Here is a 255631-nt window from a genome sequence, read left to right as displayed (position 1 = left end):
CGCCCCAGGAAACCAAGCTGCTCCACTACCGAGATGAGCAAGAGATCAAAGCCAAGCAAGCTGCTTTTTGCACCGCCTGGATTCTTGCAATTGGAAGCTAAACAAAGCCGAGTGGTGGGGAGAAAAATGGGAAAGCAAAGTAACTCCCTTAGTACTTCACAAGCGTCCTCTGAGTGCTTTCAAACATGTTCAAAACCTGGGCAAATAGATCTATATATAACAGGTGTATAAAACTCACATTCAGCAGAGAAACCTCTCTGTTTCACGATTAATCAGCTCTCTGGAGAGTTACTCCTCCTTGATACCACTTCCTAGATCATCAAGGATGTTGGAGTCAAATGCATTGGATTAAAAAGCAGATGTGAGAAAGCCTCGTCCCCCTTATACAAACCATGAATCACTGGCACACAGGGAACAAGAAATTAGAGTGTGGTGGTACAGTCACCAATAGAGACAGGACTGTGCTCCCATCTGAAGGGACTCTGCTCCGGGTCTGGATCTCCTCTGTTCCCCTCCCTCTCCTTAACAGCATATATGTGATTTTGCACAAATAGTAACAAAGCAGTTAATGCCTGCAGCCATCCCGGGCAGGGGCTAAAGGGTGGCGGCATCACCGCTGAGGCTCTTCTCGAACAGCAGAACGGACACAAAAGCTTTTGCTGGGCACTGCCGGGGGCCGCTGGCACCGCCAGGATCCGGCATCCGCCTGGCGCCCGGCCCCGCGGCTGCCCAGCCCCGCTGGCAAACGCACCTTCTCCCGGAGCCCAGGAGGGAGCACAGAGCTGACCGACAGAAATCCGTGAGGATTTTTATCTAGCTTTCCTTACCTGCTCAAGAATACGAACACAAAGTTATCATGGCCAAAGTAAATGAGTAGGAGATTGCTGTGCTGCCCCAATGCTGCTACAGTGGGCTGTGGTAGCAGAAGCTGCTTCATTACTCGGGTAGTGGTGCATGATGGAGAGGATGGGCAGAGGTATGACTAGAGACCTGAAAGCAAAATTCAGGCCAGTAAAACAATGCAACTGCTTAAAACAGGTTCAGCTTACCCAAAATACCCATCGGGCAGAGACTGGAAGCTCATGTTTGAATGTGTGCCACATGTCGGACCAAAGGAGCTCTACAAAACTTGTTCTCTCAAAATCAGCCTTGAAAGTTAAAAAAAGCTTCAAAACAATAACAACGGGCACAGTTTGTCCTTTCTCTTACAAGGATGCACATTTCTGGCAGTGTGGAGGGGACGGGCAGTCGTGACTCAGTGCACAGCCCCTTCTCCAACCCCAGCCGGCCCCTCTCAGCTCAGCGGGGCTGATATTGGCTCAGCCCGCAGAGCTTCCCAGCTGAGCGCATGGTGCAGGGACTGCACGCTGGTTCTCTCGGCCTTCCTGGACTTCAGCTGGGAATTAATGCCTAATTAGTTTGTTTTCTTGTAAACTCCACCTCTATCACCCCCAATTCCAGTGCCAGCAGCAGCTGCAGCTGCCCTGCCTGTGCCTTCCCTGTGCTCCACGGCCGTCACTGGGGTCACACCACTCCTGGGCCTTTACTCAAAGTAAGTTTAGTTTATTGGTAAAAGAAAGGTGCTGTGGAGTGCCCAAAGGGACCACTGTGGGACACAGCTTGTGCTTGGGCCAGGGAGGGGCTTTATTTATCTGTAGTGACCCTCACAGAGTGAACCCTGAGTTACAAATGAGCTTTTATGCTTTTATTGCACTAACTCGGTTTTCTATCTGCAGTGATGGGAGAAAAGGGTTGCAAAAGGCTATCAGTGTTCTGCACCTTGCAGAAAACTGGAAAATATAAATTTCCTGCAGGCATCAAGGCCTAGAATATAAAAAAGTTCACTGAAAAAAAATACACCATATATATTGTATGAACAGTTTTTACATATATACTCAGTAACTGCCATCACAGAGCAGCCACTGACCAAAAATCATGGCATTCCCAGATTATTCAACAGTGTCTCCATCACCATTCCTTGCTTGTGTGAGGTTGTTTTGTTGTTTTTTCTTTGTTTTGTTTGGTTTTGGTTTTGTTTTGGTTTTGTTTTTTTTTTCCCATCTTAGTGCTCCTCTAGGTCTCCAACTCATATTTATCTCAAAAAATTCCCTTAGTTCAGTCTTACCCTCCTGGCATCAGTGGGCAAACCAGAACTTGGTCTTATTGCCAAGCTAAAGTCAGACTGGTTGCCAAGAGCTCCCCACTCCCACCACAGAAATCACTGATGATGTCAGATACCAAAATAAACAGAAAAGACAACTCCAGCAATTTCCTCAGAAATACTACACTGCACTTTCTGCTGATAAAATGCCTCTATTTCCATTTCATTTGTTTTTCCCTCTTTCCTTTCATTCCTCTTCCCACATCTTATCTGCACCTCCCTGCATTTTTGAGTGATATCCAGGTGTAGAGCAAAACCAAGCAAGTGCTGGGAAGCCTCTGGAAATGAAGCTGTTCCCAGCAGGCCTGGAGTTGATGCCCTGAGACAACAATTCATTCTTAAAAGCAAAAAGATTCAAGCAGCAGAAAGTCCCAGACTGATCAACTGTACATCCAGCACACAGCTGTAAATACATTCTGCTCAGAGGTTTTCCCTGGACACACAGATTTTCCTGGTGCTAGTGGTGGTGGCAGAGAGACCTCCAGTGGCTTCATGCACCAGCAGCCACCACTTGTCACATCCCAGAGTCTCGGGGTCCCCCCAACAGGCAAGCAAGCAGGTTTTGGAAGGGCTGAAAGACAACACAGCCTCTGGGGGAACAGCCCCTCTGGGTAGGACAGGGCAGGACATCACCACTTCTGCCAGTGTGGGCTCCAAGGACTTTGTAAAAAGTCAGGCCAAACTCTGGAAGAATATTGGTGGCTCAAAACTGGATTTGCAGCAGATAAACTATTCAGGCAAAAAAAAAGAATAAAAGAAAGAAAGAAAACAGGAGTCCTATTTACCTTACAAGAATACACACGCACTGGACATAAAGCCTGAGTGCTAATAATGCAATGGTAAATTATTTTAATACCAATAATAATAGCAATTCAGTGTTGCTTATGACCACAGCGATGCACGGAAAGCTGACACAGCAGCATGTGAAGCCATTCCCCGCCAACAAAAACTGGAACCTGCACCTGCCCTGGAACCAGTCAGGGAGCCAGTGGTTTTCATCCAAGGAGCTGCTGCTGCAGACACAACTCGTCCCCGAATCACTGAGTGCGATGGAAGGGACCCCCAAGGATCATTGAGTCCAGCTCCTGATGGACTGATACAGCTGAGGCTGCAAGAAGATGTGGGGTGGACACTCTGCAGGACCAGGGTGTCCTTTTGGCTGGACATGCACCTGCTGAGATTTTTCCATCTTCAAACAGCAACAGTTCAGCATTCTCTACAGCAATCCATACGACACACCACGCTGATCAAGAGGAAATATCAACAAGCCCTAAAACAGATGTGCTGAAAGTAACACTTATATAACAAGGAGGGGTTTATCACGCAGCGAAAAAGCAAAACATTTTGCTTTTCATGACCAGTGATGTCCTGCTTTGTTCTGAAGCTGCATCCCAGAGCTGATTTCAGCGGAGGCCGGTTCAGGAGTCCCTGCTCGCAGGCCAGTCCCACGCACCGGCTCCCCGGGAGGACTGGCCTGCCCACGGGCTGCCGACCCCGCCCGGGGCACCGCGCCGGCCGCCAAAACCTCCCGTGGACCAGCTTTGTTTCTGCTCCGCTGTCCCGCGGGGAGAGCTGCATTTTAACAAACACCATCATCGTCGGAAACAGACTCCTTCAAAGGGCTTTGCAAACAGAACTCAATCCTGGCATCACCGGGAGAGCGCTGTTTGTACAGATGGGGGACGGCGGGCAAGGGGGGTCAGGCTGCCGCCTCCCCTCAGCGGGGCCGGAGCTCGGGGCTCGGATCCCCCGTGAGGGGACTCGTTAGCTGATCTCCCCTGCTCCCGGGGCTCGGATGCCCCGTGAGGGGACTCGATAGCTGACCCCACCTGCTCCCGCCAGCCCGCGGGACACCCGGGAGCACCGGCTCCAGTGCCCGTGTCGCTGTCCGGGCAGGCAGGGGAAGGTGCAGCAGCAGCAGCAGCAGCAGCAGCAGCTCCTCCAGCCCCGCTCCTCGCGGGCAATAAAAACAAAACACGAGCGCCACGAGGCCTGCCGGCCCCGCAGCCAATGCAAAGCTGTGGCTGGGCGGTGGAACCCGGGCCCCACACGCCGGGGTCGGGCACTCGCCCAGGCGGCTCCTGTGGCAAGAGGTGAATGCGCGCCGGGCACGGGCAGCCCGCCGCGCTAGGACACTTGCGGGACGCGAACCGCCCACCTGCGCGGCCACGGGCGGCAGCGCTGCGCCGGCGCCACCGCGCGGAGTGCAGCTGACTCGGCCGAGGCGCCTTGTGGTTCTCGGAGCCGCCCGCCCCGGGGTCCCGCCCGCCGCTCGGGCCGCGCTGTTCCAGGCCGGAGGGAAAAGCCCTCATCCCCTCTGCCCCGCCTGGCAGAGCAGCTGCTCACAGCTGCCCTCTCCCCTCTGCGTGCAGGATCCGTACGGGACACGTCCGTGGCTGTGCAGAGGCAAAGGACTTCACTCCCTCTTTTTCACGAGCAGTTTCAGAGCACAAGGGATTGCACAAGAGAACAGAGGATCTTCCCGACAGATAAAAGAATCCCCAGCACAGCAAGAAGTTCACGGTTTCTATCATTACTTGAAGACAACGATGCTCCCGCAGTCACCCAACTCACACCCCAACAAAGCTCACAAAGCTGATAATCTTCTAACTAACCCACTGTGGGGTATGCAAGCTTTTCCTCTGGCACACCTTCCATTCACACTATTAGATATGGTAAGCCAGAAAAATGAAGTAATATAGAGAAAACATTACAAGAAAAAAAGTATTATTGCCTATCTCTTCCAACCACCTACCTGGGCAGGTAATACCAGCAGCTCCCCTTACAAAGCTCCAAAAGAAGAAATTTACAGCAGACTTCTTGTTTAAAGTGGAAGTTTCTCAGTAGAAAACTGTTCTGCATTAACAAATATGGTATTTCCTTAAGATTATCATCTTAAAAAAATCATCTATCGACTGAGAGCGAAAAAAGACAGAATTTACTACCAGAAGAAAATAAAACCGTTTTATGTTTAGTGTGGTACTTCAGCATTGCCCATGTTCCAGAATTCAGTTCTGAAAATTTTCAGGATGTGTTGAGTCATTTATAACAGATTTAAACCCTTTGTCATAAAGTCTTCTGAAAAAAAAAAACCAACTTGTTTTTCTCAGTTACCTTTTGTAGATGCTGTTTTGTAGTCTCTGAAGTAAGAAACTCCAAAGAATTTATGGTCTACAGGCCGAGAAAGATTGCTCTGAATGATTCTAACCACACAAAGATGAGTAAAATGACACTGTAAACTACTTTGTATTAGAAACATTTAACATTTAGGACAGAAGTGACCTCTAATTGTTTCTGTCTTGGCTGTGCCCCCATCTCACAATTACTTCAGTTATTTTATGACACTTAAAACTCTTTCAAGTTTATTGGAAGATACAGTTACCAAAATAGTGATCTGTGAAATAAAACCAACTAGAAATATAAATAACCCTATTTGCAAAACCTACCATTTCTCCATCCCTAACCCCACTCTCTTCTACCCAATCATGGATCTCTTCCTCCCTCTTAGCCGAACCTCATCCAGCTTTTTGATCACAGGGCCAGATTTTTTAGACGTGGCTGCATAGGTCTTTAGGAGAGTTTGGAACATCGTTTCAGTATCTGGATGAGTGCTAATGAAGGCTTTTTCCAGAACATACAAATCAACTCCTTTATCCTCGGGAAGACCAGAAATAAAGCTGAGTCCAAAGTCTATCAGCACCAAGTCCAGCTTCTCCGTGGGTGGCCGCAGGAGGAGATTGGCAGTGGTAAGATCCCCGTGGATAATATCCTCGTCGTGCATCCTTGCTAACAGCTCACCCATCTTCTCTGCTAACTTCTGGAGGCCACTGCTATCATCTCCACTCTTTTGTACAGAATAAATATGATCCTGAACAGTAATTGAGTCTACAATATCTTCAAGATAGATGGAGTTGGTGACATAATCCACGAAGTAGACCGCTGGAGCTGGAATCCCTATTTAAAAGAACAAATCAAATGGCAACAGTTAATTTACATGATTCCCAACTTTATTTTAACAACAAAATACAACTGATAAAAGCCTTAAGCAGAAGTGCCAGTTGAGATCACCCCCAGCCCCTGATGATCCACCCCTTGGAATGGTCCGCCCAACACTCGCAAGGCATCTGCACTGCCCTGCAGTCTTACAACGACTTGGCAGCTCAAACCTTTGGACAGCCCAGCCTCTACTGCGGCGAGCTCCCCCATAAAACACGTTCTGGGACACACCGAGGGCAAGATGAGTTTCGGGCGCACTCCGAAAGAGCAGAGCGTGTCGCCCCGGGCTCAGAAGCCCCCGCACCCTTCAGGATGGCGCAGGAAGGCGCCAGGTGCCCGAGATCTGCTCTGAGCCACGTGAAGAGCCGTGGTGATGGGGCTCACACTGCCCTGGAGTGTCTGTCCGTGTGTCCTGCTGGGGCTACCCCGCTCACTCCGCCCAGGTCTGTCCGTCCTGCCAGGCAGCCCGGCCCGGCCCGGCCCGGCCCCGCCGCTCCCGTGCCCACCTGCCCGCCGGCACCGCAGCAGCGACCGCGCCTCCTGGGCCATGCGCCGCCGGCTCAGCCGCTCCTCCAGCGCCGGGTGGCGGTACCGCTTCGGGACGCGGAGCTTCGCCACCGCCGCCCGCCCGAGGAACAGCCCGCGGTACACGTGCGCCTCGGCGCCCTGCTGCACCAGTCGCAGCCCCGGCAGCGGCGGCGGCGCCGGCGCCTCCTCCGCCACCATGGCGGCGCCCGCCGCGCCCTCGGGACCGTCCCCGGCGCGGCCCGCGGCCCCCAGCTCGTCCATGTGGGGGCCCACGGGCCCCACGCCGTCCATCGCAGGGCCCGCGGGCGCCGCCATGACCGAACGCGCACCACGCGCCTCCGCCTGGGCCGCCGCCATCACTGGGACCCACACAGCGCATGCGCGGGGCGCGTGTTCGGCAAGGCTCGGTAATCTCCGGCCATCCTCGGCAAGGCTCGGTTGGCGGTGACGGAAACTCGCGAACTGCCGAAGTCCCGCCGGCTGTGGCGCTGCGCCGCCCTCGCTGTGCCGCGCTCTGCTCCTGCGGCTGCGGCGCTGCTCCCTCCAAACCCTCCCTGTGCTCCCCCCGTAAACCCTGCCGCCCTCTGCTTGCCTCTGCCGTGGCGGGGGTACTGGCTAACTGCAGCACGGTGGGACTTGTTCCCGAGCGTTCCCGAACCGTGCTCCCCTGCTCTTGCCGGTGCAAGAGCGAGACCCGCAGATGCCGCTGCAGGGCGTGCACGGGAGATGTTGGGTGCGCGTCTTCCCGAGGTGGCAACTGGGAGCTCGTGGTTCCCCCGAGGTTTTCCCAGCATCTCCGCGGAACCCCCCTCCAGGGCATCATCCCTGGGGTACCACTGCCACAGTGTCACCTCCACCGCTGCAGCATCACCATGGGGACATCGCCACCAGCATGGTCCATCAGTGTCTCTTGTTCTTTCGTGTGCCAAAAGCCTCTGCAGACCCACTGCAGCTGCCTAGGTGGTGGCCGGGAAGGAGAAGGGATTTGCCCGTGAGCTGCAGGGGATCAGCAGCCTGCAGCAGGGCATGGTGTGAGCTCAGCTCCCCACAGTGGGCACCACCAAAGCTTCTGCCCCACGTCTGCCATGGGCTGCTCATGCTGTGATTTGGGTGACTCCCCCTTCCTCACATTGCCATCTTATTAAGAGATGGATAAACCTCATTACCCTCATAAACCTCATTGGAGCAATATTTGGGTTTTTATGGCACCCTGAAAACCCACTGCCCTACTGGGTGATGTGCACATGCTGCAAATATGTTCCTCAGAAGATACAAGAGAATTCAGCCCAGTCCATGTAAATATGTTTTCAATTGTTGCTTTTGGAGGTGCCGCAAGTCCATCTTGTCTTTGTTTTCTCACCCAGTACATTTGTTTCCTTTTCAGAACATTTATATTTTATTACCACATTCCACACAGCTTACATGTCATTGCACGGTGGGATCATGCCTGGCAAATATTTATCTTGCTTCAGTGACAACTTTTAAATAACCTTCCCAAGTTTTCAATGATACAGATAATCCATCCTGCAATTCTGCCCACCCGTGGCACCCTCCTGCAGCTGCCCTCGCTGTGGCAGGGCTGCAGGAGCCCAACAGCTTGCCCAGGAAATGGGGTGAATTCCTGGATCTCTGTGGCTGGAATTTGCAAATGCATGCCTCAAACACTCAAATAAAGCAAAATGTTTTCCCCGTGTTGTGAACGGATTTTATCAGAGCATCTGTGCAGATTCCCCACAGACACACACATACAACCTATAAGCAAGTGCACACACATAGCCTTCGGCTCATTATTCTGGCAGACATGATGGTTTTCTTTCATGCTGGCCAAAAACCTCCTCCAGAGCTTTCAAAATATGAAAGAAAACATTTTTGCTTTATTTTCCCCTTTATTTTATTTATTTAAATTTTATCTTCCCTGTGATTTCACTTATTCTTTCCTCTTTTAATGCAATAAACAGTTGACATAGCCCTTGGAAACTAACTAGAGCCATTTACAATATTTATAGTATCACCCAGTATTTTTATTGGAATATTGAATCACCCCAGAGAACTGCTCTGAAGCCACAGACTGGTAAATGGTTTCATTATGTAACTTTGTGCTCCTGGTGACCAGCATTTACAAACTCTCAGAAACGTTGTAATTAAGTTAAAAATTGAAACATGGCGAACCAAGCTAATGGGAACCAAGGCAGGTCTCAGGGGCTCGTCCCTGCTGTCCTGCAGATCCCTTGGCATCAGGCAGGATGCAGCCCTGGAAGCAGCTCTCCCATCACCCCCAGCTTATTTAGGGATGGAGGCTGCCATCCTCAGAGCTGGACACATGGGAAAAGGGATGAACTTCAGTTGCTGCGGGGTGCCATGCTGGAGGCATCCCTAAAATGTGCAAGGAAACAAGATTCCTGATGGGACCAACGCTGCTGGCCAGCATTGCCAAGGAACCCTCCTGGGTTAGGATATCATAACAGAAAATATGTGCAGCCTGGCATCAGGAGGAGAAATCTCTCCAGGATGTAAATGAACATGCAATAAATGCAGGTTCCTGGTGAGCTGGCTCCACCTCAGCCAGCTGTGACACTTCTGCCTGTTCAGGGACCATCACTTCCATCAATAACTGAATTGAGTTTGGTCACTTTGGTCCCCCAAGCCCCTTCCTAAGGGTCAGTCATAACAGAGGGAAATAGGCTTGAGGGTGTGATGAGGATTCCTGAACACCACGTCTTCCTTTTCCCAGGATGGGCTTCTTTCTCCATTTGTATTTGTATTTCAATTCGTGATTTTAAAGCCCCTTTCAGCAGCTCCCGCTCGGAGGTAGAGGGCGACATTTGCAGTGCCCACAGGCGGGTTGTGTTACCAAGCCCAGGCTGCCTCCCCAGGAGCGCATTCCTGCGGCTCAGCCTGGGGATGCCTGGTTTGGCTGCCGGGCAGGAACAGAGCCAGATAAGGATTGCACGGGGAGATGGCACTGCCAAGACACACGGACTGGAGAGGAGGAGGAGGAAGGCAACGCAGGAGGGAGCAAGGACAGGAATGTGCCTGCAGGCACGAGGCATTGGTGGATCCAAACCCCCAGAGCTTCTCATGTGCAGCTTAGGGACGAAGGTGCTGCTTTCATCAGGCCCAGAACACCCACTGTCTACAAAAGGTGTGATAAGAAAGCTGTACTTTAAGGACTCCAAAGAAAGAATTTTTTTCCCAAATTTTCCCTGCTGTACATCATAGCAGATTTTCACCCTTTTTTCCCAGGACAATAACCCAGAGCTTCCACAGTATCCACGTGACAGCTGCATTTCTGTACGTGCTGATGTCATCTTTTTGGCCGCCTTTGGCAAACACACCATAAAACTCTTCCTGTGCTCCCCAAGACCTCACCTCCTTGTTGTCAGTACTAATATTTCTTGCCCTGCCAGAGACCAAGAAGCCTTCAGAAAAAGTTCAGGCAGCAGAAAAATGCTGAATGACCATAGAAAAAAATATAATTTCTTTCTTCTCACACTGAAATAATTTCAGAAGGAAGGAATTGTTCAGGCAAATCGGAGATCATGTAGCCAAGAGTGAGTTTGCCCTGAGGCTGATGAGGACAGTGACATGCCAGCTCACAGAGCAGGTTTGTGGTCCTCTGCACTTACCCTGCAGTGGCAGTGCCTGCTGCAAGGCTCTGGGGAGGCTCTGCATGTCTTCCCACCTGTGGCACCATGTCCTCCTCTCTGTCCCCCATGCCAGCTGGGTCACAGCAAACTCCTGAACATCTCCTGTACTTCAGCACAGCACAACCCTCCCAGCAGCTGCCATTCACACTAACAGCACCAAGGGGCAATGTTTGCATGCTCTGTTAAAGGGTTTTGAAAGCACTTGGAGGTGTACCACGCTTTGTAAAATCCTTGTCTAACAAACTGGACTTTGGGACACGTGAAATTAGCCTCAGAAAATAATCTTGTGTCCAAATGCAAGTCCCAGTGTCTTTTATGCAGGACAGCAGGAAGGTTCCTGTTCTGCTCAGCAGGAAAAAGAATGTTAATTGCAATAGAAGTTGAATACTGAATGTTTTGTCTGATGGAGCACTGTGTCAGGGGAAGGAGATAAGCTTGAGAGACTGATTCTTTCGGTTTCACAGCCAGGAAGGAGGGCAAACTCAGACAGAATCACAAAATCATAGACTCAAACTATATGCTGAGATGGAAGGGGGCCACCAGGACCATTGAGTCCAACTCCTGGTCCTGCACAGGACACCCCAACAAACCCATCAGGTGCCTGAGAGCATAGTCCAAACGCTTTTTGAACTCAGTCAGGCTTGGTGCTGTGATCACTGCCCTGGGGAGGCTGTTCAGTGCTCAGCCACTCCGTGTGAAAAAACCTTTTCCTGATATCCAACCTAAACCTCCCCAGCTGCTCTTTTTGTTTTCAGCTTTCAAGTGACCACCCATTTCTTAGCAGATTTCTGTGGCTTTCCAGCCGAGGTACCTAAAAACATTAACAAACTGTGACGCTCTTGTAGATTTTCTGGAGACTTTCTTGTCTAGAGAGGCGAAGCTCTGCACAAGAGCAGCTCCGCAGGCAGCGAGGAGATTTCTGTTCCTCAAGTAACACGGACTGCGGACAGAGCCCCGCATCCTCGTTTCAGGACCAACTCGCCACGTACCTCCGCCAAGTGTCCCCGGCCACCCCGCTCCGGTTCTACCGGGCTCACCCCGGGGCTCTCCCATCCCCCGGGATCCGGCTCCGCTCCGCGGCCTGGGCATCGCTCCCGGGGCGAGCAGCGCCCCCGGCCCGGGCCCCCCGCCCCCGAGAGGGGCGGGCAGGGCGACTACAAGCCCCAGGCTGCCCGGCCGGGGGCAGGGCGGCAGCGACGTGGCGCGGCCGGGCTCCGGCCGCCGGACCCCGCTCCGCCCCGCCGCGCTCCGCGCCCGCCGGGCCGGCCCCGCCATGGGTGAGTGCGGGACGGGCGGGGGGCGCCGGGGCTCGTCCCGCCCCGGGGAGAATGTTTCCTGAACAACTACAAAAAAGAAAGTTCGCAACTCTTCCTAAAGGCTGGGGGTGCGTCCCCCGCCCCTTCCTTTCTTTCTGTTCTTTTTTTAGCGCTCTCAGCAGCGCGGACAGCCAACATAAGAGCCGAGGAATTTCCTGTGGCTCGGTCCCGGGGGCGCGCCGGGGAGGGGAGCGGGGTTCGGGGAGTGTGGAGGGAGCTGGGTTTGCTGTGGAGGGAGCTGGGTTTGCCGAAGGGTGCTGGGTCTGCTCTGGAGGGAGCTGGGTTTGCTCTGGAGGGAGCTGAGTTTGCTCTGGAGGGAGCTGAGTTTGCCGGAGGGAGCTGAGTTTGCCGTAGAAGGAGCTGGGTCTGCTGTGGAGGGAGCTGGGTCTGCTGTGGAGGGAGCTGGGTTTGCTCTGGAGGGAGCTGGGTCTGCTGTGGAGCGGGAATTGCTGCAGGCAGCGGTGCGGTGCCCATTGGCCTTGGCCCTGGTGTGAGCAGAGTCCGGGCTCAGCCCAGCCCCAGCCCGGCCGGACAGCGGGTCACTGCCCCCAGCGAGTCACTGTCCCCAGTGGTTCTCTGCAGGGAGGAATCGCCTGATGCAGTTCCTCGCTCCCCCAAACCTCCTGTCCTCATGTGGAGATCTGAAGAGTCCTCAAATTATTCCCCAGCTACGTCAGAATAGACGATGCACAAACTGGATTTCAGTCAAAGTTCATAAGCCATGACTGCTTATTAAGTTAACAAGAAATGCAGCAAAACCTGATGAAATCAGCCTTGGTATTTATAGTGGGATTGTCTGTGTCTAACAGAATTTGTGGCTTGAAGCTAATGGGATGGCCATTTATGCCGTATGCTCTCAGCAGATATTTTTTCTAATTATCTGCATAACGTACGAGGAGTGCTAAAAGCAGTGCAGATGGTCACACAGAGCATGGTGGGAGGGGCTGGGATAGCTGGGATGGCATAAGTAACACAGAGGGTTGCAGAATAAATAAAAATAATTGTATTTATATACAGCCATCTCTGAGAAATAGCCTTTATTGATAGCCATAAAGGCCAAGCACTTCCCATTAAACACAGGAATAAAAGTCCTTCAGCAGGGTGAGAAAAGTTTCCACAGTCTGATGGTTGTGCCCACATTTTTTCCACATACAGTCTACCAAAATTGTGAGTATTTGTCATGAAATGAAAGAATTCAGATAGTATTACATGCTGCAAAACAGCACAAAACCCAAAAGTAGTGCACTTCACCTGTGCTTCAAAAGTGTAACTGGAGGGGAGGTCACTGTCACTTCTGTTCCCAGAGGTGCCCACATCAGTGCTGGCTCTTTTCCCCAGTGCAGTCCCTGCTGGTGTGACACAGCTTATGGTTCACACATGGTCACTCTTTCATCCCCATGGTGAGAAGTGTGTGCAGCCTGCACCTTGGTTTTGTAGGGTTGTTTGGGGTGGTTAGTTGGAGTTGCTTTTGCTGCTGGTTTTGTCTTGTTTTAGCTAAACTTACATGCTTAGGGAACTGGCACACTCAGCCCTGGGGGAAGGGCAAGGTCAAAGAGTCACTTCTTGTATTTGAGGTTGGCAGCAGTAAACTTGTCAGCTCAGAATGAAGTTTGTCCTGTGGGCCTGGACCAGGCTGAGCAGACTGGAGATCCTGGGAGCTATGGGCTACAGGACAGATGAAAAAATCAGGGCCACCCCACAAAGTCCTGCTGAGAGTACAAGATTAACTAAAGGGGAAAAGAAAGGAAAAATAAACTTTAGTGAGCAGAGCTTTTAACAAGAAGAAGGGGAGTGAGAATGGAAAACCTGCAGGGAGAGCTGGTGGTGCCACATGCACTGAAATGTGAAAATGATAATGCAGAACAGTTCAGAACCAGAAAGCAGAAGCTGCATTTCCTGCCTAGAACAAATTTTGCAGTCACAATCAAGAGATACCACAGAGGATCCCACTGCACAACTCCAGGCACTACAAATCACAGTCCTGCACTTAAAAGCAAGTCTCAATGCTGTTTAAAAGTCCTGATTTCAAAGTTCTGCACCCCAATTGAGTACCCCTGCAGTTGCTGGGGAAGTCTGGTGGGTTGTGTGACTGTCTGCAAGTGCCTCTATACTCATGATCTAGTGACCTATGGGGAATTCCACGTCATGACTTTGTAGATGGAAAACTCTGGGTATCCTGGGAGAGTTTTTTCCAGCCTGTGCATGCTGATAGCTTGTCTTGTAGCATCAGAAAACTGAACCTAGCACTGCTTGCTTGTTTTCCAGGTCGTGCACTGCTGGTCCTCCTCTTGTCTGCAACAGTGTCTCTCCTGGGCGGGCTGATTTTTGGCTACGAGCTGGGGATAATCTCTGGAGCACTGCTGCAGCTGCAGGCAGACTTTCAGCTCAGCTGCTTCAGGCAAGAAGTTGTGGTGAGCGCCGTCCTTATCGGAGCGCTCCTCGCCTCCCTGGCCGGGGGCATCCTCATCGACCGCCACGGCCGCAGGAGAGCGATCCTGGTCAGCAACGTGGTGCTCTTGGTGGGCAGCCTCCTCCTCACGCTGGCCAGGTCCTTCACCGTGCTGGTCATTGGGCGTGTGACCGTGGGCTTTGCCATCTCTGTCTCCTCCATGGCCTGCTGCATCTACGTCTCAGAAATGGTGGCTGCTCACCAGCGGGGGCTGCTGGTGTCTCTCTATGAAGCAGGAATCACCGTGGGCATCCTGCTGTCCTACGCACTGAATTACGTCTTTGCGGATGTGGATGAGGGCTGGAGGTTCATGTTTGGACTGGCCATTGCCCCCACGGCCATGCAGTTTCTCAGCATCCTCTTTCTCCCAGTGAACCCTGTTAAATTAAGCTCGTGGGACTCAGACTGCCAGAAGGGCCTCATCCCATTGCAGGACACAGAGCACAGAGCAGCAACAAAGCAGGGCCCCTATCAGGAGAAGCATTACTCCTTTCTTGATCTTTTCAGGACCAGAGACAACATGAGAAGGCGGACTCTGGTGGGCCTGGGGCTGGTGCTCTTCCAGCAGTTCACTGGGCAGCCCAATGTGCTGGGCTATGCCTCCAAAATCTTCCACTCGGTGGGATTCCAGAGCAACTCCTCGGCCATCCTGGCCTCAGTTGGGCTGGGAGCCATGAAGGTGGTGGCCACGCTGGTGGCCATGGCCTTGGCAGACAAGGCAGGCAGGAGAGTGCTGCTCATGGCTGGCTGCGTGGTGATGGCCACCTCTGTCACCGCCATCGGCCTCAGCAGCCGCATGGCTCCGCTGGCCATGGCCAGGGACTGCACTGCAGCCGCAGGTCCCAACGCATCCCACAGCGTCCCCCAGCACCCCCTGACAACCCTGCTCCCCCAGTCTGCTGTGTCACCCTTCCCACCAGCGCCAGGTGCTGTCAAAAATCAGGCAGGCCCCAGGTTTGCTGCCACAACGAGCCTTACAGAAGTTTTTGCCAGCACTCAAAGCAAAGAGGTTGTTCCTAGTTCTTCCCTCACTCAGAAAAGTGACTCAGTAGGTCAGTCCAAGAAAGGAGCACTGGAAAGCACAGGCCCTCCTCTCAGTGCTGCTCCCTGGGCACAACATACGGTCTTAAATTGGATTACACTGCTGAGCATGATGGCTTTTGTGAGTGCCTTCTCAATTGGATTTGGGCCAAGTAAGTGTGGTGTTTATCCTTGCACTAACCCAGAGAATAAAACTATCAGGGCTGATCTGCAAGCTGCCTGCTTGAACCATTCCTTATGTATCTGCTGTGCTGAGCAGCTCAGTGTCTGGGACTGGAAATTGTCCCCTCCTGCCTCCTGAATCATTTTCTAGCACTGCAGCTCTGTCAGCTACAGCACTAGAGTAACTTTCTTTTCCATGCTATTCACTACCCCTGTAAAGCTGTTTTTTTCTCTGAAGTTCAATGGAAAATCAGAGCATCCTACAAGCACTACATAAACTTCCTGTCAGCCTGGTGAGGAGGAAAGTACAGTGCTGAGGACAGAGGGACTGAGGGGCTTCTGCTGTGTGATTATGAAAGCCAGTGCATAACTGGAAATTGAACCTCTTTTGAAGGTTTCTCAATATCATTTGGGTTTTTTTGATTCTATTGATTATTATTTCTTTTTCATCAGATGAGATTAAAGATTAGTTCTTGCTTCCATGTGAGTTTTACTGTTTCCTGGCATTTAAATGCCTCCATAGGAGAAAACAGCATTTAACTCAAGAAAAGACTGTTAAGTGAGCAAGTCTTATGGGTTTGACAGCCACCCTGCAAATTACTTCAAGCAAAATAACCCCAGGATATGAAAGACTTAAAGATATATATTGCTTTAACTCTTATTTTAGCCCAAATGCAATGTTGTCTCCCCAATTCCACCCTTTTCTCATTTCTTTACAAAGAGCATGACCTGACAGCAGGCCTGTCAGAGCTCTTCATCTCCTGTGAAATGGAATGACCAGCTACCCTGCTTTCTTCTTTGCTCCCTGGGCCTGTTTATTGCTATTTCATTCCTCCGTGAAGCATTGAACACGGGAGGTTTGAAGTGTTCTGCTGTGACCTGTCTCTGAGATCGATGAATGTTTGACAGCACCAGCAGCGGGTGCTGGGTGAAGCCAGAGTTTAAACCCCCTGCTGAAATCTCCCTTGCCCATTTCCCAAACAAACTGCTTAACTCCACACTGTCTTTGTGATCTCTCTAATCTGTGCAGTGACCTGGCTGGTCCTGAGTGAGATTTACCCTGCTGGGATAAGAGGAAGAGCCTTTGCCTTCTGTAACAGCTTTAACTGGGCTGCTAATTTACTGATCAGCCTCTCCTTCCTGGACCTTATTGGTAAGTAGCCCCTTCCCCTCCCTCCTCCTCCCACAGCTGGTTAGGGAAGGTGGCCACCATGAGCCATTTGGAGATTAAGTGGTATTTTGAACCCTGAGGACTTGAGGCTGTTGCCCCTGAGAGCAGGAAAGCCAGGCACCGGCAGCTCTGGTCAGAGCCTCTCTGTCACTCGTTTATAAAAATCACCCATTGCCCACTGGGCTGCACTGTAGCACCACAGTATCAGGAAACTCAGCGTCTGCAGCTTCCATCCCGGCAGCTCTCCAGCATTGCTCAGCAGCCACTGCTGGCCCTGGGCCTCAGCTGCCTTCCTCCCCCTGGTGCTGGCAAAGCCTGGCCTGCACCAGCCTTTCTCTTTGCCAATTCCCAGTCCAGGCCTGGCAGATAAGGAGTTTCCCAGCCCTTTTGAAGGCTTCACAAAATAAGGTGACCCTGTCAGGCACCAGTGACCACCTCCCAGTAAGGAACCAGTTTCCTTTGTACCCCACGATGTGACCCACCCCCTACATTTGTGCACTTCAATCTCTGCAGATGCCATTGGATTCTCTTGGATGTTTCTTCTCTATGGGCTGATGGGAGTGATGGCTTTTATGTTCATTTACCTTTTTGTGCCTGAAACAAAAGGACAGTCCCTGGAGGAGATAGACCTGCAGTTCTCCAGGAAACGGTGGGTTTCTGTCCCAGCAGGAGTGCTGCCTTTGGGTGCCTCCCTCTGCCATCCCCTGAGCTCTGTGGCACCAGGGTGATGTGAAGTCTGGCCTGTGCTACTGAGAAAACAGAAAATCTCAAGTTTGGGCAGCGCTATGGGACAGGGTGGGAGAGTTGCAGCAGCTTCATCATCAGGGCACTGCCCTGAGCCTTGCTGTGCTGCTGGAGGGCAGTTGTGACACTCAAGAAAAAGGGACTAAAAACTAGGAGAGGAGACCAGGACCACGGTGTGGGACAGGAAGGTCAGGACTGGGAGGAGGCAGCAGGGGATGATAGTCCTGTCTTTTCACCTTAGAATAATCCCAGGCTGATCCTTCTCCTCTGAGGCAGAGACATCTCCTGGAGCATGGGCTTCCAGGCTGGTAATTTTCACACAAAGATTATAATGGGCTAGGGAAGATCAAAATGTGGTTTTGCCATCCTGTTTGTGATAGAGATGGCAGGGCAGGCACTGCTGGAGCAGGAGATGCCAAGGGGAGGGAGCACCCACCCCTCGGGGGGCAGGAGGGGTCACTGCTGTGAGCCCCTGCCTGGCTCCCCCTGCTGCTGCTGCTGCTGACGGTCCTCACTGCCCGGCAGGGTGCGGGAAGGAAACGTGTTCAAGCAGAGACGTGCAAGAGGAGCGAGCTGCACACACGCACAGTACCAGAGAGTGGAGCACGCCGGCAGCACATGAAACCAGCGAGCTGCCCGCAGCATCGCGTGTGAGGAGTTCAGCAGCAGAGGAGCAGCCCGGGCCATCAGGACACCCCTCTGGGGCCTTTAACTGGTGACCTCTGATCAGTGACAGTTCTCTCTGCAGTGCCTCAGGTCGGGGAACACGCCTACAGCATGTCCTTTGGGTCCTAGGAGAATCAGTGTTCCCCAGAAGAGAATACATCCTTCCTTTGATATCTTTTATTTTTTTCATCATTTGTGTCTCCTATCATTTAAGAGATTAATGGTTTTATACGCAGGAATTAAAGCACGGGTTCTGCCGACAATTTCTCCATCCTCGAGCTCGTTCGTGAGCGCGGTGTGTCGTTTTCCCGGTCTCGGGAGCACCGGGATGGGGCCGGGGAGGCTGCGCGGAGCTGCCGCCAGCGGGGGCTGGCACCGCCCGTGCGGGGCCCGGCGCTCAGAGCCCCGAACCCCAAACCCGAGCCCCGAACCCCAAACCCGAGCCCCGAACCCCAAACCCGAGTCCCGAACCCCTCGGAGCCCCTTCCCTGCCTCCCCGCGCTGTGCCCGGGGCTTGGTGGGGCCGGGCAGGAGGGATGTGGCAGTGGGAATTCGGGGTACCCTGCATGGGGGTGAGCAGGCTGCAGAGGCTGTGCTGGGGACAAGGCAAGGGCAGGGGATGGGAATGGGAATGGGGATGGGGATGGGGATGGGAATGGGGATGGGAATTGGAATGGGAATGGGGATGAGGATGGGGATGGGCTGGGGCTGGGAAGGGGGATGGGGATGGGGCTGGGGCTGGGAATGGGGATGGGGATGGGGATGGGGATGGGGATGGGGATGGGGATGGGGATGGGGATGGGGATGGGGATGGGGATGGGGATGGGGATGGGGATGGGGATGGGGATGGGGATGGGGATGGGGATGAGGATGGGATGAGGAGGGGATGGGGATGCAGGGGTGTCACGGGGACCCGGGGCAGAGCAGCGAGCGGGGCTGGCTGTGCTGGGAGGACACCCGGATTAGCTCCAGCAGACAGGGCTAGGGACAGTGCCAGGTGCTGGGGTGGCAGTGCAGAAAGCTGTGGGACAGCTCATGGTATGGGGGTCAATGAGGCCAGGGTAAAGGACTGTCATTCCCACTTTATCCAAAAACCCCATGGTGCACTTTCCAAACGCAACAGCTTCAGCCCCCCAGGTGGAGGAGTGAGAGGTGCCCGGCTTGTCACACACTGCCCAGGGTCTGGCTGTGTGCTTGCACAGCCTGCAGGGCCTGCAGACACAGGGGAGGTGTGGAGAGCCCCGGGGCTGCAAGGCAAGCTCCCAGCTCTGCAGCCCTTGCCATGAGGGGTGCATGTTCCTGGGAAGGGAGAAGCTCTGGGGCTGCCAGCTGCTGTCACAGGGCCTGGCTCCTGCAGCACAGCAGGGCTGGGCAGGTGGCACTGCAAGGTGGAAAAGCTGGAAAGGCAAGTTCAAATGAAAAGCTGGAGGAAGGTCATTGGGTGTAGAAATTGAGACTGGAACTCAGTGAGGAGGAGGTGGCCTGTATCCAGAGCAGAGCAGCAGGGAAATAAAGGAAGCAGCCGCAGTAAATAAGGTGAATTTAGCCGTGTATGGTACCAGCAGACTCACAGGAACATTATTAAGCAACCAAAGACAAACCTAGATATGCCTCTGTCACTGTCCCAGAAGCTTAAAAATAAGATAACACCAGGCTTTCCAATTCTGACTAGCAAAACCAGAACTAGTACAGATTTTTGAGATGGGAAATCAGATTCCAGTAAAAATAAATGTAGAGCCAGTACTGTGTTACTGAGCCCTGATAAGGATAAAGGTAATGAACAGCAAATATAAAATGAGATTAGAGAAGTTAGTCAGCTCAGTGATCCATCAGGAAGGAATAAAAAGTGGGTTTGGGTACAATAAAGGGTCTCCAGGACCAAGCAGTGCTGGAGGTGTGAGGAGAGCTGCAGCTCTGGGTTTGGTGGGGAGCGGTGCACAGGACCTGCTTCACAAGGTGTTTGTGGGAGAGCTGGTCTCTGCTAGTGACCACAAAACAACCTTTAATGCTGTAGTGGGAGAGTGCACACCAAATAAATCCAGCCTGGGGCTCTACAATTTCAAGAAAGGGAACTATGGAAAAAATAAGGTGATTAGTCAATAACAACAAACCAAAAGGGAGCAGGCAGAGAGCAAGGAGCCTGCAAGCAGTCTGGAGGTGATTAAAAAATGCTCCATTAAAGCCTAAGCAAAACATGTGCCACAACTCAAAAAGAACTAAGAGGTCCTAAAAAACCCTGCCTGACTCAATGCTGAGGATAAGGAGGTATGACAGGGAGAAGGTCAGTGTTTTAAAAGGGAAAAGATTTCCCACATGAGAAGAAAAGGAAAAGCCATAAAACATGGCAAGTAAGAGTAGACAGAAAAGAGAGCTAAAAAAGAGCATGAAGATCTTGCAAAGATCTTGCAAGTATCTTCTAAAAATCTTTATTTAACTGTATCAAAAGGAAGAAACTGGCTGGGGAGCCATTGCTCAATACAAAGATGCAGCAGGGTGCCAGGGAGGATAAGACATCCTTGGGCACAACTGAGTGTTGGCCTCCAGTGCTGCAGGTATTTGGAAGAACCTCACACCCAGCAGATTAGAGGAGCTGGATCAATGTGACTTCCAAATGGCTGCTGCACCAGAGGGTGGCACCCAGCTCTGGAAGCTGCAGGGGTGTGTGTCACCTCTGTCCCTGCTGGGCTGGTGGGGTCTGCACCAGCAGCAAGAACATGGGCAGCTGGGAAAGAGCCAGCAGACATGGATGTCAGAGAGGAAAAGCTTCCCTTGCCAGCATACTGGGACTCTGGGAATATAGCAAGTGTTCATGTGGATAGGGAGGACCCGACAGACAGAACAGATGAAAGGTTTTGTCAAAATTATTTTTAAAAACATTTACATTGCCATGGGATTAAAGCAATGTTTCTTTTATGTAGTGAAACCTCTTTAAGGATATTCCTGTCTTGTAGGTAGCAAAGTGCAGGGTTTAAAACAGAGTTTTTGGAGATAAATGAGATTCAGCAACCAGATTGCCCAAGAATCTCTGTTGGGTCTGGTTTTATTCAGCACCTTCAGTGTTGGCAAGGGAGTGGACAGCAAAATCTCCATGTTTGTGGATGATACTAAACTCTTTTAGGAATGAACACATTTTACCATTGGCAAAGGGCTCCATAAAACCCTTACAAATGGGAATGAGTGGGCAAAGAGGGCAGCTGGGTTGGGGAATGCTGCAGGCTGGTGCCAGAGGCCCCTGAGGGCTGGCTGGGGTCAGCATGGATGGGAGAAGTGCTGGGCTGGGTGGGTTGGCTCCCTCCATCATCATCTAACTGGACAAATGTGTCCCCACTCCAAATTTTGACCCATTAACATAGCAACAGGCTGTTTCTCTTCTGCTCTCCCCTGAGGCTGAGACCTCATAAGACTAGAGGATACAGAAATGCTTGAGGCAGTGATAAATCTTCTTTAGTGGGCTTTTATTTCCTTTTCTTTCACAATATTTTCTTTAGTTTCCTAGCCAAATTTTTTCTAAGGAAAGATTTCTGACTTCCTTTGAGCCACAGCTCAACATCTGTCCACATTGGGGGCTGAAGTAATACACTGTTAAGGGGTTTTGATGTCAAGCCCAAAACCCCACCAGGGATTTATGCAGCTCTCCCCTTTCCTCCCTCCTCCTCTTCAAACAGCCTTTCATTTGCTCTCACTAATTGTGCTGTCATGCCTTTCTTTTTGCCCCGGTTGTGCAGACAGCCTTTCATGCAGACAGGTTTCGGTGACGGATGCCTGCACCGTGAGCTCTGCGAGGGGAGCATCGCTCCGAGCGCGCTGAAACCATCCAGGCACGCTTCCAGCCCGGCACGGCTCAGCCCGCGGCTCCCCGCTCCCCCCGAGGTGCTGCTGGATAATCTCTGCCGGCAGGGAGAGCCCAGCCCACACACAGGCACCGCTTGCTGCTCAAAGCGGGCAGGAAAAGCCCAGCAGAGCATCTCTTGGGAAACGCAAGAGGAAAGGATTCGGGCTGGGCGCAGGGATGCTGCAAAGCCTGCTGTCCCAGGGAAGGTGGCTGGAGGGGCAGATCTTTGAGAAGCACCACCAAGTCACCCCCCACTCTTACACGTGCTGCTCTAGTGTGCCATAATGAGAATCTGAATGATGTGAATAAAAATACAAGCCTTGGCAGGCTCAGACTGACCTCAGGAAGCAGCTGATGCAAAGTGTCAGTGGCAGCATGTGCCATCCCTGAGCCTGCCATGTCCAGCTGTGTAACAGGATCTAGATGACAGACTGAAAGCAGAGCAAGGTGTGAGTCCCTGCTGCAAATATTCCCACAACTCAGCAGAGAAATGTGGGATGTGAGTCCACATCCCTTTTGTGCATGTAAGGCATCAAACTTGAGGACTGGATCCTGCTTAGTGTCTGCTCGGGGGGATACAGAGCTGGCTGAAAAGAGCCAGAATCCATGAAACACGATAAGTGGAAAAAATACAAACCAGAAGATGGGCTGTTTAATGCACTGCAGACCCAGCAGAACAACCAGAGCCGAACAAAAAACATACCTTGTATAGGAACAAAGATACCAGTTCATCCCAGGGAAAACCTGGAAGGAGATGGGTGTGGTGTTTGTTACCTTGTGTGTCTCCAGGCACTGTGTGGGTCAGACCAAAGCCTAAAACGTGGCAAGTGCTTCCTCCTTTTATTGCATCTCTCCTGTCTGCTGTGCTGCTGCCAGCACCAGCACCTCCAAGCTCTCCAGGTTTGGTATCTATGGCTGTGCCCTTGCTCCTCCTGCTCCATCTGGCCTTCTCCCTGCTGCTCCTGGTCCCGCTCCTGGTCCCAGCTCCCCCAGCCCCGAGGTCTACTAATTCAAAAAGCAGAGGGCAGAAGGAGAGCTGCTGTCCCCGTTAATCACAGCAGGAAAGCAGAGACACAAAGGTGAGGGCTCCACCCGGCTGCTGATGGTTTGCAGGATGAGCTGCTCTGACAGGTCACCCACCCAGAGGAGCTGCTGTCTGTAGGGAGGCAGACAAGGTGAGACCTCAGGTGCAGCAGGAGCAACACCAAGACCACTGCCCTTCCTCTGGACCTACCAGGACAAATTCTGTTTCCAGATAAACAGGAACCATATCAGGGCCTTTACTGGGAACTTTTCCAATTTTTCTTCAGGTACTTTTCAGCCACTCTCACCACTGAGAATCCTCTCCTCGCCACATTGACAAGAGTTGCAAGGAGCCATTTCTACTTGTACAAGTCCTCTGCAAGGGTCTGGGGGAAATGGTCAGGTTCAGGTGCCAGGGTCCCAGAGTGCCAATCCTGGCACCACACCCGTGGCACTGTCCCAGCTCACTCTCAGCTCCCAGGGGTCACAGCCATCCTTTTGTTCTCACTCAAACTCACAGCTGAGTGCTGGTGCACGGTGTGACCTCCCACAGCAACACAAATAAAATGTCAGCACTAGGACTATTAATAGTGTTTCTATTCCTACTGCCATTATGGTGGCTTTTGCTACTATTAGTAATAATATTTACATATGCAAAACCACAGATGCAAAACAGATGTTTTGGTTGGGATCTCTGAAAAAACTTGTCTCTGCCACATATATTTATGACAAAGATGGAAGGTTAACCACACAGAGTGCCATATAGAGAACAAATAGATGGGGAAAAAGAATGAAATAATTCCTTCCATATTCCTAAGAGAGGCCCAAACTTATCCATTCCCTCTCTGCTTCTCTCCTTTCCAGCATTTGAGACTTTTCCAATACCAGGCCAGGGATGGTTTCCATATTTGTTCAGACTTGTCTAGTTTTATTTTCCAGTTCAGCTATTTTTTCAGATGCAGCTTTTCCTGATGGATGGAAAATACAAAAGGAATTGCTCATCTGCTCCCTGCAAGCTTTTTCCTGACCGCTGGGAAGCTCAGGCACTGTTCCAGCTCTAGACTAAACCTTGCCTTGTGGAGAAAACTTGATCCTTGTTTGCTGAGTTCACAAGTCTGGGAATAATTTAAGCTAAGTGGAAAAGTAAAAGTGAGAAAGGCTACCACTGTCTCTGAGCCCACCTCACTCCCTCCAGCATGCAGCCCTGCCTGGGAGGATGGCTGTGGCCATGGATGAGGAATGATCACATCTCCACAGCTGGCCAATACTGGAAAGCAAGAGAGTGGCAGCTCAGGGCAGGGCAGGAGTTTTGGCACTTTCATCCAAGCTTGTTTCACAGAAACAGAAAATAGCAAAGTCTGCCAGCACCAGGGCATCCCCTCTGCTTTTGGCAGTGTAGTGTTTTGGCTGGTGTAGGACTCAGGGACACAGCCAGGAGGACGAGGAAAAGCAGAAGGACAAGGTTGAAACAAGCACCTCTCTTAAAAGCACTGATGAGTAGCTCTGCACTGGAATTATGCAGAGTCCCAGCAGCAAGAACATCTTCCCTGTGAGCTTCCTCTGGCCTCTTATCCAGATACTCACACTTGTGTGAACACCAGACATTCCCCTGCATCCACGGGTCTCCTGTTTGTGGCCGACTAAGTAACTTCAGTTCTTTTCTACTGACAAACACCCTCCAGGACACCTTAACACCCCTGAGCTGCCCCAGGTCCAGCTGCTCCCTCCATGAACAGGAGGAGGAAGAGGAGGAGGAGGAAGGCTCTATCTGCTCTGCAACAACACAGCAGTGCTTGAACAGAGAAAGTCACCAGACAGAGAATGAGTGCAGTGTCCCTGAGCACTCGTGAGTAATAAAGTGCCCCACAAACTAAAGAGCCCCCAAGTGCTACTGAGGACTAAGTAGTCCCTGAATACTCACATCTCTCTCAGGTCAAATTCCACTCTTTAAACCAATCCCCATTACGTTTTACACATCGGGCTGTAGAAGGCCTCGGAGGGGCTGTTAGAGTCTATTGTAGGGGAATAAAGAAAGTGTCAAAAAGACTTTTAATGCCCAGTTAAAAGTGGCCAAAATACAGTCTGCAGTTACCTGATAAGCTGCAAGGTCTCTATTGGGAGAAGTATTTTGGTTTTTCAATTGTCTCAGCCCTTGCATACTTGCAAGAGGCCGGCCTTAGCTCTGAACCAAAGCTTTGTCAAGTACATTAAAACATTATTAAAAGCCTGGCTTTTGTTCCATAAAGACTTTTAATGCTTGCTGGTTTGGTTTTAGTTTTTTCCTTTATAATGCTTAAGACCAGTAATTATTGAGGATAGCAGAGCCCTGTGGATTGCTGCAGCCTCTCTGTGGTTTGCAGCATCAATACCTTTTCCAGCACAGGGGCTGTCCTGCCACTGCCATGCCCATGGTGCAGGTGTGGGAATCAAAGTGCTTGGGAGGTTTCACAGCTCCAGAGATGAAAAACAGGGCAGTGCCAGAGCCAGAGGACAGTGCCTGAGTCCCCGTGTTCATGGACTCCACTCACTGCAAGAGAAAATATTCACAGTCCTCTCTTGGTGCAAATTACCCTCTTTAAAGAGAAACTTGGGAGATTTCACCTATTTACTGGTTCAGTTTCCCTTTCTTGTGAACTACCTATTGGCTCTGGACTACACATGGTGTCCATGGCTCTGGTGGTGTTTTTAATGTAGATACTTGGACATCAAAAAGTTAGGTATTTGAACAGCTAGAGTTTTGTTTTGTTATTTTTTGGGGTTTTTTTAAACTGTAATTAATACAAAGATTCAGTCTCAGAGTGTCAACAGACAAGAGGTGCCAGGCTGCTGAAAACAGGGTGTTTCTCACCATCCTGTGTTTGTTCCTCTGCACTGTGAGGGCTCTCCAGGGTGGACAAGCCCTGTGGTGCTGTTTTGCTGCTATTGCTGTGCTTTGGGAAGGGTGTTTGCATAGTAGTGAGCAAGGCCAGCACACAAAATTAATGACATTTGAAGTTCAGTGCAAGTCTTGACTGTCAGGAATGCTGCACTGAAAACAAAACTTTAAGCTTCCATATTGCAAAACCTATTAACTGCTTTACCGTTTTTGCAGTCGTGCCAGCTCACTCATACTGGAGCTTTTACCAAGGCATGACAGCTCATTTGTTTAGCTTGGGCCAGGCTTAAAGTTCTGATGAAGCCTAATCTTGTGACCTGTGTTTATTTTGGCCAGGGATGCTTTTTGCACAGACGACTTCCTATCCTCCCTAATCTTTCCCGCAGGAAAGGAGCTGGGAATTACGAGTCAGGGGAGGAAGGCAAAGCCAACCAGACATGCAGTGAGAGAGAAACAAGCACTGCACATGTTGGTGAGGTGCTCCAGGTTCAGGGACCCTGTCTGTTAGGGGAAGGAATTAAAGGGGGAGTCAGCATCTCCGCCGTCATCGTTTGAGATGTGTCAAATCCATTATGGTTTCTCTGGAATTTTACCCATCTGGAAATATGGCTGTCTGCAACTTGGACAGCTTCACAATGTAAGGATGGGAATGTCTAAATGTCTCTTCTTGGCTTGAACGTATCACACATCCCACTGAAACAGAGAAGAATTTTGTGGGTATAACAAAACCTAACCCTAACCCCCAGGTACGAGAGAACCTGAATAGGCCACTGGCTTTTAAATTACTGCACTGTGCATTGAGTTTAGGCCTACAACTGCCTTGCAAGGTTACCCCTCAGCAGAACTGTGACCAGCAACAATAAACTTTAAAAAGGGCTCACCATCGATGCACATTTCAAATGCTGGGGATGTGTTTTATGCCGAACACACACTCAGGAGCCTCACAGGTGATTTGCTGAATCAGGACAATAAAGTGGAGCTATTTTGTGCCACTGCCTTGTGCTTTTCTAAGGCACTGAATTTTAAATGCCCTGCCAAAGAGGAACATTGATCTCCCCACTGCTCTGGTTCCCTCTGCTCCAGTACCACCCTGCCAGGATGTGCCACAGCCCAGAGGTGAGGGCCCAGCAGATCAGATCGATTGCACTCTCCCACATTAGAGATGTTAGCAGACAAGCTCCTGGTGACCCCTCACCTTTCTGCCATGGGAAAATGCTGGGAGACTCATTTCCTCCAACAACAAACAGCAGCAGTTTCACATGGCAGGACACCACTGCTGGGGAGCGTGGCTCAGCTCCCTTTGCCGTGCAGGTAAACACTTGTGCAAACCATGAGCAAAGTTCTCCAGAACTGTGTGGCTGAGGACAGAAGATTTGCATTTCTGTTGACTCAGTTTAAGTGCCCCAGAAGGCTCTGGGAAGAGGCTGAAAAGAAAGGCTGTGCTGATGGACTGCCCAGCTGAGCTGGTGAGAAGCAATCGGAGCACAGCAGAGCAAACACGGCGCTGTCTGCGGGCAGCGGGGCCGGGGCTGAGCCCCCCTTCCTGTTTGTGTTTGGGGGACACAGCCCCTGCCAGCAGCTCCCTGTGCTGCAGGAGCAGCACTTGCAGTGATGGATGGCTTCTGCAGAGCCCCTTTGGACCTGCTGGGCCACGAGCAGCCCGAGGCAGCAGCACTCCATCTCCTGGGTGTGCTGTCCTGCGTTCGGACCCTGCACAGGGACAGCTCGTGCCTGTCCAGTGTGTGTGTGTGTGTGTGTGCGGACAATTCCACACCTCAGCTCCCTGCAGCTCCCTCCTTGGAGGGCAGTGAGATACAGGGGGGTGAGAGCCACAAGGAGAAGCAATGGGGGCTCTATCAGTCACCTGTGGTCACTGACTCTTTGCCTGTGTAGAAACACAAGCCTCACTTGCAGTTCAGCAGCATTCCCAGCACGTGTTTTTAGGCAGCCACGATGATGCTCAGGCATTGGATCACCCCTGAAAGCCACCAGCCATCACCGTGATGTCAGCCCCGAGCAGGGCTGCTGCTGGAGAGCCTCCAGGAGACAAGCAGCACCTTGCAGCCCACATGCCATGTGCCTGAGAAAAGGCAGGAAAAGGATTCGCAGTAGCTGCGTTCAGGTATTCATTGCCAAAACATCTTAACGCAGGGGAGTGAAGAGGCAACCAACGCCTACCCCAGCACCCACAGCCCCCTCCCCTCTGAGCCCCTCCAGTTTGCCCACTCTGCTCTCCACAGTCCCTCTCCAGCTGCAGCCAGTGCTGAGATATCTTTAATTTCTCATCGCCCTTGTCCTGCCTCTCGCCCTGCAGAGGGTCCCGGGGTGTGAGCCCAGGCTGCTGCCCGCGGGTGTGCAGGGCAGAGCGTGTCACACTGCAGAGAGTGACAAATCACCAGGAAGGGCCCCCCCGCACCCCGCTCTGCCCTGCGCTGCCCAATTCCCCCGTGCCGCATTAACAGCTAATAAAACAATAGAGCTTTTAGTGGGGAACTTCAAAGGGTCCTCAGGCAGATGAATGAATTTCGCATTTCTTCACTTACTGTCAGCACTAAGGGGGGAGGAGGGCAGGCTGAGGTCGACGGCTTCAGCAGGCGGCAGCAAACAAATACAGCCTGGTATTGGGGCTACTGCAGAAAATGGAGTGGGAAGTCAGCTGAGCACTTAGCGAGCACCAGGATTTTCTTCCACTCAGCTCATCCACTTCAGCTGCCCTGTTTTCTTTTTGATTTTCAAAGAAAAAAAAACTATAAAAATTAAATAAACCTCCATAGTTACACTTAAACCATAGGCTGAGCTAGCAACAGCTCATTTCAGTGTGGAGAATCTTTAGGCAGCCTGGCCCAAACTCAAGCAAAGGTAATTATTTTCCGCAACACAATTGTATTTGGTAAATGTGCCTTGAGGTCCCACAGCTAATTCACAACCATGTGTCCATCTACAAAACACATTCTGCAATCCACTAGCTCATTGTCATGTGCAGCCACAATTAGCACCTACATTAATTAAGCTATGAATTGAGTGACTAAGAGTGGGTTCATACTGCTTAAAAGATATTTCTGGTTTAGGACATGGAGAAGGAAGTACAAAAAATCAGGAAAAATTGAAAGAATAATATTGCATACCTCAAACCATAGAATCACAGAATTGTTTGGGGTGGAATGGATTTTAAAGCTCATCTCATTCCAAGCCCCTGCTATGGGCAGGGACACTTTCCACTACCTTAGGTTGCTCCAAGCCCTGTCCACCCTGCCCTTGGACATTTCCAGGGATGGGGCAGCCTCATCTTCTCTGGGTAACCTGTGCCGGGACCTCATCACCCTCACAGGGAAGAATTTCTTCCTTATATCTAATGCAAATCTTCCATCTTTCAGAGTCAAACCATTCCTCCCTTGTCCCAGCACTATCTGCCTGTGTGAAAAACATACCTCACTGCTCACGTAGATAAAGATTCTCCTGCAGGTTGCTCTCACATGGAGCGAGGAAAACCCAGAGCTCAGGGGCATAAATTGCACTACAACAGGAGTATTCACTGGTGGAGGAGACAGTCAAAGACACCAGCAAGACTCTGCCAGCCAAACCTGCACTAGGGGAGGAGCCTAGAGGGCAGTTTGGAAGGAAATAGGGATGGAAAAGATTTTAAACAGATGAAGCATCATTTCATAAAACTGCCACAAGCAACACGGCTCAGTTTCTTATATTTCTCCTTTCTTTTCTGACCAACTTTTGTTAAGCCACAACCTTTACCCCCACACAGTATCTGAGGAAGAAAAGAAAAATCTGATTGTTCTGTGCATGGTTTTATTTTTTAATCCTTATGTAGTACATGATACCCAAACCAACAAGAATAAATTATTCTACTTTTCAGAGCTGGCATGTTTTAGCCTCTTGAATACCATCTTCTACATTCCACATCACTTCCAAGCACAGCACAAACGGCTTGTTCAGCAGAACGACTTTAAAGGTTGCAATCATTTATGTCTCACTCAGAAATGCTGCCAAGCTTTCAAAGCATTCTGCATTTGGCTGTCCTGCCAGCCACGCCCGCACTGGACCCTTTTCCAAGGGCTCCCCGTGGCCGTGCAGGGGCAGCGTTTGCGGGCTGGGAGCTCCCGGGGAGCCGCGGCAGCGCTCAAAGGCAGCCAGGAGGGGAGGGAGGCTGCCTCTTGATAACTGAGCTGACAATTTCTAGGTTCTCTAAAACCAGACCCTTCCAAGAATGCCCTTTGTTCGGCAGTTGCTCCATTCAGTCTCTCTCCCTCTTTGCTTGTAATTTATTCCTTCTAAAAGCCTTGCCCTAGGCTAGCAGAAAATGAAAACAAGGAGCCAGATTTTCTTTTTTTTTTCTCCTCACTTTTGCTCTTTCATCAAGAACAGTGAAAATTTGGCACAGCCAAATATTTTGTTCAGCTCTTTCTTTCAGTCTTTGAAGTCCCCTAAAGCCTTGGTAGGAGTCTGGGCTTCCACTCACATCTGCTTTCCATGAAGACATTTACCACACTTTATTTGTGCCATATTAGATTTTTCAGGACAGGGACAGAACTAACGAAGCATTTACATTCTTGGGAAAGTGGCATAGATACAACTACCACATTACTCTGATAGAAACAAACTACAACTGACATATTTCAAGTTCTCAGGCAAGGAGCCGTGTCATGCCACAGGCAGCAAAGACTCCTCATTCCTTCCTAATGCTCATTTATTATCAAACACCCTCACTGCAACTTTTGTTTACACAGTTATTGAGGGATGCTCTAGTACCTGTAGGAAAATGAAGGCAAATGTCCTGCGAAAGGGGGAGCTTAGATGAAAGCTTAATGAGGGCAAATTGTGTCTGAACAGAAGCTGCATCAGAGGCAGTGTCAATGACACAGAGCACTGTCAACAAGATAATGGCATCACGCTGCTGATGAACTGCTAAAGCATTTCTTTTACAAGCAGAACACTAATCCCCTGACAATGCTCCATTCCAAGGTCTCTATTGCTATCGGAGCAGGGAAAGGGTGTTGACTGAATCCCTATCAGGAGGATCCTGGCAAAGCCTAACAGAATATTGATTATCCTGCTGTTTTCTATTTTGCACTTCTCTCTTCAATAACCAAACCCCTCCCCTAAGAAATATTTGTCTACTTCTCATAGAGAGTCTTACTGAGAGAGTTCTAAGTCAAAAGTGATAAAGTAGCAACTGAGAAAAATATGCCTTGGAGGAGGCAAGATCAAGAGCCCAGCAAGCCCATCCTTTGAGCACGATCTCCAAAGGCCTTCTGAGCTTAACGAGGGGGAGTTTGTTAAAAAGCCAACTGGAACTTGGAAAGCTCATCACAGGATTGCCTATCCAAGCTCAGCACAGCTCCAGTCACTGAAGCTCGTGGAAGAAACAGTTTCTGGAATCCAGCCCTTTGCCATCCAGGCAAAGGACCAGATCACAATCAAATGGCAAAGTATGAAACGTGCTTTGATTCGTTCAGGCTTGGGAGGAAAAAGTCACTTACTGGTTGTGCTTGATCACAGGGGCTGTGCATCAGCAGGTCAAAGTCTTCATAATATTGCTCAACATTACCTTGGGCAGAAATGTCCAGATCAGGCTCTTACATGTGGCTCTGAGCAGGCAAATGCCAATTTTGTTGTCTAAACAGACATGGAAATGACACCCCATGTCCAGCTATGAACAGCTGCAAGGAGGGTGATAGCACAGCCTCCTACCTCAGGTCTCCTTTGTGTTTGAAAGTGAGAGGATAAGGTGTCCAGAATGGAAGTTATTTACTACATCTTGACACTGAGAGGTAGGACTGTGGATGCAGGAGGACTGTCCTGGCTTTGATGGAAAGCATGGAGAGCTTTGTAAAGCCCCATTCAGTCTCCCCCACCTCAGGATGAGCAGTGCTGGTCTCTTCTCTCCTGATACACTTTCTCTTCCTAACACTTTCTGCCTTTTCATCTCTTTCATGGAGAATGTTTTCAAGGATGGAGGGTATTGAAATAACCCACAAGATAACCATTGCAGTTCCCAGAAGATGAGAGCCCTGCACCTCCTCCTTTGCAGGAGGTGTCACATTCCTGTTGGACACCCTCACTGCTGCCACGTGTTCTGCTGCTAAATTGCACAGCCCTTACAGAACCATTGAGACAGATTCAGGTATTTAAAAGTAGCTTGGACCCCAAAGGGGATCAGGTGCCCCATCAGTGTTCAGGTGTCCCCTCTGCAGAGAGGCCCAGCACTTGCTGGGAGGTGCCTGCAGTCACTGGAGCAGGGGCTGAGGTGGATGTCAGGAGGTAGGGGCCCAAGAAAGGGATGCTTTCCCCTGCTGCCCTAGCAATTTGAATTATTTCATGATGGCAGAAAATTAGGAGAGGAAAAAAACCACAGCACTGTGTTAAGAAAAAAAAAAGAAAAAGAAAAAGAGAGAAAAAAGAAAAACGTGATTTTAAAAAATGCTGTGCCAGGTAAAATTCCTCTGCTTTGTTATTACGAGAGTTCCCAGCACTGATAATTTCTCGTAGTTGCTGGTTTGTAAGTTACTTCTGAGTAGAAAATTCAATTACATGGGCCAAGTCAACAATAATGTTTTTCCTGGCAATGGTTCATTTTGCCAGTGGAAACATTTCTCCCCCCTCCTTTTTCTGGATTCAGCTCTGCAAAGTTGCTAAATTCTTCCAGATCTCTGGTCTGATGTGATCATAAATATCCTGATTGTATTCGACTGATTGACAGACTGGGGATGGATTAAGTGGGGATTACAGCCTGGAATGATCAAAATGTGCTTTCATGGGCAGTAACTCTGCAATAAGTCATAGTTCCAATGTACATTAACTATATAATCTAATTAACATGGCTGTTTATGTATTTAATATTATTGTTAAAACTTTTTAATAAAAGAGGTTTTAAGGAGAATTAAATGTTGTTTAAAATATAAGAACCTGTTCCTTGAATGAACAGTAGTTTAGGGTTTGCTCTGTCATTAAAACGACTAATAAAACTTTCTCTTACTATTAAAATGAGATTTGAGCAGTATGATGGGCCTAATCCTGCCCTAACTAATAGGTGTGTAAACTAAGGTTTTCTCTGTTTTATTTAAAGTTACTTCAGGTATATTAATTCAGGGCAGAATTTAGTTCACTAGGATTAGAAAACTACTTTTTAATCAACTGAGAGTATTAAATATAGGTCCATATATGTACATAACAAAAAGTATTCTAAGGTGCTCAGCACTCAGAGATGACACAGCTGTCATTATTTACTAAGCAGGAACAGCAGGAATTAGCTTTATAGGAACAAATCCTAAATGTTTTACTGCACAGGTCAATACCCCCCCCATACATACCTAATGATATCAAACTGAATGAAACAATTAATCAAGGCAAAACTGCCAGCTACAGTGATGTGTTCAGCAACTGCACTTGTGAGTATGAAAAGAGCTGGCTACTTGATGGCAAGGGCAAGGAATTATAGTGGAGATGTTATGCAGTTGTCCATAAAAAATGAAATCTGAAACGAGTAAATACTTTGCAGACATGGGGTTCTCTGCTGTCGCCGATGCACCAGTCTCAAAGTCAGATTCTCAGAGCTGTGGATCGTATTGCTCTGCACTCCTTCACACTCTTTTTCAGTTTTCAGATTTTGCATTTCCACTTGGGAGGTTCCCAAGGCAGTTTAACGTGGTGTGTAAGTAGTGCTGGGCCATGTCCAGGGCAGTCAGGGTGAGAGGGAGCCCTTCTGCTCTGCTCTCTCTCACACCCACATTGGACTCCTCCCTGCACTGCATGGCCAACTCCTCACCTGTGTCCTTACAGCTTTTTCCTGACCTGAGGCATTCTGAAAAGGAGCTGAAAATTTTCAGCATCTCGAGCTGCTGGCTTCTGATGTCCCTCCCTGCTGCCCTCCTGGTCAGAGGATGTGCCCAAGGGACACCTTGTTCTCACGTGTGGCCATCACTAAACCAGGGTCAGGACAGACACCACTGACCCAGGCTTAGGACCTGACCTGGAGATCAGAGAAGGGCTGAGCCCTCTGCACACCCCAGACCTGGGGTCCTGGCACAGATCACAGCTCCTCTGGCTGTCCCCAGAGGTCAGGGATGGCTTGCCTTGAGACTGACCTTGCACGAGTCCATCCATCAACACCAGCATGAAACCCACTTCATCGCACTGCTGATCCTCCAAGCCACACGGAAAGCTCTGCCCAAAGTCCCTTAAATGAAGCAGGAATGTTTCAATTTAAAGGAATTAAAAGCATTTTTAAAATGTGATGGTTCCCATCATACCAAGTCCCTGCACAGTGCACTGCCCGACAAGCCTGATTATTCTCCAGCCAGCCAGGGGCTTAGAAAGTATGTCGAGCACTCAAACCATTTTAGATCCCACTGCACTGTACATACCCAGAATTCAAGCAGAGTTCATATTTGAGGGCTTATAAAAACTTGAATACACTCCAATAACTTAAATCACTCAGTGAGGTTTATAGTGATTTAAAGCCATTGGAACTCTCCACGTTTGGTGCACAAGGGCTCCAGCTTGGAAAAGAATCAAGGCATGTTCCAGCATGGCAGCTCCAGGCATATTGAATCAATTTCAGCATGTAAAAATAATTAACAATGATAAAAATACATTAATAATGCTGTAATTATAAGGCCAGACCCAAGTTTCAGCATGAAGAAAAAAAAAAAGAAGAAATTCAGCAAGGTTTGTGAACCGCTTGGACTGGGAGTAATGAGGGATTTCAGTGACAGGAAAATGAATGGAGGCAAATCAAGGGTAAGGAGCAAAGGAAGATCACATTTGTCAGTAGTTTAAAAAGTTATGCTGGCCTGAGCTGCAGAACTTGCTAAATTCTGCCCTGGAGGTGTGCCAGCACAGCACTGCTAGGCCAAGGGATCAGAAACAATCCAAGGTCCAAGTTCTTGCAAGCCATCAGGACATGGATCAAATGCTATATATCATGGAGCTGGCTCATAAATCTCCACTTTCTAGTAGCTTAGAGGAGGGAGGCCAAAAGTAGCACCTGTCTGGAAAGGATGCCACACTGTCTGAAGGATGCTTTTCCAGAAGCAGCTCAGTCCCCGCAGGTGATGTCAATCCCCCAGGGCACAACAGGGCCTTGGCTGTTTCTACAGGAACTTTCCAGCACCTGGTACAGTGGCTTCAGCTTGGACAAGCACCAGGAAATGCCTGAGGCTTCAGGAATAAATAGTGCCAGGGACATTAACCACCAAATGGTTTAGTCACATCCAACAACTCATTTGTTTTGGTCAGCAGTCCAGGAGGATTCTTATTTCATCAAGGCTGATTCACCCATCCCACTCCTGTACTCAACCATCATGCAGGTGCCTCCTTGAGCCTTCCAATAATAACTCAGAAGAAAATTTTGTAAAATAAACTAACAGCACAAGGTCTGTCCAAAGGCTGTGAGAAATAAAAAAAAAAAAGTGAAAAATTAAAATTTCTCATGCAGGTGTTTGAGAGAAAAGGGTTGGGCATAGTCAGGTGATGTCACCTTTTTGTAGGGGAAAGACTCGTTAATTGGAATTCCCCTGGCAGAAGTATTTTCTCATTGTTCATGTTAAAGTGAGTTTCTGTACACAGAAGATAGTGACTCTGTTCCCAGAGCCACCAGAAAAAACCCAGCCTTATCATATGCCATTATATCCCCAGTTCTACTGTGGTTTTGAAATTAACCTTTTGCTTTGGCACAAATTCCCATCTCATTTTCTGTGAAACTCAGCAGAGCTCAGGAAAAATGCAACCAGGAGAGATTTCTATGGAGAAAGAAAAAAAAAAAAGCCTGTAAATCCTTTACTATCTTTAATCAGGAAAATAATTCAGTTGCTGCAAACCTGGTATTCATGGCCAGGGCCCAAGGACCTTGCAATTCACAAAAGCACTGAAGGGATCCATAAAAAGTAGCTGGCCATGAGGAATTTACACTTGTTTTTTAAAGGGAGTAAAAATGTGGATGTAGCAATTTAGGAGAGTTTATATATTCTGGCCTCAGAGAGGTTTCAATCACTCAGTCAAGAAAGATGCATTGGTGCATTAGTGAGACTTCAGGCAACACAAAAGGCCAGAAGAAATTATTATTATCTTTTTGGGCAGAGAGTGCTCTGAAATCTCGCTCTGGCCCTAAGTGGAGCCCCTGACTCACACTCAGAGCATCCTCCCAGCTTCCCCCATGTCCCTTCCACCCCTCCACACCAGCAGTCAGGGCCCCTCACACCCAGCCCAGATCCCCCAGCTCCCCTCACATCATCCTCCCTCTCCCAGAGCCTGGGAGGTCCCCTGGTCCCCTGGGATGGGCAGGAGCCTCTGGCCAACAGAAACATCCAGGACAGGGAGGCCCAGGAGGAAAAGTGCTCTAGAGGGCTCAAGATAAGATGTGGTCTTTGGGAGATAATGACAATCCCCAGCCTCACAGCATGCAGGACTAATTGCAAAGCCCATCTCCCTGACCCAGGTTTCCCACTCTAAGCCCTTCTCTGTTTCTCAAATTCACTTGCTAATTCTGTTCAAGCATTTTAATCCCACCTACTGCCAGGACAGAAAAATAAGAACTTGCTGTTTGGAAAGCAAGCTAGTAAAAATACAAGAATGCAGTGAAGGAGGAGCTGCATGGGCTGTGATCTCTGGTTTTGCAGGATCTCAGGGCCCTGACCTGGGTGTCCCACGTTGCCTTCGGGTTCCTGGGGGAGCTGCTGCCCATCTGCAGCCTGGGTTCAACCCCAGGGCTGTCCAAGCTTCCTTTGAGCTCTGGCAGTAAATGCCATCAGATGTTACCCCCTCTGACAAAGGTTTGCTGGCAGACTGCAAGAATTCGGGGCATGACATCTCTGCTGCTTGCAGGGGAGGGGACACAGCAGCAGAGCTCCTTCATCCTGCAGCTACACCAGACCTGCAGCTGGGGAAACTGAGGAAAAAACTCCTGATGCCAAGGCTTTTAACCAAGGATAACACAACTCTGACAAAAGCCCCTGGCTCTCAGCTGGCACAACCTTTGCAGCTCAAAGGGCCACAATTTCACCTCTGCATCTCCCAAAGCTGCCATCCCAGCAAAAGCCCAGTTGACTTTGTTGGCTGCTCACAACCCCCAGTCTCAGGAACAAGTTTGGGGAAAGGCACTTTTCTTGTTCAGCTTTGGGTGTGTGTTTTATGTGCCTTGCCTTGGTGCCCTCAGGGTGGTTGTTGGCTGTAGTAGATGGTGGGTTTTATTTTCCTGCCTGGTTGTACCCCTCTTGAGAGAAGTTGTTACAGTTGTAGTTGTATTTTTCCAGCTTTTCCAAGCTTACCAGCTCCCCAGGGTGCTGTTTGCCTGAGTGGTTTGGTACAGTTTTATTTTTACAATAACTATTACACTTCTAAATTTTATTTTTGTATGTTAATTAAATACTTTTTAATCACAATGCAGACGCAGCTGCAGGGGCCAAGAAAAATACATAAACAAGAAGAGAATCCAAACATATATCTGCCCAGCATGGTACAGAAAAACTTTTCAAACCCAAGTTCACCCTAGCCCAGTCCTGGATCTCTGCATTAAAAGTTTCACAGCAGAACTCAGCCACCAGTAGTCTGCTCTTCAGTTCACTGCAAAGCTTTTCCTTCCATTCTGGAGCAGGGAGGTGAAATGCCCAGAGAGCAGCCACTGGCATATGAAAAATGCTGCCCTGTGGCACCAAATCTGCCCAGCTCAGTCCCAAATCAAAGAAAAATATCCTAAAGATCTCTGAGATAGTATTTGTCAGAACATGCTGAAGAAATGCTGAAATTGTTCAGCAAATGTGACTTGTTTCTCACCCCTGGAGCAGGACACCTGTCAGGTTGGCCAGCACAATCAGCTGTTCTATACATTTTCTCCTGTTCCAGTGCTTGCCCCAGTAATTTCCACAGCTTACCCCCTGTGCAAAGGCAGCAGAAAGGAAGCAAAGAGTGCGTGGACATCTGGAGAGACATGTCCATGCCTATAGCATGGTCAGAGCCACCTCTTTAAAGGGCAAGTGCTGTAAAATTCTTGCCATGCCTGAGAAATAAAACGTGAGGTTTAATTTAAAATGAGAGATATTAGAATGGTGAGCTGCAGGTGATGAGGTGATGGCATTTCCTTGGCTCGGGGCCAGGAGGGTAGGAAAAGAAAACAAGCAAGATGCATTATATCCTACATACCTTGGCAGCTCAACAAAGTGACACTCATGTAGGGCTCAGGAGCCAGGCAATTAATGACAGGGAAGTGGCAGAAAGAGCACTGTGAGAAATTAGAGCTGAGGTTCAAAAGCACAGGAGAGACAAGGCCAATAAAGAAAAAATCCAGCAGCAGTGTGTATGTTAAAAGTCAGTGCAGTAGGTATGCAGAGAAAGTGGAAAAGGTATTTCTTGAGAACTTGTGTGTGATCCTTGCATAGCTGTCACCTCCTTTTTATTAAATGTTTGGCTAAGTGGTGATTTCTTTAATATCTCCATGTATCTTAATCATGTAAGTGATGAACACAGTGGTGCTGGGTTAACAGCTGGACCCAACGACCTCAGAGGTCTTTTCCTACCTTAATGATTCTGTGAGAGACTGGGAGTGGTGCACATTGGAACAGCTGAGCATGAGTCCCCCTTGTCCTCAAAAACAGGTTTTCTACAACACTTTTTTCTTCAAAATGTCTATTTTTAGTTATTTCCCACAATTAAGTTTATTCTAAGTTTGTTCTCATTTTCCTGGTGGTGGGCTGTGCTTCCCTTCAGCTGAAACTGTGCAGTATGCCTGGCATGTGATGAACTTATCAAATCTGCTGTAAATAATTTTTTAGTAATTTATAGCAAATTGGTTAGAACTTTTCTGAACAGGCAGCAGCTCTTCCACTCATAATTTGTCCAAAAAGACAGCAACAAAGCTCAGCTGCTTGGCTGCCAAGCAGAAAGGTCAAATTTCTGACCTCCGTTTTGGGGTATCAGTTACAGCCACCTCAGCACTCCCCAGTGCCTGCTGCAGTTGTCTTCTAAATATAGCTGCTCTCACTTGCAGGATATTCTCTCCTTGTACACAATGGCAATGTGGTTCATCACTCCCCTAAAAAAGCCTATCACAGAGTACTGGCAGTATTTATCATTAAAAGGCACAGGTTTTCTGCTGTCTTATTTATTGAGTGTTGACAGAGGCGTTGGTGCTGCTGGTACACCCAAGTAAAGACAGCATCGTTTGAACAGTTTAGGCCTAAACCAGCAAAGCTGGGCTGTGTAAGTTGGCCCACATCAAGTCAGGTGAGTGGCTCAACAAAATCTGAAGTCCTTTTGCACAGAAAAATTAGGTCCATCGATATATTCTACACTAAAGATTATTTTACATTTCTTTCAACCACAGGAGCACAAGCTGACCTGCAACTCATGATTCAGATAGACCAGTCAAAGAATTGCAGGACTGGGAAATAGGACCTGGACAAGTCCCTGTGGAAGCAACTCAGCTGCCCATGAGCCTCCTTTCATCTCCAGCACAGCAGATGGTGGGGACAAAGCCAACCCTAGAGCTGCAATCTGGCTTGGCCTAATTTTAGACACAAATGTGTTATTCATAAGAAAGTCTTGGGGTGTCTATTGGTTTGGGAAGTCACAACACAACCGTGGGAGACTGATCCACTTTTCTTCAGGGAAAACCCAGTGGTGTTTGCCAGCATGCCACAGCCTGGGGCAACCAGGGACTGAGCAACACGTTCCTTCATAGTGGCCTCCCTTTCTCTCCTGCTACAGCAACATAAATATATAAAACTTCTGTCTCTAGAGGATCTTTTTCTTTGGCTAATAACTGGAGGGATCCCTTAGTACCCACAGAGCTCCCCCTGCAAGGATAAACACCAAGTGATTTCACTGCCCATCCTCTGGGACCAAGGTTAGACTTGGGGGACAAAGAAAAAAGTCTTTCCAAATATGCAAGGGATAAGTGAGTAAGTTTGGCTTGTGTGAGGCATTTTTGACATTCCCACATCTCAAATGTCCACAGCTTAAACACAAACAAAATCAGTGGAGATTTAAAGAACTTTGACCCTATATTCCTCTTGCCTTTCATTTCGAAAGGAGAAGCCAAAAGCCCCTCATGCTCGCAGGCACAGGCTGAGCACCCTGGCTCAGGCCATCTTTCCATCTCTTCCAAGGGGATGAAACTCCCCACTGGAGCCTGGCCAGGCTGTCCAGGGCACGTTGTACTTGTTTTCATATCTGCAGTCTCAGCAGAGCAGGGAATAAGTGCTGTCAGGAGTGTTGAACAAACACTGTACTTGACTTTTCACTGGGCTCTTATGGGCTCGGAATAAAAGCCTGGATCTGAACCCACAGAAATTTTGGGGCATGTCAAATCTGAATTCAGATCTGAAACTTGAGGTTAGATTTCCACCTCTAGGGTTTCAGTTAAGAGTTGTGTTCATAAACACTTCTGCCATTGCCTTTTTCTACTTTCCTCCACCATGAATCAAGAGTTACTGCCATGAAATTAAGTTAGACCTGATCACAAGTGGGAATAGAGCAAAGTTTACTCATACCACCAGCCATACCTTTTTGCTCTTTCATTTCTATAATATATCTATCCTATATAGATATATAATATATAATACAGTCACAGAAAATGGCTCATATGTACACAGATTGTGAGCACAGCCCTGGGCTAAAGCATGGTGAAATGATGGTAGGAGGAGGTGAGATTAAACAGAACAAAGGTTCAGCAGAAGCACAAAAAGTATTCAAAAGTGGTTATAAAAATTAATCTACCTCCTCTGTCAAAGGCTCTGCACACACTGCAGACCTCACTGACTGTTCAAGCCTTGCACACATCCACCAACAAAATGTTCTCACTCATGAGCTCCTCACCAAAAACTCAGCTCCTGAGCTTTGCTTGCCATTCAGAGCAGGCAGGAGTCACATGTTTGAGACTTCACCAGGCAAAGTGACTCAATGAAATAATAAACATTTTAACATAAATTAAGAAAAGCTGCCTATGGGCTTGTAACAGTAGAACTCCAAACCTGCACACCCTGTCTCCAAGCACATTGCTGTAAGAAACACTGTCAAGCTTTTCTGCTCCCTTCCCATGGAGGGGAGAATCTGAACTGAAAGATGCTCCCCAATCTGCCCCTAAAGCTCTGTGAAATGGGGAGCTCAGAGTACCAACACACTGTCTCATCACACAAGGTGATGCTGTCACCCTTCCTTCTCCCCCTGATTTTTGGATGCTGGTGATCCCTTTCCTGCATTACAAGTTCCTCACTCACTGAAGACTCTGTGGCAGAAGTCTAAGAAGGAGTTTTATTCTTTGCTGGCCATTTTCACAGCATGATGTCTTTTGAAGGCTAAAATCTGTTAGGCAGATACTTCCCACAGTTGATGTAACCTGCTTGTGCCTTTCCTCTAGGATCCAACAGCTTCTCTGCACGCTTTGCTGTGACTGTTCATTGCCTCCAGTGCACAGGATTATTTTCTATTTGCAGAAGGAAAAAGAAAATGAGCTGGTGGTGGGGGGAGCAACCAGATATAAACCATCATCCAGTTCATCAGAAAACTTTTCACTAATCCTTGGTGTATTCAGTGCTTCAGGGGTTAATAAAGTCTCTTAGAAAGCAAAAGGTTTCCATCTGTAATTGGATCCTTTGTATGTGCTTTCCGCTGTAGGAATCAACTTAGCATTGACATCCTCGTAAAAATTTCCATTAGATCGAGGACTGAATGCCCACTAAGGCTCTGTGTGGTTTTGCAATTGATTCACTGAATGAAATCTTATCTAAAATCTTTTTATTTTATGCTATTATGGGCACCAGGGAAAATAGTGATGTAAAAATTTTCACTGCTTAGTTAATGCACAGTGCCTCTTGGAAATGGCCTCCAGGTTAGCTAAAAAGATTGCCATTTCTATTTCCCACTATTTTGTTTCATATTACCAGTAATTGAAAAATGTTTCATTTCTTACTGAGTTACATATTGACACTTTGAATTGAATTCAGAACCTTTATCTTTAATCTTCTCATTAGATCTCCTCAGACAGCAGCTCATGCTTTTGAGGGCAGGAAGACACAGTTCATCTGTTGCATTTTTTTCAGCAATAGATAATTTTCTTAAGACATATGTAAAGCTGTTTTTATGCTTTAAAGATGTAAAGAGCAGCCTGGCCACGTGGAATCTACAAACCAGACCTTGTATTGCCAGTGTCCCTTCAGTGGTGGTGTTTTCCAGAGAAAGGTGGGTCAAAATACTGTTTACAAAAAAGTCAAGTATTTTATTTTTTAAAAACATATCAAATCAAGAACAGGGAGAACTGAAGGGAAAGAACACTTTAAGATCTGCAGGTATATATGGGTTATCCACCACATCTTTTCCTTCTTTACATCTTTATGAAGGATAATCACGAAAACCAAATTCAGAAGTTGAAGCCAGAATGAAGGTTGAACTGAGCAGTTATCAGGATTCTTTGCAATGACTCCTTAGTCCTCCCATCCAAGCAGATTGGACACTGCCATCCATCCACCTCAGCCACAAAGAGAAGCAGACACTCCCAGCTGTAGTCAGAGTGCACCCAGCCATAACCTGGTAAAGCCCCACGCAGAGCCTCGTGCAGCACCTGCAGCTCACACCCCGCGCACCCTGCTCAGACACGCCCAGGGCAAACCCACGGGCTGTGCACAAATACCTGCACCAGACAGCACACAGACAGATGGCCTGCACATGGCTCCTGTGCACAGTCTGGTTCTGGCACTAACAGGTTTATTTTCCTTTTCTCTTCACTGCTTCTGGCCTGGGAACCCCTCATGTCCCAACAGCATCCCTTACTCCAAGCTGGAAAACATTTGGGCCACTGAGTAACATCATCCCAATTTAAACAGGGCATCCTCACAGTCTGCTCTTGGGCACCTCACAAAGAGGACAGGAATAATAGCAACAATAATAATAAATTTGCCTCTGCTTTCCTGCCTCTCATTTCAGTTGCTGGAGGTCTTTGCAGTGCTCAGAAGTGAAAATAAAACAATCCCTTGCCCTGCTGCTGGAGGAAAGGCAGTGGAGCACCAGAGCAGCCAGGAGCAGTGTAGGGCTGTGCCAGCCTGGGAGAAACTTCACATCCCAGGGTGCAGAACGTGCCCTGTCCCTCGGTCTGGAAGCAGTCAGGGGAACAGGAGCAGCCTCAAGCCATGCTCATGATGTCTGAATGATCCCTGCCTGCCCAAGTTTCTCCACAGGAGGAATCTCCACTTTCTATGCTATATAGTTCTCTACACAACATGTAATGATAATTGGAAAATATCCTAGCAATGCTGTGTTGTCAAGTTTCCCAACATCTATTTCAAGCTGAGCTGGCTGGCAATTTTATAATTTTTTTCTCTGAGAAAGCTATCATCCTAATATTTTTCAGATAACCTTAAATTTCTCTTTTAAATCAATCTCAGATTTCCAAATTAAATTGCAGAGCTTTTACGCCCAAGTGTGATGAGAGCTCTACCCTTTCCTCTGCCTTCCCTCACCTCCTGAGTACAAAAACATGAGAAAGTAGAACAAGATAGCAGGAAAGAAATGATACAAAACCAAACAAAGGTAGAACCAAACCCAAAATTTCAAAATAATGTTTCTTGTTCTCAGGAGTTTTCTACTGAAGATGCCAAACCCAGTTCTTTTTCACAAAACAAATTTTCAAGTAATATTAATGAAAACAGTCATTTTTCCTAACAACTCACATCTGGCCTGAGTAATCCTGAAGGCACCTGGCATTAGATGAGCCATGGGACCGTAGGCTCAGCGGTGATATTTGTCATTAGTCCAGCAAGAAACCTCAAACTGGCAGAATTTTCATTCTCTGCATACACGAACACACACAGTGTGACCACAGCCTGGAAACTCCCCAAGACGACAAATGAGCTGAATCCCAGATTTCATTTCAAAGCCAACCTCAGAGTTTCCATGGTGCGCTGAGCCCTCCAGCCTTCCATCCAGAAATCAATGAGGTGACATTGGCATGGAATAAAAATAATGTGGTGATGAAACAGGGCCCTAAAGTACTTCGCAGTGACATTTTAAAAACTGAATGCCATGTGAAAAAAAAATGAAGCCAAATGCCCTTTAATCTCCATAACTCTGTAGTGTCACAGTCTAATTAAACCCTCAGCCTTCTGCTGACTTAGAGCTACACCCACTGAAAAAGGATGCCCTGTGATAGACATTATTAGGTGACCTCCTCCACCCCAACATCTGTATAAGTGCCCTTAGCTCTAATGAATGCACGTGCTGGAAGAATGACGGGATTTCCTACGAGCTCAAATTCACCCCATAAATGCAGAGCATTGCTAATGTTTCTGTCTGTCCCACTAAAATCCCGTGCCTGGATCAGACAGGCAGAGGGAATGAGCTGGACCCCTCGGCTGAAGCTCTGTGCAGTTTCCTTGATATAAATCTAATGCAGGAATAATGACAATTTATAACCCAGGCAGCCAGAACGCAGTGAAATGGAGCAAGCAGCCAGTTCACAGCCTCAACAGTGCTGCTGAGACTGAAATGCCATTTCTGGCCCCAGAGGGTGGGTTTGGGAGAGCAATTCCACCTTGCTCACATTCCTGCTGGACACCAGTCCTGCCCCCAGCACACAGACCTGCATTCCAAGCAGGAAAATCTTTCCTTTTTTCCTTTTTTCCTTTTTTCCTTTTTTCCTTTTTTCCTTTTTTCCTTTTTTCCTTTTTTCCATGGCTCTTCCCCATCACATGAGCAAACCAGGTGCAAGGACAGAAGCCACAGAGTGAGGTCCCATGCTGCTAAAATTCCTGTCCCAGGTGACAGCTTCATTTGGCCCCTTCTCCCCATCACTGAGCTCAGCACTTTTGGGGACACACCTGTCACAAGGCTTGACACTATTTCTCTCTCCCTCTATCTCCATCCATGCCTCTGTGCGATTTCAGAGCTCTGCAATATAGCTTTTTGAAGACCAGTAACATTAGTGAGACTATGACTAAAGCAACCATCTCTCTCCCAAAGAAGCCCTTGCCAGTAGGGATTAAATGCCCACTGGTTTAATGGGCATAATACCAGTAGGAAACAGCCCTGCTTGTTTCAGGGAGAAAATGACGGATTTGTCCTCCTTTCATGTATTTACCAATGGATATTTCTATTACTCTGCATTCTCACTTTCAGGACACAAATGCCCCACGTTGAGCTAGGCACAATTCAAATTCCTTGCATAGAAACTTTAGAAAGGGTAAACAATAATAAAATTGTGTTAAAACAACACGCCCCTGTGTGCAGTAGAGATCCATAATCACAGACCACCCCAAGACAAAGTTTTCACAACCCAGTGTGAGGCATTCCCCAGGTATCCCAGCAAATCCAGGATGGACTAGAGAAGATTCACCTCCTCCAAGCCAGGCCTGCCACAGCCACCTGCCCTTCCTGAGGCCAAGCTGCCTTTCCCAGGAGATGAATAAATACACCAAGCCTGACAGAGCTGCTGTCAGAAACTCCCTCTCCCTGCATCTCCTAGAGGAAGGTCTAGACTGCAGCAAGCAAAGCCAGGGGCTACAAAGCAGCAAGGAGGGAGCAGGGGGAAAAGCTGGCTGGGGATACAGATGGGACCATCAATGGGGTCATCAATGGGATCATTCAGTGATGGGCACACCAAATGCATCCTTATCCTATGAATATTTCAGGAGTTTCAAAGCTGTTTCAGGGGCTTGAGCCCCAAGTTTGCACTTTACAGTGAACCTCCACACCTGGCTTGGCAAAATGAATGTTTCACAGGCAGATGCTCCCAGCCTCCATCTCTGTGCCCCTCCTGGGAGAAGCAGGCTCTGAGGGGCTGCAGGGGGAAGGAACAGCCCACAACACCCAGCTGAGACATTTCTAGGAGAAGGGCCCTGGCAGCGTGCACTGGGGCTGGCAGAGAAGGAACCTGTAGCAAGAAGGCAGCAAAGAGCCAATTTCTGTGCTGGCACCACTTGAGCAAGAGGAGAACATGTATCCACAGGCCACACTGCTTATGATTTACACTGACATGAGCAAGATCAGAACCAGGCTCTGGTGCTTTGTTACAACAGTAAAGGCCACAGGGAGCTTTGCCTCTCCTCCTCAGGGTATATCCCTATGCTTTGTGGTACCAGCACAATAAATAATGCATTCCTGGAAAAGGAGACCCAAGGAGCTTTCCATAAACAATTCAGGGTTTCTCCTTTAAAAACCTCAGAAATATATTCTTAATGCCTGAGCCATGTAAGTCATTAGGTTTCTGTCAGTGTGCTCAATACATATGTATGTGCCAGAGACCAGAATCCTGGTGGAATCTGTACTGTAGGACAGCTATAAAAGAAAATTGCAATTAAAGTGTCCAAAACAATGATCTGTGGGTGGTCCTCTGGTCAGCAGATGGGTTTCTACAGAGCACATATAGCTACTAGCAACAAACACCTCCTTGTTTTATTTCAGTAGCCTCTGCATGTAAAGAAGAGTTAGTGCAGAGAGGATTCACTGCCTGCAGATTAGCAGTTCATGTGTCTTTGTTGGACAGAGTGTGCAATCCCATCCAGGCAGGTCTGAGAGCTCTAACTGCATTCTCACTCAAAATGGAGCTACTTATAGACATTTATCATAATAAAATAATGATGATATCTGACATCTGACACACCTCTCACATGGCATAATGTCTTCCAGGGGAAGCCAAACCAGAGCAGGTGGGGTGGAAAAGGAAATTAACACCTCTTTTCCTTAGATTCATGGAGACACCCACACAGCCAGTGGGATGTTGCCTATTTGATCTACCTGCTTTGACCAAACCCAGCACAGAGCCTCCTCAGCCCGAGGTTTCCTTCAAGCAGACCATGAAGCATCACCTTGAACATGGCACTTTAACCTAAACAGTGTTGCTCTTCTGATTTGGGAAGAACAGTTGCATAAAGAAAATTGAGGTGAAGAGTGAGGGATGGGGACAGGGACAGGGTTGTCAGGAAGGTCAGAAACCCTTTAGATGGAGCCCAGGAAAGCTCACGTGTGCCAGGGAGTGCACGAGGGAGGGAGGAGGGTTTGGCCCACGCATGTTCCCAGCTACAGAGCTGACAAGAGGCCATAGCATCCCCCAAATCCTCTGCACACATGGAAACAGCCCCAACCTTGCTGTTTGTGATGAGAAGATAGAGCAGCTTCACCAAGGACTGTTGTTCTGCATTTCCACATAGAAATGCTGCCTTTTGCAGGGCTTTAGAAAATTCAGCTGAAATGACCACGTGGCCTCTTGAAATTTCCTTTCCTGCCTCCAGAGGTCTTTGAAGAGTAAAAATTACCTGTGTAAAAATGAACTGATTCTAGTTTACAGTTCACTGTGTAGACAGAGATTACTTTGACCCTCTTGGCTCTAGCCCTTATTTAGTCCACAGGGATCATTGTTGGAATGGGACAGTTTGGCCAAAAAGCACTGAAATTAGGAATGTTCTAAAACATTCACTCCAAAGTGAATTAGTTCATTAGCACTTCCAGAGCACATGATGTTTCATACTGCTGAGCATAACTTAAATTTTCCATCTGGATGTAAATCCTGGAAGAAGATGTCACCAGTCAATTCTGAGAAGTGAGTGTCATTAGCATGTTGCTTTAATTGCGTTTTAAATATTATATTAAACAATTTTTTGTACATTTCCTAAGAAGAGTCTTCTTTCATGAGGTGTCCCAAGTCTCATGTCAACTTACTGTGGCTCAGATGTGTACATCAAATCAAATTAGCACATTCCAAACTTCATTTCCACTGAAACACAATCAATTGTAACTTATTTTTGAATCACGCTGCTTTCTCTAATTGTTAGCTCCAGCCTCTGCTGAATAGGTGGTTAAGCAAATTATTCCATCTCACATATGAAAATTGTGCTATTTATGCTGGAAGCTTTCACAGTTACTGATGAGGTTTCTTGAGCTAATGAAATAATGAAAACACAAAACAGATTTAGCTTTCTTAATAAGGAAAAAGATAATGAACTAAAATTAAAATTGAAACTCTCACTATACACAGAGTTACTGTAATATCATTTCTTTTTTAAATTAATGCCCGTGCTTTTTTATTTTATTTTTTACATGCCAGTCACAAAGCTAGTTAAAAATCCACTTCAACCACAGTAATGTAAAGATGCTATTACTTTATTGCATTTTTTGTAATATAATTATGGGACATACAGTTTTGGTGACTTTTCTGTGTGATTAGTCATCCATGAAAGGGCAACACTCTGATTAGACACTGTGCTTGGCTTCATGGAAGGGAAAAGATGAAGATGGAAGAAAATTGCTTTTGGTCACCTTTGTTATAAATGCCAGGACAATTTATTGCCAAATTCAATAATTTGGTTTATTAAAATTCAAATCACAAAATTTGAATCAAATTACAGAATTTTAAGTAATAAAAAACAAAACAATACGAAACCCCACAAACAGCGACACTTACTTGACAGAATTTCTCCAGGGAAAAATGAGCCAAGGGTGACCCAGAGACATGGACCCTGGCCACGTGTGTCTCTAGCTGGGTTCACAAATTTGCCAGGTTCGAGGCTTGGTTTTTATACTCTTTATTCTGCCTCTGGCAATATTTCCCCATATTTCCCTTTGTTTCTTGGTTAGCTATTCAAACCCAAATCCATCTCCGGTCGGTCGGATTGAAAAGAGCTCCCCTCCCAAGTCCATGTGTTAATGTTCAGTTTCTATGGATCCTTATAGTTGATGAATGTTCGAGATATGGGTGATATTGCTTGATGGTCTGTGAAGGTGCTCCCGAGGTGTGAGGTGCTGATACCGGCTCATCTCAACAGGTCCCCTCCCAATACTTGAGAAAGCTGCAAAGTCTTTTGTTCCCTTCTGAATGGAGAAACCTCCTAAAACATAGACTTTTACCTGATATAAATTTATACAGCTTTATAATTTTCCAATTTACCATAAGAACATGAATTAATCATCTCACGTTTTTCACACCTTTATATCCTTCTATCCATGCCTTGATGCTGGGCTGGCACTTCCCTGGTGCAAATCTGCTGGGATTTGCCTTGCTGGAGCCCTGCAATGCAAACCAGTTTCCTCACCCAGCACTGAGCCAGAGATCTGGCTCATGAGGAGGTCTTGCCAAGGAGAGAGCAGAGCCACACTGTGCTTAAAAACTCCATCTTCTCACCCTGGGGCCAAAGCAGTGAGGAAAACCCCATGTGCCCACGTCACCTGTATGGCAAAGCCTTCTGGCTTCCTCTGGCTTACACATTTTGGCTTTGAAAGGGCCTTGCAACACAGTTTTTCTCTCTCCCTCGTGGTCCCCAGGGTGGGGCCAAGGGCTGGGGCTGAGCTGGTGCTCCATGGGCTGAGCCAGGAAGGAGCCCGGCCACAGCTGCCTGGGCTGTAACAGGAGATACCCCTGGCACCACTTCAGAGCTGGAAGCCTACAAGCATGTGGTCCCTCTGGTTTTGAAATATGTGCTTCCAGAGCTTAGCACCATCGGTTTTCATTGCAGAGAGATTTTGGCTGGGAATACAAAATCTGAGGAATCTGATACAGGGCAACTGTCAGGATATATTGGTGTTTCTGTTGAATAACCTGCACAGAAGGTCCAGAGGATGGTCCACGTGTCTGTGACATGTTTTTGGAGTTTTGCAGGGTTACCAGGGGGATCCTGAATTTACTCCTCAAATCCTGTCAGTGAAGTTTCCTTGAGGAAGAACATGGAAAAGGAGCAGCAGCAGAGCCCAGTGCCAGGGGCTCCGGCTGCCTGAGGATCCCAGTGCTGGCACATCACGCAGTGCCCCTGCTTTGCTGAATTAGGAAATTGCTGCTAAAGCCCCTCAGGCTCCCACTCCCTCGCTGAACTCTCAGCTCACACATCCCTTCTCTGTGCTGCAGCACCCAGGTTTGCCCTTAACCTAAAACAATTATCCATTCCTGTCAATAAATACCACACCATGAATTAGCAGGCTGGCTGGCTCTGTGCCTGCCAGTGCAGGAGGAAATGGCCTCATAAATATTTGTGCAAGACATCAATAAATTTGAAGTGTTGACTCGAGTACTCAGCTTCCCTATCTAGACCTGGAGCAGAGCTTCCGGAGCTCGCGTGTTCCTGCTGCGAGATCCCCGGGCTGCTGAAACTGGAGAGGCAGGGAGAAACCCCATCCAAACTCCTTAGCAAAGTCCCTTCATGCTACTGATCCAGGTGGAAAAGGTCCTTGAAATTCAGACAGGAGAGATTTTGAGGAGGAAGGTGTTCTCTTGCCCGGTACTGCTCCTCAGTATTTTTGATTTCCCAATTTTTACTGTTTATTACTACAGAAAAGTCATTGTTGTAGAGCTTCACATGGCCAGTGAGCTGGGCAACCCCCTCCAGCAAAGCTGCTTTAGGCTGTGCACAAGTCTCAGAGAAGGATTGGTCACTATGAGCCTGCTTCATGCTGTACAGCTTCAGAACACAGGGATATCGATGTCAGGAGCCCCTCGTGTGCTTCTGTGATCAGAATAATTTAATCTGGGTTAAAAATATTATTTTGAGCTGCTCTGCTTTCATGATTCATAAAAGACATCACTTCAAACTGTGGGCTGTTTTGCTGCCATTGGTGTTCTGCTCCCCAGTCTGGCATATTCAGAAGCCTTTTGACTTCACTACCAACTTGCCCAGGTTTGCAAGCTTTTTTTTTTTTGAGAAGAATTTGTTGCAAAAAGAATTACTCCTTTTGCAGCACCCCCATACTTGCATTAATGCTGGATGCTGTTTTCACCAAGAGCAGAAAATGGGACCAAAGCATTGCATGAATTAGTTTTTCTGTCCACTCTGTGTCCATGGTGTATGCACACGTACAGACTGATCCAAGGAGTGTGCCCTCAGGAACAGCTCCCTTCCATCCTCAGGAGATGGTCCAAGTGGTTTACTGAGCCTTTCAGTCCTTGTAAATCAAATATTTGGGAGCCTTGTCTAGAGGTGATCTCTTGCTACTTATGAAAATGTGAGTGTTAGAGGAAAAAAAAGGCTCTGAGGATGTAAGGAGAAAAGGTGAGGGTCAGGAGGTCTCCCCAGCTCTGTGTTGAACTCCTCCCTTCCACCCCAGGAGATGAGCAGCAGCCAACTGCTCCATTCTAATGAAACAGTGTTGATTGGAAAGACAAGTGTGATATTTTTTTCCTATACAGGCAACAGGCTCTCCTGTATTTTCAGTCTGTGAGGTCTAAGATTGTGACAACTAATTAGAAATGGCTGTGAAAAAAGCACATGTGCAGAACTTGGATTAGAAGGTGGAGCAGATGTACCAGGAAGGTGCTCTCTGCCTCACTTTCTCTGGTGTTTCCAGCTCACTGTCTAGACTCAGCTCTCCTGGGGAAAAAGAAGGCAAGAAGTCTCAAGGAAAAAAAGGAAAAAATGAAACTCAAGCTAGCAATTGTCAGATCTGAGATAATGCTAAATTCCATCATTATTATCCAGGCTACTCAGGAAACCATTTTACAAGGCTTAGAAGACATCTGGGGCTGAAGTCAGATATATTTATTTAGCCACTCACATCCAGGTTTGCTAAAGCAATTGCTTTATCTCCTAATTTCCCATGTGTTAAGATGGTTACTGGAACAGAGACCTGGAGAGATTCCTCCAGGAGCCCACCATGGATCAGCAGTGGCACAGCCACACATCATCCAAGGCACCTCTTCCTGGGGACCAGGGTGCCCCAGCCCCCTCCCCAGAGTGTCCCTTGGGTGCTCCAGCAGCTGGTACTGCTGCTGCCAACACAAAACTCCTGTGTGACAGGGCTTTCCCCAGCCCAGCCTGGCACCCTCAGCTCCTGCACTGGGATTTGCCATTTGGCTGCAGCCAGGAGCTTGGCATCATGATCCTTCTTCCCCGTTGGGGCCTGGCTGCAGATTATTCTTTCCGTGTTCTTTTCAACACAAGAAAAAGCACTTTTTTTTCCCCACTCTGCTGGAGGGAAACCAAGAAGCTGGACAAGAATTCTTCTAAATTGGGGGGGGTCTTTTTGCTTTTTTGCAAGAGGACAAGGGCTGGCATGCAGCCTTTCCTCCCCAAGTTCTGCTCCATGAAATGGGTGTTTCAGAGAAAAGAAAAAGCACTGCTGCTTTTTCTAACCTGAACTAACCTGAGGAGGCTGTAGAGCTGCTAGGTGGGTAGGTGAGTGTACATCAGTTGGGTTCACCTCAGCAACCTCATTCTCAGCATTTCCCCATCTTCAGCAGCAAGAGATTCAAGCTCAACCCCACCAGTCAGTCCTCCTGGATTTCAAACTTGTATCTTTATGTCCCTTCTCCAGGTGAACATTACAATAAATTGGAAATCTACACTGAAATTACTGCTGTGATAAAATCAACTTAATACAACTACTGAAACACTGGCAAAGAGAAAGATGGCAAGGGAGTGCTCCCAAAAATAATTTGCCTTAAATCTGCAAACAGCCATCAAGCATCGTCAAACTATTCAGAGAAGATGGCAAGAAGAGAGCATTTGTTTTGTTTGCTGTCACATCTGCTTGTCCAGGTTACCATTTACTACCTTCCTTACTGGTTTTCTTTCTCTTGTTAAACATTTTTATTTTGTTTTCCTAAGAAAAGCCATGTTGCAGAACAGTAACTTCAGTAACATTCATGTATGGAGGGAGAATTGCTGGCTAAGGGGATTTATGCTGGCAACGTTACACATGAAAGTTATTTCTCAAAGGGAAAAATACATGCCACACTTTCTTGGCCATCAGAGATCACTCTTCTGACGGAGAATCTGTTCAGCTGAGCTGATGGGAAAGACTCTCATTACCAGCTTAGAGTTCGTGGCACCACACCTGCAGCAGCTTCCTGGAGTTCACGACTCAGAGCCCAGCACCAGAGCACACAAAAAGGCAGAGAACAGCCAGATATTATGTGTAACTATCGTGACTCACTGGGGCTCCTATTCTCAATTTGCTGTGACCTTTAGAGAAGTGGAGCTGATACTGAGCAGACAATGCAGCCTCTGCTCCCTGGGAAGCCCCAGCTCCTGCCCTGTGCCTCTCTGGGAGCAGTTTGCCCAGCACTGCCAGCCACACACAGCACCTGGCCCAGCTGGAAGCACTGGGATGACGCAGCAAGTCATTTTGATTTGTGGCACCTCCCTGAGCAAGATGTGCAAAATGAAGACAGATGGCAGTGGATGCACTCCAGCCACTGTGAGGCTGCTGTTAGCAATAGCTCCCACACTGTGTGCTGTGCCCTCAAATGAACTTCCCCGCGGCCCCAAGCCCCTGGTAACACACAGAGATACTGCAGCCCATCTTTTAGAAAGAACTTCTGTGTCTTTTACCATTTTACCATCTTGTTTTGCTTTACATTTTTTCCCAACATCCTGACTTGCCCTTTCAAAAGCCATCACCTTCACCCAGCTGTTTCTGCAGCCATCACTGTCCAAGTTAGTGGTGGCACCTTGGCCAGGCAGGGAGGTCTCACCTTCAGGGTCTGTGAGGGAAAGCTCCTTCCAAATCCAGCCTTCAAACAGCCATGGGAGCTGCAATGTTTTCCTTGTGTTCCCATCACAAAAATGCTAATTCCCATCACTGAAATGCTAATTCCTCAAAATCATTTTCTCCCAGGATTTTTGCAGTGTCACCAAATCTTGCTGAACCTCAGTAGGAGGATCCAGGTGATAATTCAGGCACCTCTCTGCCCTGGGGGCAGTTTGGTTTCTCTATTTTTAGTGTTACTTCCTAGTTCAGATGCCTGAGGTCTGCAGTTGACATGAATGTTATTTCATCCAAAATAAAAGCAGGCACATTAGTATTTTCTGACGCTTTTTTCCATAGAAATATCAATAGAAGTCAACCATTGATGGTCTTTCCAGAAATTAAATTAAGAGGCAAAAATAACCAAAAAGCAAAAGCCATTCTGGGGTAGCATTTTTATAAGGAACCTCGGTGGTTTTGGAGCCTGTTATTTTCAATAGTATTTTTTTTCCACCATGGATTCAGGTCAGTTTTGAAGAAGAATCCTATCTTCCCACATGCCCTTGCAATTGCTCCTTTCAGCCTTCAAAAGTCACCTCACCCCCAGGTATACAGCAGGGAAAAGACTGGGATGGTTTCATGGCTTAATGAATTATAAAATCAGAACCTTTTATGAGAAAAAATACAGAAATACAATGAGAGGGGTAAACTTTGTGGGGTTTCATCTGACTATTATTAGTATGGAAGACATGATAAAAGAAATTCCACACATTTCCAATGGAGAACAATCTGGGTCTGCCCAAGTTAGCTCCCCAGCCCAGCAGAAGCTCAGTTACAGCCTCTGGTAGCCTCACCAGCAGATTTCCAAGTCACTCTGGCAAAAGCAAAGAATTTTCTCATATGTGCAAACATACCTGACGATTGGCATAATCCCAATGAACACACATTAGGTAAGTAAAAATATTCCAGTGTATTGATATTAATTCCACAGCTCAGACCCAAGATCAAGTTCTCATTTGTCTGAATAACAGAGCATTTAAATATTTAGTTCAAATATAAAGACTTTAGGCTTATATACAGGAGGGGGTGAAATCCAAGGAACAAAAGTTTTCCTTGTAGCATGCACAGTGCTGATTTCCAGCCCTTGGCAGCCACAGCCTGACACAGCCATGGCAAACGTCTGGCCAAGACAAATCTATAAAATTTGCACTGTACATGCACCCCCTCCATGCATGAAGGCCTAATAAGCCCAGATATTTTCTGCCTCTCCAAACAGTTGAGCTAAAGAGGTTTCCCCACGGATTCTAGCAGGGCTAGGAGCACGGAGACTTTATTATGTAACAACCCACATTATTTAGTGAAAATCTGGAATGCGCTTTATTAGTTGGGCCTTTGTTTGGTCAGGAAATACCTCCAGACAAATGTGATGACACAGGCATTTTTAATTTGCCACTTCACGTTCACAGCAAATTAAGTGATTTTACGTGTTATTGCCTCCATTAGAAGCGACAGGCTGCAAGGTTAGCAGTTTCCCTCAGAAGCTCTTGATGACATTACAGACACACATAGAAAGCACGAGCACATCAGAATGAATTAAGATCACCTCTCTTTGCCTACAATCTGAAAGACTCCATGTGGTCTCTCTTAGCACCAGTCCCAAATGCCAACCCTCTGGAACTGCATGTGCAAGTGGTTGGAGGTAAGGGGAGGAGAGGTCAAAATCTGTGTGCTCTGTACGATCAAGTTTGTGGTATTAAACCAACAATTACCAGTGAAGTGGTGAGTGAAAAACAAACATCCTATCTATTACCCAATTTCAAATGCCAGTGTGACGCCCGCAGGACTCTCAGTGCTCAGTTATTTTTTTGACATACTTGGTAACATGTCAAGTCTTAATACCTGCTCTCAAACGGAGTTGGGTTTTTCCATTTGTGAGCTCAAAGTCATTTTCATTTCAGAGCAGACTTAAAAAATGGCCAGTTAGGCTGCTGCTAGTATAGTTTGAGGATGTATTCCTCAGCAGACTGCACTCTGCCCAGGATAAATAGGAAAAAAATGTAGGAGAAATTATGTTAAATGCAAAATATTTGATCTTGACTGAATGTCACTGAAGCAACTCAATGAAGACCCAAACACTCACAGAGAAAAAGAAAAGGGGGGAAAAAGCAGTCCTAGTTTTCTTGCAGTGAAGATTAGGAACTGAAGTGTGGCCAGCATAGGAACATACACTTCTGCTGGACTTCAGTCCAGGTAATAAAAGAAAAAATAGAGATTATGTGGAGCTGGCTAATAAAAGAGGTAGCGGTGGCGAGGCTGCAGAGGCAGGTTTTCTGGCCAGCGGTTTAATGACTGGAGCTGAACTCTGCCAAACGGGGCTGAGGCAGCTCCTGGGGTTTCCCTGGAGAGGGGAGGCAGCAGTGGAGGTCTGCAGGCTGCGAGGGTGAGAGGGTGGGAGCCCAGTGCTGGAGCTGCTGCTCGATCCCTCAGCGGGACACACTGAAACCTCCCCGAGCTCCGGGGGTGTGTGAGGGCTGCAGGACCCCCTGCCAGCCCTCCTCGGCTGCTCTGGGCTCTTTTATGGCCAGCTATGAGGTACAGCTGGGACTCTGAGGAACACCAGGTGCTGGAGAAGCTGATTTCCATGTCAGGAGAGCTCTGGCCCTGTGCCTGGCTGGCCGGGTGGGTGGCCCTGCCCTGCCACCAGCATCCATCCCCAGGAGAGCAGGGGACTCCCCGAGCAGCCACCTCAGCCAATGCCACCAACAGCCTCGAGTGCCATGTGCAGGGAGCAGGGAAGGAGGAGGAGGAGGAGGAAGGGCTCCACATGGAAGTTGTCTCCCAAAACCAGGAGCTGCAGACTTTCATCTCTTCCCACCTCTTAATGAGGCTCAGAACTTAGGTATTATATTTTTTCCCCAAAGTTCTCTGAAGTTGGTCACCTAAAACTGTCAGTGAAACTCAGGTTTCAGCACAGGAGGAATAATCTGGCTGCTCTCTACAGATATATTTGAGAAGCACTCCCACGGCCAGGTACATTTCTGCACAGTGGCTTTGTGTGCTGTTATTGCAAACACCTCAGTGGGGACTGGGTAGAGGGAGATGTTTTCCTTCAGGTCAAGTGAATTCAGGCCGTGTTTGTAATGCAGCTTCCAAGGGTTGGTCACTGGCCTTGGCAGGCACAACGCCTTTCAGAATTCTTTCCAGTCTCAAAGAGATAATCCCACTATGAAAACATCCCCTCACTGGCAAGGCTATTTCCTTGGAAGCCACTTCAGCAGGTGAGACAGGGGTGGTTTGCAGGTCCTTGCGTTCAGTCTCAGAAGCTGCAGGGTCTGGAGCTCAGCCAGGTGTGAGCATCTGCTCCTCTGCCCTCTGCTACTCAAGGCTAAAATGTAGCAAATCCTATTCTTGCTTATTTTTTTTCCAACATCAGATGAATAACCTTTATTTTTAAAGCAAGAAGAAGCATCAGGTGTATCTCCATACCTGCCCTACTGTTGTTTGCCTCACCCTCTTGCCACCACCAGCATGCAGTGAGCACTCTCTGTTGACTTTGTCTGCCCTGATGTGTCTTAAGCCCATATTTAATTGCTGAGAAACCCTCTCTACTGGAGAGTCAGAGGACAGTCTTTCTTTGTGTTTCTTTTTGCTCAGAAGGGGCTGAAGCAGCAATCTTGACTTAAAGGCTGACTCTGATTGGAAAATAAACAACTATAAAGTACAATAAATCCCATTGAAGAGCCCAGTCAAAACATCCCAATGAACAGCTAATGCTCCACTAACCAACTCCAGATGTCACAGCCTTGTCTGGCACTAATTGGTTGACTGGAGAGTCAGTAACTGTGTAACCCGGAGGAAATCTCTACTTCTTGCACTTCAGATGAGTTGCTAAGACAGAAAATGGCTTTATTTTATTGTGTTTCCTAATTTCCCAGCTACAGAGGAGTCACAGGTACCTGCTGATAGCTGCCTAGTGGCAGGGCCCTGCCCAATTTTAGGATCCCTAAGGCACCTCACAAAATTTTTCTCAAGAGCGTGAAGCTGCCTTTGACATCAGATGTTACTCCATTCCCAAGCTTTCCTGGGTTTATTTGTTTAACCAGAGGACATGCCCTAGCAGATTGCAGCTAAATTCTTAGATAAAGGTAGTTGCAAATTCCATCTGGAAGTGTCTGAAGCATCAAAAACCAACCAACCAAAAAAAAAAAAAAAAAACCCTCGACCAAAATCAAACTAAAATCAAACAAACAAAATCCTAAAGAAAGCAATTGCTTCCAATTATAATTAAAGCACATAGAATCAGAAAACTGGAGATGAGTTTGGAAACAGAAAATATTTTTTTTTAAAAATGAGTGTGGCACACCCCAATTCCTACAGGTGGAAAATTCCATGTCTGCCTGCATGACTGCACTGGCCAGGGACATACAAAGTGGCCAACCAGGATTTTCCAATGGGCTTTTTTAGGGATATTTGACAGGATCAAATTATCTATTCTGTGTAATACTAAACAGCAGTGTGAGCCTGCAGGTATCTTCTCTGTTTTACCAGAATACTTCCAAGTGCCATGACTCTGCACACACGGATGTTTTTTACCTTCAAGCAAAGATATTCCATTGGCTTCTGAGACTTCCATGACATTAAGAATTGCTATTCATAATTCATTCTTGGCGTTCTAGTCATATCCTGGGCACATAGGAGGAGGTTTTGTGAAAGGCTTTCCTAGAAAGTAACTTAATAAGTTTCTGTTTTAAAACTACTATTCATATTCCTTATGATTTTAGATTAATCTGTAAAAATAATTTTATCTTTAATTAAAATTTTTTATCAAGTGGCTTACATGAATTTTAATAAACATTTCCCTTAGTGTCTCTGATATGTTGTTCCTACTTTGTTAGAGCAGTTTAGAATTACATAAATTTGCACACGAAAATCTGATGTAGAGCTTCTGCTCACTTACATATAACCAATTATTTTTGTGCTTGTAAAATATCCAAAAAATCAGTCTATAACCTGTTTCTCAAGTGTCAAAACCATTTTTTCTGCAGAGTACTGTGCAATGGAGCATCTGTTTGGACACATCCAGCCATATCTTTCACTCCTGATCTGCAAGGGAATAACACAGGATTTGAAATACAGTAGACACTTGTGCAAAGCATGAACAATGAAAATTACATCCAGCCCTTAATCCAGGGGATTCTGGGCTGAGCTCAGCCTCCGTGGGTATACATATCCATCCTGCATTTAGTTCCACAGATTCCAAGACTGGATGTTTCCCTGTAAGAGTCACATGGGAGCAAAAGTGGGATTAAGTGGCTTTCTCTCCATGTTTTGCTATTAGCATTACACATGTAATATGCAGGCACATGAGCAACTGTGCTGCACAATGGTCAGAGATGAAATTAATTTCTTCCAAGTCTCTGTTAGGTTTCATATTTCAGGTCTCATCTTTATTTTGTTCATAGCCTTGGGAGAGAATGGATGGAAAAGAAGCAGGAGGTTAATCATAGCCCACACATTGAGATTCAGAAAAACTTAGACAAATCTTCCTCCTCCAAGCCTGAGTGAAGGACTGGTTCCTGCCCACAGGGAGTGCAGAGCTGGGTCCTTAACCAAACTTCTCCTTTCGTGCTTTGAAATCTGCCAGAAGCTGACCTGACTTTGGCAATGGTGACACAACAGAGGATTTCTCTGGGTGCTCTCTCTGGCTGCAGGATTTGTATCAAGAGAAATAATACCACCCTCCTTGCTGGTACAAAGGTTGGGTGCAGGAGCTCCTCATCTTCCTGGTCTGTAATCTGGCTCCAGGCTGGTACCTCTCACCAGCAGGAGTTAGATCTGTAGCCTCAATATCAGTGGAAATTTTTTAAAAAATGCAATGCATGAAAGTACGAAATTTAAGTAGATGGATATTGAACTGTTCACCATAGGGAGGGGGGGTTGACTTTTCTGTTCTGTTCTGTTCAAAAGTTCCTACAAAGACATTGTGGGGCATTAGGAAGGAAATACCTATGGAAGTTAAATTTCTTTTTCCATTGAGCTAAGCAGATAAAAATCCTGGAACAGGTTTTTTATACCATTGCAGAGCATCAATGTTTTTTGACATTCAGCATTAAATATCTGTTTATCACTAACCACTTTAAAACACTAAAGCACATCTTTAAAAACCAGCCTTTGACTTCGGCAGCAAAGTTGTCTGTTAAAAGAAACTGTTAACATTCAGTTGAGTGGCATTTGGAAGAGAACTGGCAAAGTAAACTCAAGGGTTAATGAAAGTAAATGAGATAATCCTCACTGATCCCCCATAATCCCCATGGTCTGAGTGCAACTGTCAATCACCAGGAGAGACTTTTTCCTAATCTATCCCTCTGTGAATAAGTCATTCCAAACTGAATATACTTTATACACAGACATGTACTCAAATGTACAAACATACTCTGAACATATAACAAAAAACTTAGCACAGTAAATTTCAAAATGAAGGGGAAAATAAAGCATAGCTAAAAATGTGCATAAAGTGCATACATTTAAAAAAGAGAAAGGTTTTTTTACTAGCTAAAACATATTCCAGCTGTCCTTACTAACTCACTGTTTCCCATGTAAGCTGGTAGCAACTAATGACTCTGTTAAATCCCTCCTCTGTAAAAGAGGAAAGACTGTTCCCATAAAATTAAAACTTACTGTTTAACAGATTGACCTAAGCCAAATATGGTCTGGAGCATAAAAGAAATTATTTCAGTACTTTTCAGAGAACTGCTGACATGAATAATGTATTAAATCAAATTATGCCATATCTGAGGCTCAGAGGATGTTGCAGGAGGAGCTGTGGCCCTTCCTCAGCAGTGCCAACCCCACCAAAGTTGTGTTTTCTTTTGGGAAGCACATCACTGCAGGACTACCCCACATTCCTACAGAGCCTGGACAACAGTGGTGTCTGCAGAGCCCGAGCTCATCAGCTCACCATTCCCAGGACTGCACTGGGTTCAAAGACAGTGGGAGGCACCAGATTCATTTCTTAACTCTTCTTTCACTTTGGTCCTTAAAGGCTTGAGCAGTTCTGTGCTCCCCCTGCACGGGCACAAGCAGGGAGGGATGGATATGGACAGGGAGCAGTGTGCACTCCTAGAGCTGGAGGAGGAACTGGCTCAGGGGGCAGTGAGCTCTGGGGAGGGGAACACATCTGGACTATGAGGGCATCAGCTCTCTAGTCCAGATTTGCCTCAAAAGCTCAGTTGAAAGTTCATGCTTGATTTTGGGAGAAGTTCATCCAAGATGCCCAGTGCACAGACACTGTTAATTGCAGCATTTATAAGCACCTACTTATTTTGGAAATCTCCCTCTAATACTTTGCATCTGGAATTCTTCATAATGCAACATGGCACTCAGGGACATGGTTTAGTGGTAGACTTGGCAGTGTTACATTTACAGTTGGACTCAATATTTCGGGTCTTTTCCAACCTACATGATTCTATGTTCCTATACTAGAGTCACTTACAGAGAAACTCTTTGGCATTTAGAAGAATGAGCATTCAGACCCACCTATAATAATGTTACTGCATTCTGCAGAGGAAAAGGAAATTGTCTGTCAAAGATTTGGGATAGAAATGCTTCACACCGCCCAAAGGTACCTCTTGATAACACAGTGCAACACCCATTTTCCTCCTGTAAACACTCAGAGCCACCACCTCTAACCTGAGGCTGAGTTGGAAATAAATGCCCCACTCTCAGGTTTAAAGAAAAACCAGCTTGGTAGCCATTTGGCCTGCAGCCAGGATTAAAGTGTTAACTCAATGTCTGTCAACCTGTCACTTAAACATTTACAAAACTACTGACCACTTCTATTAAAAGACCATTAAACCAGGATTAAGCTTTTCCAGGGTTAAGCTGATGTAAAAATGCAAGGAATGTCACACCAAGGGCAGCTCATTTTATTTGTATTGTAAACAGGCATAAGTTGGAGGATAAAATGTTACATGTGTATTAAATATGGGGATACACCCCTGCTTTGCATCTTCCCTTCTTTCAGCTTCCTAAACACAGATCCCATTACTCAGTGGTGGGATAGCTGCAGAGCACAGCACAGTGAACATGGAAACCTCCAACTGCCTTAAAACCAGCCCTGGATGCCTCAGAACAGGTTGGGGTAGCTTTGCCTGGAGTGGGGACGTGACACGGGGTCTGGCCATAGTGCTGGGGATAGCCATGGATATAACACAGCATTCAGCTATGTGTCATACTGTAATCGGAGACAAATTGTTTAAAATGAAGAGTCTTATCAAAAGCAGGAGCCCATTCTGAGCATTCTGTGGATTTATTTTGTAAAAGCAATGAAGTCCACCACGAACTCAGTGGAATTCTCTGCAAGCTTAGCTGTTCAGGTGCTGTGATGGACACTGAGATTACCCTGGTTTCTTGCCATTTCTTACCCCTTGGCAGAGACAAGGCTGGATGGGCTGACGGCCTGATCTGCACTGTTTGCATCTGTCACATCATCAGCTCTGAAAAAAAAGCATGCTGGCCTGTCTGAGCATCAGTGTGAAAACTTGACTCACAGAACCATTGGTCTTTATTTATTAACTACTATCCTGCAAAATTTCAAAATATATAAGGCATTGAGCAAGTCTGCCTACATAAATATTACAGAATTGGCCATCCTCTAAGAAGGAGGTGCACACATTAAATGAGATTTCTCTCCTTCCCCACAGCCCTCCTCAATCTAGCCTGTTATCTTTATGAAATATAATTTTGCTTTCAGGAAGTATCTATGACACTTCCATCTGAAGCAGTGCTTCCAGTATTTACAGATATCAAAGAACTGGTCTTAATTTCATCTGATACTTTAAAAAGCCTTTTATTCTAAAATAAATTATTGAAATGTGGTATTGGTAAAATGGGTTGCTCCAGTAATGGATTTACTGTGATGGTGCAATCAATTTCAGAGATTGGATTTCAAGATAGAAACTATTCATCACTCTCCATGTCAAGGCAAGGTTTACCTTCACACTGCGGTCACCCACTGCAGCTTCTGGATACCAAGGGCAGAGGAGGAGCCATTGGAGGAAAACACTTTTTTCCCATTGTTGCTGGGGTCAGATTTTGGAGTTTTGACAGCTACAGCAGCTCCAGAGCATCCTGGTGCCACTCAGGGACTCACCTATGCAACAGCAGATGTGCTTAAATATCCTATTTATCTGTTCTGCCATGACTCAGTGCAGGCTTTGCTATATGAGTTCTCCAACTTCTCTGTTTTATTTCAGGATCAGCAAAGCCTTTTATCAGGTAGAGGCCTTCAGAGGTAGGGAATATAATGATTTTAATAGGAATGATGGGGAGAGACCTGCATTGGTACAAATTCCCGCATCCTGAAACACTGAGCACTCAGCACATGAGTGATGCTAATGAGGGGAAAGAGGAGAGGAGCTGTGACATGAGCCAGCCCCCCTTATGCACTGACCCTCTCTCTCACATCTGAGGTTTTGCACAAGCTGGAGACCCCAACAGTGGGTACAACACTGCCTGTTGTAGATGGAAATGGAGGCTTCTGTTGAGAACAGAAGCAGTTTAGTCCTGGAGGTCAGTAAAGACAGGATTTGTCTGCTTTATTTTTGCTCCATAGAGGCCCACGTGCCTCTATTAGCATAAATACATATTCACAGTCTCATTAGTACCTCCTCTTGCTCTCTGCCTGGTAGAGCCACTTCAAGCCTGATGGGGCCACAACCCAGAGAGGCTCTGCAAGCACCACAAAACACAGCTTGGCTGGGGTGTCCTGACCTACCACAGGCAGGGACAATTGGCTAATCTAAGCTTGTGACACAAAAAATAAAAGCATTTTTTTCCATCCTCATCTCTAATGAATCTTGCTCTTCGTTCCTAGAAAGCAAAATCAGCTCCATAAGTCAAGAAGTTTGTGGATTTGGGGTTTTACATTAACACCTTCAATTCATGCTTTGCTGTGACCTCTTGGATGGGGGTGAACTGTTCTACTGTGCTGGGAAATGGCAGCTCCAGAGCCAATTTTAGCACCTAGAAAATTTCCCTTGGCTCCCAGATGCCTTAATTTAAAATTTGACCCCCTCCTTAAAGAAAAAGTCATGTCTATGTTTGATTTCAGGGGTCACATACAATAATTTAAGGAGTTATATGGGGACCTAGCAAGTCTCTGATTATGGAAGGGCTTGGAAAATATTATTTGGAGCTTTCTTGGCTATGGTCTATCTACCAACCTCAGCTCTGAATTTAGTCTTTCACCGACTTTTCTAAGCACTACAAATGATGGAGTTTTGCTCAGCTGGAGAATCACCATCAATAAATACAGCTGGATTGGAATAACTAATGAAGGGTGAAAAACTGGGCTTGTTATAGTTATTTATAATGCCTCTTAAGACAGTTAAAAGTAACTGAAAATTCTCTGGTGTTTTAAATCTTTCTTCTCACTCCACTTCACTACTCGCACTCCTTCTTTTCCTGTTTTTCATATGAAATATGGCCTATCCTGGAAGTTTATTTAAAAAATCAAAACTCTGAAGAAACTCACAAAAGGCACTTTGCAATGGCTAAGACAGAGTGAGCCTTGGCAAAGAATTTCTGCTGCTGTGTCTGTGAAGCCTGCAGAGGAAGGGCTCCTGGAAGGGCAGAGATGCCAGGGAGAGCCAGCTCTGACTTCAGTCACAGCCAAGCTGGTGCTTGGTTTCTCTTCATGCTGCAGTTAAATGCACCAATCCTGCAGTTAAATGCACAAATCCTTCCATCCATCCATGGCTGATCATCTGCCTCCCTCACTGCCTGCCTGCAGCCTCAGCAAGTCTGTAAGAAAGGTAACTTTGTTTTCACCTTCTCTATTCTCCTCTCTCTGTTCAGAGCTTTTGATTTTGCTCAGGGATGAGATGAGGCTGCTCTGCCTGTGCCAGGGACTCAGTGTTTTCCACCTGTGATAAGCACACATGGAACACTGTAATAAAGAGGCTCCTGGAGTGCTGCATCCTCTGCAATCCAGCACTGACCAGGGCAGACAGAACTCAGTGGTCACCAACATTAGTGTGTCTCCTTTGGGAGTGCTTAGAGAAGGGAGGTGATGGAATTAAACTATAATGCAAATTAGGCTTTTACTCCAAATTTCCAAATTCTGAATTTTGCATTTTCAAACCAGCAGTAACAGCAGTGATGAATGAAGAATTGCTTTAGTAATGATCCATTACTCCTCACTGCTCAGATAAGATGTAAGAAATCCCAAATACACTAAATGAAAAAAAATCTATTCCCAAGTCTAACCATCATGTTATAAAAACCTGTTCCTGCAATTATTTTGTGTTTCTTATTTAGGAATATCAATGGACTGGAAATAAACCCAGAACACTCTTGCAGCCTTCTTAATCCACTGTAAAAAGGGGAAAAAAGGGTACAACCAGACTCAGCAATAACCTGTGGAAAGCCTAGTTAATGACAGCTGGAGTGCAGGACACTGATGTTATCAGTGCTGTATTAGATATATCATAGCAAAGCAGAATCAATCACTCTCCAAGGAAGCTCTAAGAGCCATGGATCTGAAAGTATGATCTGACTCTGGTATTCCTTGGGATCTCACAGCCCTCATACCTGTTTCATCCATAAAGAGATGAGATCTCAGATCTTCCCTCGATGAGCCAGCAGTGCCTCCTGCTGTACTCCAGCCTGCATTTATTCCCAGACTCCCAGTTCTGTCAGGTTTCATCTACCAGTGAAGCTACTGCTGGCATTTTGAGAGCTGTGATGAGTACAGGGAGATGTGTCTGACTGACCTCAATGCCTCTGAAACATCAGTCTGTGTCATGGGAACACACCCTGCCCAGTCCAGCGTGGGACAACGGGGAGCTGTGCAGTCTGTGGGGCAGCCCGAAACACCCCAAAGATGTGTTGCTCATAAAGCAGCTTTTAACACATTTCTGAGAGTGTTTGAGTATCACAGCACAGCAGGGCTAAGCTGTGGAACCCAGAGGGTTTCAGCCTGCTCAGCCCTGCTCCCTCCTCTTGCTTTTACACTTTTCAGCACTAATCTGCAGGAAGCCCTGCTGCAGTTCCACGACCTTCTGAACAGGCTTTCGCTTGTGCTGACCCATGACAAACCATCACAGTTGGGGAATGCTGACTGTATCACAGCCCACGTGAGTGCCAAGTCTGCCTTAATCCAAAAACATCAGAAAAAGGAACTTGGGGTCAATCTCGCTTCAGGAATGTGCCAAACTTCCTGGAGGTCACAGCAAGAGAACAAGCCCGATGTTTTACCTCTGAAGCTGGAGACGGAGGGGGTTTAAATCCTTTTGAGTCATCAGCCTGCAAAGCAGGTAACTGGTGAAATAAAAGAGGGGCTTGTCTCTGCTCTGGGCTGTAACTGGAAGTCTTTCACTGGAGAGGGTTCTTCCTCCCCCTCGGGGTGGTTTTCTGCATATCAGGTAGAAAATCTCTTTGAAAAACAGCAAGTCAAATCTTTCAAAACAATCATTATGACAACAAAGAAGAATTAGACTACTCTGCTGCCACAGCTTCTACCCAAAAAGTTTCTGAAGGCTTTGCAGAGATGTTTATTGAACCTCAGTGGCTCTGGGGAGGACATCAACATCAATCTCCTCCACTTCTTGCTGTAGTCATTCCTCACTGCATTTGGGAGAGCTCTGGCAGTGAGATGGCTCCAAGCAGAGAATGTGGCAGCAGCCCACCACCCTTCCCTCCCCAGGGCTATGCTAATCCTAAAAACATGCTCCCACTAATTGACACCATCAGTTCAGATGATGGCACTCCTGAAAAGGATGTCTGTCTGTCTGTCCCAACTCTCACACCATTTGAATCAGTCCTGTTTGCTGACTTCCAGCACATCTGCCCACTTCTACATTTTATATTGAGAGAAATTGAGGCAGAAGGTCACATGGTTTCTAAAAACGACCAAATGAAAGTCTGGGAGCAGATAACCCTTCAACGACCTGTTACATTACAGAAATCCCTTTTATATTAATTTCTCATTAACAACTGAAAACTATCTTAATATTCCAATATATGAAAGTGGACAAGGACATTTATATCTGAAACAAGTTTAATCAGGGAATGGGGCTACTAAACAACCTTCCTTATGCAAGTCCCAGTTCAGTGACAGGGTAGGAGGGGACAGTAGACCTGGGAGCTGTGACACCTCCCTTGCCAGGACCACAGTGCTGCTGCCAGCCTGGCTCTGGAGGCTTGTGCCAAGTCCAGCTTTGCTGCAGTAATCCCCTACCAGCAGCACAGCCAGGAAAAATGTGGTCTGCAAGCCCTGGAGCCAACAATGCTGGAGTGCTGAGCCCTAGGAAGGAGTGCCAGGGCAGCTGAAGGACCAATGGTCTGTGGTGCAAAGCCATGCAAGGATGGCCTTAGCTGAGGAGAGGATTCAAAAACAAGGATGGGATGGTTTGGAGGCAAGAAGGGGCCTGTGAACACTGATAGAGTCACTCCAGGCTTATTCTGGAATAAATGAACAAAAAAATCCTGATCTTGTGCATGAACAGCCAAAAGTGAATGTATGCAAAACATGAGTAACACAAGGGAGTATCTCCACGCATTTCTTTCCCCCTATAACCATTTCCCTCATAACCATTTCATACCTCTTTTATTCTTCCTTTCTTCCTTTTATTCTTTTATTCCAGAGGAAAAGCCTGATCCATAAATAGACAGGCAATCCACTTACGATTTCAACTTTTCTTGAAACTCTCCAAAGAAACACTTTCCCTTAGAAAATTATCTGCTCCCTCTGCAGACCAAAGAGAGCATCATCTTCTGAGCATTTATGCAAATCAAGTTAAACTTCTAAATCGTTGGCAATTCAAAACTCACAGTTCAAGACACAGCATAAAACGGAGAGATTTCACTTTTCCACAGCTTCTGTTGAATTCTTAGAACAGAACAAGCACTGCATTTGGGCAATAATGCAGAAATATTAATTTGCATTATTAGGACTGTTTTCTTTAGCTTCATTGACTGCTTTCCAAAATTGTCCTTGAGGGTGAGGTTAATCAGAACAGTAATCCTTCTGACATTAATGGGAACATGAGCATGTGCCATGTTTCCTGAAATGAAAAGTTGATACCCACTGTCAGCCAGAGGAAGGAAGATGTGGCCACAGCATCTCTGCATCCTCATCACAGACATTTTGTGCACAGCACCAAGACAGGCTCAGAGTGGAAGTTTTTATAAGGGAAGAGGAAGAGGCTTCTTGACTTCACACACTGAGATCTGGCAAAGAATATTTGCAGAAAGGAAATTTAGGATTCTTTTAGGGAGAACTTATAAGAAAATATAACATTAAAGGCTGACTTCTTCCAGCACTGAGGTCCTATATCAATCACCCAGTACCAACCTGCAACTTCACAAATGAATTACACCCACAACTAAAGGAAGGAACGAGCTTGTATCAGCCTCCTGCAGGACAGTTCAAGAGTATAACTTACAATATGTCAACTGCTGTTAATTTTGGGATCTGCTTTAGCTGTTCCACCCTCTTTTTGATTAATTATTTTTCACTTGATTGCCTGTTGGATTTAAGCATCCCAGCTCCATTTCCCAGGTTGCCATTGAAAGGGACTCATGAGAGTAGGTCCCTTAATTTTGACGAGTGAGACAGGACCAGGTACAATTGCAAAACTCCATTTATACTGCCCAGCCAACAATTAAATCTGAAGAACTTTCTGTCTGCCACAATTCTTCTGGAACCTCCCTATCTTAGCAGAGGAGCAGCTTCTGAGCTAAACTGAAAAGACAGGCAGCCAGGAATTCATATTTTCTATCATATTTTTATTTTTTTTTTATGAACTAGCCTGATTTTGTCCTTCTCTGCAGAAACAAGACCTTTTCTAAGTCTTTTTCTTTCATGCATATTCACATCTTTATGCCAGTGAGACTCTAAACCAAAGCTGTCAGTCAGTCTCAGACAGAATAATCTCTTCTCACAGTGCACATAAATACTTTTTGGACTGGTTTCCTTTCTCTCAGGCATTTATAGGTGACTATCAAGAGGCAAATGTCATATTCCTCCTTTGTCTGACAGGCTTTTATCTTTCTTCTTTCTCTATTTTCTGAATAGTAATTAAAGAGTTAGCGTTTCTGGGGGACTTCCCAAATTTCAGACCACACTTGCCATGGGATTGCATTCCAGCATAAAACCCCAGCCATTTCCTATTTTTCTGTTATAACTAGTAAACAAGGACCACAAAAGTTCAGCACAAACAGGGAAGAGCTGTGGGTAGTCTGCTGGCAAATTACTGCAGTTAAGTACAATTTTGTATTTATGAAGAACCCTCTTCTCATGAAAAAAGACAGAGTTATTTATTCTACTTCTTATAGACTTGAAAATTATGCCTAGCTGAGCATTTTATTACCGTTTGATAAGCAGAAATATCCTTGGGGGAGATACAATTACCTGGTACAATCCCTATGAAGAGCCTGGCAATTAGAAGCAATTAAGATGCCAGTTAGGTTTTTGTAGCTTTCACCCAGCTGCTTCCTTCCACCTCCTGACCATCCTCGTGCCCCTTCACTGGCCTCCCTTCCATTTATTTTTGTCTTGAATAGGGGAGCCCTCTTTCACTCCAAGAGGGGTCACAATGCTGTGAGACAAAGACGAATCACCATTTTCCCCAAATTACTGGCTATGATTCTATTAAAACATCCCCTTGTGCCTTCATCACGTCTGTATTCCTTGTTCCCTCCCTCTTCTTGCTTTCCCTGTGAGGAGATGAACAGTTTCTTTCAATCAAAGGTAATTTTAATGTGTCCTTTACCTTTGCATTGTGCAAAAATAAAAGGAGGTGTTCTTGATTTTGCAGTAGCCTCACAGTTTGGGGAAAAATTCAATCTTAATTTTTCTGACTTTGCAGATATGGGTATAGGAAAGCCTGAAGGAATTGAAATGGGGCCCAAAATTGAGGGCTTGAGCAAATGTTAGACAGCTGCATGCATCTTTCTGAAGTAAAACAGATACTGAATGTAACTGCTTGGAAATGAAGATTTTCTGCTTCTGCTATGCTTGTCACCCTGCAAGTTCTTCTTGTTTCATTTATCAGTTTGGATGCACCTGACCTTGTCTGTTCCATCTTGAAAACCTCCTTGTGCAGAAACAGCAGCTGGGCACTCATCCCGCTCACAGCCCTGAGCAAAACAGCCAAATGACCCAAAAAGTCTGTCCATCTGTTTGCTTTGCATATTGTTTAAGCAAAAAAAGGAGGGGGGAACTCAGTGAGGTTCACCAGCCCTCACAGGAGAGATGCAGAAGGAAATCTCTGTGGGTTCTCAGCTCACTGCCATTGCTGTCCTGTGACTCCCTCTGACCTGAGCACCCTGTCTGCTTCCTCCTGCTGTCCTTACCCTGCTGGAGAATAAACTCATCTGGTGAAAAAAAATCACCCTGGAGGAGCAAAGTAAAAGTCACTCTTTGGACAAATGTCTGTCCTGTCGATGAACATGTAAAATGAAAATATCTCTCCTCTTCAGCCATGGAATGGTGTCCAGCACTCAGTCTCTTCTCCCTGCCCCACTCCCTGCAGTGCCTGTGGGGTGATTTGGGGAGCTCTCCTCCAACCCAGGCCAGGCAATGCAGGAACCTGAAGGAGCTGTGCCTACACAGCCCAGCCCCACCCAGAGAGCCCTCTCACTGCTGCCAAACATTCACCAGGGGCTTGGTGTCCCTTCAGTCTCCCCTCAGGGACTGACATGCATTTTCATGCTCTTCAATTGAGGTCAAGAAGAGAGCCCCCTGTACCCAAACAGCCCCAAGCTGCTGAGGAGTGCTGGCCTGGCTCTTCCCTCCACTCTTGTCCTCTAGGCTGGTGACACCATCCACCTGTGAGCTGTACTGTGAGAGGTCCTGGTCTTGAGCACTGCCTTCTACAGGTACTTGGATGGTGATAATCAAGAACTTTATTTCATCTGAAAGAAAAAGGGTTGGTGCCCTGGGCAAATGCAGAGGTCAGTCAAAGGCAGGGGCTCCCAACCCTCAGCCCTCTCAGGATGAAGATGTGGCTCCACCCAGGGCTTCTGACCTTGTAAAGATTGAAAACTGAGGTTGGACACGCTCCCTTGGTGTCCTGTCCCCTGAAGCAGCATGGCTGGTGAGTGATGGACCAGGGTCATCCCAGCCCTGGCTCAGCTCTGTGCTCTGCAGCAGCCACAGCTGACAATCTCCTGTCTGTCACCACAGGACAGCATCCTTCACCTGCCCCGCCATGTGGGCTTCTACCCCAGGGAAAGGACCTGCAAAATTTATTTAAAGCAGAAGAACAACAGCTCACACCTACCACACAACAGGAAAATGAAAATGTGAGCATTGAGGAAGTCAAGGATCAGTCGTCTCCTGCACAGTAAACAACTTTCCCTGAATGATCTTCAGGATCATTTCTTGGCTCCTCTCTCTTTAAATCATCAGTGTCACAGTGGAAAAAGCAGAAGGATGCAGTCCCTTAAAGCTCTTTCCTCTTTTTGCCTGTTGTTTAATTAAATTATCCTATAATGAAATCTTTCCCTAATGAGTCAGTGTTTAATAATTTATTAGCCACTGAAGCCCTGCTTGGAGTCTCATCAATTATGTATCACAGCACAAGGCACTTTCAATCTCTCTTTTTTCATTTCTCATTCACTTCATTAAAAGCCCCAGCCTTGCTGCTTCTGGGTTTCAATTCACTTGCTCGGACACAGAGGTCAGTTCACTGATACCAGTTTTGCCCAGTGCCCACTAACAGATGTGTGTGCATGTGCTGCTGGTCTAAAATTACAGCTGGCATCTGGCTACAGGTCTGTGCACACGTGTGACAGAGGTGGGCACCTGCCTTTCTGCCTGGGAGCAACAATGAGCATTTAGCTCAGATTTACAGGGACTGCCATCTAGGTGCACACATAAATATGTTTGGAGATGTATAGAATCTGTTAGCACTTGTGCAGCTACATCTGTAAGGTGATATTTGCTCAATGTCTGTGAGGAATGTATCTAAACTGGCATTCCTACCTTGGTCAGCGTGTGAGCACACTTTTAATTGCAGGGAATTCGTCTTGTTCTGCCATCTTTGTTATTTTTGGTGTCCTTAAAATAATGCACAGATAACCCATAGGAACCAGTCAGGAAATACACATGAAAGACAAGGAGTTCGCATCTACTGAAGAGATTGGGAAGGGATTACCAAGCACGCATTGCTGCAGTAGTGACTGTCACCCATGGGGCAGTTTGGGGAGGAGGAGCTGGCTTCTTAATGAGGTTTCCCATCCCATTCACTATCAGCCTTCTGCACTAATCTTTTAGATGGACCAAGCTCCTCCAGTGACACACAGGTAATTCTGGAGTCACTAACCCAGCTGACTGTTTATCCTGGATGCATTTTTCTGTAAAGAATTGTATAAAATACACTTCCATAAAAAAACAGTCCAGGGGAAGTTTTCCCAAAGTATTTCCCAAAGCCTTGGAAGAGTTATTATAAAACATTGCCCTTTTGCTCCAGCTTGTTTCTGTGTCAGATTTTTTCATTTAACAGAAAAGCATCATTAGTTTAATCTCCATTTTGGTAGTGGAGAGTTGAGCTCAGTTGTGTTAACTTGTGCAGTGTCCTCGGTAACCCTGGTGTGTTGGAGAGCTGGGCAGAAGCACCTGGCTCCACATACCTGTGCTGGGAGCACAGCTCAGATGTTCAACTTACACTGTCCTGCAGAGGCAGAGAGTCCTTTGGTTTCCTTTCCTGAGCAAAGCCTTGCTTAGCCCTATCTGGATTTGAGCACATGGAAGCACCACTGATTTATCCTGGTGTTTTACATCTCCCTGGAACTCTGGGTTGGGATTCTCCAACTGCAGCAGGTCTGAGGTTTTGGTTTCAGAATTATGCTTTTCACAGTAGCCAGTTTGAAGAGAAGAGCAGAGGAGCCATGGTGTTGGCTGCCTTTCACTGGAGTCAGATTCTGACTTTGTCCAACTTCCCAGTTCTGCCAAGAGAGAAGCAGACCCACACCACCTGCACAGGGCCACCACGTGTTCCCAGTGGCCAGGCTCCAGCTGACCGGGGGGAGCCAAGGGCACAGGGGATCCCCTCTCCTCTGAACACCCTGGCTCTGCTTCACCTCACCACTGCCCATGGTAGGTCAGGGATGCTGCTCCTGTCCCTGGTGACATGGGGTGGGGTGTAAGTGCTGCTCCCACAGTGTTCCCAAGGATGGGAAAATCACAATCCCTCACATGTACATGCATTTGCATTTTGAATATTTAACAAGACAGCTGTTCATGGGAAAGATTTTTTTGATCAATTTATACCCTGAAGCACAAAATTTGATTTTCCTCTTAATTATCTTATCAAGCATTTCTAGAAGAGCTGTTAGCTGTAACAATCTCATCGGGCCATTTGAAAAATCTGCTGTGATTTTAGAGGGTCTTTCTTTACCTCAAATTGTTTCTTTCCAAGTGAACACTTCCCCTCAACCACTACAAGAGAATCTTGCTAATAAAGATGAATAAAATGCATTTTACTAATTAAATCCTTTTTTTTTTTTAAAAAAAAAAAAAGGGATGCAGCCCTCCAAAACAACTCTGTATTGGTGGCACTGGAACCCTGTGTTGTTCATCAGTAAATATTCTATGTCAATAGGCCATTAACTATTAATCCCAGTGCTGGCCATTTGAGAACTTTACATCAACACTCTTGTTATTTTACACATTGCTTCTCATCTTATTAAATGACTCGTGCATATGGACAAGGGCACAGGCTCTCAAATGAGCCCACATCAATAACGCACGGGACACCACCTCCGATAAGGAATGGAGAGAATCCCAAGAAAATGAATATGTCTGGGGCTATCATGAGTATTTATTTACACTGAGAAGAAAGAGAACCCATTCTTCAAGAGCTTATTGTATTACCTAAGCTGAACTTCCAACATATGTTCACTCTCAACCACATCCTGGCTTCATTTTTTTTTTTTTTTATTCTTAAAGCAAATTTGGTGTTAGTGAAAGATGCCAGACTGACAGGCAGAGTTCCCTGCTCACCCTGCAGGCTGCTACCCAAATGTGCTGCTCTCCTGCTCAGCTCCCTGCTGCTACTGATGCAGAGAGGTGATTTCCAGGGTGAGAACTGAGTTTGCTGATCCAGTCCTACACTGCTACCAAGGACTATCACCTCTGGGAATGTGTGCTCCAGAATAAGACAACAAGGGGAGAGTTGAAGAGCTTTGATTCTCACCTTTTTCTTCAACAGTATCTTGCAGCTTAAATGCATTAAATGCAAAAAGCAGGAGCAACACTTTAAAAATGAAAAATGCTGCATCAATAAACGGTGATTTTTCAAATTATTTCAGTATGCTGGACATTGCTCCTCCCAAGAAATTCTCTCCAGGCACCTAATTTACGATCTCAAATCAAACCCTGACCTGCTGATTTTAACCTGACTCTTCTGTAAGTCACCCTAGAAATATTTTGATTCCCCAACTGGCTTTTCACTTCCTTCCAAGTAAAAGTCATGCAAGTCCATAAAGCTACTCCAAGCAATTATTCAACTGGACAAACTAAGAAATACAATATCCTGTATCGAGCTACTAGAGATGTCCCTACAGTATTCCTCAGGCTGTTACAGAAGGTGACTGACAAAAGTTTTGAAAAGTCCTATTAGTGACATATGTAGTGAGATTGAAGGGGGAAAAAATACTCCTGGTTTTCACTCTAGCAGAGAAATAGAAGTGAGGGATAAGCGAGGAACAGAGATTTGCAGTAGGTGTCAAGAGCATGTGGCAACGTGGCAGCCAGACAAACTTGTGCACATATGCACGGAATTGAATAATATTGACATGGCAATTGCTGCTCTGTGATTGCAAGGCCCTAATTCCTGCCATTTAGCTGGTCAGAGCTCAGCAGGAATTGGAGTGTCCTGGACAGCGAGAGATGATGACATTGCAACAGCTGTGCTCTCCAGTAAACTCTGCAATGACACTCAGGTTTTATGGCTCTCTGGTTTGATTCCCAATAGCAGCTCTCCCATTATCCGTGGTCCAGACAGGTTAGCACCTGCTAGAAGCAATTTCTCATAAATTATTCTGTGTCAGCTCCTGAACGGCCGCCGGCGCGGCCTGCGCTGCCCGCGGTGCCTGCGCTGTGCAGATGGCGGTCCCCACACAGCTGTGGGGGACAATCGGCCCTGTCACCGCTCCTGGGGACCCACACCTGTGCTGGGCAGATGGCGCTTGTGCCCCTTCCCTCTGGGGGCCGCAGAGGAGGAGCACACACGGTGTCCATGAGCACACAGGGTGCCCCTGAGCATCTCACGCTGGGTGTGCCAGCAGCCACGTTAGGAGAGGGGCCTGCGGGGCTGGCTCACCACAGGAGGCACAGCCCACGCTGGGCACGGAGCCCCCGAGCAGCCCAAGGGAATTGTTTGTGTCTGGCACTGGAAAATCTGCCAGGACTCTGCAGGTCCTTGGCTCAGACTCGACTGACATAGAAAGTGGGCCCCACCCATCCATGTTAGATTCTTGTTGAGCATTAGTCATTATTTTTACATATCTCTAACCAAACAGTTGAAGGCGGATCCTTCGCCAAGTATCTGAGGCCAAACTCAGCCCTAAGTCGATTGTGCTGTGAAGGGTTATGGGCAAAATTTGAATCTCTCAGCTGTAGAAATGCAGGTCTGCCCCCAGTTCCCCCTGTCCTTTGGCTGCTAGAGACCAACATGTGCTTTGTGCTCTCTGCACAGACCCAGACATGTCTATTTGTGCACACTCCATGTGCAAATCCAGAGATGGCATCATGGAACCACAAGCTTGACCCACAAGCAGCAGCTTTGGGGGCTGAGCTGCTAATGTTGACCTTGGTGGCGTTTCCAGGACAGCACAGATGGAACATTTCCTTGACACTGATATTACACAGAGTCCAGTAGGTCACTGTAAGTGCTTTGGATCAATGAGGCATCTCACAAGAGCCCATGCAGGCCCCCAGACTGGGATGAAATCTGATCTCGTGGCTCAATGTGTTAGAACAATTTTTCAACTGCATTGAAAACAAGAGGCTACAGGGCAAGCAGTTGTCTCTCTTGAGGAAATAGCAAGGAAAGGATAAGGTTTACATGAGGCATGTTCAGGATCATCAAACAAAAAGTAACAGTTAGGAACAGGGGGAAGCAACAAAACCTGATGCCAGTCAGTTTATCTGACAGTGGTCAGAGCACGAATGGTCAGCACAACCTGCCAGTTGTGGCCATTTCATTGGCCTGGCATTATGGAGCAGCATTTCCTGCAGATGCCACAATAATCACCTGCAGACCATGGAGCCTTGTTTTCACCTGTCCTGCTGTGCACAGACCTTCCCTGCCCCTGGCCAAAGTCCCACAGGCAGTGACCACTGCAGGAAGCTGGCAGAGCCTGCCCAAAGGAGGCACAGGGCTACTGGGGTGCACCACCTTTCCCTACTTCCATTACCACACTTGTTTCTACTCATTTTATAACTCTGGACTTCCTTTTATGTTTCTGATAGTTTTGTTACCATTTTTTCTTTTAAATTCCAGAGGGTAATTTTATTTTTTCATTTTTTCCATGTGCCTGTTCCTCCTACACAGTGTTTCTTGTTTTTCTTTTCATTCAGTCCTACCACCTCCTCTGCTCTTTGAACTGTACATTTCCACAGCTCCTTCTTCCTCTTTGTTTGTGGACAGCATTTATTTTTAACTCAACAATTTCTTTCTGTTGGACAGAAAAGAATTTCTTTCTGTTCTTCTGTTGGTACTAAACCCTCGCTGAGATTTAGGTTTCTATCCAGAGGGAGGCTGAGCAGACTTTTCACCATTCTTTGGAGGCAGTGATAGCATGGCACACTTTTCAGGCAGAATATGGATGTAAGCAGTTTCAAATTCACATCAGCTAACAACTGAACCCACTGGCACACCTTCATCCACAGTCATGACTCTTGAGAAAAACATTAAATGTCATTTTACCTACTAAACAGTGACCACAGAGCAGACCTGAGTCCTGTTTTGGTGGTGTGGCTGTGCACAGGTGCAGGGCCCCAGGCAAACATCCCTCCCACAAAACCGTATTTCCAACACATGCAATTTCTCAATTGTTGAAACACAGCAACAGCAAAAACTACAAAGCAGACAGCACATATGCTCCAGAGTTAAATAGTTGCAGAAACAGTGCACCCATCAACCAGGACAGCACTTGCCATGTCTCTGAACAGCAAAAAGTTACATGGGAAGTTGGGAAAAGACAGGAAAGTCAATACAGGAAAGTCACGGTCAGCAGGAGCACAAAGACCTCGGTTTACAGCACCAGACAGGAAAAAAAAAGAAAAAAAAAAAAGAAAAAGAAAAAAACCCACCAGAGTCAACTTCATCTGTCATAGGCAAGCTGCAATCAATAGACACTTAATGGTCTCTCAGAGTCCCATCTGGGCAATTAGCAATAGCATTAAGCAAGCAAAGACGTATTGTAAGTCTGTTTCCTCAGTGGAAGTGACAGAAAAGAGAAATAAGAAACCAAATTACATCTTTAGATCCAAATTCTTCTCTCATTAATACTGCATGAAACCTACTGTCACGGTCAAAAATGGAACAAAACTCAGAGTTTTGTTCTCTTCCTGCAATTTTCTGGTGCTTTTTGGTGGTGGTGGTGGTGAGGCTTTGTTTTAAATTAAAAAAAATCAAACTAATTTTTAACCTGTAATAAAATCTGTCAAAGTTGGGAAATAATTATGAATGTCTGTGAAAAAAAGAGTGGCCTTTGGAGTATTTATTTTATCAACAAATAAAAAATAATTATTTTGAATGCCCCAAATTTCACTGAAATCAAGGAGAAGCATTTATATGTTCTCTCTTTCAAACCTAAAATGCAGCAGGCATCTTTCCAGGCCTTCTGAGGATAAAACCCAGCACTAGAAATAACTGGAAAAAGTGAAGTTTTCTGTACATCTTTTATTTTGTTCATGACAAACACTGAAGAATAATTTATTAATCAGGCAGAAGTATTTCGTGTGCTTTCAATTTTATTAAATGTGACATTGATGCACTATAGATGACAAAATTATATACTCCAAGTCATGTAACTAAATGACTGTCTCCACTGTGATCTCAGGACACTTTTCCTGAGAAATGAAGCAGATCCAGTATCCTGCACAAATTTAGTTGATTATCCCAAATTTTTCTCTAGCAATTCAGCTGACCCACTATTGTGCAAATTTTGACCTATGATTTCATAGAAAATAAAGACTAAGGTTGTTGTTGGATTGGGATAAAACTTTCTATTGTAAGTTGTGTTCATTTATTGTCTATCAATCCAGATCTTCCAAAAATAACAGAGAAAGTCAATTATGAGTACAGGAAGTTCCTGTGTGAGATGTGCTTAATATTGCACAAGCAAAATGGGGATCTGTGCACACAGGCAACAAATTAGGTGCACTCTTGCATTACAAGTAATTATCTGTGTTGTGTGCCATCAGTGAACTTAGATGACAGAAATACAGAAGTCAAATCTGTAATGGAAAAAAATAATTTTGAAAGCTTTTTCTCAGCTCAAGCCTTCGGAGAGTCTGTCAGAATTAGACTGGAGTGTTAGACTCCATAAATTTTGGCAAGTTATTAGCACCTTTCTGTATCCAAGCAGGGCTACTTGGATCAAATTTGCAGCAGATGCTTTTAACTTCGCCTGTGGAATTTTGCAGACAAAACAGACAAATTACAGAAACGTATGTCAATTTGCCAATGGAAAGTCATATCCTGTCTGTATGTCAGTTCTGTGGTGCAATTAAAAAGAACTGGTGGGATATGCATTCCTTATGCCTTTGCCTTGTGGCACAGCTATGAACTGAAAATGGCAATCTCAAAATGATTGAGCAGGAAAACTCCCCAGTTCTGAGCACGCTGCCCTTGTACTGTGATAACTTTCTGCATCACTTACCAGTGTAACAGAGACTCCTTTGAGCTCAGTGTTGCCCCATCTAAGAATCAAATTACATTTTAAACCTGCAGTGCTACTATTTTTCTTATCTTTGACCTACTGTAGGAAACAACTTTAAATCTGCTCTGAGTGAACCTTTTTTTCAACACACTTTTAAACTTTTGCACTGGTGGTGAGCTCTCAAGTCCAGAAGCAGCAACTCACTTGTAAATGCTTAGTAAATCACTTTATCTGAAATAGTTGCCAGTGAGATAGAACCTGTGTTTCTTTGCAAAGTCTTATCTAAAAAGGGTTCTTTATAATTGCTTTATTAAATACTGCAGGAGTGACAGACATAACAACTGAGCCAAAAACAGATGCCAAGGGTCTGGCCATGGTAGCAATTATATTTGGCAAGATAAGTTGCTGAAATGCTTCTGGTCATTGAATTTCTTCTTTCAAACCCCTTCCTTTTCTCTGCCATAATGAGTTTTGCAAACATATATAAAAGATGGCACAGAGACAGCTTGTAACATATTGACTGGGTTAACCAGTTCTGCCTAGAAGGGTTTTCAGCAGGAAAGTGATACTGAAAGCAATCCTGAATCCTGGCTGCTCGCTCCTAATTGATTTACATAAATGTTTATGTGACTCCCATTTCATAAACATTACATGCAACGTTAAGGGATTTGTAGGACAGATTTTTACAGCTTTCCATTTGGTCTCTATTTATCAGCAGAGTCAGGAATCAGGCTGAGAAGGGCCAGAAGGAGAGGCAGAGGAGGAGCAGGAGATCTGGTGTCAGAGGTACTGTACATCAGATAAGGTTCATAATCTCAAATGGGTGTCATTAAATGTTTCTGGGCTCCCCAGTACAACAGAGACATGGAGTGGAGTGAGTCCAGCAAAGAGCAAGAAAGGTGCTTAAGGGACTGGAGCATTGGCAATCTGAAGAGAAGCTTAGAGCCAGGACTGTTCAGCCCGGAGAGGAGGAGCCTCTTGCGGAGCCTTAGGAATATGTACAAATATCTGATGGGAACTGGATGAGAAGGTGGCTCAGTGATACCCAGTGGCAGGACAAAGGCAATGGGCACAGAAATAAAGACAAAAAATGCAATTTAAACAAATGAGAAACTTTTTCTATGGTGAGAGGGGTCAGGCACCCAACTGGGTTGCCTGGGGAGGTTTGTTGATATCCAAAACCTGCTGGATGTGGCCAGAGAAACCTGCTCTGTCTCACCCTGCCCTAAGCTGGGAGCTGGATGTCCAGGGATCCCTCCCACCTCCAGCACCTTTGGGTTCTGCTGTGTGGAGGGGTCTGAGCAGCAGCAGCCACATTACCCTGACTTACACCATTTGAAAGGCTGGATTTGTAGCAAGACAATGAAGGAAAAAGTGATTTTTATTACATTCTTGGTGCTGTAGATTAATTTGGTGGCACACAAAATATCATTTATTACTGTCAAACCCAGTGGCAGCCCTGTAGATTGATATTTTTCTCTGACTATGCTGCGGGTGTCTGTATGTTAACGACAATTTCCTGCACCTGGGTATAATCCTCATTATTAATACTGATGTAAATGAAATGTTAATTCTTGCTAATACATCAAACGATGAAATGCTTTAAGAGCAGAATTGCTATAATAAAAGCAATTGGGCTGTTTCTTTGTAATTTGATGGCCCACAGAAGTGCAGAAACATGTCTTATGGCTTTACAAATCTGTGATAATTTCCTTCAACTTTTCCTTTTATTGCCTTGTCATTAAATTCTCATTGAGTTCTTAAAACAAAAATGTTTAAAACAGATGTGGCTGTTAAAGTTACAATATTAATTTTACAACCTTAAATTTTATGACACTGAAAGAAATTTCAGCCACCAAGGTGACAAGAATGGAAGCAGAAGGCAGCTCTAAGGGTGACAAATTTCCATAATTGCCAAAAATGTAAGTTAATATAATGCACACATTATATTCTAATCATGTAAATCAGTATTCAGAATGAAAATTATCCAAAACCACATGAATAGCAAAGAAACAAGAAAATAAAATTAAAAAAAAAAATGAGAGAGATAGAGAGAGAGAGAGGAAAAAAGAAAATAAGGGAAAAAAAAATTCTAAAAAATTTCTTAGTTCCACTTCTGTCCTTTATCAGTTTCCTCTATGGATCTAATTTAATTGACCTAAACATTTCACTTCACAGTGATCCACACAGAATTCTTCAAGCAATCCTAGGGCAAAGATTAATTTTTTAAAAATTATATTTTCATTATATTCTGGAAAGGAAATTCAACTTCCATTTAATGTATGTATAAAAGTCCTGATATCTGATTTCACCACAAGTCTCACTATGGATAGACAGACAGACAGAAATGTAGACATGGTCTCTTTATGTCCTAAAATAATTCCCAACAAGTGTAGGAATGACCCCTCGCAGTACATTATCCCACACAATATGTTTTCTGAACTTTCATGTGAATTGCTCCATGCTAATTCCTCATTTCCTGGATTTAAATCTGCGAGCCACAACCCTTCACCAGTGTGTTCATGTTTCCTTTGCTCCCTTTCAGCAAAAAACATCTTCCCATGTTGAATATTCTTTCATGTTAAATATTCTCAGTCAGTTCAGCAGGATTACATCATAACTATCCCAGGTGAGAAAGGTAAAATCTGATTTCATCCTTATTTTTTCTTTCTGTCAATTTTTCGGCCTTCCAGTTCTATGGATGTCTAAAGCTTTGATCCTCCTAGCAACTGCATTTTTACTCTTTTCCAAGGCAATTCATATTAATGGTCATTTGCTAAAATTAGTTTACATATTTCAGATATGGACTGGCTAACTCTCTTTACAATGAAACATCCATAGTCTGGTTTAAAACCTGCCTTCTTTTTGCTGTTTATTAAGTTCTACACACCTCAGTTTTGTCATCAATTAAACAGTTTTAGTGTGGGTTTTAATCTTATGCTCGGGGAAAGTGAAAATTCAGGCCCAAATAATCTTTAGTGAAACTGTATCCTCTCCCTGTGTGCTGCGAGAACATCTGTGAAGATTTCCTGTTGGGTTTCAGTGGGATGTGTATTTAAATAAAGGCTGGTATCATCTAATTAACCCATGGAATCAACTTGCTACAAAGACTGGTGTTTGTTTATACAGTCCCCAAGTTTAATGGCTCAGTTTTGTTTGTTAACTCCTGTCAGCACCAGTGTCCCTGCACCACACTGCTTCATATTTCTTCTCTCCAACTCTCCTTCAATGAGCCCTGCAGACCTTTTCCTGTTCCCTGACTCACTGTTCTTGCTTATATTTTGCTCAGGACTGGGCAGAGGCTTTCCAGCTTTGTTCTGCTCTTTGATTTACTGCTTTTCCTCCCGTGCACTTTGCAGTAACTTCCCCGTGCTCATTATTCCCATAGTATCAAGCACGTTCTAGAAAAGGCAGCTTTGTCAGTCAGCCACATGATGACGTACACTTTTGGCTCCAGCAGAGAAAAAACCTTCACCTCTTCTCTTCCAGTCAGTCCCAGCTCCAGCCCCTCTCCCCCAGCAGCCACATTACCTCACGGTTTCGGCAGCCCTCCCTCTGATCTCCCCTTCTCCCGTGACTGATCTCAATGCTGGCCAGGTAACTTTCCATATTAGCAGCTAATCTCTCTGCTCCCATATGGCTGGGGTCAGTCATCATTTCCATGACTTATTTGTTTCAATATCCGTAAAAAGTGAGGAAGTCCTTGGCATCAAGTAGCTCTAAATGATGTCAGGGGTCAACTGTGTCTTTGTTTCAGCGCTGTGAATGTTCCCTGTGCCTGTGCTCACCTCTGAGCACTGCCCTGCAGCCAGCAAGGGGGTAACACACGTGCCCTCCTGTCTCATTTCATTTACTGCAGACATTATTATATTATATCCATAGTAGTTCAATTATTAATAATATGGTCTCTTTTCTATCAGCCAAGCATGAGAAATGTCTGTTAGGAAGGTAAGTCTGGGGCTTACAGGGAAATCTGATAAAATACTGTCTCACTTCCAGAATCACCATGTCAGCAAGACTCAAATCTGTCTCAAAACCTGTGTCATCCATGCAAGGTCACAAAGGCAAAAGAGGGGGAAATAGATATATAAAATGATCATTAAAAACACAGAGATCTGAATTGCCAGAAAGCAGAAGGTCCATTGCTAAGGAAGGATGTAGCTTGGTTTGACAGTCCAATTTGCTCAGGCCTGTTAAACTTCACCTGTTCTTAAATTATTTTCTTATGATTCCATACCTATTGCTGTATAAGGTCTGTAACACCTATAGATGTTTTAAAAAGAAAGCATTATATGTGCCAGCATCTTGGCTCCTCTAGACATGTTCAGAGAGGGATAGAATATCTCTCATTAATGCTGATGCTTGATTAATGAACTAATGCTCTCATGGATGGTGAAGCATCCATGCAAGATGGATCCAGGCAAGCCACCGCATAGAGAAAGTGCTACATGAAACATTTGGAGACTGGCATGAGAAGATGATCTAATAGGCCTCTTAGCATTTTGTTTTATTATTTATTGTAGCTAATTCATGTGCAACTTGTATGCTATAGTGTTAACATTATTTGAAAAGTCATAAATCTCTTTGATATTAAGAGACTCGTGCACATATATACAGAATTTTTTAACTACTCTCCAGACATTTACAATGTAGCTATTGCCCGTAGCTTCAGAAAAGGCGCCTTTTTTTTTTTTTTTTTTTTTTTTTTTTACTGGAAGTATCACCATCAGTTCCCATGCACAAATAGTTTGGACATGATATAATGACAACAGTGCTCCAGCCCAGGCAGCCCCCAGATTTCACAGATGTGGTGTGTAACTGGCTGCCACCCAAGTGGTGATACACTCCTGTCAGAGCAAAGGGATTTCACCCCGACAGTCAGGGCAGCTCTTCCCTCAGACTGCAAAGCTGTGTTTGTCAGCACTGACCTGCACCTTTTCAGCAGCAGCAAGAACAGATGGGGCATCATCCACAAGTAGTACCAGCTGGGGAACCTCTGAGGCAGAACTGTTTCCTTTTGTCCTTAGGGAAAAAGAAATACACAAAGAAACGACGGGGAAAAAATTCCACCTGCCGTTTAAGGACATGTTCAAGAGCTAATTAAGGCTCTTCTAGTCACAAGGCAGAAGGAATCAAACGGGAGGAGGAGCTGAGGGTCTGTGTTAGGTTTTCATCACATTAGGAAGCTTCAAGTGCTGCTATTCAGATCCTGACATCCTGACCCACCTGGATGATGTCTCTGAAGCTTAGAAACACTGTAAAAATAACAACCTCACACACATTTCACTGAGAAGTTTTTGCCTCCTCCCTTCTTTTCAGCAAGGGCTTGACATTTGCTGCTGTGGGAATGTGCCTGGTGCCTGGATGTTTTGCAGTCCCCAGTCTGACTGCAGCTCTGGCTGTGTCTAACTCATGCAGTTCAGAATTGTTGGTCTGCAAACACTCATCAGAGGGCTGTGGAAGCTGAGCAGCTGTCTTCTCTGCTTAGCTGTAAAGGGGGGCTAGCAACAGGATTGACTATTGCAGCATCGATGCAAAGGTGAAGTAATTGGTTTTGAGAAGCATTCAGATATAATGGTGACACCACCATGGAAATGTACACAACAAAATTAACTTTCATATTCCAGCAGCACTGGAATAATGTGCAGTACAAAACATCTAGGACCACATATTAAAAAGGGATAAAAAAGTCCTGAATATCCAATGAGCATCCAGTGGATGAAGCAGGACAGGATGATGCAGTTTTGATTTAACTGAATCAAGCACAGGGGAAACAGCAGTCTGTGTTAATGTTACAACATTGTTCTTAACTATTCTAGTTTTTGAGTGCTTGAATGAAAAATTTCAGCATATTTTGAGTAAAGTAATGTAACCAGGTTTTGTGCATACCTTAATGACTTCAGTGGAAGTGCATGTAGATTTGACTGGGCCGTGTATAATAGCCCTGACACTTTTCTCTTAGTTACACTAGAGCTGAGAAAGTGGAGATACATGTGAAATAGATACAAACAGGTATCCATTTCACTTTCCAGCTCTTGCATTTAGAAGTACCTTGGATCTCAGCTCTGCTTCAAAGATCCTGTGGAGCAGCTTCCCAGCTTTTTGCAGCTTCCCTGATAAATGCACTCACAGAAAATGTCAATAAGAAAACTTGATATTACATGAAACTAATCTGGTTTCACATTCACTCTTGGCTATGGCAGCTACAGCATCTCCCTGGTGTGTGTTCCTGATTGTCCCTTCTCCTGCCATCAGACCTGGGGACAAACACACCATGTTCCTTCACACATGGAGCAGCCCAGCCTGGGACAGGGCTGAAACACTTTGATGGAGAAGACGAATTTTTTAGTTAATTTTCACTTCCTGTGGGGTGTGCACATGAGAACCCATCAGCAAGGCAGTGGAGGCAGAACTAGTTTGGTTCTGTTTGGCTCTGAAAACACCATCATGGAGTATTTACTCCTTCTCACTTTGCTTTCCATGTAGAAACATATGTAATATCCAAGTAAATAATGTAATAAGATTTGTATTATCAGGACCATAGTCTGGTTTGTGTGTGTGAGTTCCTTCAGCCCTATACCTTCATCATGAATTACTTTGTTGGATAAATTAGAATCTCAGCAATATTTATGGTAGCCCACTTCCTTAATGAGTTTAAACAGGCAAATTCAGTGAACTTGGATTTGTATCATTCAATATCAGTTTGCTGATTTTTCCATTGGTTTTTGTTCTTTCAGGCCAATAAAAGTAAAAATCAGTAAAAAATTATTTTTGGCAGTAGAGACAGAGGATCCGACTGAATACAGAAAAACAGGAGATTGACTGAAATGGTTCCATTATTACATGGTCATTTTGAATGTTGAACTTCACTTCAAGCCAAAGAACATGCTAAAGAAAATAAAGCTTGAATATATTGTTCCCACATTTGCAAACCACTAACATAGGAATATTTTTGAGCATCCTAAATATTCATCATTTTTGGCTATGACTTTATCTCAGTCACCATCTCCAATGCCAAGTTTATTTTTAAAGAGCAGTCTAGTTCCTGCTCCTTCAGGTTTCTGCAGACAGCTGTTTTGTTTTGCTCTTCCCATGCTATGACAAATCTGTCATTCAGTATTTAATTCCAGCACCTAACTGCCTCTCTTGAGACAACAGAGGAGCCTCCAAAAACTATGAACCCATCAAGATTCCCAACTAGGATAAAAAACCCCAAAGTGAAGGTTAAAGCAAAACAGCAGGTCAGGAAGCTCAAAGGCTTGTAGCATTGATTTCCTTGGCACAAAAGCCACTGGGTTAGTCCAGTGTGTCCTCTGATTTAAAAGGAATTATCCTGAGGTAAAAATAAAGGAATGCAGTGGTGAATCGGGCTCATTGTCTGGGTTTAGCACGAAGCTGGGATGAAGGCGCTGGGCTGCGTGTGATGCAAGGTGTAAATGAACAACACGCACAAGCAAGGCTTGATCTGTTCCTTATGGTGTGTGCAAAACTCCTCTCAGGTATTCGTCTGCACAGCTCCTCAGCCCACACAACACTCGCCTGTTTTCTAGTAAAAATATTGAGCTGATACACCAAGACCTTAAAAAACCATTGGAGCCAAATGATGCAACGAGACTCCCTCATTTCTCTGTCAAAATTTGGAATAAGCCAAATTTTTTAATTGGTGAGGGTTTAAGGCTGCAAGCTCATGTTTGTCAATGTACACTGGAAGCGATTTGCTGTCCTTCTTCTCCTCCTTCCCTGTGATTGCCCAACAACTGTTCTTGATTCCTTTACCCCTTTTGAAGGTTTAGGGGCTGCTTCTGCTGCTGCTGCCTCCCTCTTCCAAAGCAATTACTGTTTTCTGCCCTGAATAACCTGCAAAAAGCCAGGCTTTGGCTGGCTAGTCACACAGACTGCAGAGGTTCAGGTGGGAAGAGGCTGTGAGGAAAAACCAGGCTGGGCAAGCACAGAGCTCATAAAGTCCTTAGCGTGGCTTTCAACAAATATTGCTCCTCTGTGCTTTATATGCCTCAGGAGAGCTGCTGGCAGGTGACACAGCCTGACTGAGGCTCTCTGGTGCATCAGACATGAGCAAGGGGCTTATCAGACCTTCTGGGTGTCCTGCAACTGGACAGCTGCACCCTCATGGTATCAAAGCTTGTCAATTAGATTGGCATTTTTGTTCAAGTGCCTCACACAATGAGCATTGTTTTAAGAGTGACCCACAAGACAGAGATAACCAAAGAAGCACCCCTGGAATATACAGGACTTTTTCCTAAACATTGCAGTGTTTGGAGTTCTTTTTAAAGCAGCAGCCCTAATGGTATGGTTCTAGATCATGGGATGTGACTTCATTTGAACTACACGGAGTGCATCGAACATTATCACAGCTATGAGGACAATCTAAACCCCCAAAAGCTCAAAGAGCACTTCACAGTTGTTTTAAGCATCAACTGACCTTTCCTTACAGTGGTGAGGGAAGCTCCCTGTGATGCTGGAGCTGTGGGATTAGCAGCACAGTCTGACTTGCAGGGACCATGACCTGGGTGTACCCAAGACTCCCAGAGAGGCAGTGACACTTCTTGAAGCAGCTTCCTGCTTTTACAAAATACCTCTTCTGGAGATTTTCATATCTCACTATAATCTGGCTGAATTTTAAACAGAAACTTAGGTGAAAAGGGGCTTCTCACTGTGTTTCACAATACCTGGCACTGGTTGTTCCAACAGTGAGCACAAACGCCCTAAGAAAAACACTAGTTCAGCCATAATTTCCTGTCTTTCTGTTTCTGCTTTTCGGGGTTATGCATACCATTACCCAGGGCTTAGCAGTGTTGTGAAAGACACTAACCAAGTGTAATGACTTGGGGAATTCAGCTCACTTTGGAGTTTCCAGAAATCTTTCTCCCCCAAGAAGATTTTCCAGCTATTTTATAGGCAGCAGAAGGAAAAACAGTTTGCCCAGACAGCAGCAGCGTGAGCTATCTTTGGATCCGCGCTGTCAAATGCAGAAGGCATTTGCTGGGCAACTCTCAAAGTGTGCATACCACAAGATTTAATCAAGGAAACTTAAGTTCATGTCCTATTTTGCAAGAGGTATATTCCCCAAAAGGGCTGGGCATGCCTCCAGAGAAAACTCATCACTGCTGTGGAGTAAAATTGAGATGGCAAACGCTTTAAGGTTGGAAACACCCATGTGCTGCTCCTGCACTGCCTGGTGACCACCGTCCTGCCGAGCTGGGACCACAAACTGTGCCTGGGCTTTTGCAAACTCTGGGGTACTGGCACTGCTCCCAGCATTGTGCTCCTGGCAGCAGCCCATGCAAAGTCCCTTGGTGGATCATCTAAAAACTCAAGAAGGCCATTCAGATTTGTGAAAAGTTGTGACAAGTGCTTTTTCCCTTTGTAAGGCAGATAACTTTGATTTTGAAATGTCTTTTTTATCTAGGAGACAGACTAATTTGGGAAGCCCATTCTGTCCCACAAATGACATTAGGGTTATACCAGCCCAACTAGAAAAACTCTCAGCAACCAAGACAGAGAAGAACAGACAGGTTCTGTTATTTTTGCTCACCTAAACTAGCAGTACTATAAAAATAACCCCACAGGAGTGGACAGTTATTGAACAAGAAAAAGATCAGTATTAAAACAATATTCAAAGAGAATGAGAACCCCTCTTTTAGAATATCAAAAATTAATGTCAAGTGTGATAATGATCAAAACTAATAAGGAACAAAATAGTTTCTTTTTAAAGGGAACACATCTGCTCTTCTTTGTTTTTTTCCTGATCATTGTGAAAATCGTAGGTTTACCACTTGCCTCAGGAGGTATAAAAGGTTCCACTCCTCTAGCAATGCCTTCATTTTTCCTGTGACCCCTTGGATCATTTAACTGGGCTCCTTTTAAAGCTAGTCTGTAGGTAAACTGCATGCATAATTAGCCAGCTGCGTCCCCTGCCAAGAGTGTGTCATTTAGTATCTGTGAGTGCCAGCAGGGTCAGGCACGACACATGGTGCAGCTCTGAAAAGCAAACAACCTTCGGGTCCTGTCCATAAAACAGGGAACACGTTCAGGGCTCTATCGGGCTCTTTCAGCAGTTTCTCATGCATGACCAGAGGTGTGGATTTTATGTGCAACTCATAAAGAAAACTCTCCAATTTGCACGCCACAAGCACTAGCAGGTGATGGCTCAGGGTAGCAGAGGAGGTGAAAAAAAAACTTTGGCAAAGACATTAAACTGTGTCTGCATGTAAGGAATACTCCTTTCCATTTAGTGCAGGCAGCAGTTGCCATGTGATGGCTTAAGCAGCTAAGCAGCAAGTTAGAAATAGCTTTGTGAATCACTTCTTTGTATCCCAGCTGGACTAGCTCAGACCCTTTGGAAGGTGAAATTTTAGGAATCTACCTGTAAGTGCATTTTAATTTTAATGAAATGCCCTGGCAGGACCCACCCTTTGCTTTCAGTGCAGAGGTGGTGCTTTGCACGGTTGGCACAGAGCTAATGGTGCCTTGGCCATGTGGTGGCCCACCCTGGGTGGATTTTGGAGAAGGTTTTGTGTAAATTGAGCTCCAGGCATCTCTGCAGGCTCTTGGAAAGCCCTTGGAGTACCAGAGCTGCATTAGACTGTGCTGGGTGTTACCTGAGACTATAGGGTCTGCAGCAATGAGACACACAGAGATTTTTCTGGACCTGATGAACAGAGAAACAGTTTCCTGACCACAGGAGAGTAATCTCAGCATTATTGTACCACCACTTCCATCAAGTCACTCTTCCCTGCAGTATCTGCCTTGCCTTCCATTCATTTCCTTCCAAAATCCAAGTGAGACTCACACGGGTGCTGAAGTGTTACCTGCTTGCACACAGGGTGGAGCCATCAGACACCACCCATGTCAAGAGGTTCCTATTTTCATCAGTCACCTCTGTTCTTCCCCTGGGTCAGCTGTGACTGCCATCAAAGAGTTATCCATTCCTTGAGGGTGCATTGCCAAGTCCTTTGTTGCTAAATAAATGCATTTTTTGATTAGGAGAACTTTCACACTTCATGCAGGAAACTGAAGGTGGAAATCACTCATAAAACCAGTGATTTAGATACATGGTGACATTCTTACTCTGCTCAGGATAGATCCAAAGTCCAGCCCCAGTGGATCCCAGCAGTTCTTTACACTGTGGCCCTTCCCTGCCTTGCAGCAGCTCTGTAAAATACCCACCCAACACCTGTGTGATTCCAAAGAGCCACAGGTAAAGGACCAGCAGGGAATTCTTGAAGTATATCAGGATCCCAGGATGCCCACACCACCTCTTACCACTGACATTTCTTTCTTGTGGACACTTCATAGACCACTGCTTTTATTTTCTGAAGGATGGGCAAACTTGCAGATTCAAAATATAAACGTGCCAAATCAGGAACTGTTACTTCTTCATATTTTACTATCTGAACCTTTCAGAGTCTCTGAGCCTTTCTCCACAAGTAGCAACACCAGTAGCTCATCTGTGTGCTTGCTTATGTAAAATACATGGAAATGCTGACAAATTCATTAATTCCAGAAGCTGGAGATGTAACAAAAACACCCAGTATTGTGAGACTCTCAACAGTCATAAGACTTTGATGTTTTGAATGATGGAGTTTCCACCACTTCCACTGGAGACTAGTCCAAACCAGGTCCCTGCATACTCATGTTGCTGTTACTCAGCAGTTTTGTATTTTCACTACAAAACCACTCCTTTCATATCATTCTTGACATCCCATACAGAGGAAATCCAGAGAATGGAGGTTTCTCAATTCTCCATAACACTTAGGAATATGAGGTTAATACATTCATGTGGTCCATTTAAGGTTATCATGATTGTCTTCAGGAAATGAAAGGGGCCAGAGCTTTTGCACATTTTTGAGCATATATAAAAATAATTATTGAAAAAAAATCTCTGCAATCTTCTTGTTTAACAAAGAAGATATTGTTTGGAAGATAGAAAATAAATTAATTTTCTACTATGACCTCATTAAGATTGGATTTAAGTTCCAATCCAAAAGAATTCTAGAACAACATTAGTCTCCTGCCCTTAAATCGCCATCTATTGAAACTGGTCTATTTATTAATTTCCCTGCTGGAGAGCATATTTTGACTGGCCTGAGAGCTGAGCAGACAGTCTCTCCCCAAAAGCTCACACACGAGGGCCATTTCCTTATTCATTTCTTCTCAGTAAAAAGGGTGTTTCCAGCCATATCATTTTTAATCAAAGCACTCTTGACTCAGACACAATTGTTCACATTGATGGACAGATGGGGATTTGATCCAGACCCAAGAAAACAAAAAAGCAGAAAGGGCAGCGCCTCTCTTATCTTCAGTGAATGAACAAGATTAACCATAACCTGTTCTCTTCTCACCATACAACAAATCCAGTGTGTGCTCTCAGCACAGCCACAGATTCACATCTTGTAATTTTTAATACAAGACATATACAGCCTGAGGGAACAAATTACTCTTCTGTATTCAACATGCTTCGGTGCCTTCAGAGGACTGTGCTTGAGAGTTACTTGGCTTGGCAGAAAAAGCCTTTGAAAACAAAGGAGAGAGCTCTCTGCGATGAAAGTCAAGCTCATCCCAAAAGCAACAAAAGAAAGCAGTTTGGGAAGTTGGACAGGCTCTGGTGGAAAATTGTCCAGACACGAGTTCACTTTCTAAGTGGCACTGTGCAGCAAATTGGTTTTCTGTGCAATCCCAAAGCATGACTGTCTTTAAAAAACCCCAACCAAAACACAAAAACCACAGCCCAAAATGAGAAATGCTCTGTATCCCAGTTTTCCTGTTGGGAACCCGGAGCTGAGCTGATGGAATGAGGGAGCCTTTCTCTTCCTTCTCCCCTCTTCTGCCTGTCTTACAATCTCAGCTCATCAGGAGAGGCACTCTTTTCTCTTGTGAAAGCGCAGGAAGGCTGGATCTCGAATGCTACTGAAATGAAAATAGCAAAGGGAGATGAAAAGTGTGCGGGTCTCTCTAAATAATCCCCCGTGGGCTCCTTGTCCAACACCCCGGGCAGCTGTGCCACCCCTGTGGGTGCTAAATCACAGCACTGCTGCCTCCACACTCACACTGTGACACCCACTCGAGAATCATGAGATTTTTAAAGTTACAGAGTTTGAGAGATCTCATTTTTTTCGTTCAGCATGAGTTGGTTTGAGCTTATGAAAGCCATTAAAACTAGAAATTTACTCTGTTTCAAACAAGCAAAAATGAAAACAACAAAAAACCCACAATAAAACCCCAAAAAACAAAATCAACCAACCAAAAACAAGAAAGAAAAGAGATTTGTCTGTAATGGCCTGACTTCAGAAACAAAATCCCGCAAACAGTAAATTTATTTTTACTGAGCAAGGAAATGGGAGTGTTTTTATATTGAATATTTGACCACTCACATCAGATGCTCTGTTTGAATTTTTTCCCCCAGGCTTTTCCCCATGAAGATTTCTATAGGATTGCAAATGTCAAATAAAGAAAATGTTTCTATTTCTCTGCCTTCAATACTCCTCACTAACCCATCTACAATACTTCTTTTTTGTAAGTGCTCTTCATAAGAACCTTTTTCAAGAAAAATCCAGTTACAAAGACTGCAGCATTTCTGTTTCCAGAACTGTTTTCAAATATGATATAATTCTATTTCCATTCTAAATGGTCCAACTGAAAATATCAAAATATTGCTGCTTTGTACTGCATCCATTCAGAACATAATTCTAGGTTTTGGCAACCGAACGCTTTTGTTTTCCACCTCTGCTGGCAGGGCAGGACGGTTTCCAATTTCCTAACTTTCTGCCTCTCTACAAAAAAAAACCAACCAAACCAACAGAGCTTTTAAGAGGCATGAAAAAAGAAGCAAAAAGGTTAAATAAAAGAAAGAGTGATATTGCTTTGCCTAGAGGAGGCAACTGGGGTTTATTTACCCCTTTTGTCTCTAAAATCTTAATACGATTTAATTAGAATGCCATTTTCAGACACAGCCTTTTTTTTATTATTGAATTGAGATTTTTTTAAGCATTAAAGTCCAACATTCAAGTCCAAACTACAGTCCTATTTTCTCTTAAAAATGTAGCTAGTTCTAGATACCTCTGTTCTTAAACAATTCCACGGTTTTGAGAACAATGCAGGTTGTATTTTCCAGTTTACAAGTAATAAAGCGTAACTTCCAGGAAGGAAACCCAGGATAAAGTATCCTGTTATCTCTCCATACAGTGTCTGGTATTTTCATTTGCAAACAAATGAACAAAGTGAACAAAAGAACAAAGCATGCAAAATATAAAGAGACCAAATCAAATGTCATTTTAGTGCAGACACAATTGCATCGGTAATGATAATACCTCGTTGTTAGTTTGTGGATGTGCTACTTTTTCTCTAAGTTCAATGTTTTTCAGTCTATTCTGAAATATTTTGAATTCACATAAAGCAATTGTCATAACAACAAAGAAAAGATGTGCAAGAATTTACATGTACAGCACCTATTAACACAGACTCAAAAGACAGAATCTTGCAAAATTGTATATATGCTCCCTACAGTGGATTTGATTTTGTCTGGCCTGTAACTAAGGTCCCTTGGTACTCCAGTTTTACGAGGGTGTGATGTAGTGGTAAATCAGACCCATACTGATGACCTAAATCAGAATAACCAGCATGTTTTTCATTTCAGAAGGGAAGAGAAAAAAAAAGAAAAAGGTTTGTGAGAGAAAGTTTGCCAGTTTCAGCACTTCCTGGCCGCCAAAAACATTTACTGAAAATCAATGGTCTGTCCAAAACCTAATGTGAGCAGAAGTCGTAGTGCAGCTGTTCAGAATCTATACTGCTTCCTAGGCAAAGTTTCTAAGCCCTTTCAGTCCTTTAGAATAATAAAAATGATTAATGGTCTCAAACACTGTGAACCAAGTGTTTTGAAGTGTAACCTGCTACTTGTAATGCACTCAATATTTCTGATCTGTATTGTACTGGCATACGGAGCCTCTGGAAGTTCATGTTAAAACGGGCAACATTTGAAATGAATGAAGAGAGGCTCACGAAGCCTGGTGGCAAAATCATCTCCTCCCAAACCAAGACATTATTTCCTGTCATAAAGAAAAAAAAAAAAAAAAAGTGACTATAAATATATATAAATACCTATTATTTTCTATAAATGTATTCTAAAAGACCAGTGTGGATGCCTCACAATGAAGATGGAAAATGATCCACCTCATTCAGTGCTCTAAGGAGACATCAACTCATTTCGGAGAAAAACAAATTGGATCTCCTCACAGACTGCATGTAGCAGAAAGAGGCTCAAAAACTTCATGGAACAACTTCTTCCATCTGGGCCTTAGCCAGTCCTGCCCAGCTGAGCACAGCCCTTGCCATAAGCCAAGCCTTAGAGCCAGTTTGGTCTATGTCAAGGGTTGGTAGAGTCGCACAAAACACAGAACCCAGCGAGGCCCAGAAAATCGCGGGTGGCCAGAGACACTGGGAGCCTCCAGGGCAGTCAGGTCACCGTGGGCACTCTGCTGGGCACCAAACCCTCTCCAGCTGCCACTCCTGAGTGCCAGCCCTGCCCGCCCCAGGCTGCAGTTGCACAAGAAGGTCCCTCGGAAGGGCTGGACTCGCGCCCAAGCTCTCGGCTGGCGCCTGTTTATCCCGGCCTGTTTGCTCATGCCCTGCACCAAACTCAAGCAAACAAGGATTCATTTGGACCACAGCTATTTCCAGATATTGGCAGCGCCCTGGATGTATTGAGTCCTTAACTGCTCTGAGCAGCCTCACCTGCTCATGGCCCAGAGCTCTGTTTAGGCTCAGCCCGGGGTACCCAGTCCCTGTCTGGGCTAGAGGTGTTTGTGCGTCCAGCCTGGAGTCCTGGGTGAATTTTGGACCTGCTGGTTTATCTCTGGTGTGCTCTTTGCCCCCTCCTGCCCCCACCTGAGCGGGTTCCCTGGATGGACCCTGGCTCATGGCTCCTCAAACCTCGGGTTCCAAACGGGCCCCATTGCTGGCACCCATCACTGCCCGGGCTGCAGACACACCTGGTTCCTGGGCCCCCTTCCCTGAGGAATCTATTGGCATCTGCTGCTCCCTGAAAAACATAACATTTAAGTGGACAGCTGTTAAGAGGTGGGAAAATATCTACCAAATACAGTGGAACAAGAGAAAGCTTGTCCACTAGATTGGCACTTCACCCTGGCTACCTGTACTCCCCTGCCTTCTTCTTGGGTGCAATAGAAGCTCGGGAAAGCATTTGAAGGAACACTCAGTTAATATTTACAGAGAGGTAATGTGCCAAGTTCTTTTATAAAACTTTCAACTCTAAATTTACAGGCCTTATATGCAATATTATTTTGGGGACAGCATATTGTATTCATTAGATATTTGAAATGGTATAAACAAGGCAGTAGAAGTACTCAAATTGCTGCACGCCAGACGGAGATCTTATCATAATACCTCCCACAATTCAGAATAACTTCTTTTTGAAAGTTTCTCTGCTCACAGCCTAGCAGAGGAATGAATCTCCTGGGCCAGCACTGATCTGGGCTGTGTAGGGCGGTGAGTTGCCTGTCTCCTCTCTGCCAAGGAAGGACAAGAAGTGCTGCTCCTTTGCACTAGTGCATAGGCTTAAACAAAAACAAAGTAAAAATTAGATCACGCAAAGTCACATTTTTGGAGCATAAGGGAACATTTTAGTTCAATTATCTTCTTGAGCACAGAAAGAAAAGGAAACATTTTACCAGAGTCAGTTTTTAAAAGAATTATCCTAGGTAAATTGATCTGCAGAGAATTGCCCCCAAAACTATAAATCATATTGGTTTCCTTGCTTTACACTCCTAAAGGGTGACCAATGAGTTATTGGAAGGCTGCATGGAGCTCTTGGCCTCACAGATTGAGGATGGGGTTTATTCCTGCCTATAATGTGGATTAGCAAAATGCAAATTATCTCTGTCACAATAAACAGAAAGGGAACTATTGTATGCTTGACCAAAAAATTGAGAATACACTGTTAGTGATTTCCTACCACTGACTGACTAGATCTGATTTTCTTGAATTTCTCTGTATTTGCATAGGAGTTAGGAAAGAGCACTTACTCTTTTAATCTGGGGTGGATCTTTACAGTTTGTAATCCCAAGCAATATTAAATCAGTACAAGTTGCACTCTGGAAGCACATCTCCTTTGGTATATTCCATTTCTTCTAGCATCTGCCCTTTCATTAGTTTGTAAAAATTTAAAAGTCCACCGACTACTAATTATGGGAAACTGGCAAAATGCTCTTAGGCATCTATTGTATTCTCAAATTGTTTCAAACACTTAACAGCCATGGTTTAGAGCAATTTTTAAAATATTGTGTTAAATTTCTAATTAAAGTTTTGCGGCAGCCAGATTGGCTTATCTGAACAAAGCGATTGGTTTGGCAGAATTGACTCATGGTCATTCTACCTGACAGCATTCCCTTTTGTGGGAATGTAACTCTCACTGTGAAAATGTTGTACTAAGCAAACCTTAGTTCCGCTCGTAAATCAGTTCGATGAAAGGTTTGAAAGCCTGTTTCTATGGTGCAGTTAAATTACATTCAAAGTACAACTGAATTTGCCCCTACTTTTCCATCAAGTATAATGTGACGGAAAGAAACGTACTTTAAAGATAGAGAACAGTTTAAAAAGCCAGATGAGAATTCCTGAATGAAAGTAGATAGAATTTAGGTAAACATTCTCCAAGTTTAAAATAACAGACTGAAGCATTTGTCTTTGATAATCAATTTTAATGTACATAATAATGAGACTCATTCCCACTAGGACAGGCATGCTATGAAAGTTTTGGAGTGTTTGCATTCCGATTCCTAAAATCAAACTCTTCCTTGCAGTCAAAATCCTACCTAAAGCTGGAACAAGGATGGCTTTTGATTCTTGTGTAAATGAACTTTCAAAATACTACAAGTTCTACAAGATAAATTAAATGAAAGATTTCTGGGACACTACTCAGGCTCTCAGTACCAGCAATGCTGCTGAGTTGCTGCTGCAACCACAGCCAGGGCACTTTGATGCTGTTGCATCAAAAGCCAACCAGTGCCTGATTTGGAGCTCACCCAAAATTCAGCTTTTTTTGGCTTACTGAAACATCAGCCGCCTAGAGAGAGATACAACTTTATATGGGTCAGAGGCAACTTCAGTGACAACCCCAAATTATGTTTTGCCTCATGCACACTGCTCCAGTCATAACGAAACAGAGCCAGAAGTTGTAATTCATGAGTAGATTTGCCAGCCTGTGGAATTCATAAGTCTTCCCTGAGGAGGAAGCTGATATCTACAAAAGGTTTCACCTGAAGTGTAAAGAAAAAAAATTTTAAAAGCCAAGGACCCATGAGAAAATAACTGCACAAATCCCTTCCGTTTTCACTCACAGCCACAGGAGTGGACCATGTGTCTTCCTTTTGGACCACCAATACATACCATTTTCAAAGGGAATGTGCTTTTATTAAAAGTTAATATAGGTTTTCTTAATCTGCCTGTTGATGCACACATTGATTAGAACTGAAAATTGGTAATTTCTCAGCTCTGCTCTAGTTTAAAAAAATTCCCCCAATCCTGCACCTCCTCTCCAAATGGATCAATGTCTGAATTCTTCCTAGGGATTTTTTTTATTGCTGGTAATTGAAATAACATCAAACCTTAACTTTAAAATATTGCTTTAGCTCAGTGTCAGGTTTTCAAATCTCTCCTGCAGACCATCATTCCTTCCACCAGCAGAGCCACAGCATTTCCCAGTTTCAGATCTGGGTTCATAACTGCACGTGGCAAAGTGAGTCAGCAGGAATCATGTATTTGCATATAATGCTCCATGCAGGCAGCACAGCACAAGAATTTTAATCTCATGTTATGTTATTAAAAGAGGTCTTGAAAAAAACTCATGAAGAAAAAGAGCAGAATGGTCATAATACTTATTTTTCATTTTAATACCTTTCTTTGCAAACTAAGTGTTTTTCAGCTGTGCTCGAAGATGAAATTTGGTTTACTGCTCTTGTTAGAGATGCCTGCAGTAAAAGTGGCAGGATCCCAGCCTGAACCAAATTACAAATTTTCTGTCAATGGATGTTTTATTTGTGAAATCGCATTGTCTGCATACATTTTTCTGCTAAAGCATGAGGAAACAGGAAGGATGGAGTAGAGGTATCTACTGTTTCTACAGGAGAAATTCCAAGTAAAATAGTGGGAAAGTATTAAAAAAAAAAGGAAAAAAATCTGGTTTTTTTCATTTCAATCCAGTAGTGGAAATTGATTAATGAAGCCCGTCTGCAGCCGGTACGAAGGGCCAAATCCAGCTAATATTAAATAGCAAGCTTCTACTTTTGAAAACCAGAAAGAGGAAGGGGACATAAAACCAAAAAACAAACAGGCATATTTGATCATTTAGTGGTGAACAGATCAGGCACTCCTCAGTTGCAGGGTTTTATTTTTGTGCATTGTGTCAATGATTGGAAACCATATGTTTTAAGACCAGCTTCAATAGTATCAGTAGCTACAGTCCTGCTCTCAGATTACTTTTTACTGCCTGCCTAATTTTGAGCTTTAATAGCTAACATGCACTTTGTTTATCAGTTACAAATGTTCTGAATGTTGATGAAACAGGCTAAACAACACATAGTGGCTTATCATCAATACCAAAGACTGAGATAAAATGTGTTTAATGTTGTGGCCTGTGACTTTGCAAACAAGGAGTTCACAAAAATAAGAAGAATAATCTCAGAATTGATGTCTCTGGTTCTGCATTGGATATGTTAGCACTCAGATCCTGACACAGCTCATTATCCACAGAAGAATCCATCCTACAAGGAGCAGAGCCTTTTGGCATCAAAAATGTAACCAAGTGCAGCACGGTTAAGCCTCCTCGGATGGCACAGTCCCATATGAAATGCTTTATTGCACTGGGGGCAGTCTGGTGGTACTCAAATTAAATATATTTAAAGTATTTCCAGAATCAGTGTCTTGGTATCTTGCAGGCCTGAGCATTAATACATGAAATAGGTAATTTTTACAGTTCTGTTTAGCCATACAGCAAAGAAATTTTAAATAGTCTCTATTGTGTTATCTATCCTCTAATTACTTGAGGACAGAGTACCTCTCCTCTGTTTTTAAATTACTGCATAAATTAACAATGTTCTAACAATAACAGCAGCAATTCAGGGCATTTACCAGAGAGAATGCAACCATTAGCCTTGAGAGTGAAATTTCACTGGAATCCACAAAATAATGTGTTAGGAAATATTATGGCTGCCAACTTTCGCAATTTTGTTGAAAGTCTTCTAAAATGTGAGGGTTGGGGTGTTTGGGGTTTGTTTTTGTTGTTTTCCCCACAAAGCCTGAACTCTGGCATCATGTGAAAACATGAAAATGTGAAATTCTCAGTTTTAATTTTAGAAGACAACTAAGTTATTCAGCACTGTGGTTGGAAAGAGAAATTGAAAACATGAACCCAAGGGCCAGAGGACAATTAGGAAGAGCCCAAAATGCATTACTGTTAAATTCTTACACTTTGTAAAGCGATTTCTGACTTGGGGTGTTACTATGCTCAGGGTTAACCATATTCAGTACCCCAATAAATCCTGTGGATCCTTTTTGAGGACTTCTCACCTTGGTTTGTGACATCACATCTTAATTGTCAGGGAGGGTGCTGAAGTTCAGTAGTGGCTCATTTCTTCTTTTTAAAAACAGAACCAGCTGTTTGTACCCATGTAGCTCTCTTCATTTTGACAATGAAGTCAACAGCAGAAACTGTTAATATTTCCTCAAGAGAAATACATTTCCATAGTAACTAAAATTTGTGATCTAGCTCTTCACCTTCTCCTCAGAGAGGCTGAGGTGTGGCTCTCCCACATTATGGGATAAACCCTCTGGATCCCAGGCTCTGGCAGAAGACACCTCCCCATGTTCCCTAGGGACAGGATATTGCCTGGCTGCTCGGGTGCCACAGGAGGACCTTTATCTCTTAAATCTGTGCAGGACACTGGCACCCAGCCCAATGATTAGGAGCATTTCCAGTTGGTGACCATGTGGAGATTTCTGCACCATTTCCACTTAGTCTTTGAGTTTATGATGTGTGGGAATGAGCACAGAGTAACAAGTCAAGCAAACCAACTTCTAAACCCGCCTTGGTTTTTGACCAAAAATATTTCTACTGCTCTGAGAAATCCCTGGCGTTGTATGGCTGATGATGTCCCAGCTTGATGAAATGGACACTTTTATCAAGCCAGCCATGAGAACTGGCTCCTTGTCTCTCACCCTGCAGCCTGTACCCCATGCACACCAGCCCACAGTCCCACCGATGGGGCAGAAGTTACATTATTCCCTTGCCTTTCTAAATGGCTTTTATGATCTACAGGCATTTTCCTGGATACTAACAATGACGAAAATACTTAAGATTCCTAACTGAAAAAATATCCTTTATCTTCCTCTTTGCCCACTCTTTTCCCACTGTGCCTTTATTACTTTTCTAAATATTGCATACAATGTTTTCAGTAAATAAGAAGGATATTAGAGTAGACAAATAATGTTTACGCAGCAGCTCAAGAAAGGTGTTTCTGGCACTGATTCACAAGTTACTCACAACTCACAAGAACTGCTTATACTGAAAGGGACAAGGAGTGTCTTTTTGTGTGCAGGGTGCTGAACAAACAATGAGGTCCTGGTCCCTGCCTGGCTTGCCGTGGCATTACCACAAACAATACTAATTCTTAAATACCTGCCTGACTTTAAGCACTTAGGTAAATAATTGTATTGATTGTTGCAGGCCTATTCACATGCATAAAACTAAGCATATATTCAAATATGTTGTGAAATCAGGGGTCGGGAGAATTTTGCAAGCAAGGCATTTTTAGATGTGAATTTACTTGTTAAAACCAGCTTCAAAAGGAGCTAATGTGGCAATCAGGCTTTTGGGCATGGCAGGGGGAGGAAGGAAAAGATTTATTTTCAAGATGAATCCAAGCACTTTCTTGTACTTCAGAGACTCCTCACCAGAACCACAATTACAGGTGAGAAAGGCAGCAAGGAAGTCCCCCCCAACCACTGATTGCTCAGAGTTTAATGTGAGAGCAGCATAAACTCAGAACTGCAGATAATCCATGGGGAAATCAGGGGGTTAGTGCCGAGAACTGATGGGGAATAACAACTGAAAGAGCTTTGGTTTTTCTAGGCTGGCGGGAGGTAGCTCATGCTAGGAAGGCTGCCAGCTCCAAACTGATGCTGGGAGCTTTGTCTCCTTTGGATTGTAGGAACACACTTTGCAGTCAAACTGATCTGAGAGATTTTGATAGTAAAAACAGCTGTCTCGTTGCAATGATGTTTTTGTTCCATTGTCAAAATTTTGAGTTAAATCCATGAGTGGGCTGCAGCTTGTTCAAACCCTGAACTCAACACCCTTTGTGCTCCTTTGGCTTTTCCACTGCGGTTCATGGGATATCTCCTTCCTGAGGAAAGGGCTAGGTGTAATAAAAGCTGTCGGGACAAGGAATTGCAGGTCTCCTCCGACGCCTCCCCAGTGCTGGAGAGACAGAACTGGAGAACTGTGGTCTGTCCAAGACTGGTGAGAAGGGGAAATAAGGAGGAAGAGCAGGGTGTGGAAATGAAACACTCCAATGCTGCTGTGGCCATGCTGCATTCCCAGCGAGCAGGTATGCCAGTGGAAGGGGGAAACTGTCTAGTACCTGAGCAGGGATGATGTTACATTCCCCTAGGCAAGGGGAAGCTGTTTGTGGGGTAAGCAGCACAAGGGGATTCAGGGTGGGATGTCCCAGCCCCATCTTCCCAGCATGAACCATCTGAAGGTGCCTCTTGCTCTTGGATGTGGGAACAAGCAGATGAGGAGCCTGATTGAGGCGTCCAGCACATCAGGCAAGAGCACAAGGGGCACATGCCTGACTGCCTCTGGTTTTGTGCTGACATGAGAGATGGAGCAGCACCTCTGTACGGCCACAAATCCATTCTGTGTCGCTTGAGGTGACGGGAACTATGGGCAGGCTTTTGCCCTCGGGGGAGCCAGGGGCTATGTGATGCTCTGTGAGTGCAGAGGGGTGGCTTGTGCGGGTGATGCTGTTTCTGCAGATCTGCAGAACCTAGGGCTCCGTGGCACTGTGTGTGTTAAGATAAACTAGATGTCAACAAAAGCCCTTCCTTTTAAATTGATACTAAAAAATTGTCACTAGAGATCCGTAACACAAGGACTGTAGCGAAAGTGACTTTTCACGGAAACAGAGGCTACAGACAAGGTGGTATCCACATGGTATTCAAATGTTCTACGGGACGGATTTCTTTCAAGGACTTGCAGCTCGATGAACGCTGCTAGCACCAACACCAAAGCACAGCCCCGGGCGGGAGCAAGCGCGGCCAGCGCGTACCTGCGGCCGGTGAGAGCGCTGCCCGAACCGCGGCCGGGAGCGGCGGCTCCGCGCTCCCTGCGGCCCGGGGGGCGCGGACAGCTCCGCGACAGTAGCGGGGGGCAGCCGGGCGGCCCCGGGAGCCGCGGGAGGCTCCTCCTCCGCCCCGGCACCGCGGGCAGCGCGGCGCTGCGGGCGCCGGGACGCGCCGCGGCCCCACGCGTGCGGTAGGTGCGCCCCGACGGCGGCGGCGCTGCGAGGGAGCGGCGGCCCCGGGCTCGGCGCTGCCGCGGGGGGCCGGGTGTGCCGGGCGAGCAACAGGTCAGAGGAGCCGCGGGCGAGCCCGCCGTGCCGCGCTGCGGCCGTGGCGCAGCGCTCCGCGCCCCGCGCAGCCCGCGGGCGGCTCCGGCGGGCGGGGAGGGGGCGGGGGCGCGCCCGGGGCGCAGCGCGGGGTGCGGAGCGCGGAGCCGCCGCCCCGCTCCGCTGCGCTCCCTTCCGCGGGCATGCGCGCCCGCCTCGCACATGCTCACTGCGCCCGCGGCGGGCGCGCACACTCCGCAGCGCCGCGGCTCCGCGCTGCACCGCCGGTGAGTGGGGCCGGGGCTGCGCGCCCGCGGAGGGGCCCGGGCTGCGGCCGCCCGGCGGGGCTCCCGTGCGGGGTTCCCGAGCGGGGCGAGCGCTCCGCGGGTGCGGGGCGGGGGGCGCGGAGCCCGTCGGGGGCGGCTCCAGCGGAGCGCGGAGCGGCTCCGGGGCAGCGCGGGGTGCGGAGCGCGGAGCTGCCACCGAGAATTAGCGCAGGGAGTTAATTGCTTGCGGTTCGATTTTAGCGTCAAGCGAGCCCCGCGTATTAATTATTTTAAAAGCCGAAGCGTGCGTTTAAATAAAATGAGCCACTGCGCTTTCCCGCGGCTGCTTCTATGAGGAGAACTTGTATGTGATTTATGCAGTTTAAGTAAACTTTTCTGAGTGTTAAATTGTGCTTGAGCCCAGTGACTGGCCTCTAAAGGAAATTATTCATGGTACGCAGCTACTGTTGCTCAGACATTTCTAATAATGATATATTCTGTTGTATAAAGTTGTGATTGCCGAAATATACGTGTAGTGAACCAATGAACAGTTTATTGGTCTGTATCAAATATTAAGAGAATTTTGTTCAGGGCAGTATCAAATTCACGCATCCCTGAGCGCTGTTAAAGGCAGTGGCAGGAATGGTTTATTGTTTAGTTTCTCTTGTGGGCTTCGTGAATTTCTTTATGAGAATTTCTTATCTCTGCGGTGCCATCCATGGAAGGGTCCCTCCCCTTCCTCTCCCCAAATTTATTGAGAAAGCTGTCTAAATTTCTTCATGCTAGTCCACATCTGTGTGTGTTAGGGCAATCTGGTCCACAAAAGATGGCAGACATTTAAACCAGGAATTCTGTGTCTAAACTAATGCTTCTTAGGTAGTTTCATACATGTAGCATTGCATTGTTTTGTTACTTGTTGCTTCAGAGAGGATAAATTCTTTCTCATCGTCGTTTTTTAAATAAAGCTGAATTTTTATTTCTGCTTTGAAGTTGAAGGCATCGTGTGGCCTCAAATGTAACACAGGCAAGTTGGAAAGATTTGCAGTACAAATACCTTGAAAATAATCAGTACTCATAGCTTTAGAAACATTCCAGAAACTTTCTGAGCATCTTTTGAAAATTCACTTGAAATGGTACAGAGGCTGATAACTTGACTTAATTGTTCTAACTTAAAACCCTTAATTAAATAAAAATCTAAATGTACGGTGTAAAATTGAATTGTGCTGTTACAGAGTCAAATTGTCCGCGTAATTCTTGTGCCTCTTCTACTCACCCACCAACAGGTCAGAACATTTGGCTAAATAACAAGTGGTGTATGCTTTTGGTTTTACACTCATCGATTTGTTTTGCTTTACTTTGTTTAGCCCACTCCCCTCAGCTCATTTTCTTTTAAAATACTACACGGAGGCTCGATTCCCATGACTCGCTAATCTTATCACCATTATTTGGTTGAAATTTTTTGAAAAGGGTTCCTGTTTCAAATACCTCACGACATTGGTAGTCTTGGGTTCCATTAGAAAAGCTTCATTAGGGAGAAATAAAAATGTTGTTGATAACTCCCCCTCCAACAATAAGCCCCGTATTCAACTCCACGGTGTGTGCGGATATGCCTTGAATTATAAGAAGGAATTAAACTCAGGTATTCACACGAAGAACTTGATCTCAGAATATCACTTAAAGAGTCTCGTGTGTTGCTGTGTTGTTATTCGTAGCTGGTTAATATCCTTTTTTTTCCCCTGAAAATGCAATAATTTAGCTATTAATCCTGCAAATATTAGTTGTATGTTTAACTTCCAGCCTGCCAGGCGTCGGGCTGAAGTCTGCGTGGCTGTGTTTGTGTGTCAGTGTGTGTGTGTACACACTGCTGACAAAGAAAACAATTAAAGACGTTAGTAATTTTCTGCTGTCTTCCCAACTGTTATTTATGATGTGTAGTAGTACAACAGCTATTCTGAAATCGACTATAATTCTCTTCAGTAAGATTTGTTTCTTCTGTGCCAATTTTTGCGGTAACCAGATGGTCTTAAGGTGTCTTCAGCCGGAGAACAAGCATGAACAGTGCTGAAGACTAATTATTCTTTGCAGTAAATTCCTTCTGCAATAAATTCACAGGTTGTTAGACCTAATCTGTGGAAATGATTGTTAAGATTACTTATGCAGTGAAAAATGCTTTTATAAATCTGTGAAAACTAGCAGAAGTTCTTAGAATGCTAAGAAAATGTTTTTGAGTAATTTTGCCTGGCTGGGGTAACTTTTATTCCAGACAAACTGTTAAATGAAGTTGCAAATTCAAATCCTTTTCATAAGCCATGGAACACTGCACTTTTAATATGAAAATTTTAGATGTATCCTGGAAGTGGAGGAGTCTTTGGTAAACCATGTAGGGAAATCTCACACCACCATTCCCTGTGTATAGTTAGTTTCCCTTGTACCTGTGTATTTTTAACAGCAGTAGCAATATATATTTAATTAGTGCATGGAAGAGTCTGCTGTATTAACAGTCAGATTATTTTAATTGCATTTCGTATTGTACTGCACAGGACAGAAAAAGTTATTTTTTGTAAAAATATATTCAGAATTATAAACAATGTTATATACTAAAGTAAAGCCATTCAGGCTTAAATACGTCCTCCTTTTTAGTGGCTTAATTTAGTAAAAAATACAAGTTGTTTTTTTTTTAGTATAAGTCTATGAGAAAGAAAATGTAACTACTCAAACCTCGTGGCATTTTTCTCACTTTGATATGAATAGGGAGAACTTGTCAAATCTCTTTCCCTTCCTTTTCTACTGAAAAGCCAGAAAGACCATCCTGCTTGGGACTGTTCATTATGAGATCCCATCAGAAAACAATTGTTTCATGGCAGTCGAATTCTTAAAACAATTCTTCATCTTTATTTGCAGATCTTAACTCAAGTAATGATGTTTAACAAACACCTTGTTTTAATCAGGTGAGGATAAGCCCTTCAATTAGGATGCAAATAATTGCTGCTCTTGGTTGGGTCATTTAGGGCCTGGAGGTGCTGCCATTTGCAGGTAGATTTGGTGATACCCAAGGTTTGAAGCAGGAGAGAGTGGGAATAAAGATTTAGGTCTCGTGCAAAATATTTTTTTATTGCAGCATTAAAAACCCAATCCAGCTCTCTTCTTTGTCAGGCTGCTCAGTTGATCTTGATTTACTGCTGCAGGAGGTGTGAGAGGAAAATTGGATCCAAAATAATGTTCACTGCAGAGATGGTTCCAGTGAGTGTGTCACGGAGTGAATATTTAATTAAAAATAGTCAAACCTCTTTTCACTCAGTCTTTCTGCTTGTGCTGTAATTATGTATTTTAATTACTTCAAAGGTGTGTAAAATGAGATGAGAAAACTTACACGGGCATAATCCTTCCCATTTTATATTATTTGTCTGCAGCTGCTTAAGTCCTGGCATTAGGAGTCACATATAAACATGTTTATTTAACATCAGCGTTATCTGTTAGATTGTACATGGTTCATTAACATGGAGAGAATACTTTTTGTTTAATAGTGTGTGGGAGCTGCCAGAGGTCAGCAGAGGTTGTTTGCCTGCAGTGGAGATGGCATCTTGGCTTTGCTCTCATTCTCTTTGTCACCTCTGCTGCGTCCGGAAAAGGCTTCCTTAGTGCCGTGCTGAGGTGTTTTCCTGGTGTTTAGGCACAGAGGCTCTGTGCAAAGCCAGAAGCCTGCTGCAGGGTTGTGGTAAGGTTTATTTCAAGGGAGGTTTGTTGTGATTTGTGGAGGATTGTTTTAGTTGGGGTTCGATGAGAGAAAGGAGCTTGGAGAGGATGGAGCGGGAGGGGACAGAGGAGCCGGGGCGTTGGTGTGGTGCCCATGGAGTGTGTGGCTGTGATGGAGGGATTTTACAGATTTGGGGAGATGGGGGGTCCGATGGCTCGGGAAGGTGAGAGTGCTTTGTGTGCCTGTGAATAATATTTGGTTGGTGTCAGGACAGCTGTGCCTGGTGGTGGGGCTGAGCTGCAAGAGGTGGTGCCTCCTCTGCAGGATGGGGCTCTTCTCTCTCCACAGAGCTTGTGGGGGGCTCTCCACTTTTTCTACTGCTTATTACGACCATGCTTGGACTTGTAAAACCGTATCAGGGACTCCAGAAATACAGAAGAACCCATGGCCTCAAGTTAGAAAGGTCGATTAAAATGTTTCACCATGACTTCTGTATTAAAGGTAGTAGCCGTGCGCTGCACGCGGTGTTGGGAAAGAGATGTGCACAACCATCTCCATGCACAATTTTAATTTTCATTTCAGCTTCTGGAAAATGTTTCTGAGTATTTCCTACAAATCAGTGAATTTCTCTAGCCTCACTTGGATATGGGGGCTCTTTGGGCTTTTTGTGCCTTGGAGGGAGAAGATAATTTAAATTTCCATGAGAAAAAGGTAGAAAATTGCCTTCTTTGATTTTTATCAAGCAAGGATCCCTGGTAGATAACCAAAAGGTGTTGAATAAAATAAGCATTATTGTGGAATTCAAAGTGCTGTGGAAGACGCAATGTGACTGAAGCATACCACAAATGTGCAGTTTTTCAAAAGCATAACAGTAAAAATAGAAGGGCTTAGAAAAATAAGCTGAACTACTGTGTTGATTATAAGTTGTAGCTGAATCACTCTTAAGGCCTGGATATTGTTTTTAAAAAGCCAGCAAAACATCTATTTCTAAAAAAATAGTAAGTTCCCTCGGAAGGAGGGAGAGAGAGAACAGAATTGTTATCTTGGAGAAGGGAATGTCTGGGGCAGAGTTTTTTCCTTTGAATTATTTTCATCAAGTACTTACTCTGTTCTGTATTTTTAAGAAATTATGTGGACAGCAATTTTGTTGCTTTACCAAGGCAGTGAAAACACCAAGAATCCTTTTTATAATTTGGAAAGAATGTCAAAAGAATGAAGTAGTTAAACCTAAGTGTATTAGATCATACGCCTTAAATGCATAAATAAGCATAGCTGCAATCACAGAAACCAATGTTAAAACCACCAGGAAAACTCACCCACAAACTGTAATGACTTAAAGGGAATGACCTCAGCCATTGTGAAATTTGTGCCTATTTGTTGACTGACATTTATTTGGTAGAAGCAGGGTGCGTGTTTTGTTGGGGTGTGGGATTTTGTTATTTGCAAAACTGCTGGGTTTTTTTGTTGTTGTTGCTGCCAGGTTTGAATACAAAGAGTGAAAATGGGCTCAAGGCTGTGGGAGTCTGGATGTGATTTGGGCCATAGCAATTTGAAAAGCAGGTGAAGGGTTTGTTATTGATGCACAGAGACTGGTGGAACTGAAGTTTGTTGTTCAGAGTTAGAAACTTCCTTGATGATAGCCCACTTCTAACTTATTCCCAGCTGGTTTCCTGTTAAGGAAATGAAGGTTTAAAGTATTTGGTTACAAACCTGAGATTTCTTCACGTCCATGTCTTTGCGTGAGTGCTGCATGAAACGCTGGTGTCATTCATCTCCCCTCTGCTTTTTGGAGAGGAAATTGATGCATGGTGGAACCTCAGCTCGCCTTTGCTGCACACCACTTAATAATTCAGGGAAATGGAAGTCTTGAATTATTTTAACTGTAATAGACTTCTTGGGGAATGTTTTTACATAAACCAGCATTACAGACTTCAAGCTCAACCGGAGCCATGTCTCTCTCAAAGAGGGTTTCTCTCTGTTTGCTCCTGGCTGTGGGCTCCTACTTTTATGGGTTGCAGTAATCAAAGAAGTTCCAGGTTTAATTGCCCCTTCTTAGATGTGCAGAGAGGTTTGAGAAAATGAGCAAATCCGTGCTGTTGGCTTGAACATCTAAGTGTAGGCATTCAGTCTCGTCGTGCGGAAATTCTCATTTGCCATCTCCGCTTTTGAGAAGGAAAGCAGCCCAGCTGAATTAAAAAAAATAATCCTAAATAAAGAAAACTATTTAATACTGGTCAGCCCGGATTGTAACTGGTCAACCCACAGAGAGCTGATGCCTCTGTCTATGCTGGAAAGAACTTCACAGAAAAATTCAACCAGAGCAGGGCAGCCAGGTATTTCCAAAGACAGGGGGACGTGGGAAATGTTCCTTAAACTCAGCAAATGCCTTAAAAACTGGACATGCCTCTAGGATTACTCAAGCACCCACAAGAAACAGTGAGGGGAAAGTGGGGCAGGCATCTGAAATGTTTTTGTTTTTTAAATAGGTTGAGTAAGCAGAGCAGTCTGGGGGCCACAGTTATTTACAGCTCTGTCTGTGCACCACGCAGAGAGGCTCCTCAGCTGTCTTAAAGACAAGTTTTCCATCTATTGCAAATCGTGTCGTTGGGTGATACATTTGATTTGGCTCTTTGCTGTGTAATTGTCCTGCAGCTACTTTGGAAATAACTTTGATCAGTTTTGAATATAGATCTGTATCACCAATTTTGATTCCCCCTTGCGACTGCTCTTCTGTGCTCAGTTACCATCCTTAGAGTTTAATTGCAACTATTTGACAATTCTTTGCTTCTAAGACAAGTCAAAATGTATTTACAAAATACTTCACCCTGAGTGAATGTTGACAGCGTATACTTCGTTTCTGTAAGCTATGTAAATTTATTATTTTCCCCCACTACTGTGGGTGAAACAAGACAAAATCTTGTGTAAAATTGAGCAATACTTTTTATGTGAGAAAGAGATACTGTTTTTTCCACCCCTTAACAAACTAAAAAGCACCATTTTTTCCTGAAAGATGACAGCTTTTAAAGTAAAACATGTGAATGTTATTTTCACTGTATCCAAATTTTCCTTTTTCTTTTTATTCTTCTTTTGTAGGCTGACTTGATTTTTTAATTTATAACCCCATGATTTTTGCTAGCTTACATTTGGTAAGTGCTGTGTTGTACTGCTCCTCTTCACGGAGACAGAGTTAAGAGAAAGTCAGCCTTAATGCTTGTACAAGAAAAATACATAAATTTTCTCCTTCCTTATGTTCAACTATCCATAAATGTATTAGATCCAGTCGTGCTCTCACTGCAGTTGCCAATCAGTTCACTCAAATAATGCTTGAGCCCGTATTGAGTGGGAGCAATTTTAAACCTTCAGTACTTGTTGCAAAAATGCATATTTAAACTTTTTTAAAAAAAAATCCCATTGTAACTGCTGCCAGTGCAAGTCCAGCTGATTTCTTCAGTTCCTGAACCTTGCAGAAGGGGAGTGGGAATCAATAAAGATATTGTGCTATCCGTGCTCAATGGCCTGTTTGCAAATCAGCAAACGTTTCCAGCAGAGTTTAAAAAGCTGATAAATCTGAATTGGGTGGAGAGACGGAGGTGCCGCAGCCCTTTAGGTACCAGTGGTTGTAACCTCCTGCACCAAAAGTTTGCAGAGGTGTGATTTAGTCTGTGGTATCACATCTCTTCTGCCCTGGTACTCCTGAGTGTGTTGGCAGAGTTAGGTGTGCTGCAGGAAAATAAGGCAGACACCATTTTTCTTTTTATTTATTGAAATAAAATTATGGGATCCTTATTCTGTTTAGCCTTGGTGGCCTGTTGTGTAAATAACTACGTTAGAGGAATCTTATTTTTAATAAAATTCATTTCTCTCTGAATAAGAGGCAAGCTTAGGTGTCTGACCAGAAATACTTTATCATTCAGCAGTGCTATAAATGTGTGTAACCCTGTACAAGGCAATGTAAGAGTATGTTCTGTAGAGCCACTCTCACAGACCTTTGCTGTCTTTCCCTCTTCAGTGTCTCTTCACCTGAAAACTCTTAAATTGTGGTTTGAAGGAAGGCGTATTCTGCCTATTATATATGATTTCATTTTGTTTGTTTGGCAACCATCCTTCCTGTTCCCTGCAGCAGATGAATATAATTTGGGGAAGAGAACTAGATGAGGAGGGGGCTGAGGAAGCCAAGTGAAATATTTGAGAAGCAGCAAAACTTCTGGGCTAGATTAATTTTGAAACACCACTTATGCCCCTCTGCAAATTAGGGGTGGGGTGTGGAGACAAATGCTTGTTTTTTAATTGAGTGTAGTAAAAGATGCTGCTGCTAAAAGTCAGATGTCTTGATGTTGGAGCTGGATTCTCTCCTTCTCAAAGCCCAGGGCTTTTCCTGCCCCCAGCCCCCTGCCACAAATCAGGATTATTCAATCCCAGCCGTGGTTGAGCATGTCTGTGGTGGAGCAGGATGGTTCCTGAGCGATGCACAGAAGCGCCGTGCCCTGCTTTAGGACAGGAAGTGGGAAATGAATATTGTTTTGAACTTGAACTCTGTGAGCAGACAGAAGGTAATTATTGGAGCTGGAACTCCCCCGGGAGGAGCGGGGGAGTGATGCTCTGCACTTGTAAGAAACACTGTGGGATCTTAAATATCTAGTAGTGTTTAACGCTTTGGGTTTACATTTCTGCTTTTTAATTGATCTTCTGCTCTTTTCTTGGCAAATAGAGGAAGAAACAATTGGATGTAGATTTAGTGTGCTGTATTTATTGATAGACATGCTCCTGCCCTCGCTTTGCTGGTGGGGCAGGAAATCTTAAATTTCAGTCTTGGTGTTACTTTCTGTTGTAAAATGAACTCTTTTGCTGCTGGCTTACTTAATGGACCTATTATAATTTGAAAAATTAATTAACTTACAATTAAAAGCACATAAATATATGTGAAGCCATTTAATCAGAAGCTATAAGCCACTTGTGTAGTATTTAGCTTTGATTATAAACTAGAAATTTATCTGTCTTTTAAAGTAGAAAACCCCATTGTAATGACACAAAATTTGTGTGGTTGAAAGTTAATATTTTGAGTATCAACTTTTAAATAATACATTACTACTAAAATAGTAGTGGCCTTCTAGGGAAAAAAAAGGTGAATCTGTGCCTTCACTGAATATTTTGCTGTATTTCAATGGCCTATGGCTTCAGTGAGCTACCGAAGTATTTTACAGTTTTTTCCCCTCTATTTTGGCTGCTACTTTACAAATCCTTCAACAAAGAATAGTGAGTGCAATAGTTCTCCTTTTCTTACACACTGTGTGGGATCTTCTGGAGATTTTTTTAAAATCCTATTCCTTATTAAATAATTAAACAAAGAAGGGAAAATATTTTTCTGTTAATTTCTACCTATGGTAGTACATGGGTTTTCTTCTCAGCAGGGAATAATTCCGTATTTTAAAAACACTATTTAAAGTATGAAAGTGAAATCACTATAATTTTCAAAGTGTAATTAAATACATACTGTTTATGATAAAGTCTCCCTCACCAAGTTCAGAAGACTGTTTTAATGGTGATGAAGTTTTAGAGGCAGTAAAATTAAGTCACTTTAAAAGAAAATTGTGTGATGATTTATTGTGGCAGAGTAGGTGAAATTCCTCTAGAGATTTTAATATCTTCCACCTGGTATAGAAATGAAAAGAAAATACTCTTTAGCTGGTGACTAATTTGTCACTAATACCCAGGGGTTCCTTCATTACAATGCAGAGATGTCAGCTTTAAGAGAAACGTACGGTGAAAAAACCAAGTGCAACTTCCCGTTGGAGACCAGTTACAAAAAAGAAGAAAAAAGAAAGGTCTGGAAAGCAGCCGAAGCCATGTGAAGAAAGGCTCTAAAGCTATCAAGCAGGGCAAAATGCTTGGGGAAGGGTTTTACCTGCAGGCTTGGGTGGAATTCATTAGGACATGAGGAGGAAAGCCTCGATGGGCTCCAGAGGAGGAGCAGCAGTGCCCGGGCTGGCGCTGAGCTCTCCCCCGGCTACACGTACTGCGTCCTGCTGAGTGCTGGAGGAGGAACTGCACTGCTAAAAAAAAAGCCACACTGCTTGCTGATGGCTTTTGTTCTTTATCACAGTGTTAAATGAATCGAATCCAGGACTTGGATGAAAAAGCTGCTAGGGAGTATCTGCAGCTCAAACTTTCCAGCAGAGAGCACGGTGTTTCTGCCACATCAGTGTCTTGACAAGTCATTTTTCCCAAGAGAAAGTTATTCAAGTGTTCAAAGATTGGTGTGGTGCCCTCACTTTGCCTTTTGCTGCGGTTTTTACCTCCACTCTTGTCCTTCCAGTGCTGCCATTTCCAACAGATTGGTGTTGAGGGGAGCATGAGCCATCACAGTCCTGGGGAGAGAGAAATAAGGATTCAGTCTCTCTCCCTTAAACAACTCAGCAGCACTCTTGCTTCTTGAGGGCTCTCTGGTTGACTCTTCTATGTTTAGTCCAACCCAAAAAGTTGCTCAGTAAGAGTGTTTGCAGTAGATGTCTATGACAAAAGAGGTGATTCAGTATTAGGACTCTAGTAGTGGTAGAGATTTGGGAAGGAGAAGTGAGTACTGCACCAAACAACATGAATGTTGGAAATAACATGCCACCAACTTTGTGGTGGAAGTGTTTATGTCACAGGAGGAGCCCTGGCGTGTCCTGCAGACTCCAGGCCATGGTAACACAGTTCTGTTTCTCACTAGGAAGATTTAATCTCAGCTGTTCTATGGTTAGTTGGAGAAATGGAAGATTTTATGTTCTGTCAGATGGAGATGACTGGAAAGGAAATGTATGGGGTTTGCTACATTACTTCCATTTACAGTGTATTCTTCAGTCAGAATGCTGAGGTGAATAAGGAACACTCTTTAGTGTGATGGGTTGATTGTGGTCAGATGCCCACCCAGCTCCTCACCCACTCCCCATCCTCAACAGGTCAGGAGAGAAAATACAATAAAAAAGCTCATGGGTCAAGATAAAGACAGGGAGATCACTTACTATCTCCCACCACAGGCAAAACAGGCTCAACTTGTGCAATGTTAATTTATTGCCAATTACAATAGCATTGGATGGTGAGAAACAAAGACAAGAGCTAAAACAGTCCTGCCCACTTCCTTTGCCAGGCTCATCCCAGGATGGGGAGTGAGAGACTGCAGTCAGAGTGTGCATTCCCTTTTTACCACTCCTTCCTCACGCTGCTCCCGTGCTCCAGTGTGGGCTCTGCAGGCTACAGTTCTGTCTGTCAGGAGAACCAGGTCCAGTCTGTTTTCTCTGGGAGCTGTGGCTGTTTCTCTTGCATTTTTCCTTCCTGTCATGCTGCATTTTGCCTTTAGACAGAGGTGCCACCAGGCTCAGGCGGGTCCTGCTGTGGGTCTGTGGTGGAGCTGGGTGGAAGCAGCCCAGGACAGACCCTCACCCTTCCCTGCAGCCCCCAACAGTGCCTGGTGCAGACACCTGGCAGAGCCTGACAAAATCAGCACTTTTTAAATTCACATCAGGCTGTGGAGTGATGGCACATCCCATCCAGCAGGAATTTGTGCCAGGTTTAGAGAGTTGTGTGACAGGGAAGGGTGACAGAAAAGGTCAGCCAGCCTTGCTTGTCCTGCCTCCCACCTGAGGTAAGAGACCCAAGTGCCAAAATTAGGTCCACCTCTTCACAGGTTCAGGCATCGTGTGGGCACAAGTGATCCTGCATGAAAAACTGAGTTTGTGCCTGACTGATCAGTTGAAGGACTGATTTTGATTGAAAATGTAGTTGTACTTGTATAGTAATATGCTGGCTGTGAAGTGTGTTGTCTTTTACATGAATTCCTGAGCTAGGGACACGCTTTTTTGCATGTTCAGGATCGTACATTTCCTAGATATGTTTTCTTAAGTGTGTTTTTTTGATTTTAAGTTGCCAGAAAATTTGTAACTGCTCTGGGAAGGCTCCTGTATAGGACTTCACTTCCCTGCCTCTCCATAGACCAAATCTTCTTTAATGTTTGGGGGTTTTGCCTGTATTCCATTAATATTCATATCTGAAGTGTAGAAACAGGTGAGATGGTCCTGCCCTCAAATGGGATCATCCTCTTGATTTTAGTCATGCATCCAAGGCTTAAATAACATATAAAATTTTCTTGATATGTTGGGCTTCAGGGCTTTTCAGCCATTAACCTTAAGCTTGCATGGCATCATTTTTTACCTTATTTATACTCCAAAGGAAGCCATGCTCAGTTCCTTATGAGCACTTGCCATTCCTGATGGTGATGGCAGCTCTAGGAGGAGCCTGGGGAGTGCAGGGCAGAGTTTGTCTGAGGAGGGTAAAGTGATCCTGCTGTTCTCAGTGGAATTAGATTTACTTTGAGAGGGATCTTGCTGCAGATTTGCCTGTAGCTGCTAAGGTGGTAATGAACCTGTGCTGCTGCTGTTACCACACATTAATGTGCCAGATGCACTGGCAAACCAACATTTTGTTGTGCTTATTTTTTCTCCTCAAGATAGCCTTACATTGCTGGGAAGCAAGTTAGAAAAGTCATTTGAACAGCAGTGAGCTCAGGAGAGAGAGCTCTATGTAAGCATTTTTATGTTTAACCTGACGAGCCAAAGTCTTGCCCCAAAATATTGTTGGCTACTCCACAAAGAAGCTGTCAGCCCTTCATTAATCATTTAGTGGTCCTTTAGCTGCACAGTAAACAAAACCCACCAGGCCTGTGTTGTCCTGCTTGCAGCTAAGTCTCTTGTGCTCAACACCTCATGGAGAACTTGGTTTGAAACCCAATCTAGCGAGGTGCAGCCTTCCCCAGCAGACTGCAATTAATGGCCCAGATGTCTCCTTAATGAAAGGGTTTTGTTGTGCCAACACGATGCTCTCTGCCTTTCCTCAAGTGGATCCTCTCATTGTTGATGCAAATACCATTACCAGAAGAAGTAGAATGGAACCTGCAACATTATAGTCTCTGGAACTTAAAATTTTGTAATTACTCTTGGTGTATACTCTTGAAAATTATTTCATACAGGGGTTTTTCAGCATCACTGAAAAGCAAGCTCCAAATTTTAATTTTTTTTTTTTTTTTGGTAGTGCCTGATGTGGCTGATGCACCCTTATGACTTTTGGAAGTGCAATTTGGATTGTATACTGAAAATTAGATGTTAGTAAAGAAGAAATAGCTGGGATGTGATTTGTTGAGGTGTTTTTCACATGGTCCCCTGGCAGTGAGCAGCTGAGTGCTTAGATGTTGGTGTATTACTTATGCAAAAGGAAGTTAGAGTTTAGTTGCCAAAATCTGATTTCTTTAACTTGTGAGTTGATGGAATATAGGTATGCTTCGCCCTGAAGCCTTAGCCTAGAAGTTGCACAGCAGTTCCCAACACGGTAAATTTGAAGATTTCCAGGCTCACTTAAGTGCTGTCAGCCAAGGCTTGTGTTCAGTCTTAAGCATTTTTCGCTTCACTTACGAGAGCCCAAAATAATCAGTGCTTGGAAAGGAAGCTGTGTTATCCTGACATGAGCTTAAAAGAAATATTACTCCCAGATTGCATATGTCTGAAATACACTTCTCAAATTTGTTCTGCTGAATGTTAACTTACAATGGTGAAGGTGAGTGACTGTGAAGATAATTTTCATGTTTAATTAGTTGTGTTCATGATTCACATGTGTTTTATTCTCATTTCAGTTTCTTGCCAGCCTTGTATTTTTATATTGCTGTAAATCTGTGAGTATGTATTTGGAGGCAGCACTTGTGGAGTGGTGGCCACCAGCTCTCATCTTTTTGAATGTACTAAGTGTATTTTTAACTCTCTAGATACTGACAAGTCAGATTTATTTTTTCTAATACAAAAGAGATACAATCCAGTTGTCTTTAACAATGCATGTAATCTCAGAAGAGTAAACCCCAATGCTTATCTCTTATAAAACTCCTCAGAGAAAGAATTGCTTGGAGGAAAGAACCTGCTAAGCTTCCTTTGGCTTAAAAATACTTGCAAGTACCCTGTGTTTACTCATACTAAACGTCAGTGAGTAACCTCCCACCCATTCCTAAATGCAATTTAATTTTCTAGTTCTCTAGTTGAACTTTTTGGCTCTGTTTTTAACTGCAGTAGATGGCTGTCAAGCTGTAAGCATGACAAGTAGTGAACCCCCAAAGTGCTGCAAATACCTAAAGTAGATATCAAGTGAGAATTGCTTGAAAGTCTGGGCTTGAGTATAATTTATGGATTAGGTGGTGTGGGCAGAGTCCTCAAAGCCATTAAATTAATCTCTTTGTCAGTTAACATTATAATAGTGAAAGTGTTGCCAGCTTCAGCTGTGTTGGAGTATTTAATTGTAATCCTGTGTTTACAGGGAAGTGCAGGTAGCTGTCACCAGAGCAGGGGAGTAATTTGGACTGGTCTTACATGGCAGTGGGACCCTCCTGAAGCAGCAGTGGTGTAGATCACAAATGTGATTTCCAGGATTATCTGACTGGGGGCTGTGTCCTGCTCAGCCTGGCTGCACATTCCTGTCTCCTCCTGGGTGCTGGTGCCACCGGATGTGCTGAAGCTCCATCAGCTTGCTGATCCAGCTGAGTAGAAAAACAGTAAAAGATGAGTTTGTTGGTCAGGCTTGTGTCACTGCAGGAGGTTGTGGCTGGCCCAGGGACAGGACTGTATCTTTGGTCAGTAGGAAAGTCTCTGAATGTTTACAATCATCCAGAGCTAATCAAATCCCAGGATAGATGATACAGTTTTGCAATTGCCCTTGATAACTGAACTTCCAGGCAATAATTTGGGAAAGAAGTCAATTTGCAAGTAGTCATTGTAGCTGTTGAGGATTGATCAGCTTAATACTTCAGTTTAGGTGTTTTTTTCATGTTCTCTTTTATTCACTTAATTTGTAAAATTTCAGCCCTTACCTGCCTTGTGCCAAGTCCTGTCCTGTTCATTCACCTGTTTCCTAAGGGCAGTTTTAGGTAGGTATTTTTGAAATGTGCATCTTAAACACACTCCAGAGGAGGTTCAGAGGAAGATGTGAAGTTTGCTGCTGCTTTCTTTTGTAACAGCCAGAGAAGCTGGAGGAAAATCATAGTTATGTATTGAATGACAGGAGTGCTCGCCCCAGTCATAGGAAGCCCAGGACAATTTCCTCCAGGTGCAGGCTGTGTGTGAGACATCCTCAGTGTATAATAGTAACACACTGATCTTTATTTAATTCCCATTTGGACTCTTGTCAGAAGTGACTTGCCCAAAATCTGACACAGTGTTAGTAGGACAGTGATGAAAACCAGGTATCCTTAATTTCTGAAGTCATTGGTGCATTACCTACTTAAAGACCTCTCTGAAATGAGCTGTAGCAACCCCAGTTTTTTGGTTGCAATTTGTAAATTGTATTTTAAAATAGCATTATCTGCTTCTTCACAGGGGGTTGATAGGATTGATTGACAAACTATTTTAATTACTGCATATATACAAGAAAAACTTCTCTCTGACATAAACATTATATCTTGGCTCTTGGTACTAACCAGCTCAACTTAAATTTCACATCTTGCTGCCAACAGCTGCTTTACTAAGACACAGTGCTCATAATAAATGAAATTTCATGAAAAAGAAAAATGAAAACTTCATTCCAGCTGGATTGTAAAGACAGTTGGAGCATTTCTATCGTGCATATAAAGCTGCCATCCACATAAACACTGCAAATTAGTTTTTCATTTTTAATAATCAGGATCAGACCTTTTCTTATTGTTGAGGCAAATGCAAGCCATTAGAACCATACTATTTCATCCAATGTCCATTAGCTGTTGAATTGTGTCCAGAGTTAGGTGCTGCAGTGTTTGGGGAGAAACTCACCTTTGAGTTTCAGGTTTTCAGGTTTCTGACAACCTACTTGGATGAAGCCCTATGAAATGAGCAGGCTGCTCTGGCCCTGCCTGGTAGCACTCCGAGGGGTGTTGGTTACATCATTTGTTCTTGGAGCTGTTGCTGTGCATTGTTGAAAGCCCTGCAGCTGGTGAGTGCTTGCCCGGACGACCAACGGGAATCTCAGCTGAATTATCACACAGCCCCTCTGCACATGGAAGAGATTAATTCTTATAGCCACAAACAGAATGAACGCTTTGTACTTAGCACCATCATGTAAGTTCATGCTGAAACACAGTGCCAGTAACCAACTCTTTAACCAATAAAATCACAGTTCTAATAACCATGTGTTTTTACAGCATCCTCACCCCAAAGGATCAAAGAGACATTGATTTATGTAGCTTTGGGTCCCATCCCCTGTTGTTCTCACTCCTTCCCCTTGCTCCCCATGAGCTCAAAAGAGCCATGTATGAGCTGAAACCCAATGTTGGTGTGTAGTGCCCAGCAGGGAGGGACACTCTGCAAAACCACACAAGAGAACATTTTAGCCAGTAGAAGTGACAGGCAGTGTTGTGGGCAGACAGAACACAAACACGAGAGCCTGCTTTGGCCAGGGGTCAGTATCCACATGCCCAAACTGCTGTAAAATTCATCATTGACAATAAATGGATTAAAAGTTTTCAAACTCAGCCTTTTAAAAAATTACAATTTTGCCTCTGAATAGAAAAGTTCATTAAAGACAGAGCTGATCTCTCCAAAACCTGAGGATACCACGAACAGTGTTAGTCAAAGACACTGGAGTGGAGAAGTGTTGGTGTGAGTGCCTGAGGAAGCAGGTATGTGTTGTGCAGTTGAGGTGCCAGAAGCAGAATTTTGTCCTTTAGTTAGGAAAAGGTGAATAAAGCTGTCAAGGAGCTTTATCACCCCATGGCTGAGCTGTTGGTAATGTTATCCTGTCCCCATCCTGGCCCCTTGTCCTGGTGCAAGTGTGTGCTGAGATATGGTGTAACATCCCTCCTAAGCAGGCCCTGGGGGCTCTCAGGATTTGTTACCTCAGGGGATTTCACAGTGGCAGGACTGCTTGAAGTTCCTTATCAAAAGGCAAACTCAGTACAAGAAGGTTTCTGAAAAATGGAATTGACAGAACTATTGAGTCTGCGTTACAAAAGGTTTTGTGGTTCAGACCTTTGTGTGTGGTGGTTTTTGATTACAGCAGCAGGTAGAGGTCCAACACCTACTGTGAATGTAGATGTAATTAAAGTGCTTCTTGCTTCAGAGTATTTATTTCTTATGATCAGAGAAGAAAACAATGTGGGCACAAGATACAAATTGCCATGACCAGGTCACTGTTTTGTTGAGAAATAAACCAAATATTTGGGGTTTGCCTCTGAATTATAGAACTTTGGAAAAGCTTAATAATTCCTAATGGCTGAATATTCAACTTCTAAGCCTAAAATTTCTGCTTCTGACTAAAAAAACCCTCCTTTCTGAAAAAGAATCTGTGGCTGAACAGCTACAGCTTTCACTGTTTTAAATCTTTTCCATCCCATCTTAGATGAGTGCATGAAATAGGTTGTATGCTGGCCTGTGGGTCTATCAGAACTGGCAGTTTGTCGGGGAAAAAGAAATTGATACACTGCACAAAAACCCTGTCAGCAACTGGAGAACAATCCTATTCTGGCATAATTCTTACTCCAAGATATTTCTGCTGCTGGGGAATATTGTCACCTTGAGCTGTGCCTTGTTTGCATGTTTGCTGCTGCCTGCGGTCTGTACAGAGATTGCAGCCAGTACTTGAAACAGCAAAAATGTTTGTTACCAGCAAGAGTTAGACAATGTTGTTGGGAGAGAGGTAAAGATTACATGTTTCTGTGTTCAAAACTCTTTTTCTTAGGTGTTTATGAAAAGAGAAGGTTCAAAAATGTTTGCTGCAAAAATGTCGCCACTTTGTGTCTTTGTAGATGAGAATGGCAGAATTACTTACATATGTCTGTTTCTAGAGAGAGAATAATTGTTGGAAGTATTTAAAAATGGGAATGATTGAGTATCTAAAACTGTTTCCAACACAAAGTACAAATCTTTTTTTGACATTTGATCTATACTGTTCATAGATCTTTTATATACACAGAGGGATTTACTGCTTTGTAATCAAGCTGCTGAAGAAAAACGTTGTCCTTTTATTCGCTGGGGATGACTGTAACAAATTAAAATGGTTTCCCATTAGCCTTCCCTACTTAGCTGAACCACTTAAAATTACTTGTGACTTTGCCCTTTTCCGACCTCCTCACCTTTGCTCAAACATTTCTGCTTCCAGGAGTGCAGCAGTGTTGGTCCCACAGCCTCAGCTCTGTGCCTGCAGTTAAAATTCATTTTGGGCTGCAAGCAGGGAACCAAGACAGAGCCCAGAGTGAGAAGAAATGTTTAATTTGAAAAGCCTCATGCACAGCAGGTGATCTCTGACATTGGAGGGTGCTGATGGTGTCAGGAGTTAGTTGTAGCTTGATTGTATGTGTATTTTTCAGTCAGACTGTCCACATAGAAGAAGATAGGTTGCTTTGATTTTAGGTTTCTGTGGGCTCTTGGGTTTGTTTGTTTGTTTTATTGCTCCTGTGAGGTTTCTGTGGCAATAATGGTTTTACCAGCTTGTGGGCAGAACTGAAGAGCTGAAACAACCAAACCTCTGATGCTTGTCTGAGCACAGAGTACATTTAAAGAAGTATATGGAAAATTCTCTACTTCTCACGTTTATTAAATACACCCAGAGTTACATTGATTTACAAAACAAACTGCAGGCTTGAAGTGGCTTTTCTGTTAAATGTACAAGTCTTGTTTTATAACTGACAGTGCCCTGATGTTAAATGCACACATGTTAATCAGTTTCTATGATAAAGTAAAAAGAAAGCTGCAACAATATTTATTATATATGCAGTTTATTATTATATATGCAGTTCAATTCCAGATTGCTTCAGTTACTACAGGAATGGAAGGTCTGGATTCATACTGAATTCCCAAATCTTGTTTGCTCCTGCCTGTTATTTCTTTTTGTACCCAGATTCTAAATTCAGGTTTTATACCTCTCACTGGCTTGTAATAGTACCTTGGAGGTGATGTGAAGTTGTCTTAGTGCAATGTCATAATCTGGAGAGCCTTAGAGGAGATTCTACACTTGGAAGAGGGCAGAGAAATACAGGGCGTTACTGAGTTGCTGCTTTGAAATATTTCAGTGATACAAATGTGCATGAGGAATAGCGACAAGACTGAGAAGGTTTTTTTACCAAATAAAATTCACTTGTTTATGCATAGAAGCCTGACCAGATTGACTTATTTCTGTGCCAGGAAAGAATGCAGGGCAGGCCTGGAGTGACCCCAAGTTTGTGGTGTGCAAGGTGGTTCAAAATCTGACTTTGGAGGCACCGCGAGTGGAAAATCCCCCTGGCTAACCCTGGGCATGCACACCCTGAGGGATGGCATGCTTGTTAATGCCTACAAATGAATGTCTTGTTTTAGAGACAGCAAAGCTGGATAGAGCTCCAGCTCTGTCTCAGCACACCCATACTGGAGACAAATAAATGTACAAATAAATGCACTGGGGAGAGAGGCAACCGCACCCTTTGGAAACACAGCGTGCTTGAGGGAAGGCAATGGGAAAACAAATGGCACTCACAGAGGTGTCTGGTGGCTGCCCACTGTTACAGGAATTAGTAGCTGATGCCAGCCCTTAAGATTCAGGAAAAGTTCCAAAACTGTCCTATCAACCCCAGCTATTCCAGTTTTGAAGTGTTTTTGTTAAGCAAGGGCTAACTTGTCAGAGCAAAAAGAGCAGCTGTAGGATTCTTGGCTGGTCATAGTGAAGATCTCATATCTTAAATATTTTCAGCTATCTGTGGTTATTCCACATAGGTAAAAATAACTTAGAGTCTGCGTAAATGTGGAGAATGAGCACAGGGAAACACAAGCTGACTGCAAATGTTGCTTGTAAAAGAAAACCATAATCTATGTCATTGATCAATGAAATAAAATCATAGCTGAGGGCAGTTGGGTATCACTAGTGTCTTCTGGTCAAGAGGATGTTGAGATTCCAGTAACTCTTGGGGTGTTGTGGGTTTCAGGTGGGGTGTACAGCATTGGCAGTGTCTGGCAAAGAACTGTGAAAAACTGCTGAAGTTCCTGAGACTCAATTTGGATTCCCTGCTCTTGTATCTTGGGCCATTGGGGTGCCAAGGACAATATTTTGAGCAGTTGAGAAAAGGAAACGTTCCCTAATTTTGCAATTGCTGGTGAGTACTTGCATCCTGGGAGGAGAACAGCCCAAACAGTGTTTGCCTAGTGAGGCTTGTCTCTGCTCCAAAGCACACTCTGGGCTTTTTACATGTGGAAGTATGCAAGAATTCATAATCTGACCCTCTGTTTTATTTGTATACATAACCTGCAGTTCATTACAGAAATCCTTGCTGCAGCTCTGCCCCTGCCCTGTCTGGGAGTGATGTGCAGTCAAGAATGGCCTTAGAAATTGCAAGAAGTTTCAAACAAAACCACGAGCTTGAAAGAGCTTATCACTGGTGAGAGAATGATCTCTGGCATTTCATAAATCATCAGCAGGACTAACGTGCTGCTTGGAGATTTGTATCTTTAGCAAATTAATCATGTTCAGGAACACTGGGGTAGCAATGTTGGATGAGACTCTGTGCAGTGCCTCTCTGCCAAATAAACTGCAGGGAGAAGGGCCTGGGGGATGGGAGGTGGAGAGGAGAAGCCAGGCTCAGCTTTCACATTACCTCAGTGTTGTCCTTGATAGCAGTCTTTAAAAATATCAGTCTTTAAAAACTGTTGAACAAAATGACAGTGAAAAGCTTCTTAGCAAGTTGCCTTGCTAGTGGCAGAATATGGAGTGATTTCTGCTCCTGGTACCTTCAGTGTCAGTCCTCACAAGAATTCTCCACAGCAGGTTTTTCAGCTGCCTCCCAAGTCTGTGACATCTCAGCTGTCCTCCAGCCTGGAGAACACAGGGTCATCAGGAAGAGTGGAGGTGTCAGGAGGTGCCACAGGAAAACCTCTTTTTGGAGTGAAGCTCCCCTGGAATTCCACCAACCTGAGTGCTCATGTCAAAAACCATAAAGCTTTTCTTGGCATGAACCCAAAGTTTTGGTGTGACCAAGGATAATTTAACCAGCCTTTTTAGAATTTCATTTTTATGCTCAGTTATTAATAGATTCTTGTGGTATTTGCGCAACTGTTTTTCCCTTGGATTCACCAAACTTGACATTTGAATTCTAACCCAATTGGCAATATTTGCCATACACTTCAATCTCAAATGCACACTAAGATGTAAGTTCCCATGCAGCTAAGGATGCTGTTTGTCCCTCTGCTTCTCTGATATTATCTCATTTTCCCTTTAAAAAATAAATACAAATGTAGACCAGGAGCCAAAAAAGTGTGGGGCTATTAAATGAACCCAATTTTTCTGTTACTGTGTGTAGGCTGTAAATTCATTCCTGTAGCAATGCAGAAGACTAATAAACCCATTCTGTGTATAGATATTTGATAAACAGATTGTATATAGCCTTTATTTGGCTCTTTTCTTTGACTGCACTTTTTTATTAACCAGACTGGAATGCTTCCACTAAGAAGCAAAGCAATTAATTTCAGCATCCCGGAGCCAGGACTGTATTTTGGGGGTTGCCATACATTGCATTAATCTAGACCACCACTGCTCATTCAGTGTTCTGGTATAAGTCAGATAACTACAGTTAATGACTAAACCCTCGGTATAAATCTGTGTTTCCAGACAGCTGTTAGATTAGTTCCCTCAATCCTTCTGTACTGCCAGTGGATGCCAGCAAGTTCCAGATTTAAATGCTTTTTAATGCTTTGTGCAGCACTGGACACATTTTATAGAGCTGAGTAGGAGATATGCTATATTGTGCTTAATAAACTATTCTTTAAAATATCCATGATTCAGCTGCTTGCATGGAAAAATGTATGCTTAGCTTTGAGAAAAATCTTAACTCTTACAGCTTTCACTGTCAGACTGCTGTTGTTAAAACTTAGACTTTTGCTTAAGGTGTGTGTACGTGCTTTTCAAATTATTTGTCCCGCGCATTTACTGGCAAAGTGGTACGTGGCAGGACAAGGAAAACATTGCCTTTTTCAATCAGATGTTGTTAACTCCTCTCCAACAAGCCAGAAACTCAAGTTCTTGTGGCAGTGCACAAGAATTAGAGGGAAATAGATGGAGCATAATTCTAGCAGAAACTTGTTTAGTTTGTTTAGAAATTGTACTGAAGTGTTTTGTGGGTTTTGTTTGGGTTGTTTTGGTTTTTTTTTTTAATCCAGTGCAGAGAAAGGTTTCAGAAACGATGTTTTTCAGTAGTACTCCATAGCATTTGAAAAGGCTTTTCTCAAGCCCATGTCCCAGGAGCTTTTTACTTCTGTGTCACACATTCTTCTTATTTTCTGCTGTTTTCTTAATGATTTTTGTCTTTCTTGGCTTTCACCCCACTGGTACATGACCACTAAGGAAGTGTTCCTAGAGGAGTTGAGGAGGTGGAGGCTCTGGCACGTGTTGTCCTCCCCTGGGTCACACCTTGCAGTTTGGAATCTTTGCACCCATTTACTCTGCAGTGTCTGCTGCTGCAAATGCTCCCTATGAACCCTCAGGAGCTGTGTTCAAAGTGCAGGATGCAGGATTTTAAAACATCAGATGATCTCCCATTGCTGGTTTGTGATTAGAAGCTGAATGAAGCAAGGGCCAGTGTTGTTGTTTAAATTTTGGGCGACTCCCAGGGGGATCTCCCAGTGCTGGTTTGTGATTAGAAGCTGAATGAAGCAAGGGCCAGGTCTCTTAATTGTGGCATTTCAATTCCACAGTTGAATTTGCAGCTGAACTGGCTGAATTCACTTTCTGGGCTCCTGAAGAACCAAACCCCTCCGAGCAGGCACACAGGCAGCCTTTGTGATGACAGCCTGGAAAAGCAGCAGCTGTCCAGGGGTTGGCACATTGGTCACGCTCCATGGGAAGCAGGCAGGACGGGTGTGAACAGGGGATGGCACCTCGTGCTCCAGACAGGACACACCAGCTGGAGTGAAACCACTGGGACAGAAGAGTTACACAGCCAAATGGGAACTGAAGGGAGAGTTTAACAGGGCAGGAGTGGGGTGCTGGAATGAGGGGGGATATTTTGTGGTCTAGGAGGGAAGAGGAATGTGAGCCTTGGGCTTCTGTTTGGTTCTGACAACTGCGGGCAGTGCCTGCTCCCTGCACGGGCACAAGAGCAGAGAAGGATTCTGAGGTGGTAAGCAAAAGCCAGAAATGCACTGGCTTCATGGCATTTTTCATAGGTGTGGGGCTGCTTTTCTGTCTTTGGGGTTTATATATTTTTCTTCCTCATAGCCTTGTGTTGATTTACCTGAGTGCAGCACGTTGTCTTCATAATTTTGAGCTCAGCATGTGCAGAAGTGGAAAAATGCAGAAACCCGTTTTACAGAGGAGGGGAATAGAGGCAAGCAGGTTAAATAGGAGTTAGCTTTGTAAACTGCTCTGATAACAGGAAACCTGTGGCCGACACAGGACTTAATCCAAGTCTCCCTTACGAGAGCCCTGGCCCCTGGATCATGTCATCAAAATTGCCATTTCTGACAATTCCACTTGAGAGAAATAAAAATAAATAGTTTTTCTAATAGCAGTTCTATTTGTGTTAGTATTTTAAGGTGGCTTTCTGATTAGTGATTGAGAGAAATTAATGTAGGACTGTAACTTGCTTGAGCTCAAATACCTTTGCTCCAATTTTTGTATTATTCCTGTATATGCCCTAATTAAAAAAAAAACAAAACACAATCTGAAATTAGGCACAGTCTCCTTTTTCCTTGTTTTTCACTAGCTGCTGTATTTCTTTTGGAAGCCAAGCACTGCATTCATATATTTTGCACTCTAGATTTTACTTTTTTATTTTCTGGTACTTGATTCCTGCAAACAGTTGGAGTCAGCAAGAGCATCTTTGCATGCTGCTTGTGAGTGAATTGGACATATCTCTGCCATCCTGTAGTAGCTGGAGGCAGGAAATGACTTTGATTCTTTTGTCTGTGGTAGAAATTAGTCCATAAAAGTGTCAGAGAGAAGCTACACTGAAGGTGATGAGCTGAAGTTAATCCAATGTCAGGAAACACATCCACTGTTGAACCAGGCTGTCAAGCTGCTCTCCTGGCTGTGAAAAGGTGAGGGCCTTTGAAGTCCCATGTGTGCAAGCAAAATTTGCCTTTAAGCTAGGGAAATTGCAGATCAAACCTGAGTTTTAAGTCTAAGGCAATCACCTTCTCCATGGCACATGGGAGCTTGTTCTCAAATACCCAAGCAGTGAAAGTTGGCTTTTACTTGCAGCTGGATTTTTTAAATCTGTACAGATGATAAAACCCTTTTCTTAGATTATCTGAAAGAACTCTAGAAGCTGCAGGGAATTATCTGGAGCTACCCTGCAGTCCTGTGAATGACACAGTTGCCTCTTGCTGGGTTGGGTCCCTCTTGTTCCCAAGTCCCAAACTGGGTTTGAGTGGTTGCTGTTGACAGGTGGCCTGGGAGGTGATGAGCTGTGTCACAGTTTAGCTTCTTGAGAGTTCCACTGGTGCTCCCAAGGGGAGCTGGTGCATAATATGACAGGAGGAAAGTGCTCATTACAGAAACAAAGTGGGCTTTAAGATGCTAGTTTTGTCACTGAAGCTGTAAACATCTAATAAAGGATATCATGGTTTGCAGTCATTGAAAGTTGCCCTTTGTTTTTGGATTTGATAGGATTTTTGAAGAATTTGAAGCTATCAGAAAATAAGTTAGGTCATAGTAATCAAGCCCTATTTTTTCATTTTGTTTGATTTTTGGGAGTGAGGGGAAAAGTGCATTTTCACCTTAAAACAAAGCTGCAAAAGGAGTCCGTGTGCATTCCTTCACAAACACCATGCTGGCTATCCCATGAGGAGTGCTTGTTGGTACTATTAATGAAACTTACTGCTTGAAATCTGCCTTGAATATTCTTAGGTGTTTTAGTGCTATAAACAAGTAGCAAAAAGCTGTTACAGCACCACACGTGCCTCTGACTCTTATCTGACAGGTGAAGGTGGTCCCTTATTTGAAAGTTGGTGCTTAAAGAGTTTTTAAATTTATTCAAATTTGAGATGGAATATGGCGTTTTTCTGCAAGATAATGAGGTCTTTTAAAAAAAATTAGGTAGCAATTGAAAGATGCTGCTATTACACGGCTGTCTAGTTGTCTGTGTGAAATAAGCTGGTGGCATCTGTCCAGTTGCAGGCAGATGTCCACATCACAAATCATCAGACTCCTTTTATAGAGCAGAGAAAATCAGCCCACGCTCTTTCAGTTCAAGCCAGGAGGGATACAGTGAGGAAACCTTGCATTTCTCCTCTGTTCCATCTGTATTTAAAGAAGAAAAACACACATATGCATCTCTTTCCAGAGAACTGTTCCAGCATCACTGAATAGGAGCAAATGTCCTCCTGGGAAAGCATAACTGAAAAATACTGGAAAGAGAAAATTGGTTGAGACAGATGTGCTCTTGTATAGATTAAGTATTTTTCTTTGAATAATCTGGTGGAACTTGCAGTTGTGCATGTTAGTTCTCCTGGCTGACAGGTGGGTTTTGTAGGCTCAGTCTGGTGTGATGGACAGATGAAAGGCACTGTTATGTTACACTTTGGTCCCTGCTACTGCTGCTAATTTTGACATGCCATTGTAAAACTCTTTACTTTTCATCCATGAGAAGGTGTTAGATTAAGTGGTTGGCTAAAGGGCATCTTTGTTCCAGTTACAAACTCATGGTCTCTTTCAGCACTTTTCCATTTTCTGCTGTTCATGGCAGCAGTGGCAAGAGCTATGGCTGCCAAAATTATTTTAAAGATCGTGGTATTTGGTGCCAACCCTAATCTCTCTTGGTGCCAAACTTGGCTCCAGCAGCAGTAGCTCTACATTGTTTTTCTTGTGCAACACTTTCATTACATCATGGTGAAAGGAGGAAAAGAGATTTAAAAAATTCCAGTTATTCAAATGCAATAATTACAATGGGGAAAAACAAGACGGAAAACAAAACTCCTGCAGTTCAAATGTCAATGTCCCTCTGTACTTTGTTAAGTTGTTTGAGGCCTGTTTAATATCATAAAATGGCACTTCCAGGAGTGTTTTTCATTATCAGATCAGGCTTTGCAAAGGAAAACAGGGACATTTGTGTGCATGACACCGGGTTGGTGCATTTGTTATAAAAAAAAAAGGAAGGTGTATCAGAGTACAGGTGGATTTCCTCATCCAGGCCATGCATTTGGGAAGCAGCTTCAGGGTTAAATGGCATTGAGTGAGCCCCTGCATTTGCAGTGCCCTTCACAGCAGCTGCAGGAGTGCTGGACAAGCTTTGCCTACAGCATTTGTGGACAAGAGTGTGTTAAGCAGCATCAAAAGGAGAGGAGCAGCTCTTGTTATATATAAGAATTAACTGGTTTGGATCACTTGTTTGAAGATAACCCAGTCAGAAATTCAGTGTTGGTCACAGAATGATCAACAAATAAACTTTGTGGACCTGGTATTTCCATAAATTGTAGCACTAACAGAGCAGTTCTGTTCAGAAGTGCCACAGATCACATCACCATCACTGCTCTTTTATTGATAAGGAAAATGAGGCAATCAGAGATTCTTCCACCCTTCTGCACACACAAGAGCTCTTTGCTGTCTGCTCTGCTCAGAGAAAGTCTGACCTGAGGGATTTAACCAGGGAGAGAGTACGTCATTCTCACTCCAGCCTCACCTGTACTGGTGTGCTAGACTTTCCCCTCACATCCACAGTCCTTTTGCTAACTTACATTTCATAGTTCTTTTCCCATAGCTCTTTCTGAATTATTATTCCCCAAGTGCTCCTCCTTTACGGGCTGAGAACGGAGGTGCTGACACAGGCCTGTTATAAAGGGGCAGCCCTACCTTTCTTAGTGGGTTGCTGGAGCCATTGCAGGACTCTGACAGGTTTGAGAAGTAAATCAGAATGGTGAAGAAATTCTCATAGTCTGGGAATGGAGAGATTTTGAACCCAAAATGAGTGAGAGAACATGTCCTGAAGGACAGGTCTCGTGCCTCGCCTCCTTCTTGGCTGTCTCATGTTCACGTTGGTCATTATTCATTGGCATGGATATCAATACCCCAGCAGTGAAACAGATTACACCTAAAGATTTCAGAGCACTTTCCAGCCCCTAAAAAGAGCTTATTTGGCAATTCAGACTGTAGTTGCCAGTTTTACAGTGTCTTTAGCCCTTGTGAGTCTGAGGAGGAGGAGTAAAAAATGTAGTTCTTCAAAGTGGAAAGAGGTGCCTAAGTAGTTGTTGGAGTCCAGGATATTCCTCTGGCCGCCCTGGAGGATTTGAAGACTGTACAGGGGGGTCTGGGGTCTGAACAGGGGCGTCAGTTAGACCCACAAAGATCTCAGGAGGACACTGACTCTGATTCCTGTCCATGGGAGTGAACACTCACATGCAGGAAGAATCATGAATCCTAAGAATTTAGAATAAGTAGTGGATAGTTTATTATAGAATATAAATATAGAAATTAGAATTCTTAGTATATGGGGCTGAAGAGGCAAGATGGAGGAATTGGGGAGTGGCCCTTGTCCTCCTAGTTCTTGCTCTCTTCCCCCATTTTGTGCTGAGTTGGGTTTTAGAGATTGGCTTAGAGTAGGACTGACATGTTAGTATAGGTAATATACATTGGTATATAGGTAATAGGCATTGGCAAAATTTTGTAAATAAAAAATACGTCTCGGACAGTGGTTGGGTCAAAGATACCGTACTTAAGGTGTGGGGCTCTCTGATCCGCCCCAGTCCAGCCACGTGTCCTGCTTTGCTGGGGACACCTTGCAAAGCTGGACAAGAACTGAGAGATAATTAAGAATAAACAGCTTGATAACACGAACTGCTGGACTCAACTTGTCTCTGGCTTCGGTGTGAAACACCCAGGGCGAAGAGAAGACCGAAAACCTTATTATCCCTGGGAACAGCAACCCAGGGGAAACTCCCAGGGAACAGCAACCCTGGGGGAACCCTTATCACCTTGGGGAACAGGAACCCCAAGGAGAATCTCAGGAAAACAACAACCCTGAGAAGTAGTGACAAGTGTCATGAGCTGGACACTGCAGCCCTTGGTTTGGGAAGTTATTCCAAGCAGTTATTTTGCATTAAGGGCCCCAATTCTGCAGCTGGAGCTGCTGGAGTGCTTTTCTGCAGTCACATGCAGCCCTTGCATGCCTGGGGGTTCTGAATAGGAAGAGGTGTGATGAAATTAAAAAGCTTGTGAATGTCAAAGAGGAATGTGGAAGCTGAAAGAGATTATTTATGTACATTTGTATGTATGCATACACATACAATTTTATATTTCAAATCACTGTAGGCTACAAGCTCATAGTGTTTCTTTATTAATGTATCCTGTTCTGTGTGGTACTTGCTTGTTCACAGTAAGAGAGCCAAGTAAGTTTATGCTTTGGAAAATAATATCTTTGCAAGGGTTGCTCCACTTAGCAAATAGATCCAACAGACCAAAAAAAGCCATTTGGAAAATTCCTAGTTTCTCATTTTGACTTAGAATAAGTGAAATACTGTTGTTGAAATGAATTTTAAAAGACCCAATGACTCCAACCAGTGTCATGATGTATTTCTGGTCAGGCTGCCAGGTTGAAGGTCTGTGGTGTGAACCCCATCATGAGCTCACTCAGGTTTTCAAGCTGCCTCTCAGGGCTTTCAGAATGAATGGTGAATGTGCCTTGTCTTGGGTGGTTTTTTTCTTTAAATGAGACAGTCCTTTTTATCCAAAATCACAGGAAATGCAGGGGGATCCCAGCCCAGCTCATCTCCCTTTTTCATCTCTGTCTATTCCATGTTTGCAGGGGGGGTGAGGAAAACAGCACCTGGAGAAGGCAGTGAAGCCCTCCTAGGAGGAGGAAGAAAGTTTATTTATATGAAGACACCCTACTCTTTTTTTTTAACATGTCTGAGCCAAAAAAGAGATACTATATTTAAAGAAAAATCAATGGAAAGCAGACTGGAATAGCAGGTGATGAAGCCTGGTGAAGCAAGTCAGTGCTTCTGGAAATTCAGGACTTCCAGGGAAACAAGGCAATTATTTGTGCCAGTTCCAAGCACTGAAAAATCTTGAGGCTGACTTTCCTTCCAAAAAATTTAAAAAAAAATGAATATGGCTCAAAAAGTTCATGAGACAGGAATTTTCATCTGTTTTTCACTGTCTGGTCTATGGGTTAGAGCAAGACAGGAAACTTCCAGTGAAAGTAAAATTTTGATAAAAAAGACTGTCTCATTTAAAAAAGAAAGACAAAACACAGAAACCATGTGGGGAAAGATTTTAAAGCTGATGGAATACTTTGGTTATTTTTAAACAATAGTGGTTTCAGAAGTGTGAAAGAATTGGTCTATTTTGTTATTTTTTCTCAGTTATTTTTCTTGAACTCGTTTGGAATTAACACTTAAAAAAAAAAAAAGAGGAATTTGAAAATCTTAATGTTAACCCAAACCATTATTTTTTTTTTCCTTACCTATCACATAATTTTTGGCTTGCTTCTCTTGGTTTCATCCTTAGCCTGAGATGATTTGTGCTGGAGGCTGATGCAGCTCTGTACCCATACCCCAGGGGCTGTGAGCCTTTGAGGGGAATGCTCTTTCTTTTGTGTCTGAAACAGGCTGGGCAATGATAAATCCAGACAAGCACTGCTGCTTTTATTGTGCATTACATCAGTAAAAAGCAGCTCTCAGGAATATAAACAGCCCAAGGCATCTGCCCTGCAGGTCACCTTGGGAGGATATCTTGTCCTGCAGTGTCAGTCCTGGACGTGAGCATTCCTGCCAGCCCAGGTTTAACTTTATGCCTGATCAGGCTTTTCCTGCATGCATCTATCTGATGTACTTGTGGATGAACTAAGACTCGTTATAAAAGAGAAAATAAGGTCGTGGCTTTCACCTGCTGAAGCGTTTCTGAGCTTTTGAAATGGAACAAAGCTTCTATTGTAGATGGAGAGGAGAGCGTCCAAACGGTGTGGGGAGGAATGTACTGACAGAGGAAATGAAATTACTTTGCTTTTGAAATGTGTGGATAGAAGTGGCCAAAATCTCCAGTGTGGGAGATTCCCTATGATTATACCATGTGGAAGGTGGCTGCAAGATAATGCTGTTTTCTTTGCTTATGAATGATTCCTTTATTTTTGTACAGGAGCAAAGTAAAACTGGGAGCAGGATTTTGCTACCAAAAGTCCTGGCAATGCTGCCTAAGCTATGATGCTTTCCATGGAGTTCAAACAGTGGAACTTTTAATTCCCAATGAAAATTAATGAGGCATAGCAGGTGCTTTTGAAAATTTTATTAATATGGGAGAAAAAATTTAATCTTGTATTTCCTAGGAATTAATTAAACCCAAACTTTTTAGGACTGGGATGGGTTTTGTTTGTTTTCTCTGAATCAGAGAGTGACAAAGCCATCTTTTTTGCATGTGATTCACTTCTGCAATAAACTGGGGAATCAGACTGCCATTTTTAATGATGAGTACCACTGGAGTAATAAAGTATTTCTTAGCAATCTGCACCATTTTTTAGGAGGGTAGAAAGATGAAAGTGGTTGATCAACTGATTAAAACCAGAGAAAGTCACGGAAGCAAGACAAAAATGTTACTCTTGCAATTTGGCTGCAATCTCTGTCTCTTCTCCTCCCCTTCCCAGCAGAGCTAAAAGCAGAGGACTTGGCTTGTACCACTCCTGCCTAGGGCTCTGTGTTGGCATATGCATGTGTTTAGGAAGATCTAGTGGTTTAAGCTTGTATTTGGCCTCCATCCAGACACAAGTAAAACTTCTTGAGAAGATCATTGCATGGGATTGTTGTAGGGAGCATAAATTTCTGTATTACTCTCTCCCCTCATGGACAAACTTTGCAGTTTCTCACTCCCTTGAGGTACTTGTCTTTTCTACTGTAGGACCTGGCAGGTTTTTCCCAAGAGGGGGAGTTCTGTCTTTTTTCACCTGCAGGGCTCCCAACTCTTCAGTTCCTTCATTGATGACAGATGCAGAGCTCATTCTCTTTTTTTCCCCACACCCATGGCAGCTTTCCCCCTCTCCACCTTGTGTCTTTTACTCCTGACTGTCCTTTCTGTTGCTCAGATGCCCTCCTGCAGACTGCTGGCATTTTGGGGAAAATGCCCTGCTCTTCCTTGCTCATATTCCCCCTGAAATCTCTTATCACTTGGCCATTGAGTTTACCCTGCTACCTGATACTCCCTGGGTTTCTTATTTGCTGAAAATGCCCTGGAAGTTCTCCTTTGAACGTTTTTTGTACCACTCAGGTACATTTTGAAGCCAGAATTTTCTTCTCACCCCAGAAATGGAGATGAGTGAGAAGTGCAGACTACGGGCACAAGTCCACTGCCTCCACAGGGAGGATGGAGAGGGAGGTGCCGTGGTCCTGAGCTGCCTTTGGTGTTAATAACAAGTGGGAGCAGCCTGAGAGGGGATTTAAATTCTGCCTGAGCAGCAGAGCTCCAGGCTTTGGAAGGAGATGTGTCCCTGATGTGTTGCTGGTGCCTTCTGGCTTGTCAGCAGTGCTGGGCAGAGCTGTGGTGAGGTTCCATCTGCCCTCAGTCCTGTTCCACCCTTTCAAAATACGATCCGTGGAGTTCTCATCACCTTGCAGACTCAGTCTGCACACCAGGTCCCTCCATGGCACTGACACCCATTTGTGAGTACTTTGCTGGAGAAAGATGGGATCACTCAGGAGTTCAATCTTCAGCACACATTTGACTGTCTTGACTTGGGGTCTGGAATCACTGCCTTCAGAACATCCCTGTAAAAGAATATGGGATTTGCCAGTTGCCCCAACACCTCAGTGAAAAATCTGAAACCTTAAATTGTTTAATCTGGCATTCCTAGATTCATAATGACTGAAGAAAATACATCTTTTCTATTTTTCCTTCCTAAATGTTAGAAAAAATATTCATCTTTGTTTTTGGCAGAGATTTTGTGGGCTAACTTTCAGGGCAAAATACTGGGGTTTGAGAAGGGGATTCTAATGGAAAAGCTGAGCAACAAATTCACACAAGGTTCTTCTTAATTACAGAAGCCAAAAGCTCTTCCAGATGTCTTTCAGATGCTGGATGCTGCCATCACTGGTTTTAATAAAAGCTCATATTCAGCAAACTTTATTACTGATTTACTGTACACTGCTTAAGCCAGAAAACGTTTTTTCTCTAAAAAGAAAACAAAGACCTGATATTTTCATCAGTTGCACTCCAGCATGTCATTTAGTGTGTTAAATACCAGCCCTGGTTCCATTATTTGACTATTTTCTGTAGCTTGCCATCGTTAAAACTGGAATTTCAGAAACTCTTTGTCAAGAGGTCCATAGGCAAGAAATGCACATGAATAAATCAGTAAATGGTGCGTGCAAAACAGGCAAAGCCTCTAACAGCACTCATACGTGACATGCACAACCAGACAGGCAGTTCTCTGAAAAGTTACCTGTTTGTACATGCAACTAATACATACCCTGAACTAAAATGAGAGCTGGAAAAAACACAGGAAAATGTTATAGAATAAATACAGGAAAATGTGATGTGGCTTTGTGAATACAAAAGTGAACAGAACAAAACCAGTAGAAAAATCATCAGGCAGAGAGTAGCTAATGAAATCTCTGAACAGTGATGTAATTAAAGGGCATTAATCACTATAAAAGATCATTTCCCTTTAAACATCTGCTCCTGTTCACTTGGCAACAGCCTGGGCAGTGTCATGAGTGATGGGGGTTTGGATTATGCTGAAGGGCATGTGTTATCTGAGAAACAAGGTGGAACAGCCCCAGCTTGACAGGATCTGGGGCAGCAGTGCTTTCCCTCAGTTCAGGGATAGCACTAACGAAGTAAGGGGAAAAGAAATTAGAGGGTGCTTAGGGTGGAAAGGAAAAGCTTGTATAAAATGGAACTCCACCTTCTCAGCCATGCAGACAAAATTTAACTGGCTGCCAGTGGATTTGAATAAACTAATTCCTCTGGGGAAAAAAGCCCCTGCCCACCCTGCTTGTCTTTCAGAGAGCCTTAGGAGCCAGAGCTTGTTCTGCCCCAGTTGAGAAGCACCACAAAATTCTTCCTGAGCCCTTTCTCAGTGGCAGCCTGGCTGTGCCAGCAGGGGAGTGGGGTGAGGCATTTCTGGGGAAGAAGCTCTGGCACAAGCTCAGAGGCAGAGGAAGGGTTGTGAGCATCCCTCACTGCCCTGCAGTCTGTGCTTGGTACCAGGTGGAGCAGAACTCCTGCAGTGCTGAGTGAAGCCTCCCATGAGCTGTGCTCTGAGCTGTGAGGAGCCTTGGATTGTTGTTTCAGTTCTGTCATTGGGCTGTGTCCCTTGGGTAGGTTTTTTTACACCTGGGGACTATTTTTTGTATCCTTGCACACATCTGTGTTTCCACGCCGTTGGTGGTATGGGCACAATTGGTGGCCCTGTGCATCTGCATTTCCAGTGTGTCTGTGTTCAGGGCAGGGAGGGGAGCCCCTTGTGCTCCTCTTACAGGGACACATCTGAAGGTGGAACCCTTTGAGATCCACTAGCAACAAAGATGCAGCTGCAGAGCGAGGCTGATTTTTATGCTGCTCTTGTTTCCTTTGCAAACCTGCAGCAGGTAGCACGTGGGGACAGAGGGATGGCACAAGTGTTGGATCCAGAAAACTGCATTTCTATCACACTGGTCATTCATAAAGTCTCCTTCATGGCACATCTTGGGGAAGCCTTTACCAGCCTCTGGAATTGAGGCTGTGTTGGTGATGAGATACCCACGTGGATTTCCAAGGGAGGCAGACAGATCCCAGATCCCACCTGGAGGGAAGAGGACTGGGGTTGTGGACACTGTTCATGGTTATGCCTCTTCATGCCTATTTTTGTTCTGTGAATTCACAGAGGATTCATGTGTTTTCTGTCTGGGCAGCTCTTAGGTGAGAAAGTGAAAATGAATTTAGCTCTGGTCTTTGCTGTTTAGTTACAGGTGAAATGATCTGGTTTGTGCTTGTTCTTAGCAATACCTGCCCTCCCTCACAGGGACTCGCAGGCTTTATAAAAGGGATTGGGGAGGTTCAGATAAAAAGTATGTGCCTTTGTGTTTCTCAGAGCTGGTAAAGCCATACAGGGATATTTAAACAGAATATCAAACCTCTTGGTTTCTCCCAGGAGCACATAGATTGGTATTGCAGAAGCCTGAAGACTTCAGCTTTATGTGCTGCTTTCTTTAACTTTGGGATGTTTTAGGTGTGCTGTGGGTTGTTTCCAGCCAGGTGCTGCCATGCCACCTGCTGCCAGCATAGTCCAGCTCAGAGATGTGCCAGCCTGGGAGCAGGGATGTGCCAGCCTGGGAGCAGGGATGTGCCAGCCTGGGAGCAGGGATGTGCCAGCTGCCTTGGCAGGAGCATTCAGTGATGAGGGAAGGGCAGCCGGAGCAAGCTGCAGCCAGGATCCACTCACCACAAAATTCCCTCTTCCTCATCTGTTCTTGCTCAGGCCCTGCTTTGTCCAAGAGCACAGTTATGCTTTCCCCTAATAGCCCTAATTCCACCCAGTGACTTGCAGGGAACTGAAGTTGTGCTCTGTGTGGCCATGGAAGACAAAGAATGGCAGAGAACCTTTGAGTTCTCTGTTCATCATCTGTTCTGGGCTTGAACCAAAAACTGCAAGTTTGGTCTTGGAAAATTCAAATAGGTTTCCTTTGTATTGTGTGTATTTAAAAAGAAATAAAGAGAATTAATTGAGAAATTTAGCTCCAGGTTTTCCTTGCCTAGTGGGTTCTTCTAGATGCAGGCATTGATTGCACAGGGAACAAGGGGAGGACATTATGGGAGTAAAGGTGTCAAGGAAACCTGCCTTGCATAAAAGGAGTTGTGCAGGTATCAGATGTAACACCCCATTGTCTTCACCCAAACTTGCAAACAGAGGTGTGTAAATCTGTGCACTTAATGACATGTTTTGTACCATCCAAAACATCCAGCACTTGCAAGGGAAGCAGGCAGCTGGAAAGGTCTGGAGCTGCAGGCAGGCACATGAATTGAAAATTCATGGTGTGTACATGAATAGACCTGTTGATTTTATGCATAAGGTCTGAAATAATGATTTAGTCCTCTTTTCTGGACTGTTTATGTAGTGCAGAGGTTGTGAGCTTTCATGGTGGGGTAGGTCATGTGCACACATGAGAAATTATGGGTTTTCTTCAGAGATGCGAGTCCTTGATGTCACTAATTTGAAATTTTTGGTTGCATCAGATAAGGTTGCTCATGTGAAAGGGACAGTCCTTGTATCACTGCCACCTAATGGCCTGGACATTGCAGATGGGTGCCTGGTTTGGGTGTCCCCTGGAAAACTGATCCTGTCACCAGTACTAACTTCATTACCTCGTTAGGCTCGATAATGATCTTAACTGCCCTCAGCTTCATTTTCAGCCTGTTACAGTCTGTTCTGCAGCCTCACTGGACAATGGTGTGTGTACTCTTGATTTGATGGCATATGAGAGATCAAGAATTTAGTTTTTGTATGGGAAAATCCAGAAAGAAAGGGAAATCATTAATCAGATGGGTGTAATCTCCAAGGAAGGAAGTACTGCATTTTAATTCAGCATTTCCCTTTGATGAAAACTTTAGTGAACGTTATTATGTGGAATTTATATGAAGCCTGGGTTTAGGTAATCAGCTTTAATATTTATACTCTTAGGGAAAAAATTGAATCATTAGTAAGCATGCATAATTAATGAATAAATTGTATTTTTCCTTTGTTTTCCTTCAGGTATAAGGAAATGCTAGATCTAGTGATATCACCCAGTCTGACTGTAAATAGAGAGTGCCCTGACAGACTGAAGCTTAACCTTTCTCACATTTATGCCACGGCTCCAGATGACATAGAAGGTAGGCTGCTCTTCTGTTTGCTGCTTTACCATAACATAAATGAATATACGTAACCAAGGGGAGCTGGCCACTGCAAGGCCTCTGCTTCTGGCAATGAGTTCTACAGTGTAGTGAGCAACTGAGATTTTTGAGTTGGTTTTTTTTGGTAGACTCACTAGTTGTGGTTGAATCCTTTAGTTCCACAGTGGCTTGAATGCAATTGGAATAGAAATAATTCATATGTAAATATATATCTGTGTATAGTTGGTGCCTGTGTATGTGTAGATTTTTGTTCCAGTGGAAGAGCTGCAGGTGTAAACCATATTTTGTGTAGCCCTGGTAGTTTTTGCTGGAGCCCCAGTGGTGGTGTGAACATGAGCCCTGGGCTTTGCTGACTGTGCTGCTGCTCAGGTGGGGGCTGTGGGAGCTCCCAGGCCCAGAAATGTCTTGAGCAGCCTGAAAATCTCTTGCCAGAGCAGCTCTGTGCCCCCTTTGCATCGCTCTGAGACCACTGCTGCCATCCCCACATGGATAGCTCTGCTGGGCTCTGCTCTGGAGTTTCACATTTGGCAGGTATCAGGGACAAATTCTTTCAGTGGTTGAAGCTCTGATGGAAATTTATCTGCTCTCCTCCTTCTCCCCCCCTGCCCCATCATACTGTTCAAGTGAAGGAAACAGAAGAATGTTAAATCTGCTAAAAAAATTATTGGCAAGTGATGCAGCTGAACTAGTTCTTGCTAGTACAATCCCAGCTATTGTTTGCTGCGGTCAGGATCTGTCAGCCTTCCTGTTAGAGGGGAGTTAGGAAAAGGCCCTGGCTATTATGTTTTAGTAGTATGTTTAACCCTTCATTTCTAGGCTCTTAGGAGCCCAGGAGATTTATTTTATTTTATTTGTGTGTTTGCTCAGGCATTAGGAATTGTGTGGTTAAGTCACGCCCATGGTGACTGCCTATTTACAAGAGCAGTAGAAGGAATAACAGCCTAAAGGAAACATCCTCTTAAATGTTCCTGTTTGCAGAAAAGATTAGGGCTAGAAATGATTTTTAGGTACATCATTTTCTAAACATCTTGGTGCAGGAACTGTTTTTTGTTATGCGATATAAATAAGAGCCAGCACAGGAGCTGTTCTGTTGGACACCAGTTTGCCAGTGACAGCTCACGTTGATTTGTTTCTTATAGAAATATTATGGTGTTTTTTCTACAGGATGATCCCCTGTGCTACCAAGATTGTGCTCTTTCCCTTGAAAATACTTCTGGTTAATTTGAAAACCAGAAAAATACTTGTGTGTTTGACAATTTTCAGACTGACAGAGCCCTTAATGTAATAAATGCACACAAATTTATGCTCTGTATTACACATAAAGTATTAAATTTAGCAAGTCTAGTCACAGTACTCATTTAGATGTCCATGTAGCTGTCTGGCCTGTTGTTTTCATGGGTGCTAGTCATGAGATGTGCAGTTATTCAGTATAATTTTCAAGTGCACATTTTGCCTCTAGGATCAACTTTGCCTTTTCTTGTCAGTGACAGTAGCATATTGCATATTCACACACAGTAAATTCCTGCTTGGCATTCTTGGCAAACTTATTTGCTCTGTACCAAAAAAAAAAAAAAAATTTTGAAGCTGTGGTGTTTTTCAAAGAGAAAAGAATTGAGGCTTGTGCTCGAACTGTTCTGCTGGGGGTTTTTTAATGAAAAGCCATTAAGAATTAAAGAAATTAGTTGTAAAATGTCTATTTCTTCAATGCTGTTCTATTTGGTAATGAGGGACAGACAGAAATGGTGTAGTTCTTGTTTTCACAGTCTGAAAATCTAATTTTCTAAACTGTTGTCTTTCAGGTAAGTCAAAGCAAATTTTTCATGGTGAGTTTGAAGGTGACTCAGGTAAGCTCAGTTTTGGATTTAAACTCAGGCTTTTCTTCTGTGGATGTGTGAGTGAATAGATACATGTCTATCACATTATTCTTTGTCAATAATATGTGCATTTGTATAACACTGTCCTTTGTCAGTATTTTAAACTAAACCTCTCTGTGTGTTGCTTGGGGAAAAGGTTACTGTACCACATTTTATAGGTACAGAAAGCAAGGTAGGGTTGCAGGTGGGTTTTTCTTTTCTAAGGTGTTGAAAGGTTGCAGGGGTTTGAAGAAAGAATCTTTCTGGTTTTGTTTCTGTCAGTGATTAGGGTGATCCTGTTAGTGATTAAGCCTGTATAGGTTTCACCATTAATTACATAAACTAGCATTCTAAAAAAAGAATGATACCTAGTAATTAATACTTTTAGTAAGGACTCATGATGATTCAATTTTTATTGAAATTTAATCTAAAAAGTTACCAGATGAAGTGGCAGTGTTTTTAAAAATAGTTTGGTGTAGTCTCTGTGTTAGAGAATAAAAAGATCAAGCCATGTAAAATGCTGTGAAAAGGGGTTGTGTGTGAAAGAACAGTTTCAAGAGAGATCTAAATCAGGGTGAACAAACATTTCAGAGGTGAGCATGTTGGATCTTTCTGGTTATTCTGTCCATGTTAACAGCACAAGTTACCCAAACCCATAGGATTATTTGCTTGTATTTAGACTTTATATGTACTTACATATTTCATTAAATGAAAAATGGTTTAAATGTTTCATTTGCCAGCTGACCAGTGTCTGAACAAAGGAAATTGTGCTGTTTTGGTCACTGAAGGTGGGTGGAGAACCATGTGCAGTGAGTCTGGTGTGTGCATTGATGCAGCCAGGAGAGACAGAGGCTGAACCAGTTGTGCCTCATCATTATTGATGATTGTGAGAGTGTTTTGGCAATTAAAGTACTGAATTAATGGCAGCTCCAGCTGCCAGGAACTAAGAAACAAAGTTTGGATGGCACTGTGAAGGCAACCTCTAAAATGTATATTGGTGGTATTTTTGTATGATGGTACATTGGTTTTCAGTATAACTTGCAGGTTTTAACTTAGCTTTGTTTTTTGAGTTTGTTTTTGGTTTTTTAATTTTTAATTAGGTAAATGTAAATTTATCTCTGAATAAAGCTGGTGGCACATTTTTCTTTGGTAATGTTACAGCATACAACTGTTTGGTCCATTAGAAGGCATCTTGCACTTATATATAACTTGTGTGATAGGTTTTCTACTGATTTAATTTTTTGATTGCTGGCAGTTTAATAAGGTATGCTATAGTTAACTCAAAAAATTCAAATTAGAGAGATTTATGATGTTGTATTTTTAATATTTACTATTATTTGATATTTTAATGGACATTAAAGAAAGTGAGTCATGGTCTAGGAGAGTACCAAAAAAAGCAAAAGATCAAAATGTGCAGTGAGTTTAAGTCCCTTCAGCAATCATAGTATTGGCTTTTATAGCCTTTAGCATATGAGTGATTGCTTCAAAGCCCAGCTTCATGACTGATACCACTCCCATGAGAAGAAGAAACTGGTAGTTCAATCAACTGGTATCACCCTCAATTAAAAACTAAATCTACATTTGTTGTTAATCAGAGAATATCTTATCTACCTCAGTTTGGGACTGTTAACTAAAAATTAAGAAGTCTTTTGATTTCCGTGCATTTTTCTCAAACCATCAGTGGTAAAAACAATTGTACCAGCTTGGCCATAGAGCAGAACACAGTGAGAATGTAAGACCCTTTAATTTTGTTTTGCAGGCAGCAGCAAAGCAGCACCGCAGTGTCCCCTCCATCTGTACACCACAAAGTGAGTGCCCGTGCCAAGGGCTGTGATTTAAAATCCGTGTTTTGCTGAACAGGCATTTTGTGCAGACTTCTCTCACCTTAGAAAACACCTGCCCTAAGCCCATCCACCTGCTCCCCCGCACGCCCCTGGCACAGTGAGGTAGCTGGTTCTTAATCTTCTTGGACACGGAGTGAAATAAGGTTTGAGGTACTGTGAACTGTGGTTTTGTACCCCTGGGTATCCAAACCTTATCAGTTTGGATATTATTGTGTTTATGAGTGACCACAGAGGGGATGTGTCAAAATGTTTGAGGTTTCCCATCGCACTCACTTGTTCGGCAAACTCAAAATGAAACATGAAGAATCAGTGTTGATTTTAGTTTTTTAACTTGCATATATTTTGCAGTCGTTAAGTTGCCATGCATTAAGGTGGCTTAATCTGATAGTTCATAAAACAAACTTCTGCTTCAGTCCAGTCACTTCCAAGTTCCCAAAACATTCAGCACGCTGTGTTGAATGTTACTTTAGCAAGATGCCTAAGTGTGTTCTGCTTGTGCTCTAGAAGATCATGTGCAGTAACCATTGCCCTAAACTCTTTTTCCTTGCTCTGCACAGACACTACCCGCCCATCGTGGCAGTGCCGTCCTTCCCCAGCATGGCAGCCTATGGCCAGGCTCAGTACAGCACGGGCATCCAGCAGGCTGCTGCCTACACTGCCTATCCTCCCCCGGGGCAGCCCTACGGGATCCCCTCCTACAGTGAGTACTCCTGGGGGCTGGGGGGCATCCTCCTGCTGCTGGCAGAGTGCATGGGAGGTCTTTAGGCCTTGGAGTGGAGTGTCATTTATGTCTCAGCAATGTTGTCTTCATACGGTTAGAGGAAAGTCTGAGTTTAAAAATGTTAGATTTACTTTGAACTGTATCAGCTTTGAGCCTACCAGCTCTGCATATCATGCGTTATGTTTTTGGAAGCTAGGTAAGCTTGGAGCTAGTCCGTAGTAGTCTATGAGAAATTCAGTTCAGTAGCAAGTGCCACTTAGGAGTTGTAGTTTGTGAGTGCTCCCATGATTCACTGTCAAGACAAAGTACAGTAAATATGATATTTATGAAAACTACACTTTGCTGGCCTTGATTCTTCCTGAAGTTTCAATAACACTTTGAGCTACACTGAGAAAATTTTTGTGTATATTATTACAGAAGAACCAAAATGCAGAGCAGGCATGGGTGAGATGTTACAGAGTACCTTGGTTTTGAAGGACAGTTTTAGATGGGGTTACTGGCTGTGTGTGGAGCCCACATTTCTAACCCCAGTCAGCTTTGTTCCCTGCTTTTCTGCACAGCCTTGCCAACAGCTGTGGGGGGACAGTGCTGGGCAGGAGCAGCTGGGGGATTCGCACAGGGAGCAAATTAAACCAGCACTCCTGACAGAGGAATGCCTGGTAAACCAAGCCTGAAGTGTCCTCAAGCTCTGCATGGGAATACCGAGCTCTTCAGGAAGCTGAAAGTTCTTTTCCACTCCTAAAGACCAAAGAGATGTTGCTCTTGTTTAGGTCCAGCTTTAACAGAAAGCTTTGGGCTTCTTACTTGTGGCTGCCCCCATGAGGGCTGTGTCTTGCACTATTAAAATGGCTGCATAGTTTTGTTTCCACTCCTGTTTTCTCTTGTGCTCTTAAACACCTTTATTTACTTGGCAAATACAGTATCTCTTCCCAACCAGTTTTTATACAGACAAAACTTTTACTGAAGGGAAATTTGGTGCAGCACTCTGGAAGGCTGGGGCAGTGGCCTTGGCAGAGCCAAAGCTCTACCAGGATGATGAGAGGAATGTTTTGAGCCCCTTTCCTGGAGCTATTTGTGTGTTTGCATCAGCTGGCTGACTTCCAAGGCAAACTCTGAACAGTTGTCCTGTTAGAGCAGGTGAAAGCAGAGCCATTTGCTACTGCCTGGAGGCTTTGGGGCATGCATGTGTCAGGCCCATATGCTGCTTATAAATCCTGTGGGTGACCTCTTAGCATCCTTGAGCAGTGGTTTCCCTCCCCCAGCCCCTACACCCTCTCTAAGATACTCAGCACAGCCTATGAAAAACTCCACCTGGCTGACAACCAAGAACAATGAAGCAGTATTGTTTTTAGGCACAAAAAATAAAACTCGGCCAGTTTCTAGACAAAACAGAACATTATGTGGAAATTAATTTGGTGCTAAGTTATTTTGCTGTCTGACAACAGTTTTCAGGCTTCCAAAGAGGCCCATTTGGTGAAGATTAATTGTGACTGGGGTGGGTAGGTTGAGTGCTGGGCTGGGGAGTGCTGATGGAATAGAAAAGCACGGATGCTGGGAAGAGGGGCTTCTCTGCACACACTTCTCTTCCCAGCAGTGATAAAACCACACACTTGCAGCAGCACTTGTCCTCTCACTGCCCAAATAAACTTCCTGCCTCTCATAGTCGTGTTATGAGCTTCTGCTCAAACTGCATCGCAGTTCTTCTCACCTAAAGTTATAATAAGTGATTTTTATTAGAGAAGACATTATCTGGAAGAACTTACTCCAAACCTGAGCAAGCACAGACTTGCTGCTTGTAGTTAAGCTAGAAAGGAGCATGTCTGGGGAGAGGCACCTGAATTCAACTTGTCTACAAGCTTGCCTACAAGTGCTAAAAGATGCCAACAGCATGGAAAGTGTGTAAATCCAAGACCCAAACATCAGCAAGGTCTCTGTTTAATCCCAGCACCCAGGGAGTATCTGATGGCCATCTTTTGTTGTGCAAATAGGATGCAAAGGAGGGAAGGATCACGCCCAAAGGGTTCATAATATGTTGCACCTTTGAGCTGTTTATTTTAATAATACAGCTGTACAATCTCAGCAGCATCTCAGAATAAAATATCACCTCCTTTCATTACCAGCAAGGGTTTCATCTTGCAATGTTTAATTCAGCTATTGCCGTTACCCCTGTAAATTGTCAGTTTAATTGCCTGGTTTTAGAAATGAAAAGATTTTTGTGGCTTCAGGGCTTACCTGTTGTTCCTGAACTCTATGTTATATCCAACTGAGTAGATGATAACCCTCCTCTAGGACTTGCCAATAGATGTTTTGGAACCAAAGCTGAAAATACAATGCGAGTAAAAAATAACTCTTTTGAGAACAGAAATCTTGAGGTTATTTTGCTGAAGGTCCTGTTCCATTGTTAATCATTGGGTGCATCTGATAACTCTTCAGGAAGTTTATGTGTCAGTGAGTTTCTTCAATTCTATAACAAAACTATATGTTCAGAAATTGGTTTTGAAAACAGTATTATTCATGGTTGTTTACCCATCTCAGCAGAAGTGCATTTGGGTGTAGCTGACTCAAATAAATTTGTGATGAATTTGTTTGGCTGTTAGGAGACCTGTTTGAGGAATGCAAATAATTAAACACATATATATTTGTATTTTTATATATATGTGTGTGTGTAAAAATGTGGAAAGTCTATTAGTTTAAAATCCAGCTGAAAAGTTGTCAATTGCTACATTGGTTTTTTAATGTCTATTGATGATTGATAGAGAGATGGGACGACTGATTCGGTGATCAGAATTCAATTTTACTCAGATTTTCCAAAAGCTTATATACCATTTCAGGAAGATTAGTAATTTCCCACTACAATAATCAGGTTAAAGATCATACAAACAATTTTACAACAACTTTTGCTTGCAGAAGTTTGATTGAATCTCTTCCCGTGAGCAGGTTCAATCCCATCTTCTGTAACCTTCAAAGCTCCATTTGTTCCTGCCTGTGGCATCTTGGTTGTCAATCAGTTATCAGGTATGCTAATTAGGTCTGTTTTACTCCCACAAACACCTTTCTGTGTTGCTCTGGGCTCCCCCCGTGCACCCCACAGGCATTAAGACAGAGGACAGCCTGAGCCACTCGCCGGGACAGAGCGGATTTCTGAGCTACGGCTCCGGCTTCGGCGCGCCGGCGGGACAGGCTCCCTACACCTACCAGATGCACGGTGAGTGCCTGCCAGGGCCTGCCAGGGCCTGCCAGGGCCTGCCAGGGTGAGATCTGGGCACTCACAGCCCCACAGCTCCCTGCTGCACCAGCTCTCCTCCTGCAGCTGCTGTGGGGAGCTTGTGGGTGCGGGCAGTCAGCACTGGGGAGGAGGTAAGTCTCTGCTTGATCTGTTCTGCTCATCAAGGCATTGATTTCTGGCTGAGGGAGTGGATTTAACAGTGTTGTTCACCTGTGATCAATGTAAGCTTTGTCTTTCTGCAGAAACTGTGTTTTCTTTTTCTTAATTAGTTCTGTGACTGCATACCTGGGATTGTTGTGTTGGTGGGAATTCCTGCATTCTGATGGAAGCAAAACAAGTGTGGTTTTACACTTCATGCAAACAGTCCTGTCAGTATTATGCTTCTTGCTGCCTTAGGCTGACCTGAACTAACTGCTCTGTGCTTAAACTGCTGCATATTCTCCCTACTATTATTTTTTCAACAGCTGATACTTTGATACTAAGAGAAATGAGGGTGACTCATCTTGAGGAGAGAAAAATGCACCCAAGTATAAAGCTCTGCTCTTTGTCCAGCCCTCTGCAATTTTCCAAGGGTTGGAAAACCAAACAGGAATTGCATGGCTTTCCTAAACTCTTGTGGAAGCTGTGGAAGGGGAGAGAAGTCAAGTCTATCCATCTGCTTTTTGATATTGTTGAGGGTTTTATGCAGAAGGCCCTTTTATGACATTATCCTTAGCTGTCCCCATTGCAAAGCTGTCATAATTCTCTTAATTCTTCTCAATCCTGAAAGGGAAAGGTGGACATACACACCCACTTTAATTTTAAGTCTGAGAGCAACTAAAATCCTGAAGAGTTAGGAAAACAGGGAAAACAAAGTAAAATCTGTTTTATTCCAGATATTATCTGAGAAAGCTGAAGACTGAGAGCTGACCCTTGGCTGAGACTTCACCTGCTAGTTTTGTCAGAGCACATTCTCAACACTAAGGTGGTTTGGGGGTTTGAATACCTCACAGTACACGCTGAAGACACCTCTGTTGGATGTGGCACCAAAAAAAGAAAAAGGAAGCCTGTGGATTGGGGTTTTTCTCACCTGGACTCCTGCAGGTTTCACCTGTCCTACTTCCATGTGTGCACTTTTGAGAAGGCAGACTCTTGACTTTCTTAGGACTGAGGTTTTTAAGGTGCCCCCATTGTTCAGTCAAGAGGTTTAGACAAGCAAATTTTGTGCATCAGCACTTGCAAATGTTACACTTGCAAACAGCAGTGACACAGCCATGAGTTGTACCAAAACAGGCTGGGGAGAGCTATGTGTATGAGCATGAATGTGCCCTGGGGCAGTGCTGTGCTATTAGGTAAAATCACTTCTTTTCAGATATTTATTCCAGGAAGATTGTCTCAGCCATCTCAGTAAGCCTTTAATGCAAAAGAAAACAGGAGAAAACAGTTTCTGCAAGTGGCAGGTGCTTTCTCCAAGGCACAGGGAGCAGGAGTAAATGTGTCTTCCTGTAAACAAATATTTCCAGCCTTCTTCTCCTCGCCTGTGAGAGGAGCAGTGTGAGGCTCCCTGACTGTATGGTTTATTTGACTTGCTGAGTGCTAGTGAAAGGTTTGAGTGAGGAGCCAGGAGCCTTCCTGTGCTGAGTGCTACCAAGGAATGTGGGCTCAGGGCTTTCCCACGCCCTTGGGGGTGGGAGGTGATGGCTCCCTGTGCCCCCAGCCCCAGCACCACTGGGACTTGGCTGGTGTTGGGCTAAACCAGCTGAAAAGAGCAAACTTTTATCGATATATTTTTATAAAAATGTTCAGAGGGGCTTTAAGAGTCAAGCTTCTAACTCCCAGTTCAAGGACAAAATGTTTTTTTCCGTCATGTGAGAAGAGAGATCATGAAGAGGGTGATGGTCAGGGGCTCAGCAAGAAAAGGTATCTCCAACTGCTGCTCAGTTTTCTATTGTAAAAGTGCAAGGAAAAAGATTTCTTTTTAAAGTTATTTTCTGCAAGTATTGTAAGGTGTTAATAGCTCAGGTACATAAGTGAAATAAGATTGTATTATTTGCCTCCACTGAGCTCTCAGAGCAACACAATGATCCCATCTGTGGGTGAGGGTGGGTGGGCAGATTGCTCAGCCCTCCTCATTCCTCCTCCCTGTCCCCTCAGATACGAGTTACAGCAGCAAATAAGTGCCCATTGTGGGTGTTACACCACTCACCAAGACACAGACAATCTCTTGGGTGACAGATTTTTGTCTCACAGGGCTCTAGGACAAATGCTGTGCTTCAGGAGGTGCCAGCGTGGTTGGTGCTGGTTTGTTCCCTGGTGTTTGTTTGGCAGCAGCACTCCAGGCTGGGGTGCCTGTGAGGCTGTGAGCAGTAAATGCTGCTGAAACCAGATTTTCTGTTCAGGTCTGTTTGCTTGCAGTACAAACACAGGTGCAGGTGTAAAGGGGTGGCATTCAGCTTTTCATCCTGAGCTCCAGCTGTCAAGTGTATCCTGGTCCTTGAGCGAGAACAGGATCCACTAAAGAGCAAAAATTAAGATACGCCAGCCTTTTGGTCAGTAAATGGTAAAGAAAAAGAGCTGTTGTACAGCCAGCCAGAAGGGGAAATCTATTTTTCATGCTCCCCTGGCATGAAACAAAATTGATTGTGGAAGAGTTTGTTAGCCAGGTAATTAATCCAGTGTGTCACACACATACACAAATGTAGAAGGTGAGATTAGCAAGTTCCATAGCTCATAAAAATGACACAAAACCATATTGCAAAGGTACTGTGGATTGAAATAAGGATTTTAATTGCCAAGTAACAATGGATTTCATCAGGCTTCAAGTAGCATTCAGACTGAAATCTGGTATTCACATATTTGCTCTGAAGGAGTGACTTCTTTGCTCTCTTCTTTTTCTTTTTAACCAGTGCTGTGTACAGGGTTCTTCCATGTCATTATTGCATTTAGAAAATTGTTTGTTTCATAGTGAAGAGATCTGAAATATGCATGTGGTCAGTCTGGGGGTGGCACTTACTTTTAGGGTCATGAATCTGGAGAGGAGGTAACAGCTTGCATTTGATTTTTGTCTTTAAAGTGGTAAATTTGTCATGCTGGGAAAGAAATGTTCCTTCAAGGTCCATTTCATTTCTTAATCAGTCCTCATGTAAGTGTTCAATTACAGCACCAAATACCAAACACCCTGGGCTTGGTATTAGAAATATATTTTACTTTTTAGCACACGTTTTTCTAAGCTTACATTTTCTGACAGTTTAGCAGTTCAGGGATTTGCTCAGACTTCTGGTAAAATTATTATTCAATGATAGAAATTGAACATGAGGCACAAAGATTATCTTCCAGTTGTGCCCCAAAAACTTACTGTCTTAACTGGCAGCTGAGAAAACTGCTCATTGCTGAGGGTGGGGGAGAAATCTTTGGAATATAAGAAACTTAGCATTTAGTGAGCTATGTAAAATACAAAGAGAAAATTGTGCCAACACATTAGCTAACCCAGAAACCCATCAGCTCTGCAGAGAGTGCAGTAACAGCCAGCTTACAGAGCATTTCCTGTGGTTGTGAGAGCATGTGCTACCCCTTGATTGCACATTAGGCCATCTCTTCTCAGCTTGTCATTAATTCCTAGACAATGCCTTGCTCTTCTGTTATAATTGCTGAAATGACAGCTGGTATGAAACTATGAAGTTGCACAACAGTTAAAACTGTGGCCAAAGACCACTGTGGATGCTGTTGTTGGGCAGGAAAAGATTCGACTGCTTTTTTGGGGTTTTTTAATATCCAAATCTATCTACCCACAAAATACTTTTTACATTACAAAGGAAAAATCAGTTATGTAACTGGGATAACTTTCCTTTGCCAAGGAATTGCAGGGCAGTGTTGAGCTTGGGACAGACATAAATTTGGGACCAAAGACCTATGCAGTGAAATTCTTTGCTACTGCTGGATATTTGTTTTCTTTTTAGAGCCCTTCTGATGAGCTGTGAAGTAGTGAATGAATAGAAATTATCATTTCTCTCATGCAACACTAATTTAAAATGAATTAATTACATATATATGGCTTGTGTTTGTGGGATGAATTGGTTATGAGTTGTTCTTCTGGCCTGAGAATGAGTAAAATCTGAATAATTAATCAATTAAAATGTTTACTTTTGCTGAAAACATTTTTGACCCCTTTTGATATCTGGATAATCTAGACAAACATTTTTCTGAGAGATGCCAGAATTTCTTGCAATTGTGGGCCAATTTGTGTGTTAAAAATTTAATACGAGGTCATAAATACCAATTTGGCATGAACAGCTACCTCTGGCTACATGAATTTTACAAAGAAAGCCCATGCTTAGTTTTAAACTTGATTCTTGAAGTACTTTGTGATGAAAATAGTGATGAAATTTCAATCTACACCTGAGAAATGTGGATCACACTTTGGCATCCAGATAGTAAATCCACATGAAGTCCCAAAAATAAAGGAAAGTGAGAGCATGTTCTCAGCAAACTGTCACTCAGATGCCTTAGATTGATAAAATTAAAACCTCAGTAGAAAACCAGCAGCCTCTTTCAAAGGCTTCTGCTTCACAGCTGGTTTGCATTAATTGCAGCCCAAGACCATGGCAGTAAAGCTGTGCTCCCCTCCGTGGTGGGTTCAGCAGGGAGAGGCCTCTCTTCAGGAGGGGTCAGACCTCACTTTTTGCAGTGTAAATACAAGGTTCCTCAGAAAAACAGCACAGTCTCCCTTTGAAAGATTTTTAAACACCAGGGGCTGACTGTGCTCCATTTACTTTGTTTTAAAATGAGCTGACTTCTAGGAGGGGGAAGTCTGTGGGAGAGGCGAAGGTGTTGACAGTGATGCACTGTAGGCTGCAAGGACCTGTGCTACTGCTGCCCAAGGGGAAAGCTCTGCTCTAACTCTTGCCATTTGATGGAAATCAAATATTAACTGGTACAGTCAAAACAGGAATCTTCTCCGAGGCAGAGCATTTATTTTGGAGGTGTCTTGTGTCTCCTTGAGAGTTTTGTGTGACTTTGTCATCAGGCTTGCAGAGGTGGCACTGGGGAGATGGCAGCAGCTGTGACAATCATGAGTCAGAGAAAAGCAGTAAGGTAAAGGGACTGGATAAGGGAAATACAGAGAAAAGTTTGTGTGGTGAGAAAGGGGGAATCTACAGAGAAGAAAGAAGTGACATTTCCCTAACATGCTGCTTGACTGACTTGGGAGCAATGGTGGAGGTCAGTTAGAAATCTCAAAATGTGGGTCAATAAGCAAAAAGAGCACAGTGAAGGTCACAGAGATGTTTGGATGTCACAGAGACTTCTCTTTGTGGATTTATTTTCATTGCTTGTGTAGGATATGAAAAAATCCAGAAACATAGGATGGTAACAGCTTGGGAAATCATGAACTTGGCCTTGATTATTCAGCTTACAGTGCACTTGGCAAAGAATATGCTAAAATGTTATGGAAGCTTCACTGAATAATTGATTCAGTATACCTAATGATTTTGAAATTGTCTAGAAGGCAACAGAAGAGCTAGTGTAAAATTACATATAAAAATCTGTATCAAGAAACATACCTGGGTAGTCAAGCACTGAAAGTTAGGAAATACCAGATTCATGATGCTGTGCAGTACTGATACTGCTTGTGTTGTATCCCATCTCCAAGCACTGTGTGAGGTAATGCTGTGGTGGAAAAAACAGAATTCAGTCATAGGATGAGAGACTGGGATCATGTTTGTGGACAAGTTCAGCCTGACCCTGCTTCAGCACAGGCTGTGCAGCTCAGGAGTGTCTGAACTGCTCTGCTGGCTGTGGATAACAATCTTGCATGGGCTTTTATATGTGTAATTTGGATGCTCCTTCTGTTGATATTGGCAGGGTTTAAACACTGACCCTTGTGCAGTGCAGTGCTGTGACCTCCAGAACCACGAGGATACCTGCACTGTCTGAAGGGAGCCCACTGAGTTATCACAGATTAAAAGAGGAGGATAAAAAGTTGACTTAGCAAGTCTGTAACTGGCAGATGAATTGATGTTGACAAGTCATTACCAGGGCAAAGATCACTCTACTGTTGTCAAGTTTCTTACATTTTTCTCTGCTGTGGCTCTCCTGGAGCCCTGCAGTACTGAAGCAGTGCATGGAGGCTGGAAAAGCCTCAAGACAAATGTCTGGATCTAAACTATCCAATTGAGACTTATAGGGGTCCTAAGTAATGGGTCAGAGAGGGGAGGTGAGCTGACCAGCTCCCTCTTTTCCACTGGTATTTGGAGATTTACTTTGCTCAAGAGGAAGAGAACTGCTAAATAACAGTTGTGCTGACAGGGCAAGAATGGCATGACAGTAGCTGTGACAAGGCTGCTCAGATTTGAATGGTGACCTGGGAACTGGAAGTTCATGGCCACTGATAACCATGGGAGGTGGAAAATCCAGGTTTCCTTTGTCATGTCTTGTTACCTGTCAGTGGAGGATTGTGTCCAGGATGAAACTGCAGCTGGAGGAATCTTTATTCTTTGGTGTCCACAGAGTCACCCAAATAAAGTCAGTTTTGCTGGTTGTTTTTTTCAACAAGGTATTGCATAGAAACAGTCCACATCCTTGCTGTAAGGATGTTCACTTTTTGGCCCAAAACATTTCCTTGTGATTTGTTTTTGAAGACAGTCCAGTGTGATTTCCTTCTATAGCTGTAGCATTGTTAGAAGTCGTTAAAAACACTTTCTCAAAATACAGTAAAATCTAACTGCTTTCCCATGGTTCAGATCCTGAGAGTAACTATAAACCATGCCAGCACTTTCAACACCACTGTTGATCTGGATTGAGCTATACAGATGACCAAGCTCAAAGGGATGGTAAAAGCCAGGCTCTTAGAGCTGCTCTGGTCGTCACTTACTAAAGCTCTTTGAGGCTGTGTGGGTTGAGTACTCCCAGGAGCAGGGGAAGAGCTTTGACTCAGAGTAACTGAACCGTGAAATGTGCTTTATATCACCATTCAGAGTGCCCTCAAACACCTGGTCAGGCTGACAGGACTGCATGGGATTGTGGTGGGAGACAAATGGACTTAAATTGAAAGGGTTTTGTATCTGGGAGTATCATCTGCAGGAGGTGTTCATGTGCTTTTGGGAGCAATGTCCTTTACCAGACACTGCTGATGTCAAGTGGTGTAACATTTAGAATCATGCTTTTCATCTAGGTTAATGCAGTTTGCTCTTCCCTGCACTGTCTGAGCCCTTCCAGACAGAAATACAAGACTTTTTTGGGAAGGGTTCATTACAGCTAATGGCAAACAGTTGAGCAGTCTGCTGCAAAGTACATATGGGTTGAGTTTTTCTTCTCCTTTAACAGGTCAGATAGTCTTGAAAAGCCTCCACAGCTGACAACCATGCAAGGTTTTATGAGTCTTCTTGCCCAGTAAATGCAGGCAGATGTTGTAGGATTTGGAACCTTACAAGGCTCTAGAGTATTGCTGGTGGGAGGTAATTTTGATGAGCGCTTAACCTCTCACTAAAAATGTAGCAGCTTGGAGAAGGCAGCATTTACTGCAGGAAACATTAGCTTGTCAGAGAGCTGAAGAACCTCTCTGAATGGCCATGGAAGTCTGCAGGCAGATGTTGTTCATGGCACAGAGTAGTGCAGACTGTGCGGGGAGGTGGGCTGGGGCCTTTGCCTGCATCACTCCCAGGCAGCAGAGCTTCCTGCAGGAAAACATTCATGATGTCAGGAGGCACGAGCCATTGTGTGCAGGCTTGTAAAATAGCATGCAATTCAGCTGACCCCTGCAGGCATTTATTTTATTAGTCCTGAATGGTCAAATAATCCTTTGAGAGAGCTCTCTGTGGAACCATTGTGTGTTTCATCTGCAAGTTGGAGGAAATGCTTTGGTCTAAGCTGCATCATTCTGTTTGCTGGATGTTAAATCATGACATAAACATAGTCAGAAATGCCCATGGTAGCCACCCTCAGTGTTGCATCTTTTAAGTGTTCCTGGACTCAGAGTTGCTGCTGGCTGCCCAGGATAAACACTGAAACTATCCACCTGTGCTGAGCTTGGCCATCTCCTCCTCGGACTGTTGGGTATTTATTTCATTGAATGTTGAAAGTGCAAGCCATTTGTTCTTCTAACTACAGCAGCTTATTCTCTTTTGGGTGGTACAGGAGGCTGGAGAACACCTCCCTGTTGTCAGGGCCCCTCTGACCTGTGAAACACAAGGACACAAACCTGATTTTCAAAGCTTGCTGTGGTGTTGATCTGAGCTACACCACAGGCCCATCCTGTCTTCATAATCACCACTCCCTAAGACACCAGCATTCCTGTATCATACTCTCATACACTCATACACTAATACTCTCATATAACACTCATAAGCTGAAAAAACCCCTTTTTTTTTAGCAATGGCAGAGCTTAGTTCTGAATACACTGAAAATAACCATGAATATTCCTTTCTTTCCTTTACTGCTCATACGTGGCAAGGAGGGGAAGAAATGCAGCCTGATACTGCAGTGACTGAAAGACAGATGGAGAGGGTGAGAAGCTGGTATGAAAGTTTTTGCAGGAGCACAGGCCAGATCACGCACCATTGAAATTATCATTGACCATGGCATAGGGTTTTTTGGAATGCTTGAATTAGAAAGTGAATGAAGGGAAAATAGCAAATGAAATCCATCTGTATGAGAACAGGAATAGAACATTAATCAGCTCACAAAGAGTTTTTCTGTACATGTTGCCCTTGGACACTCACACAGGGAAGGGCCACATCTACTTATCAAGGAAAAATCATGGCACTGCCTCTGCCTGGCATGTGCACGCCTTTCATGAGGTGTCTTTCCATGCAAGTGTGTTTGTGATATAAATGCTTTACAGGAACACTTACAGTACCACACATCTGAAGAGCTGTTCTGCTTCAGAGTTCAGATTGTTTTATTATGAGCTAAATGTTCTTTAAGCTACCTGTGAATGAGGGCATTGTGACATTTAGCAACTGGCTTGATTGAACACAGATGTGAGCCATATTCCAGATGGAGAAGATCCAAAGGGGGAGATCCTAGGCTTGTTTCTGATTTGCAGGGAGTTTGAATGCAATTACTTGGCATTGAGCTACCAAGATAGATGGAAACAAATGGCTTGCTCCCACCTCTGCAGTATTGCAAATGCAAAACCAGCCTCAGTCTGAGAGTGTGTTGTCTTCAGGGGTCCATGGAAGAAAGCCATTATATGTGAAAGCCAAAGTTCTGTAGAAATAGGCAGAAATGGGAGGGGGGCAGGCGTTCATGTACATTGCTTATCAAGGGGCTTCTTAGGAGTTCCCATTCCGCATAGCACCACTTTCAAACTTCATTCCAGTCCTCCTCTGAATATTACAAGAAGTGCTATTACCTGGGAAAGTGTTTGAGGGGGGAAATGGCTATGTGGGAAATAGGGCTAAATTGCAATATCTGTTGATAATTTTCCCATTTCTTGAGTGTAAAATTTACTGATGCAAGACTGAAATTGCACCTGGCAGAATTCATTTTGTTATGGAAGTGTTTATTTCCTGCCAACGTCTTAAGGAGGAAAAGCAAACATTTGGGGCTGGTTCTGGTGTGTGTTCTGAACTGCTGAACTCTACAAGGCTGCTGCTCACAGAAATTGTGACCAGCAGGCCTCATTCTCTGTTTATGGAGAGAGAGGATTTATCTTTATTTCCATTGCCTGCGGCACTTGTTTGTTTTCCTGCCATTTGATGAGGGTGCATCATTGAAAACATGGTCTCTCCAGTCTGGCCTGTGAAGTGGAACAGGGTCTGAGCTATAATAGTGCCCAAGACAAATATTCCTGAACCTGAATCTTTAAGAATTTTCTTTTCCATGCAGATAATTGATTTTTTTTCCTCCCAGCTTTTCATCCTTGTTCAGCTGGGAAGAAATTCCAAGTGTTCACTGACTTTGGTTGTCCCCAGTGTCCTTATCTGTAATTATTCTGCTGTAACACTGAGCTGCCAAAACATCCTGAGCTTAGCAGGTCTCAAGGTGTGCTGTGGGGAGGGGGTTCAAAGCTCTGAATGCACTGCTGGAGGGCAAGGAAAAGGGTTGTGTTTGATCTCAGCTTAGACAAACAATGCTGAGATGGTAACATTGCTCCTTGGTCAGGATGCAATGACAGGAGCCAAAAGAAGAGGAAAAACCTGAGTTACCAGGTTGAACTTCAGTTTATAGGGAATACTGGTCTTCAGCACTTTCACAGATATTTAAGTATGTAGGCAAAAAAATCTGTTCTTCCTTAGGAAAATCCCCTGGGCAGAGGGAGCCAGCCTGCAGTGGCCTTTTGGGGGGGACACCTGAACTTGGGTAGCTCATCCAAAATGGCAAGAATATCTTTTACAAAATTACAGTGTAAACTGCACCACAGTGGGTGCAGCCACATTCATGAATCATTCCCCATCCTCTCATCCCTGCCCTCCTCTCCCTGCTCACTTACGGTGTGTGCATGGACACACTCTCTCTTCAGAGCTGGTACAAAGTTCTGAGTAAGTTTAATCCAACTGTGCAGTCCCTCCTTTTCCTCTCTCTGACTGTTTGGAAGCTGCAGTATCATGTGCAGGTAGCACAGCAATATAAACATGTTCTCATCACAATTTACACAGAAAGCGTGAGTCCCTCGAGGTAACTCATCCCCCTCTTGACAGCTTTAATAAAGGATGATGGATTGTTTCTAAATGACAGTTTAGGAAAATCAAAAATTCCCCCCTGTATTGTTTCAAGCTCTGGTGTACAAGAGCTGTTTTGTCTTCTGTGAAAGTTGTTTTTGCCTGTGAGCACTGGGGCTCTCATGCTCTCCTTCCCAGTGGTGAGAAATGCTCTTACCACAGGAATATATTCACTCCTGCATACCCGTGACTTTTGGAAAACCTGCAGAAGCCTGTCACGGGTGGGCAGTGGGGAAAGGCCAAGAGCTGAATGTGTTGCTGTCTTTGGGATTCTGCTCTGGGCAGTCTCCCCACAGGGGTTGTTGGAAGCAGGAGGAATTGGACACTGATCCACCCAGAGCTGCCTCCAAGGCAGGAATGCCAGGAGGAGGCATCACCCAAGCCCCCTGCACTGGCTCAGTTCCCATCCAGCACATTCTGGGTCCTGGGGAGAGCCAGGCCTCCAGGTACCTGGCAGTCACCTGCACTGTTTTCTTCCTCTCTGCTATTTTCTTTTTAAAGACCACATGTGGCAACAGATTAGTTCTGGAGGGCAGAGCCCTCTCTCTTGGTTCTTTTTGGCTTGAGATTTATTTCTGAGTGCATGTGCTTTGTAGCTGCACTTGGCAGAGTGGAGTTTGTTCAGCTGTCCATTCCCAGCTGATCTGGTGTCCTAAAATAAAAACAAGTGGAACTTGGGAGGGTGGTTGTCCCATGAAGACGTGCAGGGTGTCATATGGTTAAAACAGCACTGCTCAAAGTCATGGTGAGAAGCCAGATGAGACAAAAAGGCCAAAGGCCTGATGAGGGCTCAGTCTGATGGTGCTTTGAGGTGACAGAATGAAACCAAGATGAGCCCAGTGCAGCCAGGCAGCACCAAAATCACACCTCTTTCACATATCATGTGAAATGAGAAAAACTGAAATCAAAACCAGCATAGATCAGGGTTAAATCAAGGCTAGAACTTGAGAGGGGATGAGAGCTTATGGCTCTGCTGCCACTGGCCTGATGGGGGGCAAAGACAGACCATTCCTGCAGACCTTACCTGAACATTTATTTCTCCAAACAAAATCTGTGTGGTGGTGCTTCCTCCAGCTGAGGGAGCCTGGCTGAACATCAGCTGCTTCACTTGGGACAGAGCCATGTCCATCCTTTCTCTTCCTGATATCCCAGGATAAAGAAATGTATTTGCTCCTTGCTGTCCCAGAAATCTCAGCAATATTGTTCTCACATTGGGAAGTGCAACACCAGGGAACAGATTTTTCTTCTGCAAACTCCTGGGTACCTGATCAATTAGGACAGATGCCTGGGTACCCATGCATGAAACAGCACATGTGAGAGGATGTAAATGTAACCTGAGGGGTTTTCCTACAGGAGGAGAAGATAAAAAATACTATTCCGTTACTTATTGTAAAGATAAGTGACTGAATTTTAAATCTGGGCTGAATCCTTGTGTTCCAGCTGTGCTTTCTGACCCAATAATCAATGTTTTAGTGTATGTAATGAATGCCTTTCAGTGAGTAAACCCCAATAACAGCCCAAAGTTTTTACAGCCTCTGCTTTGTGCCCTACCTTTTTGTAGTGAGCTGGTACTTTACTTCCTGTTGGAAATCATTTGAGTTTACATACCCTGTTACTTTGATTGCTGCTGTGTCTTATGACTGTGATACTCTTTCCCTCAGGCACAGCAGGGATTTACCAGGGAGCCAACGGCCTGACAAATTCTGCAGGATTCAGCACTGTGCATCAGGTATGGTCAGCATCTATTGCTGGCAACCTTCCCACTTACTTTAAACCACTTGGAAGATTTACAGATCAGAGAGATTATTTTAGTGTTCACAGGTACTTAAGGAAGATATTGCTTTGTGTTTTGCTGAACACCATTCTGCTCTACTCCTTGGGGCTGTCCATTTGCTGGACTTCAAGATACCCTGGTTAATTTTGAGATGTGTCTCAGTGCACACACACAGAGTGCAGTTCTTGCAGGAGGAGGGTGCCCTGGCACTCTCTGACTGGCTGCTGCAGCAGTGCCAAGAGTTTCCTCATTCTTCTGCCACCTTACAGCTTTCAGATATGTTGTGCATCCTCTCCAGAGGGGATGGCTTCTAGAACCCTGTTGTCTGCTGTCTTGGCCCTGGGCAGTAAATGTGGACAGGCTGAGAGGTGTTGGCAGGCCCTGGTGGGTGCTGAGCCATGTGAGCTGTGTGCTCTGCCCTCTTGGAGGGCACACCTGTCCATGGGCTCTGTGCCCCACCTTGATCAGTGTGTGTAATAAATAAACAGGCACACACACACAAGACAGATGTTTTTCAGTAGCAAATGGCTCTTCTTGCTTGGACCAAACAAATGAGTACACTGTCCCAGAAAATGTGTTTTGGTTGGCCAGTAATTTCAGTTCCTTGTTTGTAGGGTGATTGTTGACTTGTATTTTTAATGACAACAGTGGGTAATTTATTTATTGCTTCAGTTTGGGCTTAAGACAATCAGCATTGCTGGTAGCAGTGCATTTGATTGAAGAATGAAGGTTACCTAAATGGGGGGAAAAGTTGGGCTTTTTTCATTATTTTGTAATTCTCTGTAGGAGAAAACAATGAAATTCTCATTTCTTTTTCAGTCTAATTGTTCTTATGGCAATTTGAGTCTTTGTTCTTGAGAGCTCCCTGGTGACTGAAAGTTAATGAAATAGCTGTCACAGACAAAGATGTAAGCTGTTAAGGAGGAAAGTGCTTTTAGTCTTTCCAAAGATTGTTTATTAATTAATTTTGTTTAATACCAGAGACTAATTATAATTTCTGAGGAAATAAAAGCCTTCTGCTCAAAGACAATGCCCAGAGCATGAACACAATTCTTTATCTGGAAAAGGAAATTCAGTGGACAAGGACAGGAGCTGAATTAAAACAAAAAGAAACAAATTAAACCTTTTATGCTTTGATTGTTCAAAGATAAGTTTTATAATGTTTTCCTGCTTTTAAAGTGGCCTGCTTTTCACAATAACATGCAAGGATAATGGTATGAGGTTTCTTTGGGAGCCTTAAAATCAAGACAAAGAGTTCTGTGAAACCTCAGCTCCCCAAGGTCACTTGCACCTCCTATTTTTAGTTTATTTTTCTGTAGGTAGGCAAGATCAACCAGGCATTTATTTATTGGTGAGATAGTTGAGCAGACTGTTGTGTTGCTGCAAAAAAATTGCTACTTTCTTTTCATTTTTTAGCCTAACAGCTGATCAGAAGATGTTGCTGATCATGGGAAAATGCAGCCCGTTTTGCTCCATCCCTCACCCAGTTATTCATTCAATTCTTGCAATTTCTTAGTTATTTTGTTGTTTACAAAGATGATGTGTTCCATCATGGCCCTTTTCAGAAAGCTGCCCTACTTCACTCTTACATAAAATTGTTCAACTCTGTCATATAAAATGTGTTAGCACTGGTAACTAAAATCCTCTAAAAAAACACAGAACTTGGCAGATTTCTGACCTCTTGTTGGTTAATCTGTCATAACAGAATAGGAGTGCATTTGGGAGAAGCAGAATGTACTTTCCTGAGTGAATGAAATGCAGTTCTTCAGTGAAAGCTCTTCATTGCTTCTGTGGTGGCTTGCTTGTTTGTAAGATACAAGCAGATACATGCGAGTTAGATGTCTCTTTCTCTCCCTCCAAGGAATATTCGTCGTACCCCAGCTTCCCTCAGAGCCAGTACTCGCAGTACTACAGCTCGTCCTACAGCTCCCCGTACGTGTCTGCCAACAGCATCAGCCCCTCGGCCATCCCCACCTCCTCCTACTCCCTGCAGGACTCTGCCCACAACATCAGCAGCCAGAGCACAGAATCCCTCTCTGGTAGGTGCCTCTCGTGTGCTCCCAGCCTGGCAGCTCCCTGGAGACACAAACACTGTCATCTTCTCGTTGGGGTTTTTAAAAATACGTATTGATAGCTCGGATTGTGTAGCACTGAACAGCTCTTACACAGGGGTTTGGGGTGAGGCTGGAGTATCCAGGCTCTCTAAAACCATGCTGTGTTGTTTTCATGAGTGTGTGAGGTTTGATCTCCTCTAGGGTAGTACAGAAAGATAAGACAGTGACATTCCAACCTCAGATCAGTACTGAGGGCTCACATGAATTCAAAACAAGCAGCCATGCTCTGAAAAATTCTCATTTTCCTCAATGTCTGGTGACTTTTTAGCCCATGTCTTTGACAAGGTTTATATTCACCTCTTACAACATGTAATATTGTGCATTCATAAACAACTACATCAAGAGAAAGTCTCTCTTTAAAAAATCTACACAAACTGTGGGTCTAATATCAAAGTTCAAGATGAATTCCACGCCAAAAAAAAGCTTCAAATTTTGTGTCCTCTCTTTGAATGCCTAATTTTTAAAGTTTCAAAGCTTAAGTAGTTTATGGAATTACTGGTGGATTATGATTCCCCAGTGTCCTGTTCAAGAGCAATCTTCAGATATCACTCCCTGCCAGTTTTCATTGACGTGCAATAACATTTGTATAAAACACCACACAATTTGTGGATGATCACTGTACACACCCACTGAAGGTCTGCTGACTTAAGGAACAAATCTGAACAAATGTGGTTGCTCTAAAGGAAAAATAAACTAGTATTGTTTTTTAAAAAGAAGCGATCACAAACTTCTCTAAAAGCAGTTGGAGGATTTTCCGTTCCCTAGATCTTATCTCAGCCTTTTTGAGAAGGGATGATTTCAAACAGGCTTCTTGGGCACAATCCCAGCTTCTCTGAAGAAGAGTGTGGTTATTCTAGGAAGTTGCAGAGACCACAACTTAGCAAGGTGAAAAGAAAAATATATTTGAAAAGGATTTGCAGTATAAGGTGAGTGAAACCCAGACAGGTCTGTGAAACTCAAGCCAATCAAAACAGATCCTTTATACATGGGAAGTTTACTTTTAAACTTTTAAACTGTCTTTTCTCACTTATATCTAAAATACTGTCTTCTGAGAAAAGGGGTAAGGCTGGACAGGTTAGTTCTGTATTTTTAAATAAAAGTTGATGTTGAAAGTATATTTTTAATAATTAGCATTCATCAAATTAAAAAAAAAAAGCTTTGAAAAAAAATTCAGAAGTTTAATTGGTCTTGGATTCTGTTTCTATTGCCTTTCTAATTTCTGTCTTTGTAAAGAAGGGGGGGGACTAAATTCCAAAAGTTTTTTATTTACAATTAAAATTTTGATAAGGTTTTTTGAAGTGACATGTCCTTTTAAAAACATATGTGAGATTTTGGTGTTTTTTGAAATTGTTTTAACAAATCTCAAGAGTTAAAGCTTATTTCTCTAACACTATTGGTGTGAAAAGAGAAAGATTTTTTTCATGGTGTTTTCACAGTTTTTCTGTTGCTTTTCAGTGAAAGGTTTGATGCTCTAAGTACAGTGACACAATGCAAAATTTAAGTTTACAATGGAATTTTATTCTCCTAATAGGGGAATATTCAACAGCACCAGCAAAAGATACAGAGACAGACAGACAGCACAGAGGGTCAGATGGCAAGGTACGAGCCCGGTCAAAAAGAAGCAACGACCCTTCCCCTACTGCTGACAGTGAGATTGAGGTAATAACTTGAATTTCTATTCCTTTGGTACATCCAGCAAAGATGAGCAGTTGCCTCTGTTAGCAAATCCAAGAGACAGAACCAAATTAGTAATACAGCTGGGACCTGCAGGCACAAATAGGCAAAACAATTCCTCTGTTTCTGTGTTATCAACATCTCAAACTGTTCTTCATATGTACCCTTTTTTTCCCCTTTGGGGTTTTTGTAAGTCTGATATTTTGTTCCCCTGACTTGATGGGCAACAGGGGATTTCTGAGGTTGTCAGGAGAGCAGGCTCTTGGGGTGGCCAGCACACACATAGCTCCAAAATTCCTGATGTGTCATTTTGCCTGCTGTCACAAAACATCTACACTCAGTGCTCCAAATGGCTTGAGATCTTAAAAATCTCTAGTCCAACAGGACATATTTCCTGACTGAACCTGTTCTTGCAGTTGCTTAATATGTAACTATATTTCTTTTTTCCACCCCATCTGTCATCACAGCGTGTGTTTGTGTGGGATTTGGATGAGACCATAATTATTTTTCACTCCTTACTCACGGGAACCTTTGCATCCAGATATGGGAAGGTAAGATTTCATTTTTTTAGCATTACTGCTTGTCCAGCCAAATTGTGTGGGGAAGTGTGGGGGCAGCTAATGAGACAGCTTTTCAAGCAGATGCTGCCTGGTTTATTCAGACATATTTGTATAAACGTGTCCTGTGGTATTTCCTCCGAACATGTGAGAATTTAATTTACCTCCCTTTCATGTTGCAAGTAGCCCCTTGTTTTTCCAAAGCTTGTGTTGTTCAGCTGCTCCTTGCTGGGATGTTCTTCCAGTGTCTGTCCTCTGCAAGAGAGCATCCAGCAGCCAGGCTCCATTAACTCCTGCCTGAATAAGCTAACACTTTTTTTGTTAGACTTTTTTTGTTTTCTTATGAATCTCAGACAATTTTTTCAGAGAGATTTTGTGTTCCTCGGTCTGGGTTGCCATGAAGAACTGGCTGTGCTTCCCACGGAGCTGCCAAAGCTCACATTTCTAAGGGGCTTTCAGAAATATATTTAGCTGACCATACTTTAGATACCCTCTTTGAAATACAGGCAATTCCATTTCTTTTAGATAACTGGCTGAACAGCCTGAGCTTGGCTGCTAAGGAGAAAACACTGGCTTTTGGATTTAGTACCTCATGCTTCAGTTTGTTCCTAAGGCAGCTTTTTATGATAAACACCTAAGTCACTTTGAATTACTGAATGTCAAACACCTTTAAATAGGTAGGAAAAAAGACAATATCATTACCTAATTAAAGGTGGATGACCTAGCTGGCAGCTGTTTCCACACATGGCTTTGAGCACTCAGTTTCATCAGGAGACTGGAAAATAACCCAGCTTCTCTCCAGAAAGCAGAAATATGATTTGACATAATTTCATGGCTTTACCAGCTGTACCTTTTTACGATGGTTATAACAAGCTGAATGTGTAATTAGTAAGATAGATTTATTGTTCACTCTTAGATGTGCACAGTTGTAAAGGATATAAAATGGTGTTTGTGGTGTGGAAGTCTACTGCAGCACTTGGAATGCTGCTAACACTTCTAGCAGCACCCTCTGAACACCAAGCACGTGTTTCCAGGCAGGGATTTGCCCAGACAAATGTTGTACAAGGTAATTGAAGTGGTTGCTTTTCCCAGAGAACATAAAGAATGAGGTGTACCTGTGTAAGCTCAGACCTACTGCCCAGGAACTCCAGAAAGAATTAGGCAGGATCAGGAAACAAACTTAGGGTGTGCAGATCTGCTCTGTGGTGGAGCTTAGCCTTGAGCAGGGGCTGCTGTGTTCACGTGGAGAATTCCCTTAATGTGCTGATTTTGTCCTAGCACAGAGCCTCTGGAGCAGATGCCTTCACCTGCTGCCTCCTGCACACGTTCAGAGGTGTAGAGTTGGAATCTGCTGTGTGGAGGCTTCTGTTGGCTGTTTCCTTTATACTAATTGAGAATATGATATAAACAGGAATATTTTTTTGGAAGAATGAATCACCTTTTCTATTAAGTTTCAACAGTTTCCTTGAGAAACTCCTCTAGGAGGGCTTTTTTCTTTGCAGTTCTTCATTTGTTTCATCAGTATTAAATTCCTCAGGACTCTCCTGTAAGGGAAATGGCTGTGTTGTAAAAGTGTTATAGGCTGGTGGCTTGATCCAAAGACAACCAGAGGCTTTGGTGGGCTTTGGAACAGACCTTAAACCAGGAGGGAAATACAGCACATTCAGACAGGCTGGGAACTGTTAAATAGTAGCACAATTCAAAACTGTCAAGTACAAGTGAGGCAACCAGAGGTTAATAGTTTCAGAATCTCTTACTTCAGTAGTGTAGGAAGTACACTACTACTATTTTATCTCAAAATAAATTACTTATCAAAACCAAAATGCTCCATAAAAAAATCACACACCTGTAATTAGACAAGCATATGCTTATAATTAAATCTCACACATAGAGACCTTGGTTCACTGTGTCTTTCTCCAGAAAAGGTGTCAGTCCATGTGATCCTGACATTTTCCTGGCCAAGATCTATCTGCCAGTGTCATCCTGTCTGTTGCACTGTGGAGCTGCAGGTGCTCAAAGAACTGGTCTGTAAAGTGCTTCAAACTGAAGGATAACACCACTTTCTGGGGTGATTTTTTTTGAAAGATGGGAGGAGGAACACTAACCACAGCTTCAGAGATTTGGGTCTAAATTCCTGTCTTCTTTAGCTACTTAATCATGAATGGTTGTGTGTGTTGCCCCTTCCTTGGTGATGCCAGCAACAGGGAGCTGTCCAGAAAATGAGGGGAAAAAAATAGAAAAGAAGAGGAGAAAGAACTCACAAAAAGTCATGTTATTAATAGTTAATTGTTCAATGCGTATTTTCTGACCAGACTTCATGTGAAAATTCTCTTTGTTTTCTCTGTGGCTCTTCACATAGATCTGGCCTCCTCAGGGCATTGAGAGTTAATCTCAGGTGTTCAGAAAATTCTTTGCTCACAGCATCAGTTAGCAGTTAAAACCCAAAATTTACTGAAAGCTGAAGCATGAATGAAGGCTGCTCCTGTTTTGTCCTCTCTTCCCAGACCCTTAACTGTTGCTCATGGATTGCAGAGTTGACAGAAATTTGGTCTTAATGTCTTTGCCATAGGGTGACAAGAAAAGGCAACCCCCCAAAAGTTCCAGAGGCAGGTAACCCTGGATATTCTGTGCAGGAGGGTTTTTAAAACCTGTTCTGCAGATTTCTGATCACTGTATGGGTGCAGAATATTTACCATGTGCTACAGACCACAGCAGATGTGGACCCTTGGGGCTTGTTGAGGTGTCCATCCAGCCCCTTTAACCCCTGAGGTGTGCAGGGAGATGGCTGCAGGCTTTACCTTGGCAGTAAAGGTTTGTCCCCCAAATTATTGACTAAACACAATGAGAAAAATGGTTCAAAATCCATAACAGGGCTGCTGGGCTTTCACAGGGGTTGGGTAAAAGTCAAGGGACTTGTTTGACAGAGCAAGGTGAGCATGGAAAATCTCATTTGGTGGTACTAATTCAGAAACAATATGAGGAGATTGCATGCAGTCCTGTGCCAAAAATAAGCATGACTCTATTCCTCTTTCTCCATCTGGGATATTTGCAAGCTTGTTCCATAACCTGTGTTGTCTAAGCCTTAAAACTTCTCAGACTGAAAGAGATGCAGAACTTTTTGTTCAAGTGTTAGACTGCAGTTTCATTCTCATGCTTTTTGAAGGACTGGTATCAGGAAAAAAGGGAGCAGTGGGTGTGTTGCTTTCCCTAGGTTGAGGGAGCTCTGTGAAGCCAATACCTTTTCTTAGTATTTTGTATTGTTCTGTGTATTCTTGTTCTGTATTGCATCACTTCTTGGGATTGAAGTGTCCAAATGACTTGTGAGTAAAGTAAAAACTGGAGTTAAAATTCATCTTTAAATGCAAGATACTCCAAAATGCTGGAATCAAATGACAAGGATTTTTTTTCTTTTAGTCTGGGCTTGGAGGTTTGATCACACAGGACAGTCTAAATTCTTGAATTGTGTTGGAGCTTTATCAGCACTTTGACAGTGTCTGCTGATACCTGGGAGTTCGGATCTATACAATCCCCTGCAAGAGCTGTACCTTTTCTGAGATTGTTCAGCATTTGGAATTAGCTCAAACTAAGAAAAAAACATACTGCAAAAAATCATAAGGCACATTATGTTCTGGTTTGAAACCAGAGTCGTGCAAAGCTGTGCTCTGGGTGTTGGTTAACTTCAGTGAAGGTGCTCAGCTGCCCTGGGTGACTCTGTGTCCCTGGGACCTGGGGCTCTGTGGTGGCTTTAGGAGGAGCAGCCTCTCTGCAGTCACTGAGGCCTTGCAGTGTCCTCAGAGGTGCTTGCTGGAAGCAGAGGTTTTCTGTGAGACGTTTTTTAAAGCTTTTGTGTTTCAGAAGTGGCAGCGTGAGGTTTCCTGAGGCTGCAGGCAGACAGGTGTGGGTGAGGCAGGACATGCACCCAGCTTTGCAGCCTGGGCTTGGCCTCTCTGCTGAGAGACTGCAGTGACCCAGGAGGGGTCCCCCAATCATAGCAGGACCTTTTGGTCAGAGTAGAAAAAGTTTCTGCTTGGCCCAGTTGAGGAGAGGACATAAATATGATTTTCTAGCATTGAAACGAATGTTACAGCTGCTGAATGCTGGGTGTGAACTGGACTGTCATGTTCTCACCAGAAATGATGTTGTGGATCTAAGAAACCTTATTCCTCAAAAGTTTCACTGGCTGTTACATGTTCTTATAACAAGTCCTTTAAATGAATTATAATTTACAATTTAAAAAAAAGTCATTGAAAAGTTCCTCCTTGGCTCTACTCGAGATCCTTGTAAAACCCTAGGTTTGATTTTTTATTTCTTTTTTTTTCCTCCCTTCCCTGCTTTCACTGACTGCTTCAAGTAGCTTGTGCTTTTCCCTGCTTTGTTCTCTCCCAGGACCCTAAAGCCAGGAACACCGTGGGGATTTAATCAAATCTGCTGGTGATTCATGCTCCTAATGGCCGAGTCTGTCCTTTACTACTTTACAAACTGAGAAGGAATAAAACCCCATTTTATTGCTGGGCTGTTAAAAACTATTTGTAGAAGTTGCTAAGGTTCAAATCAAAAGCGGCCTCCCTTGAGAACTATTAGTTAATTCTGAGTGCCAGGGCATCGCTTTTTTCCCTCTTCCCTCGCTTGAGATGTGGCCTTATATCATGACTGCTGTTCAAACATCTGAGAGTTTTCCATTCCTTTGACAAACATGAGCCAAAGTGTTTAAGGACATCTGTTTATTTTATTTCTTTAATGAGAAAACCTTCCAATTTCTTTCTGGCTCAGCTGTGTTTATTTACATTTTGTTAGTCATATGTGTGGGGCACCTTGGGACGTTAAAAACCTGCAGAGGCCTCTGCTGAGGGCTGCTAGCAGGCATCCTGCTCAGAAAGGCAGAATGGGCCCTTCCTAAGGAAAACACAGCCCTTGGAACTCCATAAAATAGATTTTCAAAACAAATAGAGCCTAATTCACTCAGTAGATCATGGATTAAGTCAAGATGAATACAATTTGGAAAGGATTTTCTGAGGAAGTTGGAGATTTTTTTACCCACTGGAGGCTAAACCTTGTGTTTAATGCCTTTTTAAGTTAAATTAAAAAAGCATTCAATCACTGCAGGTAATAAAGAAGTCTGTTACTTTAGACATGCTGCTATATCAATTATTTAGCTCATTATTGGAGAGAAGGGAGTAAATAATTCCAGCCATTCGATTATTTCCAATGAGTATTTCGGGAGCAGACATCTGTGTTTATCATCTGTGCTGGCTGATGGGAGGCAGCAGCAGCAAGAGCAGGTCCCAGCAGGTTGGAGGGGGCACAGGAGATGCTCTGAGCTCCTCTGGATGTCACCTCTTGTCCTGGGGCTTAGGGCAGCAGGAGCTCTGAGCAGGCTGCACTCATGGTGTTTGGGACTATTAAAGGATTGTTTTGGACATAAAATACGTATCAGAAACAATGCTGGCTTATTAAACAAGCTGGAGGAGAGGGAACCTTCAGCTTTCCAGTGTGGCTGAATTGGGACTGAAGTTTTAAGGGGAAAAGTTCAAAAAACCAAGGGGACATGACTTATTTTAGGAAGCTGCATGTGCAAAATGTGGCTTTGTGCTGAGGATTACACTCCATGATGTGTTTCCACCAAGCTTTGCAGAAATTTTGTATTTTTCACTGGGCTATCAAGGGCTTTCATACAGAAATACAGTGACTTTCCTGTGCTGAGGGGAAGGAAATGAAGATTAATTTGGTTTAAATTCCACTCCCTTTTCTGAAATGCATGCCATGTACAGCAAAAAGAGCTTGTTTGTAGGTTTTTGGTCATGAACCTTTTGTATTACTAAATAAAAATAATTCTCATTTATCCTCAAGCATAATGGCCCAGCTTTTAACCTGTATTTAAGTACAGTATTCCCACAGGAATCCACTTCAGACTTGATGGGTTCAGACCCTGGATAAATCAGTGTGGTGGTTGCTGCCTGTCCCTAAGCACAGTTCCTTTGGAGAGGGGGGAGAACCTCTGTGTGCCCCTAAATGGGAGGATTTAGTGACCTGTGTGCCCATTTGGTTATTGGAATTATTTCCAACCTTATGTGAAGAGACACAACAGTAAAAGGAGTCGTTCAGTGAACAGTAGGAATACTTAGAAGTGCCCCTTAAATCACAGGAAGGGTGAATATAAAAAGGTGTCTGAAGAAAAGGGATTTAATTCTATTTGCTCTCCATCTGTCATGGACTTCCCACCAGGTCACACTGTGCTGTCTGTTGACACTGTTCATTGAAATTCAGTAGATTGTCTAATAAACCTGGATGTATCAATGTGTTCATAAACAATTTCTTTATTTTTGTGGGAAAAAGTGTGGACCCTAAAAATACCGAGAGGTTCTATTTGAAAAGGGATGATCCTTTTCAAAAAAGCCAGAAGTGTAGACCCTTAAGTAAATCATTCCTGAAAATGGTTTTTAGGTCCTCAAATACTTTCATTACTTTAAACAACTTTTCTTACAAATACTCCCTCTCACTGGGAAAGCTCTGAGAGGCTCAGTCTGGCTGAAGCCTGTGTTATTAAAGAGATAAAATTGCAAGCTAAGCTACTTAGGTGTAGTTAGTAAAAGAGTGAAATGTGGTTTTTTTCCTGAAAAAGACATGAATTTACTTGAACTAGAACTCATACACATGGTTAATTTCCCATTATTCTGGGAAAGTCTTGTTCACGTCTCAAATTTTGATCAAGGTATAAAATGTTACAACTAAAGGATGATTATTCTCACAGACTTTTTGTTCAAACATGTGGCCCTGGTATTTGTATCCTTGAATTTTTTTTTGATTATTATTTTTTTTTAATGCTACAACCAAGCTGGTCCATTTTCCAGGCGTTTCCAAGTAATTAAACTCAATTAAAACTATTAAATTCTTTCTTTTGGTGACAACTTTGTTATTAACAGATAACCACAAGGAGGAGATTTAACTGGGAAGGCCCTTGATTGTACACTAATCCGTCTCTCACCTCTGGCTGACACCTGTGGCAGATAAACCCTATAGAATAAGAGTCTGATGAATACTCTTAATTAATACTTTCTTCCTTGTAGAAAAGTAATTATTTGCTCACGGCATAAAAGGGTATTTGACAGGGATTTAGAAGGACTGATTAGTTTTAAATGCAGGGGCTTTATTTTGGTGGGGTTTTTAAGGGAGGTGATGGTGTCTGAATCCAAGACCCACGCTCAGAATGACTTTGCCCTGACAATTCCAATGTCGAGTTAATTGTCACGTTGCTGAAGAGAAGCAGAGTCAGACAAGAAGCAGATTTGTTTTCTGTCTCAAAGGAGCCAGCTCTGCCCCTTTGCTAATGGCCTGCAAGTCTGAGCAGGGTACCTGCAAGGCTTGGGGAGGGCTTCGGATCCAGGGCTGGAGGCGGGAGCGCCTCCCTTGAGAGATTGCCAGAGATAAATCTGCATCCCCTTCCTCTCAGAATCACCGTGTGCACGAAGGGAGAGCTGGCCCTGGACATGCAGCTTGGATTAGCTGCAGGTGTTAACAAATACCTGTCTTTTTAAAGCATGTTCTAGGGCAAGTGGAAGCCGTGTGTGCAGGATCCATCTCCGTGGTGGTTCCAGTGCAGAGCCTTTGGGGACGGTGCTGCTGCTGCAGTGTGAGCGTGGCTCAGGGCACAAGGGCTGCTGTGGGGGTACAGCCAGAGCCTCTGCAGTGCAGGTTTCTGTGCAGGTCAGCTCCTGGACAGGGTCTAGGGACCCTCCTGCAACATCCTGGCAGCAGTTTGTACCCACATTAAGGCTAATTTGGGGGTGTGTGCTCATTCTGCATTCCCTTTGCTCTGCTGAAATACTGAGCAGTGGGAGTTTCATGTGGTGTGAGCAGATCTACCTTCTCACTGCTATCACAGGGAAATACTTGTTCTTTCCAAGTTTTCATGGAAATTGTATTCAAGACAAACTGAAGGCTGTTCAACAAGCGCATTTTACCAACATTCTGTCATACTATTACTTGAAATGAAGGTTTAAAATGAAAACTGAAACAGAAACTAATTTCTGGCGAGGTGTTAGTAGCTCAGAGGACATAACTGAACTCAAATTGTGATTTTTAAAACACAGTTCACTTCAGATGTAGAGAACTAGGTCAAGGGTTAGAAACAGTGCATGCAAGTGGCCAAACTAAGGGCAACACTGGCAACAAATGTGTGATGTTGTGCCATTGTGATATGAAAGAAAATGTGCTCCTTGCTAAGTGGATGTTTTTGTCTTCCTTTACAACATGTTCCACAGGCTGCTGCTGCTGCCCATGTTTTCCTCTGGTAGGAATATGTGCTGAACAGGCAGCAAAAGTTCCCCAAAGCCAGTGGATATGGAGCTGGGAGTTGGCAGAGCTCCAGTCACAGTGGAAATCACCCCACTCACAAGGCGTGGCCACTGTCAGCAGTGGGCAGTAGCCCATCAAGCCTTAGCTGAAAGTCACAGTGATCACAGAAACAGCAGGGACATGTCCAAGGATGCTCTTTAGGGGAAATATTTCTGATTAAAAACGTTGAAAAAGGACTTATTCTTTGTATGCTTTGATCTGAAGCACTAGCAGAGAATTGGGGCTTTTTTACCTGTCGGTTCCCTCAAGGTGTGCCCTAAGGAGAAAGGGGCAGCTCTGAAACTGTGAGTCCTGTTCTTTAGAAGTGGGAGTGAAGGGTGCATTGAGGAATGAATCATTCAGAATGATCACTTCCCTCCTGATGCTTGTCTCCCCCAAGCTTCCCTGGGAGGAAGCAGTTCAGGCTGTGCATGGGGGGAGCAGGAATTCTTGCTCTGCCATGTCTGAGCACCAGGGGTTTGCACTCCAAGTGATTTGTGGGGCTGCTTAATTTTGACCCTGAAGGACACTGCAGCAATGGAGCATGGCAGAGATGAGGCATGTGGGGATACACTGTGCTGCTGGAAGTTTTATTTACAGAAGGAGTTTATTGCCTGTTTTCCACCCCTGCCTCTCATTGTCCTTGTTTGTGAAAGCATGACTCGTAGATTAGCAGAGGGAGGACCTCGCTCTCCTAAAGTTACTAAACAAGCACTCGGGGCTGAGTTTTTAGATTAATCTGTTTTCACTGCAAGAAGTGGTTCCTGGAGGAGATTTGATTTCAAGCTGTCTGTGGCCCTTGGGCTTCACACGCCTCAGGAAGCATTGGCTGGGTGTGTGAGTCAGGAGCTCATTCCCAGGGCTCCTGGGCACACTTTCCCTACAGAAGGATGTGGATCCTTGGCAGGGATCATTGGTAACTTCACTTTGCTCTGCTGAATCACTGCTCCAACACAGGCACCCACAGTGGGCACCACTGGCAGCACTGAGATGTCCTTTGGTGGCACAGGATTTCTGTGCCTGGGAAGAGCACTCCATCAACATCTTCAAATTTCATAATCCTCCTTCTGATTGTGTACACACTGTACAGAGAATTTGGATATACCAATCTCATTTTGGTGCTTCTCTGTCAGCCTGATTTTCCTCTTTATTCCTCCTTGGATTGACAGCTGTAGCAACTCTGTCTTTCCTCGGGGTGGGCACAACCTCTGGCACAGTGAGGTTCAAGTCTGGGATTAGTGCTCTGGATGCTACAGTAATGCAAATAAATAACTGCTGCAGGAACCCTGGCCTGGTGCCTCTGGACACCTCTGTCATACTGGGAGTGCTGGTTGGCCTTAAAACTTTATCAGGCTCTTTAAGACTTGGAAGTGTGCCTTGCTGTGGAGGAAATGTCCATACTGTGGAAGCACTGGTGCCAAATCATTTCCCCAAACGACTTCCCCTCTGGGTGGTAAAGTGCATTTTTCTGTTTTGTTTTCATTCCATCATATTCTGGATCTCAAGAGAAAGATTTTTTTTTTTCCCCACCCCCCTCTCTCATCTACAGTTCGGTTTCCATATTGTTTAGTTAAAGAGAAGGTAACTTCATACACTGTGGCAATGTTTCCTACTCCCCATTAGTGATTAATACCAATAAAGCTAAAATGAAACTGAGAGGATAAATGACAGATAGCAACCAATGAGATTTCCTGAAAGAGTTTTAAAGGCTAATGATCCTTGAAATGTATAAAAATAAATTGCTTCATTAAAAACCATTTTACAAAATAATTTCTTCCTAGCAGCATACTTTCTTCAAAACAGTTCCCCCGTGTAACTACACCTGGGTAGTAAAATTTGATTCAGTGCTGTTCCTATGGGGCCACAGTCGAATGCCCTGATTAGGCCTGTGCCCCCTCAGGGGAGCAGCTTTGGGGCTGAAAATGAGAGACATGTTCAAGGCAGGGCTGTTGAGTTTTTACTTCTTGCTCAGAGACAGTGCCCTTGTTTCTGGGACAGCAAGAAGTGTGATAAACATGAGTGACAGAGCTTCTCTGTGATGGGCACAGTGCTTGTGAGTCACACACATGGCTGAAACCACAGCCATCCTGCTCTAATTAAAGAGAACTTCACTAAGAATGTGTAATAATTAGCGTGGTGTGTAGTACACCACAAAGGTTGATGGAAATGTGCTCACCCTCCCAACATTGTACTCCCTGTTAGAGCTCCTCAGTCAATTCATCACTGTCCTGTCATACAAGAACAGGACTCCACAGAAATCTGCAGAAAATTAGAGCAGAGACTCTGTTAAGTGGATGGGTTTCCTCTGCTGAAGGCACACACTGAAGCAAGGCAGATTTCTGCATCACGATGAGATGCCTGACCTGCTGAAGGTGAATTACCAACAAAAAGAAAATTCTGTTGTGGGAATGTGGGGTTTCTCCAAGCTGCCTGTTGTTGTTCAGTTTGAACAGGCACAATGCTTTTGTGCTGTGGCTGTTTATGGAATTAAATACAAATTATTTTTGCTTGTGTTTTTGAGGTATTTAATGAATAGGAAAACACACTGCTGGTAACTTTGTTTGCATCCATGTGTTTCTGTGCTCCTGGTGTGGCTTTAGGAACAAGGTTAGTTATCTGGAACAGGAGGGGTGGTTGACTTGCTGGCTTGGTGAGGCAGTGAAGTGACAGCTCTTTCACAGGCTCAGTGCTGTCTCAGCTGGGAAAAACATCAATTTTCTAGGATAAATTAACCAAACGCACTGAAGTAGAGCTGCAGGTAGCACCATCCTTCTCCAGGGGAATTCACTAAAGGTTTTGTCACTGATCTTGGCAGGAGCAGGATCTGGGTGTGAGAAAGTTCCCATGTGCTTATGAGGGTGCAGAAGATATTTTAGAGCTGCCAGCACGTGCATCTTCACATTCAGTCATTAAAAATGAATGGTTTAAAAATGCTACAGGCACCAGAGCTTCTGCACCATGTCCTTCCCTTTGAGGAAGCAGTTTGGGACCCTCTTGGGAAGGGCTGAATCAGACCCACACGTGGTTGGGCTGGGAGCTGCTGGGACAGGAAAATCAGTGAGCAAATGGGCACAGTCAGGGGCATTGGGTGCATTGACATTCCCAACCCCAGCTGGAGTGACAGATGAACCTGTCCTGAACTTGCGCTGTGTCTTGTCTCTTTTTTTTGTTTTTAATTAATTATTTTATTGTATTGTATTGTATTTTATTTGGATTTTTTAAGCAATGTCATTATTTGGGAGTAGCTGCCATTGGGGCTTTGCAATCCTGCTGTCCTGAGCAGCAATAGTCATATTGGACAAGGATTTTGTCATGTTATAATTGGGTTTACACGGTAGGATGGGGCTGTTTTTACTCTGCTCATGCTGGTAAATAAGTAGGCAGCTTCAGTGGGACTGGAATTGCTGGTTTGAAGGACAAGTCAGCAAAGAATCACCCTCTGCATGTCATATTGCTGGGTAACCACCCCCAAACTAGTCACTAATGATGCTACTGGAAATCAATTTTTTGTCTAACCTAGTGAGGCAATTCTTACATAGTTTCAGGTGTTTAAAGGATCTTTATATCATCTGAAGTGCAGGGGCTGTTAGTGCTCAGGGGGAGTCACAGACCTCCTTCAAAGAATAGAATTTGTTATCTAGGAGAGAAAAAAAAAGGATGTTAATGTTGTTAATGTTAAAATACACTTGGGAAGTAAAATTACTTCAATAAATGTATCTTAAGAAATAGGAATGTGTAGATCCTGAGTTTGGTCTAAGATCTCCCAACCCCCATACCTGTCCCAAAAAAAGAAAATCAAAATGAACGGAAAAACCCTGATTTTCCCCTGACAGGACACCACAACGTCTGTGCGCATTGGTCTCATGATGGAAGAAATGATCTTCAACCTTGCAGATACACATCTGTTCTTCAATGACCTGGAGGTATGTAGCTGCTTATTTTATTTAACATCTTTCTCTGTAATCATTTGCATGTGGTCTACAAACATGGGGGGGTTTGGCCATGAAACTTTTTTGGTTTTGACCCCAGAGAAATGGACTTTAGTTGGCTCACTGGCAGCATCCCTTTGACACCTCCGTTCTGTTCAGGATTTTTTTTTCCTAAATACTCTCATGCAAAGCAAAAATCCTCTTGAGTGTGTGGTAAAATGCAGGCAGAGTGATGCTGGCAGGATGCTGAGGAACAGCTGTACAGCAGTGATGAAAATGTGTTGGCATTTGCAGCCAGAACACTCAGTGTGAGTGCATCGTGTACAGAGTGATAAGGTGGGGTTTGTGCTCTGGGCACCTTGGAATCAAAACACTGCTTGGAGGCATTTGGAGGAGAAAAAACCTGGCATCCCTGGGCAGACTGCTGTGGTCTTTTATTATTTTTTTTTTCTTCCTTCACTTGAAAAAGGAAGAATTTGTTTCTGTGCCAGATGAAAGGAGAGAACTTTTTCTGTGCCTGAGGAGTTCAGCAGGAATTTCTGGTTCCTTCACTGCTTAATTGCACTGTGGTCCCCTGTGCTAGGGGAGGCACAGCCTTTCCTGCCACCTGGCTCCTGCAGTCTTGAGGTTTCACTTGTTGAGAATTTTTATTTCCTTTCAAAGACAATATCCCGAACTGACAGATTTTTCCTCTTTCAACTTTTTTCATAGAAGGACTTTTTGAGGGCATGGAAAGTACAAAGTAAAATCTTTCTCTTAGGGGAAAAAAAAGAAAGAGCTCCTCTTTGGGAGCCCAGGGCATTATTTAAGTAGTGATAATATTTACTACAGAACCATCACCTTTCAGCCATCAGATCTCAATATACGATGTAACAAAGCTCCATATCCTGCACAGCGACCCTCCAAAACTGTTCTGCCTTTCTAGACTTCAGCAAGAATTACCAGTTTTAAAATCAGTTTTCTTCTTTTCTCACTTAAAAATAAGTTTTCTCCTTTTTCCTCTTACTGCTCTAAAATTTTAAATGAGGCAGAAAATTGTCTGGCCTTTGTCAAATTGTGCACATTTGTCAGTCAGTAACAGCTCTGGGTATTGGTGGTTTGGTTTTAGCTGAGCTTTTTCAGTGAAAAATTGATGGATGACAGAGACTTAAAGAAAAGTAAATGTGCCTTACAGAATTTTACTTTCCAAAAAAGCCATGTCAGTTTAGAAGAATTTGCAGCAACAGAGTTATCCAGAATTACCCACCCTACTCCTTCATTTAGGATGATAAATAAAGGTCACTTCTGTGTATTCACAGAGTGGTATTTAAGGATCATACATCACTAAGTACTGGGCTTAAAAAATGCAGTGAATAACATCCTTAAAAACGAAAAAAAAAATAGAATTTGTAAAAAGCAGTACAGAAACAGATTGAACTGAAGGCCCACAGCATTACCATGGACATGAGCACCATCATGTGGTGCAGTGCTTGTACAAGACAAAATGAGCTAAAACTGCACAGGGCAGAAAGCATTTCTGACATCTTTTGTAGCTGAGAGAGCAGGGGGAGAGTTGCCCGTTTGAAACCAGAGCAGGAGTCCTCTTAAACACAGCAAAATGTTCCTCTGGCACAAATCCAGGTTCAGATATTCTGGGGGGTCCAGCAGCCTGGACTAACCTGAGCATGGCTGGCCTCAGTCCTGGCAGTGGGAATGGGGGAAAGGGTGGAGAAAATGTCACCCATCCTTTCCAGAGAGGCAGGCTGGACAAGGAGATCAATTCCCTTGCTTTAGCACAGGGGAATGGTTTATTCTGCTGGCTGCAGTTTGCAGGGCTGTGCAGGGGTGCTGACATTCCCAGGAAGTGCCTGGTGAGGAAAAAACATTTGTCCATAGATACAGCAAGGTTTGCACAGCCCTTGGCAGCATTTGTGTGATCCTCCTTAGTCTGGTGAGGATGTGATCATCATTGCAAAAAACTGGCTTCAAAATCTGAGGGAGGAGCCTGAACTGGAATGCTCCCTTTCTGCTGTCAAAAAAAAAAAAAAAATCTGAAACTCTGGTTAGCCAGGAGTTTATCTTTTGTTAGGATCTACCCAGAAGGGATTCAGGTAATTGTTTCCTGGATGCATTAGCTGGGAATGCATTTTGGCTCTGCAGTCCCATTCAGATGGATCTATTCAGATCCATCCTGCTCAGCCCATCCTCTCTCAGAGCTGCAGTCTGGGCCGGCCAGGTTCACCCCAAACTCAGGGAGCTGGGTGGGAGGAGGCTGTCACTGGTCCCCAGGACAGGGGTGACTGGAGGAGTCTTAGACCCTACTAAAAACTTTCAGTCTTTTTACAGAAAGGGATTCTCTGTCAGCAAGTTAAGACTTACAGGCAGATGAAGTCCCTGCAGTCTGCAGGTGTGAGCCCTGCAAGGTTTGTGCACAAAGGGCTCTGATCATGCTGCAGAATGTCTCAGCAAATATTCACCTGGCAGGAGATATTCTCTCTCTCTGCTCCCCTTTTTAGGGAAATCAGGGAGAGAAGAACTTACCCAAGGTTACAAATCACAGTGAAGTTAAAGCACAAACTCTGGGCTTTTCAGAGTTGTGCTTTTTTTTCCCCAGATGCCTTTTGTTCACAATGCTGGCTAAAGAATAATACCTTCCACCCCCAGTCTCTCTGGAGATATTATTGTCTAGCTCTCTGGAAAACAGGTATTAAGGACAGGAGGACTGACAAAGGGCTGAGGAATTAACAAACAAGGGGATTAGTGTGTTTACAAGTTGCTGCTTTTCAGAGCCAGCCCTGGAGATTTTGTGTTCTGGGAACTGTTAACCCCCACCTAAGGAGGGATGCAGGCTCCACGTATCAGTGAATCCATGAGATGCTTAAAACTCTTAGCACAGTCCTGATGCACAAATAGGTTACATGTGCCTTTGTAAATTGTTTTTATACCTGCCCAGACATACCTTGAGAGAATTCAGAGGGATAACAGAAGGAGCTCCTCAGGAGCCCTGTATTTCACAAGGAGGCAGCAGAGGCTTTCTCCAATCCAGCAGTGCCATTTAAAACAGCTCAGTCTCCTCCAAATGTGGCTGGTTCCAGCTGGGGGCAGGTTGGCAGCACCCAGATCAGTGCCAGAGCTGCAGGGGCTGACTGGGGTCTCACACCTCTGACTGAGGTACAGCGTCCACCCCGAGATCCCAGTGTGTCAGCCTGAGGATCAGCAGGTGTGAAACCATCACACAGCCTTCCTGCCATTCCAACAACCTCCAGGGATCTTGCTGTGATTCCCCACTCGCTGAGATTCCAAGGAAATCCTGCAAGGATGAAGAATCACTCTGCAGTGGCAGGCGGTGGTGCGGGCTGCAGGCGCTGCCGCTGCGCCGTAACTCGAGGCGTATGAGGTAGTGTCTCACCCAGTGTCAGGGTGTTTTATTAACCCAGAAATGGGATAGCCACTGTTGTCACACTCCAGTGTACAGAACAATCCATTCACAAATGAGAAAAACAGACCCCTCCACGAATGCCTTTCCCCTGACTCAGTGCCCCGCTGGAGAGGAGTGGGCTGCACCAGCCTGAGCCCAGCGTGGCTCACACAGCCACAGCTGGGGCTTGAAAAATCCTGGGCTGGGGAGAGAGGAGCCAGCAGAGATCTGCTGCTCTGCTGCTGGGCTGCAGTTATAGACAGCAATGTACACTCCAGGGGTGCGTTGATAAGAGGGCTGATGAGAAGAGAACAAGAGGCAATTGTCTGTCTGTTATGAGAATTATCTAAAATACTGCAGAAAATCTCATTAATATGGACAAGAACTATCTGTCATATTTTGCCATTGCAAACAAGTTTGGTTACTTGTTTGGGTTTTGGGGTGTTTTTTTTAACTTCTTTTGAAAGGGGCTAGTTTAAAGTAATCCGTCAAACTCATCATTGTGTAAGGAAGGTAAAACAAATTCTGTGGTTTACAGAACACTGAAGTGGTGAAGAATTACTGCACCTTGGTTAGCTGCAGTTGTTCTGACTCCAGAGTCCTGGGGTACCAAGTGTCACAGCTTTAAAACTGTTGAAAAAGCAGCCAAAACAAAAGATAGTGTTCATCAGCTTGCAGGCTTTCTGGTCTGTTCTCACCTGTAAGGCTCATGGAGAAAACAGAGTTAAGGTGGTAGGGGAAGCTTCCCAATTTTTCTCTTTCTAATGTTAATGCTGAGACTGGGAAAGAAACCAAAGGAATAACATTTCTCACATTTTTGAGGCAGTGAAATGAAGAATTTTGGGAGATAAGATCTGGAGCACATACTTCATGCAGGCTGAGCTCCAAGTGTGTTTTCTGGCTGAATTTCCTGTGCACAGATTTCCTCACTGCTGACACACACTATTCCTCAGCCCGGTCTGTGGCTGGGGCAGTGAAGGAGTTTTGCCTTCAGTGCTTCAGCCCAGCTTCCCTGCACATCAAAGGAGGCTCAGCCCCCTCAGAACAACCTGGGAAAACACCGGCAGGGCAGGCTCTCTGCAAATCTCCTTGGGACAGATCTTCTCTCCCTGTAATTATGTGGGCATACACCTCCTGTCCAAAGCAGTATTCTCACAGGGGGAAAGGCTGCCAAGTCTGTGCCTTATCATGCATACAGAGTAGAAAAAACACAGCTTTCCTGACTAAAACACAGGGATCTCTCTCCCTCCTGTCTGCATAGGAAGGGGTTCCACTCACTGTGTTATTCAAGAGCTGTTGTGCCCTTAGATAACAGCAGATCTCACACACACACTGTCTGTTCATATTTTATGCAAGTGCTATGTGATATTTGTTGCTATTAACTGGCTAGGCTACAATACTAGCAAATTATAAGATTTTAACTCCTTAATATTACACTTAAAATAATTTTGCATAATACTATTTCAAATTTTTTTCCACAATATTTACTCACTACTGTATTTTTTTTTTAATCTGCCTCTCAGGACTGTGACCAGATCCACATAGATGATGTATCATCAGATGATAATGGTCAAGATTTAAGGTATGGGGTCTCCCAAGCTTGGAAGCTGCAGGACAGGCAGTCCCCAGCCCTTTGGAAATATCAGGGGGCTGGTCAGTGATTCTCAGACCTGCCCTTTCTCCCCTCCTGGCTCCGTGCTCTCTGCATTTATCAAGCACACACAAGGAGAGTCCCCTTTCTCACATTATTGTGCCTGTGCCTTCTGTCAGGCCCTGACTGTGCTCAGCTTTGCACCATTCGGGGAAATACATTTAAATCAGGTTGAACTCCAATCAGACCACACCAGTTTCTGATACAATTTCACCAGACAGTTGTCACAGCTGATGCCAAAATGCTTCAAAACCAGACTGAAAGGTTTCCCACTGTCCAGACAGTTGTGAATGGGCTTAGTAGTGAGGAGCTGGACTTTGCCATGCCAGGTCCTTGTTGCAACTTGTACCCAAACTGCACCAAACATTGCCATTACCTGTGAGTTGGGCCAGCATGTTCACAGCAACTCCTTCTGTACAATTCCATCTGCTTTTCCCAAAGCGTTGCCTGCGGAGCCGTGGTAAAAGGAAAAGAATGAAATGTGCAGAACTCGTATAGAGCTTTGCAATTTGTGGTTTTATGGATGATTATTGTGAGAAATTGATGCAGGAACAGAACATTTTTCAGATCTGTGCTGGTAATTGTGCTGAGGGTGAGCTTCAGTTCTGCACAGCGTGTCCTGTGCGTGTCTCTGCTGCCACTTGTCCCCACGTTTCTTTCCAATCATTTCCCCTCCCTGCTGGCACTGTGCAGGCTGTGCTCACACTGACCTGTCCTCTTCCTCCCCTCTCCCAGCACGTACAACTTCTCTGCGGATGGCTTCCACAGCTCCACTGCCAGTGCAAACCTGTGCCTGGGCTCGGGGGTCCACGGCGGGGTGGACTGGATGAGGAAATTGGCGTTCCGCTACCGCCGGGTCAAGGAGATGTACAACACCTACAAAAACAACGTGGGCGGTAAGGGCCAGTGGCCAGGCCACCTGCAGGCCTCTCATCTTCCCAAAGAGTGGGGACACTCCAGGGACACCCCTGGAGGAGGTGTAGGGAGCCCCAGGGTATGAGTGGTTCACAGTGAGTGGAGCAAGCGCTGCCGCAGTCACCCTGAAATGTGGTTCTGTACAGGATCTGCTAAAATACCTGCTTTAGTGGTTTGAGAAGGACTCAGGACCAAGTGTGGGGGTTTATTTTGTAATTTATTTGGCATTAAAGCCACCTTTTCCAGTTTTCCAGAACATTTAGCAGGCAAGCAAACAGTTCAACACTAAGTGTTTTTTTCTACACAGCATGTCTGATCGCTGTCTGAAGGCTTTCTTGTATTATAACTACTTGTTTTTAACTCCCCCAAAACAATTCCACCAGATATCAGGATTCCCTGGGTTCCTTCATCTCACCTAGTTCCAGACAGTTCTTCCAAGAGGCTCTCAGCTTCCTTTTCAGTACGTCAGTGCAGGTTTCCCTCTGACTAGAACAAGAAAGAAGCAAAACTCCAAGCATCACCACAACTTATTTATTGGTTGGAGGACAAGTCTATCCTGCATGCACTGGATGCGGGGCCTGGCTTTTCAGGAGAAACAAAACCATCCTGGCCCCAGGTCACTGCCCACTTTACACAGCTCTTCCATCTCTTTGCTCACTTCCCATGCAAGCTTTATGCTCACTGCAAGGAAGGTGTTCCAGGGAGGTTTTGCCGTGTGTGCTTGACTGAACCATCCCACAGAAATGGGAGGGGAAGGAAGCTGAGCTGCAGCAGCAGAGGATTGTGCTGCACTTGGGCCTCAGACCTCAAGGCAGAGCCTTGGAGTGCCATGGCAGTGACAAGGGGAGGCAGTGGCAGCAGGAGAGGGGCAGTGGGAGAGTTGAGAACACAGGCAGGGGCCCTTTGGCACTGTGCATACAAAGCCCTGCAATTCCCTTTCTGTGCCTCTGCAAAGACCCTTTCCCTGCTTGCAGGTTTAATAGGAGCCCCTAAGAGGGAGACCTGGCTGCAGCTGAGAGCAGAACTGGAAGCTCTGACTGATCTCTGGCTCACACATGCCCTGAAGGCGCTGAATTTGATACATTCCCGGTAAGAACAGCTCCAGGAATTGCCTGTGGGTGTGATCCAGGAGCTCCTTTGCTTCCCTTGTTTTCCCCCTCGAAACAAATCGAGACACATTTACAGGACTTTGCTGGCCAAGCCTGTGGGAGGCCAGTCTGCACATGTTTGCCAGGCTGAATTACCAAGGGTTGGGGTGAGCCTGGGATGGTGAACAGAGCAAAAGCAGAACAGTTTTTTCCTTGCCTTTCCTTTGCTCCCTCATCCATGGCACCATTTTCATGTGAGCAGGTTTACCAAAGAGGAGAGGGAGGGAAGAGCCCTTCTGTGCCTGAGCACATTCACTCACAGAACCCAGCATGGACATTACCACACTGTGTTTGAATTCCCACCAGAGAGATCCTGGCAAGCTTGCAGTGAGGCTGCATCACTGCTGCTAGTTTGGTTTGTGGTTTTTTCACTCTACTGAGCTGATCAAAAGACATTTCTGGTGCTCACATTATCTTCCTCTGGCTGCAAAATCCCCCATTGGCTCAGGAACTTGCAGTGGCAGGAAGGGTTTGCTTCCTGCCATCTTTCAGTCCAGGGTGAAAGAGAGAAACCCAGATTTCTAATAACTTCTGTTTCCTAGGCCCAACTGTGTGAATGTGTTGGTCACCACAACTCAGCTCATACCAGCCCTGGCTAAAGTGCTTCTCTATGGACTGGGCACTGTCTTCCCCATTGAAAACATTTACAGTGCAACAAAAACAGGTAAGAGCAAACTGACTGAGGCCTCACCTGAGACAGGCTGAAGGTTTGTCCCTAAGTCATGCAATGAGCTTTATTTTTAGCTCCATAACAACAGATATCTAATTCATGTCCTGACTCCCACACTTAACCTAGTACAGACTACAGGGGGAAAAAAAAGTCTAAAAAACACTTCTCAAGTGTCTCCATGGGGAAGTGAGCCAGGTATACAGAAATACACCCACCCTGTGGAGCACTGAGTGCTCGTGGGATGTCCAGCTGCACCCAGCTGGAAGCAAGGTCTGGTTGGACCTGTTACAGAAACACTCTTGGTATCCTCTTACTCTTGCAGAGGGGTCAAGTGTGCTGAATGAGCTTTGGGAGTAATAAGTACTGACTGGGCTGGCTTGGGGCTTTTTTGGATTCTGTCCTTTCTGGTGTGTTTGAACCTCTGAGGATTGAATTTTCATGTTTTTACTGCAACCAGAATGATCAGAAGAGGGCTCTGGAAACAGTGCCATGAGTGATACAGCAGTCTGCCAGCTGGTGGCCTGAGCAGGGCATCACAGCCACAAACACTGGCAGCACTTGCAAGTCCTTGGCTGACAAAACAAATGCTGTAACTGTCATGGGATGGGGAGGATCTGCCTCAGAAAAAGATCCAGTTTGAATAGAAAGCAAAAAATGTTGCAGCCAGTTCAGTTAGGGGATAACTCCAGGCCCTGTGCCTGAATATTAGTTCTGCCTGTGGTGTGTGTCCAGATAAAAAAATGTGTCTTCTCTTGTGTTGCTCAGGGAAAGAGAGCTGTTTTGAAAGAATAATGCAGAGGTTTGGAAGGAAAGCCGTGTACATCGTAATAGGAGATGGTGTTGAAGAGGAACAGGGAGCAAAAAAGGTACAGTTTGTGGATGCCATGCTGGATTCTTCCAAGTTTTGATTGCAATGACTTTCTTTATTTAAGCATCTGATGAAGCTCCCTCTATTTGAAGCAGCTTACAACTGGTCTAATTTCTTAATATGCAAAAAACTCAACGATCACTTTGTCAGAAATTCCATACTCTAAACCAAAACCTGCTGGAACTTCCAGTTCTTTGGCTTTACAGGGCCAGGAATACAATTTGTTAATGGCAGATATTATTTGCAAGATGTCTTTGTGCATCCTGGGTCTTGTGCTCCTGATGTGACTGGAGAAATGTGATGGAGCTGCCTTTGCTCCAGTAGCATTGCACATGGGTTGAGATGCAGGAAATGGCTGAATGGGCTCCATCTTCAGCAAACCTTAATTTTAACCTTTAATTTTAATTTGACTGGTGTAGCTCAGGCGTTGTGGAAAATACTGTATCACAGGAGCTCAGCTTACAGCTGAACCTTGTGCTGGAGGATCTGGTATCTTATTCTGACTGAAGATCCTGCAAAGACTTTCCAAGCTAATTTGAGCTCTTTGGTTGCACAAGCCCAGGAACAAAGGGATCCCAGCAAATGAGGTGGGAGGCACAGGTTCTATGCTCAGAACTGTCTCAGGTTATCTTCAAAGCAGCAGAAAACCAGGGGTTTATATAGTGTATTTTTCCTGGCCAGTGGAAGCAACAATATCTGCACCCACCTTGGAAAACTACCTAAAAGTGCAGGTGGTTTTGCAGCTCAGGAAGGGGTTAAGGAGCTGTCAGGAAGAGTCCAAAATGCATGACTGGGGCTGAAGTGCCAATGGCCTGCTGCTTGTGGCAGCTCAGTGCCACACTTCAAAGGCAGTGGGTCAGTGAACAGAGCTGCATCAAAGGCTGCAGGGGCTCCCAGCCTGGTGGGGAGGTTCAGCAATCTCCTCTGCTGGGATTTCAGGAGCCTCCTGCCTCCTGGCCTGAGCAGCTCAGCTATTAGCAGAGCACATTCTTTGCTGGGCTGTTGCCTCCTTTGATTGATGACAATCATTAATCAAACCTTCTACACACCTGAGCTTTATACAGAAAAAACAAAACAGGGAGGGGACAGGCAGAGAGCCTTTCGCTGTTTTGCTGACAGCACTGATAACATCTCCAGTTTCGTGGGTCATTTTTCTTCACCTGTCTGATGAGTGATAAATCTGTAACTCCTGAACAACAGGAGTGGCTGGGAGGCCAAGTTTTCTTCTGGTTTAAGAAAGAAAAACAGATAATTTAATGGAAGGGGTTTAATAGAAACTGGGGGAGGGGGAAGGAAATAACTTTTCCTGTTAAAGTGAAATCACAGAGCAGTGGATTTCAGTCTCTTCAGCTGTCTGGGTTTGCTTGATGTCTCTATACACACTGATAAACAGCTCAAAGAAAACACTGAAAACATTTGTTTACTGGTAGGTAACAAGAAACATACCAGAGAGAAGCTTAAGCTGTATTTAAAGGTTAGAGCAGTGTGAACAGACATTCTGTGACATAAACATCTGGACCCACTGGAGTTTTTTGTACACACGTAGGTACAATTGGAAAAGGAACATTTCCCTTCATCAGAATCTGTCTGGGAAGTGTATGTTCTCTGAAGCTTTGGTGAAGCTGTTTATGCAGGAGTGGTTACAGGTGAATTCCTGCAGTGATAAAAGACTCTTAGCAGTTTTATGCCCATGCTGGAAGGGACTAAGTGCTGTCAGTTTAGGCTTTCTGAACATTTATTATTACATCCATACCACTGACTGTGCAGAGACTGACATTCTGGGAAAAGGCAAAGAAAATCAGAGTCCCAAATGTTACAAAATCACAGTGCAGAAAGGAGCTGTGTCTTTGGTTTAACTGCTTTAACAGTTTTGGAGAAGAAACAAATCCAGTGCAAATCCCAGGCTCACCAGAACACACCAAAAATAGTTGTATCTGACATCTAAAAGTATGTTCCAATTATTTTGAGGTTCTCTCTGTGCAAGCAGCCACAGGGATCACAGCTCTTGCTCTGGAACTCTGCTGTTCAGGGATGCTTTCAGGGCACATTCCAGGTCCCCAATGAAATTGAACTGCACTTGTTTCACAGCAGTTAGAAAGTTGACTTTGTCCTCTTTCAGATCCAAGTTTTGTTTTCCTGCAATATATTCACAACTTTTAGGAGAATGATCAGGATATTCTAAAGAAGATAAGAGTTGGTCACAGGTAGCTGACCTTCCAGATTTTGTCCAGATGCTCAGATTTCAAATGGAACAGGCTGGTTAAAATTTGGACTTGTGCATACAGGGCTTCAGATTTATCACAGCAAATACAAATTCAAAAACAGGGATGCAGAAGAATAATTTAAGATAATCTCCCATAAATGGGAATTAGGAAAGTTTTATGGGGACAGGCTATTTTATAACCTTTTTACACCTTCCCCTGAGGGAACAGTGTTACATTAAATGAATAATTGATCTGAGCTATGACAGTTCCTACATTTGCACAAAATACAGTATGTCCTACTGTTCCAGTTAAATGGGAAAGTGAATTGTTAGAAAGCATTTTGGTTGTGTGGCATTTTATCCCTTTATTTGCACTTTTATAGATTTTAATGGCCTCCTTTTCCAATAGATAGATTTAACTTACTTGTCCGAATCACTGGTAACAGCTTTCACTACTGATGTTCGCTTAAAACTGTTTCTAGTAATACTGAAATTCTAATTAATTCTAATTAATTTCTGGGGAGGAGGGGGGAAATAGGAGCAAAGTTTAGTACCCAGCCCACATCCTCTTATCACCTGTGAAGCAGGATACTCCTAAATTCTGGAGGATTTATCTTCCTGCCTGCACAGGAGAGACCCTTCCCACCTTGTCCCTCCCTCCCTAAGATAAGCCTCCTTGCCTCTGGCACTGTGACAACCTGGTGGCCAAGTACAAAGCTCTGTTCCTGAGGGTACAAGCTAAGAAAGTTGTTTTGATCTCAGTATTATACAAAAACAGAAAAAAAAATGCATTCTTTTGGTTTCACTCTAGCACAACATGCCCTTCTGGAGAATCTCTTGTCACGCTGACCTGGAAGCTCTTCGGCACGCCTTGGAACTTGAATATTTGTAGCAGAGCCCAACATCTTAGCCCTGGGAGGGCTTCACTCAGACTCTTACATCGATTCCACCTGTTCCTCAATGTTTTCTTAGTAAAAAAAAATCCCACAGCAACTGCAGTTTTTCTTTTTTTTTGAAGGAGAACCCTTTCAGTGGAAGCCTTTAAGAACTTGCAGCCAAAGAATATTGTCTCAAGTCCTCCTTCCTTTGGACAGAGGAAAATCCTCCTGCTCAGTGCTGGGATGCTGCAGTTGCTGGCTGAGGTGGAGGCACAGAGCTCTAATGCCCTTTTTGCCATCAACAAGGCAAATGCTACAAGTCTGGGTCTCCCTGTCAGCATTCTTGGTTTTGAAAGGGGAAGAGGACACAGCAAGGAGTCTCTGCACAATCCATCACATCACACAGGACCTTCTGAAAATAGGAGTGAAACTGTTGATTTTTTTTTTTTTGGTTGTTTTCTTTTCTTTTTTGTATTTTTTTTAATTTATGAACTAATCTCATTACTCTGGTATTAAGCTCTGTACCTGTGTTTTTCATCTGGCTTTTGGGGGGTGGGAGGTGGGGAAAGTCTTACTGTTCTAAATTAATAGTTCATGACTCCAGAACAAACTCTGGGGAGAATCATACTGTGTTCATGAGTAGGGAGGACACATGGTACTGCTGGTAAGAAGTGCAGCTGTGTTTTTGAACCTTACCAAGATGGTACCTGGACTGTGCCTGTGTCTACACGGTGCCTTACGCTGCCATCTTGGGCTGAGGATGGGCAAAAGTACCTTGTGATGAGTGAAAGGCATTAAATAAAAACATGTTTACATTTTGGGGGATTGGATTTACCTGCCTTCTCTCCCACCACTCTTGGATTGAAAGGTAGGATGTGGAATGTGTGCTCCCCATTTCCAGGCTGGCCTGGTAATCCTGCTGTCAAAATATTCAAATTCTCTGGGCCTGGATGGATCTCTTACTTTGAAAATGGCTGATTGTCCCTTGCTGTGGCACCAGGTAAGGTCAGAAGGATGAAAGCTTCTCTAGAAGGAGAGGTTAGAGATGCAGCAACTGCTAAAAGCCCTCAGCTCTCAAAGGGTTACACAAGTGCTACACAAACCTGAGGGATTCTCCTCACTTCTAACAACATTTAGAGAAAACAGTGCTAGATCTGAGAGGAGATTTCCTGCCAAGCTAAATCAGAAAATCTGATCTTAAATTAATCCAAGGCAGCAGCCCCACAGCAGCTGTGACACATCAGCATGACCAAACCCAGTCTTTCAGTACTCGCTGTGGGGGCATTTGCAGAGAGCTGCTCTCTGGGCTTAGCACAACTCCATGCAAAATGTCACTTTTCTAGCACAGGCATTGCTGGTCTCAGGGCTTGCTGAGCAGAATTTTTTCCTCATGTTTCCCTGCTGTAATGGTTTCCTTAATTTGTGATATAACTTCCTATTTGTGACAGAGTCAGTGGAGAATTGACTGATGCGTGCAAGGTAAGCACTCTGGTAGATGAACTTTTGGAAGAGGAATAAATGCCAGGGATTGCAGATTCCCAGAGAAGCACAACTTCAGCTTTTAATATCCCATCAATCAACTAATTGATCTTCCTTGAAATTCCAAATTTAACACCTGACTTAAGCGAGTCAAGTGTCTGAGCACTGATTCTCGCTTTTTTCTTAAAGATTCTAGGAAGATTTTGCTTTCTGAATATATTTAAAGGTTTGAAAGCTCTCAGTTTTGTTGCTGAGCTTCTTAGCAGGGCTTTGGGCAGGACACACCAAGGGTCAGGAACACGTGTGTCACACAGGTGTCCCCACTCCCTTCCAGTCACCATGGCACCTTCATCTCTCAGTGCAGCAAGAGTATCAGGATTTACTGTTCCAGGCACTTTATCATGGCTAGAAGAGGGGATCTACATCAGTTTTGTACTTAGGAACATCCAAAAGGCCTGGAAATATTCACAGACATATGTACAGGTCTTGCTCAGTTCTTTCACCTGTAGTTTTATGTATTTCTACATTTTCTACATACTTTACTAGGATTTGAGCACCTGTTATTTTAGAGGAGGAAAGAAAACATCTCTTATGTAGGAAAAAACAATGCTCATTACTAAAAAAAAACCCCTCCACCTGCTGGAACGGGTGTCAGAAAGCAGTGGGGTTTCCTACAATTTGAACATCACTTCCTTTTTCTTCTAACACAAGGCCCAGTTTCAGCATCCAAATTCCATGGGGAAGGCCAAAACATCATTTCAAGCTTTCAAGTTTTGTGCTTTTCTGTAAACAGGAGCACTGGGAACATGAACTGTGGTTGCTTTACAAATGCACAGAACAAGGTAAGTGCAGGAGCAGAAACTTCAGACAATATTCACAGATTTTACAATGTTTCATAAGCTCCCTGGTTTTTTTAACTTAATAATTAAGACACACAGAGAAGAGTCTTGCCCAGTTCATGGCCTCTTGAGGGGCAACAACTGCACTCACCATGAGAGGCTCCGTTTCTAACCCACAAATACACCTAAAACTGACACATATCCATCCAACCCCAATCCAAGCAATGAATAAATGCTACACAACATCAAACTGGACAGCCTTGGATCCACAGGTCCCACACTTCTGAGACAGAAAATGCCAGCATAAGTGAAATTACCTGTGATCTGGAGACTGTGCAGAAATGAACATTCCTCCAGACTGAACCAAAACTGGAAATCCAGGAACACAAAACATTTTTCTAAAACAGTTTAATAAAAAAATTGTGACGTTTCTTGAAAAACTGGAGAAACCCAAAGCATACCGTGTGTGTCACCTGTCTCAGCCACAAAGAAACACAATTGTCAAAAAAGATATTTAAGTTTAATACAAATTTTATACAAAGAAAATGTGAAAAAATACTTCCATATGCTAAAAGCAATTATGCTTCACAAATAAGGCCAGCTAGGCTAGTTTTGACACAACTGCAATTAATGAATATTCTGTTCTCGCTTTTTTTTTCTTCTAATACTTTTTTTCCTCTAATCTGGGTACTAGCTGGAGACTGTACAAACTGCATTCTTATATAAACAATGGGAGAAATCAACATGACTAAAATGTACAACAGAATGTACTGGAATGATATCATACAATTAATTTTCTCATATACATACATCACCTTTGCTTTGTTCAATGCTTTCGTTTTACACAACATACAAAATGGGACTACAGCCTCAGTGTAACAGACAGCATCTCCAGGGGACTTCCTCTCATACTGCACTGCTTCATGCTTACAGAAAAACAGAAATTCCATCATATAAATAATACATGCTCTGGCCCAGCATCCAAAGTCCTTTGTCCGTGTTTCCCAATCCGTGTTTTTCTCCACACCTAGTTCTTGCTCAAAGTCCTTTGAGAGGATTTTTTTAAAATAAGAAAACTGTGAAGCATAGCAACAAACTTGACTTTCCTCATCTTTGATATCAGTAATCAGAAATCCTGCTACAACCAGCTGTTATTACACTTTGCAAATATTCTGATTTTATACCGAATGAAATCTTAAAATTATTTTAACCTTTAAACAACATTAATATTTGTTGTCAGCCTGGTCATTGTGAAAAACAGTAAAAATTGTTATGGATTTCAGGTCCACATAATTTGCCCAATCAATGAAAAGAGATATCCTTCATCACTTGAATGGTCAAAGAAATTCCACAAGAGTTTCAAAGTGCAGAAAATTTTCACTCCAAATGCAACAAGTTGTTCAGATTTTCCATATTAGATTATTTGACGCAGTTTCCCAAGACCAGGTTTTAGCATTAGGTTGTGGTAAGGCTGTTTTAAACCTTCCTTTTCCAACTTCAAATGCTCTTTATAAGTTAAAGTCAATACAAATATAAAAAGGAGATGGTACTCTAATGACATCCACAAATTGTACATTATTTACAAAAGAAGCATAGATTTAATATGGATCTTACCTGTCCTCAGCTTTTCTAAGCCAGCACTAATGCTTTACATTAATGTAGTGTAATTAATGCTTTGTACACATACACAAAGCTAAAGTCTGAACCTCTGAGGTTAATCCAAAGAACTGTGTTTCTTTGTCACATTTCTATTAGATTTATTTATTCCAACAATTGTATGAACTTCTTGTTAGCAGTTAGACTCTTCATACTTGGACTGGCATTGTGGTGTGAACATACTGAACTCCAGTTCTCACTGCCACTGTCCCAGCAGAAGGACTTACCACTACAGGAATGGTCTGTGGATTAAAACCAAGAGAAACAGATTGTTATGTTAAAGGTCACATAAACATGACCACAGAAAGAGAGATTTGTTTTCCAGGGGAAATCCAGAACAAGTTCCAATTTTGTGCAAGAACTAATACCTTTATTACCACAGAATTACCTCATTCCAGGGGAGGAGTAGTGCATTACTTCCCTATAGCCAAGAGTTCCTGTGCTCTCATCACTGCTATAGAATTACAGGGACAGGAGGTGCTACAGGGGCTGCACTGCCTGTGCTTGGAGGGTGAGGGTTTCAGAGTTACATCCAGTTATGTATTTTCTGCAAACTAATACATGGGAAGAGGAAAAAGGGCTAAGAAAATCCTTTGTCATTTGTAAAAGTTCTGACAAATCAAACTGGAGTACAAAAATACCCTTGTTTATAAGTATATTCTCGTTACACGTTACTTAAATCTTTTTCCCCAAAAGGAACTTTCCCCCATGCATTCAGTCTACACAGAAGAGAACAAAGAACATCCATCTGAACAAAAAAAAAAGTACTTAAGTTAACTTCTGCACAAATCATAGCAAAAACATCAGCATTACTGGGAACTGTCTTACACACCCTGTAAAAATATTAATATAGAATAAACTTTACACTTCCATCATACTGATCATGATTTATACATCTCAACAAATGGAGTTTCAGGACATCTCTATAGGTGGTAATTGATTCTACAGATGCAGAGACAAAGGCACAAGAATGTTAAACAATCTGGTCAGGGTCACATCACTCTGGAGATCTGTAAGAGGATTTATTGAACCTAAAGTCTCTATCTTAACCATCCTCCAAAAACGTGAGAAAGTCTAGAAACGTCTCTACCATACAAACTGCAAAGTGTGTTCCAATACAATTCCAGTGATGCACAACTGGTGATCAGACAAACGCATCCATTTCAGTTCACAACATCTTGTGGAAGAAACAGGGAGTGAGACTTGGAGGAACCTGAAAGGGATGCACAGAACTTCCCCCAGTGGTAGCGTGACATTCCAGAGAGGACATGGAAGAACAAATACGAGTTCACTGAAGCCCAAAGTTTCCCCACACTGATTCAAGAAACCACATGAGTGTCTTAATGATATTCCACAAAGACTCTGAGTATCCCTGCTGAGTTGGATTACAGCTCCTCTGTGACTGAGTCTGTGCCTTCCAGAAGCCTACTCATTCCATTCCCTGGAATGCAAAGAAGATGGGTTCATATTTTTACATTATTTTAACTGCAGGAAGATGAAAAAACAAACGTGGGACCAATTTGCTAAGTAAATTCTAGATTACTGTCATTTTGTAATAATTTCAGATGTGTTTACAAGGTTCACTGGAAATGGTACCCAGAAGATACAATGGAAGTTGTTCAGAGGAAGAAATTCCTAGTTGGACACAAAGTGCAAACTGAATTCTAAAGAAGCCATTATGTAAGTCACTGTCAGGACTAGAGGTGGGGAAATCAGGGTTGCCACAGTTGCCTTTTAAACACACACACTTACACACATGGAAATAATTAAGTTTCAGTTCTTAGCGCGATCGGAATATGGAATGTGCGAGACTCCTTAAATGTGTTAAGATCATTCCCTGAGAGGTAAATTTTCCACCTCTGCCAGTTTTACACATATGTACATTTTGCATACATATTAAACATGCACTAAGGTTTAAAATTATTTCAATTGCACGTGCAGTCATTAGAATACAGAGGTGTCTGTAGCTGTGCAAGACTAATGCAAATGTGTACAAAGTTATAAACATGCACAAATAAAGTTGGAAACCTTTCACACCTTCCAATTCTGCTTTACATAACTCAGTACACTTTGTGTTACAGAAAACCAATGAGGGTAATTGCCATTTTTCTGAATATTACACAAAACCACCATAGGATCTTACAACCTTGCAGCTATTCACAAAAGAAGCCTGATGTCTTAGAAGTCTGCTATTGGATTTTAAAACACATAACAAAACCTTATTAATGATAGTTCAGTCCAACCAGGGCCAATGCTGCAAAGGTGCACAGTGGTCTCAGCTGAGACCAAGTGGAATTGAAATGCTCAGGATGTGGGAAGTCTCCATCCCCACCAAGAGCTGTGTTTGTGTGGGATCTGATGGCTGTGAAGCACTGTTTGTGCATGTGTGTATCCACCAGCACACACGTGTGCCCTGCAGCTGGGGGTGTGCACACAAAGAGAGGAACTTCTACAGCACATCAGGCCTCACAGACACAGTGTGGGTAAGGTCACTGTTAAGTCAGATAGTTTAAAACAGTGTATTTTAAGTGAGAAATGAAGTTACCCACACATGGGCTTCCCTGCTGAACCCAGCACAGAAGCAGAGCACGTGCCATGACCAGGGCAGCATCAGCTCAGGAGCTGGCTCTGACATGAGCACTACAGAGCACAACCAGCTGAAATAACAGGCTAATATGGTGTATAAAATACAAAAATCCAACTCACTTTCATCCCATCTACTGTGACTGACACTAGGGAATTCGGATGTCCTTGGTTAAGCCTTTGATGGAAAAAACCCAGGTCTGATTCCAATGCGATTTCTCGTTTCATAATGCTAATGTACAAGACTGCATGGGAGAGACATTGCTGACAAATGCATATCCTTTTTCACAGGTACTGAGATGTCACAGGAATATCAAGCATAGCTCAGAAATAATTAAATCTCTAAATCTCTTTAGGATACCATAGACAAAACAATATTTAAAAGATATTTTAAATGAATTCTATATATTTACATTGATGTTGTGGTCAAGTATATACATGAAACGGACCAATAATGTGAAATGGCCTCTGCCTGTCCTCAGTGCCTTTGCAGGACTTAAAGATTTCTTGCCATGGTGAATGGAATGAAAGGGTGGAATGTTGCACAGCAAAATAAAGCATTTTGCACTGCAAGTTGAGACTATACCAGTGAATTCATCTCTTGATACAACAGCAGACAGAGACAACCCCCCAGAGATCCTGAGCAATTTTAATGCCAGGAACAGCATTGCTGCAGACTTTAAATTATGACACTGTACTTACAATTGTGGGTTGAGTAGTTGCAATAGAGGTGGTGGTCTGTGGTACCTGGACCAGTTTTATAGGCTGGTTGCTTGTCACACCTGTTGCTATCTGCAGAGACAGCACAGCTTCAGTAGAAGCCTCAGCTTTTACAGAAATTCCACCTGGTTGTTAAATATTATTTTGATATGCAATTTATGTCAGATGTTTTCTTTGTGTTAAAAATTTGCATCTTAATGAATTCATAGGTTATTTCTTTGTTAATAAAACTCAAATTATGAACATGATCAATGTATACAGCATGATGTTTCAGGTAGAACATCTATATAAAAGCAATTCCATATCTGTGTGACTGGAATATTCCCTGGCAGGTTTTAGGTCTCACATTCCCTGCTTCCCCAGTAATACAAAGTTTGTGCTGCCATAACAATGCATACAAACATGAAGTGAGCGAACCAGAGTTGAACCAACTTCATCAAAACATTTAAGTGAAACAGCACCTCCTTTTCCCCCTCTTCAAATCTGTTCCCCAAGTTACTCCCTTAGGTGACATTTCAAGCCCAGAGATCTAACTACCAGACAGTAGCAAAAGTGTCAAGAAATGAACACAGCTCTCTAGATTACTATGCTTCCCAATTCTACAGGACTATCTCGATGAGACATCATGCTGGAATCACAATACTACAAAATTAGTTTGCTTTTAATATTTTAAAATACAACAAGGCTCCTACTGATGTGGAGGATCATGTGGAAGGGTTTGAAGGATCAGCCCTGCCCCCTCGCTAAAATTTTTCATTTAATAAATCTTGCAAGGGCAGAAAAAAAAATGATGCCAAAATTGCTAATAGTCAAGCCCTACCTATAAAGCAGAATCTTCTCTATAAACATTTTCTATATATGCAATGTTTAGTCCCTTTTTTTAGAGCATTTGCTCATCCTTGCCTACTGAAAACTATCAGAGTAGATGCTATGGAGGATTTCCAACTGCTCCGTTAACCGTAGATCCGGGTGAAGTGTTGTATCAGTGTTATGAACATTGTGGTACCCTAATGGCAGTCTGTGGTGAGAAAGGAAGTTGGTTTGAATGCAGGTCTTGAGCTTGGCCTCTGAACCCCCAGGCAAGAAGGGCTTGGAAGTGCTGCAGTCAGTATTGCTTATCAGAAGGCAACTTGTATTGAAAGATCCAGAGCAGAAGCTACACTGATGGGTCCTGGAGAGAGAGAGAGAGAAAGAGGTCCAGTGCCCCTTGGCTGGAAGGATGAGTCAAACCAACACGAGGTTTTACTGGGAATAAGTGAAGGGGAAGGGTGTTCCCAGAGAACAGGAGAAGGTTTTTAAACAAGATGAAGAACCAAAACCACAACTCTATCACTCCCCAAAACGCACTCTTTGACATATACAAATGAAATATCCTGGCTTATCCAGGGAAGCCTTTAGGAGTAGGTTTCAGAGAAATCTTACACATTATTTTTGTTTGAAGTGATGATACTCACTGTAACACCCTCTTTGCTTTTATCAGCTGAACCTTCCTTTTCCTTAGGAGTGCTGGCTGTTTCTGTGGGTGTAGACTGCACACTTGAGCTGGGCTGGGCTGATTTATTTAGTGTTTCTGTGCTAATTTCAGTATCTGTTTCTTGCTGCGTTGCAGTGGCTAAAATCAAGGCAAAAAAGAGAATGAGGCCACTACTCATGGGAGCCACTCCACAGCCCCTCCTCAGAGTCACATCTGCACATGAAGAACTGAGTCACTGTGGATCCCTCCACCCACCCAAACCACCCCCAAGCCAGGTAAGAGGCAGCATTACCTGACTGTGTGCAAGATTTCATATGCTCAGGCCAGTGAGCTTGTTGGCAGGGGTAGTCACAGTAGCTGGTATTCCAACAGCAATAAAAGATGGCCTCTTTCTTGCAGTTGGCACACCATTGCTTCTTCTTGGTCTCATCCACTGCTTGTTGCTTTTCCAGTTCCAGCTGCTTCTTCACCTCAGCAATCAAACGATCGCGTTCCTGTTCCAGGCTCTGACGCATCTCAGCCATTGTCAGTTCTACTCAGAATCCAGAGAAAGATGGGTTTGCATTTTCCACCCCTCAACAGCAAGGAGCAAAACAGTAAATATTCATAAGTTTAAAGACAACATGAAATTAAAACTAGCAGTCAGGGTGTTTCCTGAGTTTGGGCATCTATTTCATACCTACTCAACAAATGCAAGTCTTGCATCTTCTTTTCTTATTCTGGCACCATGATTTTTAACCATTTTAACCATTACCTTCCATTTGTTTAACACTTTGGTTCTAGATGTCCCACAAAGGACCAGAATACAGCAAGAGCACAAAAAGGACATATGTAGCTGCTGCTAATGTGCTTTGTCTTTGCAAGCCCAAACTTTTGTTCTGCTCCAATATTCAGAAAATACAGAGGATTCCATCTCTTCTCTCATCTCATTTGTTCATTGGATCTTGGTTTCTTTACAAAGCAAAACGTGTTAGTTCCAAGAGGGACAGTGTGCAGCATCATGAAGCTACACATACTACAAGCATTTCCATTTTCTAGGACAATACCTGACACACTGTTTTGGACTGTCATTTTCATACCTAGATTATGTTTCATTTCTGAAAGTTCCTGTTGATGTAACCATTGAAGCTTTTCTATCTCAATCCTCAAACGTCGAATCTAAATATTAAAAATTTAATAGTTAGGAATAACAACCAGGCATGGTTTGTAATACATAATTATTATTTAAAAAACCATGCCCAAAGTAATTAGGCATTGTTTACTTCAAGGCTCCTTCATATTAACATGAAGACAAGACAACAGTAAACCCCAAAACAAAGTGTGAAGTATTCTAAATATCTCTTTGCTATATCTGCTCACCATAAAGAGCACAGGACTCTTTGAAGACAAAAAACTTCTGTTAAACTTACTCTTGATTCCTCTAAAACTGTCAAGTCTCAAAATTCTGACTGGAATCAAAAACCTATTCCTCAGTGCTGTTTGCTTTTATTAACATGACATTTCTTTTATTTTATTTTTACCTAGATGAGGCTTGGAAAAACAAGATTATCTATTCACTGTGGCTTGGGAATACAAACACCTTTGCTCAAAACTTTGACTTCCTTATTTTGGTTAAAGCAGGTAAACAAATCATCAAGCTTTGAGCTTTATTTGTTCCCATTCACGCTTAGTTTGCACTGCTTAATCTGCTTTTCCCAAGGTTAAAAAAAAAACCCTTAGAAGATACTAAGTCCTGCCCTTAGGGAACATTAAAAGCAGTGTATAGCATTTCATTAAAAATGCAAAACGTTCAAAGTATTTTCAAGAAGCAATCTTTTTAATCTTACACTAACCTCAGCTATTGTACTTCCAGTAGTATTTTTTGAAAGATCATTATATATTTCAGTCATTGTTCCTTTGATGGCATCCATCATCTGAAAAACAAAAAGAAAAAAAAATCTTTGATATATATTTTTAATATATATCACTATCATTTTCTTTCAGCTTTCTATTGGGAACCTATATTGCTACCCTTCTCTCTCTCTCTCTCTCTCTCTCTAAATATATGTAATTTACCTGGTTCTACTTATTTAGAAGGTAGAGCACAACTATTTTGATCAGGACTCTGATTTTTAAGTGTCCTGAACAAGTAAACTGCTTGACTTCTACTTTCCTAAGAAATTCCTGTTGGTATAATTTATAAACAAAAAATACATAACCATGAATTTGGGGAAGCAACTCAATGCAAAAATATATAGTATTCATTGATTTTTTTAATCTAAATATCTAAGGGAGTATGGAAAGCTCATGTCCCCTCCCTCACTGTCACTCTGATGACACCAGTACCACACCACCCTTTCTCTTTAAGAACTTGGCATCTGTTTAATGCATGAACACACATTTATGACAAGTTCCCACCTGATGAAACTACAGGGTGTTTTAAAAGAAAAGTACAACTTTGTTAAAACTTTCCTCTAGAACTTACTTTGCTGGTATATTTAGCAATATCTGCAGCCACATCAGCTGAAGCTGTTGCAATTGGCAAGTCTGTGTTGAGCGTGGAGGAAAGGGTGCTTGCAGATCCAGAGCTGGTGACCATGGAAATAGGCTGAGTGCTTGTGACCAAGGTTATGGTGGATGTGGAAGTGCTCTGCGTGATCTCTTTTTGCTGCACAGCTAAGAAAAGAGAACATTGAGGGCATCAATCACACAAGGAATTATGAAAACAATAGGCAAACATCTACCTTCAATATCTAACTAAATTGTGTGCATGTAACCATTTCAGATTTGCTTTATTTATACAATGGTGCCACCTAATGATTCATTACACAGTGCCCAGCCATTGAACTTGTACATAATTGTAAGGTTTAGAGGTAATGAGACAAATATAACTTTGAAAGTTATCATTTTAGACTGGCCAGAGCAGAAGTCTCCCTCAAGTTCTTATGACTTAGCTACTAGAGAATTTTTAAAATAGTATTTTTTTAAGAATAAAACTTTTAAAGCTATTTTTACTGATTCATATTATAAAAGATGTCTTCATTGCCAATATCCTCAGTAGTGGAATTACTGAAATAAACAATTTATTCATCTTTATGTGCTATATTTTTGTTTATGCCAATTCAGTATATAAGAAATCTATAGATTTTAAAGTTTTTACATGATAGATTTCTAGACTATAATACTTAATATGGAACATTCGCATGATGTGCTCAATAGTAAATATTGAGAAAACAAACTCATGGGTTGAACATGAAGCTCAGCCCATACTGTTAAGGTATGTATTAAAGTTTGAATCTATCAAAACTTTTGCATTTGACTTCTCCAATTTTTACATTTATTTTTCCTCACTGAATATTTCTGTATTAATTTGTGCAGTCTACCAGCAGAAAGACAGTTCTTCAACACTGCTTAATGACAGACACAAAAGCAGTTTGGGACCAGAAAAATTAGAATCTGTAAATGTCTGTAATGTGAACCATCACTTAAACATCTCTCCTCTACAAATCACTTGTGTGCCAGTGGTGTCAGCAGAGTGGAGAATGTCTCCTCATCAGACACAGCAGTAAACATTTCAGTTTATTAACTTGAAATGACAAATGAAGCTGATTTACATAAAGTTGCTGTTAAGTGAAGGGAAGCAACAGCAGCACAGGCTTGTGTTACCCTGTTACTTGTGCCAGCTATTGGTGAAGGCTCCAGCAAAGGGATGGTGAAAAAACAGTTGTGAAAACATTCTGAAATGCCAGAGCTGTTTGCTCAGTAAACTAGCATCAAAGTCTTGTTAAACAACAGGGATTTCAAAGACAAATCCTGGAGCCTGGGTAATTTCATTGTTGTCAAATTATACTCTGAAAAACCCTTCAGATCCGCTGCTTGTCAGATAAAGCTGGAAGCAATTTGTAGATACTGAGGTGACACTGGTAAAGATGCAAGTGGAATAGTTAATGGTTTTAGCATATGAGTTAGAAAAGTGTGTACCTTTAACTGCTTGTCTTGTCTGATATCTTGTCCCCTGAGAGGACTGAGGCTGCTGTGACTGAGACTGCTGGCTCTGCTGCTGCTGCCTCTGTACCTTCTGCATGTGCCATTTCTGAGATGATGTCTGGAATTTATTTGAAGAATTCCACACCACCCTCTGCACAGCAGGGGCGGTTTCCTTGGGCAGCAGAGGCCTCTGCTTTTTCACAGGGCTTCCTGTGGCAGCAGAGGGAGCACTGACAGTGGAAGCAGCACTGGTGGTTGCTGTCACGCCAGCTGGGGGGGTCTGCGATGCGGAGCGGGTGAGCACTGGTGTTTCTGGTAGAGGCTGGGTGCTTGCACTGGAGGAAGGTGGAGTTTTACCTACAACTAAACAAACAGAAAATTGTATGCCAGCTTTTCACCAACACATCTGATTCGTAATTTTCCATCTAGTTTTTGGAACAGACATATATACCTTCCAGTCTGCTTTGAATTATTTTCCTCAAAAGTAATCAATACTCTACAAGTAAAGTCATTTCAGTCTAGCTGAAACTAGTGGCAATTCAGATGCATCAGTAACTAAGCAAAACAAAAAGTACAAAACCAAGAAAAACCAGCTTGACCTCATTCAGAAGATATGTGAGAGGTTAGCACTTCTTAGGATGTTTCTGCCTTACCACTTCCACCCGTCATCCCAATTTCTTTCAGGAGGAAAAAAAAACATTCTAAAAGATTATTGTCTGAGCAATAACTAAAGGAACTCTATAAACATTCTAAACAACAGTGAACTGACATTGAGAACCAGATGCAGATGACACAATGTTGGGCAGGAGGGCTCTCCAAAGATCTTGACAGATTGAAGCCATTGGGCTGGGACAACTTACTCAGGTTCAATAAGGTGCTGGGTGCTGCCCTTGGCCACAGCCACCCCTGCACTACAGGGCTTGAGAGCTGCTCAGCAGAAAGGGACACGTGGGTGCTGGAGATGCATGCCCAGGTGGCCAAGGCGGCCATGGCATCCTGGCTTGTATCAGCAGTGGTGTGGCCAGCAGGACGTGACTGTCCTGCAATACCTGGCACTGGTGAGGCCACACCTCAAGTGTTGTTCAGTTTTGAGTCCTTCAGAAAGGAGAGCAAAGTGCTGGAACAAGTACAAAAAAGGGCAAGGGACTGGGAAGGGTCTAGAAATCACATCCTGTGAGGAGCATCTGGATGTGGACACTGGGGATAGGGGCTAGGGGTGAGTATTGTGGTGCTGGGTGCATGGCTGGACTAAATGATCTTGAAGGTTTCTTCCAATCCTGATGGTTCTGTGACATACTCAGCATACTTAAGATATCTGTGTTTAAATCATCCAAAATTTAGTGCTGACTGTTCCATGCATAACAATTTAGCAACTGGATGATTCTTTCAAAACTGCAGCCAGGAAAAACCTGTCTGAAAGAGAAGGCTGCTGCACTGACAGGGTTCTGGAAAGGGACAAAGACCTTCAGGTTTTCTTGCATCAGATCTCTTTTCCGGACCAAGGCATTCTATTATCTTGTACACAAAGGCAGACTCTTGGAACCATGGACAGGATAAAAGTTATGCCTATAATATACTCAAATATATGTATATATGTATATTTATGAATGGATTAATATATAAATTCACTTTTAATTTTACCTAGTATATGTATGATTTCTTTGCCTCACTGTAAAAGTAAAATTTTAGGATTATTTATGTCAACCATCATTGATTTAGACCACATGGATCAGTGCTTTTGAAATTCATAAAGCTGCCTTACTTAATAATTTTTTAAAAAAAGCAAGAATCCCCAAAATTACAAGTCTCTTATTTTATAAGCCTATTTCTTGATTACGTCATGGTAACATTTATGCATTAAATTCTGTCTTAAAATTCAAAATTCAGGAGCATTAAGTGGTCTTCTAAAGCATGCTTAGTTAATGAATTTAAAACACTATTTTAAATAAAATGATTGAGCCAACATGCTATAAAAATATCAACAAAATATTAAACTTATATGAAAAGTAAAATATTTTAATTAAGTATTTTTAATTAAAATAAGATTTTAATTGAGATCACTTTCCTCTTTTACAAACACAGAGACAAGGTACAATAGCTTAGAGACAGCAAGTGATTTAGTTGTTCTTTTGATTATCACTGAGTGAATTGATTTGAATGGGTTCTTATGCAATTTCTATGTTTGCTAAGTTCTAATTTCTTCTATATCTGAAATGTTGGGAGGTCAGTGGAAATGTAAAGATTTAAGTAAAAGTAGTCATAGTTGCAAAATAAACTCTACATTTGTCACAGAGCAAAAAATTATGGATATTCATAGTTCTACAATGATGACAGGAAACAAAACTGATTTTGTTTAAACCAGAAACTTCAATGGGCACTGAAAACTTTTTTCATAGTCACAAAGGATGAACAATCACTTCTAAAAATTGTTTCAATACAGATATTTTAATCTTAATGCAAAAATAAAGGTGGCAATTCTACCTTTGCTAATAGCCCTACAGAACAGAGGAAAAAAAATGTAAATCATTTTATCCTACCATCTTGTTTAGGAGAAGGTTCTTTAGAGTCTTTCTTGTTTTTCCTTCCTTCACGAGCACAATGATCATCTCCTAGATCGATGACAAGTTCACTCTCAGAATCAGAGTCCAGTCCTAGATGCACAGTTGGAGAGTCTGTTTCATCTTTACCTTTCAGCTTTTCTTTTGCAGGATGCTGTAAATTCTTTCCCTTTTCAGAAAATTCTTTTTCAGTGTCTGAAACAGCCTTTTCCTTGACTGGATCTTCTGTTTTCTCCACTTCTGGACTTGTGCTTTTAAGTTCCTCCTTGTCTTCATTCTGTGCTGGAGGCTTAGGTTTTTTTTTCAAGCTCAACGATTCTTTGTCACTTCTTGCACCTTCCTTGTCCTCACCATCCTCTTGATCATTCTTTGATTTCTGATCCTCATCACTATATTCACTATCACTGCTATCAGATTTTTCAGAATCTTCAGAGTCACTGTGTTCTACTGCAGTATAAACAGCTTCAGATATTTCATTTATTCCTAATTGTGGGAAGGAAAGTACATTCCATGCTGACATCAGACTGACTTGACATTACCAAGAAAATACTCTATATACTGGAACAAACTGTACACATCCCATTACCTTAACTGTCAATCCTTAAGCTACAAAGCTTAGTGCCCTGTCCCAGCACCACATCATATATGAATGAACTTCTACATACTCCAATTAACATTTTTATTTCATTCAATGGCCCTCCTTCCACTGCTTTTTCCCCCCACCTGCAAGATCTTTTGTCCAACTCAGGACCCAATGGTGGCAAATAAAAAAAGGAATTGTTTTTATCCACAAGAAGCCACCTTAAAAAAATCAGCAACACTATTCACCTGATTGTAGTTAGCTACTTACATTCATTCTACTTTGTGCAACTGACACAATTTAGGCAGAATTGTCCAATTTTTCAACATTCAAAGCAGATAAGACTATAATCTTCTCATACTGTCTGCATCAGAATGGTACAAAAAACAGGTTAAAAGATGAAAGCTTTCTGACAAAAATTTGAATCATCAGGTCTAGCAAACTAATTCAGTGCATTCTACTTGACTCGAAGAGGTTGAATATTCTCCGCTCTCGTTTTAAAACACAAAATATTAACGGTTTTACAATTCAAAAACTTATTTAAGTGTATCCTTCTGCTGCCCACTGTGCTTCTGAGGGACACTCACCCAGCTGTGCCTTGCAGCTCTCGATGGTCTTGTCGAGGTTGAGCTGGAACCTGCTGCGGATCTGGCGCTTGGGGGAGATGAGCTGCACTGGGGTGCTCTGCTGCTGCACCGACTCGCTCAGCTCCTTCAGATCCATCTCGGCTTTGCTGCGGTCTGCAAAGACAAACACCAACTCAGAGGAGGATTTTACAGAAACCCCAGATCGCTGTCCAGATAAAACACGTTTCACCAGAGGGCAATGCAGATGATCTGGAACATACTGCACTTTTTTTTGTAATTATGGGCTAAATAATAACTCTAAAATGACTTTACTGCAAAAAATGGATTCTTCCTCTCTTCACACACAAAACACAGGCCTCAGTTATGGGGACAAATTCTCCATCAAGAAATCCCCCCTCAGGTTTGTAAAGCTGTCTGACAGCACCTCTATTAAACTACTGCTGTTATTTACTACTAGGAGTACTACCTTCATAGAGAAAATTAAACAGAAATAAAATCTTTATGAGATTATAAGACACATAAAATCTTTATACTTATCATTTAAAATCCAAAAGTTAGGTCATGAGAATACATATAAAAATGTGGATTATTTCACTGGATAGATTAGAAAATTCAAGAATAGAAGAATGCATTTTTCAGTATATGTCAGCAAAATCTTGAGTTTTCATCTACATGTGTAGAATTTTCACTCTGAAATGCACACATCTGTCTGCAAAGAACACACACTACAGTGCTAAGGGTAAAACTGTCTTAGCAACTAAATTCACAATTTTGCTTCAATTTTCCCATTTCAGAGGTTCTATTTGTATAGCACAGTCCCATCCTTTACCCTTCGCCAGGAGTGCTGACATTCCATCAGTGCTCAGGCCACTAAACCAGTTGGAGTTAGTTGGGGGAAGAGAAAGGACCCATGAAGAAGTGGGAAAAAATGAAGAGAAAAATTACATTTGGCCAATTCAGCTGCTTCAACTGGGTCGTGGTAAGATCAGATGGGCCAATGCCATAAGCTGAGAAAAACCAGAGGCCATGGAGAAAGCAAAAGGTAACACTGGCACAATGTCCATTTGTGCTTTATTTTCAAGTTTCATTCTAGAGCAGTTAAATATGACACAGTGTTGCCTTATTTTACTACACACACACATATATATATATTTAGAAACATTTTCTGTTGAAGTACAACTTAGAGAAAAGTGAAATAAATACGAAGGGCTGAACCAATGATTCCTCTAACCAGACATCCTTTGTAAGTTTGAATTTCATATCAAGGTACATTCTTACTGTTTCCTGTTACCCAAGGGCAGGTCCTATACTATCAGAGATATGTTTTTCTTCCCCCCCCCTCCAAATCCTTGTATATCTTGCTCATTCACACCTCCATATTTCAAATTAGCAAATCTGACAGTAGCAACAGATGGTTCATTTCTGTTATTTCTCCTTCCTTGTTGGTGAATTGCAGACCACAGAGTCCTCCTAGCACTCTTCTGAAGATACAAAGTGTCTTTGTTTTCTGGACTCTCACTTTTGTTAATGCAGAGAGAAATCCTGTTCATGTCACGTATGACAATGAGTCACAATGAGTTATATTGGAAAAATTCTAACATCCACAGAACCCATGTCTGGCACAGCCGACACTGTTAATGAAGAAGGGTTGTTATTTTCACTCTCATCACCAAAAACTATATTTAATAAAGGAAGTTCCCCTAAACCTGAGAAGAACTCCACAGACTTGTGCTTGAGATCATACAAGCACTTCTTTTATGGTATTACTGATGGACCATAACATCAGATTTTCCAATCTATGCTATTTATTCAAAGTGCTCCAGCTGATGTCTCCCATCTGTGGCTCACACAACTGCAGCACTTCCAAATGCACTGTCACCTCAGATGAGGTGACAAACACCTGCAATGCAGCAGAAGAAATTAGTTCTACTATTATGTCCACACATATGACTCACTGAAAAATAGACTTGTGAGCTTGTATCCAGAATAAGAATAGCTGTAAGGTACTGAAGACATTCATTATTTTAACTTAAGCCTTCCTGAAATACCTGGCTATCACCAAGAGGCAAAATCCTGTGTTCTCTGTGTAACATCACGTGGAGGTAAAAACTTGCCAGAACTGAATCAGAACACTCACAGGAACAAAGCACGACTGAGCAAACTGATTTACATGTTTGGCTGGCAGAACTATTTTATTGACTTAGTACTTACCTACTCCATCTTTCAAAATTCCACAATCCCAAAATTTACTTCTAGGGAGTTTCAAGACTTCAAGAATTCTGCTAATTCCTTTCATCCATCTATCTCCCTAGAGAGGGATGATCAGTGAGGAGGTGATATGAAGGCAGCAAGAGAGAAGCCCTAGTAAATCCTAATTCCTAAAGATCACAAGAAAATCTTGCCATCAATTCACTTGAGAGAGACTGAGTGGTGAAGAGCAGCAATGTTCATGTAATCTCAACCTTTAGAAACTTACCTACTGTTTAGACACATTCATTTGTACAGTTCAGCTAAGAAAAAAATTATCCTTTAACCACTTCCTTTCATCAACAAGAAACAATAACGGAAACTTTCTTTTACAAGATAAGAAACCCACTAAATCTGATGCAACAATAATTACATGTGTGCCTCATTTAAAGACCTTAGTTCATTTAAAGCCACATACAAGCACGTTTGTTCATATTATGTTGCATTGTCACCACCATAATTTGCTCAGATGTAAGAATATTAGGTTTTAAAATGTCAAAACTAACCAAGGTTAAGATTCAGAATGCTTCCTGGAGTGGAAGTTCTTTCTTGCTTAGCAGAAATCGGCGTTGATGCTTGAGGTGAGAAAGGTTTGGGGCTGCCTGACAAGCTCCCTGCTTGACCTGTCCTTGTTGCTGCTGGGGAAGCTGAAAAAGTACAGAATAAATAAAGACAGATTTAAAACCAGAACACGTATGCATGACAATTCTAATGTTTTTGGGGTTTTTTTCCCACTCTCCATTCGCTTTAATAGTTACAACTATTTCCTGCTCCTTAAATTGAACTGGTTTAGTCACTTTTCAAGATTATTCATTCCTTGTCAATGTGACAGAAAGAACTGTTCTTTCTTATCTGTGATACTGAAAGCTATATTCAACTCTTTTTTAAAATTTCTTCATAAATCAAGTCATAACACAGCCTGTCTTTAAAAAGTACATGGAATAAAACTCCATTTTAGTCCATTTCCAAAGTTTTGTGCCTCCTTTTTTTTTACCTGTATTTTTCTCAATAAAGTCCATGGATTCTTCACTGGCACTAAAATGACTGGAAGTTGCTTTTTTCTCTGCATCCTGTTCTACATCAGACCCAGTGTGAACTGATGAGTTTGTACTCATTGGTGACCGTGGCATATCTGTCAGCGAAATCCTGCGACCTGTGCTACTGCTCAGCATGGACTTGCTCATCAGAATCTTGGGTGATGCTGTCATATCAAAATTCAGTTTGATCTTCTCCTGTTTGTCTGTCTTTGCAGTTCCAGCAGCTGGGTTTGCAGGGTCTAACAACATTTGGTACTGATTGTTGGGAGTATATGGTGTCCGGAAAGGTGCATAATTAAATACTCCGAATTTTCTACGAATGTTATCAACATAAACCTCCATTTCTTGCATTGCACTATTGAAGATGCTTTTAGTCTTTTTCACAGAAAAAGGAATTTCTTTAGACATGAGGTAGCAATTATTTATTGGAACCCAGGCCCTATATATAAAACAGAGAAATAAAAGATAATATAACTACATTTCATACTGTGAATTGACATTGCCAACTTTTATGCACAAACTAATTTATTTTTGCCTAATCATAAAAATATGAAAAGCTCAGATAATTTTAAAGAACCATCATTACTTTCTTTTAATATTTCAATGCTTAGTTTTGGTAAGTAAGCAAATTGCATGCCTTGGATTACCACTGGCTTAATTTACTTTACTCAGTAGAATAAAACATGACTTAACACTTGCCAAGTATGACAAAATATTCCTAATTGGAACACTTGTGTTCCAATAGCAAGACAGCCACTGCTAAACAGTCTATCTGTCATAGCACAAAAAAGTAAAAAGTAGGTAAGGAAATGAATGCTTCACAAGCACCTTCTTAGAAACATTTTACACCCCAGGCCAGGTTGGCCAAATTCCTCAGTGTCAGGAAAAGTTCTATCAGCAAGTACTGGACAGATTTTATCTATCATGAAATAAAGCAGACCCTGAAACTGCCTCCCAAGGTCCAAAGATAGCAGGAACTTTGACCTAATTATTTCGTGGTCCTGTATAGGTGGGTTTTTTACAGCACATGTTATTATAGATTTCTATTTCTAATTCATGACAAATCAACTTGTATTCATCATGACTGTGTCCATCTAAGCAGAGGATTCACAAGTACAGAGAACTCCCTTCAGAGCAAAACTGGCATTTTCAACACAGGTTATATTTCTGTATTTTTTAAATCTACAGGTGTGTGTATATTCCTGTAATGTTTAGACAACATAAATTACTTCATTGGTTTCTTCCACCTTTCAGACCTACAGCTCTCCCCAGCTGTATTAAGCTGCATACTGACCACATTATGTATGCATCTTACAGACACGGCTCACGTTCTACAGACACCATGTAAGGAACTAAAACTGTGTTTGCTACACTTTGTTGGGGTCAAGGTTCTAAAGAAGGATCCAAAAACTTGTAAGCACACAAAACTACAAGGTGAATATTTTAAGTAGAGCCAGACATCCTTTTGTTGAACTCCCACCTGTCATGTTGGCCAAAGAAACGGGCATCGACCTGCCCATCTTTATCCCTCAGTGCTTTAGCAGGCCAGAATGGAAAGCCTTTGAGTTTAGCCCAGACCAAAGGGTGGGGATTGCTCTAGAGGAAGAGGCAAAATACACAGTAAGAAAATGTAAGCAGTACTACCTTCAAATTTGATAATAAACGTGATCTTATAAAAGAATGTATGTATTACTTAGATTCAATAAAGATCCAACGTGCACAAGGCACTTGCCAAATGCAAGATTCCATTTTCCTATAAACTATAATAAATCCTGAGAGGATAAAATGATAAAATTATATTTAAAAAACTCCCAAAACATAAAACCTTACACATCTTGATTAAACTTATTGTAATTGCACTTCTTAATTCATCTATTTTTGATTAGTGCCCTTCAAATATATAACATAACAGAAGTTAGGCTAGATCCAACCTTTGAAATGCTCTGATTTTCATTTAGGCTTGTGTCTTGGAAGATCATAAGACACTAAGAAGTCCTTAACTTAGGGTAAGCACTACTTAGCAACAACCAAAACATCAGTGTGTCATCCATATTATTCTCATACTGAATCAAAAACACAGCACTGTTCCAGCTGCTAAGAAGAAAAGGAACTTTTCTTATCCCAGCTGAAATCAGACCAATCCAAGAAATAACCTGATGGATTACACACTTCTACTTAGGAATCTTAGAGTGTCTTCCCAAATCCAGTTCAGTATTAAACAGGAAGCACACAACCTATCAATAGGTCACAAAAGAGAAGTCAAGTCTAAACTGATGCACATATGCAGAAAGAGACATTCACATTTCAGAAATCTGCTGAGCACTGAGGGTACCACACGTAAGCACTGCTGGCACAAGGCAGCTACATTCTATTTGAGGACAGAGAACTTGTGAATTGGTTGCTGACAGTCTTTACAATTATTTCTGACTGGAGCAATCCTTTTATGAAAGCTGCAATCTCACAGCTAAGCAATTGGAGACAGTCTGACTCCACAAGGATGATATCCCAGCTTGATAAACTACAGCAGCTTTCCTTGACTAAGTAACCACCACAGGTTTAAAACAAAGAGGGGTAACAGTCAAATGAGAACTGCTGGTTTCATGTAGTAGCTAGACCACCATAATTCTTAACTTACACAAGGCTCACAAAACCAATTCTCGCGTTTTTGGCAAGCAGCTAAATAACATTCCGGACACACTTCGATTTCATTCATCTGGAAAGAAAAAGAAAAGTTATTGGGGAGATTAATCAGAGTCCAAAGTGTGGTCATTTGCATTTATTCAGAGGAAAATCATATTGTTACAGTAGAAGAACCACAAAAAGCACATCTATGCATCAGAAGATGTTGGTCTCTTTTTCCAGCTCCAAATATTCATTAACAAGACAGAAACCTTTGAGCAGAATCCATATATCCACTTTCTCCTCTTTCCTCCCATCCCCACAGGTCTTAATTACAAATAGTGAATATCCTAGTGGAAGACACATTTGCAATGCCTTTGCCCAATGCCATTCTGTAGGCCATGGATATGCATACCTAAATGTAAGGAAACCTATAAAAATTATAAATCTGTAATACACATCTTGGAAAATACATATTATGTCACTCACAAATATATGACATGTAATACTAAACATACAGAACAATTAATTTGATTGGGGCACTCATACCTCATGCTCACAGATTTTGATGATGACTTTTGCTGTTTGTGTCAATTTGTGATTTCCTGAGGAAATAATAAAATGCTTTAACCAAGAAAATTGTTATGGTAGAACTATGATAAAATCAACAGTTTTCAGCTATAAAAGTAGTCCATAAAAACAAAAGAGCACATCTAAAAATACTATGTACAAACATATTCATCAACCACATGCTTGCAAAAGCAGAACGTCAGCACTCTTCTTCTCCATGTAACATAATCTTTAAATGCTCCTTTTTGTAGCCTATTGCAGCCTTCCCACCACTGACACACTCTTTCAGTGAGGGAAGTGCTGTATGATCTTCTCAATTAGGTCTCAATTAAGTGCTGTACAATGCAAAACATTAAAGCAATTTGGGGGTTGGAACTAAATGATGCAGATTGGATCAGGTCATGTGAGGTCCAAACCATTCAATGATCCTATGAACCCAAACCATCCCAGGATTTTACCTTATTTGAAATGTTTTCTCTAAGGTGGAATGAGCAAGCGATAGCACAGGTTGTATCTGGCCCTATGGTTTTATTTATACCAGTTGTTAAAAAAATTTTTGGTTTTTAGGCACTATGGTCATTCACAGGAAGACACTTTCAGTGTAGAAGTCTACAAATTGCTCCCTAACTTTAACTATGTCAAAGTTCCATATCTGAGGATGGAAGTACATCTTACTACCTACCCCCATTGTAAATAATGCAGTTGTGCAAAATCCATTTGGCATCAGCCAAAAATGCTTCAGTGCAACCGTACATTTTCTTTTTAACATTCTGTAAAGAAGAAATTAAGAATGTATCAGGAAACAGCAGTAAAAAGTGACAGCTTCTTCCTGAATGTTGTGTCCTATCAGTCATACAATAAATAAAACTGGCCCCTGGAGGTGTTCAAGGCCAGGCTGGACAGAGCTCTGAGCAATCAAGTCCTGTGGAAGGTGTCCCTGTCCACAGCAGGGGGCTGGAACAAAATTAACTTTACAGGTTCTTCCAACCCAAATCAGGCTGTGATTCTATGATAGTAATTTACTGCAGATTTATGATTCTAAATGCTTAATATCTCTCAAATTCAAGGTGCCTTTTGAATGCCCTGAAAATGCATGAACTGTCTAAATTAAATCTAAATAGTGAATTATTTAGATCAACATCTCAAACAATTCCAAAAAAACATGTTTCCTAACACAGCATTAGGAACACGGCATTTCTGCAGAAAACAGTCTTTTCTTTCTTCTACTGATGTATTATCACTCTACAGCAGTTTTAATTTTTACAAGACCCATAAAAATCCTGGTCACAGTACATTAGAATGTTTGATATTATAGTCTACCTAGTGGGTAAAGCAATTTGATTAAATGAAATCAATCCCATGGTTTTGTTACCATACTTTATACAATAAAGACATCGGCCTCCACTGTAAGGACACAGAGAATCAAAACTTGTCTTTTCACCAGGTCCTGACAGAACAAAGCTCTCCCATGCTTCATTCTTCATTAAGCAATGGAGAATGGAGAATTTCTTCATTCTATGTACTTTCAAATTAATACTGAACTGAGAATGAAAGTTCCATTATCCACCTCTTGACTGTTTCTTTTTTCTTCTACACCTCAGATGCAGTGGAGATTACAGTATTTGTTGAATGATCAGTAAAAGGAGTCTGGAATGACCCCTGGATATATATCAAATGGTCCCTAATTAATGAACCAATGATACATATTGATCAAATGAAACATAAGGTAACATAATGATCAAATGCAAATCCTGCTAAAAGAAGTCTCTCCAGGAGTTCATTTATAGAATCAGATTAATTTAATAGGAGGAAGTCAGCAGTGTAAGCTTATCTTTTTCACACTATTTTGTCTGAGCATTTGTTACTGGCTCAGACAAAACAGTGAAGTTCAGTTAACACATGATTGTTTTTAAGCTGTAAATGAACTGACTTTCATATTAACCAAGAAACCACCCCACCCATCAAAATAATTTCAAACAACTTCTCTCCCCCTGCCATCAAACATTTTAGAAATGTTACAGATAACAATCAAACTCAAGGAACCTGTTAGCTTCATACAAACCTTCTCTAATGTACAAAGGTCCATTGGATGAAAGATATATTCTGCATAATCTGGGTGTTGATCTAGTGAAACTGGCTTTTGAAATGGCTCTGTCTGTTAGGGGGAAAAATAACCACACTGGTTACTACTACTGAACAGTTTCATCAATGACACAACACTCACTTATTTTCTAATACTACTTCCAGCTGTGTCATTGGACAAAATTCTTCAAAGGTAATTATAAAACATTATGAGGCAACAAATTATTGGCAGAACATCAGAACTAAAAGGTCTCATTTAACTGATTTTTCATATGCTGGACATTATGAATGGCAAAAGTCACAAAAATTGGGGGATTTGTAAAAGGTACTGTTGGGATTTACAACACACAATGGCACATTTTAGACACACTGAAGGAAATTTCCTCAGCATTTTAGAAGTATGTGATACAACCAACTTCTACAGTAAGAACACTTGCTAATAACAGATAAAAGCTACATTTTCAGCACATATAATCAATAATGCAACAGTGTCAGTGCCTAGGGCTCCTGTCCATATAGATATATTGGGAAGAGATCATGTCTCCACATTCTCCTTTTATGTCTAATACAGCATTGTCCACTTTCAGAGAGTAAGAAACCACTACCTTCCACTGGAAAACCACACTAATTACACTGTACATTAATTACACCAACTGAAAATACATCCACAAGTTACATCACAAAACTACATTTTAAATGCACTCCAAAACAGTCTGTACAACCTAAACTAATCTGTCTGTGCTAGACAGGTGGCAGATAGAACAGAAGTTGTCACAGACAATCTGATAAACTAAACTAAACATTCATAATCCACTAAAGGAAACAGACCCCAGATTATGACAAACACATGATCCAAGTATTTAAAGAAGAGAACAACCAAAATTTCCTTACCCCTGGTTGTTTCATTTTCTGTAGTGCAAACTTCAGTAGATATGATAGCTGTTCGATGGTGAGCATTGTCATTGCTTTACTCTGTGTTTCTATGCATTCTGCAACTGTGATTTTCTGAAAGTTCAGAAAAAAACCTTCGTCAGCAAACATTTCTAGATAAATCCTTCTCCACTGAAACGTTCTAGCATTCAAATAAAGATAATAGCTGTTTTATAAGAAGTAAAACACTTCTGATAATGCAGTGTTAAGTACTTCAGATGCCTGTTTTACCTGCCTTTTGGCCTGTCTCTGTTATCAAAAATGAAGAAAAAAAGGAAAAAAGGAAATGACCAGAAAATTATCCAGAATCTTCAAGATCACGCAAAGTGAATATGTGAATACATAAAATTCCCAAATACAGTGTGGGTTCAGAGCAATGTGAGAGAGTGAGAAGGTCACCTGGGCTCTCATAAAATAAGTGATCAGAGGAAAACATGTCATAAACCATTGCTTTCACTACAGATAAACTGGATACTAAGCATTCTCTCCCCAGAAATCACCAGAGAGGAATGATTAAATTCTTCCACAGTAACAAAACACCCACTTGTTTATGTAGACCCTATAATGCAATTTTTTTCTACACTGTTGAAAAGCTGGTCAGCCCACAGAAGAAGCACAAGTTCAACTAGCAAAAACTGCAGAATGATTTCAGAATTACTGGTGCCTGATGAAGAGATCACTCTTTGAAATGGTGCTTCTCTAGAGCTGGAGACACAAAGCAAGTTGGAGACTTGAGGTAAGAAGGCAAACACAAGCCAAACACAGAGGAAAAGCAGTGATGCAGACCCATGGATGCCTCCTCTTCTGTACAAATTTTTCTGGTACTTTGACAAAGAGGCAATGTAGAAATAAACCAGAAACATTTCAGAACACAAAAAAAAAGCTGTTTAAATCTCAAAACCAAGAAAGAAATCCATTCCTTATATCCAACTAACCTCACATTCTGGGCAAAACCAATCCCCCTCTGGTTCGGCTGTCAGTTTCAGACACTTAGCATGATAAACCCGAGGACAGAGCTCACAGCAGAGGACTTGGCCTTCCCGATGACAAACCCAGCAATAGAAATCATTCCGTCCATCCTGTGGTACAACATCAACAGGGTCTGTGGTGAGTGGCTGCTTCATATAGTAAAACGGACCATGTCTTAGTTCTGACTGAAATGTAGGCAAGAAAAACAGGTTTGGTTTCAAAACAAATTTGCATTTTTTCAAATCATAATATTCATAATATATAAGCAAACAGCAATTTACAGAGTTTGATTAACATTTATGCAAGCACAGTATCTTAGTCATTGCACAAAATCATTCATAAAGAAGTTTACTGCTTATTGAGATGTCGAATGACAATTTACACTCAAGACCAGATATAATTTTTTGTGGCAAGTGAGGGCATTGAGTGCAAGACATGCAATTCAACAAGAGCCAGCAAACACTTTCAGCTTCAAGAAAGAAGTATTGCTATAGAAGCTATTACGCCCACTAAACTCAGAATTTCATGGGGCCGTGCAAGCTAAACACTGAGATATTTAGTGCTGGCTAAACCTGGGACAACTGGAGAAGTTAGTCCTGAAACAAGGAGTTGAACACCATGCAAATCTGTGCTAGTTTGCAGCAGTTTATAGCTTTGTACCACGAAGCAAGCCAATGCTGATTTTGATTAATAAGGCAAATTGTAGAGAAGGACGACAAAGGAGCAAATTCACATTCTGAGCAGCCACCTCCACTACAGGAGAGATTTCATTCACCACCTAAAGGCATATCACAGTTCAAGACTCACATCTCTACTGGTTTGCCTGCACTAGAAAACAGTGTTAACTTTGTAACCTGCATGAACTGGTCTTCCCCTTGAGCCTGACAGCTCAATGACACAGCTGACGCCAAAATACAAGTGAAGAGCCTGGGATGGCTTAAAATGGGTCCAGAGATACCTAAAGTTTGTTATATCATCTTTGAAGAGCTGCGAACATTTATTGGAAAACTACTTTCTATTTATTAATGACAAGGGAACTCAAATTCTCTTTCTGGTCTTCATTATAGGGGTGGTTTGATGAGGAGGGAAACAGCCTTGAGATTTTTTCTCTTTTAATGTGACTTTTTTGTTTGATGTAAAACTACTTGCTCATGACTTCACTTGTAATTATCCAAACACCTGTAGGCTGAAGAATCATTTTGTTGGATTCTCAGGTCATTTTGCAAGTGTCCTACACCATTTACAAATCTGCAACTTCTGAGACTCTCGAGCTGTCACACACCCAATGTGATTCACAGAACAGGGCAACCAAATGTGTGTTCTGTACCTTGGAGGCATCCTGAACAAAATCAGTCACACGGGGTATAAATAATGTCCCCAGAAAGCACCAGCATCCCACTTTGAACCATGGCATTTCTAGATACCTAAAGTTACAAAGGAGGAGGTCTAATTATTTGCAGGAATAAGGGATCTTCAAGGTAGGAGCAACAACCCACCTGAAGATGTTGTATCTCAAAAAAAATACCCAAATTATCTAACACTATATAGTATTTTAGGCAAAGAAAGGATGTTATCCATAAACACTCTGCCATCTAAAATTTCACATGAATTTGTGCCGGTTTTGGTGGTTTTCATTTTTCTATTCTACAGATGACAAAGCCCAAAGAAACACTTTGTTCCTGCCACAGAAATGGGGAAAGTGTTACTTCTGTACTTTCTATATGAACACATTTAATGACACAACATGACAAGAATTTCAGAAGGATGGTTCTATGAGATCTTGTGGAATAAGGGGAACAGCGTAAGGATTTAAGTCCATTTCAAATTAATTACTACAACAAGCATTCAAGCAAAGAAACCAGAATGAGGAAGGGAAAGTTGTAATTTCCAAAGGAGAAATATGTTTTGTTTGCAGCTAAATGCACCACAGCTGTAAGACCAACATCTCAATCTTGTATATGTGGAAATGCAGCTATGGGGCATTTCCTCTACTGCAGATAAAGGAAATTACCACAGGAATTTAATACATATTCTGACTTTGAAGTGGATATAAGTAGTATATCCACACTAACTTTGTAAGATTCAAAGATTCTGCTTTAAGACAAACATAAAACCTGTGAAACTTCCACAGAAATCATAACATCCAAACTGAAGAGAAGTCAATTTTTGCTGGAACATAAGATGAATTGGTTTTCTGTTCAAGGATGCTTTCATCATTTAGACATCTATCACTTTACTTTGCCTAAGCCAACTTTAAGAAACAAAACAAAAAAGGGTTTAGAGACTCAAGAGAGTCTAAAAGAACAAAACTAAAAGGCTGAAAGTGAATGATTCAACTGCATCAAGGGACCTTTTCACTTGTCCTAGTCAGAGTAATGTTTTAAGAGTTAAAATTTTAACAGTTATTAAAGTTCAAACTCAACTAGGCAGTTGCTTGTTTTATAGTCTTTTTATTGAATGTAGAATGACAAAGAAAACTGAAGAAAACAAACGACAGTATTGTAGTGCTGTTTTGGAGAGAAAAAGATCACTATTCATATTCAGTTTCAATTAATATTGAAACTAGTAGTAAAACAAGCTGACAACTTCAATTACATTATAACTGAACAATTAAGTGTCAGAAGTTCCTGATTTTTCACCTTATTTACATTCTACAATTCCTCAATTCTCTGCTTGATTTTCAGCACTTTAAATACTTGATGGCACCATTCTGAAGATCTGTTCCTGCACCCACAACATGTAATACAAAGCTTTGTGCAACTATAACTTTAGTAATTATATCTTGAAATGTTCAAGTACTCTAAAGCACTTTGTAACGTAGAATATTAAGTTAGAGGTTTCCAGGGAAGTTGTCATACCTCAAAACAGATTTATCAGTCAATCAGAACCACAGCTATCAGCTACATCATGCTCAAACTCACCCTGAGAGCAAAACTAGAACCTGTATGCTCAGCAGTAAAAGAATCTTTAAAAACAACTCCCACTACCACAGAGAGCAGAGTTTGAACCTATTTAGACACAACAATCTTCAGGCATGCCCACTTAAAATTCGACATGCAAGACAACATGAAATGAAAAGCAACTTGTAAAAGCTAAATGGAACTAAACAAATTATATTTTCTTGCTAACTTGTAGTAAATACAGTAAAATAAGCAAGTCTGATAGGTTTTCTTCATTAGATACACAACTTTATTCTATCCTGTACATTTCAGGTCTGAGATACCTGGAAAACAGAAAAGTATTTACCAAGGGGAATTTATCAGGTTCAACAACTGCAACTGCATTTTCACATGTATTTTTAAATGCAGGAAGAAAAAGTGGTCATTTATACCCAAGGATTCAATTCCACTGTCTGCAAAATTATCTCTGCACTGCACAGTTACAAGCTCAGACTTCAGGGGGGCAATATCTGTCCAGAAAATATCCAAAATGTAAAGGAATAAACCCAGGCCTCAGCAAATGCCAAACTGACCCCAGTGCACCTCCACATGATACAGTTACACCTTCTGATTATCCTGAAATAAAATACAATTTACACTGATCTTTAAGGCCTAGTTTATTCACAGCTTTTGTTCCAGGACAACTTGCAGTGAGCAGGAATTTCATTTTCTTTCTTCACCAGTGCAAATGTACCAGGATAATGTGGATACTCTTATGCCAGGAGAAAGTGCTTTGAACTTAATCCTGTGTTTGTATGACACTGGCAAAAAAACCCGTGACACAAAAAAGCACTTTGAAAAATACACAGGCTTGTCATTAGTACATCAGGTGTGAAGTAATTTCAATAAGGCTGAAGACTGTTTTCATGTAATCTACTCCAGGATGATACAGATGCTTTACAACATTTGCTGTTCAATACAATTCATGTAGTTCTTTCATGTGCATCATACAATGAATCAGAAATTGTCAAAGTCTTGTGGAGTCAAGTTCTTAGAAGGACAAATGCTATCAATTCAGCATTCAGAAGATAGTAAAAATAAGGTTACAAGCATAAAGAGTGACAAGTCAGTGTGACCCTTTGATTTCACTGGTTTGGTAGGAGTGTACACTGCCTGGAAATTATAAGGAAGGGGAGGAAATATACAGAATACCGTGTTGGAGCTGACTAATGGGCAGTAGGAAAGGACTGAAAGCAGATGAGGAATTTCACTGACATTATAAGACCTTTCTCAATCTAGGTTATCACACTACTGAACATTTCCTGCTAATGGTTTTAATCAAAAAACAGCTATTGTTGGTTTTGTTATTGTTATTATTCATTATTGTAATTATTCATAGTAATTCTGTTCCAAAATGCATTTATTGGTTATACATCTTATTACTTCTATGAAATCACTAAGCAGGACACAGGTGATCTTTTTCAATAGATGTAAAACAATAATCAAAGAGCATTCAAACTGAAATTATAATACCACCTCCTATCCCCACTGCATTCAAAAATTAACATCCAATCGTCAAGAGTACAAACATGGAGCTTCCTTAAAGAAGACTGAGCTCCTGATCAGCTATCTCTCCATCCTCTACTGTTTCATATTCCAGTGTAATAAAACCATGACTTCTCTTACCTGCTCTTTATTATTACTGTTCAATAGACCAGGCTTCTTTTTCTTTTTTATAGGACTTGTTGATGCATCTTGAGGTGAGTGGCCATTGGAGGAATGTGGAGGGCTGGGAAATTTCCGTTTTTGTGCTATGCGTTCAGCAGAGCCAGGATCTGGAACAGATACAAACAGCATGGGTAAAGACTGCAAATCCATGAAAAATGTTCCAACAATGTCATGGTTTGTCATTCACACTCTTCAAAGATTTTTATTTCATCTCTTTAAAATAACAGCATTTGGAACTTCATTCTCTCAGAACAAAATTTCAGCAATCCCTAATGAATATGAAATGCTCGGCTCAATTAAAAAGAACTTACATATCTTTTTCAAAAGAAACAAGTACACAATCAGCTGTAAAGGACACTCACAGAACAGTGATGATTCTGACAAAAAACAAGTGAAATTTTATCAGAGTTGGATCAACAAATTTAATTTTTCCTTAAGCTTTTAATGCATGCAACAAAACAAAATTATACAGAGAACCACAGGGATCAGAATTCAACAATATCACAAGATACCACTGAACCATCCCCCTAATATTCACCTGCACAGAAAAAAAAACCTCCAGTGGTTTTGGCTACTTTCTACCCAAACCTATGGAAAATACAGTGCTATAGGATGACTTCTGATTGGCAAAAGCTTGGTTAACATGTGTCAAGATAACATTTAGGGTAACTGAAAATAAATATGAACAACACATGAAAATATAGATGGAAGGACATATAACTGCAAGAGAGAAAACAAATGTAGGAGTGTTTGCCCATCTTGTGTTTTACTACTCTAGAATAGCTACACCAGGCTAACAACATCTGGAATTTCAATAATTTCAACAATTCTAGAAGTGTCTGCCACTAGTTCTGTAGGCACAGCAGTGCTGCCTAGCAGACATATTAGTGTCAGCTCTCTGAGAAACTCCTCTGTTGACATAAGTTACAAAATGCTGGCAAAATGTAGTAAAGCTGGTTTAAATAAACAAACAAAAACTTGTCATGTTTTGAGCTTGGCACTAAGACCTGTGACTTTTTTCCCTTAGCACACACCCCTCCCCTTTTACATGTATTGACAGCAATTTAGCACCAGTTATCTGCTGACATGCCTTGGCTGAAATCAATCAATACCATGTGTCTGAAACCATTATTGTAACTTGCTGCGTTTGGATGCAAGAAAATCTGCCTCCTGCTCCATTTAGCCCCAAATTTGGATTGATTTGACAATACAAAGAGCTGCTATGTCACCTATGTGTGTGAAAAATACAATGTCAGCTTCCTCCCCTCCTTAAGCAGCTATGACAATGAAAATGCCAACACAGTAAGAGTCTGCTGACAGGAGACTCCGAGGTTTTGTCAGTTTAGCTGATTATGCACAGAAGGTGGCAGAAGAACTCCTTGGGTTGGGATATGCTTCATATATCCCACGAGAGCTGTGCTAATCCAGCTATGCTGGAAGAAACTGCAGCATCAGTGTCAGCTAAACCAAATCCCACCACTAAATCCAAATGATCAAACCTAAAACCAAACAAGATCTGAATGCTATTTTTTTATGAAAGTAGAATGGAGCTTATTCAGCGTGGGAACTGTTTGCATTCAGAGTGATCCACAAAAAACAGCATCATACTATAACTTTTTTCATCTTTTCATCATCACACTAAAGTCTTTGTTTCTTTATTATAATTTGCAAACAATACCCTCAAAGGGGTCTCTAAGCCCAAGTTTCTCACCAGCAAATAAAGCCATCCCCATACCTCCCTAAAGAGCCTGAGGCTTTTGTTTCCAAATTGTATCTACGCAGGCACACCTTAAACCAGGAGGGGAAATGGACAGCAGTGTCTTCTGCCCTTTGGCTTTATTTCTTATTTCCAGGCACAAGACTGCCACCAGTGGAGCACACCAGTTTCCTTTCAGCTCTTCAGCCCCAGACTGTGAGGCTCACTGAGAAGCTGTGACACTGCACATTGTGTCTCATCTCTGAGTATGAAAATCAGCTGTAAAGTCCCTGCCCCCATAATGTGATGCTTTTCACTTTTAAATGTTGTTTCTTTCCTAAACTAACTGATTCAGGGTCAGGAAAAGTGTTAAACTGCTATTAGCTAAACCAGAACTGAATGACTATTCAGTCACAGCCAAATCCAGGCTATAATTCAGCAAAAAAAGGTGCTGATTCAATACCAATCTTATGAAATGGTCACACAAACATGTATGTTTGGTTAAGTAATTTCAAAAACTACTTAAATGATGTCATTTTCTTCCTTGGTTCAAAAAGCCTGAGTATACTGGGGATTTTCAAATCAACTGGTGGTGACTCATAGACAAAGTACAAAAACTGACCTGAAATACACTTCCCATTTTTTTTCAGCTGGCAAGTTATTCAAACACACAGAGGGGTTTTCTTGAGGCAATGTAACTAGAAAAATTAAGGAACAGACAGAAAAACAGCAATGCACAAGCATATTTTTTCAGATCTATTTGTACTAGTGGAATAGGCCACTGTCTTTAACTACCACACTATTTTGCCAATTTACCAGTCTGTGAGGGACCTGATAATATGAAGAATCTTTTAATCCAGTTCAAGTAACAAAAGAATGGTGGCATCTTCTTAAATTGTTTGAGCTATAGTTTCCAATTCTAATTATGATTAAAAATTGCATTTTGTGTGAATTTCTTTCAGTGGGAATACCCTGTTTAGCACAAACTGCTGCTTCTCCCTCCCTGGCTCTCCCAGCTGTGTGAGCAGAGTTCCTGTAGCTGAGTTGTAAGCCACACCAAGAAATGATCCCTGTTAAAACAACCTGTCAGGAGGAAAGATATTTTTTAATTTTGAATCATTTCCCCAGTGTAGGATTACTCGAGAAAAGTGAAACAGATCTGGGGGGGAAGAAAAAAAGAGACCAAATTTAAGCTGTGCAATAACTTGGTGACTAGAACAGTTGCTTAAGGGGTGAACTGAAGTTTCTGCTCCAAAGGAAACAAGCAGAATTTCTGTGATCTCTTCTATGATATGCAAATAATTTTCAAAAGTGTTTAATGAGCAAGAATGGAAGGATCTTCCTCACCTTAGGAAGGATGTCACCATGCCAGCTGGTCACCACTTGGCATGTGACCTGCAATGTCCCTGCTCCTACTGAGCTCCCGTCACACACTGAGCTCGTCAACCCGAACTAAACTTCTCATTGATAAGTCAATTGTACTAAAAATATTAATTTTGCCAAGCAACCTTAGTCTACTTATTTCTTGACTTTTTTGTGAGATTTTGCTTTCTTAGCACAATTTTAAAACATGCTTTGAGTTCAAGTGAAAAAACAGACACCTGAAATAACTTTTTAAAAGTTCCCTGGTTTTACATCACCAGGTTAGTATTAATTGGTCTGTGATGCTGTCAAGGTTGACAATAAGCACCACTGAGTGCTCCTGCAAATCATTCATTGGGGAGCAACAAGCTAACCTGAGCTTCACCTGAAGCTTAAATCTTTGTTTCTCTATGCCATCATGTGACTAAAGGATTAGTAACTACTGCTCCCAGGGGACAGACTAAAGTATACTTAAACCCTAAAGCAATTTCATTTCACACTTTATGACTGTTTTGTAAGTCCAATTTTATGTGATGGCAATGCACTTTGTAAGCAGATAACTATAGTAATGACTTACTATAGTTTAGCTTAAAAAAATATAAAAACAAACAAAAGTGTATTATTTATATCAGAGATCTTATCTTGCTGCAGCATATGGAACACAGACCACAACCAAGTATTTTTATACTCTGTGTACTGCAAAGTGCTGCACTGTAAACACTCCATAGCAGTGATTCCTGACAACTGAGAAGTCTTGCTTTTCTCAATAGAAGCAGGTGCCAACTCAGAAAACCTGTAAAAGTAGGATGTTGTTTCCCTTGCTTTTCCTGTGATATTTAAATGTAATTCTTCTTGAAAATAAGCAACGTCAACATGCCTTACTGTAAGAAAACAGCATAAACTGCTCAGTACCAAAGACTGACAGTGATACCCCCCTATGCTCTTCACTCCATACCCCTTTTTATTACTTGCTTAATTAAAAAAGTTAAATGCAATCAAAGCAATTTGATGGATTTAAGAAATAGCTATAAGAAGGCAGTGTGAGACAAGGTAGAAGAAAAGAAAGGTGACTGAAGGTTGCATTACCCTGCAGAAATGTGTATCCATGCCTTTAGAAGCAACAAGAAAAAAACTCATCTAGACTTCACCTAGACTGTCAATGCCTCTCTTTAATGCTTCTCAAAATCTCTGAATGTCTGTAGTTTAAATGGCATTGAGTGTAATCAATGAAGAAATCTGACAGAAAATGTAGCAATACTAACTTGTCCCATTTGATAGAACAGGTTTCAATTAATAATTTAGATGAATTCCAGAACTGTGAAGCCTTTCAGTTAAATTTATTATCCTGAATGGTTGTTAAAAGATTTCTGATTTTTCAAATCCATTACCTGTAATACTTTAGCAAAGGTAAATTTCTTAAAAACTTAATAAAATCATGCATAAATCTGTTAGAACTTACACTCAGCTTTGAGGAATTTCAATTTTCTGCCAGAATTTTGAAATATGATGCAGTGGCAACCAACCACTAAAGCTCTGTTTACATTCCAGAAACTTCAACTGATGTAATTAACCCAACCCAGTTGCTTAATGTAATAAATAACAGAGGTCAGCTGTGGTTGTGTAAATTCTGATTAACTCCTGCCATGTTACAGTTTTACACAAGTACAAAAGGACGCTGCTAGTTGTTTCTGCACTGTAGGACTTTGGGAGATAAAGAAAAAGAAACACTTCCCAACAAGTGGCAAGGTAAGAGCTGAAAGGCAAGGATAAGCTGGAGCCTGGCTGTCCCAAGGTCCTCCTAAGCTGAGCCTGCTGATAGCAAGGGCTCTGCACTAGAGACAAAAGCCCAGGGCTAAACTTCTGTTCCCTGCAGGAGGCTCAGCTTCACATTGGAGCAAGAATTTCATCTCTCTGTGATTAAATAATTGGTGTCACTACAAAGAAAGCTGATAGAGATGTACTACTATGAAACTGTTACAAAATGTATCATGCACTCTGGGAATTCCATTTAATTAGTCATTTTTGTATTTATATTCATTGTATCTGAACATTTTACCACTGAAAGGAGCTAAGACCAAAGTCTTTAACACAAACCTGAAAAAAACCCCAAACCTGTCAATGTCAGAATTCTCCCCATTAAGCAGAAGGGCCTCAGTATGTGATTTTATGCCAAGCTAAGACCATCTGATGATCAGCTGTCCCTGCCGAGGCAAGGCTACCCCAAGAAATGTCCAACATCTGCTCAATTCCCCAGTAAACTGCTTCAGTGAGAAAAGCAGGTAGAAAACAACCTCTCCACCTAAGAGCCAGCAGAGATGCAAAGGCAATGTAAGAGATCTGTGACTGATGATGGCAAGAAGAGAGTTAAAGAGCTCGTTTTGACTGGCACTAACAGGCAATGGTTCCAGTACCAGCTGAAAATCTACATGGAATCCACATGAAAATCTACATGGAAGTCCATCTGCCACCACAGCCTGCTACTGTTGGCAGCTTGTAAGTTAAACTAGCTGAAATTATTTTAAAAAAATAAATCTTCCAGGTTAATAGGAAGAAAACACCCAGTGGAGAGTTCATTCTGTCCAAAGAGAACAAGTACAAGCAAAGACAGAATTTGATCTGAAACCACAACCTGGAAATGCTTAGACATTTACCCAGAGACCTTGCAAGCCCCATCTTGAAATATTTAATAAACAAGACTACAAAGCAGTCCATAAGACTGGAACAGAAATATAACAAGATGTTTCTGCTGGACATGTTAATGCATCATATGCAAAGGACAAAATATAATCATGTAATCCATGGCCTCTCTCCTTCACTGAAAAGCAATCCTGTGTTCACTCCACTTTCTGGTTTTGAACTCCTTGCATTCTCTTTAAGCTGTCACTTCCCATTTCCAGTTCTCAGATGCTTTACGCTTTCTTGTTCTCATCAAGAGAGCAGTGTATTTTAAAACCTTGTCTTTAATAAGGCTGCACATACAAGTTTATAAGCAGATCTAAATTATAACTGCTAGAGTAATTCTACCCCTCTTTCCCACCTTTCCACATATCTGTCCCCACAATTTTTTGGGGACAGGCACTTGTGTGTAACAGTAGTAATCAGTTCATGATTCAGGCATAATCTGGTACTACAAAAAATTATCAATTTTCTGCTAGATCAGCTGTTTGACACATCTGACTGTACAACAGCAGAACCATTACAGCCAGCAAAGGAGAAGGGTAGAGAAATGCAGCTGAACATGTAGGACTCCATAGCCCTGACCCCAGCTACAGGCTCACCTAATCTATCACAATATAAAGGAAGAAGTGTCAGTGATGGCTTTCAGCTCTGTTTCATTCCAGCCTAGTCCTGTCTAAGCGCTTGCTAACAAAGCTCCACACTTCCTGCATCCAACTGGTGTATTCCTGCCTTCTCTCTTACACCAGTTCTGGCAGCCCACCAAGCTGTTTCAGCACACTGAGCTAGTAGAAAACTGTTCATGTTTTATGGTTCAGTTAGTTTCCTGCCAGCTAGGGTATGGAAAGAAGTGGATAAAACTGTTGCATTGAGCCGTTTGACCAGCTTGGGCTGCTTTGAAACCACCATGTTTCCTAGACCAATTCAAAGGCTGTGTTCAGACCTCTGCTCCAGATTAAACAATGCATGGTTTAATTTAGCTTAAACTGAACTGCAACTGAATTATAGCAATTAAACTGCTTATACCAAAACAAGAATATTCATGAAGAGGTCTGCATCAGGCTAATTGGTATTAAAGCAATTAAATTTATTTCCCTACAACTTTCTTTTGACAGCCTCACGTGAGCTGTACAAACCACAGCTGGGCAAGCAGGTTACAGACTTGCAGCACATCCTCTGCTCTAGGTCAGGTCTGAAGTTACACAGTGCCACAGACTGATCTCCTGCACAGGCTTCTCACACATCAAAAAACCCAAACAAAGCACAAAGAGCTCTGTGCTCCCCACCAGGTTTGCCTAGATAGGGTCACCTTCCTCATCTATATCCTTTCCAAACCACACAAAACAAAACTCTGCACAAGCTAATTGCTACAAGTGGAGATACTGCTGCGACTATCTCACCAGGTGAGAACTTTGCAGCACTTTTTCTGCCTTGCACAGAGCAGAGTAACAGTTTTGAAATTCTGGTTTGTGACTTCTCTCCTGCAGCAATACTGCACTGAATTATCAGAGCAGCTTGTTTCAATCCAAGTAACAGGAGTCCAGAAACATTAATTACACCAGGCCTGTAATGTGGCAAGTTCTTGGAGATGACATTTATGATTCTTTTATTTTCTGTGACAAATTATATTGTCAACTATTACAAAGTTCTATCACTAATTTACAGATTAGGTTGGGTATACAACAAAGAGAAATGGTTTACAGGTAAGTCTAAAGAGTTCTTTATATCCCCACATTCTTCACTGGAAAAAATATAAGCCTGTAAGGGCTTGGGGTGGGTGGTTGTTATTCTTGTCCTTGGAGTGGAGCTGGCAGGGGTTTTATCCAACATACATGTTAAATTTAACAAACCAACTAAAGGAAATCAGTATCTAGTTAAATAAATACCAATTCCCTTATTATTAAAGTGATTCAACACTTGCTAAGTTTTATCCCTACTATGGTGATGCAGAAATGCCATTTACATCACTCGCACTGCTATTTAAAGTACAAGGAGAACATCTATGCATGGACCAGTGGTTTCTACACCATGACAGTTTGGTCAACCTGTTTTTATTTAATAACCATCATATTAAATCAGCTCACTGTCCTAAGAAACTTCATCTTAACCCTATCAAACAAAAAGCAAAAAGTTTCCTGTGGGCTTAATTCACTGAGACAACATATCCTGAGGTCAGGGCAGCACTAGAACTACCATGAGGAAATGGAAACTTTTTGTATGGCCCATACACCTATTTGGGGCTGATTAAAGCATCAAAACTAAAATTTAAATATCCACATAAGTAGATACCAGATTTTTAAGTGTCTTTTAGACATTAATTACGTCAGAGTGACATAAGTAATGGTTTAGCTCAGTTAAGGCATGCAGAACTCTTATTAGTATTAGAAAGTGGGCCAGTGTTTCTAAGGAGAAATAAAGATGAGATTTCATGGGCAGCTAGATGTATCTAATAACCCCCACTGTCTGTTATACCAAGTTCTTATGTTATCAAACTCTTTCACAAACAAACTGGTCACTACAACAGCAGAAAAAAGTTTCAGCTTTAAGTTGGTTAGAAAGTACAAGTGGCTGGGATGTGACATGCACCACAAAGGAAGTAAGTGGTGGAGTGCAGAGCTGGGAGCTTACCCCAGTCAGTGGCAATCATTAAAGCAACAAAAACATTTACTTTCTGCTGGCTAAGAAAACTGAAATACAAAGAGAAGTAAATATTGGAAGTAGTCCAGTGGTGGAGACTGACAAGATTAGAAGGAGAGAAGGGAAAAAAAGACAGGGAGAAGGGACAAAAGGAGCAAGTGTGTCTCTTCTGAGGTGTCAGATCATGAGTACTACCTCACCTAACCATAGCATGAGAACTGAAACAAGAAATTTCCTGTCTGTTAGTACAAATAAGACCTGAATCCAATTTTATAACCATGTTATCCAGCCAAGCTTCCTCATTAAAAAACGCGCAGATGACCTGTGCCATGCCTCCAAGACAAACCCACCTGCACATTCAGAGTTAACCAGATTTGTGAGCCTTGCTGTAGGAATGTGAAGAGAAACTGGGCATGTGCCAGAACTTTCAAAGGATGGTAGTAACTATTGCTGCTGTTTTAGAGAAATGGCTTTCAGGTAAACTCAGCTGCAAAGTCACTTGCAAGTGCAAAAGGAGATGGACAGGCATGAATGTCCATGAAACACATACTGCTCAGGGGACTAATTTCTGTGGAAACAGAAATACTACTGTGATTCTTTATTCTTAGGAAAAAAAGAGAATTCATTGCAGTGGGAAATACTACCTCAATAGTTTTGCTGCTACTACTACTTGCTCCTGTCTTGCCAGTCTAGAAGTACTACTTTAAAGGAAGCCATGATAAAGTGATACAAAAGGTTGCTGTTTTTTGGTAATTTAACCTTAGTTATTCATAAACCAGAAACAATACTGAAATATTTGTGTGTGTAGATTTGATATATAATGAAAACCAAGGAAAAACTGAAACACTTCCTAACATACAGTAGTCATTGCAAAAAATGCAGTGAATCTTGAATCTCCACTCAAAAGCAGCCTCATGGTAGATGACACAGCTTCACTATCCTGTTTTAGAAATAATTGTGTTGTGGAACCTAATTGAAACATTCCTCTTACTCACCTTTGGATCGAGTGGAGATGTCCATCCCCTCCACCACCTCCTGCTCTGCCTTTATTTCCTCTTCAGCCAAGCTGCAGGATTCAAAAAGGTGAATTAGAATGCTTTAAGGACTGCATTAATTGCATGACTAACTTCTATCCACTAAGTTAAACCCAACATTGTCAAACACAACTGCATTAAAATTTCTGATGGAATGAAAGGTTTGCTGCTAGCCAGAGCACATATTGATCAAACCACAGCGAGAAACAACCCAGGTACACACATAAGCTGCAAGGTACCAAGCACAAAAGTTACATTTTTGTACCAAGGACAGTCTTGTAACATGTATTGAAGATTATGGCAATGTATGTATGAACTCTTTGCATGTAATACGCAAACAGAAATTCTGTCCCTTGCAGCTTCTAACCTCAGATAAACCGTGAGGACAGATGCCTGCCAACACTTAAATGCTCATCAGCATTCATGAACAGATTAGCTGAAGTAACAGACTTAGCAAAACAGAACAACTTGCAAAATTAGAAGGTAAAATGCAATTTTAAAAGCCATTAAATAAATAATCTTAAGGATTCTGGAACTAGACTGTACACTAACAGAAAACTGAATATTTATGATTTATTGACAATACAATTGCACTAATTATTGACCATAAAAAGTAAACAGTATAGAGTTGTTACCATTCAATCTTACAGTCAGTTTTAATCTGCTCCAGGCAGGATTAAATTATTACAAAGTACATCTGACTTTCTGATATTCTATTTGTGATATTCTGTAGTGATGCCATTCAAGAAAAGAATTCAATCAACTTGGCTTGTTAAGTCACTTTGGGGAAAGAAGATGGAAGGAAGAAGAAAAATGAACAAGATTGATCACAGAGTTACAGAGCAGTTTTGGAGATGTGACTGTCCTAGATGAAAGGTAAAACACATTATGTTGAAGCAAACCCAAATTCAAAATGATGGACAAATGGAGTTCTGGAGCTTCAGGCAGTATTGCAATGTCCACCAGAGCACAACAGTCATGAGGAATGTAGATCCTCTCCTCTACAGTGATAATTTAAGACTCAGTCTGTTAATGGAAGTCATTGCTGATACCAGTTTGCACTGATATGGCAGATTATGAATTTCTGCTGCTATAGAGCAGGCTGAGGTTCCATTCAGTCACCCCAGCTCCAGGGACAGGGCCAAGAGGGCAGCTGGAAACCTTTGCTTTAGCCACTATGAATAAATCTGCCTGAGACATCTCATCAGAGCTCGGAAACAACAGTGAGGACTTGGTTACATTTATACCAGAAAAACTCTTCAGCCTGACAAACAGTTTATATTAGCAGGAGTTTGTTAAGGGTATAAGTTAAAAGAGAATCCTAAACAAAGTAAAGCTTAAGAGCAGAAAGGATTTTTTAGTTTGGTATTTGACCAAACTACTTTTAATCAACTATGAACTATTGGGTTGCAATTCCTTTCAGGAAGTTCTAAACAGTACAGTTATCTCAGCAGAAATTTTACACACAAATTAACCAAGCTCAATGTATGGATAACCCAAAGCCAAAAAGTTCAATGAATGCCAGAAATCATTATTCTTTTTCATTTGGATATAGATATACAACTAATTTACAAAATAAGCTCTTTAAAGTCACAAAACACTGAAGGGAAGTTCTATGCTACCAGCAACTACCTTCCAGCTCATGCACTGTTCTGATCACTTCAGGAGCAAGGCAAGACCAGAATTATGGTGAATGTGTAGCACAGCTGACTGTAACACAATGCTTCTCAGATTTACTTTGCATGGGCAGATTAAATGCACAACACAGTCAACCATACTACAATGCTCACACATTTACTATGCATGGGCAGATCAATTATCCTGCACATTTGTTACACCCTTTCCCAGGGGCCTCAGCAAAGAGGAGCTGGCAGTGGCCTACAGACACCAAAACATTCATGCACCACTTGTCCTTGCCTGTTCCTCTCCTAAGCAAAGGGAAGGGACGGGCTCATGGGATGGGTTCATTGTTCTCTTCCAATGCTGCACTGGAGTTTTTTTCTTCCCCTTCCTTTTTATAAAATCCTATTTCAATATTGTCAAACTGTAAGAAACCCCATACTTTTAAAACAACATGTATATGTAATAAATAATCCATACAGGTAAATATGTATTCATACCCAGTAATTCTGTAAGACTGGAGTAATCTGGCAGTGCACATTACCTGCTTCTAAAATACAGGTCCAGTTCCAGACACAGACTAGGACACACAAGGCTTTACAAGACTCAAGTTGAACACCTATGCTCATTTTACATAGGCTGCTACTAAAAAGAATGGTTTCCCCAATCCTTAACATCTTGTTCCAGAAATCATGTCCATTTTATCCAAATCAGTTCTGGAATCTAACTCACTGCTCAGCTGTACATGCAGAAAATGGGAGAGAACCACACAGGAAAAAAGAGCACCACCTTTCAGCAGCTCACATTTAAGTTACATTAAAGCAATCATAATATTCCAGACTCATCCAAATCTATCAGGTCATTTTGTTTAAAACACAACCTCAGGTGAAGATACAGTAGTTGGTACAAATCAGTATTACAATCCAGAGAGTTGTGCATGAATCCTGGCTGAGAAATGGGAGTGATGGATCAATATGGCAACACCACAGAAGGAACTGTTCCTACTTCCCTGAGCAAAGCACCAGGAGATGTTTCAGGCTGACTGAGGATGTTCTGTGCCCCTGGGCCCAAACCCAGCACTGCAGGGGCTCACAGGGCAGGACTCCTACCCATCAGTTACACCATAGCAGGGGCTGTCAGCTCAGAACATGTCCCACCAGCTTAATTTAGGAAACCCAGTCCCTTTCCTCCAACATCCTTTGAGGTGTTCTTGCAATAGAGCTATAAACAAGAAAAAGGCTCTTAAGAAACACTCGGTGAACAAAGTATCTTGCAAAATCTTGATACAAAGAATCCTAGAATGATACAATGGCCTGCCTTGGACAGGACCTTAACGATGATATAGCTCCAAACCACTGCCATGGACAGGGATGCAAACATCACGTAAAGGATGCCTGGAAACAGCATCCCAAAGATTATAAGTATAAATGAGCAGTCAAAACTGCATTCTCCACTTGACACCAAGGTTCTCCACTCTCCTCAGCAATGGAGGAGCGCATTCCCTTTACACACATGTGCACAGTGTGCATCACTCACACAAAATCCAGCAATTACCTACTCCATTATGAAACCTGAGCCTCATAGGAACAGAAGCATCTCCACATTCTCTGCAATTAATTAATCTTTTAAGGGCACAAACATTTAAGTATATAAGAAAACCACAGAGACTGTTCTGAAAAAAAAAATCCCAATGTTGTTGTTAAATCAAAGTGTGTTAGACATAGCTATAAAATATACTGAACATTCACAGCTCTTCAAAAGCATCTCCTATTGTTTTATTTGCTGTAATGTATAATGACTTCCATAACATGACATTGTTTGAATACTGGCAGTGATGACTGTAGTGGTCATCCTTGAGACTCAAGTTTATAAATACATATCAGCAATTCATTGCAAGTTTAAAGTAACTTTTCTAAAGCTTTTCACCTCTGCACCCTCCACCAATACAAGGAAAATTCTGAAAATGCTTTATAAAGCACAAACTTCCAAATGCAGATATTAGCAAAAGATTTCCAATTAAATAATTCAAGAAAAACAGGTTCTTAATCAGTCACCTTACTATTACACACAACAAAATAAAAGGAAAATTAAGACCAGCAGCAAAATAACTAAAAACAAGTACCTCGTTCCATGGAAACAATTATTGTATTCTAGAGAGTTTTATTTTGAGATTTCATTTTTGCAGGGCTCAGAGCAGCAATTTCAGCCAGCATGTGTTACTGTCATGCATGTATGAATGGGATGCTCTGAGGCTGCAGATCAGAAATTATACTGAAATATACTCAATTAAGTACCTAAATGGATACAACAAATAGCTTATGTAATTCTGAAAGCTACTCTTATTTCCTCATTAAGATGAATGAGCACAGAGGAATAGGTTTTAAAAACACAACTGAAATTTAAGCTTTGCCAGTTTCCCTGTCAAATGACCAGAAAACCAATTAATCATTTAAAGCTTCCCTACTCATATTGACAAAACTTGCAACAACAACAACATAAGTTTGTTTTCTAAAATGTTAAGCTAATTTGTTTCATACAAACTAGTTTAGCATGTCTGAATGAGGGTAGAAGGGGTGGAGATAATTCCTTTGGGGAGAGTTGGGCACAGAAAGAAAAAAAAATAAGGATTGCAAACATACAAAATTTATTGATACTTAGGTAAAATAGAAAAATAACTTAGCTGCCTAAATTTTAAATATGTTCTCTACCAAACTGAAGAGAGGGTGGGTTTTTTTTTTAATATAAAATTCAGGTTTTCAAATTTCACATCCCTGAATTATATACTGACTTTTCTGTTCAGGAGAATCATTCCTTTGCTAATAGTAGTACTTACCTGAGAAAATGCACATATACAAGAATATATAAAGCTGCTTTAATCCATAGAAACTACGCAGAGCAATTAAAAGTTGCAGATGAACTGCTGCACCTTGACATTTAACCAAGAAAAACTGACAGATATGGAAAACCACTCGAAACAGCTAATGCCCACATACACAATCTAGATCTACATTAGGGAATAACACATGAATTTCAGATCAAGAACTACATATTTCTGGAATTCATTTTTCCTTTCAACTAGCAGAAAACAAAACAAAACAAAATTATTAAATACTATAAGCACTAAAACTGAATTTCATCTTTAAGACAATTCCTGCCTCTCATGCATCACATTTGTGAGCAGCAATTCTAAATAATGATTCCAAAAAACCTGCATTCAACAAAAACTTAAAACCAAAAACCACTATTTGCATGCCATTGCTGAATAAATAGCAGCTTTGTATGAGCACTCACCTATAACAGTCTCTTACTCATCGGTAGCTATGCTATTTATGCAGGGCTCTTAAAATGGCGTCTGCCAGCACTGCACTGCCTCACTCCTGCTCTGGAGCTAAAATGGTAGCACTTTGTTCAATACCAGCAGCTCCTGTTTACACAGCAGGGCAAGATTCAAAGCCAGCATCTAAATATCAGAAATGGTAAAGAAAGGACCAAAGGACACCTGACATCCGAGTGTTTAACTAAAAAGGCACAAGATAGGGAGATTTGTGAAGTCACAGGTTACTAAGGAAATCACTCAATTTTAGCTTCACCCTCCAGTGTGAGCACCTCATATTTTACATTTCCTTTCGCAGAATTCCCTGCAAAATGCTCCATATGTATTAAGCAAATATCACTTTGTACTAAGCAATTAACATCCACAAAAGGCTTGTTCAGATATCTATGTACAGCAATGTTTAAGCTGGTTACCTGTGATAACAAGCAACGTAACTATTTTTCATTTAAATAACGTTTTGGTTCTTTTTAAAATCTTACTCTTATTCAGTGTCCATTCAAAATAGCTGCACAAAAGAGAAAAATCAGGGGAGGGAGGGGGATCCTTGATGTTATACAGTCATCTTTAAGTCTACAAACTATACAGCTGAGGCCCAAGCAAGGCAGGCAAATAGCTACAGATTTCAGATGCTAAAAATATAATTTGAGAACAATCATGCTTAAAAGTAAAGGTTTATATCAACTGAATTAAGAATGTTAACATCCTGTTACAGTATGGTTTTAATGTTAGTGTGAAACACAGATGCTCTGACAACAGGCAATAAAGGGTTAATATGACAATGACAGACAACTACCAAATTCCTGAAACTCAATTTCTATGTAACTGTGGCTAAATTAGTCTTTAACCATTAATACAAGACATGTTTATTAACAAATGTATTTAAATTACTTTCTAAATACAATTTAAAGGGCCAAGCTTGATGGCCTACTGTGATGGTTTCCAGCCTGCAGACCCCTCAAAGCCAGTGTACTGCCACAAAGGGGTTTGCAGACAATAACCAAGTAAATCAAACCTAGTCTAACAGGCTTAAAGTCACTCTAATAGGATTCATGTGCCCATGGGAAAAATACTGTGGGTCCACAAATAACAACATTTGAAAATTGCTGTCTACTCCATTTCACATGGGCAAAGGTTTTGTTCAACTTTCAAGATATTTAGGAAATTCAAATTAATAATCTGGATTTCAGACAGAGGAGAGCTTTTACTGAGATTTATCTCCCTTTAACCAATTATGCTGGAGTAGTACCACCACTATGGAAAACTGACCACCAGCTATCACTTTCCAGCTCCTGGATCCACAGGGCCAGTAGCTGAAAAGTGATACAATACAATATACTGGAAAATTAGGCAGAAAAAGAGAAACAAAACAACAAAACCAGAAACAAAACAAAACAACAACAGAAACCTCAAGCAAAAGTGATACCACAAAATGGAAGACAACTCAGGAAGATGAGCTAGTTGAAGTTTGTGGACATGATATGAAGGGCTAAATTTGTAATGTAATCTATATATTTCTGCTTTTTGAGCACAAAGTTCCTTTTATTGCATGCTCCCTTAGTAGCAACGTAGGTTTTCTGCTACATTTCAATACTCCCACCTACTGTGAGGGGGGGTGACTGTTACATTTGGAGTGGTTTATACTCTGCATTTTTTTCATTCTCAATATGTTAAGTAGTGTCATTTGTTTAAAGAAATTACTCAGCTTTTCCCTAGCACTATTTAGCTTCCAAGTAAAACAGTTTGCCTGCAAAGAATGAAAAAGGCATGTAGCTTTTAAAAAGCTACTGTTTTCACCATGATTTATAATCCAGATCACTCCTTTGTTCCCCCCCCTTCTTTGTCCAGTTAATTACAAAAGTAACTAGATGTTGGCACTAAATAATAATAGCTAATCATATTCATCCTGGGCAATTCAAATTACTCTCTAGTAGCCAGAAAACTTAGAGTGCAATTATACGATTAACTGCTAGTTATAATCAGAATAATGGCCATTTGCTCCAAGCTGAATAAACCTCAGCTGCATTGCTTCATACATGTCCTGTCTAATTGTGATTGTAACAAGATCCAGGCCAGTAAAATCTTGGGGAGAAAGCATACGTGCTTTTTCCCTGCATCTGTCACTTAAACAAAACCCCACATTCCATCTGTCCTGAACAGAAAAAAACAGCAGAGTGCTGCTTATTATGCAACCTAGGGAAGTGAGTGACAACACTGTACCTTGACAAAGCACCAAAACACATATATATATATACATGAAATCCTTCAGCTTGGCTGAATTAGCTTTACTTAGATGGAACAAAGATGGCAGAAATTTCCAGAAGGCCTTTCTCAGCCTTGCCACTGCAATTGTCAATCTTTAACCTGCCTGCTGCGGCAATTGGCTCCGGCGCTGGCGGAGCAGCGCCATTGGGCCGAGCCGAGGCACAACGCTGCTGTCTCTACCTTGCCTCAGACATCTTGCTGCAATGCAGACATTTGTTTTTTGTGAACTATGAAAGAATTATACCCGAGTGATTGAAAATAGTGAACTCTTAACAGACTCACGATGCTCTGTTTCATTACACGCACGAGGGCAGCTCACACAAATGCGCTTCACTGTCAGCAGCGTGTCTGGAGGTGCAGATTTGAAACAGATCCTGGTTTAACAAAACCTGTGGGAGCCATTTTAATACAAGCTTTCTGATTGCAGATCACTTACCCCTGCTTCTTCATATTAAACAAATATTATGTTGTTCACTCTTAAAGGCTGAAAGTAAACTGCTAACATGTATAAACTACTACTAGGAAAATTGTGTCCAAACGTAATTTCTGTTTTTTAACAACTGAAGAACAAAAACCAGAATAACTTCTTAGCTGTGTCAGCACTTCCGTGTATGCTGAAAAAATGCATTAAAATTGCATACAGAAATACTATCACATGAAATTCAGTGGTACCCCAGCAGTATTTCATGTTTCAAATTGAACTAGACATTCTTATAATCTAATCCTAGGGGATTGGGGGGGGGGGGGGGGAGCATGGAGTGGGGGGGGGAGAGGAAAGCTTTTAACCAAAGTGAGACATTCAAAGTAAGATATTCACACTGGTAAACAAGTAAGCAGAGGTAAATTGCTATGTTAAAGGAAGTTACCAAATACATGGCAAGGGTCTATGAAAGTTTGCATGCACTGTGCTGAGGCACAGTCATTTGCAAAGCCAGACTAGCTTTCAGTTCTTTCCTAAAATAATGAATGTGTATGGACTGTTAAAACAAGTGCAAAAATTACATTAAAAGCACAAAAGAGCATCCTTCCTCTGCTTTTGTAACAGCCCTGGTGATCACTGAAAAACAGCTTGCTCAAAGAAGCATGCAGGCGCTACAATTAAAATCTTTATAAAGAGCACAAAATGTTTCTAAATTAGTTATAAACCAAGCAAGTTTGTCTGAGGTTACACTTTGTATAGTATCAGAAACATATGCTCATTAAGTGTTATTTACTTTACTTCATAAGGTCACTTCATTGCTGAGCACTAGCACTTTCATCACACCCGAAAAGCCCAAGGAACAGTGAAAACGCGCTTTACCCTGCAAACATGGTAATTAGTGATCTATGAACAAACAGCAAGGAGAATATTTTTCGCTGGCCTAAGGTAAACAGGAAGTAAAAGCTTCAAAATTTGGAGACAAATGATCAGAAAAACAGTGCATTCAAATGGAGCAGTTTACATGTACAAGTCCCTTAAAATGGACGCTAAGCAAATCTGATCTTTTATATGACTAACCACTAACATCACTTAATCTACTGCACTAACTGACCCCATAAAAATAAAATCTTGGGAAAACTATTAAAAATGTTCAGAGAGTAGCATGCTGCTTACTTACCAACTGTTCAAGCACCCATCTCATTTTTCCAGTTAAGAAGATACAACAGGCTGGCAGATTTGGGAATTGATCAAAAAGGAATTTCTTGAAATAATTACGTAGCATTAAACCAAAAGTCAAAAAAAAAACAAAAGGGAAAAAAACCCCAAGAACGAATAACATGTACTACTGTCATGAACCACACATGATTTTATATCTTCTGGACTCCACAACACAGAACTGTGGCTGATACAATGTAAAACAAAAAGGCACAGATAAAAGTTACATTAGTTTATTTGAACTATGCAAAACAAGAAAGCTAACAGTTCAAAAACATTTTCCATAAAGCATCAGATTTGTAAACAGATGCACTGCTGCGTTTTACTGAGCAGCACTCCATTTCCAAAATCTGCAGCATAAAAACTCCCTTTTAAAGGAACAAAATATTAACCATACATTGTCCCTCAGAAAGAGAAAAGCGTTGTATTAATTACTCCTGCAAGAAAAAAGGTTCAATAATCATTTTAAGTTAAGATAAGCTGCATAAAAAACATGATGCAACAGCACACCACCACCTAGGCCCAATATCTACAATCTGCCATTAGCACTTTTTGCTGATGCCTAGGTTTTTAAAAATCCCATATTTTCTCAGAGATAACTTATCTTAGCTGTTCCATTCACTGTTTAGAAAGGTAAACTTGCCTGTTCCTCTGTCTGCCATTATCCCTGCTTGACTCCCTGTAGGGCAGTTAAATGCATCTGCTCCCTAGCTTCCATTTTCTCTCCAGCAGGCATGTGACACAACAGACAATAGTGCTGGCAAACTGCTCAGAGACAGAAACCTCCTTTGGAATACCAGGATCTTGATAAACTCTAAAAACACCATCCTCCTGTGAAGAAGAAGGCATGCCAAGGCTTTGCCAGACTGTAAAATAAAGCTGTGGCTAATGGCTACTAACCATGTGACCCAAGAAAGCAAATTTAAACAGTTCCAACTTAATATAAGTGCTGTGGTGTGAGTTTTGCACGAGAAATCACAGAGAATCACACTCTCAACCCACAACTCATAGGTCTTAGAGAAAAAGCAATGTAAAAAGCAAGGCTTACCTCTGTGGATGCATTGTTAACACAGTGTTATGTCAATACTTATAAAACATGGAGGACAGGCTCTCAGTACTCGGGCAGGGAGGGCTTGGCACTTGGGCTTGATGATCTGTCTTCCCCATGAAAGCCGCCCCCGGATTGGCTGCCCCGGCAAATCCGCATGTAAAGCGCCAGGGGATTGGCTGAGACACTTCCTGAGCGATTATCTTTGTGCGGCTCCGGGAGCAGGAGCCATCCCGGGCTCGGAGCAGGCCGGCGCGCTAGGCCCCGCCGCGCTCCCGCCGCCCGGCCCGCCGCTGCCCCGGCCGCCGCCGCGCTCCGCCCGCCTCGGGGAAGCGCCCGCACACCGCCGGCGCCGGCAAATGTGCCCCAGCCTGCCGTTTGGTGAAGGCAGCTGGGTGTTGTAAAGCCGAAGGAGGCAGAGTTCGCCCAGGTCGAGAGGGCTGTTCTTTTGTTTGCACGGAAAGGGAAATTCGCGTTGCTGGTGCTCTGCTGGCCCAGAAGGCGAGGCCGCAGGCAGAGAGCAAAGCTTGCCGAAGGTTCTTGTGCACAGGAGGGACTGAAATGAATAACTCAGAATTCAGAGAAGGGTTCTCCTGCTCCAGAATTCAAATATATGAACATGCAGCAGAGCAGCCATGTACCCACAATGTGATTACTTTAGATACCACAATATGCTGAGTCTTAGCAGCACAGAGGAGCCTCAAACATGAACACTCATGTCTCCTTTTCCCGAAAAAGTACTCCAGACTAGAAACTGCTTTATCACAGAGCATTGCTACCACTCGCTGCAGGCCCTCCCTGCGTTTAAAATGCTGCAGAGCCAAACTAAAAATATCCGTGTCACCCCAGCCCTTGAGCTCTCGAGTCCCCCCCGGCCCCCACCTCTCGGGCTGTTACACAGAGCTGACTTCCTTAGGAGCGGCTGCAACCGCGCCTTCCTGTCCGTTAACCCTCTGCGACTTGGGGCTCTCTGAGATGCAGCACAGGCCCTGGAAACGCTGATTTCTCTACGTGGCAAGCTGTCAGTCTGCCCTCACAAAAGAAAAGTAAAATAAAAAGTCATGGAGGTTTTCAGATGTTTTTGTTTTACCTTTTTGTCTCCTGCTAAAATGCTGCAAATGAAACGAAATGAGAAAGCGGCGTGTAAGCAACCGGTTTGATCTTGGGCCAGTTCCCAAGCTTTTGATTAAAAAACGTGATTCCGTTCTTTTCCCCTAATGCAGTGAAAGTGGGAGGATTTATCATTATGCCAGAAGGAAATCTTAACTCCAGATGAAGATCTTAAAGGTTAAATTTTTAGAATGCCTCCAACAAGCCTTTATATTACTGTTCAAAATTTTGCATCTGTGTTATATAGCTCTGTATTATCATTCTGTAGCCATGAAGATTGCAATGGAAATTGCAGATGAAGGGGTGATTCTGAAGCATATTGAATAACAAATAATTATTCATTAAACAAAAGAAAAAAAAACCACAAGGGAAGGTGTAGAGGGAGACGCTTAACATTGAAACAATAATTATTAAATAATGAGATAGAATAACCAAAGAAAAATAAACATTCTTCCAGTAGAACATGCAGGATCTCAGATTGTGCAAAACCGACTATAAAAAGCCCTCTTCCATAAATCTATGACAATTGCAAACAGAATATGCACCTCACGTTTAGTCGAGTGCTAATAATCCCAGAAACAATCACCACAAAAAACCCTAGCGCCCTCCCTTACCTCCATACAGCACCTCTCACGATTTAACTACTTTACCACACAAACCTCTCTGCCTGAGAGCAACGTGACTCATAACTGTGCCACTCAGTAAAATTAGTCATCGTGCTCTGCATTGTCCCATACTGCATTCAGATTCTTCCTTTAGATATCATTGTCACAGGGAGCTGCCACAGCAGTGCTTACACTTCTGTGTCCCTGCATTTCGGGCTGCAACAGAGGATTAACAGCCCAGAGTATAAATTATCATCTCATAAGGAATTCTGAAGTCCCTGCTGGAAGCATTTTCTCTTTTTAGATTTGGCAATGTTTTTCAGGGCAGGGAGCAGGAAGGCTCATGGAGACACTGACCTTTTGTTCTGTTTTAGGAATGGAGCAGAAACTGGGGAGAGTGCTGCTGTAAAGGGAGTCATACAGCCCACCACAGCAGCAGGAACACACTGGAAATTCATGACATTCAGTGAATACTTGCATCAGTTTCAACAGTTCAAACCATTCAAGATAGATTTCTTTTTAATGGAACACCTAAAGGCCTATGTTGCTCAGAGCTATCACCCCTGACACACAAACATCCAAATTTTGATTCCTCTAAGAGGTAAATGTGACGATTGTCAGTCATTAACATTTATGCTCATTGTGTGACTGCTCTGCTCTAATATTATTCTCTTAAAAAAAAAAAAAAAAGTCCTAATCCCTGTGAAGAACAGCATGAGAACAAAACTAAATACACAGAATTTGTCAATGCTTTGTGCTAACCCAGACCCGACTGGGGGAATGTTGTAATGCTGATGGTGCCTGGGAACGCTGCCAAGCTGCCACACTTGGGCCTATCAGACAGAATGAGCACGCAGTGGAGACAGAGGCAGCAGCAGCCTTAGGAAAGGCCTAAGGCCCTTCTCCTCTCGATTCAAGGAAGCAGTGGCCCAAATGCAAAAGAAAAATTTATAAACCTACAGCCATTAGCAGGAACAAAACTGTAGAAAACACATCAGACACGTATAGCATGTATATTCAGCCACTCAGCTACTCTGCTCAAAGACAAAAGAATTCTGTCAGGAATCAAAGGGGAAGCTTGAAATCTATTTCTCTTTATTCCCTTGTCCACATGCTTATTTTGCAGCAGGATGTACAAGCCTGGTATAACACACAGATACATCTGGAAAATACAGATTTTTGTCTTAAGTCACCATGATTGCATGTCGTCCTGCTGCAGTTTAACCGTTTCTTTTACATGGGAGTAGTGGGGGGTTTTTTTGGTGTTGTTTTTTTTTGGAGGTTTTTTTTGGGGGGAGGGGTGTTTGTTTGTTGTTTTTTCGGTGTGTTTTTTTTGGTTTTTTGTTTTTTTGAGGGAGGAGGGAAAGAAAGGTAAAGAAAACAAAACAAACACAAAAAGAGCATGAGAGAGGAAGCTAAAAGCTTTGTTCAAGCAGAAAAGAGGGCAGAGATCAGATTAGCTTGTATTTGTCCTTTCCAATTCTTTGGATATATTAAGGGAAAACAGGGCTAGGGTGCAAGGGGGAAAAAGGCTAAACAGAGAAACCAAAGGAAAGATGGAAAGCAAATTCAGTCAAAAGGGAATTAAAAGACAATAATGTTAAAAGTACAACCCATTATACAGGTCTTTGCAAAGAACTCTGCCCACTGTGCAGCATCTCCAGAAAGTGCACACACCAGGCATCACAGAGGTATAGGGGACTATACTACATAATATATACCAGAGCCTCCAAATTAAACAAACACCAGTAAGGAAAATATCTGCGTGTATGACAGAAGCAGGGGTTGATATTTGCCCCTCCCTACAGTGGGTGAATCATCACTGACAGAGATGGAACATTAAGTGATGGACAAAAGATGGAGCATTTTGAACAGATACACAAAAGGGGAAGTGTCATATTTTTCAAGTATAATAAATAAATAGATAAAAACAGGGGAGAGAAAATGCATTAAGAGTGTGTAGCTCAATCCAGGATTTCCAAGTCATTGGCTGATAACCCTGATTTCTAGAGTAAGAACATAAAACATTGTCATTCAGTGTCTTGGAAAAAGAAAAGTCTCTTCAAATTTTCCCCCTTTATCCTGAGTCTGACAAAGTACCAGTAACTGCTTGAAAACCAGTAGACTGCTGTCCAGTACAGAATCCAACAATAAATGTCTATAAAAACAGTTCAATTCTTAAAAGTAGATGGATTTGAAAATTAGTGACCTGTCAAAGAAGGTTGGTAATTTTGTAAATTATTAGAAACTGCAGGAGAAGGTATCTGTACAGAGCAGGCCCCTGGTTTGCCTGTGAGCTTAAAAGGCTTTGCGTGCATTTGTCCTTCTTAAGAGCAGCTCTCAGTACTTTGGGTTGACATGTTCTGGATTAAAATGGTCACTCATTGTGTGCAGATGAAGACCTGGTTCAGTTTTAACACACACAAAATCTCTGGTACATTATGAAAGTGTCTCTTGACAGCCATTTTTAGTGTGCTGTGCAATTGCTTCCTGTACATTTCTTTCCAAAGGAAATCTCCATTCATGTTCAATCATCTGCCAAAAATACCTGGAGAAAAAAAAAGTAATCTTTGAGCCCTTTAACAGCTGTAGCTTTTTAAAAGAGGTTCTACAGCCTAGGTTATCTTAAGGCATAAGCCCATTTCGTTGCCTTCACCCCCACTTTGAACCAGTCTCTCCACAATTAAACATCTGGGCTGTTGGATATTCTGTATAAAATGGAATTTTCATTATTATGTATTTAAATTTTATATCCAATATTAAAGGCCTAACAGATAGGATTGCTTTCATATTTGATATGCAGACAAATACTTTTCCAGCTACCCAGAAAGCAGCTGTGAGCCACATGCAGGCATGGTGCACGTCAGGCCTGAAGCACACCCACCATGCAGGGGAACAAGTGGATTTATCAGCCCTGCTCTGTGATGAGTCCAGCTCTGCACAGGCAAGCTCTGTGGCCATGGAAATGGAAATACCCTGCATGAGGCCCAAGTACAGAATGTTGAAAGAAGTTTGTACTTCAGCAAGTGATTCTAATGGCCAAGTGTGAGACATCTTGTATATAGCACTTACTCTGGCATAGGGTACTTCTAAAGGAAACAAAAGGAAGTCACTGCTATTAGGGAGGAATTAATCAGCACTAAATAATGCTAAACTTCAATCCTATTACCGTGATTTCTTTCTTGATTTTTTCATATTCAGGAATCAGTTGGTTAGCAATAATCAGATGACATGACTTCTTTCATGTTTTGGTTTCTTATTACTGTTGGTTTAGTTTGGGTTTTTTTAGTTAAATCTGATCATATCCCAGAAGCTAAAACTCATACCAAAGATGTCAGGTGACAGAATTGCAAAGGTAAAGTTATTACATTATTTTTTTCCTGCACAACCCACTGCAGATTCAGACTATATCACTTTCCCTTTTAACCTCCTTCATGTTCCTCCACACACTAAATTCACAGTTTGGCTTTAGCTTCAAGGCTCTGCATATTCACACTTTTCTCCTTTCTATATGCTGATCCAATTGCTATTTCATCTCAGTTTTGTGGTTTACCTCTCACCAGCAAAAAGTCCTTTCTTTTTCCACCACAAGTTTCTTTTCCTTTTCAGTCAGACTTACTGGCTTAAGCATCTCTCCTTTCCTTCCAGCCACAGCATTCAGCTGCACTTTTAGCAGAACTGTCTGTACTGTGACACCTAGAACAGTGAATCAAAGATTGATTGTGTTGACTTCGGCCAGAAAAGGCTCCAGTTCCCACCAGTTCACAACATTGCTGCAGTAACTGCTGCCATGGCAGGACTGGGAGCAGGCATGAGCAGCTCCAGGTCATTGAAACAGTCACTACCACCAGGAGAAGCTTCTGTGAAACTATGCCATCAAGCACTACCTCCATCTTTTCATCACATTTATGGTATTAACTGGGTTTTGTTTGTGTCTTAATGACACTGTAGATCTGACTTTTTGTCTCTTCAAGAATGAAAAAAGCCTTTGAAATAGAATCATGTCCCTGTAAAGAAGTAACACGTTTTCCAGCTGTGGCTTTGCCTTCTGAAGCCAGGTGAAAGCCTTGCCTGTAATTAGCACATGTCACTCACATTAATTAGCATGTACATAAACTGTTGAATTCATTCTACCACCTTTACAGGTTGTTGTTTTTCTTGCACTGCTGGGCTTACAGCCAATGTTTACTGAGTTCCCCTTATCAGGTGACAAAAATGAGGACATTCCTGAGCTAAAGCCACTGTAAAGTTGTTTTCAACTGTTGTTTCATTTTGCTTACTGTAAAGAAATGCACGCCCACATGAAAGTAATTCTGAAAGAGCAGAAGAAATCATGCTCTATTTAACCTACTTGCCTTTAGCAATCAAATCCAAGTGTGTGTTAGTTATGTACATAAAATAAGTCTCAAGTATGTCAATAGTTTTCAAGTTTTGTTATTAAAGGCCACAATATCCTCATATGACATTAGAGTGGACAGATGTCACAGTTGAGGGGAGTTAAAAATGAACCTGTGTGCAACATTTCAACCACACAAAGAGCACAGACACTTGGAGGTATTTGCATGTGGATGCATTTGTTCAAAACTTTGATCTGGATAGATAGCATAGAATACCAGCAGCATTTCAGATAACACCCCAAAATTTTTCTTTTTTCTGATGACCCAAAACCCAACAAAGGGACCCTAACAAACAAATGCTGCACTGTCTTAAGAGCAGAGCAGCATGTCCTAAGGCAGGGCTCTCAGCAGAAACCTCAAATGCAGCTGCCTGTATAATTTAACATATTAAAAACTGGTCCTCTGTAACTCATGTATAAAAATTAAAAATTGTCTTTAATATTGCTTCTATTTGCAAACATTTGTAAAGCAAATGCAATTTCTAAATAGCAATTCTTTGAAAAGTAAGCTTGTCATTCCTGCTTGTTCCAAGCTCGTTCTTTTAACTGAAAAATGTTACCTACGTCTGTTTTTATATTTTGTTTTTCATTTTAACAGTTTATGAAAGTTTACCTAATTGTCAAACATCTAAATATTCATATTTTGTACAGTTTTTCTAAGCACTTGAAAACAATGTTTTTTGAAGTATTTTGAATTGCTGAATTATTTAAAGGAAAAACAAGTTTTAGTGCAGAATGACCAGCTTTGCTTTGTAACAAATATCAGACTTACAAATTGTTCTGTGTTTGTTCTCAAAGGGCAATTTCTACAATTTGAGCCCTAGACAAAAGATCCCTGTAAATTTGTATATAGAGTATCTGATGTTCTCCACCTAGTTCGGCAAGCAATTTATTGAACTGGGTGCAGGGTCTTGACTTGGGTGTTTCTATATGATAAATATTTTAAAATAAACCTCTTTATATGCACATAAAATGGACATTTATACATAATAGGACAAACAGTTACCAAAGAATTTAAAAAATTATCTATTTCTACTCACATTTCTACTCACATTTCAATAAAATACCCTTATTGCCTAGAATGACCAAAAGCTTATTTTCTCTACTTTTTTCATGTGGAAAGGACTGGTAATAAGGTGACAAAATTGGTATTTTCCAACCCGCAGATGCGAAATTGTGTAGGAGTGTAGCATCCTCTAGTGCTCATTTGTGGGACATCACACGACACCCGGGAAGGTGCTGCTCTTGTGGGGTCCCCATGGAACATCAGTCCTGGGTGTGGAGGGAAAGAGGAGCTTCCTAAGGCGTGATCTTCCTCCATCCACATCAAATACCTCCTGCAATAATTTAATTCTATGAAGACAAGCAAATACAAAGCATTTGAAATAATTGCTGATCCTCAGTCCGGATGTGTTTTGGCCAAGTCACACAGTTTAATATCAAGTATTGTAACAAATCTTAGTGAAGGTGGCAGAAAAAGACACAGGCTAGAAGTAAATGGGTTCTTGTGTGGTGCAGCAGCACACAGAAAATCCAGAATAAACTGAGCCTCCTACCAGAATGCACAAGGAAGCCACATACACATAACTCCAATATACACTACAAAAAGCTCACCTTATTTATGGTAACACCTCATAGAGAACAGGTGGGCATATGGGCCCTCAAAATTCACCTCTAATATCATTACAAACGATGATTGTAAATCTTCAAAGTTTTGTCAATACCCAGTGACATTCAGAATGAGTGCTCTCGCACAAAGCACACAATTTCTTTGAGCTTTGATGTGTCAGATTAAAATTCAGTTTACTACAAAGCTCACTAAGAATAATGAAGATCTGTCTGAACTTTTGGAGCTACACTTCATTTACATTCAAGTGAGCAGTTGTAATCAGAATAACATTTTCTGAACTGAATGTATTCCCTTATTAGAAAATTGAAAAAAAACCTATTTCTTTCAAGTGGTGTGAGAATGGCAGTGTTAGAGTTTTAGAAGTTAATTTCAAATGGACATAAGAGTTTAAGTCAGAATATCTGTGTTTCCTGCAGTAACCCAAAACCAAAAGAGCTAATTTACAGTTCTCAATTCTCTTCTAAACTTTGTGGTTATCACATTTGTGAGAGCAGTAAAGGTCAATGATGAATTAAATTCTTTTGAAGTGTGTCATCCCGTTTCAGGAGACTTACTGCATCGACATCCAAGCGCTATCAGTGTGATATGTTGTCACACAGCTACAAACACACTACCTCAGAAAATATCAAAGAAAGCATAATAAATGTTACTCAATATTCACTTATGCAGAATAAGATATCAGATTCCTGGAGGGAAAAAAAAAAAAAAAAAAAAAAAAAAAAAGACAAGGGAGGTTTATCAACACAGATTAAAAAAAAAAAAAAAAAAAAAAAAAAAAAACAAAAAAAAAACAAACAAACAAAACAGGAGCAACACAAGAGGCAGCCAAAGGAGCACAAGGGCAAAAGGCCAAGCACAGCAGGGACCCTGCCTGCACACAGGGACGTCACCCAGCTCAAAGGCAGCTGGGGGTCCCAGAAGGTGCCCTGGAGATGCCAGGAATGCTTTTGCCCACAGGACCTCTCGTGCCCCTGTTCAGCTCCAAGCTCTTCATCCTCACTCTTGCCTCACCATTCCACTCTTGAGCTCGAACCTGCTGCTCCTCTTGCCTCATCATCCCATGGCTTCTGCCAATGAGGGATGACACACATTCCCCTCAGTGGCTCTTATGTCCCCCCAGTGATTCTGCGACTCTGTTATTCTGTGGCTCTGTGATTCAGTGACTTTGTGACTCTGTGATTCTGTGATTCTGTGACTTTGTGACTCTGTGAATCTGTGATTCTGTGACTTTGTGTCTCTGTGATTCTGTGACTGCTGAGCTGCGTCCCGCGGGCGGCCCCGGCCGTGCGCTCGCCGGCACCTGCAGTACCGCGCTGGGGCCGACAGGCGGCAGCAGCGCAGCGCGGGCGGCCGGGGCTGCGGGGACCCCGAGCCGGGTCTGGGGTCAGAGACAGCCCCGAGCCGGGTCTGGGGTCTGGGACAGCCCCGAGCCGGGTCTGGGGTCAGGGACAGCCCCGAGCCGGGGTCTGGGGTCAGAGACAGCCCCGAGCCGGGTCTGGGGTCAGGGACAGCCCCGAGCCGGGTCTGGGGTCAGGGACAGCCCCGAGCCGGGTCTGGGGTCAGAGACAGCCCCGAGCCGGGGTCTGGGGTCGGGGACAGCCCCGAGCCTGGTCTGGGGTCAGGGACAGCCCCGAGCCGGGTCTGGGGTCAGAGACAGCCCCGAGCCGGGGTCTGGGGTCGGGGACAGCCCCGAGCCGGGGTCTGGGGTCGGGGACAGCCCCGAGCCGGGGTCTGGGGTCGGTACAGCCCCGAGCCGGGGTCAAGGACAGCCCCGAGCCGGGTCTGGGGTCGGGGACAGCCCCGAGCCGGGTCTGGGGTCGGTACAGCCCCGAGCCGGGGTCTGGGGTCGGTACAGCCCCGAGCCGGGGTCTGGGCCGCCTGTACCGACAGCTGGAGGCTTTGGAGCGGGGCTGGATGAGCCTGGGCGGCGATCGAAGGTTTGAGTTGGAGCTTAAAGCTCCGAGGGCTTTTGTGCAGGGTTTGTTCACGTTCTCCTGACTGCTCGAGCCTTGCGAAGGTCGGCAGATACGAGCCTGTCGTTCTTGGTGGCAGTGCGGGTCATTCCCTGATGATGCTGAGCAAATCCCTGAAGAGCCTACAAGAAAGACTTGTTTATAAGAACAGGAGAGAGACTGTTTATAAGAACGTGTAGTGACCGAGCAAAGGAGGATGGTTTTAAAGTGAAAGAGAATAGGTTTAGATTAGGTAATAGGAGGAAATTTTTTACTGGCAGGATGGTGAGACACTGGCACAGGTAGCCCAGTGAAGCTGTGACTCTTTAAGGCCAAGTTCCAGCTCCATTCCAATCCCTGTAATTTTCCTTGCAGTCTGCTGATACTGGCAAAGTTACCTTGCACTGCTTTGAAAATTTAAATCCTCCTAAAACTGCTTTAAATTGGAGTTGGAGATAAACAATGTTTATTTGACAAAAAGCTTTAATCTTTCTTCTAACTATCTGTTTTCCCATTTCCCCAGTTACAATTCCTGGGGTAGCACTAATTGAGCCTTACTGGAACTGATCTCTGAGCTTTATAATTTGGACAGTTTCCCACTTCCTCTTTTGTAGCCTTGGTCACTTGACAACCATCTACCTGGGATAATAACTTGGTGCCTTATAGCTTTTAAAGGACAATGCCTCATCACACACAAATATATGTATATGTATCATACTCTGTGTTACAATATACAGACTTGGCAGTACATGCTAGTGAGATTCTCTCCTAATCACCTGAAGAAATTTGGTTTCTCTTGTTTGGAGATGGAGGCAGCTTTCCATCAGATCTATTTGTTTTGGTGACTTTAGTTTGATTATGTTTGTCCTGTGTCTTCAACTCAAGCCATGACAATCTAGAAACCAAGTGTGGCATCTTTCTGGTTTAACTAATGCAGGTAAGATTACAAACAGAATCATCTAAAGCAGAGCCAAGATAAACAAGTAACGATAGTGGCACGTGCAAGTGGGAGACAGAATAATGAACAATTATCCTCAGTAGTTATCAGAGTTAAGGAGGTTGGACTACTTCCTTGTGAAGGAGATTCAGTTGATATAGGGCTGTGCTAAACATGTTCACAGATCTTTTGTCTTATCTTCTAACATTTGCTCTCATTGGCTGCATCCCTGTAACAAACAGATAAGCTTTACTTTTCATTTTAACTGAGATGCTGTTAAAGTTACGTTTATTATTAAATAGTCATTTAAATATTTATTAATTATTAAATATGTATTTAAATAATTATTAATAATATTTATAAATATTTATTCTCATTTATGTGCTTTTTTTGGTTCTTTAGCATGGTGGTGAGTTTTAACCTGGTTTTTTGTTTTCCTTAAAGGAAAGGTTGTAATACATCACTAACCATCATGCACTAGAGGGTTAAAATTTTGAAACCATTACAGCACCTTTGACTTTTAGACAGGTAGGATCATCATCTTACACTCACCTGCAACATCTTCCATAAAATACTGGGTTTACTCTGTTTCAGTGTTATTCTACTGTTGGATATTCTCTCTCAAACCCTCAAACAAACATGCCTAACCCCCAGCACTCTCAGTCTTTGACTGCCTACAATGTGGATGACATTTAATGAGCTTCCAGGAACTGCAGGCCATTATTCAACCACAACCACATCTGTAGCTGAAAGAACAGTGCAGACCCTCTCAAACAAAGCTACTGGTACCTGAACTCAGAAACTCATCTTACAAAAGCCTGTACAGCACTCTTGTTATTTTTGGGTAACACTCAATGTTATAGCATACAACAGCAATATTAGTAGAGCAAGGTATAATATAGGAATAGTATACAAAAGAGCACTAATGTATTTACAGTCATTCCTGAGGTTTCACTGTCCTCCTTCCAAAAGTGTTCATAGCACTGAATTTCATGACTAAAAAGCCACCAAGAAACCCCAAGTACCATTCATGATTTAACAAGTGTGAGCTAGTTTACATTCATGATTTAACAAGTGTGAGCTAGTTTACAATGGCCTTCCATTGGGAATGAGTGCTGCTCTGTCAGAATGAGCAGCACAGAAGCCCCTCCAAGTGTAACCTCACTGTGAGAGGTTCAGTGCTTAGCCCAGGATCCTCTGTAGCTTGTCAGTGTTTGAGACACTGTACTTCTCTTGTCTAGAAATAAAACTAAGGACAGACTTTTGACGGAACAGGAGACAAAAGAACAGGGAGCCAGTCAAGAACATTGCTCAGTGACTCACAGACCTGGGTTCCTGAAGGGCACAAAAGGCAATTCCAAAGTCAGCATGTGGTCACCCAGCAGAATGAACCCAGGAAACCTAATGACTCCCAAACTGGCATTCTTTGTCCTCAGTTGTACCTCAAGCAATCCTGGTTGGAAGAGCCAGAGATACACATCTTAGTCGTTGTTAAAATACAAGTATGAGAAACAAGTATGAAAGACTGACTGAATGAAATCTGCAGGAGAATAAGCATGACTGAGTGAAATCAGTTTTGTTTAAAATAAAATCACCTTCCCCTTCTATACAGTCTCACATTTAGCTTTGCTATGTTCATTGTACATCAGTAGCTGCTCACAGCTGATTGTTTAAAAATTCCAAGAAAACATAAAAATGTGTGCTTACAGAAGAATGTCAAGGGAGAAAGAACTATTTAGGGAAGTGAGGACATGGCAGGCTTGAAATGGCTTGTCTTTTTGAGGCAACACTTTTTCCCCCTTTGCCGAAAGGAAGAGACTTGGAACACTTACAATTTTTGCTGTTACACCAATAACTTCTTATTTCACCGTTCACAAAGAAGAAATAACTGTTGAAACAAGTCGGTTTCTCAAAACTAGCCCTGAGTATGAAATTACAGGAAATGTCCTAAACATTTGTGTACAGTGACACATGCACTGCTGTACTAATATGAGCAACCTGAACAGGGAGAGAGCCAGGAAAATGAGTATTTCTGTTTACCTGTATGGGTGATGCTTAGAAACCCAACTTCAAACACAGAACAGAAACTGCAAGGCTTAAAGCCCTGAAGATTTCAAGGCTTCTCAGAAAGTATTTTACATTGAATGGAAAGAAAAAAGACAGAATCAATTGCAGTAGTCAATGTTTTTATTGTAATTACCAACATTTAAAAATGGTGAGGTATCTGGCACCAGTGACCAGTCCTTTCTGTGTGTAGCCACTGGGTCATGCCAGTGGTTATACTGCTAAATACAAAAGACAAATTACTGCAGGATCATTTATAAAGTTATTTGCTAAAAAAATTTCCAAAGGGAAACATTTTTATAGGACAATAGGTCTGACAGTTATGCAGTGGGGTGGGACTAAGACACACTATTTACAGTGCCAAATCATGGCACCTGTCTTGCCAGTTTGCCCAGCTGTAAAAAATGAATTCTACTCACTACAGATACTAAGTTTTAGGGGAAAAAAAAAGTTTAAAAAAGTGTTCAAGGTAAGCTGATAATGTTATGGATATTCTCGCTATGAACTTATTATGTTTTCAGGGACACAAAATGGATAGTATCAAAGCCATGACGTCACCTACCTATGCCCCTTCCCCTCTTTCACAGTTACAAGTGGCTTCAGACTTTCAAAATCCTGCCCAAAATAGTAACCTTCAGCTGTTGAACCTGTCTCATGGTTCTAAGAGAGCTGCCTCCGTTCTCTTACACTGGGAAGCACTCACCTTCTTGTTAGAGAAGTTTCATTTGCCCAGAAGAAACAAGGCAATGATACTCACTTAACTCTCTAAAATGAAAATACAGGCTGACCTCTTGCCTTGGAAATAATCCTCTGGAAATGCCTTTGTTTGCTTGTTCTGCCCCCGATCTCTCCCCAAATCTTTTTCACTCTTACTCCAGCCTAATAGATTGAGTCTAGTGTGGGACTTAAATGGGTTATACTCTATATTAGTCATACATTTCACACTGACCAAATGCTTTCTTCCTGGAGGAACTCAAAGAAAGTACAGGATGTGCTCATAGCTAAGTAAGATTCCAGGTCACTGGTGGCCAGAAATGTCTTCAGTCTGATTTGAAACTGAGTAAAGTTGTGTGTCTGTGAGTAAAGATGAGCTACAGAGGCAGCTCCAATGTACAGTGCTGAGTTCTGCAGAACAGGTTTGGGTAGTTCAGGTTAATTCTATGCCAGTGACTGGGGAGAAAACCTCCCCCAAACCATGAGACAGTGTTTGTACCCAGTATACTGTGGGCAGGACCTGCTTCTTGGCACCCATATATTCCAAAAAATTCTCTTTTGGATTCAGCATTAGGCACAATCATCCACTATGGAACTACACAGTGACCTCCCAACTATCTTGTTACAGCCCTTCTAAATCCATAAGTGCCTGATTGCCCCTGCTGCAAGAAAACAGGAGAAGGAAAGAGATAGAGATGCACAATAAAGCTGCAGGAAGTGCCCAGGAGTAAAGGGACCACTGGTGTGACAGAGCTGTGGATGGCAACCAGTGCTCCTGGGAGAGGTATTCCCTATCCTACAGGAGCTGCAGTCCCGTCAGGGTGTGCCCTGCTTGGCAGCAGGAACAACCATTGGGATTTTCCAACGCTCTGACGCAAAAAACCCCGATGGCATCTTGCTGACTCCCCAGCAGCCTCTGTCCTCGGCAGTTTCCTGCTTTGCAGACTGTCACAGTCCCAGCAGTCCACTGCCAAGGGAGCTGGGGAATTGTGGAACGTTTCCTAAAAGTTCCTAGTCGTGCACAGCCACAGCGTGTGGTGCTACCTGATTTCCTGCTGAAAGAAGAGTGCCTAGCCTTGAGTCAAAGGCTCTGTTGATGGAGATGCTTGATCCCAGGTGAAGTCTTGCTTTAAATTCTCAGCACAGATTCAGCATTGCCAAAATTCCACATTTTCTACCAGTGCTGTTGCTGTGTCCAAGGTCACACAACAAACAAGATTTGTAGGCTGGAACAGTCACTTTTTACACCAGCAGATGCAACTGGAAATCATGGAAAAGCTATAGCCAGGTTGTGATTTCTTACACAAGGTTTGTTACCTATTTTAGAGAGCATCTTGAATTTCAGTGAAGTCATTGAAATACAGTATTTATATATGTGCTGATTCTGAACTTCATTACTCACGATGCTCTCCCTTTTCTTCCTTGATTTGGTCCTTGATTCTGCTAAAGCTTCCATTTCCTTTATGCCAGATCCTTTTTCTCTCTCTCATACTCAAATTCCTCCCCACCATCCCCAGGCTAGGCATTCCCCCAGTACCTCCTTCTGATGACATTTCCTCAGATTTCATTCTTGTCTTCCTCAGTTTTACTCTCCTTCCACTCTAATAAATACCAAACCATCATTCTAGTTCAGTTTCCTCCATCTTTAAGTCACTTTTAGTCTCCATTATTTTTATTTTCCCCTCTTGTAGGGAAATATTTCTTCCAAGAATAAGATACCAGAATGTCTGGTTTTCTTCTTCCCCATAGCCTGACTTTCTATCTTTAATTCCTCTATTTCTCTTTTATCTCAAATGTATCAACTTTTCATCTTCCTCTCCCTTTCCAGCCATGCTCCATTCCAATTCCTGATCTCCTTAATTCTGTTCCTTAGTCTTTCAAAATTGTTTGGCTTCTCTCTAATAACAATATTTTGTTCTATTTCAAGCAATTGATTCCTTTGCATTTCCAGCTATTGCAACATTTTCCTTGTGATTACCAGCTCCCGAGCACCCTATTTACAAATCTCATGCCAGTTCCTTTGATACACTCCAATCCTCTCCTTTAACATTACAGAATTCACACATCAGCTTGTTGTGCAACCTCTCTTCACACAATTTCCAGTACACCCATTTCATCCATCCACACAGTTAAACATCTTGTCCAGGCTTGTTATTTTACATCTTCTTATGCCATAATTCCTTTGTACAGGATGAATAAAGACTGTCTTGTTGGCTAAGCTGAGCAAATGCTGAACTAACAAACAAAAATGGCATTAATAGAAAATAGATCAGGAAATATTAAAAATCATTGTCACCAATTGACTTGTAGTCTATTTTCCCTACAGGTTGATGTTTCAACTATTTTTCATTTGTATCAGAAAAGCATAGAGAAGAAACTGAATGAGTTTCAGAAATGCACAACATATTCAAACTATGGTATCAGCATGAAAAGAGACTGGGAAGTCTGATATTAAGTAATTTGGAGGAGTATAATAACATAAGACATGATATTATAGATAAATACAAAGCTCTGAACAATAAAGTGAAGCAAAACCTTGGATACCTTTTAATCCTGACAGTATAAAACCCAGTGGATCTTAAATGAAGAAAGGGAATGTTTAGAACATTATTTACACAACTCATAATTACCATGTGAAACACGTTGCTCTAAGGTATGAAAAACCAATGAACTCTAATGGATTCTAAAAAGGAGGTGGCTTTTCTCTGCACACACAAAGAAAGACGTGGCAATTTTCAGGTCAGTTCTGTAACTTCCCTCTTTTGGGAACAAGTGACAAAATAACTGAAGGTGGGACAGACTTTTCCCTCACAAGATGATGGAGAAATATTGCTGTGGGGCTCCCAGGTGATGCTTGTGAACTGGCTTGCACTGCCAGATGCAACACTGGACAGACACAGTGCTAACCTCCCTCTTTTATGCAAAATATTTTGTCACTCCCTTGAAATGAGCAGTTTTTAAGATGAATGTGACACGCAGTGTGCAGGCTTGTGTGTCACAGAAGTTGGGACACTGGTGACCCTTCACCACAGGACACAGTGTGAAGGGAATTCACTGTGGGCAAGTCAGGCACAGCAAGAGAGCAAAACCAAGGCAAATGAGAGTGGGTCAGCACTGGATGCAGAATGAATCACTGATCAGCACTGGATGCAGAATGAATCACTGATCAGCACTGGATGCAGAATGCTTCACTGCCCTGCTGAGGTGCTCTCTACCCCATGCATCAGATGCCTACAATAAGCAATGGGGGGAAAAGTGGCACTGTCACAGCTTTGACACCAAAATAAATAATCCAAGGGCAGCTCAACTACACATGTATGTTATCCCTGACAAATATATTCAGGATATTCTTAATCTTCATGGAAAAAAAAAATTAACATTTTGACAACCTACCCAGAGGGTCTAGCTAAATACTTTTCTTCACTGCCAACATTTTTATGTTTCTGTTCAGTGTCTTCAGTCAAAGACTGAAGTTTTTAAGACCATGATTCCTTGGTTGGCCTCTTCTTTCTATAACCACTCCTCATCTTTTTCAAAAATCATCATATCTCTGCAGTTCTCTCTGTTTTACACTGATCCAGCTTGATCTTTCTATTTTTTTAAGCTCTCCATTCTCTGTAGCCTTGACATTATCCAGCTGAGATTAGCCCTGGGCTAGCATAATGCTTCAGCTGAACAACATTAACAACAGAAAAGAGCATATTTAAAATGTCAATGCTCCAAGGCAGCTTTTAATGGCACTTCAGCCACTATGCCCTTCCAGTTTGATGGTGATCCATTGAAGCAATGCAGCATTTGTTTCTTTTAACAACAAGTTATGCAGTTAACTAATAGAAATCTTGTGTAATCAGTGTTTCTAAAGTGTACTTATGAAAATACCCTGTGGGATCTTGTTGCAAATCCAAGTCAGCATGTGGTGATAGATGACACCTCTTTCTTCTCCTCTGCTGAGCTGATGGGCTCAGCTTTTTGGCATGTCTTAGCTGGCTGTTATTCATCCAGATGCTAAGAAGTTCATCTCTTTCAGTATTTTCCAGGAATTTGAATCAAACTAGTTGATGTCAACTGTAATTTCTCAATTCTTTTTCATGTCTCTTGCCCCATTTTATACATACTGTGCTTGCCCCTTTCTGATCTTATGAAATTTCCGCCTTTCAAGTTCTTCAAGGTAAGCACTAACATTCCTGAGATTGCTTCAGTCTCTTCTCATCTTTGTAGATAAGTGAGGTGAAGTAATAATGAAGAGACAAAATACCTTGTTCACGACTGTGTAAGAGTAAGAGAACAGAAGTTCCTGTATGTAGAGGGCAGAAGAGAGAAAGAGACATCTGTGATCAATTTTCTAGCACTGATAGCATCTTCCAAGATGAAGGATTAGCCTGAAACAAAAAGAAATATTACTAGGCCATTTTGACAAATTCATTTTCTTTATACCTATAGAATTTCCTGTATGTGCCAATGAAGATATTTTAGCATTTATTGTTGTCTCTCTAGAGTCAGAAACTAGATGAGTAACCACCATCGAAACACAAATTGAAGTCATAATTTGTGCTTGCTCCAAAGTGAGTGTTTTATTTTATGGGGAGGAAGTTTCTCTCCATGCAGGGAGAGTTACTGCTCGAGATCCACTCATCAAAGCCATTCAATGCCCCGTGGTTTGTCAAGTTACTACTAGCTTACACTACATTTACAGCATTCATACCATTAGTATAATTCACAGAGACTCCAAGGAGGGGCCGACACAAAAGCATTACTGTGGTGATCCCCCAAAAAGGACCAATGAGGCAAATGAAAATTCTGGGGTTTTTTTCCAGACTTATGAGTACACTCATAGGGAGGGGACCATATGAATTTGATTATGAATGTATACTTTTATTGGATGAATACTCAACTTTGGATCATACTGGGAAGAGATATTAATTTATACTGACTCAAAAAACATCCCTTGCCGAGTGATGCATGTGAAATTCTGGATTCCAGGCATGCAATTAAATGCTCTGCTTTTCTAAGCATCTCATCAACCTTCTGGATAAATGGCCTGAATTGCATAAGTCCAATGTCTTAAAACTCATGAGCTAATATAGGGTTACTAGGAAGTTTACATGACCACTGGTATGACTTACCTGCCTCACTCACCTAATGTGAATTATAATTGGTTTGAACATAAGGAGAGGCCTAAAGTTTTCCCTATAAATGCTGCAACACAGCCAGAGCTTGAAGTCTTATCATATAGGTCCACAGTTGCTCACAGCAATACAAAGTCCACGGCACAGAGGACCAAAGGAGCATGGCTGGTGAGTTAAAAATAAAAAAATTCTCTTTGTTCATATGAATGGGAAAGTGAATAATGTTCCAGTGCTAGCTTTCTCTGTGAGGTTGTTTTGTAAAGGGCTCTGAATTGTTGAAATACAAAACATTCTGAGAATTATGCATATGTTTTTTCAATGTTTTTCTTTCCTGAATTTTACAAAAGGCACAAACAAGCAAAAGAAGAAAATACATCCATTGCTATAATGGAGTTAAATATTAAAAATACTATAAAATTGCAAATAGAGCAGAAGAAGTAATGGCAAACTGCAAACTTTATTTTAGCATGAAATGTAATGAATCAAAGAGTAGGTTGAGTATGAATGAATCTGTTTAATGGAAATACTTATGCAAAGGATACACTATGGACTAAATTTCTTCCTACAGATCCAGAGCAAGTAATGCCATTTTAACTTTTTTTTTTTTAATTAATATGAAAGGCAAATGC

At 42.9% G+C, this 255631-nt stretch overlaps 4 protein-coding genes across 19 annotated transcripts; 2 read left to right on the top strand and 2 right to left on the bottom strand.

The window, feature by feature from the left end:
• Positions 1 to 5388: 5388 nt before the first annotated feature.
• Positions 5389 to 7072, bottom strand: TP53RK (TP53 regulating kinase). Its single transcript, XM_063402239.1, has 2 exons — positions 6664 to 7072; positions 5389 to 6115 (listed from the first exon to the last, which is right to left on the bottom strand). Exons 1-2 carry the CDS (start codon positions 7040 to 7042, stop codon positions 5637 to 5639), a joined length of 858 nt encoding a protein of 285 aa, XP_063258309.1. The 5' UTR covers positions 7043 to 7072; the 3' UTR covers positions 5389 to 5636.
• Positions 7073 to 11292: 4220 nt separating this feature from the next.
• Positions 11293 to 18144, top strand: SLC2A10 (solute carrier family 2 member 10). The gene is made up of 5 exons (XM_063404583.1): positions 11293 to 11609; positions 13914 to 15290; positions 16331 to 16453; positions 16985 to 17120; positions 17741 to 18144. The coding sequence occupies exons 1-5, from the start codon at positions 11606 to 11608 to the stop codon at positions 17835 to 17837; spliced, it is 1737 nt and encodes a 578-aa protein (XP_063260653.1). The 5' UTR covers positions 11293 to 11605; the 3' UTR covers positions 17838 to 18144.
• An 81611-nt stretch (positions 18145 to 99755) lies between these two features.
• Positions 99756 to 186480, top strand: EYA2 (EYA transcriptional coactivator and phosphatase 2). Of its 11 annotated transcripts, none has more exons than XM_063404576.1 (17): positions 99756 to 99884; positions 137131 to 137249; positions 139070 to 139114; positions 140883 to 140931; positions 141525 to 141667; positions 144780 to 144893; positions 157213 to 157280; positions 159187 to 159364; positions 160971 to 161098; positions 161581 to 161664; positions 173835 to 173924; positions 178851 to 178909; positions 179714 to 179874; positions 180868 to 180982; positions 181584 to 181705; positions 182477 to 182577; positions 185594 to 186480. In XM_063404576.1, exons 2-17 carry the CDS (start codon positions 137141 to 137143, stop codon positions 185672 to 185674), a joined length of 1647 nt encoding a protein of 548 aa, XP_063260646.1. In that variant the 5' UTR covers positions 99756 to 99884; positions 137131 to 137140; the 3' UTR covers positions 185675 to 186480. The 11 variants fall into 11 exon arrangements, with proteins under 11 accessions (XP_063260646.1, XP_063260651.1, XP_063260652.1 ...); XM_063404574.1 differs by lacking the exon at positions 99756 to 99884 and adding an exon at positions 101273 to 101452; XM_063404573.1 differs by lacking the exon at positions 99756 to 99884 and adding an exon at positions 101273 to 101546.
• Positions 186481 to 188476: 1996 nt separating this feature from the next.
• ZMYND8 (zinc finger MYND-type containing 8) lies at positions 188477 to 236885 on the bottom strand. 6 transcript variants are annotated; one of them, XR_010081203.1, is made up of 22 exons: positions 236469 to 236847; positions 226530 to 226600; positions 217122 to 217270; positions 212523 to 212741; positions 211549 to 211662; positions 210638 to 210730; positions 209258 to 209345; positions 208555 to 208610; positions 208022 to 208099; positions 206867 to 206982; positions 205344 to 205825; positions 204856 to 204996; positions 202103 to 202255; positions 200915 to 201418; positions 198372 to 198740; positions 196876 to 197066; positions 196244 to 196324; positions 195491 to 195569; positions 194704 to 194943; positions 194392 to 194549; positions 192341 to 194108; positions 188477 to 191075 (listed from the first exon to the last, which is right to left on the bottom strand). XR_010081203.1 is itself a non-coding variant. In XM_063404569.1 (21 exons), the coding sequence occupies exons 1-21, from the start codon at positions 236480 to 236482 to the stop codon at positions 191064 to 191066; spliced, it is 3408 nt and encodes a 1135-aa protein (XP_063260639.1). In that variant the 5' UTR covers positions 236483 to 236856; the 3' UTR covers positions 188477 to 191063. The 6 variants fall into 6 exon arrangements, 5 of the variants coding, with proteins under 5 accessions (XP_063260639.1, XP_063260636.1, XP_063260637.1 ...); XM_063404569.1 differs by lacking the exon at positions 192341 to 194108 and having other exon boundaries at positions 236469 to 236856; XM_063404566.1 differs by lacking the exon at positions 192341 to 194108 and having other exon boundaries at positions 188477 to 189876; positions 236469 to 236856.
• Between the last annotated feature and the right edge of the window lie 18746 nt (positions 236886 to 255631).

The sequence above is a fragment of the Prinia subflava genome, chromosome 8 (assembly GCF_021018805.1).
Source record: "Prinia subflava isolate CZ2003 ecotype Zambia chromosome 8, Cam_Psub_1.2, whole genome shotgun sequence".
NCBI lineage: Eukaryota > Metazoa > Chordata > Aves > Passeriformes > Cisticolidae > Prinia > Prinia subflava.
Note: the sequence above shows the minus strand (reverse complement) of the source record. Positions and strands in the feature narration are given on the sequence as shown.

What these genes read in the sequence shown, in the direction of transcription:
- TP53RK (XM_063402239.1), bottom strand. Translation starts at nt 7,042, where the DNA reads ATGGCGGCGGCCCAGGCGGAGGCGCGTGGTGCGCGTTCGGTCATGGCG. An exon ending in GCTGCGGTGCCGGCGGGCAG is followed by an intron (nt 6,116 to 6,663) that starts GTGGGCACGGGA and finishes TCTTTTAAATAG; the next exon opens with GGATTCCAGCTCCAGCGGTC.
- SLC2A10 (XM_063404583.1), top strand. An exon ending in CTCAATTGGATTTGGGCCAA is followed by an intron (nt 15,291 to 16,330) that starts GTAAGTGTGGTG and finishes TAATCTGTGCAG; the next exon opens with TGACCTGGCTGGTCCTGAGT. An exon ending in CTGCAGTTCTCCAGGAAACG is followed by an intron (nt 17,121 to 17,740) that starts GTGGGTTTCTGT and finishes ACTGCCCGGCAG; the next exon opens with GGTGCGGGAAGGAAACGTGT.
- EYA2 (XM_063404571.1), top strand. Translation starts at nt 101,748, where the DNA reads ATGCTCACTGCGCCCGCGGCGGGCGCGCACACTCCGCAGCGCCGCGGC. An exon ending in CTACGGGATCCCCTCCTACA is followed by an intron (nt 141,668 to 144,779) that starts GTGAGTACTCCT and finishes TGCACCCCACAG; the next exon opens with GCATTAAGACAGAGGACAGC. An exon ending in AGGAACAGGGAGCAAAAAAG is followed by an intron (nt 182,578 to 185,593) that starts GTACAGTTTGTG and finishes GTTTCACTCTAG; the next exon opens with CACAACATGCCCTTCTGGAG.
- ZMYND8 (XM_063404566.1), bottom strand. An exon ending in ATTGGTTTTGTGAGCCTTGT is followed by an intron (nt 206,983 to 208,021) that starts GTAAGTTAAGAA and finishes CTCTTCCTCTAG; the next exon opens with AGCAATCCCCACCCTTTGGT. An exon ending in GACAAGACAAGCAGTTAAAG is followed by an intron (nt 197,067 to 198,371) that starts GTACACACTTTT and finishes CTCTTTTCTTAG; the next exon opens with CTGTGCAGCAAAAAGAGATC.